General features: G+C 45.6%; 1 protein-coding gene across 3 annotated transcripts; it reads right to left on the bottom strand.

Annotated features, from left to right (window-relative positions):
* Positions 1–1772: 1772 nt before the first annotated feature.
* Positions 1773–207564, bottom strand: GOLGA1 (golgin A1). 3 transcript variants are annotated; one of them, XM_082262615.1, is made up of 16 exons: positions 207408–207564; positions 195785–195875; positions 184945–185019; positions 165318–165415; positions 125610–125738; positions 110339–110508; positions 107698–107809; positions 84420–84545; positions 78675–78764; positions 66847–66949; positions 55707–55867; positions 43684–43836; positions 43317–43376; positions 27400–27570; positions 21984–22070; positions 1773–2369 (listed from the first exon to the last, which is right to left on the bottom strand). In XM_082262615.1, the coding sequence occupies exons 1-16, from the start codon at positions 207540–207542 to the stop codon at positions 2289–2291; spliced, it is 1842 nt and encodes a 613-aa protein (XP_082118741.1). In that variant the 5' UTR covers positions 207543–207564; the 3' UTR covers positions 1773–2288. The 3 variants fall into 3 exon arrangements, with proteins under 3 accessions (XP_082118741.1, XP_082118743.1, XP_082118742.1); XM_082262617.1 differs by lacking the exon at positions 84420–84545; XM_082262616.1 differs by lacking the exon at positions 184945–185019.
* Positions 207565–243793: the final 36229 nt, after the last annotated feature.

Genomic DNA, 243793 nt, shown 5'->3' with positions numbered 1-243793 from the left:
GGACCGGTCTCTGGGGGCCCCGCCATTGAGGTTTTGGGGGGCACTTGGTTCATTTTCATACAGCATTGTATGGCGCACCTTTGTGTTTTTATTGTTTTTGTTCATTGCTGTATTACCATTACGTACAAGTGTACTGTGTTTAATGTTTGGTGTTTTGAAAACTTAATAAAAACTATTGAAAAGAAAATAACTTTCACCTGCAAGTTCTTTCCTTACTAAAGTTGACCAGAAGATTTGAGGCCAGCCAAGAGAGATCTGAGACTGAAAAGTGGAAAGCAAATGTTATTTAAAAGCTATACAGACTATCTATCTACACACTCCAGCAGACTTATTAGGAATTTTTTTCACACAGAACTGGCATAGTGGTTTTGACCATTATCCTGGAATTACAGATAGCAATTTTCTTTTTGGGTTTTAAAGGCAACAGAAGCCTTCATTTTTTTTCTGCAGATGTGGCTAAAAAACAAAAACAAACAAAAATCAATAAACACATGAAAGAAAACCATTGAGTCCAAAAAAAACATTTATTGCCCCAGAACAGCAAATGAAATAATGAGTCTCCCTCCACCAAGGTGCCTGCTCCTTTCAAAGAGGGAAACATAATAAACAGCCAGTGCTTCTTAAGGTGTTTTCCTAAACTATAGGTTATGACCAATTTGTTGTGTTTCCATTGAGTTGACCCTTGACTGCACCACCAAACCCTGCCCACCATAATACCTGTGGGCGATGCAGCACTCTCTGCATTTCCTAGGCCTGGATTGACCTGTGTGTGGTGGAAAAGGGGTGCAGGAGGTTCAGAGGTAAACAGTAGTGAGCAGTGGTAAATAGGGGTGCGTGTTCTACAGTCAGAGAATGGTAAAATATTTCTTATCTGGGTGCTTGAATTTGCATCTTAAGGATGTTCTTTCAAAGATCAACTATAACCTGCTTTAAAAAAAAAAAATGCCCCTTCCTATACAAGCAATGTGTAGGTTTTTTTTTTTTTTAAATAGTTCATAATACTTACCTTATTCTGTGGTCCTGCGACATATGGAGTCCCAGTCCTCCAATACTGAGCTGGAAAGTGCACAGATACTTCTATTAGCAGCCACATTTTATTCTGAAGGCCATTGGTCCTGCAGTGTTTGTGGCACCGGTGTGATAATGTCTACAAGTAAGGCAGTGACAAACAAGATTGCTAGAGACTGGCATGGACAGTGGCTTCAGCGGGCCAGCAGAGACGTTTACAGAACCAGAGATAAAGGTAAATGTTAGCATGTGCTATATTTATTATTTTTAAAAAGAACTACAGATTGCTTATTGTTTTATATGATTCTAGCTCTTAGTGCTGTTTCCAGCTCTAGTGGTAGGCGCCTTCATCTTTCATGTATGTCCTATAAAATGGGGGGGGGGGGGGGTAGATGTTGGCCTTGATTCAATAAGATTAATCAGATGGGTTTCCCTTCACTATGCAAGTATCCATAAGCACCGATACAACTGTATGTACTGTGGCTCTGAACACCCACATACAACACCCTCTAAACAGAGAACAAGCGTTTCCCTTACTTGTCTAAAATAGAGGTTTGTGTTTCATCTGCCAACAGCCAGATTACAAAGATCATTTCTAAACTGCACTGAAAAACTGACAGTAGAGACCCGGTGGGCTGCCATTGTGGTGTACATTAAGCATTTTAGAAAAAGGAAGAGGAGAATATGCTGCCAGGTAGAAACTGCACCACAGTTACAACATTATTAACTGAGACCTGCATAAAGAATTCCGTTAAAATAAAGAATTATAATTTATCATATAAATTACAGTATTGAAACATAGCAGAGCATTGATAAACATCTTAGCGTCATAGAATTTAAACTACCAGGAGTAGCACTACTTAGTACCGTAAAATATCTTATAATACACTGTGCTGTGATCAGGATCCTGCTTCTTACTTCAAAAGCCCTTAAAAAGTACGATGATATAAAATCCTGAAGTAAGTATAACACGGCAGGGGCCCTGGAACACAGAGAGGAGTCATGATGCTCTACGTGACTGTCACAGAACAGTGCAGGAGTCTTCCATTGCATAGAATTGGGTGTAGAGTGACTTGAGGTTGTTCCATTACCCAAGAACTGTCTGTCAAATCACACCAAGTAACTCCCGAGATGCCCGAAGTAAAAACAGGTTTGGTAAGAGTCTTGAAACACACAGTAGGGACAAAAGTTAGAATGCAACAAGACCTTCCAGAGCCAAGAATGTCTTTCTCCTAAAAATGCTGTCAAAAGAGGAGTCAGTTCCAGTATTTCCATGAGCTTCAAGACCACGTTGTCCTTGGTTTAAAGATGGATGGACGAACTGAACCCTTTGGAACTGGCTTGGAACCAAACCAAGACATCTGTGATGACAAAAAAAAAAAACACAATATTCATTATGGTTTCTTTTTTAATTCCGTGTTTATTTACAATTCCTCTAAGGCCCCTTTCAAATGGGCGGACCAATCGGGTTCAGATTTTTAGGCGAACCCAATCGAACCATCCATTGTCTTCTATGGATCGGCGCGTGTCCACCGATATGTGTTCACTGACACCCGCCGACATCTGGTCCGCTAACAGATGGATGGGGATCCATTCCCCATCTGTCTAGCAGATTGGATGGTCGTCAGGTGTAAACGGACAGGTAGGCCTTTTACATCCGACCACCCATAGTGGACAGTGGGCTGTCTGTGTCCACTCTGCATAAGTAGAATGGACACAGACAAGCCATCTGCCTGCTCAGCAGGGATCAGCGGACAGATGTTACCTCTTGATGAGTATATGAATTCAATTTTCACATTTATTTCGCTTAGGCCCTTTTCAACCCGGGGCGTTCTACCTCATGTCAAAACGTGTGCACAACAAAAGAAAATCAAAGTCATGTAAATTTTAAAATCTTTTTCTGCAGCTGTAAAAGGAAGCACGTGCTCTCTGAGTTTGACTCTATGATGATCAGTCCACCAACTCACCAAGGTCTATTCCTATGTTTAGGACCAACTCAGTTGACTGACTTTCAACCAGGTGTATTTAGTGTAAACACGGATTACAGGGACTTTACATTAAATATCTTGATTCCCACCACATGTCCACTGTTAAGGGACAGTGGACATGTTAAGGGTTATTATTGTGTCCACTGACCCTAATGCTGAGGTTATTATTGCATTTACTGACACCCATGTTGGGGGTTATTATTGCTTCCAATGAGGTCAATGTTGGGGGTTATTTCTACATCCACTGACTGAGGGTTAATATCACGTCCACTGACACCAGTGCTGGGGGTTATCACATTCATGGACTCCAATGCTGAGGCATCCACGGATGTCAATGTAGGGGGTTATTTTCACGGTACTGACGCCAATTGCGTCCACTGACACCAGTGCTGGGGGGGTATTGGGTTCATTGACACCAATATTGGGGGTTTAATATTGTGTCCACTGACACCAATGTTTAGGGTTATTATTGTGTCCATACCCATGCTGGGGGTTATATTACATGCGTGAAAAAGTGTTGCTATTGTGTGGACCTCATTATATATAATGTTTGACTCAGACATTGGATCTAGTGTTTGGCACTCACTCTTAACACATGGTGCAGTGTAGTAATCGGTCGGGTGCTATACAGATCCAGGGCCATTCCAATGGCACCCAGACCCTGAAGAATCCGTTAGGGGTATGTTCACTACAAGCTTCAATTGTTCCAGCAGAACAGGGTCCTTAAAGACTGGATCATTTTCTCTATTTATCTGCCAACTCCAGTTAGCAACAGCCTAAAAAAAATTGGCATAGCTGCAATGGCCAGCTGTAAGGCAGGATCAGTGAAAAAAAAGGTTGCCTTCAATAAGGTTTCAAAGCAATAGAATCCTTAAAAGGAGGAAACATCCTTAACAGGAACAGTGAGATGTTTGTTAAGAACAGAAATGGAAGTAACATTTTTTTAAAATATTCCTTATCTATCGGATGTAAACGCAGCAAAGAGTTTTGGAGGAATGGATAACCTTTCATGATTTGCCAATCCTCATGCAAAGCAAAGTTCATTTTATTTCTAGACTACATCCACTGGAGCTTGTTTGGGCTGGGGAGAATCTGGTGCTACTAGGCAAATACTAGTAGGCACCACATCAAAAAGTAAGCTTTAACATATGGCTCATAAAATGCAGGTGGTGAAAATTCCTCTGCAGGATTTTATTGTGCGAACACCTCACCTTCCCCAATATCTTTCTTGAAGAGGTTAGAAGGTTCATTATCCTAAATACTTTAAGGTGGTGGAGAGGGAGAGGAGCGTGCCTGGGCCCTAGAGACCGAAGGTTCTAGAAGGACAAAGGATTTTCCAAAGAGTTCAGCCTTAGTTGCATTGAAATCTGCCTTATTCAGATAGGATAGTTGTTGTAACCCTGAGAGGATCTAGAATTAGAGGAAGGGAGCTGTTTCAATACAGGATCTTGCTTTGGTGCAGGGGAACAGCTATCAACCTGAGCCTCTTAACTCCTCTGCGCCTTGTCTCTACCTTTGCTAAGTAAGGGGATCCCCCTGTGGTGTACTCACAAAATGGATGCAGAGCAAGAGTGAATTAGCATGTCCGGATAACCTACGTGCTGACCATTGTCTATCGAATGTGTCTCTGGAATAATAGGCATCTAGGATGCAAGCAGATGCACTTCTTGCATTCCTGGTGGAAATGGTGGGCGGAAGTGCATCTGCCAGAAGGCATAATGCATAGTGCAATTACATCACTACCCAAACAGCAATGCAACAAGAAAAACCCACCAAATTTAAAAAAGGTAAACTTTATAATGGACAACAGGAGAAAGTACTTCATTTAGCAGAGTTTAATGTTTGGTTAAAGGATTGGTGTAAAGCTTAAGGTTTTGGATATGTTAGTCATGATGATATCAGGTGGTCTAACATTGATCTGTACAATTCCTGTGTGCATCCCTCACACAGGGGCACTAAGCTTCTTAAGTATGGAATTTAGGAGTTTTTTGGACATTTGGAAAATTGGTGCTAAAAATAGAGCAGTAGATAGCAGTGTTTGCTGTCCCCTCAAAATGACAACACACCATTAATGTCTAAACCACTGGCAACAAATGTGAGTACACCCCTAAGTAAAAAAAAAAGTCAAAATTGGGCCCAAAGTGTCAAAATTTTGTGTGGCCACAATTATTTTCCAGCACTGCCTTAACTCTCTTGGCCATGGAGTTCACCAGAGCTTCACAGGCTGCCACTGGAGTCCTCCTCCATAACGACATCACAAAGCTGGTGGATTAGAGACCTTGCGCTCTTCCACCTTCCGTTTGAGGATGCCCCACAGATGCTCAATAAGGTTTAAGTCTGGAAATATGCCTGGCCAGTCAATTAGAAACATAGAAACATAGAATGTGTCGGCAGATAAGAACCATTTGGCCCATCTAGTCTGCCCAATATATCTGAATCCTATGAATAGTCCCTGGCCCTATCTTGTATGAAGGATAGCCTTATGCCTATCCCATGCATGCTTAAACTCCTTCACTGTATTTGCAGCTACCACTTCTGCAGGAAGGTTATTCCATGCATCCACTACTCTCTCAGTAAAGTAATACTTCCTCATATTACTTTTAAACCTTTGCCCCTCTAATTTAAAACTGTGTCCTCTTGTGGTAGTTTTTCTTCTTTTAAATATGCTCTCCTCCTTTACCGAGTTGATTCCCTTTATGTATTTAAATGTTTCTATCATATCCCCTCTGTCTCTTCTTTCTTCCAAGCTATACATGTTAAGGTCCTTTATCCTTTCCTGGTAAGTTTTTTCCTGCAATCCATGTACTAGTTTAGTAGCTCTTCTCTGAACTCTCTCTAGAGTATCTATATCCTTCTGGAGATATGGCCTCCAGTACTGCGCACAATACTCCAAGTGAGGTCTCACCAGTGTTCTGTACAGCGGCATAAGCACTTCTCTCTTTCTACTGCTTATACCTCTCCCTATACATCCAAGCATTCTGCTGGCATTTCGTGCTGCTCTATTACATTGTCTTCCCACCTTTAAGTCTTCTGAAATAATTACTCCTAAATCCCTTTCCTCAGATACTGAGGTCAGGACTGTGTCAAATATTCTATATTCTGCCCTTGGGTTTTTACGCCCCAGGTGCATTATCTTGCACTTATCCACATTAAATTTCAGTTGCCAGAGTTCTGACCATTCTTCTAGTTTTCCTAAATCCTTTTCCATTTGGCGTTTCCCTCCAGGAACATCAACCCTGTTACATATCTTTGTGTCATCAGCAAAAAGACAAACCTTACCATCGAGGCCTTTTGCAATATCACTTATGAAGATATTAAACAAAATTGGTCCCAGTACAGATCCCTGAGGTACCCCACTGGTAACATGACCTTGTTCTGAATGTTCTCCATTGACTACAACCCTCTGTTGTCTGTCACTCAGCCACTGCCTAATCCACTCAACAATATGGGAGTCCATGCTCAATGACTGCAGTTTATTGATAAGTCTTCTATGTGGGACAGTGTCAAAAGCCTTACTAAAATCTAGATATGCAATGTCTACTGCACCTCCACCGTCTATTATTTTAGTCACCCAGTCAAAAAAATCTATAAGATTTGTTCGACATGATCTCCCTGAAGTAAACCCATGTTGTTTTTCATCTTGCAATCCATGGGATTTAAGATGTTCCACAATCCTATCCTTTAATAGGGTTTCCATTAATTTGCCTACTATTGATGTCAGACTCACTGGTCTATAGTTGCTCGATTCCTCCCTACTACCTTTCTTGTGAATGGGCACGACATTTGCCAATTTCCAATCTTCCGGGACGACTCCTGTTACTAATGATTGGTTAAATAGATCTATTAATGGTTTTGCCAGCTCACCACTAAGCTCTTTTAATAATCTTGGGTGTATCCCATCAGGACCCTGTGACTTATTTGTCTTCACTTTAGACAGCAATCTTAGAATGTCTTCCTCTGTAAAGACACATGCATCAAATGATTTATTAGTCATCCTTTCAAGTGGAGGTCCTTCTCCTTTTTCTTCTGTAAAAACTGAACAGAAGTATTCATTAAGGCAGTCAGCTAGCCCTTTATTTTCTTCTACATACCTTCCGTCCTTTGTTTTTAATTTAGTTATTCCTTGTTTTAATTTCCTTTTTTCATTTATATATCTGAAGAATGTCTTATCCCCCTTTTTCATAGACTGAGCTAGTTTTTCTTCTGCCTGCGCTTTAGAAGTTCTTATAACTTGCTTGGCCTCTTTCTGCCTAATCTTGTAGATTTCCTTATCTTCATTGCTCTGGGTTTTTTTATAATTACAAAATGCTAGCTTTTTATTTTTAATGATTTGGGCCACTTCTGCTGAGTACCACAGTGGTCTCTTCCTTTTTTTGCTTTTACTGACAAGTCTAATGCAATTTTCTGTTGCCTTCAATAATGCACCTTTTAAGTAGTCCCATTTCTCCTGGACTCCATGTAATCCGTTCCAGTCTGATAAGGACTCATTTATGACTAATTTCATTTTTGAAAAGTCTGTTTTTCTAAAATCTAAAACTTTTGTTTTTGTGTGGTGTGACTCTTTCACAGTTCTTATATTAAACCACACTGACTGGTGATCACTAGATCCCAAGGTTTCGCCTACAATGACATCATATACCGAATCCCCATTTGTGAATACCAGATCCAAAATGGCCTCCCTCCGGGTTGGCTCCTCAACCACTTGTTGCAGAGACAACCCCAGTAGGGAATTTAGAATATCTGTACTCCTGGTAGAACTTGCTATTTTGGTTTCCAGTTTATATCTGGAAGATTGAAATCTCCCATAATGATAACTTCTCCTTTCATTGTCATTTTAGCTATTTCTTCAACTAGTAGATCATCTAGTTCTTTAACTTGACCAGGTGGTCTATATATCACACCTACACGAGTTACTGCATGATTAGCAAACTGCAACGTAACCCAAACTGACTCTATGTTGGCCTCACCAACTTGTATTAGGTTAGATTTAATGCTATCTTTCACATACAGGGCCACTCCTCCTCCTTTCTTGCCTACTCTGTCTCTTCTGTATAAAGAGTACCCTGGTATGGTTATGTCCCAGTCATTTCTTTCATTAAACCATGTCTCCGTAACAGCCACTAAATCTACATTCTCAGATTCCATTATTGACCCAAGTTCATTGATTTTTTTACCTAAACTGCGAGCATTTGTAGACAGGACTCTGAGCTTATCATTTCTTAACCTCTGTGCTTCTGACCTGTTCTGGCATTGTTTCGGGGGGCAATTGGACTCTTGTATTTTCACTCTTTTGCCCCCCCTTCCTAGTTTAAATACTCTTTCGCAAATTCTTGGAGTTGTTCACTAAGTACATTTGTTCCTTTGAGAGAAAGGTGCAAACCATCTTTTTTGTACAGTTCCTTTCTATTCCAAGTAGAGCTATCATGAGAAACAAAGCCAAATCCTTGCTCTTGACACCATTTACTAAGCCATATGTTGAACTCCTTTATGCGCCTCTGCCTATCATTCTGAACATTATGCACAGGCAGAACTTCAGAAAATGAAATGGTGGATGCAAAATGCTGTATGTCATTTCCAAGTGTGATAAAAGATTTTTTCACCTCTGACATTTCATTGCAAGCCAGGTCATTTGTCCCTAGATGGACAAGAACATCCACGTCCCCTTCCTGCTTTGCTTGCTTAACAATATTAATAATACGTCTTCTATCTCGCCTAGCAGTAGCACCAGGTAGACATCTCACAGAACCATTTTCTTTAAGCTCCACACTTCTTATGATTGAATCACCCAGCAACAGCTGCTTCCTTTGAGACTTCACTTTATCTTTTTTGTCCTTGGCTGCAGTCTTGCATACATTAGACATAGGAGTCGATGGTTTCTCACCCTCTGTGCTTGAGTCCATATCCATGTTGTCCTTACATTCTGAGAGTGCTGCAAATGAATTTTGGAGAACCACCGACTGGGACTTGTCTTCTATCCACCACTCTAAGTCTTCCAGAACCTACAGTAACCCATCTGCCATTTCTGGGGGTCCTCTGTGGCAGTGGCATTGCAGCAGTCCCAGCTGGAGTTTGTTTAACAGATAATTTAAATATCTCTGATTTCAAAAATGCAATTTCCTGCTGCAGTAAGGAGAATTGCCTACAGATCTGACAGCATCCGAATCTCCAAAGAGTGGAACATGAAATAAATGCACAACAATTCCTGCACTGAACCAAGTCTGCCATTTTAAAGAGGAGAAAAAAAAAATGTAAATTTAAGTCAAACAAATCTTACCTTTTTTTTTTTTTTTTTTTAGTTTTCCACCTTCCAGCCTACCTCCTGACTATCTCCTGCAATATCTCTTCAATGTACTTAAAATGGTGTACTTGAATGGTGTACTTGCAGCTAATTGAATTAGGCCAGCTAATTAGTATTTCTCTATATATACACACTCCTTCACAGCTCCTCCCCCAGCAACAATTCTAACACCTTAATGGGCTAGTCTCATTAGCAAATGCAAATAGCAAACACCTGACCAAATTCCTTTCCCCTTCTCAAGCAATAGCCAGCAAAAAATACAGATGAGTCAGTTGCAAACTCCAAGCCAATCTCTTGCAGTATCTATTCAATCTCTTCAGTTTCCTGCAATATCTCTTCAATGTACTTAAAATGGTGTACTTGAATGGTGTACTTGCAACTAATTGAATTAGGCCAGCTAATTAGTATTTCTCTATATATACACACTCCTTCACAGCTCCTCCCCCAGCAACAATTCTAACACCTTAATGGGCTAGTCTCATTAGCAAATGCAAATAGCAAACACCTGACCAAATTCCTTTCCCCTTCTCAAGCAATAGCCAGCAAAAAATACAGATGAGTCAGTTGCAAACTCCAAGCCAATCTCTTGCAGTATCTATTCAATCTCTTCAGTTTCCTGCAATATCTCTTCAATGTACTTAAAATGGTGTACTTGAATGGTGTACTTACACTTCAGCTTCTTTAGCAAGGCAGTGGTCGTCATGGATGTGTGTTTGGGGTCATTATGTTGGAATACTGCCCTGCGGCCCAGTCTCCGAAGGGAGGGGATCATGCTCTTCTTCAGTATGTCACAGTACATGTTGGCATTCATGGTTCTCTCAATGAACCGTAGCTCCCCAGTGTCGGCAGCACTCATGCAGCCCAATACCACGACACTCTCACCACTATGCTTGACTGCAGGCAAGACACACTTGTCCTTGTACTCCTCACCTGGTTACCGCCAAACATGCTTGACACCATCTGAGCCAAATATGTTTATCTTGGTCTCATCAGACCACAGGACAGTAATCCATGTCCTTAGTCTTCTTGTCTTCAGCAAATTGTTTGCGGGCTTTCTTGTGCATCATCTTTAGAAGAGGCTTCCTTCTGGGACCACAGCCATGCAGATCAATTTAATGCAGTGTGCGGCGTATGGTCTGAGCACTAACAGGCTGACCCCCCCCACCCCTTAACCTCTGCAGCAATGCTGGCAGCACTCATACGTCTATTTCCCAAGGACAACCTCTGTATATGACACTGAGCACATGCACTAAACTTCTTTGGTGGACCATGGTAAGGCCTGTTCTGAGTGTAACCTGTCCTGGTAAACTGCTGTATGGTCTTGGCCACCGTGCTGCAGCTCATTTTCAGGGTCTTGGCAATCTTCTTAAAGCATAGGCCATCTTTATGTAGAAATATAAATGTTAACTTTGACCTTAATTGTTTTATTAGTGATTAATGAGAGATATATATGCGGAGGTGCATTTTATTTTGATTTTAGGAATATTTTATTTTCATGTTTTATAGTTTATATATACATTTTTTTTTTCTTGTGTTGTATCATGTATTTTATAATTTTAAGCAGTGTGTATCACACAAGTTTTGGATTTATATCATTGCTCTATTGATTTTAAATGTGATGTGCTGACACGTAATTTGGTTGTCTGATTGAATGGGTTTATGTAAAGATGGCAGGGAGTGTGGCACGAGTGGGAAAGCTCTGTAATTTTATGATAAGTGGTTCAACCATCCATTATTAATATGTGAGGTAATTACGGGAGCAGTGTCCCCAGTGCCTTTAAGGTCGAGTGACCCCTTCCGGTTTGTCATGTCTTCCAGGTATGGCGAACGGAGGGGCGCTGTATCGAGTAAGGATTCTGTACACAGGAGGGTGGACACTGGTGACTAGGCTGAGCATATAAATTAGACGGAACGAGGTGTTGGCTCCACCCCTACTGATGAATTCTATGCCCAGACTTAGACAGCAGGTCTTCACCGGAGCCCCTGATGGTAAGGATGGATTTTGCTGCATGCTGAACACCAGGTCATGGTCCCCAGGGTCACCCCACCAGGAGGTGAAGAAATCCAGAACCAGATAAGCTGACAAGGATAAGGCAGGGGTGTAATCACAGGAACAAGCCAAGGTCAAGGCGGACAGCAAACAGATGAAGTAATGGACAAGCCGGGATGTCAATCAGGAAGTCAACAGGATACAACAGGTTCAGGATCAGGAGTAAAGGTAAAGCTGCAGACAAGACAGCAAGGAACAAGTGTGTCAGTCACCTTTATATAGGCCACCTATGGCGCCAAATCGTGACGCATGCGCATTGGCGAACGCAAGTTTGCCATTAAACAGGAGCGAGTGAATTCTCGCATTCGCATTCTCGTACGCCCCCGGGATGTCACTGTGTGTTCCTTACACCGACAGCCCGCACTGCTGAAGTGCTTTGTTTGTAAGTCTGTATCTTTAGATTTTATTGCTGAATAAAACGGGTTAGCACTAGAGGGTGTGTTATTTGTGTTTCCATATATATCGTGGAGCGATTTTGGAGCTCTGTGGAGTTGTCTAGGAGGGAGAGTAAAGAGGAGAGTGAGCGGCATTCTGATTATTATCTGCCCTTAGAGGGGAAAGGCTCTATTTGACTCACTGCTAACACAGGGGTCAGAACGTAAGGTGAGCAGTCTGTGTGTACAGGTGAAGGTAAGCACCAGCACTTTTTTTATATAGAGTTTCTGCACCAGCAATTTATATTGTTTCATTTGCAGTGCACGGTGGAACTTCACTGTTGGAATGTGTCATTAGGCACATATAATGTATGGACTTGATGTTTAAGTACCGTATTGAATATTGTTAATTTGATTGATTTATTTTTGGCGCAAAATTTTTTTGATCATCATCTTTATGTAGAGCTACAATTCTTTTTTTCAGAGCCTCAGAGAGTTCTTTCCCATGAGGTGCTATTTTGAACTTTCAGTGACCAGTATGAGAGAGTGAGAGCGATAACACCACATTTAGCACACCTGCTCCCTATTCACACCTGAGACCTTGTAACACTAACAAGTCATATGTCACTGGGAGGGAAATTGGCTAGTTGGGCCCAATTTTGACATTTTCACTTAGGGGTGTACTCACTTTTGTTGCCAACGGTTTAGACATTAATGGCTGTTATTTTGAGGGGACAGCAAATTTACACTGTTATTCAAGCTGTACACTCACTACTTTCCATTGAAGCAAAGTGTAATTTCTTCAGTTTTGTCACATGAAAAGATATAATAAAATATTTACAAAAATGTGAGGGTTGTATTCACTTTTGTGAGATACTGTATGTCAAAAAATGTGATATTTGACTTACCGTAAAATCCATTTCTCTGATGTTCATTGACGGATACAGCTCCTGGTAGTCATAATGATTGGGTTCTTTACAGGAATAGGACACTAGGCAGAAAAAAAATTCTGGCTACACCTATGGGCAGTCCTAGAGGGTACTGGGAATTAGTCGCCAAGGGGCGCTGGAAGAAAATGGCCAAAGCTGACACCTGACCTTTTATCGTGCCCAACTCCAAACGCTGTTCCACACCTTTCTGCAAGAAGCCCAACACCCTCGCCACCGAAAAGGAGCGAGGATGGAACCCATGTGACTCACACCAGGCAATGTAGGCCTTCCAGGTACGAGGATAAATCTTCCTGGAGGTAGCCTTCCAAGCTCTCAGCAAGGTAGGAATTACAGCATCGGAGAGACCTCTGTCTCTCAACACCTGGCCTTCAACAGCCACGCCGTTAAAGCCAGAGACCGTAAAGCAGGATGAAATATCGGCCCTTGAGATAGCAGATCTTCCCTCAGAGGCAGCCGCCAAGGAGGCTCGACGACCATCTTTACGAGGTCTGCGTACCAAGACCGACGAGGCCAGTCCAGAGCCACCAGAATCACCTGCACCTGTTCCAACTGGCAGTTGATTTGGGGGAAAGGTGTAAACCAGCCGATACCGGTGCCAAGGCACCACCAAAGCATCCGTGGCGTCGGCCAGAGGATCTCAAGCCCTGGCCCCACCGGGCACACAGGAGACAAAACACGTCTAGATGCAGGGGCCATCCCCCCATGATCCAAGGACTGACGACTGAGATAGTCTGCCTGCCAGTTCTCCACTCCCAGAATGTGAACAGCGGAGATAGCTGGAACGTGCGCCTTGGCCCAAGTCAGAATCTTGGCCAATTCCTTGGCCGCCCGGGCACTCCCGATGCCCCCTTGGTGGTTGATGTAAGCCACAGCTGTGGCATTGTTGGTTTGAACCCGAACCGGGCTACCGAGCAACCAAGTCGCCCAATGGAGCAGGCAGAGTTTGATCGCCCTGAGCTCCAGGACATTTATCGGCAAGGATTCCTCCAGCGCTCACGTTCCCTGGGCACAATGAGTGTCCAGTACTCCACCGCAGCCCATCAGGTTGGCATCCGCGGTGATCACCGTCCACAACAGGGGCAGTAAAGACTTACCCTGGCTCAGAGCGGGTGACAGAAGCCACCACAATAGCTCCAACCTCGTGAGACGGCTGAGACATACCATCCTGTCCAAGGACCGCGGATCCTTGTTCCATCTGGCAAGGATCTCCGATTGTAGCGGCCTTGTGTGAAACTGGGCGAACGGGATCGCCTCGAAGCCTGACACCATCAGCCCCAGGGACTTCATGCAGTTTCGCAGGGAGGAGAGATCGTTGTCCGTGAGGGACCTGACCTCGCCCTGCAAAGTCTGAAGTCTTTCCTCCGGGAGAAAAACCTTTGCTTGGGCGGAGTCCAGGATGATGCCTAGGTAGCAGAGACGAACTGACGGAGTCAGTGCCGATTTCTGGAAGTTAATGGTCCACCCGAACTCCTGGAGTGTCTCAACCGTGACTGTCAGATTGTCCGACAGAGTGGCACACGAACTCGCCCTCAACAAGAGATCGCCCAGATAACCGAGGACCACAACCCCCCTCTTGCGTAGCAGAGTCAGCACCGGGGCCAAAACCTTGGTGAAGACCCTGGGAGCAGAAGCTAGACCAAAGGGTAATGCCACAAATTGAAAATGCTACTCTGCCACCGCGAAGCGGAGATACCGCTGATGACCCTCGTAGATAGGAATGTGCAGATACGCCTCTAAGTCGATGGAGGCCAGAAAATCTCCTTGACTTAAGGACGCCACCACCGACCGGATGGATTCCATTCGGAACTTCTGTAACTGCACAGAGCGGTTCAGAGATTTGAGGTCCAGAATCGGGCATACCTTGCCCTCATTCCTGGGATCGTGAACATGTTTGAATAAAACCCACAAAATCTGTCCTGCTGTGGAATCGGGACAATAACGCCGTGAGCAAAAAGATCTCGCACTGCCCCCTTGAGGTCCGTTAAACGATCCAGGGATAGACAGAGCTTCGTTGGAAAGAACCTGTCTGCTGGGCGAGATCGAAATTCGATCTTGTACCCTGAACGAATAAATTTGTGAACCCGTTTGTCCTGAAGTAGGGACGTCCAGGGTTCCCGAAAGTAACACCGGACTACCAGCCTTGGACTTGCCAGACCAAGACTTCTTGTTACCGCCGGAGGCTTTGAAAGACTTTCCTTTTGCCTGCGACCCTGAGGCACGAAAAAGCCCCCTGTGAGCCCTGAAGGACGGACCCCCCTTACTCTTTGAGGATTGGGGTAGAAGGGTACTCTTACCCCCTGTGAGACCCTTGACAATCTTATCCAAGGAGTCCCCAAAAAGACGTTCCCCCAAATAGGGGAGATCAGACACGGTCTTCCTAGAGGCATGGTCCGCCGACCAGCTCTTAAGCCACTACATGCGGCGGAGTGTAATCCCCACCGCAGAAAGCCTTGTGACCAGGGGAGCTTTGTCCAGGGCTGCATCACACAGATACACCATGGCCTGGGCCATTTGGTCCGTGAGCTCAATGAGAGTCGTGGGAACCGACTCAGCAAGTTTCTCTTAAGCACCTTGATCCAGTCCGTAACTGTCTGAGAAACCAGCACGGAAGTGAACACAGGCTTGAGGAGTGAGCCCGCCACCAAGTACATGTGGCGGTAAAGTGACTTCACGCGCCTGTCCATAGGATTTTTAAACACCGGGGAGTCCTCCACGGGCATCACCAGGGATCTATTCAACCTGAAGACAGTGTGGTCGACCTTAGGGGACACTGTCAAGCGATTGGAAACTGGGACTGCAAAGGGATAGCGGCATTGAAAACGCCTATGCACTGCCAGCATATGCTTAATGGGCCGCCACTGTTCGTTCACGATATTGTGAACTCCTCGGGGCAGGGGAAAACCTGACCCGACTTCTAGGCTTTGCAGGAGCCGAAAACAATCCGCTTTTCTGACTGTGTGGGCTCATCATCAATATGCAAAGTCTCCCTGACAAAGCAAACCAGTGCTTCTAGCAAAGCGCGTTCCCGCGCCGCAGCTGAGGGGGATTCCTCCTCCTCGCCGTCACCGTGGCAACCACCTCAGGCTCAGATTTAGAAGGTTGAGAGGGCACCGGCTGCTTTTTAATAGGAACTTGTGACATGACCAGATCAACTTTGGATGCCAGAGCTTCAATGGCTGCAGACAGGGATGCAAGAGAAGCGGATACGGATGACCCGGATGCACACACAAGCTCAGTGGGGAAATTTTCACTCTGGGACTCCATTTTGGCACAAAGACAAAAAAAAAAAAAAAACAGAAACACACTGGCTCTTTAAATCCACGGTAGCGGTCCACACTGCCAAATCGCGCTACTTGTGGAGTTCCCCTTTAGCTAGCAGACTCACTGACCAAAGCTAAATGTGTCGAAAAAAGTGCCCAAAAGGACTAAAAAAATGGACGTAGTCCTCGGTGATACACCACCTTCGGGTTATGTTACCTCCGCAGGAGCAGGACTAGACAGGAAATTAAAAAGCTCTGGCCACACCCTAGGGGCAGTCCCAGAGGGTATATCCTCTCTCTCTCTGCCTCAGCAAATCAGTTATGTGAAAAAGCAGTGCTTAGAGAATTTAACCCAACCCAACTCCAAAACAGAGGGGCGGGGACTACGTCTGTCGATGAGCTAAGAGAAAAGGATTTTACGGTAAGATTTTACAAAAATCCATTTTTCTCTAGCGCTCATCGACAGACGTAGTCCTCGGTGATACACCACCTTCGGGACGTCCCAGAGCAGTATCACAACTGAGGGGTGGGAAAATGGAAATCAAATCCCAATCTAGAAGGCCCAACCGGTGCCAACTAGAAGTTTACAATGCTCATCCTTAATGATGAGACTCAACAAAAAAATTTTTCAAACAGAAAAAAACCCTCGAGGTAGACCACCGGTCTCCTCAAATTGCGGCCTGCAAAACCTTGCGGCCAAATGAGGCATCCGCCGATGCCGTCACATCAATTTTATAGAATTTAGTAAAGGTATGTACCGACGACCAAGTGGCCGCCTTACATACCTGGACCACTGACGCCTGATGGCGAAAGGCCCAGGAAGTACTGAGCGCTCAAGTGGAGTGCGCCCTAACAGGGAACGGAGGACTCTGACCCTTAATAGAATAAGCCTGTACCACCGTTTGTCTAATCCATTTGGCAATGGTCGCGGCAGATGCAGGCAAACCCTTTCTGGGCCCATCCGTGATCACAAAAAGTGAATCCGTCTTACGGAATGATTCCGTAGCTTTCAGGTATACCCTGATTGCCCGAACCACATCCAAGGAATGCAACGCATGTTCCCGATGATGCTTGGGCTGAGGACACAAGGAAGGTAGTACAATATCTTCATTCAGATGAAAATCTGAAACCACCTTAGGAAGAAAAGATGGCTTAGGATGAAGTACTACCTTATCCCTATGAATCACTAGGTATGGGGACTGGCATGATAATGCAGCCAGTTCTGACACCCTGCGAGCAGAAGTAATAGCCACCAAGAAGACCACCTTCTGGGATAAAGTAAGCAAGGGAATCTCCCTGATGTTTTCAAAGGGAGGTTTCTGTAGAACCGACAAAACCAAATTAAGATCCCAGGGCGGTAAGGGCGCGCGGACTGGAGGAGCCAGGTGCCGCACCCCCTGGATGAAATTCCGCACCAAGGATTTGGTAGCTAAAGGTTTCTGAAAGAAGATTGCTAATGCTGAAACTTGACCCTTGATGGTGCTCAAGGCTAGCTTCTGCTCAACCCCTTGTTGCAAAAAGGCCAATATTCGAGACACCGAATAGGTACGTGGAGGAAATCCTAAAGATTCGCACCACGCAATATAAGTCTTCCATGTGTGATAATAGACTTTGCTGGAAGTCGCTTTCCTTGCTTTAATAAGGGTAGGAATGACAGAAGTAGACAAACCTCTGTCCTTCAGTACTTGGGTCTCAATGGCCAGGCCATTAAAACCAGCGACTGTAAAGCACGAAGGTAAATAGGTCCTTGAGACTACAGACACTCCCTGAGACGAAGTTCCCACGGAACGTCTGCGACTAACCTGTCCAAGTCGGCCAGGCCGGCTTGAAGAGGCCAGCCTAGAATTTCTAGGACCACTGGCGCTGATTGGATCTGAACCAGGCGTCCCTAGAGGTATCTGGCCCCGACCATCCGAGAAAGTCTGGTCGTTTTCTGTTCCCACACATTTATCAGATACCTGATAGTTATCAGGCAAGGTGATCTTTTCTGGTTGAACCTCAGGGACCGAAGTCACCCGACTAGAGGCTACTTGGCCTATCTGGTCAATCAGATCCGATTCCTGTGAGGTATCGGGACTAATCTTAGGAAAAGGTAAAGGAAAAGATCTATACAGGGAACGGTAACTACCGCTTCCTGTACTTAAATGTTGGAAGGGAAGAATCGCACCGGTAGTAGTGGTTGATGCTCGATCTAATGTCCTGAATACCGGTGAAAACGTCCCCCCACCCTGAAATTGGGTGGGGGCGCACCTTCAGGCTGTGTACTCCTTTACTTCGGGTTTGGCTGGGTTGGTCCTCTGCTTGTCCGACCAGCCCTTCTTGAACCCTCCTGGAGGAGTCTTGCCTTTCCCGGAAGTACCAGCCGGGCGTCCTTTATGGGCGGTAAAGAAAGGTCCTCGCTTGTTGCGAGGTTCCTTAGCTTTTGCAGCCTGTGGTAAAAAAGTACTCTTGCCCCCGGTGGCATCCTTAATGATTTCATCTAGGTTGGCTCCAAATAGACGATTCCCCTGGAAAGGGAGATTGGTCAAAGTCTTTTTGGAACCTAGGTCAGCTGACCAGCATTTTAACCACAGCACACGTCTGAGGATCACTGCTAACTTAGATGCATGCCCTAACAAGGGAGTAGTGTCCAAGGCTGCGTCACAGATAAACCGTAGCCCTTGTATGATCTGTTCTATCAAATCAGATGTCTCCTGGGGAATATCTTTTCCCCTAAGATCTTGGCGTACCATCTTCGCCCATTCTGTAAGTGTCTGGGAAACTAGACCAATAACAATTACTGGTCTAAATGCTGACCCTATCAGAGAAAAGATAGTGCGGGACTCCGCTTCTATCTTTCGATCCACCGGATCCTTAAAGGACGAAGTGTCCTCCACTGGAATAACCGTGGCTTTATTCAGCCTGGAAATAGGCGGATCCACGACTGGTGGTACCGTCCATTTCTTAATGATGGATTCCTCAAACGGATAGCGTCTAGCAATACGCTTGGAAATAGTAAAGGTACGTTTAGAATGTTCCCATTCTCCTTTAATCTGATTTCCAAAACATTTAGGTACAGGAAAAGCCTTCGCCGTCTTGATGGGCTTATTAGTCCCAAAAGGCCTCTCTGTTTCAGTTGCCTCTGCCGGTAAAGCCTCAAGTTTTAAGGTTTCTTGCACTGCCACAACTAGTGCGTCCACCAATGCTTCTTCCTGAATTATAGCAGGAGAAGAAGCGTCCTCCTCACTGTCTGAGGGGGCTTTACCTGGGATAGCAGCCCTTGCAGAGGAACCTGCAACTGCAGTGACCATCTCTGAATCAGAGTCAGAGGTGTCAGATAGTATAGGGGTAGGCGGGGGTCGCTTCCTTGACCCCCGTCCCTGAAAGGCCGCCTCCACCCGAGCCACCATAGACTCCAAAATTGCTGTAAATGACTCTATACTCTGTACACCGGCGGGTCCCGAGGCCCCCTCGAGGGAAACAGGTGGGGGAATCTGTGTGGCAGGGTCCATAATAACTCCAGTTACTTCCTGGATGATATAATTCAAAGTAAAGAAAAACTTTTTTTTTTTTTTTTTTGACCCTCAGCGCCACAAAAAACCCCTTAGTGTTACCTGCTAGGGATCCCTATCGATCGAGAGAGAGAGAGATAGACCCCCAGGCTCACCACTTGATGTTCAGAGTTGAACTGCAACAGCTTACAGCGCTGTCTTAGACAAACAGGAAGTCTTTTGGCTGGCTGCCCAGGAAGAAAGGAGGCGGCTCCGCCCCTCTGTACGCCTTCCGGCGCCTCCCCCAAGCTCCACGAGGTGTAGAATCACCTAAAACATGGCCGCCCCCATGCTGGAGACACGAGGCTACGCCAAAATGGCGGCTCGTGCGATCCAGCAAAAAAAATGGCGGCGGCCTGTGCTGACTAGCGGTGTGCTGCAGGCACACAACACTCTCTCTGCATGGGGATATGGCGTGTTTGGCGGTACCGGCCCTGGCGGACCGCATGGCCGTTCGGGAGGCCTGCTATTAGCTGGAGATCTGACTTGGAAGGCAGTCTACATGTCCATGGCTTCTGACTGGTAGGTAGCTTATACTTAACCCATAAGATTCCCAGAATGCCACAGATTACATCTTTGAAACCTGTATACAATAGATTGTTAGCTCCCAAACCAAGCCTCCTGGCTTTTGCACACATAAAATCACACTCAAAGTAGGAGGATTTGTGACATGTTATAGGATAGAAAGAAACTCTTTCTTACCATACAGAGAGGGGCCCGCGTTCACCACAAAACCCGTCAGGGAAAACAGGGGGAACATACTACTCACCATACCGGAACCAGGCGGGCACCAACTCCTGACAGTACCCCTCTCCACCGGGGCGGGAGGGCTGTCGACCGATACAGACGCCGTGACTCATGGTCTTTGGCGTTTCAGCAAGACGTTTAACTCGCGGGTTCAGTCCTTTAATGGGACTTTGTCGCGGCCGACTCAGCGCGGAGCTATGGCCTGCACGCGCTCGTAGGCTGAACTGGGGTGACCACCGGATCTCAACATCCAGCCCGTCGCCCAGTTCAGCTTTCTTGCTTGAAGATCTCACAGGAACACTGGAGAAAAAAAGCTGTCCAAAAATCCTTTTAGAAAAAAATGTCTTGCCAGGACCTAAGATCCCAGCAAGGTATCTAGGTCCTTACTCCTAACTAGACAGAAAATAACTGATTTGCTGAGGCAGAGAGAGAGAGGATATACCCTCTGGGACTGCCCCTAGGGTGTGGCCAGAGCTTTTTAATTTCCTGTCTAGTCCTGCTCCTGCGGAGGTAACATAACCCGAAGGTGGTGTATCACCGAGGACTACGTCTGTCGATGAGCGCTAGAGAAAACCCTCTTACTGTGTCCAGAAACAGGATAGCAGCCGCTGTCAGCGCTGTCTACAGAGAAGAGAAACTTCTGTAGGAAGTGACATCATACACTAGAGGCCGAACTCCCCCTTTTGAGCTACAAGACAATGGTGCCATAATAAAGAATAGGAGAAGCACAGGGAAAATGCCTGCCGCCCATACAGTGCGGCCTGCCCACATCCAAGATGGCACCCGGAAATGGCGCCAAAACACAGAGCAATGCAGAAAATGGCTGCTGCCCTTACATTGATGTCAGCCAGGTTGCCCACACCCGAAAACGGCGCTGACAATCAGGAGCCCAGGGACCCTGGCCACGGCAGGAATCCACTACAGGAAGCCCCCCCAGGACAAGGTCGGAGCCATACACTCCCCCCCACGCAGTGGACGCCGCTAGAGCGCCCCCATATGGAGCAGGGAGGCAGGATCCGTCCACAGAGAGCGTACACAGATCTCACAGAGACCGCAGCACTGCCATCCCCAGGAGTGGACCCACATCACCCCCCTCAGAGGACTGTCCAAGGGACATGAGGGGTAGCATCACTCACCATACCATGGACCGCGGGCTCCGCTCCGATACAGCTCGCCTCCCACCCTGAGTGGGGGTGCCGTCAGCCAAAAAGAGGATGCTGCCACATAGGGCGTTCCAGGTTGATGTGTCCCTGGGAAGAAGGTCTCCGCAGGCTCGTCCCCATCCGTTGGGGCACCGTCATGGCGAGGCCTGGGCGGACCACAACCTGCATATACTCGTTGGCCAGGCTGGGGTACCATAAGGATCTAGATTATCCAGTGCGAAGCCCAGCCCTGCTGTCGCTTGTAGTTCACCAGGAGGATCCCCTGACTAGCTAGCGATAGTGAGTGAAGAAAATAAAATAAACATTTCTCAAAGAAAAATAAAAAACTGAGACCGGGGTCCCAGCAGAGGTAACCTAGGTCATACTCCTGAGCTAGGCAGCAAGAAAACTGATTAGTAAGCTCTATGTGTCTGAAGGTAATGTCTGGAGGGACAGCCCCTAAGGGTGTGTCTAGTTAAAGCTTTTTTAATGAAGTTTCACTACCTAGCCTGCTCCTGCAGAGGGCGCCATTACCCAATAGAGATGAAACTTGGAAGAGGCTGCATCTATCAGAGGACGTAAGAGAAAGTAGGTTTTGTCTGTAGTTGGGCTTTAACTAACACAGCAAACACATACCTTATATTCTAAAGTCTCTTTAAGAAGATTTTCTTCCTCCACAGAGAAGTTGAGCAATACTGATACAGCTTTAATCAGGTGAAAAGCCTAAAAAAACAAAAGTTACAAGAAAGGTTTTGAATAGCGTGTGCTGCATTTAGATGGCTTCTTCTAAGATGCTGTTAATTTGTCAAAAATAACATGCCAGCTGTGCAAGGAAATGTTTCTCAAACTCATGGCCACACATGATGCCAAATCCCTGTTGCGTAAATGTTCATAAAAACAGCAGGCACTGCCTGCCGCAACCAACTGAGCTGGTATTGTTTTAAATAGTGTTAGTGTACATTTTTTCCATGTGTTGATGTGCATTATGCATTATTTGATGCTTCAATTGACATTATTGGGCCTACTGAATGACAATGACAAACCATGAAAATACGTAACTGTTGATAATGCAATAAAATATGAACTAACTAAATTCAAATTGATTTGAACGGGCGGGATTCTACATGTCCAAATGTTTGGTTAAGTGCTAGGAAAAAAGGATATGCAGTACATCTGTGCATGGACGTTTTTTCATGATTTGTCACTTTAAATACGCTTTCCCACCAGAAATACAATAAACTCCTAACTTCAGGACTTGGGCTTACAACATTATCCATGCTGTACCAAAAGAAAGAAAGAAAATTCCCCTTGGTGTTGGGACTTAAGGCATTGTATATTGGATCATGACAAATGAAAAAAAATATGTAAATAAAACTAATGTTTATTAATCCAAACAAAAATATAAAAAATATTATAAAATAGGTATGCATGCAAGTGAAGATACAAAAAATGCATAAGATACATAACAGTGTAGATACAGCACAATAGCAATGAACTGAAAATGCACCGACTGTGGAGGGTGCAGTGATGCAATTGTGACTTCCTCCACCTAACGCATTTCGGAGAAGGAGCTCTCCATCATCAGGGGGTATGGGAGGTATCACTGCAAGTCAATCACAAAGCAAGACATGTGGATATTGTATGCATCTTCTTAAGAACAAGGTCTGCTGTTTCTGCCTGTCCACCCAAAATATGACACGCTGTATAGAGGATCGTTAAGAAAGAAGACAATGGAATAAATTATGATCTTATAATGTTCCTCGGATTTTCTGTGGAAAAGCCACAAATCAGGAAAATAGGCATCACTGAGACCCAAAAGGATTCCGTCCCTGAAAGTTCCAAATACTGTTGTAAATGTACCGAAACTGGTACACCTATAAAATTCCATGGAAACCCGCTATGTCAAAATGGTATACGATGCGGTGTCATCTGTTGGAAGCCCAAGCTCCGATGCTGTACCAAAATCCCAAAAATTGAAGCACCACACTGACGTATTAGGAGTTCAACGTTGGTTAAAGGTGTGTGAACTGATCTCAGACCTTAAAAGCTTTTCATTGGCAAAATGACCCTGCAGCGTGCCTCATCCTTCCCAATACACTTTCAAAGCAAAATTACCATCAATTTTTAATAATTCACCTCCTAAATTGGAAAACTGGATGAACCCCATTGATTAGACAATTGATCAATGCAGTAAATGAAATATATGTGCTATGGAAGATCTTACTATGTCTATGCAAAAACAGGAAGAACGCTTTCGTAAAACATTGTTTTATTGGACACAATTACAATTTTCCACAGCAGACTTACTGACCACAGACCCCTTCGGGTAGAGGGTTAAAGGAGTACTCCCCTTCAGAATCCCACCCTACCTTCTCACTTTTTTTTTGTCTCTCTGCCGCTTCTTTCTTTTTCTTTAGTATTCATAAAGCTTTTGTTTGTACTATAAGAGCCAGTTCACATTAGCGCGACACGACTCCTTACTACTTCGGGGGCGACTTGTGCATTACATTGTACCACGACTTCGGAGCGACTTGCAGGGACTTCACATACTGGAAATAGTACAGGACCCTTTTTCTAAGTTGGAGCGACTTGTGTCGCTCCTATTAGAACGGGTCCTGTAGCGGTCAATGGACTGCGACTTGTCAGGCTGACAAGTCGCCTGACAAGTCACGCTAATGTGAACACCTTAAAAAGGGGTTTGTTTGTTTTTCTTTTTTTACCCCTGTAGATGACCCGTTCTATGCTCAATGGCAGAGCTTCTGTTACCAGCCAATTTCTCAACATGGATAACATGATGGATAAAAAAAAACATGCTGGAGGGAAAATGCTGATAATAGCTTTTTTGTGCTGGATTATAGTAGCGTTTTAGTAGTGTCGGCATTTTATTATTGTTTTTACGGTACATATGAAGAAGCATTTAGGAATGTATAGCTTTTTTCTGCTGGAAAAAGGCTCCAAAAACTCTGCAAAACTATCTTGTTTTCTGCTCCTAGCTGCTGAAGCTCAAAAAATGCAAATAGCCTAACGTAGTGTGCATGTATATATAGAATAACACTGTTTAGCTTCTAAGAGAAAAGAAAATGCTAATATCAGTGTCTAGGAGATTAAATAAAAACTCTAGTGTGCATGAAGCCTTCCTCATAGTAATGAAGTCCTCAGCAGCATTACCGGCCATGATTGAGTTGTCTGCTGCTGAAGTACAGTGCTTAAACTATCCCCTGCCCTTCTCTCTCTCTCCACTTGCATATATTTATGTTTATCTTAGCCAAATAATTCTGCTGTCTTGACTCCCAAGAGCCTCTTGGGAGATTTCATTTTTGCTGGGCATGTGTACATCATAAGAAACTAACATAGGGCACCCTATTTGTCCCTTCTCCCAGCAGCTGTCCCTGCAAGGATTTTACAAGGCTGGTGAAGACATTGCAAAGATTAATACAAGTTGTTTCCCATTACAGTTAAAAGATTATAGAAAACATTATTGCTAGAACATACAGTTTGCAAAATAATCATTTGATCCCCTGCAGATTTTGTTTGTCCACTTATGTACTTGGTGGAGAAACCCTTGTTTGCAAGCACAGAGGTAAGACATTTCTTGTGGTTGGTTATCAGGTTTGCACACATCTCAGAAAGATTTTGATCCACTCTTCTTTAGAGATCTTTTCTAAATCCATAAAGCATGGAGCTCAACCCAAAAGGGGAAGCTCAGCTTATCTGCCTTCTCCCTGAGTCCAGTGCAACATTTGCCACCTTTCGGGGGAAGGGGGGAATGGGTCCCTGGTTTTGACAGCTACCCGCTGCCACTTCCGGGTAATCTTGCCACAGTGAGATCACCTGGAAGTTCGGCCCCCTTCCTCCTTACCCCACCACCAGGCCATTTACAAAGCGCAGCATGCTTCACGCATGCGCAGTAGGGAATCGGCTGTGAAGCAGGGTGGCTTCACTGCTTGTTTCCCTTACAGGCAATGGCGGTGGCGGCAGCACCCGAGAACCGATGGAAATATAGGCTTGGGTGCTGACATCACTGGATTCCTGGACAGGTAGGTGTCCTAGTAATAAAAGTCAGCATCTACAGGGTCTGTTATTTGGCTTGGTGGGTCCTTTGGACTCTAGCTGTACCTCCTTTTGAAGAACCACAGTTTTAGGACTTGGTGTATCCTGATGTCAAACTTTTTACTATTGACTTCTTTGTTGCCAATAATGTTATGATTCATGTACTGACAAACACTGTTGTGGTGCGTAGTACTTTTCTGTATGCTACCCCCTTTTCTGTGTTTTACTGTTCTACTATTTTGCTGTTTTGTTTAAACTCAATAAAAAACTATTGAATACTAAAAGTCAGCACCTACAGTGTTTGTAGCTGCCAAATTTAAATTTTTTCATGGAGATGCTGGACCTCCTCTAAGGTTTCTTGGCTGTCACTTGGCAACTTAAAGTTTCAGCTCCCTCCATACATTTTATATAGGATTAAGGTCTGGTGACTGGCTAGGCCACTCAATGACCTTAATGTGCTTTTTCTTGAGCCACTCCATTTTTGCCTTGGCAGTATGTTTTGGGTCATTGTCATGCTGGAAGATCCAGGGAAGAAGGTTCTCAAACAAGGTTTTACAATACATGGCCCTGTCTATTGGCCCCTCAATGCGGCAAAGTCAGCCTGTACCTTTAGCAGAGAAACAGCCCCAAAGCATAATGTTTCCACCTTCGTGCTTGACTGTTGGTATGGTGTTCTTAAGGTCATAGTCAGCATTTTTCTTCCTCCAAACATGGCAAGTTGAGCTAATGCCAAAGAGCTCAATTTTTGTCTTATTTGACCACAGCACTTTCTCCCAATCCTTCTCCAAATCATTTAGATGTTTATTGGCAAACTTCAGACCGGGGACCTTACAGGCACTGCAGGATTTCAATCCATGAAGGCGTATTGTGTTATCAATTATTTGTTTGGTGACTGTGGTCCCAACTGCCTTGAGATCGTTCACAAGCTCCTCCTGTGTAGTTCTGGGCCTCACTTCATCCTTACCCCATGAGGCGAAATCTTGCATGGAGCTCCAGACCTTGGGGGATTATTGGCTATTTTGTATTTCTTCCATTTGCAAATAATTGCTCCAACAGTTGTCTCCTTCTCACCAAGCTTCTTGCTGATGGTTATGTAGCCCATTCCAGCCTTGTGAAGGTCTACAATCTTATCCACAACATCCTATGACAGCTCATTGGGCTTGCCCATGATGGTGAGGTTTGAACAGAAGAAAGAGATGCTGTGGACAGTTGTCATTAGGAGCACCTTCCTAAATTGACAGGACTAATTTGTGTGCCACATGGGCACATACTGTAGCCAGTCTGTGGGAGCAAGAATTATTTTTGGTTGGTAGGGGATCAAATACTTATTTTACTTACTGAACTGCAACTAATTTATAACATTTGTATCATGTGTATTTTTCTGGATTTTTGGTTCATATTGTATCTCTATTATTTATAATACACCTATGATAACAATTATAGACCCTTCATTTCTTTGTATATGGGCAAATGTACAAAATCTGCAGGGGATCAAATAATTATTTTCCCCACTGTATGTTAAAGGTGGAGGTGATAGAGGTTTGTAGGTAAATTTGGGTCATGGCAGATGATTAGGCACATAGCAAAATTAGGTCTGGTATAAATAGACCGACTCTGTCTTAAGAAAAAAAAAAAAAAACTGCTGCAGGAAAAAAATGCAAGCAACAAGGGGTACCTGCAGAAGCTTCAAAAAGCCTTCCGATAAGGCTGAATTATTTTCAGTTCTGACAGAGAAAGCTTTGACACTTCCTTCTACTGCCAAAGCTTGCTTGCCGCTTTTTATCCTTTTGTCCAAACAGACAGCCAATCATAATGATGGGTTAGAAAGAATGGGATTGGCTGGGACTTACTGTCAAGCTAAACGACATGGCATTCAGTTACATCTGACAGCTTATTTAAGCTGCTCCGGGTGCTTTATGTTTTCCCTGCATTTTTTTTTTTTCTAGTGACAGGGTCTCTTTAAAAGTAACAATTTGTTGCCATCATTATGCATATTGCTTACCTCTGTTTCCCGAGCAGACATAAACTTCAGCACAACATGTTTCAAGTACTCAAAGTTTATCTCTCGTGAGTCAGTAAGGTCAGACGAGCTGGTCACAGTAAAGGAGGTTGCCAGTGGATCAGGATTTAGCTTCTCTCGCACATCAATTACCTCTGGCTCCGGTTTTAGTTTCTAAAAATGACAGTTCAGATTAGACATTGAAGAATTTCAAATGTTATAGGAATTAACTCTAGAATACAGATGTCCATCAAGCACAAAGACCATAGTGGAAAAGTATGATGTGATGGCACAACCAGTTATTAGTTTTAGGCAGAAATTATTTTTCACATAGGTCCAGGCAGGTTTGGACGGCAGTTTTTTTCACTTAAGAAATTAGATAATTTAAAAACAGCATTTTGTATTTACTTGGGTTATCTTTGTGTAATATTAAACTTCGTTTGATGATCTGAATCCTTGAAGTGTGACAAATATGCTAGAGACGCACCGAAATTTAGATAATCGAAAATGACAAATAGAGAGAATTAATCTTCCAAATAGGGGCACAGACAGCAGGAAAACTTGACAGGTGGTTTAATCCCCCTGCAATCCCACTCTTAAAAAAAAAAAAGTTTTGCCTCATACATTAATAGAAAAAAAATGGATTCTAATTATATGCTCTGTTTTCTAAATCAATGCTTACTTTCTAAGCTGTTCATATTATTGTCCGCCGCTCTCTGTCCTGCAGATGGCAGGAAGTACCCATGCATGTCCAGTCTGCTCTCTTCCACAGCTCAGCATTTAGCGAGAGCCAAAGAGAGCAGACTGCATATGTGGGGGTAGGGAACAAGGTCAGGCATGCTCGTTTGTGAGTTTCAGGGGCCATTCATCCAATGCTGGGTGCAGATGGCAGGACAGAAATGGGAGGACACTTATAAGGACAGCTTAAAAAGTAAGCAACTATATGCTAAACTTAGAAAAGCATTTTAATGCATCTGGGAAACTGTAATGTATAAGGATGTTTAAAATGCTAACCCTTTAATGTCTTATAATCGGGTAGTGAGTGACCGAAATGAGAAAGCTGGTTGCTTCCCTAAAAGTCCAATACTAAAAAAATAAAAGTCCAATTGTATGGTCAAAGAGATTCGGGTATCTGCCAATATGAAGAGGAGGGAAAATGATGCACCTTGAATTTCTTATGCCCCACCCAAGAGCTTAAACTTTATCACTGTGGCTTGGAGAAAATTGGGGATGACGTATGATGTGTAACTTTTTGTAATGATGTGTAATTTTTGTCTTACCGTAAAATCCTTTTCTCTGATATTCATTGACAGACACAGCTCCAGAATCTTCTTGACCATTGGGTTATGCTGCCCCCTACAGGAGTAGGACACTAGGCAGGAAAAACCTTTACCAGCCATATGGGGCAGTCCCAGGGGTATACTCCCACTTACTGCTATAGGCACTCGATTTTGTTGCAAGCAGTGTCAGAAGAAATATAACCCAACTCAAAAGAGAGGTGGGTGCTGTGTCCATCAATGAACATCAGAGAAAAGGTTTTTACGGTAAGACAAAAATCCAATTTTCTCTTTCGTTCATTGACAGACACAGCTCCAATGAACAAAATCTAAACCTAGCCAACCAAGTAACAAGAGCTCAAACAGGAACAACTGGAGCTCATCTGAAAAATACACCCTCAAAAGAGGACTAGTCCTCTCACACAGCGGCCTGCAAAACCTTGCAGATGCCACACATCCACTTTGTAAAATTTTGTGAAAGTGTGCACTGATGACCAAGTGGCCATCTTGCAAACCTGAACCACGGACACCTGGTGACAAAAGGCCCAAGAGGCACTAAGCTCCCTTGTAGAATGCGCCTTAACAGGCAAAGGAGGATCCTAACCCCTAATGAAATAGGCCTGCACCACCGTCTGCCTGATCCATCTGTAGATGTTCGCAGCAGACATAGAGAGCCCTTTATGAGGTTCATCCGTAAGAACAAATAGCGAGTCCAAATACCTAAACGACTTCCAACGACCACATCCAAGGAATGTAAGGCAATCTCCTTAGGGTGTTTAGGCTTAGGACACAAGGAAGGCAACACAATGTCTTAATTTAGATGGAAACCAGAAACGACCTTAGATAGGAACGACTAATAGGGACGAAGCACCACTTTGTTTCTGTGGACCACAAGACAACGCAGCCAACTCCGACACCCTGCACGCAGAAGTAATAGCCACCAAGAAAGCGACCTTCTGTGTCAAAGTGAGCAGAGTAATTTTACAAATATTTTCAAAACGCGGTTTCTGAAGAACCGACAGCACCAAATTGAGGTCCCACGGAGGCAACGGAGACCTCACCGGGGGAGCCAGGTGGCGGACCCCCTGAATAAAGGCATGAATCAAGTAGTGATAGCCAATGGGCGTTGAAAGAAAATCGCCAAGGCCGAAACTTGGCCCTTGATAGTTCCCAAGGCCAAGCGTTGATCTTCCCCTTTTTGGAGGAACTTTAAGATTCTAGCAACCGAAAAGGAACGGGAGGAGACCCCCCCCCCCCAGCCTCACACTACGCAATGCATGCCTTCCAGACACAATGGTAAATCTTCCTAGAAGTACGCTTTCTAGCTTTCAACAGCATGGGAATCATTGCTTCCGACACCCCTCTATCCCTCAGCACCTGGCTTTCAATAGCCACGGTGTTAAAGCCAGTGACTGTAAAGCAGGATGGAAGATAGGCCCTTGAGCCAGAAGATCTTCTCTGAGAGGGAGTCTCCAAGGAAAGTCAGCGACCAACCATATCACATCTGAGTATCAACACAGGTAAGGCCAGTCTGGGGCCACTAAGATGACCGGTCGTCTCCTGACGAAGAACCGGAGAGCAAAGCCACCAAATCAGGGACCCTCTCGTACCCTGGCTCAACAGGATCAGATTGTCTAGAGACTGTGGATTCTTGTTCCACTTGGCAAGAATCTCCCTTTGCAGAGGTCTCGTATAGAACTGAGCAAATGGAATCGCCTCGAAGGTGGAAACCATCAGGCTCAGCACTTGCATACAAGTCCTGAGAGATGACCTTCTGTGGGACAACAGGAACCGAATCGCATCCTGCAACTTCTGGAGTTTTTCCCCCTGAAGAAACACCCGGGCTGAGTCCAAGGTCAGGCCCAGGTAGTCCAGCTTGGTGGACGGAACCAGAGCAGATTCTTGGAAATTCAGTTTCTATCCGAACTCTTGCAAGGTTCGCACAGTGATGTTCAGATTGTTTTTCAAGGCAGTAGGAGACTCTGCTCGCAGAAGGAGATCATCCAGGTACCCCAGTACCACAATTCCCCGCTGGCGCAACAATGCTAACACCGGGACCAACACTTTTGTGAACACTAAAGGAACTGAGGCTAGAGCAAAAGGTAATGCCATGAATTGATAATGCTCCTCGCCCACAGCAAAGCGAAGAAAACCCTGATATCCGACATATGTTGGGATGTGAAGGTAAGCTTCCTTGATATCTATCGAGGCCAGAAGATCCCCTGGATGAAGGTTTGCCACTACCGTGCGAATGGACTCCATCCGGAATTTTTGTACCCGCACATAGCGGTTCAAGGCTTGAGGTCCAGGATTGGACTAACTTTTCCCTCCTTCCTTGGAACAGTAAATAGCTTTGAGTAAAACCCCTGAAAGCATTCTGAGTCGGGAATCGGTACAACGACCCCTTGGAGAAGTAAGTCTTGCACCGCCCCGAGGAGACCTCGCAGGCTATCTGGGGACAAACACAGGTTGGAAGGGAAAAACCTTGCCGGAGGCAAAGACTGAAACTTGATCTTGTAACTGGACCAAATCAGTTCGTGGACTCTCCTGTCTTGAATCAATAAAGTCCACGGGTCCGGAAAAAAGCGAAGACATCCCCCCACCCCAGATACGGGTGAGTGCTCCCCTTCAGGAAGAACAGGGCTTGTCTGCTGGTCTGAAGGAACCTGCTCTCTGCTTACCAGACCAGGGCCTCTTGAAACCTCCAGAGAGGGTTCAAACGGATTTCACTTCCTTGTCCTGCGATCCTGAGGAATAAAAAGGCCGCTTGTGAACCGAGAAGAAAGGCCCACGTTTACAAAGAGCCCCCTTGCTGCTGATCGCCTGTGGGAGAAGAGTACTCTTCCCCCCTGTAAGACCCTTAATGATCTCATCCATGGAAGCTCCGAACAGGCGATCTCCTACAAAGGGAAGATGAGACCGGACCATCCTGGAAGCCTGGTCCGCAGACCAATTCCCCCCTCCAAATCCTGATGCAAAAGCTTTGTCCATCCTTAAGAATGAGCAGCCCAAACCAACTATTTACATATGATTTTTTTTTACTGTGCGTTCTTCTTTATAACATCACGTGTGTGATAAAGTTTGAAACACAAAATCATAAATTATAATATAATAAATAACTATAAATACAGTGCATTGCGAAAGTATCCGGCCCCCTTTAACTTTTCAACCTTTTGCCACATTTCAGGCTTCAAACATAAAGATATAAAACTGTACTTTTTTGTGAAGAATCAACAATAAGTGGGACACAATCATGAAGTGGAACGAAATTTATTGGGATATTTCAAACTTTTTTAACCAATAAAAAACTGAAAAATTGGGCGTGCAAAATTATTCAGCCCTCTTAAGTTAATACTTTGTAGCGCCACCTTTTGCTGCGATTACAGCTGTAAGTCGCTTGGGGTATGTCTCTATCAGTTTTGCACATAGAGAGACTGAAATTTTTGCCCATTCCTCCTTGCAAAACAGCTCGAGCTCAGTGAGGTTGGATGGAGAGCGTTTGTGAACAGCAGTTTTCAGTTCTTTCCACAGATTCTCGATTGGATTCAGGTCTGGACTTTGACTTGGCCATTCTAACACCTGGATATGTTTATTTGTGAACCATTCCAATGTAGATTTTGCTTTATGTTTTGGATCATTGTCTTGTTGGAAGACCAATCTCGGTCCAAGTCTGAGGTCTTTTGCAGACTCCATCAGGTTTTCTTCCAGAATGGTCCTGTATTTGGCTCCATCCATCTTCCCATCAATTTTAACCATCTTCCCTGTCCTTGCTGAAGAAAAGCAGGCCCAAACCATGATGCTGCCACCACCATGTTTGACAGTGGGGATGGTGTGTTCAGGGTGATGAGCTGTGTTGCTTTTACGCCAAACATAACATTTTGCATTGTTGCCAAAAAGTTCGATTTTGGTTTCATCTGACCAGAGCACCTTCTTCCACAAGTTTGGTGTGTCTCCCAGGTGGCTTGTGGCAAACTTTAAACAACACTTTTTATGGATATCTTTAAGAAATGGCTTTCTTGTTGCCACTCTTCCATAAAGGCCAGATTTGTGCAGTATACAACTGATTGTTGTCCTATGGACAGAGTCTCCCACCTCAGATGTAGATCTCTGCAGTTCATCCAGAGTGATCATGGGTCTCTTGGTTGCATCTCTGATCAGTCTTCTTGTATGAGCTGAAAGTTTAGAGGGACGGCCAGGTCTTCGTAGATTTGCAGTGGTCTGATACTCCTTCCATTTCAATATTATCGCTTGCACAGTGCTCCTTGGGATGTTTAAAGCTTGGGAAATCTTTTTGTATCCAAATCCGGCTTTAAACTTCTCCACAAAAGTATCTCGGACCTGCCTGGTGTGTTCCTTGTTCTTCATGATGCTCTCTGCGCTTTAAACGGACCTCTGAGACTATCACAGTGCAGGTGCATTTATACAGAGACTTGATTACACACAGGTGGATTCTATTTATCATCATTAGTCATGTAGGTCAACATTGGATCATTCAGGGAGCCTTACTGAACTTCTGGAGAGAGTTTGCTGCACTGAAAGTAAAGGGGCTGAATAATTTTGCACGCCCAATTTTCCAGTTTTTTATTTGTTAAAAAAGTTTGAAATATCCAATAAATTTCGTTCCACTTCATGATTGTGTCCCACTTGTTGATTCTTCACAAAAAATTACAGTTGTATATCTTTATGTTTGAAGCCTGAAATGTGGCAAAAGGTCGAAAAGTTCAAGGGGGCCGAATACTTTCGCAATGCACTGTAAGTTAAAGTATGTATGTAAATATATATATATACATATACACTGTATATATACATATACACACACACACACATATACTATATATATATATATATATATATACATACATAAAAAGTACAGTAAAACTGCAGGAAAGGGCACTGGGGGGAAAACTAATGTGAATTTATTTTATTTTGCAATGTATCAGTGTGCTTGGGTGTTTTACTGTTTGAATTTTCCGCCGGTTCCACCCCCCTGCGAGCATCACGTCGCAGGAGACGGAAGCCGGGGCACACAGAGCATCGGGAGGAAGAGCCGCCGCCACACACCGCCGGGATACATTGCTGGATCCCGAGGACAAGGTGAGTACCCTCTCTTACAGGATCCAGCGATCTTCCAAACGGTACCCGAGTGTGGCTCGGGGTTACCGCTTTTGGCACTGAAATTTAATCCCGAGCCACACTCGGCAATACTGCTAGGAAGGTTAAGGTCTGGGAGACCAAAGTTATGGTAAACACGGGTCTAAGGATGGAACCAGCCATAGTAAAAAGATGTCAGAGCAGAGATTCAGCTCTCTTGTCAAAAGGGTCAAAAAGATGGAGAGTCATCCACCGGGAGAAGGGTGGCTTTATTTAGCGTGGAAACCTGAGAGTCCACCACAGGTGGGACTGTCAGTTTTTTTTATTTATTTATTTTTTTTTAAAAGGGACTCTTCAAAGGTATACCTTCAGGCGAAATGCTTTGGTACTCCGACAGTGCTTTTAGGTGAACCCCATTGACTTGTGACACTTTTGTCAAATAAAGCTGGAAATGGAAACACCTTTGTCGCCTTAGAAGATTTGCGGCTACCGGAATGTACTAGCTCCTCCGACGCAGCAGCAGCTGCGTCCTACAGTTTTAAAGTTTCCCGCACTGCTACAATCAGTGCATCCACTAGCGCCTTTTTGTGCGTAGCCGTAAAGGAAGAGGAATCATCCTCACTATCGGAGCACTCAGGGTGCATGGATGCAGACCACGGCAGCCAAATCGCCCTCAGAGGAGAGAGGATGCAGGTGAAGGCGTGGGGTGCTTTTTGAACATTCCTGTTTTGCAGGACCAAATCTACCTTGGACACTAGTGACACCAGGACCACCGTCATAGCAGACAAAGCGGACTGGGCCCCCAGAGAGCCCCCCGCAGCCTCTGAAAGAGAGTCAGGTGGAAAAACATGCTTCATGGACTCCATGGTGAACCCAGGGACAACCATAGCAAAATAGGAAAAAATGCTTCTAAAAAAACCCCCACCGCCACACAAGCAGCCCCACAAGTCCCAGCACACCAGGTGCTGCCATAGCAGAGAAGAGGGAGAGCCGTTTTACACCCACAGAGAGACTCCCCACCACGACCCAGGCACAGAGCAGAGCGTCCAGCTGCAGGCCATGCGGCGATGAGAGGAGGAGGAAGTGCAGGAGTCAACACTAGACACCGCTCTGTAAGCTTCAAAAAAAACATGGCCGGCACTTTATTCAATAGGAAATTACAAGAATATGGCTGGATTACACAAACATGGCCGCTGATAGATACAGCAGCCATCCACAACAAAATGGCGGCTCCATGTAGCGCCCACGCGGCTCCCGAGACCCCCCCCCCAGAAAGGAATGGGCAGGAAGGAGGGGGGGGGGGCTGGCAGGAACCCCCACCAGGGGACCATCCCCCCTGGGGTGTGTGCCCCCCCCCCAGCCCCCATCACCAGCTTAATATCCCCCAAAGGAGCTAATCCTGTACGTTCACCCCTAAGGGGAAGGGAGGGGGAGTTAGGTGTGAGCAAATGAGGGGTGGTCCACAGCAGGACCACGATAAATGAGGAGGGATGGGAACTTAGGGGGTCTAACCATTCCAGGGAGGACCCACGTCCACCCCAACAGCCCACCAGTGAAAGGGGGACACTACTTACCGCACAATGGAAACCAGGTGCCGGGTGGGCACCACTCCAGGCAGACCACCGCACCATCTTGGAAAGCGGGCCAGAGGTACGCTGCGACTCAGGCCGTGACCAGGTCTGAGCGTCCTTGTGAGCCCCCGTCCAGTGGGGCTATGTCGCGGCAGACCTAGTGCTGAGCTGAGATCGGGTTACGCTCACTGGCCGGACTGGGGAGACAGTAAAGATCTAGAATATCAAGTGCGTCGCCCAGTCCGGCAGTTGATTGTAGTTCTCACAGAAACAGAAAACAATATCCATGTAATGCTAGGCAGAAAAAAACTGAGTGTCTATAGTAGGAAGTGGCAGTATACAACCTGGGACTGCCCTAAAGGTGTGGTAAAGTTTTTTCCTGCCTAGTGTCCTACTCCTGTAGGGACAGCATAACCCAATGGTCAAGAAGATTCTGGAACTGTGTCTGTCAATGAACGAAAGAGAAAAGTTGATTAAAGAGGTGTGTAGCCCTATCTGCCCAAGATCTACCTGATAAAGGTAATAGAATAAAGTCATGTTCAGTGGCAACCCTAATATGTTATCTTGGTGGCAGCAATGATCAATTATTTAGGTTAGATGGTTAGCAGCATGATATAGAATTGGGTCAGGGAAGCTGATACCACTTTAATACTTGGGGAGGAAATTTTTGTAAAATCTTACCTGTAAAATTCCTTTCTCTGAGTCCTCCGACAGTCGCCGCCTCTTCATATTCGTCACTAATGGGGTTATTGACCTTTGCTCCGTAGGAGTAGCTAGGCAACAGAATATATTAATATCAAAGCTTTTAGCATATCTCACCCCCAGGGGGTGGTCCCCTCAGTCAATACCTCCCTGCTTCCTGCATACCAACTCAGTTTCAGTAGAATAGCAGTAGAGTACATAAACAAACCCCAAAAGAGGGGCGGGGGCAGCGACTGTCGGAGGACTCAGAGAAAGGAATTTTACAGGTAAGATTTTACAAAAATTCCGTTTTCTCTTACGTCCTCCGACAGTCGCCGCCTCTTCATATTCGTCACTAATGAGGACGTCCCAAAGCAGTGTAGACATGAGGGGTGGGAAAAAAAGCAGCCGCGCCTAAAGCAACGCAGTACCCACATCAGAGAAAGGAACCTTACCAAAGTAAGAGAACCAACCGGGCAACAGGAAAACGCGCTCAACAGGAGCAACAACCCAGGAAAAAACAAGTAACCCAGGGGTAAAAACACCCCAACAGCCAAGGGCCCAAACAAGGGACCCTAAGGCCCAGCCGCACTAAGAACTTTACGGCCAAAGGAAGCATCTGCCGCTGCCTGAACATCCACTTTGTAAAATTTAGAGAAGGTGTGAACGGACGACCAAGTCGCCGCCTTACACACCTGGGCCACAGAAGCCCGATGATGACAGGCCCAAGACGTACTCAAAGATCTGGTAGAGTGCGCCTTCACAGGCACGGGAGGAACCTTCCCCCTCAAAACATAGGCCTGCTCAATGGTCTGCCTGATCCATTTGGCGATGGTAGAAGCCGACGCCGCCATGCCCTTCCGAGGTCCCTCAGGAAGGACAAAAAGGGAATCCGACTTGCGAAAGGATTTAGTCGAAGACAGGTAAACCCTGATCGCCCTAACAACATCCAAGGAATGCAAAGCCACCTCCTTCGGATGCTTAGGCTTCGCGCAAAGCGAAGGCAAGACAATGTCCTCATTGAGGTGAAATTCCGATATCCTCTTCGGAAGAAAAGACGGGTTAGGTCGCAAGACCACCTTATCCAAATGGATCACCAAATACGGAGACTTGCAGGACAAGGCCGCCAGCTCCGACACCCTGCGAGCCAAAGTGATCGCCACCAAGAAGGCAACCTTCTTGGACAACAAAGACAACGAGATCTCCCTGATATTTTCAAAAGGAGCATGTTGCAACACGGACAGAACAAGGTTCAAATCCCATGGAGGCAAAGGCTCCCTCCTAGGAGGGACCAAATGTCGCACGCCTTGAACAAAGGTGCTAACCAAAGAGTTAGACGCCACAGGGCGTTGAAAGAGAACGGCCAGAGCAGAAATCTGACCCTTAATCGTGGCCAACGCTAAACGATGGTCCACGCCCGTTTGAGGGAAGGCCAACACTCTCGATACCGAGTATAAGCGAGGGGAATACCCCCTGGACTCACACCAGGCAAAATACGCCTTCCAAGTACGGTAGTAAATCTTCCCTGAAGAGGCCTTCCTGGCCTTGATCAAAGTGGGAATGACCTCAGGGGGGAGACCCCTATCCTTCAGGACCTGGCTTTCAACAGCCAGGCCGTCAAAGCCAGCGACTGTAAAGCAGGATGGAATATCGGTCCTTGAGACAGAAGGTCTTCTCGAAGAGGCAGACGCCACGGAGCGTCGACCGCCAGATTCACGAGGTCTGCGTACCAAGACCGGCGAGGCCAGTCTGGTGCCACCAGAATCACCGTTTTTGGTTCCGAGGCCAACCTGCGAAGGAACCTGGACAGCAGCTGAATCGGTGGAAAGGCATACATCAGGCGATACTGATGCCAGGGCGTCACTAACGCGTCCTTGCCACGAACCTTTCCACCTTGTGATTTAGACGAGACGCGAACAGGTCCACATCTGGGGACCCCCACTTCGCGCACAATATCTGGAAGACATCCGGGTGAAGGGACCATTCTCCCTGGTCCAGGGTCTGGCGGCTCAGATAATCCGCCTGCCAGTTTTCCACCCCTGGAATGTGAACCGCAGAGATCGCCGGGACGTACGTCTCAGCCCAAGACAGAATGTCGGCTACTTCCCGAGCCGCCCGGGCACTCCTTGTGCCCCCTGGTGGTTGATGTAGGCCACCACTGTGGCATTGTCCGTCTGCACCCGAACTGGACGGCCCTGAAGCCTGTCCGTCCAACGCAGAAGACAGAGATTTATCGCTCGCAATTCCAGAATGTTGATAGGAAGGGAGGATTCCTCCTCTGACCAAGTTCCCTGGCCGGACAAAACGCCCAGAACACCACCCCAGCCCGACAGGCTGGCATCCGTGGTGATCACCGTTCACGACGAAGGACGTAAGGACTTGCCCCCCGACACCGCCGGGGACTGGAGCCACCACAAAAGACCCCTTCGGGTGAGATGGCTTAACGACAGCCGCAGATCCAGAGATTGCGGACGCCCGTCCCACTTGGCCAGGACCTCCGCCTGAAGTTCTCGTGTGTGAAACACGGCGATGGCCGAAACCATCAATCCCAGACACCTCATACACGTCCGGAGGGACGAGCACTGATTGTCCCTGAGGGACCTGACTTCGCACTGAAGTGTCCGAAGCTTGTCTTCCGGCAGGAAGACCTTCGCCTGAACAGAGTCCAGAATCATCCCCAGGTAGGGAAGACGAACCGACGGACACAACGTCGATTTTGGAAAATTTATCGTCCAGCCGAATTCCTGCAGAGTCTGCATCGTGATGGACAGGTCGTTCACCAGACCCTGACTGGTCGCGGACCGAATCAGGATATCGTCCAGATACCCCAGGACAGAAATGCCCTGGGCTCTCAGTAAAGCCAGAACCGGCGCAAGCACCTTGGTGAAAACCCGCGGAGCCGAAGCGAGACCGAAGGGTAACGCCACGAATTGATAATGATCCTCCGCAATGGCAAAACGAAGGTACCTCTGGTGACCCTCGAAAATGGGGATGTGTAGGTACGCATCCTTCAAGTCGATAGAGGCCATGAATTCCCCCGAAACCAGGGCAGCCACCACCGAGCGCAGGGATTCCATGCGAAACTTGCGAACCCGCACAAAGCGGTTCAGAGCTTTTAAGTCCAGAATCGGACGTACTTTGCCCTCCTTTCTGGGCACAGTGAACAGATTGGAAGAGAACCCCCGAAATCTGTCCCGAAGAGGCACCGGAACCACCACTCCCTGGGCCCGCAGGTCCCGCACCGCCAGGTGCAGATCCTGCAAGCGCTCCGGAGTCAGCTGAGGGTTTGAGGGGAAAAATCTGCCCGCCGGCCGAGAGAGAAACTCGATCTTGTATCCAGATCGAACGATTTCCTGAACCCACCTGTCCCGAATGCGGTCCAGCCAGGGTTGAAGAAAACCGAGCAAACATCCCCCCACCCCAGAAACGGGTGAGGGCGCCCCTTCAGGCCGCATTGTTATGGGCAGCTGATCCGGACTGGCCGGACTTCTGCTTACCCGCCCACGGCTTTTTCTGGGAGCCTTGGCCTTTGAAGGGCTTGCCCTTATAGTGCGACCGAAAGGCACGAAAGGACCCCTGAGAGGGCCTAAACGAAGCATTCTTCTTACCGCGAACAAACTTATTCTTGTGAGATTGGGGCAAGAGAGTACTCTTACCCCCAGAAATACCCTTTATCAGAGTATCCAAAGATTCGCCAAAAAGGCGAGATCCCGCGTAGGGCAAATTTGCCAGAGTCTTGCGAGAAGATTGGTCAACCGACCAACATTTCAACCATATCACCATATCAGGCGACGGTTCAAGACCGCCACACTAGAAAGGCGCGCCGCCAAAGGGACTAAATCCAAGTCCGCATCACACAAATACATGACACCCTGATGAATCTGATTCACCATAGCCAAAGTCGTCGGCGGGGCAGAGTCAGCCACCAGAGTGCGCCTGAGCACCTGCGTCCAATCCGCAATAGCCTGGGCAGCCATAATGGAAGCAAAAATAGGCTTCAGCATAGAGCCAGCAACCGTATAGGCATGACGGGCCAGAGATTCCAATCTCCTGTCCGTCGGGTGCCGGAACACCGGGGTATCCTCAGCAGGGATCGCAGTTGATTTTTTCAAAATCGCCACCGCGTGATCCACCTGAGGCGGTACACACCAACGCTCATCAGTAGCCGGTGTAAAGCGATAACGCAGCTTGAACCTACTCGGCACAGCAAAAGGCTTTTTTATATTGCGCCATTGCTCATCAACCGCGCGCTGAAATTCCGTAGAGCAAGGAAAAACCTGCGATGTTTTGCGTCCCATAAGAGGACATCAAAGCAGGAGGACATGGTTCATCCTGCAAATGCAGCGTTTGCTTGATAGAAGCAACCAACTCATCCATGAGTGCAAGCACTTCAGACGAGCCAGGGGGAGAATTATCAACCCCTTCCACCTCAGCCTCCCCGTCAGACCCCACAAGGTCCAGGAAAGAGTGAGACCCTGAGAAGGGCACTCCAGCCATAGCAGCCCCATCGCCCTCTGAATCAGAGGAAATAGACACCCTGGGCCGTTTTGTGGATCGATCAGCCACCAGCATCTGCACCTGAGCAGCTAAGTTAGCCACAATAGTGGCCAGATCAGCCCCCTCGGGGGAAGCAGCAGCCCCTTGGCCCCCCACCAGGGTGGGAGGAAACTTGCAATCCTGAGAATCCATGCCTCAGCAAAATAATTAATAAAGGGTACTGCCCCTTTAAGATCGCGGCGAGCGCTGCCCACCGCACCCACTGAACACACTGACCCCCACAGGGATAAGAAACTGGGCAAGGAATACAGGAAAAAGAGATATAAAACCTGGAGAGCTCACACAGGCTGCTGCACCGATCGCTGTCCCAGAGGAAAAGGAAGTGATGCAAGACTGACCGCCCCTATGAAGCCTCTGCAAGGCTACACAAACATAGCCTTCGGCTGAGGACAAAACCCTGGGCAAAGAGAACATGGCGCTGACATGTGGGATCGATCGCCGCTCAAAATGGCGGCTTTTGGCGCCAAAAACGTTGTGCAGTACCTCACAGGACCTGCCACTATAATGTTTGCCCCAGAAAAATGGCGACCAAACCGCAGTACTGAGGACAGGGAGTGTCGCAAGCATGACGCAGTGGAGTTGCGGTGCGAAACCGCAATGGCGTCCAGTGAGGTAGCCACCTCACCGATAGCATCCCTGCAGCGAACAGGGATGGGTCGTTCAATGTGCCAGGGCAAAACCTAAGCTGAATGCTCGATGGCAGGCTGGGAAGCCCCTGGCCCTGAGCCCTGGGAACCAGGGTGGCCAGACTGAGACCCAGCTCCGCATGATCATCTTCATCAGAAGAACTAACTAACGCTGGAAATAAACAGCTAAGTAAAAGAAAGAGAAAAAAACTTCAAATAAAACCAAAAAAGAGAAAAGTGGCTGAGACTAAGAGCCCCAGCACAGGAACAGCCTGCGTACTCCTGAGCTAGGCATATGAAACTGGGTTGGTATGCAGGAAGCAGGGAGGTATTGACTGAGGGGACCACCCCCTGGGGGAGGGATATGCTAAAAGCTTTGATATTAATATATTCTGTTCCCTAGCTACTCCTACGGAGAAAAGGTCAATAACCCCATTAGTGACGAATATGAAGAGGCGGCGACTGTCGGAGGACGTAAGAGAAATACACCTTTTTCGATACATGGCACATCCCCATATGAATTTAAGAAATTCTGTACCTTAAGGGAGTAAGACTGTGAGGGTTTGCATCAGGTAGACCACCCTGGGCAATGAATTTACATTAATCTTCTGCTGAAAAATGTAATTATGTTTTTTTCCCCAAGATTCAAAGTCTTTTCTACTTTGTGTAAAAAGGAGGTAAACATTCAGTCCAAGATGTGATAGGGGTTCACAGGAAGTTGTGTACCCAGGTATGTAATTGCAGTTTGTGTCCATATGAAGGGTAAATGTGTGTAGCTCCAGTCTGAGGCACTCCCTGGACCACAGCTACATGGACCAGGCTATCGCAAACAGGTGTTACACATGCTGCTGCAGCTAACACAAAGCCAGTGCTGTTGCTGTTCTCCCTCTCCAGTGAAGAGAGAACACAAGACACTTGTAGGGTTGTACAAAAAAAAAAAGAATTGTGCAGGAAAAACTCAAAATATCAACTGAAACCATAAAATAAAAAGTCTAAAAACAATAGAACAATAAAGTTCATATTTGAAAATGAATATAAATATAAAATTCTATAAAATGGAAAAAAAAAAGGCATCACTATTGGCAATTTTCTGAAGAAACAAAAAGGAAACAGCAGGGTGCTCCAGACTAAGTGTAGCAATTAAAACAACAAACATTTTTGAATGTGCAACCAAATGGCTACTCACAAAGGTAGGTAGGAAACAAACATGCATGTAGGAACGTGTAATGTCTGGAGTCAATGTATGAGCCCCAGAAAGAACCACAGTGGGTTTGCTGCTCCTGAGCCAGGTTTATGAAGCCGGACCACAGAGTGTCAGCCAATCGGTATCGTAACCAGCGTGGAACTCACAGGAAGCCGGTCCATATGTGACATCCACAGACGTCTTGTAGAAAGGACATCACTGACACCACTGAGTCCCAGATAGAGAGCGGTAGGAGAGTAGAGCCTTAGGAGTAGATGAAAGGCCACTGGCCAAATCTTTTCTACACACTGTTTAAAGGAACATTATTACCCACTCAGGGCAAGCTAGGTTCAGGGGAACGTAAAATTGAGAGCTCCAATGCCAGATTTGGGCCCCAACTCACTGGCCAGCAGGGGACAGTGTGCCACAGACTGCCAGACCATTGTGTTTTTTGTCATTTTAGTTCAATTGTTGCAATAAATATCCACCCTTCAACCGTGGTGTTTTGGAGAGTGTGGTGCCACTGAGAGAGTCGTGGGCAATGGGAACATGGGATTCCAGAGGACAGTGGATCCTACGGGGATAAGCGAATGCCCTTATCCCCACCTCTCTAATATTAATAATCTCACCACTTTCTGTGCATCACACTCCAATGGCAACTGATAACTGCTGTCTGCTTTCTATTCAAGCATTAAGGATACCCATTGTCTCCTTTCCTACCCCATACCTACCTACACTAATTGTCACAACCTTCCTTTTTCATCCTACTCCTACACTACTGTTTCCCACCACTTCCCTTCCCAGCTTTGCAAATTTACTGACATAGAGTCTTATTAGAAAAAATAATAAAAAGCTGAATAGTAAAACTAGCTTGAGACTGCACTTTAATCTAGTCATCAAACCATGGATATAGTTACTCTACAAAGTCTCATACCAGCTCTTTCTGTAAAGTCTTCTTCAGCTCCACCATCCTCTGCTGAAGCTGTTTAATAGTCTATAAAAAACAAAAGAATGTGGTTAGTCTTTAAGAGATGGCTGTTTATTCAGTTTAGTCAACATTCAAAACCAATTGCAGGCAGTATTTGAGTCTTTTGCTACACGAATCTTACAAAATAAAAGCATCATTAATACATTTTTACAACACACAGTCGGTTCTACATTTGGTAAACAGTTTAATTGGTGCTCTTTAAAAAAAAAAAAAAAAATAAATACAAAAAATAAAAAAACATTTCACTAAATAAATTATATAACAAGACATCTTTTATGATCTCATGATCATAAGCCTTTCCTGCCGTTCCCACCTTATTCTTTTCCGCAATCTGTTGCTCCAGCACCTGGTTCTCCCTCTGTAACTGCATAACGTCACTTACATCGAGCCCACCATTGGATTCCCGGCTGGTTGTGCCCTTGAGAGGTTCATGCGCAGCAGAAACTGCGTCTTGCAGCGAGGAGACCTGATCAATGAAGAGACCAGAGATCAATCAGGAGACCTGATCAATTACGTAATACACAAAAAGTATACATTAAAGAATGAAGGTAACAACAAACCTTTTTGCAGCCCATAATACAAACAACATACAACAAATATTTGATCTGAATAAATGGCTGAAAACTATGGTAGATTATGTACATTTTCTTTGGTGTTTTTATGTTCTTGTAAAGAATATAAAAGTGAATACACTGACAAGTTGAATAACCCCTGGTGTTTTCAGCAGAAATAAATCAATGGAAAATATTGGAAATCCTCCAAGCATTTCTGAAAATATAAATGTATATATATATATATATATATATTTAGATATTTGACCCAAAAGGTATATATATATGTATATGTACATACAAATATAAAATATATAAATAAAATTTAGCACCAGACAGGGTCCAGCTTCCTGCAGTTATAAATATATACATATATATATATATATATATATATATATATATATATATATATATATATATATATATATATATATATATATATATATACACACACACATATATATATATACACACACACACACACACACACACACATACATAAACACACACACACACACACACACAAAGTACTGTGCAGCAGTTTTAGGCAGGTGTGAAGAAATGCTGAAGAGTAAGAATTCTTTAAAGAAATATATATTTTAATTGTTTAATTTTAACAATTTACAAAATACAAAGTGAGAAAACGGAAGAAAAATATAAATCAAATCAATACTTGGTGTGAATACAATTTGGCTTCAAACTGGCATCAATTCTTATTTTTTTATATTTTTTTTATTAGGGTTTTCCAAGAGTACAATACACAAAATCAACAAAAAAAAGCAAAAAACAGTAATAAACCCGCAAACGCAGGGGCCATAAAGAGAAAAAGGAACCTGGAAGCGTTTACTACCCCAGCACTTCATATTCCTGATATGTCCCTGCTGTACCACGTACTTGTATGAAAAAAATGGATTTTTGTAAAATCTTACCGTAAAATCCTTTTCTCTTAAGCTCATTGACAGACGTAGTCCTCCTTGATTAATATCAACTCGGGTTATACTGCCCTCTACAGGAGTAGGACTAGACAGGAAAGAAAACGTTCTGGCCACACCCTAGGGGCAGTCCCAGAGGGTATATCCTCTCACTTCCTGCTACAGCAAATCAGTTATGTCACAAAGCAGTGTTTAGAGAATTGAACCCAACCCAACTCAAAAACAGAGGGGCGGGTACTACGTCTGTCAATGAGCTTAAGAGAAAAGGATTTTACGGTAAGATTTTACAAAAATCCATTTTTCTCTGTCGCTCATTGACAGACGTAGTCCTCCTTGATTAATATCAACTCGGGACGTCCCAAAGCAGTGCCACAAATGAGGGGTGGGAAAATGGAAATCCAATCTAGAAGGCCCAACCGGTGCCAACTAGAAGTTTTAAAGGCTCATCAATCAAAAGATGAGACTCAACTGAAATTCCAACGGATAAAAAAAACCCTCGAGGTAGACCACCGATCTCCTCAAATTGCGGCCTGCAAAACCTTGCGGCCAAATGAGGCATCCGCCGATGCCATCACATCAACTTTATAAAATTTTGTAAAGGTATGCACCGACTACCAGGTAGCCGCCTTGCACACCTGGACCACTGCTGCCTGATGGCGGTAGGCCCAGGAAGTACTGAGCGCTCGAGTGGAGTGCGCCTTAACAGGGAACGGAGGATTCCGACCCTTAATAGAATAAGCCTGTACCACCGTCTGTCTAATCCATTTGGAGATAGTCGCGGCAGATGCAGGCAACCCCTTTTTGGGGCCATCCGTGATCACAAAAAGTGAATCCGTCTTACGGAAAGATTCCGTAGTCTTCAGGTATACCCTGATTGCCCGCACCACATCCAAGGAATGCAACGCATATTCCCGAGGATGACTGGGCTTAGGACACAAGGAAGGTAGCACAATATCTTCATTCAGATGAAAGTCTGAAAACCACCTTAGGAAAAAAAGATGGCTTCGGATGAAGAACTACCTTATCCCTATGAATCCGCAGATATGGCGAATGACACAATAATGCAGCCAGTTCTGACACCCTGCATGCAGAAATGATAGCCACCAAGAAGGCCACCTTCTGGGATAATGTAAGCAAGGGAATCTCCCTGATATTTTCAAAGGGAGGTTTCTGAAGAACCGACAACACCAAATTAAGATCCCAGGGTGGTAAGGGCGCGTGCACTGGCGAAGCCAAGTGCTGCACCCCCTGGATGAAATTCCGCCCTTTTGCAGAAAAAAACAAGATTCGGGTCACCGAATAGGTACGTGGGGGAAAACTCCTACGATTTACACCACGCAATATAAGTCTTCCATGTGCGATAATAGACTTTGCTGGAAGTCGCTTTCCTTGCTTTAATTAGAGTAGGAATAACTGAAGCTGACAATCCTCTGTCCTTCAGTACCTGGGTCTCAATGGCCAGGCCGTTAAAGCCAGCGACTGTAAAGCACGATGGAAGATCGGTCCTTGAGACCGCAGATCCTCCCTGAGAAGAAGTCTCCAAGGAGCGTCCGCGACTAGTCTTGCCCAAGTCGGCGTACCCGGCTTGACGAGGCTAGCCCGGAATTACCAGGATAACTGGAGTTCCCTCCACCTCTATCCTGCGGAGAGATCTCAGCAGTAACTTGAGAGGGGGGGAAGACATACAGTAGCTGATACTTCCCCTACGGGGCGCTCAGCGCGTCTGCTGCGTCCGCTAGAGGATCGCGGGCGAGAGCCCTGTTGAGCCAACCTGCCAACAGATCCATATCTGGGGTGCCCCAATGAAGGGACAGCTGGTGAAATACCTCTGGATGAAGAGACTATTCCTCTTGATCCAGAATCTGACGGCTGAAATAATCTGCCTGTCCACCCCCGTGATAAATATCGCGGAGAGAACTGGAACAACTGTTCCCCCAATAAGAATGTTGGCCACTTCTATGGCCGCCAGGGCACTCTTGGTGCCCCTTGGTGATCGACATAAGTCATGACTGAGGCATAGTCCGATTGGATCCGAACCGGAGTGCCCTGGAGCTGCTCAGTCCAGTAAATCAGACAAAGTTTGATCGCTCTCAGTTCCAACACATTTATCGGTAACCTGGAATTTATCAGAAGAAATTACTTCCCCTGGATGAGCATCGGAGACCGAAGCCACCAGACCAGAGCCTCCCTGGTCTGCTCGCTCAATCGGATCCGATTGTCCAGGGAATCGGTATTCCGATTCCATATGAGAAGAATCTCCTCTTTGGAGAATTTGGGTATGAGACTGGGCAGACGGTACTGCCTCTAAAAAGGCGACCATCAATCCCAGCCAGTTGACAGACAGCAACATCCGAATCATTGACTGAATCTTCTGGAGTTTCTCCGCATGGAGAAACACTCTTGCCAAGGATGTATCCAAAATTAGGCCCAGATAGCTCAGTCTCCTGGTGGGATCCAGGGATGATCTTTGGGAAAAGCAACGAAACCGCTGATATCCTGCGAAGATGGGGATATGAAGATAGGCATCCTAAACTGATGCAGGGAGGCCACCACTGTATGGATGGACTCCATCTCTTCCAAGACCAGAATTGGACGCACCTAGCCCTTTTTCCTGGGCATTGTGAACAGGTTTGACTAGAACTCCCCCAAGGAATGGGAACTACCACTGCTTGTTGCATCAAGCTGTCCCCGCAAAGCTTCTTAAGCGACCCGGGGATGTCGAATATTGGAAGGGAAGAATCGCACCGGTGGAAGTGATCGAAACTCGATCTTGTATCCCAACCATATGACCTTGCGAACCCCTTTATCCGGGATTCTGGAAAGCCCTGGATCCGGAAACCGGTGAAGACGTCCCCCCACCCTAGAGATGGGTGGGGCCCATTCTGTCAATCCAACGGGATAACAGTGGCTTTATTTAGTTTGGAAATCGGTGAGTCCACTATTGGTGGTACCGTCCATCTTTGTAATGAGGGATTCCTCAAAATGATAGCGCCTAGCAATGCGTTTGGAAATAGCAGGGGCTCGTTTACGGACGACCCAATTTGGGCAAGGGAACCCCTTCACCATTTTGGTAGGCTTGCTAGTACCAAAAAAGGAATAGGAGTCTCAGCTACCTCTGCCGGTGTAACCTCAATCCTTACTGTCTGAGGAGACCGCACCTGAGACAAAAACCCCAGAAAAGGGGCTGCAATGACCAGCTCAGAATCCGTATCTGAAGTATCAGATGACCTAGGGGTAGGCGGGGGTCGCTTCTTGACCCCCGTTCCTGACAGGCTACCTCCACCCGGGATACCAAAGTCTCCAAAACTGCTGATAATGCATCATCACAAGTGGGGTACTGGAGGGTCCTGCGGCCACCCCGAGGGGATCAGGTGGGGATACATGTGTGGCAGGGTTCATGTAACAAGACACTTGCCAGCACACACAAAAAAATTTATTGCAATTTATTTTTTTTTTCTTAGTCCCCCAGCGCAATAGCGCCCCTCAGTCTACCTGCTTGGACCCCTCAGAAAGAGAGAGAGAGAGAGAGACCCCAAGGCTCACCTGATGCACAGAAGTTTGTTATCAACTTGCTTCCAGCACTGTCTGTTACAGACAGGAAGTCTTTGGCTTGCTTTCCCGGGCCAAGGAGACGGCTCCGCCCCTTTACACGCCTTCTGGCGCCTCCCAATTGCTCCACGAGGTGTTTGGTCACCTCAAACATGGCCGCCCCCATGTTGGAGACACGAGGCTACGCCAATATGGCTGCCTCGTGCGATCTGCAGGAAAATGGCGGCGGCCTGTGTAGGATAGCGGCGGCTAGCAGCGGCCTGCGGGATGTATGCATTCGGCCTGTGCGGCCTGCGGGAGTGCCTCGGCCTGCGGGAGGTGTCCTCGGCCTGCGGGAGGTGTCCTCGGCCTGCGGGAGGCTGTGCGGCCCGTGGAAGTGACCGGCTACTGGAGGAATGGCAATCTGTGACTGCAGTAACTCAGGCATAGGCATCGGCCTGTGTACACACTATGACAGGTAGGATACCCTTACCTCAATAGTAATGCCTCTTAGTACTGCCACTGACTTCAGTCACCCTTACAGTCATATAGTAACTTTAGATAGTCCTCTCCCAAACCAAGCCTCCTGGTTTCTATTCACAAAAATCACACTCAAATTGGGGGAATCTGTGACCTGTTATAGGATAGAGGGGAGACCCAGAACTGAGTGTCCGACCATCCCAGGGAGGGGCCCGCGTCCACCACAAACCCGACAGGGGGAACATTCTACTCACCATACCGGAACCAGGCGGGCGCCAACTCCTGACAGAACCCCTCTCCACCGGGGTGGGGGGGCTGTCGACCAATACGGACGCCGTGACTCTGTTGGTCATTGGCGTCCAGGCGAGACGTTTAACTCGCAGGGTCAGTCCCCGTCCAGTGGGACTATGTCGCGGCCGACCCAGCGCGGAGCTATGGCCTGCACGCGCTCGTAGGCTGAACTGGGGTGACCACTGGATCTCAACATCCAGCCCGTCGCCCAGTTTCAGCGTGCTTGCTTGAAGATCTCACAGGAACACTGGAGAAAAAAAGCTGTCTAAAAAAGTATTTCTAAAAAAATCCTGCCAGGACCGAAGATCCTAGCAAGGAATCTAGGTCCTTACTCCTAACTAGACAGAAAAAAACTGACGGTGGTGCAGGCTTATTCTATTAAGGGTCGGGTTCCTCCGTTCCCTGTTAACGCGCACTCTACTCGGGCTCTTAGTGCTTCCTGGGCCTTCCGCCATCAGGCGTCGGTGCTTCAGGTGTGAAAGGCGGCTACCTGGTCGTCGGTTCATACCTTTACAAAATTCTATAAAGTTGATGTGCTGGCATCGGTGGATGCCTCTTTTGGCCGCAAGGTTCTGCAGGCCGCTGTTTGAGGGGACCGTTGGTCTACCTCGGGGGTTTGGTTATTTCAGTTGGGTCTCATCCTTTTGTTCGATGAGTCCTTGATGGTTCTGGTTGGCTCCGGTTGGGCCTTCTGGATTGGATTTTTATTTCTGTTATCCCACCCCTCATTTGTGGCACTGCTTTGGGACGTCCCTACTGATATTAATCAAGAAGTCTGCGTCTGTCAATGAGCGACAGAGAAAATTGGATTTTTGACTTACCGTAAAATCCTTTTCTCTTAAGCTCATTGACAGACGCAGGACCCGCCCCTCTATTTTTGAGTTGGTTTGGGTTGAATTCTCTGACACTGCTTTGTTACATAACTGACATCCTGTAATAGGAAGTGAGAGGATATACCCTCTGGGACTGCCCCTAGGGTGTGGCCAGAACGTTTTCTTTCCTGTCTAGTCCTACTCCTGTAGAGGGCAGTATAACCCGAGTTGATATTAATCAAGGAGGACTACGTCTGTCAATGAGCGACAGAGAAAATGTGATTTTTGTACTTAGCATAAAATCAATTTCTAAGATCATCGACAGACACAGCGCTCCATAAATCATAACTAGTGGGTTATATTGCCTCCTCCAGGAGTAGGACAAGGCAGAACATAAAACACCTGGCTATGCCCATGGGCTGTCCTCAGCTGGTATATAACCCACCTCTCAGCTCTAGGTAATCAGTTTAGTAAGCAAGCAGTATTAGAAGTATCGGAATTCCTTAGAGGGGTGGGTGCTGTGTCCGTCGAACTCAGAGAAATGGAAATACAAAAATCCCATTTTCTCTTTCGTTCATCGACGAACACAGTGCTCCATAAATCATAACTAGCGGGTTGTCCAAAAGCAGTACTAAAAGGAAAATGAGGGGTGGGGAAAATAACCCAAGGCTAAACATAAGAGCCCTTAACCAGGACATAGGAGCCTTAACTGTATGACAAGAGCCCCATCTGAAAAATAAAGGTTTAAAGAAAAAACACCCCTCAAGAGGGAACAGCCCCTCTTAAACAGCAGCCTGCAAAACATTGTGGCCAAAAGAAGCATCCGCAGATGCAAAAGTATCTACCTTATAGAATAGAATAGAATAGAAGGTATGCATGGACGACCAAGTGGCCGCCTTGCAAACTTGCGATATTGAAGCCAGATGGCGGAAGGCCCAAGAATCACTCAGCGCCCAAATAGAATGCGCCGTGACAGGGAAAGGTGGAACCTGACCTTTAATGGAATAGACCGGAATCACCGTCTGTCTGATCCATCTGTGATGGTAGCCGAAGAAGCAGAAGTAACCACAAAAAGAGAGTCTGACCTCCGAAAGAACTCAGTAGCTGCCAGGTACACCGAATCACACAAACCACATCCAAGGTATGCAAGGCAAATTCCTTGGGATGAGCCAGCTTGGGACACAAAAAAAGGCAACACAATGTCCTCATTCAAATGGAAGACAGAGACAACTTTGGGCAGGAACGAAAAAAACACTCTATCCCTATGGACCACTAATCAGGGACTGCGACAGGAATTTTCAGCCAATTCCGATACCCTGCGGGCCAAGGTAATAGCCACCAAGAATGTCACCTTCTGGTATAACATAGGCAAGGGAATCTCCCGAATATTATCAAATGGAGGTTTCTGGAGAACTAAAAAGTACTAAATTTAAATCCCATGGTGGCAAAAGAGACCATACAGGTGGAGCCATATGTTGAACCCCCTGAATACAGGTACAAACTAAAAAGTGCGTGGCTAGGGGTCGCTGAAAGAAGACTGCCAAGGCAGACACCTGGCCCTTGATAGTACTCAGGGCCAACTTCTGATCAACAGCCTGTTGAAGAAAGGTTAAGATCCGAGCCCCAGAAAAGGATCGAGGATGAGTGCCAATCGACTCACACCAAGAAATGTACGCTTTCCACGTACGATGGTATATCTTGCTGGAAGACGACTTCCTCGCCTTCACCATAATAATATAGAGACCTCTATCCTTCAGTACCTGGCTTTCAATAGCTTAGACATTAACCACATAACGACCGCCCGCCACAGTTTTACTGCGGCAGGCAGCCACTCCTGGGCAAAGCGACGTAATACTACGTCGCTCACTCAGGAGACTCTAGGGGGCGAGCGAGCACCGCCGGCGGTGCGCTCCCGCCCCCGCTCGTTCCCTGGGGAGCCAGCGCGTGTGACCGGGCCCGCCGGCCACTCACAATCTGCCGCAGCAAAGGGAGAAAGACAGACGACTGATGTAAACACAGCCGTCTGTCATTCTCACTGAAGTATTCACAGAGGCTATGTGATCCTGCTGTATAGGATCGCATGTCTCTGTGATTACTTCACAAGCCACGCCTCCTGACAGTTAGAATTACGCCCCTAGGGACACACTTAACCCCTTGATCACCAGTAATGTTAACCCCTTCCCTGCCAGTGTAATTTTTACAGTAACAGTGCATATTTTTAGCACTGATTACTGTAGTAATGTCACTGGTACCCCCAAAAGTGTCAAAAATGTCAGTCAGGGGTCCGATCTGTCCGCCGCAATGTCGCAGTCCCGCAAAAAAAAAAAAAAAAAAAAACGCAGATCGCCGCCATTACTAGTTAAAAAAATAAACAATAAAAATGACATAAATCTTTCCTGTAGTTAGTAAACGCAATAACTTTTGCGCAAACCAATCAAAATACGCTTATTGCGATTTTTTTACCAAAAATATGTAGCAGAAAACAAATTGGCCTAAAATGTTAAATTTTGATTTTTACATTTTGTTTTTGAGAATTTCATATAAAAAATGTGAAAAATAATATTTTTTCAAAATTGTCGCTCTTTTTTTGTTTATAGCGCAAAAAATAAAAATCCCACAGGTGATCAAATACCACCAAAAGAAAGCTCTGTTTGTGGGAAAAAAAGGACGTCAATTTTGTTTGGGTACAGCCTTTTACGACCGTGCAATTGTCCATTAAATTCACGCAGTGCTGAATCCTAAAATAGGGCCTGGTCTTTGAGCAGCCAAATCCTCCAGGGCTAAAGTGGTTAAAACCAGCGACTGTAAAGCAGGATGGTAGATCAGCCCTTGGGACAACTGGTCTTCTCTGGGAGGAAGCCCCCAAGGACGTTTAAAGCCACCAGGGTGATTGGAAGATCCTCGCTCTTGATTCCTCACAGGAACTGCGGAAGAAGCCTTAGTCAAGGATGATACTGGCCTTACTGTGGCCCTTGAACGCCCTATCAGAGGACCCGTGACCTCATCACGAACTTCAGTATCCTTCTGTGGAGCCAAACCTGCTAAAGGAGCTGCATGTAAGACTGGGCAAACAGAACTGTTTTGAAGGTGGATACCGCCAGACACAGAACATGTATGCAAAATGGGAGAGAGAACTATCTGTGTCACAGCAGCCGGTGAACCACGGCCTGTGGTCCCTGAAGTCTGTGCAGAGAAAGGACCACCCTGGTCAGAAATAGAATCAGACCTAAATAAATCAATTCCCTGCACAGGGATAGGGGGAACCCTAGGTAGTTCAGACATCACCTGAACCTTTGTAGGAATTAAATCCGCACAAGGAGACTCAGGACCTAAAAAACATGAAAAGGACAAGCTTTGTCCCACTTTCACAAATAAATATTTTGCGGATCACCTTGACGTTCTCTGAAGAAGTCTACGGGGCCATAAACCTGCAAAGATGTCCCCCCACCCCGATAATGGGTGAGGGCAGACCCTCATGCTTAAGGAGTCTTGTCTACTGGTCTGGTGAAGCTAGCTCTAGGCTTACCAGACCAAGGTTGCTTGAAACCTCCCGGGGAAGGTTTAAAAGATCTATTTTCCTTATTCTCCATCCCAGAAGCACAAAATAATTTTCTATGGGCTGAGAAGGAGGGCCCCAGTCTGTGGCGAGGCTCCTTCCCTTTCCTTGACTGTGGCAGGAAGGTATTCTTCCCTCCTTAAATACCCTTAATGATGTCATCCAGGGAAGCCCCAAACAAGCGATCACCTTGAAAGGACAGATCAATGAGAACTTTCTTACACAGGCTTGGTCTGCAGACCAATTCTTAAGCCACAGCACCACCAGCCTAATCACCACCACTGAAACAGAAAGTTTGGATAGCCAGCCCATGGACCAACTGGTCCGCAAAATCAACAAAAGCAGCGGGGACCTGCTCAACCCCCCGGGCCCTGGCCCAAAAGCTTGGCCCATTCAGTTAGGGTCTGAGACACCAGGGCTGAGGCAAAGACTGGCCGCAATGCCGAACCAGCCATAGTAAACAGCCTCTGCTTTCATGTCAGCCAGGTCCTTAAAGGACGGGGATTCCTCTACTGGGATCATGGTTGCTTTATTTAACCTGGAAACAAAAGGGTCCACCACTGGTGGACTAGCCCACTTTTTTAAAAGTGACTCCTCAAAAGGGTAATGTACAGCAAAACATTTGGGGACCACAAAGGGTAATTTTGGTTGTTCCCATTCCTGACAGAAAAACCTGTCAAAATAAGGCATATAAGGAAAGACCTTTGGAGTACGATGCGACTTGTGCGTACCAAAGGACACAGCCACATACGGGGGACGCTTCCTCTGGCGCCTTTGCCTACACGCCACTTCCTTGCGGGAAACTAAGGACTGCAGGACCACCGTCAGTTCAACCGTGGGAATCTAGGGTTTCGAGGGACCTGCCACCTCCATGAGGGGGTCAGGGGGGAGATGTGACCCTGAGGCTCCATAAGGAAAGGAAGACCTTGCAGTACAAAAACCATCTTTTGGCACCACTAAAGGATTCCCCCAAGGCTCAGGGTACCTATCAGCAGAGAGAGAGAGATAACAGGGACCACCCTACCAGAGGAAAGCAGAGATTTTGGACCCAGCATCACCATGAATGCCACCCCTGTTCATATGTCCCGGGCACAGGAAGAGGAAACTGAGGAGGAAGAGGAGGAGCTTCGGTATCCCCACGAGGCTTCAGTTGTTTCCAACTTCTCCCAGACTAAGAGAAAATGGCCCCCGTGACATCATCCGGCTACACAAACAACACAACAAGAGACAGAACGCTCCAGACAGAACTCTTTGCCACCGAAGTAGGGGAGCTGTTGGCCAAGGGACCGCTGCGACTCAGACCCAAGCCCACTCATATGCGACCCTGCGAGATGTTTAACTCGCGGGCCAGCCTCTGTCTGTGAGGCTATGTCATGGCGGACCATAGCTCCCGAGAAAAAACAAAAAAAGATATAAAGGAAGGAGAAAATTTCTAGGACCAGAGATCCCAGTCAGATTAAAATGGATTACCTAGAGCAGAAAATGGGGATATATACAAGCTCAGGATGGCCCATTGGCGTAGCCAGGTGTTTTTTGTTCTGCCTAGTCCAACTCCTGGAGGAGTCAATATAACCCAGTAGTTATGATTTATGAAGCGCTGTGTCCATCAATGAATGAAAGAGGAAGTATCCTCTTCTCTTTGTATTGCTTCCTTTGTGTGAAATCTCTGGTGTTCTTGTCAGTACCCTTGCTTTCCTAATAAAAACTGACCACATTAAACAGAACACACCGTGGTCAGTTCTCTAGCTATGCTGGAAACTTAGTGTACTCTCCTCCAATGATCAGACTTGTCCTGACACTTGGCCTGCCCATGCTGCACAGCCATTCACTGGCAGGGTCAGTGTGCTGCTGCTTCTCCTACCCTCAAGCTCTTATGCAGCTGAGAACAGAGGGAATGTGATCACTTATAAAAGAGAAAAAAGGTATTTATAATGTTTTTTTTTTTTGTTTTTTTTACATCTATACAAAAATGTTTTGCTTTTAATTTCTATTTAAAACTGAGTGGGTTGTTTTTACAAGGTGATCGTTTACAACCAGTTTTTGGGCTCACCCACATAAAACACAAGTCAACGAATATCCAGTGTATAGAATAAAAATTTGGGACGTGGCCGTCTACTGCCTTAATGTATCAGAAGTTAGAAATAATGTATAAACAATCAAATACAAGTAGTACTAGGTATTCATACCTGTGACTCAGTAGCTAGCAGGACTGCCTTCTGTTCTTGTAGCTGATCCCTAATAGAATTGGCGTGTCTTGCTGAAAACTCCTCCCTCTGGGCTTCTCTAGATTTGTATATCTCCAGGTCTGAGTGTAGCTGCTGCATTTGTAATAGAAGGGCATCATAATCTGAAGAGGAAAAAAAGCAAATAATACAAAATAGGTAAGATCAGATCAATTGATTTACTAATTGCAACTGCTCAACATGTTTGTTGAACTTAATTCTAAAATTAAATTATTAAAAGCATATTCAGATTCACTGTCCTGCTGTAACAAAATAGTTGCATCTTTGAAAGCTTTGCAAATTTTTTGCTGCTCATTACAATAAAATAGGGCCAACCAGTTTATCAGCAGTTCTAATCAGGGCCGCTGATAGGGGGGGGGACCACCAGCCCTCTTGTAGGGGGCCCGAGCACACAGGGGGGCCCACACAGAGATGGGGATTAGTGATGGACAACAAATACAGAAATCTTCCTCCAGCACCTGAATCTGATCTGTCCCTCTCCCTGCTATCAGCTTTTATCTGTTGAGAAAGAGACAGTTGTCCCTCACTAATCCCCCTCCCTTGTGTGGACCCCCCTCCCAGCACTTATCTCTGCTCAGGAGTTTATTTGTAAATTGTAACTTTGTTTCTCTCCCTCTGTCTCTCTGATCACTGAGCTCCAACTGCCCAGCCTGTATATTTTTCTCATCTCATCTTTTTTATTTAACATAGTTTTTTTTTTATATTTAGCAGGAATTATGCGAGTTATGTTATATTTGTGTCTGATAATAGTGATTTTGTTGTAATTTTAGCTAAATATATCTTTAATATTTTCTTGGGGGGGCCCTGCCAGGTAGTCTGTACAGGGCCCAGCGATTTCTAACAGCAGCCCTGGTTCTAATACTATAAGATTGGTGCCCGAGAGGAGAAAAAGTGACATTCGCAGTTTCTGTGCTAAAAAAACTATGCAATTGTAGAATTTTAAAAAATGGATTTTTGTAAGATCTTACCGTAAAATCCTTTTCTCTTAAGCTCATTGACAGACGTAGTCTTCTTGATTCTCAAGAGCTGGGTTATGTTGTCTCCGCAGGAGTAGGACTAGGCAGAAAGACAAAAAGTTCTGGCTCCACCTTAGGGGCAGTCCCTGAGGGTATATCCTCCCTCTCTCTGCTACAGGGAATCAGTTCTGTTCTAAAGCAGTAACAGAGAATTTAACCCAACCCAACTCAATGATAGAGGGGCGGGTACTACGTCTGTCAATGAGCTTAAGAGAAAAGGATTTTACGGTAAGATCTTACAAAAATCCATTTTTCTCTATCGCTCATTGACAGACGTAGTCTTCTTGATTCTCAAGAGCTGGGACATCCAGAAGCAGTGCCACAAATGAGGGGTGGGATTGACAAAAATCAAATCCAATCTAGAAGGCCCAACCGGTGCCAAACTAGAAGTTTTAAAGGCTCATTATAAACAAAGAATGAGACTAAAAGAAAAATTTCCAACGGAAAAAAACCCTTGAGGCAGACCACTGGTCTCCTCAAATGGCGGCCTGCAAAACCTTGCGGCCAAACACGGCATCAGATGATGCCATTACATCAACTTTATAATGTTTTGTAAAGGTATGCACCGACGACCAGGTAGCCGCCTTGCACACCTGGACCACTGACGCCTGATGGCGAAAGGCCCATGACGCACTAAGCGCCCGAGTGGAGTGCGCCTTAACAGGGAACGGGGGCTCCCGACCCTTAAAAGAATAAGCCTGTACCACCGTCTGTCTGATCCATCTGGAAATGGTCGCGGCAGATGCAGGCAACCCCTTTTTGGGTCCATCCGGGATCACAAAAAGTGAATCTGTCTTGCGAAACGAGTCTGTCGTTTTCAAGTATACCCTGATCGCCCGGACCACATCCAAGGAGTGTAAAGCGAACTCCCGAGGATGACTGGGCTTAGGACACAGGGAAGGTAATACAATTTCTTCATTCAGATGAAATTCTGAAACCACTTTTGGTAGGAAGGATGGATTCGGACGAAGAACCACCTTATCTCTATGAACCACCAGATATGGTGAACGACAAGATAATGCAGCCAGTTCTGACACCCTTCGTGCAGAAGTAATAGCCACCAAGAAGGCCACCTTCTGGGACAACGTAGGTAGAGGAATCTCCCTAATATCTTCAAAGGGAGGTTTCTGAAGAACCGACAACACTAAATTAAGATCCCAGGGTGGTAACGGCGCGCGCACTGGCGGAGCCAGATGTCGCACCCCCTGGATGAAATTCCGCACCAAGGAATGAGTAGCTAAAGGCTTCTGAAAGAAGATAGCTAATGCTGAGACCTGACCCTTGATAGTACTCAAGGCCAGTTTCTGCTCAACCCCTTGTTGCAGAAAAGCTAATATTCGACTAACCGAATAAGACCGTGGACGGAACCCCAAAGGTTCACACCATGCAATGTAGGACTTCCATGTGCGATGATAAATCTTTCTGGAAGTCGCTTTCCTTGCTTCAACTAGAGTAGGAATAACTGAAGCTGACAATCCCTTGTCCTTCAGCACCTGGGTCTCAATAGCCAGGCCGTTAAAGCCAGCGATCGTAAAGCAGGATGGAAGATCGGTCCCTGAGACAGTAGGTCCTCCCTGAGAGGAAGTCTCCACGGGACGTCCGCCACCAGTCTGACCACGTCGGCGTACCAAGCTCGACGAGGCCAGTCCGGAGCTACCAGAATTACTGGAATTCCTTCCTCCTCTATCCTGCGAAGAAGTCTTGGCAGTAACGCGAGAGGAGGGAAGGCATACATTAGCTGGTATTGCCCCCACGGGGCGATCAGTGCGTCTGCGGTCTCTGCTAGAGGATCGCGGGAGCGAGCCACGAAACTCTGTACTTTCCTGTTGAATCGTGATGCCAACAGATCCACATCCGGGGTGCCCCAACGTAGGCACAACTGGTGGAAAACTTCTGGATGGAGGGACCATTCCCCCTGATCCAGAGTCTGACGGCTGAGATAATCTGCCTGCCAATTCTCCACCCCCGGAATGAACACCGCAGAGATAGCTGGAACAAATCGTTCCGCCCAGCGAAGAATGCAAGCCACTTCTTTGGCCGCTCGGACACTCTTGGTGCCCCCCTGGTGATTGACATAAGCCACGGCCGTGGCATTGTCCGACTGGATCCGAACCGGGCTCCCCTGGAGCTGCTCGGTCCAGTGAATCAGACAAAGTCTGATCGCTCTCAGTTCCAATACATTTATCGGCAACCTGGATTCTTCCGGGGACCAAAGTCCCTGGACAGATAACTGACCGAGAATTCCTCCCCATCCGGATAGGCTGGCATCCGTGGTCACTATCGTCCAATATATTGGCAGAAATGACTTTCCCTGGCTGAGCATCGGAGACCGAAGCCACCAGACCAGAGACTCTCTGGTCTGTTTGCTCAATCGGATGCGATTGTCCAGGGATTCCGGATTCTGATTCCATCTGAGAAGAATCTCTTGCTGAAGAATTCGGGTATGGGACTGGGCAAATGGGACTGCTTCGAAGGAAGCCACCATCAACCCCAGAACCCTCATGCAAGTCCGAAGGGAAGACCAGCTGTTGGATAGTAACAACTGGACTGCTGATTGAATCTTTCGGAGTTTCCCTACCGGAAGGAAAACTCTTGTCCTGACTGTGTCTAGAATTAGACCCAGATATTCGAGCCTCTGGGTGGGAACCAGAAATGACTTTTGCTGGTTCACCAGCCACCCGAATTCCTGTAAAGAAATCATAGTAATTTCTATGTTTTGTAGCAAGGTCTGAGGAGACTCTGCATGAAGCAGAAGATCGTCTAGGTAACCAAGAATCGATATGCCTCTTTGGCGCAGTAGTGCCAACATTGGGGCCAACACCTTCGTGAAGACCCGAGGAGCCGTGGCGAGACCGAAAGGTAACGCCACAAACTGATAGTGGTTCTCTTCTACGGAAAAGCGTAGAAACCGCTGATGTCCTGCGAAAATGGGAATGTGAAGATATGCGTCCTTGATGTCTATGGACGCTAGGACATCCCCTGGATGCAGGAAGGCTGCTACTGTGCGAATGGACTCCATTCTGAATCTTCTTATGTTGACAAAAGAATTGAGTGCCCTTAAGTCCAGAATTGGACGCACTTTGCCCTCTTTCCTGGGTATTGTAAATAGGTTTGAATAAAACCCTTGAAACCGTTCTGTCAAAGGAACGTGGACTACCACTCCTTGTTGTAGTAAATCTGTGACTGCTCTCCGCAGATCTTCTAAACGATCCGGGGATAGTCGAATATTGGAAGGGAAGAATCGCGCCGGTGGGAGAGATCGAAACTCGATCTTGTACCCTGACCTTATGACTTCGCAAACCCACTTGTCCGGGATTCTGGAAAGCCATGGATCCGGGAACCGGCGAAGACGTCCCCCCACCCCAGTTATGGGTGGGGGCGCACCTTCAGGCTTTGGACGATTTATCTTCAGGTCTGGCGGGGGCGGGCTTTTGCTTGCCCGACCAACGACCCCTGACGCCTCCTGAAGGAGCTTTGGAGGACTTAATTTTTTCACCCGCGGGACGAAAAAACCTCTTGTGAGCAGAAAAAGAAGGCCCTCGTCTTTGACGAGTTCCTTTACCTTTAAAATTTTGCGGTAAAAAGGTGCTCTTTCCACCCGTGAGATCCTTAATGATCTCATCTAAGTTGGCTCCAAATAGACGCTCTCCTAAAAAGGGGATATTAGCCAATGCTTTTTTGGAACCTTGGTCGGATAACCAACCTTTTAGCCACAGTGTACGCCTCAGAACCACTGCTGAGACTGATGCTCGCGCCAATAATGGAGTGGCGTCTAACGCCGCATCACACACGAACTGTAACCCCTGTATCATTTGTTCCAACAAATCTGATACCGCCTGAGGGACCTCTTTTAAGTCCCGGCGTAACCACTTGGTCCATTCAGTTACAGCCTGCGAAACCAGACCAATAGCTATTATAGGTCTGAAAGCTGATCCAATCAAGGAAAACATGGTGCGAGACATAGCTTCTATCTTGCGATCCACTGGATCTTTAAAAGACGGAGCGTCTTCTAGAGGAATAACCGTGGCTTTATTCAATCTAGCAATTAGTGAATCCACCACAGGTGGTTCTGTCCATTTCTTAATGAGGGTTTCCTCAAACGGATAACGCCTGTTAATGCGTTTAGAAATAGTAAAAGTGCGTTTTGGCAGACGCCATTCTTCTTTGATTGGATTGCCAAAACATTTGGGCAATGGAAAAACCTTCGCCACTTTGATGCGTTTTTTAGTCCCAAAAGGGATTTCAGTTTCAGCTATTTCCGACGGAATACCCTGTAATCTTAAGGTTTCTTGAACAGATACAATGAGTGCGTTTACCAACGCTTGCTCTCTGGCTATGGCTGATGCCGAAACATCCTCCTCACTGTCTGAAGAGACAGTACCCGAGACACCAATTCCAGATGAAGTACCTGCAACTGCAGAAATAGGCTCAGAGTCTGAATCCGAGGTTTCAGATAATAAGGGGTTAGGCGGGGGTCGCTTTCTTGCGCCCTGTCCCTGACAAGCCACTTCCACCCGGGACACAAAAGTTTCCATGATAGCTGACAATGCTTCAATCGTCAGTGGGGTGCTGGAGGATCCTGCAGACCCCTCGAGGGGATCCGGAGGAGATACATGAGCGGCAGGGTCCATGTTAATTCAGGACACCTTTGCCAAAACAAAAAAACGTTTTCTTTTTTTTTTTTTTTTTTTATGCGTCTCCCCCTAGCGCAATAGCGCCCCTCAGAGTACCTGCTTCTCGATCCCCACAGAGAGAGAGAGGGACCCCCAACGCTCACCAACCGATGCAGTGAAGTTTCCAACCAACTGTAGTCAGCGTCTGTCTTTTACAGACTGGAAGGAGCTGTTTGCTTTTTCCCGGGTAGAAGGACGTGGCTCCGCCCCCTGTGTACGCCTTCCGGCGTTCCCAGCTCTCCACGAGGTAGCTGGGCTCATGAAACATGGCCGCCCCCATACAAGGGACATAAGACTCCAAAAACATGGCGGCCGGCGTGACCTGAGGACATACATGCACTTGGTCTACGGCAAAATGGCGGCGGACCGCCGAAATCGTTTTCCCAGCACATCCACCTGCATCTCTGCTAAGTGGCGATATATGGATCTACAGGAGATACACTACAAATAAGGTAGGATTATACCTCCTATGTCTGCTGTAATGTTACAGTCTGCTGGGTAGAGCGTTAGCTCTCAAACCAAGTCCACTTCCCACAAACACATACTGTATTTACAAGGGGGACTTTTAGTGTCAGATATATACTGACCATGTATGGAGGGGCCCATAATTCATACTGCCTCATAACGAGGAAAGAAAAAAGGGAACGTTTACTCACCATACCAAACCGACAGGCACCCTCTCTTCACAATACCCTCTCCACCGGGGTGGGGGGTTGTGGACCACTCCGGACGCCTCGACTCTCTGGTTCCTGGCGTCCAAGCGAGACTTTTAACTCGCAAGGTCAGTCCCTCCACTGGGACTCCGTCGCGGCCGACCCAGCGCGGAGCTCTGGTCTGCACGCGCTCGTAGGCAGAAACCGGGGTGACCACTGGATCTCAACATCCAGCCCGTCGCCCGGCCCCGCATACTTACTTGAATGTGTCGCGGCCAACCAAGCGCAATGCAATGGTCTGCGCGCGCTCGTAGGCCGGCTGGGGTGACCACAAGTGTCGCCCAGTCCGGCGTTTTTGCTTGAAGATCTCACAGGAAAAAAAAAACACTGGAGAAAAACTACCTAAAAAATGTTTTTTCTAAAGAAAAAAATCTTGCCAGGACCAAAAGATCCCAGCAAGGAACTTAGGTCCTTACTCCTGACTAGACAGAAAAAAACTGATTCCCTGTAGCAGAGAGAGGGAGGATATACCCTCAGGGACTGCCCCTAAGGTGGAGCCAGAACGTTTTGTCTTTCTGCCTAGTCCTACTCCTGCGGAGACAACATAACCCAGCTCTTGAGAATCAAGAAGACTACGTCTGTCAATGAGCGATAGAGAAACATAGCTGACTCATATTAATCCAAAGCAATAATGGCAGATATTCTAGCAGTATTCCAGCAATTTTAATCAGATTCGACAAGCATGCACAACAACCAATAAAAATATCAAAATACTATCAAGTTTCAATGGCTCAAATTAAAGGATTAATTTGAGCCAGTCCTCTCCAATTACTTCAGCTATGTAAACATTTACCAGCTAAAGTCAAGTTGGTAAACAATGAAAGGGAACGGGGATGAATCCCAAGAGAATCAACACCACGCAACCTACGACTTCCTAGTGCGATGTTCCTAGAAGTTAGATTTTCTAGACTTTAACAATGTGGAAATCACCGATTCAGACAACCCCCTATCCCTTCAACACCTGGCTTTCAACAGCCAAACCATTAAAGCCAGTGACTGTAAAGTAGGATGGAAGATTGGCCCTTGGGCCAATAGATCTTCTCTGAGAGGAAGTCTCCAAGGGGCACTGGTGACCAGTCGTCCCAGATCGGCGTACCAAGACCGGCGAGACCAGTCTGGAGCTACTAGGATGATCGGATCCCTTCTGCCTCGATCATTTGCAGTAGACTCGGCAGAAGTTTTAGCGGGGAAAGGCATATATCAGAAGATACTGGCCCCAAGGAGACACCAGTGCGTCTGTGACGTTGGCCAGAGGATCCCGAGACCTTGCCACAATTCTCTGTACCTTCTTGTTGAGACAAAAGGCCAACAGGTCCACCTAGGGAGTTCCCCACCGGACACTTCTTGCCCCGTAGGTGAATGACATTGTCCGACTGAATCCTTAACTGGCACTCCTGAGGGGGATTTGTCCAATTAGCCAGACAAATCTTATTGCCCAAAGTTCCAGTATATTGATCGGTAGTCTTGACTCTCCCAGAGTCCAGACCCCTTGAGCACATCCATGCTCAAAACACCTCCCCACCTGGAAAGGCTGGCAACCCCCAGGGACCACCATCCAGTACAGGGGAAGGAAGGATTTTCCCTGTCGAAACAGTGCCAGCGAGCAAAGCCACTATATCAGGGACCCTCTCCAATCACGGCTCAACAGGATGAAATTATCTAGAGACTGTGGATTCTTGTCCCACTTGGCAAGAATCCCCTTTTGCAGAGGCTCGAGTGGAAACGGAACCACCCCAAAGGTGGACACCATCAGGCAAGTCGCATCCTGCAGCATTGGAGTGTTTTCTTTTTTTTTTTCTCCCCTGGAAAAAAACACCCTGGCTGAAGCCGAGCCCAGAGACAGACCCAGATAGTGCAACTTGGTGGACGGAACCAGAGCAGATTTTTGGAAGTTCAATTTCCAACCAAACTCCTACAGAGTCCGCACAGAAATTTCAAGGTTGTCCTTTAGAGCAGTCAGAGACTCTGCTCGCAAAAGAAGATAGTCCAGGTACCCAGTACCGCAATACCCCGCTGCCGCTACAATGCCAACACTTTTGTGAATACCCGAGGAGCTGAGGTGAGACCAAAGGGTAATGCCATGAATTGATCATGCTCCTCACCCATGACAAGTGGAGGAAACGCTGATGACCGACATATATTGGAATATGAAGGTAAGCTTCCATTGATGTGGGGATGCCACTACTTTACGAATGGACTCTGTTTGGAACTTCTGTACCCGCAAAAGCAGTTCAGAGCCTTGAGGTCCAGGATTGGACGTACCTTGCCTTCCTTCCAGGGAACTGTAAACAGGTTTGACTACAAACCTTTAAAATGGTCCAATTTTGAAACTGCAACAATCAATCACCCCTTGTAGTATAAAGTCTTGCACCACCCTGAAGAGACTCCGCAGACGGCCTGGGGATAAACACAGATTGGAAGGAAAGAACCTCACTGGAGGACAAGACCAAAACTCGATCTTGTAGCCGGACCGGATAAGCCGGTCTTGAATCAGGGAGGTCCATGGGTCCGGAAAGAAGCAAAGGACATCCCCCCACCTCAGACACGATTGAGGGCGCCCATTCAGGCAGAAGAGGGCTTGTCTGCAGGTCTGGAAGAACCCGCTCTCTGTGACAAGACTCTTCACCCCTGGCAGCCTGTGGAAGAAGAGTACTCTTCCCCTCTGTCTGCAAGACCCTCTTGGAAAACTGGTCAGCAGACCAGCATTTTAGCCATATCATGTGCCGAAGGACCACTGCTGTCACAGACAGCCTAGAAACTAAGGGAGCTGCATCCAGAGGGGCACCACAGACAAACTGCAACCACTGGACCAAATGGTCCGCCAGCTTGCAAAGGCAGGGGGAAGCTGTTCCCCCTCCAGATCCTGGCACAAAAGCTTTGCCCACTCCGTTAAAGTCTGGGACACCAAAGGGACACCTAAGGACCAAATTGGCCACAGTAAACATGTGGCAGACCAAAGTATTGGCTCTCTTGTCAAAGGGGTCTTTAAAAGCCAGAGACTCCTCCACCGGAATTAGAGTGGAGTTATTCAGAATCCATCATAGGTGGGACTGTCCACTTTTTTAACAGGGACTCTTCAAAGGGATACCGTCTAGCAAAAATGCTTAGGTCACTGACTCGCGACAATTTTACCAAAGTAGGCAGAAAAAGGGGATACCTTTTGCCGCTTTAGGGGAGCTGCGAGAACCAAAGGGGATCGGCACCTTTGACGCAGCAGCAGCTACATCCTCCAATTTTTTGAAAGTTGCCCGCACCCATACAATCTGTGCATCCACCAGCGCCGTTTCATACGTGGCTGCAGTAGAAGAGGAATTATCTTCACTATCAGAGCACTCGAAGTGTGTGGACGCAGACCCAGTAGGGTCGCTACATACTAAGCTCACTCCGAAACATAACAATCAGGACTGTTACATAGAGACAAAACAGGCAGGTGAGGGTCCCCAACTGCGATCCCGCAAGGGGGACTCCGACCCAGAGCCCATCAATGGACCACCTACTGGACCCTGCGAAAAAAAAACAAAGGGTCACCCTAAGAGCCCCTCCATAGAGGCCTGCATGAAAATAAAATGGCCCCCTAAAGGGGGCCACCCACCGTGACGCGAAGGCAAGGTACCCAGATGGTCAGCAGCGCTAAAGTGGGGGTGCCTTAGGCAATAATGTCAGCATGCTGTCATCAAACAAAGGTGACCAACCCCACAGCAGCCTTCCCCTCCAGGGAAAGCGCCAAGCTGGCCGCAAGCAGCGGCCTACATTTTGGTGGAGGCCCAGCCACACATATCCCATCCAAGGGAAGGCAGGTGGCTACAGGACACTCACAGGAGGCAGTCCCCCCGCAGAGGTGCCCACTCAGTCGCAAGGCCCAGTGGGCCGCAATCCGTGGCCCAGTAGACTGCAAACCACGGCCTAAATTTCTGTGGGCGCCCAGCCGAATGGGCGCGAAGCCCGCCGGAGCCGACTGCCCAGGAACAACGGAGGAGAAGGCAGATGCCCAAACCAGGTCGTTTGCGTCCTCGCCAGACGTTTAGCTCGCAGGCCAGCCCCCGTCCAGTGGTGCTATGTTGCGGCCGACCTATCGCGGAGCTAAGGCCTGCGTGGGGCGTGCTAGCCGGATTGGGGAGACCTTAAGGATCTAGAATATCCAGTCCGCGCCCAGTCCAGCAGTTGATTGTAGTTCTCACATAAAATAATAAAAGGGGAAAACAATTCCATTTAAAAAAGGAAAAAAATGCTAGGACCAGAGATCCCAGCAAGAACTAGGTCCTTACTCCTGACTAGGCAGGAAAAAAACGGAATGCCTATGGCAGGAAGTTGGTGTATACCCCCTGGGACCTGCCCCATAGGGATGGTAAAGTTTTTTCCTGCCTAGTGTCCTACTCCTGTAGGGGGCAGCATAACCCAATGGTCAAGAAGATTCTGGAGCTGGGTCCGTCAATGAACGAAAGAGAAAAAAGTATTTTTGCTTCTCTCAGGGCAGAAAGACGACATTCATTAACCTCAGGTCACTAGCTAAAAACTGAAGCTTGCTGAGAGTGTGGGGTTACATTAAGGTTGACCTTACAGCTTTATTTTTCAGTTCCAATCTCAGCTGTAGAACTCTGATTCTAGGTCTGGTAATGTATGATTAGGTAACCTTTATTTATATGAAAATATATATATATAAAAAATGAAGTATACATCTTACCTCGCTTTAAATTAGCATTTTCCTTATCCCTTCTACTTAGTTCTTCATTCTTTTGTGAGATTTCCTGAGTATTCTCTTCAATATGAGCATTTAAGTTTGCAACCTGCCATTAAGCAAGAGCACATATATAATATTATATAGAGAGATATTAGGGGAAAATGTTTCCTTTTGAAAAACAAAAGATTGGGCACAGCTACAAAAACTGGAGAAAATTAATGTCTCTGCTGTGTATAGGAACACACCGGATTTCATTTGTCCTCTTCTAACATGAACTACAAATGAAGGCTACAATACAGTTGTTTTTTTTCATAAAAGAGCCATGCTATTACCATATTCTATTATTCAGCGTTAAAAATGGATTTTTGTAAAATCTTACCGTAAAATCCTTTTCTCTTAGCTCATTGACAGACGTAGTCCTCGGTGATACACCACCTTCGGGTTATGTTGCCTCCACAGGAGCAGGACTAGACAGGAAATTAAAAAGCTCTGGCCACACCCCAGGGGCAGTCCCAGAGGGTATATCCTCTCTCTCTCTGCCTCAGCAAATCAGTTATGTGAAAAAGCAGTCTTTAGAGATTTTAACCCAACTTAAAAAAACAGAGGGGCGGGGACTACGTCTGTCAATGAGCTAAGAGAAAAGGATTTTACGGTAAGATTTTACAAAAATCCATTTTTCTCTAGCGCTCATTGACAGACGTAGTCCTCGGTGATACACCACCTTCGGGACGTCCCAGAGCAGTATCACAACTGAGGGGTGGGAAAATGGAAATCAAATCCCAATCTAGAAGGCCCAACCGGTGCCAACTAGAAGTTTACAATGCTCATCCTTAATGATGAGACTCAACAAAAAAAGAGAAAACAATTTTTTTTTTTTTTCAAACAGAAAAAAACCCTCGAGGTAGACCACCGGTCTCCTCAAATTGTGGCCTGCAAAACCTTGCGGCCAAATGAGGCATCCGCCGATGCCGTCACATCAATTTTATAGAATTTTGTAAAGGTATGTACTGACGACCAGGTGGCCGCCTTACATACCTGGACCACTGACGCCTGATGGCGAAAGGCCCAGGAAGTACTGAGCGCTCGAGTGGAGTGCGCCCTAACAGGGAACGGAGGACTCTGACCCTTAATAGAATAAGCCTGTACCACCGTTTGCCTAATCCATTTGGCAATGGTCGCGGCAGATGCAGGCAAACCCTTTCTGGGGCCATCCGTGATCACAAAAAGTGAATCCGTCTTACGGAATGATTCCGTAGCTTTCAGGTATACCCTGATTGCCCGAACCACATCTAAGGAATGCAACGCATGTTCCCGATGATGCTTGGGCTGAGGACACAAGGAAGGTAGTACAATATCTTCATTCAGATGAAAATCTGAAACCACCTTAGGAAGAAAAGATGGCTTAGGATGAAGTACTACCTTATCCCTATGAATCACTAGGTATGGGGACTGGTATGATAATGCAGCCAGTTCTGACACCCTGCGAGCAGAAGTAATAGCCACCAAGAAGGCCACTTTCTGGGATAAAGTAAGCAAGGGAATCTCCCTGATGTTTTCAAAAGGAGGTTTCTGTAGAACCGACAAAACCAAATTAAGATCCCAAGGCGGTAAGGGCGCGCGGACTGGAGGAGCCAGGTGCCGCACCCCCTGGATGAAATTCCGCACCAAGGATTTGGTAGCTAAAGGCTTCTGAAAGAAGATTGCTAATGCTGAAACTTGACCCTTGATGGTGCTCAAGGCTAGCTTCTGCTCAACCCCTTGTTGCAAAAAGGCCAATATTCGAGACACCGAATAGGTACGTGGAGGAAATCCTAAAGATTCGCACCACGCAATATAAGTTTTCCATGTGTGATAATAGACTTTGCTGGAAGTCGCTTTCCTTGCTTTAATAAGGGTAGGAATGACTGAAGCTGACAAACCTCTGTCCTTCAGTACTTGGGTCTCAATGGCCAGGCCATTAAACCCAGCGACTGTAAAGCATGATGGTAAATTGGTCCTTGAGACCACAGACACTCCCTGAGACGAAGTTCCCACGGAACGTCTACGACTAACATGTCCAAGTCGGCCAGGCCGGCTTGAGGAGGCCAGCCTAGAATTTCTAGGACCACTGGCGCTGATTGGATCTGAACCAGGCGTCCCTAGAGGTATCTGGCCCCGACCATCCGAGAAAGTCTGGTCGTTTTCTGTTCCCACACATTTATCAGATACCTGATAGTTATCAGGAAAGGTGATCTTTTCTGGTTGAACCTCAGGGACCGAAGTCACCCGACTAGAGGCTACTTGGCCTACCTGGTCAACCAGATCCGATTCCTGTGAGGTATCGGGACTAATCTTAGGAAAAGGTAAAGGAAAAGATCTATTCAGGGAACGGTAATTACCGCTTCCTGTAGTACTTAAATGTTGGAAGGGAAGAATCGCACCGGTAGTAGTGGTTGATGCTCGATCTAATGTCCTGAATACCGGTGAAAACGTCCCCCCACCCTGAAACCGGGTGGGGGCGCACCTTCAGGCTGTGTACTCCTTAGCTTCGGGTTTGGCTGGGTTGGTCCTTTGCTTGTCTGACCAGCCCCTCTTGAACCCTCCTGGAGGAGTCTTGCCTTTCCCGCTAGTACCAGCCGGGCGCCCTTTATGGGCGGTAAAGAAAGGTCCTCGCTTGTTGCGAGGTCCCTTAGCTTTAGCAGCCTGTGGCAAAAAAGTGCTCTTGCCCCCAGTGGCATCCTTAATGATTTCATCTAGGTTGGCCCCAAATAGACGATTCCCCTGAAAGGGGAGATTTGTCAAGGTCTTCTTGGAACCTAGGTCAGCTGACCAGCATTTTAACCACAGCACACGTCTGAGGATCACCGCTGTCTTAGATGCATGCCCTAATAGGGGAGTAGTGTCCAAGGCTGTGTCACAGATAAACTGTAGCCCTTGTATAATCTGTTCCATCAAATCAGATGTCTCCTGGGGAATATCTTTTCCCCTAAGATCTTGGCGTACCATTTTCGCCCATTCCGTAAGTGTCTGGGAAACTAGACCAATAACAATTACTGGTCTAAAAGCTGACCCTATCAGAGAGAAGATGGTGCGGGACTCTGCTTCCATCTTTTGATCCACCGGATCCTTAAAGGACGAAGTGTCCTCCACTGGAATAACCGTGGCTTTATTCAGCCTGGAAATAGGCGGATCCACGACTGGTGGTACCGTCCATTTCTTAATGATGGATTCCTCAAACGGATAGCGTCTAGCAATACGCTTGGAAATAGTAAAGGTACGTTTAGAATGCTCCCATTCTCCTTTAATCTGATTACCGAAACATTTAGGTACAGGAAAAGCCTTCATCGTCTTGATGGGCTTATTAGTACCAAAAGGAATCTCTGTTTCAGTTGCCTCTGCCGGTAAAGCCTCAAGTTTTAAAGTTTCCTGCACTGCCACAACTAGTGCGTCCACCAATGCTTCTTCCTGAATAATAGCAGGAGAAGAAGCGTCCTCCTCACTGTCTGAGGGGGCTTTACCTGGGATAACAGCCCTTGCAGAGGAACCTGCAACTGCCGTGACCGCCTCTGAATCTGAGTCAGAGGTGTCAGATGGTATAGGGGTAGGCGGGGGTCGCTTCCTTGACCCCCGTCCCTGACAGGCCGCCTCCACCCGAGCCACCATAGACTCCAAAATTGCTGTAAATGACTCTATACTCTGTGCACCGGCGGGTCCCGTGGCCCCCTCGAGGGAAACAGGTGGGGGAATATGTGTGGCAGGGTCCATGATAACTCCAGTTACTTCCTGGATAATATAATTCAAAAATAAAACTTTTCTTTTTTTTTTTTTCGACCCCCAGCGCCACAAAAGCCCCTTAGTGTTACCTGCTAGGTATCCCTATCGATCGAGAGAGAGAGAGAGATAAACCCCCAGGCTCACCACTTGATGCTCAGAGTTTAACTGCAACAGGTTACAGCGCTGTCTTAACAAACAGGAAGTCTTTTGGCTGGCTGCCCAGGAAGAAAGGAGGCGGCTCCGCCCCTCTGTACGCCTTCCGGCGCCTCCCCCAAGCTCCACGAGGTGTTTGGATCACCTCAAACATGGCCGCCCCCATGCTGGAGACACGAGGCTACGCCAAAATGGCGGCTCGTGCGATCCAGCAAAAAAAATGGCGGCGGCCCGTACTGAATAGCGGTGTGCTGCAGGGCATACAACACTCTCACTGCATGGGGATATGGCGTGGTTGGCGGTACCAGCCCTGGCGGACCGCATGGCCGTTCGGGAGGCCTGCTGATAGCTGGAGATCTGATTAGGAAGGCAGTCTACATGTCCGTGGCTTCTGACTGGTAGGTAGCTTATTCTTAACCCATAAGATTCCCAGAATGCCACAGATTACATCTTTAAAACATGTATACAATTAGATTGTTAGCTCCCAAACCAAGCCTCCTGGCTTTTTGCACACATAAAATCACACTCAAAGTAGGAGGATCTGTGTCATGTTGTAGGATAGAAAGGGACTCTATCTTACCATACAGAGAGGGGCCCGCGTTCACCACAAAACCCGTCAGGGGGAAAGGGGGAACATACTACTCACCATACCGGAACCAGGCGGGCACCAACTCCTGACAGTACCCCTCTCCACCGGGGCGGGAGGGCTGTCGACCGATACGGACGCCGTGACTCATGGTCTTTGGCGTTTCAGCGAGACGTTTAACTCGCGTGGACAGTCCTTTAATGGGACTTTGTCGCGGCCGACCCAGCGCGGAGCTATGGCCTGCACGCGCTCGTAGGCTGAACTGGGGTGACCACCGGATCTCAACATCCAGCCCGTCGCCCAGTTCAGCTTTCTTGCTTGAAGATCTCACAGGAACACTGGAGAAAAAAGCTGTCTAAAAAAATCCTTTAAGAAAAAATTCTTGCCAGGACCTAAGATCCCAGCAAGGTATCTAGGTCCTTACTCCTAACTAGACAGAAAATAACTGATTTGCTGAGGCAGAGAGAGAGAGGATATACCCTCTGGGACTGCCCCTGGGGTGTGGCCAGAGCTTTTTAATTTCCTGTCTAGTCCTGCTCCTGTGGAGGCAACATAACCCGAAGGTGGTGTATCACCGAGGACTACGTCTGTCAAGGAGCGCTAGAGAAATATGTTTTGTATGATCATAATCAAATTAACTTATCTTATTGGTTATTGGTATCAGTCTGAAAGACTAAAACCGCACATTGTTTTCTCTTTTACCAGAAAAATTATGCCTAGAATCAAATCAATTGCTATGGACATCTGCCCCTTTTCTGATATGCCTTGATAAAGGACACATCAAGAAAGCTGAGGCTTATATTAATGCCAGCTAAAGATTTTTTTTAGACAGCACCTAAAATGTCCTACTGATACAGGTATGTGTAACCTGTTGCTTGCATTTTAGCCAAAAGCAAAAGTATTTATACCTCTTGAAATTTTCCACATTTTGTCAATTTACAACCAAAAAAACGTAAAATTGGATTTTTGACTTACCGTAAAATCCTTTTCTCTTAAGCTCATTGACAGACGCAGACTTCTTGATTAATATCAATAGGGATATACTGCCCCCTACAGGAGTAGGACACTAGGCAGGAAAAAAGTTCTGGCCACACCTTATGGGCAGTCCCAGGGGGTATATCCTCTCTCTCCCTGCTACAGGATGTCAGTTATGTAACAAAGCAGTGTCAGAGAATTCAACCCAGACCAACTCAAAAATAGAGGGGCGGGTCCTGCGTCTGTCAATGAGCTTAAGAGAAAAGGATTTTACGGTAAGTCAAAAATCCAATTTTCTCTGTCGCTCATTGACAGACGCAGACTTCTTGATTAATATCAGTAGGGACGTCCCAAAGCAGTGCCACAAATGAGGGGTGGGATAACAGAAATAAAAATCCTATCCAGAAGGCCCAACCAGAGCCAACCAGAAACATCAAGGACTCATCGAACAAAAGGATGAGACCCAACTGAAAAAACCAAACCCCTGAGGTAGACCAACGGTCCCCTCAAACAGCGGCCTGCAGAACCTTGCGGCCAAAAGAGGCATCCGCCGATGCCAGCACATCAACTTTATAGAATTTTGTAAAGGTATGAACCGACGACCAGGTAGCCGCCTTTCACACCTGATGCACCGACGCCTGATGGCGGAAGGCCCAGGAAGCACTAAGAGCCCGAGTAGAGTGCGCGTTAACAGGGAACGGAGGAACCGACCCTTAATAGAATAAGCCTGCACCACCGTCTGTCTGATCCATCTGGAGATAGTCGCTGCAGATGTAGGCAACCCCTTTCTAGGGCCATCCGTGATCACAAAAAGGGAATCAGCCTTACGAAAAGAGTCAGTAGTAGCCAAGTACACCCTGATCGCTCGACCCACATCCAAGGAGTGTAACGCAAACTCCTGAGGATGACTGGGCTTAGGACACAGGGAAGGTAACACAATATCCTCATTCAAATGAAACTCTGAAACCACCTTAGGAAGGATGGATGGATTCGGACGAAGAACCACCTTATCCCTATGAACCACCAGATATGGGGAACGACAGGACAATGCGGCCAGTTCCGACACCCTGCGTGCAGAAGTGATAGCCACCAAAAAGGCCACCTTCTGGGACAAGGTAAGCAAGGGAATCTCCCTAATATTTTCAAAGGGAGGTTTCTGGAGAACCGACAACACCAAATTAAGATCCCAGGGCGGCAAGGGCGCGCGCACCGGAGGAGCCAGGTGCCGCACCCCCTGGATGAAATTCCTCACCAAAGAATGAGTAGCCAGTGGCCTCTGGAAGAAGATTGCCAATGCTGAGACCTGACCCTTGATAGTGCTCAAGGCCAGCTTCTGCTCAACCCCCCGTTGCAGAAAGGCCAATATCCGAGCCACCGAGTAGGAACGTGGAGGAAACCCAAGGGATTCACACCAAGCGATCTAAGACTTCCATGTGCGATGATGGACCTTTCTGGAAGTCGCTTTAATCAGAGTAGGGATAACTGAAGCAGACAAGCCCCTGTCCTTCAGCACCTGGCTCTTAACAGCCAAGCCGTCAAAGCCAGTGATCGTAAAGTAGGATGGACGATCGGTCCCTGAGACAGCGGCTCTTCCCTGAGAGGAAGTCGCCAAGGAGCGTCTGCGACCAGCCTGACCAAGATGGCATATTAGGCCCGATGAGGTCAATCCGGAGTCACAAGGATGACTGGAATTCCCTCCACTTCTATCCTGCGAAAAAGTTTCGGTGACAACTTGAGAGGAGGAAAGGCATACAGCAGCTGGTACTGCCCCCACAGAGTATTCAGTGCGTCTGCGGCGTCCGCCAGAGGAGCGCGGGCGCGGGCTACAACCCTCTGCACCTTTCTGTTGAGCCGAGATGCCAACAGATCCACGTCCGGGGTGCGCCAATGAAGGCACAACTGGTGAAACACCTCTGTCTGAAGAGGCCATTCCCCTTGATCCAAGGTCTGACGGCTGAGAAAGTCAGTCTGCCAATTTTCCATACCCAGAACGTGAACTACAGACAGAGCCGGAACGAATTGTTCCGCCCAAAACATGGCCGCTAGAACACTCTTGGTGTCCCCTTGATGGTTGACATAGGCCACGGCCATGGCATTGTCCGACTGAATCCGAACCAAGCAGCCCTGAAGATGCCTGGTCCGGTGAACCAGGCAAAACCTGATCGCTTTCAGTACCATATATCGATAACCTGGATATTTTCGGAGAAAAGGGCTTCCCCTGACTGAGCATCGGAGACCGAGGCCCCCCAAACAGAAACTACCTGGTCCGCTCGCTCAGCCGGATCCGATTGTCTAGGAAATCGGAATTCCAGTTCCATTTGGGAAGAATCTCCTTTTGGAGAGTCCGCGTATGACACTGAGCCTGAGGAGACTCTGCACAAAAGAAGAGGTCGTCCTGGTAGCCCAGGACCGATATGCCCCGCTGCTGCAACAAAGCCAGGACTGGGGCCGGAATTTTGGTGAAGACCCGGAAAGCAGAGGCGAGACCAAAGGGTAACGCCACAAACTGATAATGGTCCGCTCCCACCGCAAAGCGCAGATACCGCTGGTGTCCTGCGTAAATGGGAACGTGAAGATAGGCACCCTCTATGGGCGCCATTTACATCCAGTGCTGCACTGCCCCCAACAGAGCCATTAGGCGATTCGGGGACAGTCGCATATTGGAAGGGAAGGACCGCACCGGTAGAAACGATCGCAACTCGATCTTGTGTTCCGACCGTGTGACCTCGTGAACCCATTTGTCTTGAATACTGTAGAGCCACGGGTCCGGGAACCTTCAGGCTGAAGCGGTCTTATCCTCAGGTCTGGAAGGACCGGATTTTTGCTTACCAGACCAGGGTCTCTTGAAACCCCCCAGGGGGGCTTTGGAGGACTTTGCCTTATCGCCCGCCCTGGAGGAGCGAAAAAACTTCTTGTGAGCTGTAAAGGAAGGTCCCTGTCTACGACGAGGTTCCTTACCTTTATTAGCCTGTGGTAGAAAGGTGCTCTTGCCCCCAGTGAGATCCTTAATAATCTCATCCAAGGTCGCACCAAACAGGCGATCCCCCTGAAAAGGGAGATCAGTCAAGGCTTTTTTGGAAGCCTGATCCGCCGACCAGCACTTTAACCATAGCATGCGCTGGAGGACCACCGCCGAGGTTGACACACGTCCCAGCAATGGGGCAGCGTCCAGTGCGGCGTCACAAACAAATTGTAGCCCCTGCACTATTTGCTCCAGCAACTCCAGCACGGCAGGAGGGAGACTTCTCCCCTCCAGGTCATGGCGTAATAGCTTGGCCAATTCCGTCAATGTGTTTGAAACCAGCGCAATGGTAAACACTGGCCTTAAGGCCGACCCTGCCAGGGAGAATATGGAACGGGACACAGATTCCGCCCTACAGTCAACTGGATCCCGAAAGGACGGGGAATCCTCCACCGGGATAACCGTGGCCTTATTTAGTCTGGAAACTGGCGGATCCACCGCAGGAGGGACTCTTCAAACGGGTAGCGCCTAGCAATCCATTTAGGCATCCCAGGGGGTCGTTTTGGATGGCCCCACTCATCTTTAATAATATCATCAAAGCATTTGGGAAAGGGAAACACCTTTTCCACCTTGGAGGGCTTGCGAGTGCCAAAGGCAACTTCCGTCTGAACTGCCTCCACTGGTGCAACCTCCAGTTTTAGGGTCTCCTGGACTGACATAATCAGTGCGTCCACCAGTGCCTTGTCCTGCGCTATGGCAGAGGCAGGAAGATCATCCTCACTGTCAGAGGAGCGCGGGACATCAACACTAAAGGAGGAACCTGCGGCAGTAGCGACCGGCTCAGGATCAGAGTCTGAGGTATCGGACGAGACAGGGGTGGGCGGGGGTCGTTTTATAGCCCCCCGTCCCTGACAGGCCACCTCCACCCGGGACACAAATGACTCCAGGACCGCTGAAAGCGAATCAATGGTGAGTGGAGAATCGGAGGGCCCTGCGGCCACCTCGAGGGGATCAGATGGGGACTCATGTGCAGCAGGGTCCATGGCAATGCCAGGGAAACCTGTCAGCAAAAAATGACAAAATGAAAAATAAAAACTTTTTTTTTTTTTTTTAAAAGAATCCCCCAGCACTAAAGCGCCCCCAGTGGTCACGTGCTCGAGACCCCCGCAGAGAGAGAGAAGAGAGACCCCCAAAAGGCTCACCACTTGATGCACCAGAGTTCAAACCAGGACTGCTCTCAGCGCTGTCTGACAGGAAGTCTTTTGTGGAGTGATTTTCCCGGGTCTAGGGAGGGGCCACGCCCTTGGCGATCACTACAGCTGCTCAGCTCTCAAGCAGGACGAGCTGGGTGTACCAAGATGGCCGCCTCCATGCAGAGCACATGTATGCTACAACAAAATGGCGGCCCCGCGCGGTCCGTGGAAAAATGGCGGCCCCGTGCGGTCCGCAGCCAAAAAGGGGACCCCTGCGTGCCTACCCACGGATCGATCGGTGGATGGACCTGAAGGCACAGGTAGTAACCCCCCCCGCACGATCGTTTAGGGCAACACCGGCGGCGCACCCCACCGCCCCCATATGCGGTCTGTAACCCAGATTGAAGGAGGGGGCAGATAGGTGGGGGGTGCATAACAGGACAGAGGGGAACCCGGGATCATGAGGGTCCGACCATCCCAGGGAGGGGCCCGCGTCCACCCCAAAACCCGTCAGGGGGAGAGGGGGAACATTCTACTCACCATACCGGAACAGGCGGGCGCCAACTCCTGACAGAACCCCTCTCCACCGAGGTGGGGGGGCTGTCGACCAACACAGACGCCGCGACTCAGATTCAGACTGGTCGTAGGCGACCTGGCGAGACGTTTAACTCGCGGGGCCAGTCCCCATCCAGGGGGACTATGTCGCGGCCGACCCAGCGCGGAGCTAGGGCCTGCACGCGCTCGTAGGCCGGCTGGGGTGACCACCGGATCTCAACATCCAGCCCGTCGCCCAGATCCAGCATAATTGCTTGAAGATCTCACAGGAACAAACTGGAGAAAAAGAGCTAACTAAAAAAGATTTATCTCAAAAAAGTGTGCCAGGACCAGAGATCCCAGCAAGAAACTTAGGTCCTTACTCCTGACTAGGCAGAAAAAAACTGACATCCTGTAGCAGGGAGAGAGAGGATATACCCCCTGGGACTACCCATAAGGTGTGGCCAGAACTTTTTTCCTGCCTAGTGTTCTACTCCTGTAGGGGGCAGTATATCTCTACTGATATTAATCAAGAAGTCTGCGTCTGTCAATGAGCGACAGAGAAAATTATTTTATTGGGAATTGATGTGATAGACCAACACAAAGTGGCACATATTTGTGAGTTATGCCCCGTACACACGTACCGATTGTCGGCCGTAAATATTCGGCCGACGACCGATCGACCGATTGTAGGCTTGATGCTTCCGACACCCGACCGCGCACTTTTGGCCGAAAAGAATCTGTCGTGCAAGCATTAAAATTTTTGTTGGCCAACACCAGAACGGCCGATTGTTCGCCAGTCAGTACAGAATTCGGCCGACAATCAGCAGATTTGCAAGACTGGGCATGCTCAGAAAAGAAAAAACACACGGAAAGTTGACCATCACATGACATCACTTCTGCAGTCGGCTGTTGTTGGCCGACAAAATTTATGTGCAGTCTTTTGCAGTTTTCAACAGACACGACAGCCCTGGACAAAAGACATTCTTTCTTTGTGTTACTTTTGGCTTGGCTCGCATCTCCTCTATGGGTCAACATTAAGGGGTCGGGTCTCTCTGCCCCCTACCTTCCACCCACCCTTTTCCTTGTATCCACGTCATTGCTATCCCCGGCAATTAAGGGTCCAGGTTTTTTCAAGGTACATTTTGCTCATGCTTTAAAGTCATATTTATTGAAATTAGAGACTTGTTGGGCATTCAATATAGGACCATTGATATATGCCCTTTTGTTTGCTTTTTTGCTTTTTTTGTCTTGTTATTCTCATTTCTTCTCTTTTGTAAATTTAGAAATGTTCACTCTCGAGAAATGTCTATCAAACTCCTGAAGAAGCTATTATGAAGATGGCGAAACATGTAGAGTTGACATAATCTAGTGCTTTCTTGTGCTTTTACCATTTTAAAGTTTTGTTTGTCATGTCCTTAGTCCTTTATGTACAATAAAATGTGATTTTTATGAGAATCCAAATTTTTCTCCATCATTTGCACCTTTAAAGTCCCAATTTGCCCCTCCTATTGTATTTCCCAATAAAATACAATTATGTTTCTGGTTTAACCATGACAAAATGTGGAAAATGTCAAGGGGGTATGAATACTTTTTTAAAGGCACTGTAGTTCCGTTTAGTTTACATGTAAAAACTTAAAATATACACGCAATATCACGCAGTACAACATCTCACCTGCTGCTGAAGCTCTTCCTTCTCTTTCTGAGTTTCCTCCAGTTCCTTGGCTATTGCCACACTTAGAACTTGACTGCTGCTTAACTCCTCCTACAAAAACAACATTTAGAACTTGCATACAGGCATTACTTCAAACGTCCCTCTTTTGGAAGCACATTCCATATTATTTTAAGCAAATCTTTGGGTTACTCTTTACTCCACAATTGTTAAGCCTTTACACATCATGTGTTAATTTGAATACATTTACAATTTAGCCACTGTGGTTAAATTGTTCTAGACCTCATATACAATGCTACTTCTAAATTATTTTCAAATGCAATCAAAGGAAACTAAAAAAACACATTTAGGAAATTTGTGTTCGGAGACCTTCTTCGCTGATGTTTGCCATTGTAAGCATTCATAAATGCATAAAAACGTGATTTATGACTGACCCCTAACCTTCCTTTCTTGGAGTACATCACAGGACACAGGAGAGTTCCTTCTTAGACTATTGGGCTATTGCTCCACCTCAAGGAGATTGGACACTGACAAAATAGTAATGCATTAACACCTAGCATAACTCCTCTCACTCCTAGCACTGCCTTGCTTTGTCAGCAAGCAAGATCAGAGTGAAACCTAAGGGGAGGGACCTAGGTCCTGTGATATACTACAGGAAGGGATTTTTTGACTTGTTTGTAAAATACCAGTTTTCTTTAATCATACATCACAGGACACAGGAGAGTAATTTCTTAACTACTGGGGCTTCAAAGGAAAAGGGGGAGCTCCCCTGCCTTTCCGTTTGAATGCTTATGTAACGATTTGCCTAATCCATCTAGCAGTTGTGTACCAGCCTGTACCTTTGGAGAGTCTTCAGGTTAATAATAGGACTTCTTATCATTGTATTATTTTGTATATATTTGATATGACTTCTCAACTGTTTCTGGAATCCAAAATAACACCACAATCTCTAGAAAAGATATTCCTATTAAAATTATGCATGTCTGTTGAATGGTGACAAGCTATGATTTGTTAAATTACCCATAGGCATGTCTGCATTTGCACGTGAGCACTGGAAGGGGGAGGTAGAACGGAGCCGCTTTGATTCAAGGCAATTTAATTTTTTATTTATTTTATTTAAATGCTTTTTTTTTTTTTAATTTTATTTAAACTGTGCCTTTCATTTTTTTTATTAACTTTATTGCAATCAGAAGACATGATGTCCATGACAGTTCTGCTTTATGGAGTCTTGTCTTTAGACCCCATTTCTCTCCTCTGGACTCTAAAGCATCTGATCAAATGGAGATTGGTTTGATCAGATGTTTTCACAAGCAATTAATAGCTTGTAAACATCAAACTTTAACCGGAAGTGATGAAATCCATGTCCTTTACGGTTTCTGACATCACACAGTGGGAGAAACAACATCAGTTCTTCTCTATATGTCTGGAAAAGCTGATGCCGCCAGTCATATCCTTATTAGGCTCCCCAATGGGAAGGGAAAGCCCAGTAAAGGCACCAATGGGAGGGGGGAAAAGCGGCTGTATGGCCACTCAGATTTAATTTATTCGGTGGAGAATCATCAGCTTAGGTGGTTAAGGAAGTTCCAGGCAACCTCAGTTCTTTTTCAGAGTATAGCATTTATTGGATCCCATAAACAGGTCCAGACAGTCAAACCACCACAGTGTAATTATAGTTGACAAGTTACAGCAAAGTAATGCAGGCACCACTAGAACTCTAAATTTCAAAAAGCTAACTTCAACAAGTTAAACTTCTTGGTTTGTGATACTAATTGGGACAAAATGTGTCTCAAACGTAGTCCTAAAAAGCAAACAAATGAGAAAAAAAATGAACTTCAAAAAGCACAAAAGAACAAACAGATCAGCTGATTGGTTCTCCACATGTGCAGAGTCTACGGAACTCTTCCCCTCCTCTTCAGGAAGCATTTATGCTGTAAAGGAGAGAATCAAATATGAAAAGCTGAGGAAGCCTGCTTGTGCCCCATGTGATCTGAGACCTCTTACATGGCATACATTTTGCCATAAAGCCTGAGAACTCCCCTTTAGATAAACAGGAGTAGGAAGAGGGTGCACCAGAAGGAGCTAGAGTTTCATCTGAAGAGGGAAGCAATTCAGACTGGAGATAGTGGCCAGACCTATCAGAAACAGAGCCATCAGGGGTGATGCTACAGACCCCTCTCCTCCTTGATCCAGTAGCTCAATGTGAGCTGGCAGGACCCATTCTGCTTATGCTTGTGATCTGACATATGTAGTGAGGGTTAACCACAAGGCGTTCTCCACATGTGCAGAGTCTACGGAACTCTTCCCCTCCTCTTCAGGAAGCATTTATGCTGTAAAGGAGAGAATCAAATATGAAAAGCTGAGGAAGCCTGCTTGTGCCCCATGTGATCTGAGACCTCTTACATGGCATACATTTTGCCATAAAGCCTGAGAACTCCCCTTTAGATAAACAGGAGTAGGAAGAGGGTGCACCAGAAGGAGCTAGAGTTTCATCTGAAGAGGGAAGCAATTCAGACTGGAGATAGTGGCCAGACCTATCAGAAACAGAGCCATCAGGGGTGATGCTACAGACCCCTCTCCTCCTTGATCCAGTAGCTCAATGTGAGCTGGCAGGACCCATTCTGCTTATGCTTGTGATCTGACATATGTAGTGAGGGTTAACCACAAGGCGGTTTCAAGACCTGCAATGCAGAGCAAAAAGGGTTATGCCTTCTGTGACCAGTCACTGTAAGCAATGGAAGCCCAGAACATCCAAGGATTGCTGTGTTGTATGAATGTGTGGATAAACTGGCATGCCAAATCTCCATGAGACAGAGGCCACGCAGTGGCAGAGGAGGCCACAAGCAGTGCAGAAGCGCAGGACACAGGGGAAAATGGTGCTCCACTGCTACTGAACATAGAGGTCACAGCCCAGAGCTCCATATTAACCTCACAGGGACTGGGGTGGACAGACTTGTGGTCCCATCAGCTAAGGAAGCGATTCTAGGAACTAAGTCCCATCCAGGTTTTTTCCATCCTTGCCCACTAAAGGATCTTTAGGTACAAGCTTCCACAGACAGCACTATCGAATAGTTGCCCTACATGCAACAGATCTAGTGCCTGGAGAAACATTAAAGGCTAGCCCACATCATCTTCCAGGTGGGGTCTGAGTAAAACCCTTAATGTGCAGCCAAAGAGTCAATCAATTCAGAAAAATGCAAGGTGAGAGCTGCAGTTGATATGTGAACTTGCTGAAAGAGTCTTGATGCCAAAAATAACAAAAGAAAACATAAAATAAAGGGAAAAGGTTTTCTTCTCTGCGAGCAGAGAGAAGATGTCTGTTCACCTAAGGACACTATCAAAAACACTGTGGCGTGCTGTGAGTGAGAGGGGTTATACCAGGGCTCTCCATACAGCTTTTTTTATTTACCTGTGCACAAATCACCTGAAGGTAGCTGCATAATCGATGGCACAAGACTAAGATCCTGTGTCCTGTAGACCAAGATCCTATGTCCTATAATGTATGTTTAAGAAATTGTAATTTCTTTTTAACTTTTTTGTTAAAACCGTATTTAAACCAACCCCCCCCCCCCCCAACAAAATTGTTAAAAATGTGCCCCTTGCAGTGTTATGCCATATTGTGCTAGTATGCACCACACACTAGCACATTATGGCAGACTTGCTTGTGAAATTAAGCCCTCCAGCACTGTTCTGGTAATGTTTCCCCCTGGTGCAGACACTATCATTGCCTGGTCTTCCAGGTTCTGTCTCTTCAGCCATGATGATGACACTCTAGTGCATGTGCACGGGAGTCACATCACCGTGGCACAGCAAGGGTGCCGTAAATGTGACCTGAGCTGCGTGTGCATGGTTCAGATTACATTACTGCTGACACGCTGGAAGAGGCATTTATAACAGGAGACACCACTAGGGTCTCTTGTGTTATAAAAAGCCTGCTTGTCAGCGTTTTCTATAAAATTGTCTTGAATACCATTTTAAGTGGACTTTTTCTGCAGCTTCACAAGTCTGGATGAATACATTTGACAACTCACAATGTACATAAATGGTATACATTTTCTTCTTTTTTCAGAAAAGCTTTACCTTTTATTATTTCAGACGGCCGCTCCGCTGCTTTAGTCCGCTGCGGGACTTTTTTTTTTTTTTTTCCACGGAGCGGGGATGACATTTCTGTCATCCGCTCCGTGTGCCCGCATATCATCCCATCCGTTTGCGGATGATATGCGGACATAATGTAAGTATATGGTATTGTGGATGTCAGCGGATGACACCGCTGGCATCCGATTTTCCTTCCTTTCCGTTTTTTACACGGATGAAAAAATAGGGTTCTGCTCCGTTCCAAAAAACAGAACAGAACTGAAAGGAGGAAAATCGGATGTCAGTGGATGGTATTCCGCTGACATCTGCAATGCCATTCCCTTACATTATGTCCGCAAATCATCCGCAAAAAAATAGAATGATTTGCGGACAAGCGGAGCGGCCGTGTGAAAGAGCCCTTATTTGTTAAAAAAAAAATAAACAAACATATAATACTTACCTGCTCTGTACAGTTGGTTTTGGATCCTCCTCTTCTTGGGTCCCTCTTCGGCTGTCCTGGCCCCTCCCTCCCTCCTGTTGAGTTCCCCCACAGCGAGCAGCTTGCTATGCGAGCACCTGAGCTGAGTCACAGCTCCTGGTGTCCATTCAGACATGGATCTGCTACCTGCCCCCCCCCCTCTCTTGATTGGAGGAATGATTTTGATTGACAGCAGCAGGAGCCAATCGTGCTGCGCTGCTGTCTCAGCCCTGGGGCAGCTTAAAAACTCCTGCAACATCGCTGGACGGGCTCAGATAAGTGTTAGGGGGGCTGAAGGGGGCTGCTGCACACAGAAGGTTTTTTATCCTAATGCATAAAATGCATTAGGATAAAAAAAAAGCTTCTGCCTTTACAATCCCTTTAAGCTACAGTCAATAACTAGGTTCAGATGATGTCATCAGTCTTCTGCATGCAGGAGAAAGCAGTTCCTCAGTCTCTTCTCCAACCATGATAAGACTGCAACATTGCAATTTTGTAGTAAGATGAGAGGCTGCAAGAGGGGCTGATCTGCGTCAGACATTTGGGAACACAGTCAAGAACTACAGAGACACTATGATTTACATGTCTTGAAGCTGGCATTACACTGTAGGAAGTAGAAAATGACCCTGGGCGATGCCTGAACGAAGATAGTGGCAGGTTTCTGGAGAGAAAAGCAGCATGCTATGTGTCTGTGACACTTCCAGGTATTTATTAACTAATCAGATCTAACTGATTGCTGTTAGAGGTAATAAATACACTGACACATTACTTTGCTTGCTGCACTTTACATAAAAACTCTATCTGATGACAGGTGCATTTTAATTACACATAAAACTTCTTTCCCTTTGGGTTTTTTGAATGCTCAGGATAGCCCAGAGGTATAACCCCTGCTTAAAGAAAGCTGATCACGAAGTAAATGTGAACTCAAAGGAATGCTACTTTGACTAACACCCAGGCTTCTACCTGCAGTTCTTTAGATGTCTGTTAGGCAATTAACTAACAGGATAAAAAATGCATTAGGTGTGTAGACATTCACAATAGCTTTGGGTGTTTCTTAATTGTTAAGTGTACTACCCAATGTTGGCCATTTTTGAAACTTTTCAAGAACCCAAACTACATAAGCAATCTATAATTTGCTATCGCTGGAAGGAAAATGTGTACTGATCACTGGGTGTGCAACATTCTTGCAATTTCATTACCTCCTTCAGCAGCTCCTGCGGTCCTTCATCACCAGAGAAACTTCCTTTAGATGTTTTTTCCAACATGTTGATTTTCTCTTGAAATTGCGTGATTAATAAGTCCTTTTCTTCAATTTCAACCCCCACCTGGTGTATTGTTGACAAAACATCTATATGTTTAGCTTATGAGTTTCATACATAGTTAAATGCAAGAAAGTATTACATAATTAGGCTCCATGTACACGGGACGTTGTAAATGGCCGTTTAGGAGCAGTTGGGCGTTTTTTTCAGAAGCCCCTGAACCCACCTCCATGTTATCTTATCTGTCCATGTACACAGGGTCGTTTACAGTCAGTTGAGTTCAGGGACATTTTTTGGAATGCAATTATTTGCATTCGAACGTGTGTTTCCTGGCGTTTCAAACGCAAAAATGCGGCCGAACGTGACCGAACGCAATGACCCGTGTTTGGCGCTCGCGTTTTTCCATTTTAAAGGGGAATGTATTTTTTTACCTCTAGGAACGGTTTTAAATGCAAACGCCCGCTAAACGCGGGTGCAAATGCGACACAACGAACGCTTTAAACGTCCTAAAAAAAAAAAATTCCAGCATTCAAGGGACTTTTAACAACGTCCCGTGTACATGGAGCCTTACAGTTAATGCAGGTCAATTACATATGATTAAAAGACCTTTAATGTGTACTTTGATTCAGAGACTAAATTATCTTATAAAAAATCTAAACACCATAAAAACATCTTTGTTTTTTAATCTCGTAATGCCTGGCCAGGTAACCATTGCCAAGGCATTTGCCTGCTAATATGGCGGATCTACGAGGACTACAGATGCTGAATGCCCAGTTTTTTTTAGCCCTCTGGCAGGGAATCTCAAACCAGGACAGGGATGCTAGATTTCTACATTAGAGTTTAGTGAGTGTAAGAGTGTGCAAAAGCGTTTTTGATTCTTGCATTTTTCCCAGTAGCCAGCTGGTGTCAGCAAATTTCCTGTAGGCTTCTATGTAAATGACCAGTAATTCTGGCTTCTTAAAGTGGTGGTTACCCTAAAAAAAAAAAAAAAAAAAAAATGTTCCTGTTCCTTTAAAGCATGATCAGTAGAAGAGTGCTGTTGCATGGTCATATGTCCCTTTTTTTCATCTAAAATACCTGGTTGATCCTGCCAGTTCCTGTGTCCCCCTCTGGGCTGACCACGGTAATCATGGCTGCAAAGTCCTGATACCGTGGTCAGTTTATTTGCCTTTGTCATCCTGCAGTATCTCTTCCTCTCCTCCTCCCTCCCTGCCTGTCAGCTCCAGTCTGTGTCTGCAGAGCCGATCTCCTCTGAGCCCTTTCCCCTCTCCTCCTGCCTCTATTTCAATGCATTACAAAACACAATGGGCTCTTTCACACGGAGCAAACCGTATTGCGATCCCCTCCGGCACTTTTTTTTTTTTTTATTCACGGACACGGACGACTTGCGTCATCCGCTCTGTAAGTCCGCATATCATCCCATCCGTTTGCGGGTGATATACGGACATAATGTAAGTCTATACGCATTGCGGATGCCAGAGGATGACACCGCTGACATCCGATTTTGCATCTGTTCCGTTTTTTAAATGGAACAAAAATAGGGTTCTGTTCCGTTCCAAAAAACGGAACAGAACTGAAAGGACGAAAATCGGATGTCAGCGGATGACCATCCGTTGACATCCGCAATCCCATAGACATTCATTATGTTCGTATATCACCCGCAAACGGATGGGGTGATTTACGGACATACGGAACGTCCGTGTGAAAGAGCCCAATGACTTGTGTCTTCTCTGTTTTAGCAAGATATTCAGTGCAGTATGTCAGTTTTTTTTTTTTAGTTTTTTCCACAACTCCTCTGTGTGGTCACATGATCTGCCTCTGCTGGCTGGCATCACTGGGGAATCTCAGCCCCTCCTACTGCTGTTCAAAGATCGAGGAAGCAGTGCAGAGGGAGATCATGTGAATGCACAGAGGCGCTGTGAAAAAGGTATTTAGGTTTATAATTTAAAAGAAACACACACGCTGCAGTTTATATCATGCAAAAACAGAGATAATACAACTAATTGTGTTAGGTCTTATGACTTTACAACCACTCTAGGAGCATTTGCAATGAGCAGAACTGCATTGGTTGAGAAACATGCAGGAACAACCTCAAGATTTGGAGAGATATAAACTTACTTGGCCCTGATCAGGGATCTACTGTAGAAACCCTCTCTAATTCACAGAATAATTCTTCTTTAAAACTGAACTCTAGACAGATCTATGAACCGCCAACTACGCAGTCATGTATTTTTTTAAAATATCATCTAATGTATTTTTACAACACAAGTAGTGTTGGCACTTAAATGTTACTTGGTATCAGCCTATATGGTATGCCCTATACAGCATTATCCAGACAGAGATGGATGGACAGTATTTGGAACCATACAGTATATATACACGCACTGACAACATTCTAATAGGAAGAGACAGCAAATAGATAACCTCAGTCTGTTGCTGCTTCTTTACTATTCAATCCCACATTGGGATGAGGCAGTGAGCTAGCTTTATTGCTTAAAGCTGATCTCCAGGTTTAAGTGAACTTAAAATAGTTAGTTTGGACCAAACTAACCAAACAAACTATTTACTTCACTAACCGATGCAACTATGCATGGTATATACTGTACATATGTAGCATCAGCTGCATACAGTGTTGTCAGCCCGACTCAACTTTGTTTGCTGGAAGAAGGATGAGAACTTCCCATTCTGCTGCCAGAACACAACTGTTGCCACATACAGTTTAGACTCAGTTCACATTACCGCGACTTGTCAGGCGATTTGTCAGCCTGACAAGTCACGCTCCCTCGCGGTTCATTGACCGCTACAGGACCCGTTCTAATAGGAGCGACACAAGTCGCTCCGACTTAGAAAAAGGGTCCTGCACTATTTCGGGGCAACCTCTGAGCGACTTGCATTAACTTCCATTATGTGAAGTCCATGCAAGTCGCTCCGAAGTCGTGGTGCATGGGAATGCACAAGTCGCCCCCGAAGTAGTAAAGAGTCGTGTCGCCCCAGTGTGAACCGACTCTTATACAGCACGCACAGTTGCTGCATCTGCTAGTAAAGTAAATAGTTTGTTTGGACCAGCTTGGTCCAAATAAACTATTTATACTTTACTATAACTTGGAAATCATCTTCAAAAGCCATCAAAACCCTTATTGAAAAACCTGTGAATTTGCTACTCCCTACTACCCATAATAAAAGTTAACTTTTTGTCCAAAAAACCCTTCTGACATTTTTAAATAATTCCTCATCATCTGTGCTACCGCACAACACACAAGCATTTGGTACATGAAGTATATTGTTAATTTTTAATAGCATTTTGGTATTTATGCCCTACAAAAATCCCACCAGAGCATTCTTTGCACATACTATTTAGCGAACAGGGATTTCCACATATTCCCATGTGATACAGCAATTCTTTCTATATAGCACAGCAATAGGGAGATTGTATAGAAAAAAGGGTAGGAATGTGTGTCCTGTACTGTATGCAAAGAAGTTGATTTTACTAGTAAGTCAAAAATCCAATTTTTTTAGCCATACAGTACAGGACACAGGATCTTTAGTCCCATTTCACACTTTTGCGACTTGTCCTGTGACTTGGGACTGCAAAGTCACATGACAAGTCGTACTCCATGATTTCCAATGAGTACTGTATCTGTGCGACTTCAAGTCGCGGCTACTTCAAAGTAGTGCCTGCACTACTTTGATCTGACTTTGATGCGTTCTGAGGCCCACAGCCCTCAGGATTACACAGGCATTGCTTCAAATTCAGTAAAAATAGAGTAACAAAAACCGAGGCAAAATCGCTAGACTTTTAGGTCGCACAGGTGTGAAAGGTGCCTTAGTCTTTAACCGTGGGACGTGATGTACAGAAGCAGTTTAATTAAGGGGTAAGCAACACAGCAAACAAATGTCAACAAGAAGAACGGGTCAAGTAAAGCGTGAAGAATTCAGAAAACAGCATGCAGCACTTTTTTCCTAAAACTGGCATCAGAAGAGGCCTAAAGATCTACCTGGTAAAACAAACGTGTGAACAGAAGGCAGTCTTGCAAATTTGAGAAACAGATGTCTGATACTGAAAAGAACATGGATGGCTAACAGAGGCAGAGTGTGCCTTAACAGGGAAAGGAGAAACTCTATCCTTTGAGCCATAGACTCCAATAATGACTTCTCTAATCCACCTAGCAGTAGCGGAGCGAGAGCACCATGTTCAGACAGTGAAGATACATTTCCTTGGGATGATGTAGAGCGGGACAATGTCAGGACAAAGGAGGAGATCATCTTAGGGGCAAGAGAGATTTTAGGCCTTAAACAACTTTGTCCTTGTTTAACAATGGAAAAGGCTTTCCAGGATCAGGCGACTAGCTCAAAGTCTCTCCGCACAAAGGTGAAAATATATCCATAACATCTAATCCTGGGAGTTACTAAGTTAACAAATCAAAAACAAAGCCTGAGAAATCATATGGAGAAAATAATATGCACCAGTACAAAACTCAGAGGAATGTTCACAAATGCCAGGAGCCTAGTCAATAAAATAGAGGAACTAGAGCTGATGTTACTCGAGAAGGACGTGGACTTCATGGGAATAGCAGAAACTTGGTTTGACCGCTCACATGATTGCATGGCAAACATCCAGGGGTATTCCTTCTATTGGAGGGACAGGGAGGGTAGAAGAAGGGGAGGGGTGTGTCTATATATCAGGAATGATTCACGGATAGAAGAGAGGAATGACATCAGTGATGGGGCAAGGGGGGAGGTGGAGTCCATATGGGTAGAACTCCAAAGGGTAGAAGGGTAGAAGTAAGCAGAAATGAATATTGGGTGTATGGTTACAGGCCCCTTAACCTGAAGGAAGAGGTGGGGTTGGATCACCTTTCACAATTAGAAATGGCAGTGAATCAGGGAAATGTTGTTGTGTTGGGGGACTGCAACTATCCAGATATTGACTGGGCAGAAGGGACAGCTCTGTCATTAAAGCCCTGCCATTCCTTAAATGTCTTCCAGGACAACTACATGTCCTAATTGGTGGATTCCCTGACTAGAAATGATGCATTGCTAGATCTAGTAAATTCAAATGACTCAGATGTGATCACAGATGTGGAAATATGGGACAATTTTGGAACAAGTGACCACAGGATTATTACATTCAGCATAAATCATATGAAAGGGAGGCACGGGGGTAGTACAAGAACACTAAATTCCAAAAAAACGACCTTTTCTAAACCGCGCTTAATGCTTTAGGATATTAAGTGGGACCAAATCCTTGAAACATTGATCACGGAGGAAAAATGGGAGTGCTTTAGGAACATATTAAATAAAACTATCACCAAGTGCATTCCAATGAGAAATAAATATAGAAGAAAAAAGGTTAAACCTGGGTGCCTGAACCAAAATGTATAATGTCATATTAAGGACAAAAAAATGGCCTTTAAAAAGTATAAAGTGGAGGGGTCAATGCCAGCATTCCAACACGACAAGGAATGCAATAAGAAGTGTAAGATGCAAGCAGGGCGTCAAAAAAAGGCAGAGAGACACATAGTGGACGAGAGTAAAAAAAAAAAAAAATCTCAAGAAATGTTTTATAAATATAAATATATTAACAGTAAAAAGGAAAAATTGGGACACATAAAGGACGATGATATGAAGATGGTTAAAAATGACAAGGAGAAGGCGGCTGTACTAAATGTTTTCTTCTCCTCAGTCTTTACATAGGAAAAGGATGTTAAATAGTTAGTGAGGTTGAAAAAAGACATCAGTCCATCCAGTTCAACCTATGATGTGTGTGTGTGTTTGCTGTTAACCATACATTGTATACCCCTGTATGTTGTGGTCTTTAAGGTGCCCATCTAATATTTTTTTGAAACTATCGATGCTCCCTGCTGATACGACTGTTTGCGGAAGAGAATTCCACATCCTTACTGCTCTGACAGTGAAGAACCCCCTACGTACTTTAAGATTAAACCGCCTTTCCTCTAGTTTTAGTGAGTGGCCATGTGTCTTATTGTATTCCCTTTCTCTGAATAGTTTGTTCCTTATGCTAGGGTCGCCAGTACAGTATTTGTACATTGATATCATATCCCCCCTTAATCGTCTCTTCTCCAGAGAGAATAAGTTCAGTGCTTGTAGTCTTTCCTCATAGCTGATGTCCTCCATTCCCCTAATTATTTTTGTTGCCCTTCTCTGGACTCTTTCCAGTTCCAGCACATCCTTCCTGAGGACCGGTGCCCAGAACTGGACAGAATACTCCAGATGTGGCCGGACCAGAGTCTTGTAGAGAGGGAGAATAATCTATTTATTTCTGGAGTGAATCCCCTTTTTTATACATCCCAGTATTCTGTTGGCTTTGCTTGCAGCGGCTTGGCATTACATGCCACTGCCAAGCATGTTGTCTACCAGTACCCCAAGGTCCTTTTCCATCCTAGACTCACCCAGAGCCCCCCCCCCCTGCATTACTTTACATTTTTCAACATTAAACCTCATCTGCCATGTAGTTGCCCACCCCATTATTTTGTTCAGGTCCGTTTGTAAGGTTTCCACATCCTGCATAGAAGATATTGGCATGCTTAGTTTAGTATCATCCGCAAATACTGAGATTGTACTCGATATCCCCTCCTCTAGATCATTTATGAATAAATTAAACAGGATTGGCCCCAGGACAGAACCCTGGGGGACCCCACTTTCCACACCCGCCTAATCCGAGTACTCCCCATTAATCACCACCTTTTGCACTCTCCCCTGGAGCCAGTTCTCTATCCAGGTACTCACCTTATGGTCCATACCTACCTTCCTTAGTTTGAACAGTAAGCGTTTGTGGGGAAGGCCTTTGCAAAGTCCAGATACACCACATCCACAGGTTTACCTTTATCTAGGTGGCAGCTCACTTCATCATCGAAGGTTAATAGATTGGTTTGGCAAGAACGATTTTTCATGAATCCATGCTGATTACTACTAATAATACCTTTTTCATTACTAAAGTCTTGTATGTGGTCCCTTAACATCCCCTCCAAAATCTTGCAGACTACTGATGTTAGGCTGACCGGCCTATAGTTACCCGGGATATATCTCGGCCCTTTTTTAAATATTGGTACCACGTTGGCTTTTTTCCAATCAGCTGGCACCATACCCGTCTGTAAACTATCCTTAACCACTTGCCGACTGCCTAACGCCGATCTACGTCGGCAGTCAGCCCCTCACAGGCAAAGTGACGTAGGGCTACGTCACTAGCTTGTGAGGGTCTAGGGAGCGAGCGCGCGCCCCCGGAGGCGCGCTCCCGCTCCCGGAGGCGCGCTCCCGCTCCCGCGTGGTCACGGACCCCCGCGCGCGTGTGACCGGCGGACCCGATGTCCGCCGGTCACTCGGCGATCGGCGGGGGAGAGGGAGAATGTCAGGCAGCTTGTGTAAACAAGCTGCCTGTCATTCTCCTTGCTGTTAGGATACTGATCACTCGGATCTAGTATGTAGATCCGTTGATCAGTGTCCATACAGCTCAAGCCCCAGCCAATCACAGTAGAAAGCACGCCCCTAGGGATACACACAGCCCCTCCCTCCCAAATAAAGTTAACCCCTTCACTACCAGTGTATTTTTACAGTAACAGTGCATATATATAGCACTGATTACTGTAGAAATGTCACTGGTAACCCCAAAAGTGTCAAAAATGTCAGTCAAGGGTCCAATCTGTCCGCCCCAATGTCGCAGTACCGCAAAAAAAAAAAATCGCAGATCGCCGCCATTACACGTTAAAAAAAAAAACAAAAATGACAGAAATCTTTCCCTTTGTTAGTAAACGCGATAACTTTTGCGCAAACCAATCAAAATACGCTTTTTGCGATTTTTTTTACCAAACATAGGTAGCATAAAACAAATTGGCCGAAAAAGTAAAAAAATTTTGATTTTTAAATTTTTTTTTTGGGGAATTTCATATAAAAAAAATGTGAAAAATATTGCTATTTTTGCAAAATTGACGCTCTTTTTTTGTTTATAGCGCGTGATCAAAAAAATCGCACAGGTGATCAAATACCACCAAAAGAAAGCTCTGTTTGTGGGAAAAAAAGGACGCCAAATTAGTTTAGGTACAGCGTCGCACGACAGCGCAATTGTCCGTTAAAGTCACGCAGTGCCGAATCGCGAAATACCCCCTGGTCGGAATGGGGGTAAAATCTTCTGGGGCTTAAGTGGTTAAAGATCAAGAATAATGGTCTGGCAATCACCTGGCTGAGTTCTTTAAGAACCCTCGGGTGCAAGCCATCTGGTCCCGGTGATTTATTTATGTTAAGCTTCTCTAGTTTAGTTCTAAGTCTATCTTCTGTTAGCCATGGCGGTACTTCCTGAGGTGTGTTGTTTAGTTTGGCCTTACAAGCTGGGTTAGTGTAGCCCCCCAATTCTTTTGTGAAGACTGAAGAGAAGAAATTATTTAACAGTACCGCCTTTTCCCTGTCCTCTGTGGCCAAATCTCCCTTGTCTTCTTTTATGGGGCCAATGTGTTCTGGCCTCGCTTTCTTACTGTTTATATACTTAAAGAATTTCTTGGGGTTCTTTTTACTCTCTTCCGCTATATGTCTCTCGTGTTCTATTTTAGCCGCCTTGATTTCGTCTTTACATTTCTTATTACACTCTTTGTAATGCTTGAATGCTGCCAATGACCCCTCAGTCTTGTATTTTTTGAAGGCCTTTTCTTTAGCATTAATATGCATTTTTATGTTGGAGTTTAGCCACCCGGGGTTTAGTTTTGCTCTTTTAAATTTATTTCCCTTTGGAATGCACTGGTCAATCCCTTTGTTAAGTATGCTCTTGAAGCACTCCCATTTTTCCTTTCCGAGCCTTGGCTGAATGCGTGGTTCCTTCTGCCAGGTCTATATCTGGATAATTAAAGTCCCCCATTATAATGACATTTCCCATCCTTGCTGCCAATCCTAACTGTAAAAGGAGGTCCACCTCCCCCTCCTCCCTCAGGTTGGGGGGCCTATAGCATACGCCCAATATTACCTTCCCCACAGTGCCTTCCCTTTGAAGTTCTACCAATAGGGATTCTGCCTCATCCATAATATCATCCCTCATATTTACCTGTACACTGTTCTTAATATACAGACATACCCTTCCCCCTTTTTTACCTTCTCTATCTCTGCGATAAAGGGAATACCCCTGAATGGTCGCCATCCAGTCATGAGAGCTGTCGAACCAAGTCTCATTTATTCCCACAAAATCTAAGTCCTCCTCAAACATCAGCAGCTCCAGCTCTCCCATCTTGTTGGCCAGGCTTCTGGCATTGGTATACAAACCTCGTAATTCTGTCAGTTTTGGATATAACAACCACGACTGTATTGTTAATAACACGTCACTGGATCTACCCTTGTGGCTAACAGATGCCGGAATTCCGGAAAGGATTAGAGAAGCTCAACAATAAATCTTCAGGAATGGATGGCTTACACCCGACAGTCCTCAAAGAACTTAGGTCAGGTTATAACATTGAGGAAAACATGAGGAATGCTTGGTTGGGAAAACCAAACCATCATACCACAGAAAAAATGGACTTTCAAAAGGCACATAGTAGAATGAATAAGTGCGACTCAAAAATTCTTAAAAATTTTATTACATAGAAGACTATTAAAATGGTGATGGGTAAAACAACCCTCACTCAACAAATCATGGTTTTCCCAACCAAGCATTCCTCATTTTTTCCTCAATGTTATTATCTGAATGATTGCACTTGTTGGTTAGTTAATTTCTTATTTATCAAGTCAGGTTATAGTTAGACTGCTATTCCTAAGCTTTATGGACAGCATACTGACAGGATTGGCAGCAGTTGATTGGCGAAAAGCCCACGTGGTACCAATATTTAAAAAAGGGCAGAGATATATTCCTGGAAACTACAGGCCTGTCAGTCTAACGTCGATAGTTTGTCAACTATTTGAGATGATAAGGGACCATATCCAAGAATTTGCTGATGAAAACCGTATCATTAGCAGTAATCAGCATGGGTTTACGAAAAGGTAGCTCTTGCCGAACCAACCTATTAACATTCTTTGAGGAAGTGAGCTGCCATCTGGACAGGGGTAGGCTGGTGGATGTGGTATATCTGGATTCTGCAAAAGAATTTGATACAGTCCCCCACAAATGCTTAATCTACAAACTGAGGTTTGTGGGAATAGACCATAGGGTTTGTTCTTGGATAGAAAATTGGCTACGGGGGTGTGTCCAAAGGGTGGTGATAAATCACGTGTACTCAGAATGGTCTAGAGTAGTTAGTGGGGTACCTCAAAGCTCTATCCTGGGACCAATTCTGTTTAATTCAATTATAAATGATATAGAGTATGGGATAAATAGCTCAATCTCAGTGTTTCCGGACGACACAAAAATAAGTAGGGCAATGACATCACAGCAGCATATAGAAACTTTACAAGAGGACCTGAATAAATAATGGAGTGGGCAAATAGATAGCAAATTAAGTTTAACATTGGTAAATGTAAGGTAATACACTTGGGGGTTAAAAATATAAATGCAAGTTACTCACTGGGGGGGGGGAGAACCCCTAAGGAAATCTAAGATGCAGAAGGATCTAGGGGTCGTAGTAGAAAACAGACTGAGCAATAGCATGCAATGCCAAGCTGCAGCAAGCAAAGCCAGCAGAATATCAGCAAGCATTAAAAAGGGAATATACTCCAGAGATAAAACAATAATCCTGCCACTTTATAAAAACTGTGGTTCGGCCGCATGTGGAGTATTCTGTTCAGTTCTGGCCATCAATCCTCAGAAAGGATGTGTTGGAGTTGGAGAGAGTCCAGAGAAGGGCAACGAAATTATGAGGTATGACTACAAGCGTTACATTTATTCTCCCTGAAGAATAGATGCTTGAAAGGAGATATGATAGGGATATACAAATATCTCAATGGTGATCCCAGTGAAAGTATGAAACTTTTCAGTCCCAGGGTGTGTAAGAAGACACGGGGCCACACAATTAGAAACTGGAAGAGAGGCAGTTTAACCTTAAACTGCGTAGGGTTTTTTTTACAGTCAGGGTGGTAAGAGTGTGGAACTCTCTTCCACAATTGGTGGTGTCAGCAGGAAGTATGGATAGTTTGTTAGACTCTTGGATGTGTATCTTAGTGAACACAATATACGGGGATATGAGAAATGGTTTTCTGCACACACACACACATACCAACACAGGTTGAACTGGAAGGACTGTTGTCTTTATTCAACCTTACCAACTATGTCACTATTCAACATCAAAAGCCACCTTGGGGAATATCACAGGGGAGCGTGCAGCGACTAAGAGGCACAAATGCTTTAACTAGGGAATGAGAGACTGACATTCTCTGAAACAGAATAGCTAAAACTAGGGGCTGATCTAAACCAAACTGGAGGAAGGACAGAATGTGTTCCAAGGAGTATTTCCCAGGATTAATTTTTTTTATCTTGCACCACAGAAAAAAGGCTTTACAGGTAACAATGTAACACTTTGTGAGAAGCTGGCTTCCTAGCCTTCAAGAGGGTAAAGTTCACTTAATCCAACAGGTCCCTCTCTCTTAGAATATGTGCTTCAACAGCCAAACCATTACCACCAGTGACCAAGAAGCAGGATGGTGAAACTGCCCTTGGAACCAAAGGTCTGGACAATCTGGAAGAACCCACAGAGAGTCTGCCAAGAGTCTAAGTATGTCCAGGACCACATTCTATTGGGCCAGTTGGGCAACGAGAATCACCTGAATGCACTGCTTCTTGATCTTTTGTAGAAGACAAGGGAGATGCTAGAGAAACATAAAGGCACAGATCGGGTGGAATAGATCCCATAGAGTCACCAGGATGTTCACTGCAAAAGCTCAAGGGTTCCTGGAACTGGCAACAAACCTGCTGTTTGTTCTTGAATCTGCATTGTTAGAAGATCCATGTCCAGGGTCACCATCAGGGGGGTACTGGCAGCACACTTATTGTAAGGGACACGGCCCGTACCCCCTACAGCAGGGGTGGGGAACATGTGGCCCCTGAAATCATTTGGTTCAGTCCCCTTTCTGCGGAGTCTGTGCCTGACTCAGCTGAGCTGTCAGAATGGAGCCAATGTTTTCTGTATAGTTCCGGCTCCGTCCTGACAGTCTGAATGAGTCACAGGGGAGTGATATCAAATGCACTCCGCCTGTGAGGCGACTGGCTGAGATGCAGGAAGCATCCTCCTCCAGTGCGGCGCTGCCGAGTCTCTAGCCAGCATTTCCTGCCAGCAGTACCAACTTTAGCCAGCAATACCCACAACAGTACCAGCCAGCAGTGTACTAGCCTGGCCAGCAGTACCCACAGCAGTACCAGCCAGCAGTACCAGCCTGAGCCAGCAGTACCAGCCAGCATTACCCACAGCACAGTACCAGTCAGCAGTACCAGCTGTACCCACAGCAGTGCCAGCCAGCAGTACCAGCAGCAGTACCAGCCAGCAGTAACCACCAGCAGTAGCCGCCAGAAGTACCCACTAGCAGTTCTTTTCAAAACTTACCACCGCACAGTCGACTGCGCTCCAGACTGAATGACGCAAATCTGGAAAACCAGTTGCGAGTAGCAACATCACTCTAACTCTCATCCCCACCCAGAATCATCCTCATCCATTTTCACAAAGCAACTCCATCATCCTCATCCCCACCCAGGCCAGATTCCTCCATCCCTCTCCACAATATATCACCATAATCGCCCAGAATTATCCATCCCTCACCACAATATATCCCCATCCTCACCCAGAATTATCCATCCCTTTTCACAATGTATCTTGATCCTCGCCCAGAATTATCTATCCCTTTCCACAATGTATCCCCATCCCCGTCCAGAATTATCTATCCCTTTCCACAACAATCCCCTTCCCTGCCCAGAATTATCCACTGCTCTCCAGGATTCTGGGCAGGGATGGGGATACATTGAGGAAAAGGGTGGATAATTCAGGGCAGGGACAGGGATACATTGTAAAGAGGGATAGATAATTCTGGGCGGGGATGGGGATACATTGTGGAAAGGGATGGATAATTCTGGGCTGGGGTGAGGATACATTGTGGAAAGCGATGGATTATTCTGGGCAGGGATGGGGATACACTGTGGAAAGGGATGGATAATTCTGGGGGTGGGTGGGGATGGGAATACATTGTGGAAAAGGATGGATAATTCTGGGTCGGGGATGGGGATACATTGTGGAAAGGGATAGATAATTCTGTGCAGGGATGGGGAATAATACACTTTTCATTTTCATATATTAGGTTTTAAGAGTGTTAAAAAAAAACGTGGGTGCACCGGAGGACTCGGTGGGATGGCCAGTGGGCAGATTTGGTGGGAGGGCCAGTGGGCGGGCCATGTGGAATGTTGGTAGTCAGGCCCCGGGGGGGGGGGGGGGGGCAGGCCTAAAGCTTTGTAAGGGGCCCCAAAATGGCTGGTATGTCCAATGCCCCCCACATGTAGCAAAGGACTTAGAACAACTCTGAACGAAGAGCCAGTTTCCCAGAATCCCTACATTGACTAGTAAGAAAAGTCCACCTGCCAAATTTGTACGAAGGATAACATCTGCTTCTGTTTGAGTGGTGACTTCTGGTGCCTCCCTGACAATCAATGCAGGCCATGGCTAAGGCACTGTCCAACTGGACTATTGTCCCGTGGCAAGTGAAAAGACAACTAAATTGCTTTGAGTTCCAGAATGTTGATAGGAAGATAGGTTTCCGCCTCTGACTATGTCCCCTGCATTGAGAAAGCATTAAAAACACCTCCCTAATCTGGCGAGCTGGCATCCATCATAAGAACTTTCCACATCTTTGGGAGGGTTTTCTCAACTCCAGCATCATGTTGAAAATCTACCACATCAGGGAGAGTCTGGCCTTGCATGGTGGAGTCGGTTTGTCCAACTCTAACAGAAAGCTGTAGCAGTCTGGTGTGACACTGGACATATGGCAGTGCCTTAGGAGGAGGCTACCATCAAACCCAAGACCTTCACCCAGGCAGGAAGCAAAGGTTGACCTTGGGACCGTAGTGCCCATTCAGGAGAGTAGAGGGACAGAGGTTTGATCAGGAGTAGGATACTGGACATAGCCATATTCAATATCCAACCCACGTACTCTTAATTTGTGTATCGAAATTAATCTCTGCAGAGCCTGCACTGTCCACTGGCTGATAGGGATAAGGAGGACTGAATTTTGGGTAAGTGTATTCTTAACTCCTTTGATCCCTTTGACGTACTTAAAGTAGGGACCACACAGGTGTTCTCCCTCAAAAAAGGCAGACACTAAAAGTGTTTCTTTTACAGAAGTTTTGCTGACATTCATTTAGCCAAAGAATCCTTTGCATACGGATGGAGAAGATGCTCATTCTGGAGAAATGTATCTGCCATGCCATTCATACAGTAGTGTAAGGTCACAGGTAAAAAGCTCTAGTTGGTGGTGTATGAAGAGATTTATTATAGAGCTAGTGTCTCAGGCCAATCTCCCTTGGCTAACCAAGTTTAAAAGGCCTTAAAGAGTGCCTCTAACCAGATCTGTTAACTGGGCCCTTGAACACAAGACTATCCTCTTTAGGAACCATTCGTGTGTAGCGAAGGCAAAAGATGGCAGGATTCAGTACACAGTCCCATCTATTTTTGCATTAAGCTCTCTTCAAAAGAATGTTGCTGAGCAAAATTTTTTCAGGGTGTGGTCAACCACCGTAAAGGACAGATAATAAAAATGAGCAGACTGGGAAGGTCTTCGCTGGTTTAGGCAATTGCAAAAACCACACGCAGGAGAGCTTACCCAAGTACCCAAAGTAGGTCTCCAAAGATTGAGGTTCTGTACAGTAGGAAGTAGAAAGCTAGGCACTTTCAATCTAAGTAGAAATATATCCAGTTCTAAATAGTATGCTGTTTCCCACCAACATTACTGTATACCATGCTACTTGGGTGCAATTTTTTTTACTGGAGTTCTCTAAGCAGATTGTAATGCATTCAAGAGTTCAGAGTAAATGGCAAACCGTACCTTGGACTTAAACTGTTCATGATGCAAATTTAGTGCTTCATACTTTTCCTGGACTTCAGTTAATCTCTTCTCACTGCTACAGCCAACCGATTGAGCCTAAAGATAAAGTCAAACTGTATGTTCATGGCGGTATTTTAAAAGTAACTAAAAATCAATGTATTTTAGCTAAGAAAACTTGCGAGACAATGCAAAAGGGACAGCAGCCTGGGTAGTTGCCTATGAATGATGTAGCTGCAGGAAGACGCTCATTGGGTCTTTCAGACATTGCACTTAGTAACATTGCAGTAATAAGAATACAAACAAACAGATGAAATATATCATAGTGCAGCCTTAGAGGATTGCTGCATGGTTCGATTCTAACCTCTCTCAAGGAGTATATCTAGAAAGCAAGTGCCAAAAAAAACAGCTTGCAACAGGGCTCACACCGTAGAATACCCCCTTCTGTTAAAACTGCATAAACTGTAGTATGAGCCTGCCTCTCAAAAGTATTCTGTTAACACACCTCGGTACGGACCAGTGGCTGCAGAATGAATCTGCAGGTGCCTGAGCATTGTACCCGCCATCCATTGATTGAAGTTACGCTTTTCAGGCTCCTATGAAAAACAAAAAATGCACCTTTTAATTAATATGGGTGCATTTAATAATTTTTCAAAGGATAGACTTAGTCTTTAAAATGGGATATTTGAACTTACCGTAAAATCCATTTCTCTGAGTTCATCGGTGGACACAGCGCCCCATAAATCATAACTAGTGGGGTTTGCCTCCTCCAGGGGTAGGACTAGGCAGAACAAAAAACACCTGGCTCCGCCCATGGGCTGTCCTCCGCTGGTTTATAACCCCCCCCCCCCCCGCCCCGCTCTAGGTAATCAGTTTAGTAGCAAGCAGTATAAAAAGTATCAGAACCCCATAGAGGGGCAGGTGCTGTTACTGTCAGTCAATGAACTCAGAGTAATGGATTTTACAGTAAGTACAAAAATCCCATTTTCTTTCTCGTTCATCGACGGACGAAGCGCTCCATAAATCATAACTTGTGGGACAACCAAAAGCAGTGGCAAAAGGAAAATGAGGGGTGGGGAAAAAAAACCACGGCTAAACATAGGACACAGGAGCCTTAACCGGGTCACAAGACCCAGTCTGAAAAATAAAGGTTGAAAGAAAAAACACCCCTCAAGAGTGAACAGCCCTTCTTAAACAGCAGCCTGGAAAACTTTGCGGCCAAAAGAAGCATCTGCAGATGCCAAAGTATCTACCTTATAGAATTTTGTAAAGGTATGCATGGACGACCAAGTGGCCGCCCTGCAAACTTGCGATATTGAAACCTGATGTTGAAACCTCAGTAGCTGCCAGATACACCCAAATCTCATGAGCCAGATCCAAGGTATGCAAGGCAAATTCTTTGGGATGAGCTGGCTCGGGACACAAGGTAGGCAACACAATGTCCTCATTCAAATGGACAACTTTGGGCAGGAATGATGGACAGGGACGAAGAACCACTTTATCCCTTTGGACAACTAAATCGGGACTGCGACAGGATAATGCTGCCAATTCCGATACCCTGTGGGCAGAGGTAATAGCCACCAAGAATATCACCTTCTGGGATAACGTAGGCAAGGGAATCTCCCGAATATTCTCAAATGGAGGTTTCTGGAGAACTGAAAGTACCTAATTTAAATCCCATGGCAAAAAAAGAGAGCCACATGTCGAGCCCCCTGAATGAAGGTACGAACTAAAGAGTGCGTGGCTAGGGGGTCGCTGAAAGAAGATTGCCACCTTTGCCCTTGATGGTACTCAAGGCCAACTACTGATCAATGCCCTGTTGAAGAAAGGTTAAAATCTGAGCCACAGAAAAGGATTGAGAAGAGCGCCAATCGACTCACACCACAAATTGTACGCTTTCCAAGTACGATGATATATCGTGCTGGAAGACGACTTCCTCGCCTTCACCATGGTAAGGAACACTGATCCAGACATACCTCTATCCCTCAGTAACTGGCTTTCAATAGCTAAGCCATTAAAACCAGTGACTGTAAAGCAGGATGGTAGATCAGCCCTTGGGACAACTGGTCTTCTCTGAGAGGAAGCCCCTAAGGGAAATTTACAGCCACCAGGATGATTGGAAGATCCTCGCTCTTGATTCCTGCAGGAACTGCGGAAGAAGCCTTAGCTGAGGATGATACTGGCCTTACCATGGCCCTTGGATGCCTGCGGCGTCTATCAGAGGACCCTGTGATCTCGTCATGAACTTCGGTATCCTTCTGTGGAGCTGAACCTGCAAAAGGAGCTGCATATAAGACTGTGCAAACCGAACTGTCTTGAAGGTGGATACCCCCAGACTCAGAACCAGTATGCAAAATGGGAGAGAGAACTATCTGTGTGACAGCAGCTTGTGAATCCGGCCTGTGGTCCCTGAAGTTTGTGCAGAGGAAGGACCAACCTGGTCAGAAATAGAATCAGACCTAAGTAAATCAATTCCTTGGACTGGGATAGGGAGAACCTTAGGTAGTTCAGACATCACCTGAACCTTTGCAGGAATTAAATCTGCACAATGAGATTCAGGACCGAAAAAACCTGAAAAGGACATGCTTTTTCCCCCTTTCTGGGTACCCTCAAAAGAAACATTTTGCGGATCTCCTTGACGCTCCCCGGGGCCAGAAACCAGCGAAGATGTCCCCCCACCCCAATAATAGGTGAGGGCCGACCTTCATGCTGACGGGCTCTTGTCTGCAGATCCGGCAAAGCTAGCTCTAGGCTTACCTGACCAAGGTTGCTTGATACCTCCCGGGGAAGATTTAAAAGATCTATTTCCCTTATGATCCGTCCCATAAGCATGAAATAATTTTCTATGGGTTGAGAAGGAGGGCCCCTGTCTGCGGTGAGGTTCCTTCCCTTTCCTGGACTGTGGCAGCAAGGTACTCTTCCCCACTGTGATACCCTTAATGATGTCATCCAGGGTAGCCCCAAACAAGCGATTGCCTTGAAAGGGCAGATCAAGGAGAGCTTTCTTAGAGGCTTGGTCTGCAGACCAATTCTTAAGCCACAGCATGTGCATAATCACCACTGCAGAAACAGAACATTTGAACAGCACAGGAGCCGTATCCAAAGCTGCATCACAAATAAACTGCAGCCCATGGACCAACTGATCTGCTAAATCAACATAAGCTCACCCCCCAGGTCCTGGCCCAAAAGCTTGGCCCATTCAGTTAGGGTCTGAGACACCAGGGGTGAGGCAAAGACTGGCCGCAATGCCGAACCAGCCATAGTAAACATTCTGCGTGCCACAGCCTCCGCTTTCTTGTCAGCCGGGTCCCTAAAGAACAGGGATTCCTCTACTGGGATCCTGGTTGCTTTATTCAACCTGGAAACTGGAGGGTCCACCACTGGTGGACTAGTCCACTTTTTTAAAAGTGACTCCTCAAAAGGGTAACGTACAGCAAAACGTTTGGGGACCACAAAGGGTAATTTTGGTTGTTCCCATTCCTTACAGGAAAACCTGTCAAAATAAGGCACATAAGGAAACACCTTTGGAGTACGATGCGACTTGTGCATACCAAAACGACACAACCACGTCTGTGGCTACACCCCTGAGAGAAAACAAAAAAGATGTAAGGAAGGAAAAAATTGCAAGGACCACAGACCCCAGCCGGGAGGCTAGGTCCTTACTCCTGACTAAACAGATTAAAACTGATTACCTAGAGCAGAGAGGGGGGTTATATATCAGCTGAGGATGGGCAAATGGGCATAGCCAGGTGTTTTTTGTTCTGCCTAGTCCTTCTCCTGGAGGAGGCAATATAACCCACTAGTTATGATTTATGGAGCGCTGTGTCCATTGATGAACGAAAGAAATACAAAATTCAAGAAATCTACTCAAAACTCCTCAAATACAGAATAAAGAGGGTCCAAAAAAGAAGATCCAATATTATGGATATAAAAAACTAATAATAAAACAATAAAAAGAGTTTGCAAGCATAATCAAGTCCAGGATGTGGGTACGCAATAACATGCAGACAAATATTTATTTCTGATTGGACTCAAATGGATGTTGACCCCTTGTTCAACCCACTCTAAATCTAGCAACAAAGGGGCTTTTGTATATGGGATATACCGTATCTGGGCTATATATTATTCCCCCCCCCCCTCCCCTGAAAAATCCCTTATCTCCAGTTGGTATGCCTCATGCAGACTGCATATTATTAGAAGTCTGTCAAATTAGGTTTCCATCCATATGATAGAGGTTAGTTTTCAGATCATCAAACTGTGTATGTGGCAGTGCCTTAAGTTCAGGAGACGACCTCACCTTTCAAAAGCCACATAAGCGTAAGATGTTACCCAGGAGAGATATCCTAAAGCAGAATTAAAACAAAAAAAGAAATAAATATGCAGATGGTAGGATTTTTTTATGACAGAAGATACCCCATCAGTCTCCTCTGTCATAAACTCTTCTCCCTGGCTCTCAGTAGTAACGTACACTGAGATGCACATGCGGATCTCAGTGTACATTTACGGAAGTGCAGACCAGAATCAGAACTCCATAGTCCCCATTAGAGGTGAGCATCTTCACTGCTCTCACAATTCGATTATTTTATTAACTATTTGATTCCGCAATGCATCACAAATACTGCCTGTGGTTTTCTTTAAAAAAAACTCAAGCAGTCAGAATAACTCCATTTTTGTATTTGTAAAGGACACTTCCTGCATGTAGCAAAGTCTGAACGCAAAAGACAACAGTTTTAATTTAGAACAGTACATACTAAATGGCACCACTCCATGCACATTCCACAGCCCCCTTCCTTATATAGCCCCGCTGCACATTACAAATCCCCCCCATTTACATTACACAGCCCCCTTTACAATATAGAGCCCCCCATTAAAATTACACAGTCCCGATCTCTGATCTTTCATGGCCAGTCACGTGCCCTCCGGCCGGTCCCCTACTTTCATTATATAGCCCCCCTGCACATTCTCTGATCTCTGATCTTTCATGGCCGGTCACAGTCACGTGCCCCCTGGTCGTTAACCTCCTCTGATCTAAAGCTACAGTGAGAGGAGGAGAGCGGCCAGAGGGCATGGGACCTACCTACCGTGACAGGCCATGAAAGATCGGAGATAATAAGGTAGAGGCATTGGTTTACATTAACCCTTACACAGTGTAGAAAGGGTCCATGAAAGAGAGGGACTGGCAGTGATTTGTTTTAACTTTAGAGTATGGTGACAAGGTTGTCCCAAGAGAGGCAAGGGGAGCCGGGATGACGTCATCTGTGCAATCGATGCAGCCGTTCTCTGCATCATGATGCATCGATTCTATGATTATTTTCAACACCCCTCGTGCCCATAGAGTAATGTGCAATCTGGATATTACTGTACAAATTACACGCGGGGAGTTTAAGTCAAACTGTGACTTTTGAGTTCATCTAATAAAAGAACATGTCGAGTGAAAACGGCATTTATTTTTGGACATAATCTCCTGCTATATTTATACACTTATCCCAGAATTTAACTAATGCCTGGAAAGCTTTGGCAAATAAAGATTTGTCAGTACACCTGAACCATCCTAACTAAGGCAGTCTGCTTCACTTCCTCATCAGTGCTGAAATGCTGACCTCGTCTCTTGTGCAATTTCACGACAGGTTATGTGTGGACTATCCAGGCTCAGGTGTTCCATGCACTGAATGTTCACAGGAATGACTATTTTGGGCTGGGAACCACCATGGCTCTGATCGTCACTAATGGGCGTACGGCCATCTTTGAAAAGTTTACACCATTCAAATGTCTTACTGCAGCTGGGCATCTCATCACTGTACTGTGCTTGAAGTCTGTAGATACCCGTGGGTTTTACGTCTTCCTTCACAAAAAAACGTCATCACCATATGCTGTTCCATGTACGCACTGTTCTCCGCCATCTTGATTAACAGTCTCTGGACTGGTCCGCAACATGTGTGCTGCCTATCAGTAATAGGACACACGTGCCACTTACTACTACGTGTAGCACGGCCACGCAAGCATGTCTTTTTATATCTGTAAAGTCCCAGTTTGACTTGAACGCCCCTCGTAACAGTCTGTAAGGTGGCCAGCTGATGATATGCAGCAACAGGACCACAGCCTTTCACATAATGTTCTTGTGATGGCAGATCATGTTCAAATGGCATACAGGACAATTACGTATGCCTGCATGGAACACACCAGCTGAAGATGAGTGATTGTCCAGATAATAATGATTTCTGAGTTTCACTTGAGGTTGCTTTCAAATGATTTAGCTGAAGGCAATAGAAAATATATGTATAGTCCAAATATAGCCCATATACAAAACACTTTTGCTGCTATGGACATAAAACTATAGATTTGGTTTAGAGTAGGCTGAATACGGGGTCAACAAATGGTTGGCGCTAATCATATTTAGAGGTTTATACCGCCATTAGTGCTGCATGGTGCTGTGAAACTACACCCTAGACTTGTTTAGGTATGCAAACCTTATTTATGTTTTGTAAAATTTTTAGCTGACATCAATTAACTGGATTTTTCCTTTTTTAGAATATCCATACTCCTTTAACCACTTACCTACTGGGTGCTTTTACCCCCTTCCTGCCCAGGCCAATTATCAGCTTTCAGCGCTTTCACAAGCAATTTTGACAATTTTGCAGTCATGCAACACTGTACCCATACAACATTTTTTTTCAAACAAATAGAGCTTTATTTTGGTGGTATTTAAAGCGGAAGTATCGTCACTTTTTTACCTACATGTAAGCCTATAATAAGGCTTACCTGTAGGTAAAATGAATATCTCCTAAACCTACAAGGTTTAGGAGATATTCACCCTGCATGCAGCCGCTGAAACCAGCGGCGCATGCGCTCTGAAGGTCCGGCGGACCTTCATAGCTCTTTGCCGGAAAGTGGCTCCCGCGCGCATGCGCAGGAGTGACGTCATCGCGGCTCCAGCCACTCACAGCGCCGGAGCCGCCGAACCCGGATGAGATGTAGAGGGAACATGACAGCTCCCTCAGCGGTGTCCGGGTGACCGTGTCAAGGCTTCATTTTAAGGTATTTCATAATGAGCTGGTATACAATGCAACCGCTCTAATCACACCCAGGTTTTTTTGTTTTTTTTTTGGTGAACAATGGAAAAAAAAAGACAGAAAAAAAAAAAAAAAAAAAAGAATGAAGTACATTTTTCATAGTTTGTTATAAAATTTTGCAAAAAGGTAATTTTTCTTCTTCACTGATGTACGCTGATGCACTAATGGGCACTGAAAGGTGGCACTGATGGGCACTATTGGGATTGCCCTGATTACTTATGTAGATGCCCCTTTAACATAAGCCGGTTATTGGTTTTCTTCTCCTCTCCTTACGCTGTCAGTGTGAGGAAAGAAAAGATGATAACCAATTTGTGTTTACTTAATGATCACCTGTCACTGGGCACAGCTGATCATGTGGTAAAGGGCCGCTGTGTTTGACCTCTGAAGGACTCAGCGATCACAGAGCGTGCCGACAGCAGAGAGGAAGTCCATGTATGCCCACCCGCGATGTAGCCACCTTTCGGCTATAGCGCATGCGGGAAGTGGTTAACGTGATTCTAAGGCTCCGTTCACATGTAGGCATTTTGGGGCGTTTGTGGGGAGTTTTTCTGCTCTAGGATCAGCTCTCAAAACTCCCAACAAGACAAATCCTATTCATTTCAATGGCCCCTGTTCACATGTGAGCGTTTTGACGCTGTAAGCAAAACGCCCAACGCTCAAAAAAGTACATACGTTTCTTTTTGGGCAGATTACAGGCGTTTTCCATTGGTCTCTATTCAATCTAAAAACGCCTGTAAAAACGCCTGTAAATCGCGGTAAAAACGCTACGCTCAGGTGTGAATGTAGCCTAAAGGTTGTAATTAAAAAAAAAAACATGTTATACTTACCTACTCTGTACAATGGTTTTGCAACCCCATTTGGGTTCCCCGCTAGTGGTCCTGCTTCCGCCCCCATGCCGAGTGCCCCCAATAGCAATCCTCTTACTATGGGGGCACCCAAGCAGGCTCGCTCTGAAACCGCGCTCCGGTGAATGGACACTGTCTGTTCACACACAGAGAGCAGCTCGGTCCTGCCACTGCTCTCGCCTCATTGGCTCACTGGCTGCAATTGACAGCAGCAGGAGCCAATGGCAATGGGGAGTCACTGCTCTCATGCAGATCACTGGATGAAGATGGGGCTAAGGTAAGTATAAGAAGGGGCTGGGGGGAACTGCACCTAGAAGGTTTTTTTTACCTTAATGCATAGAATGCAATTTTGGAAGAGTCACTTACATTCTGCAGGTCCAAAGAAAGATTTTGGATGAAGTCTTGAAGTTCCTGCTGCCTCCGTTCCAGTTCTGTAATCTTCATTTCTGCACCTTCCTGAGCTGCTGTCAGCTCTGTCCTATATCACAAGACAGAAAACAATACTTAGTCTTGTTGGTGTATATTATTATTGAAAATATGAAATGTCATACAACATACGTATCGTATTGTCTGACCTGACTATTTTTAAATGGACAGTTAAAAGACAAACTCAACCTGAAGTCCCTAAGGAACAAGGACAAAATCTTTAAGCATACAAGTTGCCTGAAATGCATGGAAACACTGTGTTGCCCCTAGTAGTAGAGAAGCTACCCATTTCAAAGAAGTCTGAAAAAAAAAAAAAAAAAAAACAAGAGGCCTACGAAAAACTGGATTTTTTTTAAGAACTTACCGTAAAATCTTTTTCTCTGAAGTTCATAGACAGACGGAGCTCTGCTTGATCACAGACTATATGGTTATGCTCCTCCCACTAAGGAAAGGCACTAGGCGGAAAAATGCTTGTCCACGCCTATAGGGGCTGTCCCAGCCGGCATAACCTATTCTCAAACAGTTGAGTTGCAAGCAGTGACAGAAAAAGACCCCATAACTCAAAATAGAGGGGCGGGTGCTGCGTCTGTCGAACTTCAGAGAAAAGGATTTTACAGTAAGTTCTTACAAAAATCCAGTTTTCTCTATTGTTCCTCGACAGATGCAGCTTAGGGGTGCACTCACTTATGTTGCCAGCGGTTTAGACATTCTTGGCTGTGTGTTGTTATTTTGAGAGGACAGCAAATTTACACTGTTATACAAGCTGTACACTCACTACTTTACATTGTAGCAAAGTGTCATTTCCTCAGTGTTGTCACATGAAAAGGTATAATAAAATATTTCCAACAATGTGAGATACTGTATATGTGTATGTGTTTGTGTAAATCCATGAAGTGAACAGTCAGCAGCTTTAGCTGCCCACAGTTAAAATGGCTGCAGCCAGACTTATGGCACTTTTCCACTGCAAGTACCGGCTTGGCTCCACTCGGCCCTGCTTGGCTCGGTTTGGTTTTCCACTGCATGGTACCGCATGGTACGGTTTTGGAACAGTTCGGTACGGTTTGCTTTTCCACTAAAGTAGTAAGTGGGTGGGATAACAATGATTCTCTGACCAATCAGTGGCCAGTAGTGACAAACAGTCAAGGCTGCATGCAAAGGATTGTGGGATATGGTATCGGTACGGCCCTCTTGGAACCACAACCGAGGTGGTACTGTTTAAGCGAGCCGTACCGTTCGGTTAAATGTAGTGGAAAAGCGCCGCCGTACCGAACCGTTCCAACACCGTACCATGCAGTGGAAAAGCAGAAAAGCACAAAAGCGAGCCGAACCATTCGGTTCCATGGAGTGGAAAAGCGCCTTTAGTGGGGGGGGGGGGGGGGGGGAGATTTCTGCAGCATATTTGGAAAGTACAGAATCACAGTATATATAAAAAAATATGCAAAATGGTTGGTGAGAAGCTTCAGAGTGGCAAAGATGTTTTTATTACAAATTATGTGAGCAGACTGTAAGTTCTATTTAAAGAAGAGCTATTGTTAAACTTTCTATGTGCTGGCTGTAGTTTCACCCCCTTTTAAAGCCCAAAGTGGGTGTTCCTGTAGGGGGAGATGCCATCAGCACAGAACCCTGCCCCTTCTCTAAGCTCAGTGATCTGCCACTATTATCAATGAACAATCACTCAAAGCTACAGCTCTATGTAAAGTATCTGCTGATTACCCTGTATGTGGACAAGCAGTGACAGATTTTTGATATCATGAATGAACAAGCAGTGTTAATCGCTTATTTAGAACAGCGACCAATGACTCAGAACTGCGACTTTCTGTCAGCACCTACTTTTACACTCACATAGCCCAACCAATGGAGCAGATAATGCCTCAGCGCTCTGTGAGCTTTCACTTATGAATGAACAACCGGCAATGTCAGCTGGTATTATATACATTTATAAAACTGAACGATCACTTAGTGCTGCAGTGCTCTGTCATCCATTGGCCAGGCTGTGCATGCTTAAATGCAGCCATGAGCATAGCGTCTTACAATTTTCCTATAAGGATATTTTGGAGCAGCTACACAACACAACACATTTGGGCATGCTGCAGTGGCCTGTTCTGTGTGGATAGTACCACCCTCTGTAGATGGTATAAAGCCCTCCCCCTAAATACAAGTGGAAAGTGTCATTTTACTTGTATCTTGGTGCCCTTTGTGTATTTCTTACAGATCCATGCAGTCATCCAGTGTCAAACCTTGCCTTTGTGCAGGTACCTGTAATAACGACCATTCACGGCTGCTCTCTTTCTCCTCGTGCAGGGTGACCGATATCTGCCCCCTTCTGTAGTTTTCTGCAGGCAGGATGGATCTGCTAGGTCCTTCCCATATCCCTGCTCAGGTTATGTACATTGCAATAATAATATCACCACTAATGTCATGGTAATAACCAGGTTATTAAAGATTTTTGGTGCACACAAAATAGATTTATATTCTTTCTAGCTATTGAGAAATATATTTCAATGAAAGCATTTGTGTCCGGAGTTCAGAATTTAACAACAAAAATGCATTTTACAGGTGCACTTATTCTTAGGTTACCCACCTCTGCTGAGACAGCTTGTCATTTTTCTCCTGCAGTTTTTGAAGATCCTCCTTTAGTCTTTCTAATGATTTTTGGGCATCTAGACTTTCAGCTCGCGATACCACTAACTCTGTCCTTAGTGATTTCACTTCTTCTTGTACTTGACTCAATAACTCTTCTTTATTTAATAGCTGGAAATGTACACAATATTATGCTGGTTAGGTTTTACATGTTCACACAATACAGATAATCTACCAAGAAATATTTCCAATAAATCTGATGCCTAGACAAGATAATCAGCTCATTTAGATTATGTTTAATATCTACAGATCTCAAACAAAACAGAATGCACAGTATGAAAGACAGCAGGTAGCCAATAAAATAGTTTTTTCTGTACTTACTGTAAAGTCCTCTCCTTTGAGTACATTAGAGACATAGTATAAAGTAATTCTGGTACTTTGGGTTTTGTGTCTTCAGGGGCTGGACACCAGCCAAACAAACATCTACAGACAGTCTAATATAACCACATCCAATCAAGCCTCAGTTTTGTATCAATCAATAATAGGAGTGGATCATAGGAACACTGCCACATTTATAGGCCATACGTCAGATGGGGATGTGTGTAAATCTGACAAGCTGACAGTCAGCGGTCAGATAGAAGTGATGAGCTTCCGTATAATCACTCATCGCTTCCACACACCCCAGGAACATACGCCCACCCCAGCCCCCCGGCGATCCAGAGATTGATTAGTGGGTGCCACTGGGTAGAAGGGAGGGAGCCCAGTGAATGTTTATAAGCTGAGCTCCTCTACTCGTAACACACCATTTCTTGTTTCTGTTGTATTCCGTTAGTGTCAGTAGGGGGCATTAACCACTTCTGGACCACCCATCGCATATACACTGCGGGAGGGCAACCCGGCTGCGCAAAATTACGTATAGGTACGTAATTTTGTGCAGGGGTTCTTGGGGAGTGTGCGCGTGCCGCCGTGATCAGACACAGCGGGAGCCAATCAGCAGGTCCGGCGGCCGCCAGCCACCCGCAATCGTGCAGGGGAATGACAATGTAAACCAGGCAGATGGCTGTTCTGTCACAGAGGCAGAGAGAGATCTGGTCTTTCAGCTAAGCTGAAACACAGATCTCTCTTCTACCACATCCATCCCTCCACACAGTTAGAAAGCATTCCCTAGGAGCACACTTAACCCCTTGATCACCCCTAGTGTTAACCCCTTCCCTGCCAGTGTCATTTATACAGTAACAGATGCCAACACATCCAACTTTGTGAAAGTGTGCACAGATGACCAGGTGGCCGCCTTGCAAACCTGCAGCACTGACGCCTGATGACGGAAGGCCCAAGAGGCACTAAGAACCCAAGTAGAGTGCGCCTTAACAGGGAAAGGAGGAACCTGACCCTTAAGTGAATAGGCCTGAATAACTGTCTGTCTGATCCATCAAGAAATGATCGCAGCAGAAGCAGCCAAACCTTTTTGAGGTCCATCCGTAAATACAAATAGTGAGTCTGACTTCTTAAAAGACTCCGTAGCTGCCAGGTACACCCCGATTGCCCGAACCACATCCAGGGAATACAAGGCAATCTCCTTAGGATGTTTAGGCATGGGACATAGGGAAGGCAACACAATGTCTTCATTCAAATGGAAATCAGAGACGACCTTTGGAAGGGAATGACGGACAGGGACGAAGAACCACCAGATAAGGTGGACGACAGGACAACACCGCCCTTGATGGTACTCAAGGCCAGGTACTGCTCAACCCCCCTTTGAAGGAAAGTCAATATCCAAGCCATTGAAAAAAAAGAGAGGGTGAACCCCAAGAGACTCACACCATGCAATGTATGTCTTTCAAGTATGATGGTAGATCTTTCTAGAGGTAGATTTTCTAGCCTTTAACAGCGTAGGAATCACAGATTCAGACAAACCTCTGTCCTTGAGCACCTGGCTTTCAACAGCCAAGCCATTAAAGCCAGCGACTGTAAAGCAAGATGGAAAATTGGCCCTTGGAACAGCAGATCTTCCCTGCGAGGAAGTCTCCAAGAAACATCGTCGACCAGTTGTACTATGTCGGCGGACCAAGATGGGCATGGCCAGTCTGGAGCCACTAGAATGAATTGGAATCCGTTCTGCCTCGATCCTGGGCAGGAGTCGTGGCAGAAGTTTAAGAGGGGATATGATAGAAACTTTTAAATACATAAAGGGAATCAACTCGGTAAAGGAGGAGAGCATATTTAAAAGAAGAAAAACTACCACAAGAGGACACAGTTTTAAATTAGAGGGGCAAAGGTTTAAAAGTAATATGAGGAAGTATTACTTTACTGAGCGAGTAGTGGATGCATGGAATAACGTTCCTGCAGAAGTGGTAGCTGCAAATACAGTGAAGGAGTTTAAGCATGCATGGGATAGGCATAAGGCTATCCTTCATATAAGATAGGGCCAGGGACTTTTCATAGGATTCAGATATATTGGGCAGACTAGATGGGCCAAATGGTTCTTATCTGCCGACACATTCTATGTTTCTATGTTTGAGAGGGGGGAAGGCGTAAATCAGACGGTACTGACTCCAAGGAGCCACTAAGGCCTCTGTGGCGTCTGCTAGAGGATCCCGAGACCGTGCCACAAACCTCTGTACCTTCCTGTTGAGACGAGAGGCCAATAGGTTCACCTAGGGAGTATCCCACCGGAGACACAACTGATGAAACACCTCCAGATAAAGCGACCATTCCCCCTGGTCCAACGCCTGTCGACTGAGGTAATCTGCTTGCCAATTATCCACCCCTGGAATGTGTACAGCAAAGAGGGCTGGAATGAATCATTCTGCCCACCTTAGAATACCCACTACCTCCCGAGCCGCCAGGGTATTTCTCGTGCCCCCTTGGCGATTGACATAGGCCACGGCTGTGGCATTGTCCAACTGAATGCGTATCGGACACCCCAGAAGACGAATTGTCCAATGATCCAGACAAAGTCTGATCGCTCTGAGTTCCAATACATTGATCAGCAGTCTGGACTCTTCTAGACAAGAAATGGAACAAGTGGCGCAAGCTGTTAGCACTACATAAAAACAATAGTCCATATAATAGCACATCAAGGCTATGATAAAGTCTTAAGGTGAGATGAGGAAATAGTCTGAATGCTCAGGGCCAGCCTGTTGGGGAGCAGAAGCGGTCTCCAAACATGCAACAAACAAAAGAGAAAACAGGCGCCTCTGAGTTAAGACTGCGATTTAATATGGCAAACAAGTAATAAAAACTTACATCAAAGTAAGTATAAGCAGACAAGATGGGTCCTTCCGGTGTCCATGTGGAGGCTGGGGCTTGGAGTCATGACTCCAAGCCCCAGCCTCCACATGGACACCGGAAGGACCCATCTTGTCTGCTTATACTTACTTTGATGTAAGTTTTTATTACTTGTTTGCCATATTAAATCGCAGTCTTAACTCAGAGGCGCCTGTTTTCTCTTTTGTTTGGACTCTTCTAGAGTCCAGACCCCCTGAGCACCAGTCTCTGTAGTGACAACCGTCGAGTACAGGGGGAGAAAGGATTTTCCCTGTCGAAGTGCTGGAGAAGGAAGCCACCATATCAGGGATCCTCTCGTACCCCAGCTCAACAGGATCAAATTGTCTAGAGACTGAGGCATTTTGTCCTGTTTCACCAGGATCTCTTTTTGCATAGATCTCGTGTGGAACAGTGTAAACGGAACCGCCTCAAAAGGTAGACACCATCAGGCCCAGCACTTGCATGCAAGCCCGGAGGAATGACCATCTGCTGGACAACAGTAGCTGAATTGCCTCCTGCAATTTCTGGAGTATTTCCAGAGGAAAAAACACATTGGCGGAGACCAGAGTCAGACCCAGATAGTCCAGTCTTGTGGACGGAACCAGAGCAGACTTCTGAAGGCTCAGAATCCAACCAAACTCCTTCAGAGCTCTTAGAGTAATCTCCAAATTATCCATAGAGCAGTTGAAAACTCCGCTTGCAGAAGAAGATCATCCAGGTACCCCGTACTGCGATCCCCCTGACGGAACAATGCTAGTGCCGGGGCCAACACTTTCGTGAAGACCTGAGAAGGGGAGGCGAGACCAAAAGGTAACGTCACAAGCTGATAATGCTCCTCACCCATGGCAAAGCGGAGGAAGTGCTGGTGACCGGCACATATTGGAATGTGAAGGTAGGCGTCCTTGATGTCAAGGGAGAAAATCTCCCTGATGTAGGAACTCCACTACCGTGTGAATGGACTCCATTCGGAAATTCTGTACCCGCACAAAGCAGTTTAGTGCCTTGAGGTCCAGAATTTGATGTACCTTGCGTTCCTTCCTGGGAACTGTGAACAGGTTTGAGTAAAACCCCTAAAAAAGTTACGAAGTCGGAACTGGGACAATCACCCCTTGAAGTAACAAGTCTTGCACTGCCCCAAAGAGACCCCGTTAGCGATCTGGGGATAAGCACAGGTTGGAAGAGAAGAACCTTTCCGGAGGATAAGACCGAAAATCGATCTTGTAACCGGACCGAATGACTTTGTGGACCCACTTGTCCTGTACCAGGGAAGTCCACTGATCCGGAAACCAGCGAAGACGTCCCCCCCACCTTAGATACAGGTGAGGGCGCCCCTTCATGCAGAGGAAATCTTGTCCGCAGGTCTAGAAGAGCCCGCTCGTGGCTTGCCAGATCAGGTCTGCTTGGAACCTCTGGTGGACGCCCTGAAGGGCTTAGATCCCTTGTCTTGAGACCCTGTGGGACGAAAAGGCCTCTTATGAGCTGAGAAGAAAGGCCCGCTACTACGACGGGGCTCCTTGCCCTTGGAAGTCTGCAGAAGAAGTACTCTTCCCTCCTGTGAGGCCCTTAACCACTTTTGGACCAGAAGATTTTCCCCCTTAATGACCAGGCCGTTTTTTGCGAATTGACACTGCGTTACTTTAACTGACAATTGTGCAGTCCTTTTTTCCCACAAATAGAGGTTTGTTTTGGTGGTGCTTGATAACCTGTACATTTTTTTTTTTGCGCAACAAACAACAAAAGAGCGACAATTCTAAAAAAAAAAAAAACAACAACATTTTTCACTTTCTGCTAATTATATATATATATATATATATATATATATATATATATATATATATATATATATATATATATATATATATAAATAAATAAACCACCCCAATAAAAAAAAAAATGTAAAAATCCAATTTTTTCATTATTTTAGGCCAATCTGTATTCTGCTACATATTTTTGTTAAAAAATTCCCAATAAGCGCATTTTGATTGGTTTGCGCAAAAGTTATCGCGTCTACAAACTAGAGGAAAGATTTTTTTTCCTAGTAATGGCGGCGATCAGCGATTGTCAGCAGGACTGCGACAATGTGGCGGACAGAACGGACCCCTGACATTTTTGGGGGATCAGTGACATTACTACAGTAATCAGTGCTAAAAATATGCACTGTTACTGCAATAATGACACTGGCAGGGAAGGGGTCAACCCAGGGGCGATCAAAGGGTTAAACGTAAGCCTAAGGAGCTCTGTGTAGATTCCTGAGAGAACAACGGTCTGCTGTGAGTGCCAAAAGGGACCAGTGCCTCTGGCGCAGCATCAGCCACATCCTCCATCTTTAAAGTTTCAAGCACTGACACAATCAGTGCATCCACCAGCGCCTTTTCATGCGCGGCTAGAGGAGCAGAGGAATCATCCTCACCATCTGAGCATGCAGGGTGTGTGGATGGTGTGTGGATGCAGACCCAATAGGGTGACTCGTGGCCGAATCAGATCCAGGATCAGATGAGACAGAAGAAGCAGGTGAAGGCGGGGGATGCTTTTTGCTAGCCTGTTTTCCCAGGACCAAACCCACCTTGGACACTAAAGGACTCCAGGACCACCGTCAGTGCAGTCAGGGATTATTGGGACCTTGAGGGCCCGGCAGCCTCTGAGAGGGGATTAGGTGGGGAAAAGTGCTCCAGCGACTCCATTAGTGAAAAGGGGGACCCACAAAAAAACACTGCTAGGGACACCCCCACCGTGCTGGCGTTATCACAGGGCTCAGCACAGATCACTACTGCTGCTATAGCAGAGATAGGGAGGGAGAACCCCACAAAAGGACTCATCACCACCGATCAGGCACTTACAGTACCAGGCGGTGATCAGGAAAAGAAAGATCCAGGAGTCAGCACTAGGGGATGAGGAGAGGCTCCCACCGCGGAATCACCGCCCATATATCTTCAAATACATGGCCGCCCTATTTTCAATGAGAAAACCTCAGGAAAATGGCCGCTGAGGCTACACAAACAAGGCCACTACAGCACAAAAAGCTACAATAAAATGGCAGCACCACATGGCTCCTGGGGAGAACAGGGAGGACTCCAGGAGCTCTGACCATGAACTCAGCAGGAAGGGGGGCCCTGACAGAAGTCCCCACCAGGCAAAGCCCCCTCCCGAAGGTCGATCGCCCTGTCACGGGCGGCGCCCCCCTCCCCCACACCGCCAGCTTGACACCCCAGACCGAACTAAAAGTGATAGCCACCCCATGGGAGGGGAAGGGAGTGTGGGCAGAGGGGGGGGGGAACAAGTCCACAGTGGACCCCGAGAGCGGAGGGGGGGGGAGTTGCATGGGATGGAGGGGAACCCCAGGGGTCTGACCATCCCAGGGAGGGGCCCACGTCCATTCCCAAAACCCTCCAGGGGTAGAGGGGGCACAGCTACTTACCATACCAGGAAGAACAGGGTGGGCACCACTCCGGACAGACCACCACTCCATCAGAAGGGGGGGGGCTGTCGGCCAGGAGGAAGGCTGCAACTCAGGCCGAGGCCAGGTCGTATGCGACCTCATGAGGCATTTAAATTGCAGGCCAGCCCTTATCCAGTGGGGCTATGTCACAGCCGACCTAGCACAGAGCTGAGGCCTGCACGTGCTCGCTGGCCAGACTGGATCTAGATTTTCCAGTCCGGCAGTTTATTGTAGAAATGTCATTATAATGGGGGACTTGAATTATCCAGATATAGACTGGGCAGAAGGAACGGCGCATTCAGCCAATGCTCGGCAGTTCCTAAATGTTTTGCAGGACAATTTCATGGGTCAGATGGTGAATGCACCGACAAGAAACAATGCGGTACTTGACCTACTGATTACCAACAATACAGACCTGCTCACGGATATAGAAATACGGGACAACTTAGGAAACGGTGACCATAGGTCAATTAGTTTCAGTATTAACCACTTTACCTCCTCCCACAGTAATATTACTGTGGCAGAGTGGCTCGTTATCGTCTGACGACGTAGTACTACGTCGTCAGACACTCCCCCTTCTGGGCGGCGCTCGCAGTCCCGCAAAAAAAAAAAAAAAAAACGCAGATCGCCGCCATTACGTGTTAAAAAAAAAAAAAACACCAAAAATGACAGAAATCTTTTCCTTTGTTAGTAAACGCAATAACTTTTGCGCAAACCAATCAAAATACGCTTATTGTGATTTTTTTAACCAAACATAGGTAGCAGAAAACAAATTGGCCAAAATTTTTAAAAAAAATTGGTTTTTACATTTTTTTGGGGGGAATTTCATATAAAAAAATGTTAAAAATATTGTTATTTTTTCAAAATAAACGCTCTTTTTTTGTTTAAAGCGCAAAAAGTAAAAATCGCACAGGTGATCAAATACCACCAAAAGAAAGCTCTGTTTGTGGGAAAAAAAGGACGTAAATTTCGTTTGGGTACGGCGTCGCACGACCCCGCAATTGTCAGTTAAATTCGCACAGCGCCGAATCGCAAAAAGTGGCCTGGACGGAAGACAGCAAAATCCTCCGGTGGTAAAGTGGTTAATTATAGTAATAGGAAACACAAGGGCAATATAAGGACACTGAATTTCAAAAGAGCCAATTTCCCAAAACTGTGCTCTCTGCTAGAAAATATCAAATGGCATAGAACCCTGGGAACAAAGAACAAGGAGGAAAAATGGGAGTGCTTGAAGAGCATACTTAACAAGGGGATTGGCCAGTGCATTCCAAAGGGAAATAAATTTAAAAGAGCAAAACTAAACCCTGGGTGGCTAAACTCCAACATAAAAATGCATATTAATGCTAAAGGAAAGGCCTTCAAAAAATACAAGGCTGAGGGGTCATTGGCAGCATTCAAGCATTAGAAAGAGTGTAATAGGAAATGTAAAGACGAAATCAGGGCGGCTAAAATAGAACACGAGAGACATATAGCGGAAGAGAGTAAAAAGAACCCCAAGAAATTCTTTAAGTATATAAACAGTAAGAAAGCGAGGCTAGAACACATTGGCCCAATAAAAGACGAAAAGGGAGTTTTGGCCACAGAGGACAGGGAAAAGGCGGTAGTGTTAAATAATTTCTTCTCTTCAGTCTTTACAAAAGAATTGGGGGGCTACACTAACCCAGCTTGTAAGGCCAAACTAAACAACACACCTCAGGAAATACCGCCATGGCTAACAGAGGATAGACTTAGAACTAAACTAGAGAAACTTAACATAAATAAATCACCAGGACCGGATGGCTTGCACCGAGGGTTCTTAAAGAGCTCAGCCAGGTGATTGCCAAACCATTATTCTTGATCTTTAAGGATAGTTTACAGACGGGTATGGTGCCAGCTGATTGGAAAAAAGCCAACGTGGTACCAATATTTAAAAAAGGGCCGAGATATATCCCGGTAGCTATAGGCCGGTCAGCCTAACATCAGTAGTCTGCAAGATTTTGGAGGGGATGTTAAGGGACCACATACAAGACTTTAGTAATGAAAACGGTATTATAAGTAGTAATCAGCATGGATTCATGAAAAATCGTTCGTGCCAAACCAATCTATTAACCTTCTACGATGAAGTGAGCTGCCATTTAGATAAAGGTAAGCCTGTGGATGTGGTGTATCTGGACTTTGCAAAGGCCTTTGACACCGTTCCCCACAAACGCTTACTGTACAAACTAAGGAAGGTAGGTATGGACCATAAGGTGAGTACCTGGATAGAGAACTGGCTCCAGGGGAGAGTCCAGAGGGTGGTGATTAATGGGGAGTATTCGGATTGGGCGGGTGTGGAAAGTGGGGTCCCCCAGGGTTCTGTCCTGGGACCAATCCTGTTTAATTTATTCATAAATGATCTAGAGGAGGGGATATCTAGTACAATCTCAGTATTTGCAGATGATACTAAATTAGGCTTGCCAATATCTTCTATGCAGGATGTGGAAATCTTGCAAGCAGACCTGAACAAAATAATGGGGTGGGCAACTACATGGCAGATGAGATTTAATGTTGAAAAATGTAAAGTAATGCACTTGGGGGCCAGAAACCAGAAAGCAAGCTACTCACTAGGGGGGGAACCTCTGGGTGAGTCTAGGATGGAAAGGGACCTGGGGGTACTGGTAGACAACAGGCTTGGCAGTGGCATGCAATGCCAAGCCGCCGCAAGCAAAGCCAACAGAATACTGGGTTGTATAAAAAAGGGGATTCACTCCAGAAATAAAGAGATTATTCTTCCACTCTACAAGACTCTGGTCCGGCCACATCTGGAGTATGCTGTCCAGTTCTGGGCACCGGTCCTCAGGAAGGATGTGCTGGAACTGGAGAGAGTCCAGAGAAGGGCAACAAAAATAATTAAGGGAATGGAGGACATCAGCTATGAGGAAAGACTACAAGCACTGAACCTATTCTCTCTGGAGAAGAGACGATTGAGGGGGGATATGATATCAATGTACAAATACTGTACTGGCGACCCTAGCATAAGGAACAAACTATTCAGAGAAAGGAGATACAATAAGACACGTGGCCACTCACTAAAACTTGAGGAAAGGCGGTTTAACCTTAAAGTGTGTAAGGGGTTCTTCACTGTAAGAGCGGTAAGGATGTGGAATTCTCTTCCACAAGCAGTCGTATCAGCAGGGAGCATTGATAGTTTCAAAAAACTATTAGATGGGCACCTTAAAGACCACAACATACAGGGGTACACAATGTACGGTTACCAGCAAACACACACACACATCATAGGTTGAACTGGATGGACTGATGTCTTTTTCAACCTCACTAACTATGTAACTATGTAATTCTCACAGGAACAAAATAACAAAAGATAGGAAAAAAGTTCCATCCAAAAGGAAAAAAATTTCCAGGACCAGAGATCCCAGCCAGGAACTAGGTCCTTACTCCTGACTAGGCCGAAAAAAACTGAATGCCTATAGCTGAGAGTGGGAGTATACCCTCTGGGACTTCCCCATATGCATAGTCAAGTTTTTTCCAGCCTAGTGTCCTACTCCGGTAGGGGGCAGTATAACCCAATGGTCAAGAAGATAAGGATTTAAAGAGTAAAAGAAAATCAGCGCTCCGCTCCTTTAAAGCGATGGACCACTCAGTAGGTGAATAAAAGAATAATAGTGAAGAGAATTGATGATCCGTAGCAAAGCCAGATCACAATACTTAGCCACAACGTGAAACAAATATTTTAAAAACTATATATGTGCCAAAGTCAAAAACGATTCATAAACATAATCATTCAAATGATCCTACAAGTGTTGAATAAATATGAGGGTGATAATAAATATTGTATGATGATAACTAAAAAAATGTGACAATAATTTGATATTCTATAGGCAAAAAATATCAAAATGATGATAAAATGTTATTGAAATGGTGACTAAAAAAGTAAGACAATTTCTGTAGACAAGTGATGAAGTAGTGTGTAAAAGGTGTTGAGAGAATAAAATAAAATAAAGATAAGTATGGAAAATGTGGCAGTGATTCAGCTTCTCATAATGATCACAAAATCCAGATCCAGTGAAAAAAACATAACAAGGAATAATAAAAATCCCATATAATAGATCAAAGTGTTAATCTAAAAGGTAGTGCTGAAAAGTCCATAAGAAATAATTAAACAGATGATAAAAGTGAAAAAAGTGCTATAGTGCTAAATAAGGTGCTGAAAAGTCCATAAGAAAGTATTTTAACAGATAATTGCGGTGAATAAAGTGCTCAAAAATCCAATTTAAAAAATCAGGTGACTAAAAGGGTGAAGTGCAGCTTCCAGGTAACAGCCAGGTGCATGGGTAGGTGAGCTAGCAATCTGACATTAGGTGTAATGGCCGCTCACCTCCATTTACACTCAAAAGAGCGTTTAGATGTAATCTTTCCACGTCTCAGACCTCTCAATCTTCTCCAACAGATGCAATAATTATATCTCCAAAACCTTATGCAATTTATTCAGGGTAGATATCAACGAATCCCAGCACTGATATATCAAAAACTCTTTCCTTATTCAGACGGTCTCCTTATTAACCCACGATATTTCACTCCAATTGGGATATAAGAGAGAAACTCTCATAGTGTAGTAGTTCAGGGTAAATTTTAATAAAATAATGCAGGTCACTAACATATAAGCAAGAAAATATGCGCAGAGCAATATATGTTTGCTCCGCGCATATTTTCTTGCTTATATGCAAGTACCTAAAAAAATTTGACGTCCTTTTTTTCCCACAGAGTTTTCTTTTGGTGGTATTTGATCACCTGCGCGATTTTTACTTTTTGCGCTATAAAAAAAAAAAAAAAAAAAAAAAAAAAGAGCGTAAATTTTGCAAAAATAACAATATTTTTCACATTTTTTTATATGAAATTCCCCAAAAAATTAAAAATCAAAATTTTTTAACATTTTTGGCCAATTTGTTTTCTACTACATATGTTTGGTAAAAAAAAAAAAAATCGCAAAAAGCGTATTTTGATTGGTTTGCGCAAAAGTTATTGCGTTTACTAAGGGAAAGATTTCTGTCATTTTTGGTGTGTTTTTAACGCGTAATGGTGGCGATCTGCGTTTTTTTTGCGGTACTGCGACATTGCGGCAGACAGATCGCACCCTTGACTGACATTTTTGACACTTTTGGGGTTACCAGTGACATTACTGCAGTAATCAGTGCTATACATATGCACTGTTACTGCAAAATGACACTGGCAGGGAAGGGGTTAACTTTATTGGGGAAGGAGAAGTTAAGTGTGTCCCTAGGGGCGTGCTTCTTACTGTGATTGGACATGGCTACTGGTGTAGGAACAGTGATCAACGGTCCTACATAGTAGAACCGTATGATCTCCATTCCTACACAGGGGAGAATGACAGGCGGCTTGTTTACATTAGCCGTCTGCCTTTCTCCCTTGACGGAGGACGATCGCGAGTGACCGGCGGACATCTGGTCCGCCAGTCAGACGCACGGACTTCCCAGCGAATGACCCGGGGGGGGGGCCTACGCGGGCGCACGCTCGCCCGCTATTGGCTCACAAGCAACTGACAGGCTAGTGATGTATATATACGTCACTTCGCCTGGCCGGGGCTGACCGCCGCAGTATGTGTACTTGCGGCGGTCTGCAACCGGTTAAACACGCCACCATTGTTCTATATAAATATATTTCTAACGGTGCTATTGACATGAAATTTTCACCACGTTGGTAACAACCCAAACAATCCATATATATATATATATATATACAATGAAACCAAAACAAACATATTCAGAAATGGGTATTAAAATGGAATGACACAGAGAAAAAGTATTGAACACATGAAGAAAGGGAGGTGGCAAAAGGCATGGAAAGCGAAGACACCAGCTGAAATCTATCAATAATTAGAAAGCAATCCTGCCCCTTGTCAGTGCAAATTAATATCAGCTGGTTCAGTCTCAACTGAAGGGCTATAAAAAGGTGTCTCATTACCAAGGTGTCCCACAATAAACATCTAATAATGGGTAAAAGCAAAGAGCTCTCTCAAGACCTTGGCAACCTTTTTGTTGCAAAACACACTGATAGAATTCGTTACAGAAGGATTTCTAAACTTCTGAATGTTCCAGTGAGCACTGTTGGGGCCATAATCTGGAAGTGGAAAGAACATAATTTCACCATAATCTGGCCACGATCAGTTGCTCTTCACAAGATTTCTGACAGAGGAGTGAAAAGAATTATCAGAAGAGTTGTCCAATAGCCAAGGACTACTTGTGGAGAGCTTCAAAGAGACCTGGAATTAGCAGGAACATTGTTTTCAAAGAAAACAATAAGTAATGCACTCACCATGCAAAACTCCATTGCTGAAGAAAAAGCATGTTGAAGCTCGTTTCAATTTTGCTGCACAACATTTAGACAAGCCTGTGAAATACTGAGAGAATATAGTCTGGTCAGATGAGACCAAAATTGTACTCTTTGGATGCAATTAACCACACCTTATTTGGAGGTCAAATAGCACTGCACATCACTCCAAAAACACCATATCAACAGTGAAGAGTGGAGGTGGGAACATCATGGGAACATCATGGTGTGGGGCTGTTTTTCAGCATAGGGTACTGACAAACTTCACATCATTAAAGGAATGATGAATCAAAAAATGTACCAAGAGATTGAGCCAAGGAAACTCAAATGGTTTCAAAGAAACAAAATAAAACTGCTAGAAAAAAATGATGTCACCAGAAATATATTTACCTAAAAAAATAATGACATGTTCAATTACTTATTTTACCCGCTGTATGTGATAAAATAAAAAGTTCCACCAAAGCACCTATCCCCCGCCCCCCCCCAAAAGAAACAACACAAAACAGAGTCCCCCCCCCCATACGAATAAAAACATATGCATCAAGGGTGCCTACACATGCAAATGGTGATGGCGCTAGACGTTACATACTGCCGTGCAGGCTAGAGCGAGAACAATAGTTCACACTCCTTATTCATGGCTTTAACCACTTAAGCCCCGGATGATTTTACCCCCTTCCTGACCGGGGGTATTTTGCGATTCGGCACTGCGTGATTTTATCAGACAATTGCACGGTCGTGCGACGCTGTACCTAAACGAATTTGACGTCCTTTTTTCCCCCACAAACAGAGCTTTCTTTTGGTGGTATTTGATCACCTGTGCGATTTTTTGATCATGCGCTATAAACAAAAAAAGAGCAACAATTTTGCAAAAATAACAATATTTTTCACATTTTTTTATATGAAATTCCCCCCCAAAAAATGTAAAAATCAAAATTTTTCAACATTTTCGGCCAATTTGTTTTATGCTACATGTTTGGTAAAAAAAAAAAAAAAAAAATTCGCAAAAAGTGTATTTTGATTGGGTTGCGCAAAAGTTATCGCGTTTACTAACTAAGGGAAAGATTTTTGTCATTTTTGTTGTTTTTTTTTTAACGCGTAATGGCGGCGATCTGCGATTTTTTTTGCGGGACTGCGACATTGCGGCGGACAGATCGGACCCTTGACTGACATTTTTGACACTTTTGGGGTTACCAGTGACATTACTACAGTAATCAGTGCTATACATATGCACTGTTACTGTAAAATGACACTGGTAGTGAAGGGGTTAACTTTTCTTTGAGGGAGGGATGGTGTGTGTCCCTAGCGGCGTGATTCTAACTGTGATTGGCTGTGGCTTGAGCTGTAGGAACAGTGATCAACGGTCCTACATAGTAGAACCGTATGATCACTGTTTCTACACAGGGGAGAATGACAGGCGGCTTGTTTACATCAGCCGCCTGCCTTTCTCCCTCTGCACCGACAATCGCCGAGTGAGCAGGAGCCATACTGTGTGTGTATGGATCCACACAGCTAAGCTTGGGGGTATGCCTGCACATATGCCCCCAGAGCAAACAGCTTGCATAGGGAGAAGAGGAGGAACTAAGTGTACCGGCAGGGGTCCTCAGAAGAGGAGGTTCGGGACTGCTCTGTGCAAAACCATTACAGAAAGCAGGTAAGTATAGCATATTTGTTATTTTAAGAAAAAAAAAAAAATATACAACCAATTTTATAAAATAGTTGCTCTATTGGACAGACATATCTCTTTGTACTAGTTTAAAATACACCAGTACACATACATTCACCCATTATAAATAGATAGCAAACTGTTAACATTGTTAAATGTAATAAAAACAGGTTAATACAGCAAAACGGTTAATGAAGTAGTTGCATTTGAACACGACGGCCTCAATAAATTCCATGCTAAACACCCTCTGCAGTTAAAGGAAAAGGTAAAGCACTCCTATTTCAGTGCATTTTTGTATCACTAATGGAACCCCACTGGGGAGTCAATCAGAACTTGCAATCCTGCTTTAGAACTTAAACCTAAAAAGTACTGGAATGCCATTAGTGTGCACCAAAACCCTACTCTGGTAGCACATGGTATATTATCTTGTAGCAGTTTTTTTTTTTTTTTTTTTGGTGAAAGATCAGAAAATAGTGACTGCCTGGTAAATAAAACCAGTTTCTGGGCGGTGGTAAAGTCCTATGAAATAAATTACCTTTTCCAGGAATACTACAACTAAATGCTGCAAAAATTCACTTTTACCATGTGTTTTATTTTCGACATTTCTTGTTGCTGAAATTCTTCAAGCTCATCCAAATCTTCTGTTTTTTGGAAAGAGGGAAGACTCTTCTTTTTCATGATGTCTATTTGATTGCACAGCTGATTCTTTTCCTTGAAGAAACAATATCATAAGTAGTTAAACAATTGCCCACATGTAACAGTGCTAAGCACTCCATCACATCCCTTTCATTGCACTGATATCTAGCCACCAATTTACAAGCAAATTAATAGGATAAGAAATTAAGCAGCGGAAGGTTTTCTGAAATACGTGGCCAGTTCATATAGTGTTCACCATTACAATCTCCCTTGCAATAATGAGCCCTATGAAGATTGAAAGTGAAGGTGTTGTCTGTTAGGAATTAATAGCACTTGTAGTTATTCTTACATTAGTTATCACCCTAAGATTAGTTTTGTACCTAATCTAAAGACACCATCTTGTAATTTGTAAACTCCATTCTAATGTTGTATCTCTGAAGGCCTAAATTCACTAATCCTATCTCCATTTTGAGAATCTCTAAGGCAAGCCATAGATGATGCCATTTGATTTTCTGCAACCCATTGCTGAAAACTCTCCCACAGTGCTACAGTGTTCTGTTGGTGGGAAGCCTCCCTTGTCCGTAGAACACAATGATCACTGCTGGTGGCTGTAACTGCTGGCAGTAATCACAGGCAAAAAATCCAACAGGCTGGTTGTACTGAATTCGAATGATATATCAATTTCAGTACAACCAGCTTGCCCATAGATAGATCAAATCTAGGCAAGTCCCTGCAAAATTGACAGGGATTCGACAAATCTATGATTGGCTTAACCGGTTGCCGACCGCCGCAAGTACATATACTGCGGCGGTCAGCCCCGGCCAGGCAAAGTGACGTATGGGTACGTCACTAGCCTGGGAGCCAATAGTGGACTGGCGCACGCTGCCGGAGGTGCGCTCCCGCCTCGGCTCGTTCACAGACACCTCCGTGCGTGTGACCGGCGGACCCGATGTCCGCCGGTCACTCGCGATCGTCCGCTGTGAAGGGAGAAAGGCAGGCGTCTAATGTAAACAAAGCCGCCTGTCATTCTTCCCTGTGTAAAAGCACTGATCTAACAGTCCTGCTATGTAGGACCGTTGATCTGTGCTGTTACACACACAGCCACATCCCTGCACAGTTCGAAGCACGCCCCTAGGGACACACTTAACCCCTCCCTCTCCAATAAAGTTAACCCCTTCCCTGCCAGTGTCATTTTTACAGTAACAGTGCATATGTATAGCACTGATTACTGTAGTAATGTCACTGGTACCCCCAAAAGTGTCAAAAATGTCAGTCAAGGGTCCGATCTGTCCGCCGCAATGTCGCAGTCCCGCAAAAAAAAAAAAAAAAAAAAATCGCAGATCGCCGCCATTACTCGTTAAAAAAAAAAAAAACAACAAAATTGGCAAAAATCTTTCCCTTAGTAAACGCAATAACTTTTGCGCAAACCAATCAAAATACGCTTATTGTGATTTTTTATTACCAAACATAGATAGCAGAAAACAAATTGGCCAAAAATTTTAAAAAATTTTGATTTTTACATTTTTTTGGTGGGAATTTCATATAAAACAATGTGAAAAATATTGTTATTTTTGCAAAATTGTCGCTCTTTTTTTGATTATAGCGCATGATCAAAAAATCGCACAGGTGAACAAATACCACCAAAAGAAAGCTCTGTTTGTGGGGAAAAAGGATGTCAAATGCGTTTAGGTACAGCGTCGCATGACCGTGCAATTGTCCGTTAAAGTCACGCAGTGCCGAATCGCAAAATACCCCCTGGTCAGGAAGGGGGTAAAATCTTCCGGGGCTTAAGTGGTAGAGAGACTATGTGGGAATTACCTTCAAAATTTAGATTTTTATTTATTTAGCACAATAAAACTGTTTGAATATTGATTATTTAGCATAATAAAAAAAACATGTAACATGTCTGTATGTCATACTTGGGTATAAACGAGAACCAATGAAGTAGTGAGCAGTTAACATTTGAAAGCTTACAATGCCAAATCCACAAATAAATGGATGAATGAATAAATCAAGCTAGCTGACCTCATCCTAAAGCCCCATACACACGGGCTAAATGTCGGGAGTCATTGGCCGGGAAAAAAAAGCCGACATTCGCCCCGCGTGCATGCCAGCTGGTCTGACAGAAACCAGCTTTTGTCCGACGGAAAGCCAGCAGCCGACTGACTCCCAATCAGCGCTCTCAGTCCCTCTGTCAGAACACAACAGCTCAGCGTGGAAGATCGCTGTACCAATGTATCGGATCGTTAGTACAGCGGCTCCGACCAGAGCTGATAGTTGAACAAAACCGTAGGATTGAACTCATAGTGTGTACTAGGCTTAACCTGCGCTAATACCCAAAGTCCTCTGTAGTCCAGTTCCCTTGACGCTATCATTGTCTACACCCAACACCACAAAACTCTACATTTACCAATGTAGGCTAGCGCATTAGACATTTAAAAAAACTACAGGTATTCACATGTCTTATTCTATTACAAATCAAAAAAAGGACGTTTCTCATTTCAGGATATTAAACAAGGCAATGCTTCTATAGTTAGGATACTTAAAAGTTTAAAAACTGACCACATAAATGTTTTTAAGCAATAAACAGCATGGATTTATAAAAGACCAAAGTTGTCAAATCTGATTTCTTTTTACAGAGGCAAAAACTTAAAGAGGTTGTAAACCCGATTTTTTTTTTTCACCCTGAAAGAGAAACACATAATGAGCTAGTATGCATCGCATACTAGCTCATTATGAAATACCTTAGAACGAGCCCCCGCCGTGCCGCCCGCTTACCTCTATGACGGGCGACTGAACATGTCTTCCGGGATCGCGGCATCAGGCCACCTGATTGGCCGACGCGGTGACGCGCGGGAGCAGACAGTCACAGCACAGGGCTCTGAAGGAACGGCACCAGCGGCCGTTCCTTCAGAGCGCATGTGCCAGTGACGTCACTGGCTGCAAGTAAGGTAAATATCTCCTAAACGGTACATGTTTAGGAGATATTTACAGCACCTATAGGTAAGCCTTATCATAGGCTTACCTATAGGTACAACTTGCAGAGGAGGGTTTACTTCCTCTTTGAAACAAAGGAGTGGCTATGGATTTAGCATACTCCGAGTTTGTAAAATTGTTTGACACAGTTCCCCCACACACGGCTAATCTGTAGGTTAAAGTCTATAGGATTAGAAAATTCAGTTTGTAAATTGATAGAAAACTGTCTAAAAGGCTGTGTTCAGAGAGTAGTGATTTATTAATCATAATCTGAATGGTCTAAGCTTATTTGAGGTGTACACCAAGGTTTAGTGTTCATACATAAAGCGTTTGTTACCCCAACACTTCATACTCCTGATATGTGCCTGCTGTACCATGTACTTGTATGAGAAAATATCCTGTTCTCTTTGTATTGCCTCCTTTACGTGAACTCCCTGGTGTTCCTGCAAGTCCCTCTGCTTACCTATTAAAAACTGACCACACTAAGCAGGATAGTTCATCATGGTCAGTTCTCTAACTGTGCTAGGAACTCAGCCTGCTCTCCTTCAATGATCAGACTTGCCCTGACACTTACCCACTGCACAGCCAATTACTGGGAAGATCAGTGTGCTTTTGCTCCTCCTCCTCCCAGCTCTTATGCAGAGATGTAGGAGTCTGGCATTGTGAGTGTAGAGTGGGATTGTATATACGTTAATTTTGTCTAAAACCTGCCCCCTCCTGGGTTATGTTTCTGTAAAGCTGTTCCTTCACTTCACTTCACTTCTATAGCTGGTGTCAATGTAGCCAAACGTTCCCCCCGCAGGACCCGCTAGTTTGGTAATCCCTCTGAAGCTGGATTTATTTCACTGAGGTTAACTGGTGGAATATCTATACTACTCTGACACATCTTTATGACAACAAAAACCCCACCAGGTTAAATTGACCTACAGTATATTAAGAATTAAATGATGTCAATATTAGTAAAGTTATACAAATTTGCAATAATTACCTTATAACACACCACTGCTATACAATGTTGTCATAAATAAACCCTGACTTCTAAGAATAGGACTAAAGGTGACTGGGCCTCAAATTTCACCACTATTACAATTTAATTTGACAAGACCACCTAGAAGATAGACAAGGCAGCAGCAAAGTAAAAGGAAAAAATGCAAATATAAATTCAAGAGGCTAGGCTAGTGATAGCAAACCTTGGCACCCCAGATGTTTTGGAACTACATTTCCTATGATGCTCAACTACACTGCAAGTGTATAAGCATCATGGGAAATGTAGTTCCAAAACATCTGGGGTGCCAAGGTTTGCCATCACTGGAAGACTCTAAGGTGGTCACCTAAAGCCCAATTTTACCTGTAGGTTTTTTTTGCGTGAAATAAAGCAACCCCCAATAACATAAGTGGTGTGACAAATACTAGTATTATTAGACCAGATTAAATAGTCTCCAGATATTTATTTTTTCTAGCTTAGTTGGGGTCTTTTCTGGTGGTATATTGTTGGTGAAATTTGGTTCTCTCTCTCTCTCTGTCAGCTTTAAATTCGGAAATGGCTTTTTAAAAGTTGAGGTGAACAGTCTGTTGTTTGCCGGGCGCTCGGGTTCAGCACATTGCGGATCGGGTGGACAGATTATTGGGTGGGGCTGGGGAAGACCCAGCTGTCATGGTACACGTGGGTACCAATGACACAGGCAGAGGAAGATGGAGAGTCCTAAACGATTTCAGGGACTTAGGCGCTAAGTTGAGGAGAAGGACCTCCAAGGTAGTATTTTCCGAAATACTACCTGTACCTCGAGCCACACCAGAGAGGCAGCGGGAGATTAGGGAAGTTAACGAGTGGCTGAGGAGCTGGTGTAGTAAGGAGGGTTTCGGGTTCCTGGAGAACTGGGCCGACTTCTCAGTCGGTCACCGGCTCTTTGGTAGGGACGAATTGCACCTAAAATGGGGAGGGTGCAGCCGTACTGGGTAAGAGGATGGTCAAAAAGTTAGAGGGGCTTTTAAACTAGGGAATGGGGGGGAGGGTACAGATGTAGAATTAGCCAGTGGAAAGCAAGATTCAGAGGGCAGAAATGGGGGCATTAGCGGTAGGGTGATCGGAGCTCCTATACCCAGGGTGGGTATGGGGAAAATCAAGTGAGCAGCCTAAAAACATCAAATGAGGATAAATGTAACCGGTCAAAATTAAGAGGCTTGTATACCAATGCCAGAAGCCTGGCCAACAAAATGGGAGAGCTGGAGCTGCTGATGTTTGAGGAGGACTTAGATTTTGTGGGGATAACTGAGACTTGGTTTGACAGCTCTCATGATTGGATGGCGACCATTCAGGGGTATTCCCTTTATCGCAGAGATAGAGAGGGTAAAAAAGGGGGAGGGGTATGTCTGTATATTAAGAACAGTGTACAGGTAAATATGAGGGATGATAATAATGGAGCTATGGACGAGGCAGAATCCCTATGGGTAGAGCTTCAAAGGGAAGGAACAGTGGGGAAGGTAATATTGGGCGTATGCTATAGGCCCCCCAACCAGAGGGAGGAGGGGGAGGCGGACCTCATTTTACAGATAGGATTGGCAGCAAGGACGGGAAACGTCATTATAATGGGGGACTTTAATTATCCGGATATAAACTGGGCAGAAGGAACCGCACACTCAGCCAAGGCTCGGCAGTTCCTAAATGTTTTGCAGGACAATTTCATGGGTCAGATGGTGAATGCACAGACAAGAAACAATGCGGTACTTGACCTACTGATTACCAACAATACAGACCTGCTCACGGATATAGAAATACGGGACAACTTAGGGAACAGTGACCATAGGTCAATAAGTTTCAGTATTAATTACAGTTATAGGAAGCAGAGGGGTAATATAAGGATGCTGAATTTCAAAAGAGCCAATTTCCCAAAACTGCGCTTGCTGCTAGAAAATATCAATTGGGATGGAAGCCTGGGAACAAATCAATTGGGATGGAAGCCTGGGAACAAAGAACACGGAGGAAAAATGGGAGTACTTCAAGAGCATACTTAACAAGGGGATTGACGGGGTGGCATGGCCTGGATGTAGAGCTGTGAGGACGTGTGCTCCGGGAGCTCCTGCCATCCTGCTGAATTTACACCCATCCTGCTGGAACAAATCGGCACGGACTCACCCTCGGGACTCCTCTTCAGCTGCGGCGACTCCTCGACCCCGCTCATGCCCTCCAAGCGCCGGTCTGTGGCTCCGCGGGCGAACACTAAGGACTCGGCTCCTGCGGCCGCGTGCTCGGACGCCATCTTGGTGGAGCAGCTCCGCACACTGCTCGCTGGCATGGCGGCGCCTCAGGTCTCTGACCCCTCTCCCAGCACATCGGATAGAGCGGTAGGTCCTGACACGGAGGTCATCCTGCACGCCATTGAACACAGCAAGACGTCCCTGCTTGTGGGAATCGATCACCTGGCAGAGGAATGCAATTTGATCCGCAATGACTTGGACAAGTTCAGGGGGCGCCTCACCGAAGCTGAGCAGAGGGTCTCTGCCACTGAGGACGCCTCTGCTAGACACTCTGCCATCCTTGATGGTCTACAGTCCATCAAGGCTGAGTTTGCGGAGCGCTTCTTTAAGGATCTCTTGGGTATGACGGAGGTGTCCCCCACCTACGTGGTGGAGAGGGCTCATCGAGTCCCCACTGGTAGGGGGATCCCGGGCGCCCCCCCCAAGACCCTTTTTAGTTTGCTTCCTGAACTACAGGGACAGGATCCTTGGCGAGGCCCGCAAACATCCTGAACTGCGCTTTGAAAATACCGCGGTGCACCTGTATGCGGACTTTTTGGCAGATCTGCAGAGGAAACTAAAATCCTTCACGGATGTCCGCCGCCGCCTGCGGGAGAAAGGAGTACAGTATGGGATGCTATATCCAAGTCGCCTACGGGTCACTCATGGCGGAGTGGTCCGCTTTTTCAACACGCCGGAGGATGCCGACGCCTGGCTCATGACGCTTCGCTGAAGCGCTGGAGGTACCCTGAGGAGCCCGTGATCTTCCCCTTTCTTCTCTCCCCTGATGCCATTCTGCTTCGTCCTTGGTCCTGCTGCCTGGCTCTTTACCCTGATTTCTCTACCCTGGATGTGCTCCTGCTGGTTGTCGGATCCCGGATTCCCTTGGTTCTCCTTTTCCTCTTCACTGACCGTGCTGTCCCATCCTGAACGCTGCTCTCCTGCGATGTATCCCTTCTAGTTGGAGCTCCCGTGGAGCGTGCCCTAATTTTTCTCGCCCCCACTGTTGTGACTCTTTTTGCCCCCCTTGAATCTTCTTTTTCCCCCCTCCCTTCCCCCCTTTTCTTTTTTTTCTACTGTGGCGGCTGGTTTACACTACTCGGCTCGGACCTTGCTGCGGGGGGGGCGGCTGCTCCCTGCTGACTGTCTCTGGGCTGGTGGACTGCCCGCCTGCTGAGTATAGATTCCTGGCCTGTGCCAGATGACTGCTGACTACCCTTTTTGTTTTCTCTCTAGTCAGTGGTGTGTTAAGTTGACTCTCTTTTTTTGGGATGAAGTCGACCTGGAACACTGTTGCTTTCTGGTCGACAGGGGGTTCTGCATTTTTTTCGATTTTTTTTTCTTCTTCTTCTTTTTTTGATTTTTTTTCTGGCTGCATACCCGTGCTACACCATGTACATGTATATATTTTATGCTGCTTCATTGCCTCATACTGTTACGCTGTGGGACGTTTGTTTTACTGTGATTGCTGGAAAGGGGTGGCGTGGTTGGTCCCTCACCTGGCTCCTGGCTTTACAGCCGCTCTGCTTCCCTCTTCTGCTCTGCGCTCCCTCCTTCCAATATGGCGTGTCAGGTTAAAGTGCTGTCTTGGAATGTACGGGGCCTGAATAATAAATTCAAACGAGCGCTTCTCTTTAGGTATCTCCAGTCCTCCAAGCCCCATGTGGTATTCCTCCAGGAGACTCACCTGACAGGGAGTGCCATTTTGGCGCTACGCAGGCGCTGGGTGAGTCAGTCCTTTCACGCCACCTACTCCTCCCATGCACGGGGGTCTCAATATTGGTGCATAGGGCCCTGCCATGTCGTGTTGAGAGGGTCATCACGGACCCCAAGGGTCAATTTGTTATTATTGCGCTTGAGATTGAAGGCAAGTTGTTCCTTTTTGTTAATGTTTATGTCACTCCACCCTTCTCTAGTGCGGTTTTGTATCGTATCTCTGACCGCTTGGCCGAATTTTCGACCCAGCGCATTTTCATAGCGGGTGATTTCAATAGCATACTAGACGGTGGCTTGGACACATCGAACTCGAACCGTCAGTCCTGCTTGGAGCTGTGCACCTGGGCCTCGACCCTGCAGCTTACGGAGCTGTGGCGGTGGAAGCACCCGCAGGAACGGTCCTATTCCCATGTGTCCTCGTCGCATCGCTCTGGCTCACGGATTGACCTGGCGTTCTGCTCCCCGTCAGTCCTGCCCCTTGTGCAGGCGGCTAGCTACCGGCCCGCCGGCCTCTCTGATCACTCACCGCTTGAGATTTTGTTGCGGTTGGGTGATCGGGGGGAACGGGGCAGCTGGAGGCTGGGCTGTGGATGGTTGCAGAACCAGAAAGTGGTGGAGGGGGTGGCTGGCAAAATTGCTCAATATTGGGAGGTCAATGACCTCACCTCGTCTGCCTTGGTGTGCTGGGATGCTTTCAAAGCCACTGTCCGCGGTGACTACATCTCTGCTATCAAGTCTGCCCGGGTGGAGTGCGCCGCAGAGCGGACGGACTTAGAGGAGGCGGTTACGAAGGCTGAGGCGGAGTTTGCCTTGGATCCCTCCCCTGGGGCGTACTCCTCCCTGGCGCAGGCTAAGAGAGCCCTGCACCTACACGTGTCGTCGGCTGCTGAGGCGGAGGTGGGGTCGTTGAGAGCTAGGATCTTTGAGTCTGGGGACAAAAATGGCCGGCTTCTGGCGAATCTCTCTGCAGACTCCAGGTCTCAGACTGTGGTTCCTGTTATACGCTCGGCGTCTGGCAGCATCCTTAGGGATCCTGCTGAGATTCTGCTGGAATTTCGCGGTTTCTATGAGCGTCTGTATGGGGCAGACCCTCCACCGCCGGGTGGTAGGGACCTGGGGTCTCTCGAGACTTGGCGTTGCCCACTTTATCGCAGGATGATGTTGCTCTCCTGGAGGCTGACTTCACCCTGGAAGAGGTAGAGCTAGCTATATACGCTCCCTCCCCCCCGGGAAGACCCCTGGGCCCGATGGCCTGCCGGGGGACTGGTACAAGATGTACGTTTCGGATCTTGCCCCTAGGCTTTTGAAGACGTATGCTTCTTGCATGGAGTTGGGATCCCTCCCGGAATCCATGTCCGAGGCGCACATAGTTTTGATTCACAAGCCTGGCAAAGACCCTACTCAGTGTTCGGCCTACAGGCCATATCTCTCTTGAACTATGACTTAAAAATACTTACCAAAATGCTTGCTACCAGATTGATGAGGGTACTGCCTGACTTGATTGACATAGACCAGACTGGCTTCATGCCTGGCAAATCCACTGACATTAACATACGTAGAGTGTTTACGCATTTGCAGGTTCCAGCGGAAGCTCAGAGCTCACGTGTGATGGTGGCACTTGACTTGGAAAAGGCATTTGACTCCGTAGACTGGTCCTACATGAAGATGGTGTTGGAGGCGTTTGGCTTCGGCCCCGTCTTTCGCAAATGGGTTGCCATGCTTTATGATAGTCCTAGTGCGCAGATTAAATTGGGAGGTAGGCTGTCTTGTCCCTTTTCGATTGCACGGGGCACGCGTCAGGGCTGCCCGCTCTCGCCGGCCCCGTTTTCCCTGGCGCTGGAACCTCTGGCGGCGGCGCTCCAGGGCGATCGGGGCGATCCGGGTGGGGTCCCTGGAGGAAAAGTTGGCGCTGTATGCCGACGACATTGTTCTCTTCCTCCGGGACCCCGGCGGGTCGCTCCGGTCGGCCCTGGACCTGCTGGCAGCATTCTCTGCCTTGTCGGGCCTGCGCGTGAATTGGGACAAGTCGCTTATTCTTCCGGTAGACGCCGGAGCCCGTTCTCACGCTGATTTCTTTGCCCTTGTGCTGGACTGACAAGATTAAATACCTCGGGATTGTGATCTCACCAGACATACGAGATTTTTGCGAACTTAACTTGACTCCTCTCCTGTCCAAATTTAAGGCTAAACTGCGTTCCTGGGCTAACCTCCCTTTGACGCTGATAGGACGAATCAATCTGGTCAAAATGAAATTGCTTCCTCCTCTTCTATATGTGCTCCGCCATTCCCTGGTCTGGATCCCTAGAACAGTATTCCGTCGGTTAAACTCACACATCATCACTTTTCTATGGGGCTCCCGCCCTCCCAGACTGCGACTGACGGTACTGCAGCGACCCTGGACTCGAGGTGGGCTGGCGTGCCCGGATTTCTTCCGGTACTATGTTGCCGGCCTCCTGACTCATGCGCACAACTGGCTGATCTCGGACTCCTCCAACTCTGCTGTGGCTCTGGAGGCGGCTCTGGTCGGCTCCTATGAGGCACTACGCAACCTGCTGCTCCGTGGGGTCAAGGCCCCGTTCCCTCTCACTGTCTCGATGGTGACGGTGATCAGGGCATGGGGGTTGCAGGCTCCGTATGCTCGGACGGGTCCTGGCCGACGTTCCCCCAACTCCCCGTTATGGATGAATCCGGAGCTACCAGAGTTTTACTCCATCCCGGATCCCTCTGTATGGGCCACCAGGGGAATTCTCTATCTGTCCCACATATGCCAGGGGGGGAAGACGCTTATGACGTTTGACCAGCTGAAGGCCGCTTTTTCCTTGCCTAACTCCCATTTTTTCCGCTACTTACAGCTCCGCCATGCTTTCCACACACAATTCGCTGACTCTCCTTGCGATTTCACTCTTGCTGACTTGGAAGCCATTCTCCGGAATGAGACGCTAAAGAAGCCTCTGTCCACCATCTACGGCACTCTGCTGCCTAGTGTGCATTCTGGGCTGGAGGCCCTACAGGCCTTCTGGGTGGCGGAGGCTCCTGGCCTAGACACAGAGGACTGGGAGGACGTCTGGGACTACCCTTTCCGCCATTTGGTGGCTGCCAGAGACCGCCTGGTGCAGTTCAAAATCCTTCATAGATTTCATTTGACTCCGACTAGACTGCATAGGGCCTTCCCCAACTCACCGGCAACCTGCTGGCGCTGTGGTGCGGCGGATCCCGCATATACGCACATGATCTGGCATTGCCCTCCCCTGGCTGACTACTGGACCAAAATTTTGGACTTTATGACTAGAGTGACCACCATCCGCGTGCCTCTCAAGCTTGAATACTGTATCCTGGGACTAGTAAATGACCTGGCTCATTCAGTGGCGACTCGAACTCTCTTGGGTCTTCTGCTGTTTTACGCGAGGAAAGTGGTGGTGCTCGGATGGCGGAGGCCTGAGGCGCCCACCCTTTCCGCGTGGAAATCGTTGGTGAACTCGGTTATCCCCCTGTATAAAGCCACCTATGCCAGCAGAGGTTGCCCACAGAAGTTTGCAAAAGTTTGGAACATCTGGCTGGAATCCAACGAAACTGCCAACGATGCTGAGGGCGCGGGGGGGGGGGGGCTATGAGGCACTGATTGGTTTAGATTTTTCTCCTCAATGGAGTGGTGGGGTCCGACTCGGACCACCCTTGTGGGCCCCTGGGATTGTCCCGCAGTGTGGGGTACATAATTGTCTATGTAATCCTCCGTGGTGAAGCATACTCTGTTGTAGTGACTGGGTGCGGCCTTGTTTGGGGTTGTTTTTTTTTTTTGCTGTTCTGCTCTGTTTTGTCGAGCCCGGGAATGCCCAACGGCTCTGTTTTGTATGTTACTACCTTTCTTAAAACTAATAAAAAGAATTAAAAAAAAAAAAAAAACAAGGGGATTGACCAGTGCATTCCAAAGGGAAAAACATTTAAAAGAGCAAAATTAAACCCTGGGTGGCTAAACTCCAACATAAAAATGCATATTAGTGCTAAAGAAAAGGCCTTCAAAAAATACAAGACTGAGGGGTCATTGGCAGCATTTAAGCATTACAAAGAGTGTAATAAGAAATGTAAAGACGAAATCAGGGCGGCTAAAATAGAACACGAGAGACATATAGCGGAGGAGAGTAAAAAGAACCCCAAGAAGATCTTTAAGTATATAAACAATAAGAAAGCGAGGCCAGATCACATTGGCCCCATAAAAGATAAGGGAAATATGGCCACTGAGGACAGAGAAAAGGCGGAAGTGTTAAATCATTTCTTCTCTTCAGTCTTCACAAAAGAATCGGGGGGCTACACGAACCTAGCTTGTAAGGCCAAACTAAACAACACACCTCAGGAAGTGCCGCCATGGCTAACAGAAGATAGACTTAGAACTAAACTAGAGAAACTCAACATAAATAAATCACCGGGACCGGATGGCTTGCACCCGAGGGTTCTTAAAGAGCTCAGCCAGGTGATTGCCAGACCATTATTCTTGATCTTTAAGGATAGTTTACAGACGGGTATGGTGCCAGCTGATTGGAAAAAAGCCAACGTGGTACCAATATTTAAAAAGAGCCCAAAGTTTATCCCGGTAACTATAGGCCGGTCAGCCTAACATCTGTAGTCTGCAAGATGTTGGAGGGGATGTTAAGGGACCACATACAAGACTTTAGTAATGAAAACGGTATTATTAGTAGTAATCAGCATGGATTCATGAAAAATCCTTCTTGCCAAACCAATCTATTAACCTTCTACGACGAAGTGAGCTGCCACCTAGATAAAGGTAAGCCTGTGGATGTGGTGTATCTGGACTTTGCAAAGGCCTTTGACACCGTTCCCCACAAACGCTTACTGTACAAACTAAGGAAGGTAGGTATGGACCATAAGGCGAGTACCTGGATAGAGAACTGGCTCCAGGGGAGAGTCCAGAGGGTAATGATTAATGGGGAGTATTCGGATTGGGCGGGTGTGGAAAGTGGGGTCCCCCAGGGTTCGGTCCTGGGACCAATCCTGTTTAATTTATTCATAAATGATCTAGAGGAGGGGATATCTAGTACAATCTCAGTATTTGCAGATGACACTAAACTACGCATGCCATTATCTTCTATGCAGGATGTAGAAACCTTACAAACTGACCTGAACAAAATAACGGGGTGGACAACTACATGGCAGATGAGGTTTAATGTTGAAAAATGTAAAGTAATGCACTTGGGGGCCAAAAACCAGAAAGCAAGCTACTCACTAGGGGGGGAACCTCTGGGTGAGTCTAGGATGGAAAAAGACCTAGGGGGTACTGGTAGACAACAGGCTTGGCAGTGGCATGCAATGCCAAGCCGCTGCAAGTAAAGCCAACAGAATACTGGGATGTATAAAAAAGGGGATTCACTCCAGAAATAAAGAGATTATTCTTCCATTCTACAAGACTCTGGTCCGGCCACATCTGGAGTATGCTGTCCAGTTCTGGGCACCGGTCCTCAGGAAGGATGTGCTGGAACTGGAAAGAGTCCAGAGAAGGGCAACAAAAATAATTAGGGGAATGGAGGACATCAGCTATGAGGAGAGGCTACAGGCACTGAACCTGTTCTCTCTGGAGAAGAGAAGATTGAGGGGGGATATGATATCAATATACAAATACTGTACTGGTGACCCTAGCATAAGGAACAAACTATTCAGAGTAAGGGAATACAATAAGACACGTGGTCACTCACTAAAACTAGAGGAAAGGCGGTTTAACCTTAAAATGCGTAAGGGGTTCTTCACTGTGAGAGCAGTAAGGATGTGGAATTCTCTTCCACAAGCAGTCGTATCAGCAGGGAGCATTGATAGTTTCAAAAAACTATTAGATGGGCACCTTAGAGACCACAACATACAGGGGTATACAATGTACGGTTAAAAGCAAACACACACACACACACATCATAGGTTGAACTGGATGGACTGTTGTCTTTTTTCAACCTCACTATGTAACTATGTGAGCTAAAAAGGTTCCAATGGGATGAGAAAATAAAAAAACTACTTTATTTCAGCAAGCTGACCTAGAACTAGTGAGTTAAAGTGGAGTTCCACCCATTTTAGTCACTTTAGATGATTAAAAAAAAAAAAAAAAAAAAAAACACTTTCCATTGGTAAAAGTCGTTTTAAAGGGGATTACATACATCTATGTAATCCAATTTATTAAAAATGGGTGGAACTCCACTTTAATTATATTCTAAGATTTAGTGAATGGGCAAATATAATGTCATTCCTTGCCATTTGATCAAGGACTCTTAACGATGGAAGGGCCCCTCATAAATGTATGACTTCGGCCCCTTTCACACAGGCAGACCCTTCAGATCCGCCTGTCTGTTTTTCAGGCGGATCTGAACGGATGCCCCATGCATCTCTATGGGGTATCGGGTGTCAGCGGACACATCGGATCCGATCTGTCAAATCTGGAGGGATGGAAACCCTATTTTCCATCCGTCCAGCAGATCGGATGGAATCGGATGAGAACGGACAGACGGTCCATTCCCATCCGATTCCCTCATAGAGAACAGCGGGGACCTGACAGCTCTGTTTCCGCACACAGCGCGATCCCCCACTGAGAAAAACTGAGTCTGCCGACAGGTTACCTGAGTTGAGGCTGAGGACTAGGAGTGTAGGATGACTATAGAGTGAGTAGTGTAGGATGACTAGAGAGGTTACTCTGATGTGCTGAGAAGCTGTGGGAGAAAGTTGATACTGACAAACTTACTCATTACTGTAGACTGCACTATAGGCCACTGTTTCTCAACCTTTTTTAAGTCAAAGCACCCTTTAAATATTATGGACAGTATCGAGGCATCCTATTCTAAAATGTTGAAAAAACTATTCTAATAGTTTTACATAATGCAGCTACATCCACACAAGTAGGACACCCAACGTTAGAGGTGATTTATTCTTCCAAAGCAAATACACTTGCAAACTGGTGCTGAGTAGTATTCTAGTGTTTCTGTTCTCCCTCAGTTTTTCTCCATCACTCAGCTAATATGACCCCAACACTGATGGAGAGGGGCAGGAGAGGGTAAAACAAGGATGCTATGCAGGCGACTGACATCCTCCATATCAACTGTGGAAACTTCACACTGGACCTCATGCAACTTGGATTCTGTGCCTCTCCACTCTTCCTCCAGACTCTGGGACCTTGATTTCCAAATGAAATGCAAAAAAGGATTTTTGTAAGATCTTACCGTAAAATCCTTTTCTCTTAACCACTTGCCGACCGCCGCACGCCGATCTACGTCGGCGGTCAGCCCCTCACAGGCAAAGTGACGTAGGGCTACGTCACTAGCTTGTGAGGGTCTAGGGAGCGAGCGCGCGCCGCCGGAGGCGCGCTCCCGCTCCCGCGTGGTCACAGACCCCCCCGCGCGTGTGACCGGCGGACCCGATGTCCGCCGGCCACTCTGCGATCGGCGGGGGAGAGGGAGAAAGTCAGGCAGCTTGTGTAAACAAGCTGCCTGTCATTCTCCCCTCTGTATGAGAGCTGATCATATGGATCTACTATGTAGATCCGTTGATCACTCTGCATACAGCTGAAGCCACAGCCAATCACAGTTAGAATCACGCCCCTAGGGACACACACAGCCCCTCCCTCTCAAATAAAGTTAACCCCTTCACTACCAGTGTATTTTTACAGTAACAGTGCATATATATATAGCACTGATTACTGTAGAAATGTCACTGGTAACCCCAAAAGTGTCAAAAATGTCAGTCAAGGGTCCGATCTGTCCGCCCCAATGTCGCAGTACCGCAAAAAAAAAAAAAAAAATCGCAGATCGCCGCCATTACGCGTTAAAAAAAAAAAACAACAAAAATGACAAAAATCTTTCCCTTAGTCAGTAAACGCAATAACTTTTGCGCAAACCAATCAAAATACGCTTTTTGCGATTTTTTTTACCAAACATAGGTAGCATAAAACAAATTGGCCGAAAATGTTAAATTTTGATTTTTACATTTTTTTTGGGGGGAATTTCATATAAAAAAAAAAAGGGAAAAATATTGCTATTTTTGCAAAATTGACGCTCTTTTTTTGTTTATAGCGCGTGATCAAAAAATCGCACAGGTGATCAAATACCGCCAAAAGAAAGCTCTGTTTGTGGGAAAAAAAGGACGCCAAATTAGTTTAGGTACAGCGTCGCACGACAGCGCAATTGTCCGTTAAAGTCACGCAGTGCCGAAACGCAAAATAGCCCCTGGTCGTTTAGCAGCCAAATCCTCCGGGGCTTAAGTGGTTAAGCTCATTGACAGACGTAGTCTTCTTGATTCTCAAGAGCTGGGTTATGTTGTCTCCACAGGAGTAGGACTAGGCAGAAAGACAAAACGTTCTGGCTCCACCTTAGGGGCAGTCCCTGAGGGTATATCCTCCCTCTCTCTGCTACAGGGAATCAGTTCTGTTCTAAAGCAGTAACAGAGAATTTAACCCAACCCAACTCAATGATAGAGGGGCGGGTACTACGTCTGTCAATGAGCTTAAGAGAAAAGGATTTTACGGTAAGATCTTACAAAAATCCATTTTTCTCTATCGCTCATTGACAGACGTAGTCTTCTTGATTCTCAAGAGCTGGGACATCCAGAAGCAGTGCCACAAATGAGGGGTGGGATTGACAAAAATCAAATCCAATCTAGAAGGCCCAACCGGTGCCAAACTAGAAGTTTTAAAGGCTCATTATAAACAAAGAATGAGACTAAAAAGAAAAATTTCCAACGGAAAAAAACCCTCGAGGCAGACCACTGGTCTCCTCAAATGGCGGCCTGCAAAACCTTGCGGCCAAACACGGCATCAGATGATGCCATTACATCAACTTTATAATGTTTTGTAAAGGTATGCACCGACGACCAGGTAGCCGCCTTGCACACCTGGACCACTGACGCCTGATGGCGAAAGGCCCATGACGCACTAAGCGCCCGAGTGGAGTGCGCCTTAACAGGGAACGGGGGCTCCCGACCCTTAATAGAATAAGCCTATACCACCGTCTGTCTGATCCATCTGGAAATGGTCATGGCAGATGCAGGCAACCCCTTTTTGGGTCCATCCGGGATCACAAAAAGTGAATCCGTCTTGCGAAACGAGTCTGTCGTTTTCATGTATACCCTGATCGCCCGGACCACATCCAAGGAGTGTAAAGCAAACTCCCGAGGATGACTGGGCTTAGGACACAGGGAAGGTAATACAATTTCTTCATTCAGATGAAATTCTGAAACCACTTTTGGTAGGAAGGATGGATTCGGACGAAGAACCACCTTATCTCTATGAACCACCAGATATGGTGAACAACAAGATAATGCGGCCAGTTCTGACACCCTGCGTGCAGAAGTAATAGCCATCAAGAAGGCCACCTTCTGGGACAACGTAGGTAGAGGAATCTCCCTAATATCTTCAAAGGGAGGTTTCTGAAGAACCGACAACACTAAATTAAGATCCCAGGGTGGTAACGGCGCACGCACTGGCGGAGCCAGATGTCGCACCCCCTGGATGAAATTCCGCACCAAGGAATGAGTAGCCAAAGGCTTCTGAAAGAAGATAGCTAATGCTGAGACCTGACCCTTGATAGTACTCAAGGCCAGTTTCTGCTCAACCCCTTGTTGCAGAAAAGCTAATATTCGACTAATCGAATAAGACCGTGGACGGAACCCCAGAGGTTCACACCATGCAATGTAGGACTTCCATGTACGATGATAAATCTTTCTGGAAGTCGCTTTCCTTGCTTCAACTAGAGTAGGAATAACTGAAGCTGACAAACCTTTGTCCTTCAGCACCTGGGTCTCAATAGCCAGGCCGTTAAAGCCAGCGATCGTAAAGCAGGATGGAAGATCGGTCCCTGAGACAGTAGGTCCTCCCTGAGAGGAAGTCTCCACGGGACGTCTGCCACCAGTCTGACCACGTCGGCGTACCAAGCTCGACGAGGCCAGTCCGGAGCTACCAGAATTACTGGAATTCCTTCCTCCTCTATCCTGCGAAGAAGTCTTGGCAGTAACGCGAGAGGAGGGAATGCATACATTAGCTGGTATTGCCCCCACGGGGCGATCAGTGCGTCTGCGGTCTCTGCTAGAGGATCGCGGGAGCGAGCCACGAATCTCTGAACTTTCCTGTTGAATCGTGATGCCAACAGATCCACATCCGGGGTGCCCCACCGTAGGCACAACTGGTGGAAAACGTCTGGATGGAGGGACCATTCCCCCTGATCCAGAGTCTGACGGCTGAGATAATCTGCCTGCCAATTCTCCACCCCCGGAATGAACACCGCAGAGATCGCTGGAACAAATCGTTCCGCCCAGCGAAGAATGCAAGCCACTTCTTTGGCCGCTCGGACACTCTTGGTGCCCCCCTGGTGATTGACATAAGCCACGGCCGTGGCATTGTCCGACTGGATCCGAACCGGACTGCCCTGGAGCTGCTCGGTCCAGTGAATCAGACAAAGTCTGATCGCTCTCAGTTCCAATACATTTATCGGCAACCTGGATTCTTCCGGGGACCAAAGTCCCTGGACAGATAACTGACCGAGAATTCCTCCCCATCCGGATAGGCTGGCATCCGTGGTCACTATCGTCCAATATATTGGCAGAAATGACTTTCCCTGGCTGAGCATCGGAGACCGAAGCCACCAGACCAGAGACTCTCTGGTCTGTTTGCTCAATCGGATCTGATTGTCCAGGGATTCCGGATTCCGATTCCATCTGAAAAGAATCTCTTGCTGAAGAATTCGGGTATGGGACTGGGCAAATGGGACTGCTTCGAAGGAAGCCACCATCAACCCCAGAACCCTCATGCAAGTCCGAAGGGAAGACCAGCTGTTGGATAGTAACAACTGGACTGCTGATTGAATCTTTCGGAGTTTCCCTACCGGAAGGAAAACTCTTGTCCTGACTGTGTCTAGAATTAGACCCAGATATTCGAGCCTCTGGGTGGGAACCAGAAATGACTTTTGCTGGTTCACCAGCCACCCGAATTCCTGTAAAGAAATCATAGTAATTTCTATGTTTTGTAGCAAGGTCTGAGGAGACTCTGCATGAAGCAGAAGATCGTCTAGGTAACCAAGAATCGATATGCCTCTTTGGCGCAGTAGTGCCAACATTGGGGCCAACACCTTCGTGAAGACCCGAGGAGCCGTGGCGAGACCGAAAGGTAACGTCACGAACTGATAGTGGTTCTCTTCTACGGAAAAGCGTAGAAACCGCTGATGTCCTGCGAAAATGGGAATGTGAAGATATGCGTCCTTGATGTCTATGGACGCTAGGACATCCCCTGGATGCAGGAAGGCTGCTACTGTGCGAATGGACTCCATTCTGAATTTTGTTATGTTGACAAAAGAATTGAGTGCCCTTAAGTCCAGAATTGGACGCACTTTGCCCTCTTTCCTGGGTATTGTAAATAGGTTTGAATAAAACCCTTGAAAACGTTCTGTCCAAGGAACGTGGACTACCACTCCTTGTTGTAGTAAATCCGTGACTGCTCTCCGCAGATCTTGTAAACGATCCGGGGATAGTCGAATATTGGAAGGGAAGAATCGCGCCGGTGGGAGGGATCGAAACTCGATCTGGTACCCTGACCTTATGACTTCGCAAACCCACTTGTCCGGGATTCTGGAAAGCCATGGATCCGGGAACAGGCGAAGACGTCCCCCCACCCCAGTTATGGGTGGGGGCGCACCTTCAGGCTTTGGACGATTTATCTTCAGGTCTGGAGGGGGCGGGCTTTTGCTTGCCCGACCAACGCCTCCTGAAGGAGCTTTGGAGGACTTAATTTTTTCACCCGCGGGACGAAAAAACCTCTTGTGAGCAGAAAAAGAAGGCCCTCGTCTTTGACGAGTTCCTTTACCTTTAAAATTTTGCGGTAAAAAGGTGCTCTTTCCACCCGTGAGATCCTTAATGATCTCATCTAAGTTGGCTCCAAATAGACGCTCTCCTAAAAAGGGGATATTAGCCAATGCTTTTTTGGAACCTTGGTCGGCTAACCAACCTTTTAGCCACAGTGTACGCCTGAGAACCACTGCTGAGACTGATGCTCGCGCCAATAATGGAGTGGCGTCTAACGCCGCATCACATACAAACTGTAACCCCTGTATCATTTGTTCCAACAAATCTGATACCGCCTGAGGGACCTCTTCTAAGTCCCGGCGTAACCACTTGGTCCATTCAGTTACAGCCTGCGAAACCAGACCAATAGCTATTATAGGTCTGAAAGCTGATCCAATCAAGGAAAACATGGTGCGAGACATAGCTTCTATCTTGCGATCCACTGGATCTTTAAAAGACGGAGCGTCTTCTAGAGGAATAACCGTGGCTTTATTCAATCTAGCAATTGGTGAATCCACCACAGGTGGTTCTGTCCATTTCTTAATGAGGGTTTCCTCAAACGGATAACGCCTGTTAATGCGTTTAGAAATAGTAAAAGTGCGTTTTGGCAGACGCCATTCTTCTTCGATTGGATTGCCAAAACATTTGGGCAATGGAAAAACCTTCGCCACTTTGATGCGTTTTTTAGTCCCAAAAGGGATTTCAGTTTCAGCTATTTCCGACGGAATACCCTGTAATCTTAAGGTTTCTTGAACAGATACAATGAGTGCGTTTACCAACGCTTCCTCTCTGGCTATGGCTGATGCCGAAACATCCTCCTCACTGTCTGAAGAGACAGTACCCGAGACACCAATCCCAGATGAAGTACCTGTAACTGCAGAAATAGGCTCAGTGTCTGAATCCGAGGTTTCAGATAATAAGGGGTTAGGCGGGGGTCGCTTTCTTGCGCCCTGTCCCTGACAAGCCACTTCCACCCGGGACACAAAAGTTTCCATAATAGCTGACAATGATTCAATCGTCAGTGGGGTGCTGGAGGATCCTGCAGACCCCTCGAGGGGATCCGGAGGAGATACATGAGTGGTAGGGTCCATGTTAATTCAGGACACTTTTGCCAGAAAAAACAAAAAAAACTTTTTTTTTTTTTTTTGTGTCTCCCCCTAGCGCAATAGCGCCCCTCAGAGTACCTGCTTCTCGATCCCCACAGAGAGAGAGAGGGACCCCCAAGGCTCACCAACCGATGCAGTGAAGTTTCCAACCAACTGCAGTCAGCGTCTGTCTTTTACAGACTGGAAGGAGCTGTTGCTTTTTCCCGGGTAGAAGGACGTGGCTCCGCCCCCTGTGTATGCCTTCCGGCGTTCCCAGCTCTCCACGAGGTAGCTGGGCTCATGAAACATGGCCGCCCCCATTACAAGAGACATAAGACTCCAAAAACATGGCGGCCGGCGTGACCTGAGGACATACATGCACTTGGTCTACGGCAAAATGGCGGCGGACCGCCGAAATCGTTTCCCCAGCACATCCACCTGCATCTCTGCTAAGTGGCGATATATGGATCTACAGGAGATACACTACAAATAAGGTAGGATTATACCTCCTATGTCTGCTGTAATGTTACAGTCTGCTGGGTAGAGTGTTAGCTCTCAAACCAAGTCCACTTCCCACAAACACATACTGTATTTACAAGGGGGACTTTTTAGTGTCAGATATATACTGACCATGTATGGAGGGGCCCATAATTCATACTGCCTCATAACGAGGAAAGAAAAAAGGGAACGTTTACTCACCATACCAAACCGACAGGCACCCTCTCTTCACAATACCCTCTCCACTGGGGTGGGGGGTTGTGGACCACTCCGGACGCCTCGACTCTCTGGTTCCTGGCGTCCAAGCGAGACTTTTAACTCGCAAGGTCAGTCCCTCCACTGGGACTCCGTCGCGGCCGACCCCGCATACTTACTTGAATGTGTCGCGGCCGACCAAGCGCAATGCAATGGTCTGCGCGCGCTCGTAGGCCGGCTGGGGTGACCACAAGTGTCGCCCAGTCTGGCGTTTTTGCTTGAAGATCTCACAGGAAAAAAAAAACACTGGAGAAAAACTACCTAAAAAATGTTTTTTCTAAAGAAAAAAATCTTGCCAGGACCAAAAGATCCCAGCAAGGAACTTAGGTCCTTACTCCTGACTAGACAGAAAAAAACTGATTCCCTGTAGCAGAGAGAGGGAGGATATACCCTCAGGGACTGCCCCTAAGGTGGAGCCAGAACGTTTTGTCTTTCTGCCTAGTCCTACTCCTGCGGAGACAACATAACCCAGCTCTTGAGAATCAAGAAGACTACGTCTGTCAATGAGCGATAGAGAAAATATTCCACAGTCCATAACGATTTGGGGAGCCATGTCATCTGCTGTGTTTTATTAAATCCAAAGTCAGCGCAGCCCTCTACCAGGAAATTCTACAGCACTTCATGCTTCCCTCTGCTGACCAACTTTATGGAGATGCTGATTTCATTTTCCAGGAGGGGACCTGCCCACACTGCCAAAAGTACCAATACCTGGTTTATTGATCATGATATTACTGAGCTTGATTGGTCAGCAAACTCGCCTGACCTAAACCTCATAGATAATTTGAGGGGTATTGTCAAGAGGAAGATGAGAGACACCAGACCCAACAATGCAGACGAGCTGAAGGTCGCCATCAAAGAAACCTTGTCTTCCATAACACCTCAGCAGTGCCACAGACTGATTGCATTTTGGGTCTGGTGTCTAATCTTCCTCTTGTCAATACCCCAAAGAGAGAGTCTATGGGGTTTAGGTCAGGCGAGTTTCCTGGCTAATTAAACACAGTGATACCATGGTTTATTAAACCAGGTATTGGTACTTTTGGCAGTGCCAAGTCCTGCTTGAAAATGAAATCAGCATCTCCATCAAGTTGGTCAGCAGAGGGAAGCATGAAGTGATCTAGAATTTCTAGTAGAGGGCTGTGCTGACTTTGGACTTGATAAAACTCAGCAGACCAATAACCGCAGATGACATGGCTCCGCAAATCATCACGGATTGTGTAAAATTTTGCATTTCATTTGGGAATCAAGGTCTCAGAGTCTGGAGGAAGAGTGGAGAGGCACAGAATCCAAGTTGCATGAGATCAAGTGTGAAGTTTCCACAGTCCGTGAGGACTTAGGGAGCCATGTCATGTGCTGGTGTTGGTCTACTGTTTTATATCAAGTCCAAAGTCTGCACAACACTCTACCAGGAAATTCTAAAGCACCTGGTGCTTCCTTCTAATGACCAACTTTATGGAAAAGCCGATTTCATTTTCCAGCATGACTTGGCACCTGCCCACACTGCCAAAAGTACCAATACCTGGTTTAATATTCATGGTATGACTGTGCTCAATTGGCCAGCAAACTCGTCTGACCTAAACCCCAATGAGAATCTGTGGGGTATTGTCAAGAGGAAGATGAGAGACAAACCCAACAATGCAGACGAGCTGAAGGCCACTGTCAAAGAAACCTGGGCTTCCATAACACCTTAGCAGTGCCATAGGCTGAACGCCTCCATGCCACGCCACATTGATGCAGTAATTCATGTAAAAGGAGCCCTGTCCAAGTATTGAGTACATACTTTACTGTAAATGGACATACTTTTCAGTAAGCCAACATTTCTTAATTAAAAATCCCTATTTTTATTAGTCTTATGTAATATTCTTATTTTTTGAGATACTGAATTTTGGGTTTTTCACAAGCTGTAAGCCATAATCATCAAAATTAAAATAAAGAAATTGGAATATATCACTCTGTGTGTAATGAATCTATATAAAGTATAGGAGTTTCACTTTTTGAAATAAATTAATTACTGAAATAAATTACCTTTTTGATGATATTCTAATTTTATGAGATGCACCTGTAAGTCTGTGTGTATATGTTTTAGGCAGAAGGGTGACATTGTGTGACCAGTTACTGCATTATTAGTCCACAGGGTATAAGAAGGTTGTGGATACTGGCCCCTTCTATGCCTGAAGAAGCCCTATTTGATTGGGAAAAACATGTCATCACCCAAGCGATGTATGTGACATCACCACACACGGCAGCTGCATCGGCTAGCACATGCTCAGTGGACATTGTGACTAAACTAGTCTCCATGGCACTGTACGCCAGAGAAGCACATGAGCCACACCTGGTATTGCCACCTGGTGAGCTGTGGAGGCATAGCATGTTTGTGCGTTTCCTAGCTCATGATGACAGTGTGTGGCTGGATCTACAGGATTGGGTAAGCTGCTGCATGGACCCTGTCTGCTCTGGAGTCCTCTCCCATATATATGTAGCTTGAGAGGGGTATTATTCAGCTACAGCTGTACACTTTGAGGTGCTTACATAGTCTAGCATTCATGGAACTATTTTGATTTTAGCCACTTCCTGCACTTCCAATTACTCCATCTGAACGGACTCTGCGTCAACGTTACTTGGTCAAATTGAAGATTCAACTTGTGACCCAACTGAAGCTCTACACATATTGTATATGACTGGCAGCAGGGGAAAGATGAATTTGTGGTCATACAATGCTGTACGTAAACAACATTTATATCATTTATATCACAGGTGTCAAACACAAGGACCGCGGGCCGAATCCGACCCTCCAGGCCATTTCATGTGGCCCTTGCACCTCTCCTGCAGCATCTCCCTCATCTCTGCCCCCACCTGGTCTCAGCAGAGGGGACAGAACTCCTCTGACAGATCCTGTGCTTCCCCCTGCAGCTGCAGAGAAGACCATCCCCCCCCAACTGAGGAGTTGGCAGCAGAGAGGAGAACACAACTCCTCCTACAGATCCTGCACCTCTCTGTGCAGCTGCAGCACCCCCTCCTCTCTGCCTCCACTGGTCTTGGCAGTCAGCTGACTCCAGCCCTCCTCCAGACCCGGCAGTTGCTGCTTCCCAGCTCTGTCTCCAGCTTCTTCCCAGCCGCAGCACATGGTAAAGGAGATGCACTGTGATGTAAGGGAGGGTGGGGGCTCTTGACTTCTGATAGTGGTGGGCTACAGATAGAACCAGCCCTCTGAGGGTGACCATAATGCTGATGCGGCCCACGATGAAATGTAGTTTGACACCCCTTTATATCATATAATTTATTTTCCCACAAATAGAGCTTTCTTTTGGTGGTATTTGATGACCACTGGGTTTTTTTTTTTATTTTTTTTATATTTGTGCTAGAAGCGAAAAAAACATTTTGAAAAATACATAGTTACATAGTTACATAGTTGGTGAGGTTGAATAAAGACAAAAGTCCATCCAGTTCAACCTGTGTAGATGTGTGTGGCTGTAATCATCTTGCATACCCCTGAATGTTCTGATCCTTGAGATGTACGTCTAAGAGTCTTTTGAAAGCCACCATACTACCCGCAGAAACCACCTCATGTGGTAGAGAATTCCACAATCTTGTAGCCCTAACAGTAAAGAACCCCCCCACGTTGCCTGAGGTTAAAACGCTTCTCCTCTAATCGCATTGTATGCCCCCGAGTTCTCATGCAATCCCTTCGACTGAACAGCTTTTTTTCTAAGCCTAGATCCCCATTTAGATATTTAAAAATTGCTATCATGTCCCCCCTCAGGCGTCTCTTCTCCAGGGAGAATAAATCAAGCGATTGCAGACGCTCCTCATAATCAAGGTCCTCCAATCCCCTAATTAGTTTAGTTGCCCTTCTCTGGACTCTCTCCAGCTCCAACACATCCCTTCTGAGGACTGGTGACCAGAACTGGACCGAATACTCCAGATGAGGTCGGACCAGAGTTTTATAAAGTGGAAGGATTATAGTTTTATCTCTGGAATACATCCCTTTCTTTATGCATGCTAATATTCTGCTAGCCTTGGCAGCTGCCGCTTGACATTGCATGCTGTTGCCTAATCTATCATCAACCAAGACTCCCAGATCCTTCTCCATTTTTGATTCTCCCAAGGGTTCCCCTCCTAACGTGTATTGTGCTTTTATGTTTCTAGTCCCCAAGTGTAAAACCTTACATTTCTCCACGTTAAACCTCATTTGCCATGTCTTTGCCCACTCCGTTATTTTGTCCAGGTCATTCTGTAGGATATCTGCTTCATGCTGTGCTGTTATTGTCCTGCCTAATTTTGTGTCATCTGCAAAAACTGATATTGAACTACTGATCCCGTCCTCAATGCTGTTTATGAATAAATTGAACAAGGTTGGTCCTAGGACTGAGCCTTGGGGGACCCCGCTTACTACCTCAGACCAGTCTGAGTATGTGCTGTTTATTACCACCCTTTGGATACGCCCTTTTAGCCAGTTCCGTATCCAAGAGCAAACCCTGCTGTCGATACCTGCAGACCTTATTTTATAAATTAAGCGCTTATGGGGAACTGTATCAAACGCCTTAGCAAAATCTAGGTACACCACATCCACTGGTCTCCCCCTATCTAGCTCACAGCTCACCTCCTCGTAGAATGTTAAGAGATTGGTTTGACAAGAACGCCCATTTGTAAACCCGTGCTGGTTACTACTGATGATGCTGTTGTTCTTAGCAAACTCTACGATATAGTCCCTTATCATCCCCTCCAGAAGTTTACATACTACTGATGTCAGACTGACAGGCCTATAGTTTCCCGGTATATGCCTCTGACCCTTTTTGAATATCGGAATCACGTTAGCTTTCCTCCACTCCCCTGGTACATCTCCTGTCCTAATACTGTCCGCAAAGATCAGGAACAGTGGTCTGGATATAACCTTACTGAGTTCCTTGAGTACTCTCGGATGTACGCCATCCGGGCCTGGTGATTTGTTTGTGTTGAGTTTATCCAGCCTTTCCCTGATTTCCCCCTCTGTTAGCCATAGTGGCAAGTCCTGTGTATTACTACTAACTATACAGTCATGGTCAGTGTACCCCTCCGATTCCTGTGTAAAGACTGATGAGAAAAAGGCATTCAGTACGGTTGCTTTTTCAGTGTCCTCTGTAACCATCCTCCCATCATTGTTAATTATGTGTGCAATATGCTCTGCCCTAGTTTTTTTGCTGTTGATATACTTAAAGAATTTCTTTGGGTTTTTTTTGCTATCCTCCGCTATTTGTCTCTCAAAGTCTATTTTAGCCATCTTGATTTTGTGTTTACACTTCCTATTTGCCTCCTTGTATTGGTCGAAAGCCAATACTGTGCCCTCTGATTTATATACAAAACAAAAAAAAAAAAAACGATATTTTTTAAAGGAATTACCGTAAAATCCTTTTCTCTGAAGTTCATCGACAGACGCAGCTCCATCTCCTCAGAGACCATTGGGTTATGCTCCTCCAATCAGGAATAGGCACTAGGCAGGAAAAACATTTAACCACGCCCATGGGGCTGTTCCTGCAGGCATAACCCCACACACTCTAATATCTGCAATCAGTTTAGTTGCAAGCAGTGTTTAGAATACAAAAAAAAAAACCCATTCACTCAGAAGTAGAGGGGCGGGTGCTGCATCTGTCGATGAACTTCAGAGAAAGGGATTTTTTTCTTATACTATTAAGAGAGATCCTTAGCAGTTTTATTTTTTTTTTCTAGACACCTCTAAGAACTGTCCATGTTCTTAAAAGACACGCAATTTTTAAAGTCTAGCAAAAAAAATTGAAAACCTAAGGAGAATCCCAATTAAGTTTCTTTCAATCAATTTATGACTCTTTTAGGCCTTGCTCACATAGGTGAACTTATTTATCAAGTGTTCTGGAACACCAATACGTCTCATGCGGGCAAACATGGCCCTTCACACAGGTATAAGTATTATAGTTTTCTTTTATAATTATATTCCATGTCACATGTGCCAACGATTTCCTGCTTCCCGCTCCCCTCCTCTGCCCATTTTATTCCATAATGCATACATATACAAAATAAAAATTACATCTCTTATAGGAAACATTCTACAGGCACAAAAAAGATTCCCTTTATAGACAGGCAAATTTCCTAGTGAAAATAATTTACCTCTTCGAGACTTGCAATCTTTACCAGCCACTCCTTAAAAAAAAAAAAGAAAGAAAACAAGTCAGAGCAAGAATTATAATTAGATGGCTGCATTTTAGATCATCACAACTAGCAATTTCTTGCCAATTTATGGTGAGAGAGTACAACGTAAATGTGATGCACGATGAGTGGAGGGGTTTGGGGAAGAGAAATGGGAGGTTATATTGGCAGTGGATCATGCACAGAATAAAGAAAAGACAGCTGGCAGTGAGGGGTTAAGTGAAAGAAAGAAATGGAAGAATGGCAGCTGGACTGGGGGTTAGATAGAAATAGCTGATTGGCAACCTATTGTGGACAAGGCAACCTGACAAAAACGGATCATGGTAGGTAATAGTGAAGAGAAAGGAGTATCAGCTGACTGCAGTATCAGGATTAAATTCAGGTAAAGATGGAGCTGAGCAGCAGATTTCTTTAAGGCCCCTTTCACACAGGCTGACCGTTCAGATCCGCCTGTTCGTTTTTTTTGGCGGATCTGAACAGTCCCCCCATGCATCCCTATGTGGCATCGGATGTCAGTGGAGACATGTCCGCTGACATCCGATCCGATCCGTCAAATCTGGACGGATGGAAACCCTATTTTCCATCCGTCCAGCGGATTGGATCGGATGAGAACGGACCGGCGGTCCGTTCCCATCCGATTTCCCCCATGGAGATGCATGGGGAACTGACAGCTGTGTCTCCGCACAGGAGACACAGCTGTCATCTTCCTGCTCAGCGGGGGATCGGCGGATCGATCCCCCGCTGAGATAAACGAAGTCTGTCCGACGGACACTAGTGTGAAAGAGCCCTAAATGTCGGTACAGTAGCAAGGTCTTATTCGATTGAGGAATGTAAAAATTTTTCTTGATTCTATCACATTCTCAGTTCTGTCTCATGCTGATAGAGAGGCCAGCCAGCCAATCACTCTAAAAGAGCTACAAACCACAGCTATGGGTGTCCCCAATAATAAAGCCCTGGGAGCGGCCTTCAGGGAGAAGTGTACAAAACATAGTGAAGCACCTCTGCCAGATTTACTGGCAGTGTTATAAGATGCCTTAGCTACAGGGTCTCTCCCTCCATCCATGAATGAGGCTGCCATCATTTTATTGCCTAAACCTAGTAAAATCCCTGATAATCTGGAATCCTACTGTCCGATCTCTTTACTAACATCGGATGTTAAGATTCCAGCAAAAATACTGGCTACAAGACTGTCAAAAAGTATTGCTGAGATAGTACACCCAGAATAATCTGTATTCCAAATAGGTCAACAGCTATAATCATCAGGCGTCCATTTCTAAATATGCAAATTCCAACTGAAAATAATGGTAATAGAGCTGACTTGTCGCTCGATGCGGCTAAAGCTTTCAACAGCATAGAACGGAACTTCCTGTGGCACTGTTTACAGAAATTTGGGTTTGGGTCCGGTTTCATAAAATGGGTACAACTTCTTTATGCAGCTCCAGGAGCGAGGGTACAGATCATATTTCAGACCCCTTTCCCTTACGAGACACAAAACTGGGTTGCTCCCCGTCGCCTCTACTCTTTGCACTGTCCCTTGAGCCGCCGGCAGTGGCCATCCACAAATCCGGACATTGTGGTCTTCTAAAGGGCCACGGGGGGGAGATAAAATAGCCTTATACGCCGAAGACACTTTGTTATTTTTTGGGTGATACTAAACAGTCACTGATCGCCATTATGTCCCTTATCACCACATACGGTTCCTACTCAGGTTTCACTATCAATTGGGACAAAATCTGTTCTTTTGCCCTTAGACCACCATTTCATCTGAGCTCCCATCTACTGCGTCTCAAATAGCAGTAGTGTCGTCCTTTAAATATTTGGGTGTTGTTGTTAACCCATAGATTCCTGACTATGTAGAAAGGAACTTGAATCCCCTCCTTACGCATTTAAAGACCCTAGAAAAAGGTGGTGCAAGCTTCCTTTGATGGTGGTAGGCAGGGCCAATTTGGAGAAAATAGTGTGTATGCCATGATTAGTGTAGAGTGTAGAGAAATTTTCTCGGGCCGCATATAAAATATACTGTATACTATAGTTAAGGTAGATAAGTAATAAAATGCCGCTGCACCCTTCCCGTGCGGCTGCACCCTCCGCACTAATTTAACACAACTAGAGGATGATCAAATGAAATGGAATCAGTATACATAGGTTTACTTCTTCTGAGAGATATTAAAGGAACACTCTAAACACCATGACCACTTCAGTGATTTGAAGTGTTCATGGTGGTAGGAGTCAAACACTGCACATGCTCACCTCCCACCCCCCTCCCCTCTGAGCCAGCCTCTGCCTACCGTTAGTTGGAAGACACTGTGGCCATTCCCCCGACCTGACTTCCTTCCTCCCCAGCAAAAAAAAAAAAAAATTGTCAGGGGGAAGTGGGCCGCATGTGGCCCCCGGGCCGCATGTTGGACATGCCTGCCCTAGAATAAGACTCTCCACATTACAACTGCTCAAAGACGGGGGTGGCTTTGTAGTACCCAACACTAAACTGTATTTTGTAGCTTTGCAATTGCAACATTGGTACGGTTGGAATTAACTTTAACTTCAAGGCCCCATACAGATTATTATTCTTTCCAAATTTAATGCAACCACACCTGTTCAACTAGTAAATCACACATGATTTGCATCTCAAACATAACTTCCCTACATTTCATTTACTACATAAGCTATGGGAATCTTTAAAGGACCTAACCTTACATGAAGGGTGCATGCAATATATACCTATCTGGCAAAACCCAGCATTGGAGTTAGTTTTGGCCAAATTCGCTTGTGAAAATATCCATGTGGAATTTTATTAAAAATGGGTGTACTTGCACGCTGCTATGTTGTGCTATTGAGTTCTATAAGACTAAAAAACGTACAAAGCAGATCACTCACACCTATACACACTCTTTAAACGTGTATCTCTCTTTAGGATTTGGGTGTATGGAAATAAGTGTAAGAGAATGAGCAGTCCAAACTCTAGATTGCCACCAAAGGAGTCAAACAGCATAAAACAGATCCCGAGAGAGGGACAAAAGCGCATATAGACCATTGGATTTTTGATGCATAATTTAATTATGTAATTTGCGAAACTAAATCAAATTGGTGGAACTCTGTATATTGAGATTTTATATGCAAATAAAAATAAAGTAAAAAAAAAAAAAAAAGACCATTGGATGGTCTTATCCCCCCAGGTGAGGGCAGATCGGATGAGGGGATTATCACTAATGTATGTTGGTGATTGGAGCACATAGTGGTGAACACTAATTAACCACTTAAGGACCTCCCACCGTACGTATACTTCGGCAGGGCAAAATTACGTATATGTGCGTGATTTTGCTTTAAGGCTCTAGGGGGCACGCTCGCTGCCGGAGCCGCACTCCCGCTGTGATTAGACACAACAGGAGCCAGTCTGCGGGACCGGCGGCCGCGACTGTCAAGGAGACAGCTATGTAAACAAGGCAGACAGCTGTTCTGTCAGACAGGAAGGGAGAGATCGTGTGTTCCTAGTAATCAGGAACACTGATCTCTCTCTTACTGCAGTCAGTCCACTACCCCCCACAGTTAGAAAACATTCCTTAGGAGTATACTTAACCCCTTTATTGCCCCTGATGTTAACCCCTTCCCTGCCAGTGTAATTTATACAGTAACAGTGCATATTATTTAGCACTGATCACTGTATTGATGTCACTGGTCCCCAAAAAATGTCAGTGTCAGATTTGTCCTTCACAATGTCGCAGTCCCGCTAAAAATCGCTGATCGCCGCAATTACTAATAAAAACAATAACATTTTTTTTTAAAAAGTCCATAAATCTATCCCATAGTTTGTAAACGCTATAACTTTTGCGCAAACCAATTAATTTACGCTTTTTGGGAATTTTTTTACCAAAAATATGTAGCAGAATACAAATTGGCCTAAACTGATAAAAACATTTTTTTATTGGGATTGTTTTATAGCAGAAAGTAAAAAAACTGGATTTTTGTCTTACCGTACAATCCTTTTCTCTGATGTTCATTGACGGACAAAGCTTCATATCTTCTTTGACAGATGGGTTATGCTGCTCTTCCTAGGAGTAGGACACTAGGTGGAAAAGGGTTAAAGCTTAAAACTATGCCTACAGGGCAGTCGCAGGTGGTATACTCCCACTTCCTGCTCTAGGATCTCAGTTTTGTAACAAGCAGTCAGAAGAATACATAACACCCAACTTCATAGAGGGGTGGGTGCTGTGTCCGTCAATGAACATCAGAAAAAAAGGATTTTATGGTAAGACAAAAATCCAGTTTTCTCTTTTGTTCATTGACGGACACAGCTTCATATCTTCTTTGACAGATGTGACATCTCAAAGCAGTGTCATTATGAGAGGTGGGAAGAACACAGCAATAAACAAACTACCAAAAGGCTAAACGTAGCCAATCAGGTAAAAAAACAGGAGCTCACCAAGGACCAACTGGAGCTCACCTGGCAAAAATTTACACCCTTAAAGAGGACTAATCCTCTCCAACAGCAGCCTGCAAAACCTTGCGGCCAAAGGCGGCATCAACAGATGCCAACATATCTACCCTATAAAATTTTGTGAAAGTGTGCACGGACAACCAAGTGGCCACCTGCAAACCTGCACCACTGACGCCAGACGATGGAAGGCCCAAGAGGCACTAAGCACCCTCGTAGAATGTGCCTTAACAGGAAAAACGGAGGATCCTGACCTTTAACACTATAGGCCTGCACCAACGTCTGACTGATCCATCGGAAATGGTCACAGCAGACGCAGCCAGGCCCTTATGGGAACCATCCGTAAGGACAACCAGGAAATCTATTTTTTTGGAAAGACTCAGTTGCCGCCAGGTACACCCTGATTGCCCAAACCACATCCAAAGAATGTAGGGCAATAGCTTTAGGATGTTTAGGCTTAGAACACAAGGAAAGAAACACAATGCTTTTATTTTAAATGGAAACCAGGGGCGACCTTAGGGAGGAAACTGGAAGCGACGAAGCACCACTCTATCTCCGTGAACCACCAAGTAAGGTGAACAGCTGCCAGCTCCAAGACCCTTGGTGCAGAAGAAAAAGCAACCAAGAAGGCTACTTTCTGGGACAATGTAAGCAGAGAAATCTTGTGAATATTTTCCAACTGTAGTTACTGAAAACTGACAGCACCAAGTTGAGATCTCACAAGGGCAACGGAGACCGTACTGGGGGAGCCAAGTGGCAACCCCCTGAACAAAAGGTGTGAACCACAGAAAGCGTGGCCAAAGGACAAAGAAAGAAAACCCCCAATGGCCAAACCTGGCCCTGGTTGGTACCCGAGGCAAGGTGCTGCTCAACACCGCGTTTGAGGAAACCAACTCCGAATCACTGAAAAGGAGCGGAAGTGAGCCCTAGGGGATTCACATCCGCAAAGTATGCTCCTCAAAGGCAATGGTAAAACTACCTAAATGTAGATTTATTAGCTTGCAGTAGCGTGGGAATCGCCGATGCAGACAACCCTCTAGCCTGCAGCGCCTGACTTCGACAGCCAAGCCGTTAAAGCCAGCGACTATAAAGCAAGATGGAAGACTGGTCCTTGAGCCAACAGATCTCCTCTAAGAGGAAGTTACCAAGGAACATCAACGACCAACTGCAACCTGATCTGAGTACCAAGACCGGAAAAAGCAAGTCTGGAGCCACTAGGATGGCCGTAATCCTTTCTGCCTCAAGCCTATGCAGGAGCCTTGGCAGAGGATCCAGAAGAGGAAAGCCATATTTCAGACTACACCGGCCCCAAAGGAGCCACCAGTGCGTCCATGGCGACAGCCAGCGGATCCCAAGACCGTGCCACAAACCCAAACACCTTCCTATAGAGACGAGAGGCCAACAGGACCAACACGGGAGTTCCCCACCAGAGACAGAGGAGATGTCCATTATATTGATCGGTAGTCTGGATTCTTACAGAGGCCAGACTCCCTGAACACAATCCGTGTCTAAAAACACACCACCCCACCCGGACAGGCTGGCATCCATAGTGACCACCGTCCAGTACAGGGGAAGGAAAAAATCACTGTTTTGAAAGCACCGGATAGTGAAGCCACTGAAGCAGGGACCTTCTCTTATACAGGCTCAACAAGATCAGATTATCTAAAGACTGTATTCTCACGTCACATAGCAAGAAACTCTCCTGCATAGGTCTCGTGTGAACAGATGTTGGAACTTGTCCCATGGGAGGAACACCCTGGCTGAGGCAGAGGCCAGAACAGACCCAGATAGTCCAAACTAGGTGGACAGAACCAAGGCCAATAACTGGACATTAAATTTCTAGCCAAACTCCTACTGCACAGTAATCTCCGGGTTGTCCGTCAGAACAATCGGAGACTCTGCTCGTAGAAGATCATCCAGGTAATCCAGTACTGCAATCCCCCACTGATGCAACAACGCCCACACCGGGGCCAAGACTCATGAAAGCCCAAGGGGTTGAGGTGATACCTCTTGACAATGCTCCTTGGCCATGGCAAACGGAGGAAGCGCGGATGGGCGATATAACTGAATATGAAGGCAAGCCTTCTTAATATCGATAGAGGCCAGAAGGAGGTAGGGATGGCCTGAGGTAGGGATGCCATTACCGTACGCAAGATTCAATGCATTAAGGTGAAAAACCTTCCTTCTTGGTTGCAGCTGTCCCACAGACCCCCCCCCCCCCCATTCTTACCTGAACTCGCACGTTCCAGGATGAGCACGAGCTCAGCGACTCCAGCCGCTGTCTCGGGTCCTCATTGGATAAATTGATAGCAGCACGAACCATTGCCTCCCGCTACTGTCAATCAAATCGTGTGACATGGGAGTGGGGGACGGGGCCGAGTCCTACTGTCTGTGTCGATAGACGCAGTAGCGGGACTCGTGAGTTCGTCCGCACGGGTGCCCCCATGGAAAGCAGCTCTCTGTTGAGGCACCCAATGAAGAGGAGGAGCCAGGAGCACCACTGGGTCACCCCAGAAGAGGAGGATCAGGGCTGCTCTGTGCAAAACCCTTGCACAGAGCAGGTAAGTATAAAAGGTTTGTTAATAAAAAATAAAAAAATAAACCTTTAAAATCATTTTAACGTCTCCATATGCTGTAGAGGAGTGATAGTAGATTGATTTGTACTTAGGTTGAGAAGTATGCACTGCTTACTCGCTCACTGGTACAATGTGTGAACTGTCTCGATGGAATGTCCAATAAGGCGCTTTGCGCTGTCAACTGACTATTTAGGAGTATGATGCTGTATAAATGTGTTGTGCACGCTCTCAGAGTCATGTATTATTTCTTCTTTCTGCTGTATCTTCTGTAACAGATGTTTTGTTTTGGTACATAAAAAATACTTTAAAAGGTACATAAAAAAACAAAATATGTGCTTCGAAGTTTTTCACCACCAGCGACATTCCAAATCTACATAGTCTATGTGGAAGCAAAAAAATCCAGTTTTGAGGGAGAGTCTATTTTAATATTGACTACAGTGAAATGTTAAAATGCAAAATTCCTTTAACCTCCCTTGCGGTATTCCCGAGTGTGGCTCGGGGTTAATATACATGGCCAAAAGCGGTAACCACGAGCCACACTCGGGAATAGCCCACAATCACACTTACCTTCCGCTATGATCCCCAGCTGTCCTGCCACTGTGTGCTCCGGCCGATGCCGGCACCTGTCTTCCAGTTCCCTTCCCTGCGAGCGCCGTAATGCAAGGTGGTGGAACTGGCAGGAATTTCAAAAACGTAAATAAAACAAATGACATGATACAGTGTAATCTTTTAGGATTACAACTTTGTATCAAGCCATTTCACCACAGCTTTTCAACTACTGGCTTTTCCAGTGCCTGTCTGTACTTTTGCAGTTCTTTGTGCCTGGAAAATTGGGAACGTCCATGGCATCCAAAAGCGTTCTTTTAGCTCAAAGCGCTTTTAGACGAACTGGAAAACAGTGACAGTGAATCGGATTTATTTGAAGAACTGAGCAATAGTGATTAGTGGGAAAATTCATCATCAGGTACTGAAAGTGACCACAGCGAGGATTCTGCGACTGTGCTCAGTGATGTGAGAACTTGGTGCTCTATGAAAGTTGACATTGACCATGACAACCCCTTGGCATACCTACAATTATTTCTGACCAAAGAGGTTATTGAAAAAATAGTTAGCTATTGGAAGTTTGCAAGATGCAGAAAGTGGGAACCAGTGACCAAAGATAGCATTTGGAAATTTCTAGGCCTAATTAATTCTTCAGGGAGTGGAGGGGAAACCCCTGCAGAAGTGGTATTGGACAACCAATACATTACTTGCCACTCCACTCTTTGGCACGGTCATGTCAGAGTACGGAATTTCCCTCATAATGAAAGCTCCACTTCGAAAACAATTGAGAATTTAATGAAACTACTCATCCTGCACCAAAACTAAAGAAAATTTGAGAAGTATATCAAATGATTCTACAGAATTTCCAACGGAGCTATGTGCCAGAAAGAGACATCAGCATAGATGAAACTAATGGCCTACAAGGGAGCAATACATTGCATCAAAGAGGGCACGATTTGGTGTAAAATCCTACATGCTATACAAATCATCAACTGGCTACATTTGGAATTTAGTGATATACACTGAAACAGAAACAAAATTTGATCAAAAATACAGCAATTATGGAATGGCAACATCTTCTGTTCTTTCACTAATCGAGTCATTGTTAGATCAGGGATGACAACTTTTATACATCTCCTGAACTTTATGAGGTTCTACTGCAAAACAAAACCGATGCCTATGGAACTGTAAGGGCTAACCGGAGCGACATGCCGCCACAATGTTTGGCAAAAAGAAGCTCAAGACAGGAGAAATGATTGCCTGGCAGAAAGCCAAAATGATGGCAATGCGATGCTGGGACAATAAAGATGTGTGCCTAATGAGTACATTGCATAATACCTCCACTCTTATGGTATGCATGAAAGGTGGGAAAGAAGTCACAAATAGTGCTAAACTACAACAACATGGGAGGTGTCAGAGCCGACCAAGCAATGACATTCAACCAAGCAATGAGAAAACAGTAAAAGAAGTACTATAAGAAGACCTTCAGACATCTTCTTGAGCAATGCCTGTGGAATGCCTACATTCTGCTTAAAAAAAGAGTGACAAGCCTGTGATTCAATCGGACTTTATTTGGAAAGTTGCTGAACATATCTTTCTGAATCACCAAACACCATCAATGGCTGTGAACAGATCTGGACGTCGTGCTGTTGGCGTTGTCAGCCCGGAATGCCTGACTGGTCGTCACCTCATGGACTACATCCCACCAACTGAGAAAAAGTCAGCACCTACCAGAATGTGAGTGGTTTGTTGCTCGGAGAGAGATGACAATAGAAGGAAAGAAAGGAAACCAGATTCTATTGTCCCAATTGGGACATCCGACTTTGTGCAGTCCCACGTTTCAAAATCTTTGATACCCGAGATGTTTACTAAATCATTATTACAGTGACTAGTAATATTGCGTCCCTTGTTTGTACACATTTCAGTGTTTTTGGTTTGATTATATTATTGAATAAAATGTATTATTATTATAATTTAGGATTTCGTGTTTCAAACTTTATCATACCCGGCATGTCTACTAGACTCTTGTTTGGACAGATTTAAGTGAGTTATTCCTAAGAATTACAGGTCTAAAATATAAAAAAAAAAAAAAAAGATTTCCATGCAAAATAATGTACCGCTTTGAGATAAAAAATTCTAACATAATCAGACCGCCAGGGAGGTTAAATAACAAGCCTAGGTGGTTCACCTAATCTGCCCGTAAAGTGGTGCATCTATATGATGTGTGCACTAAAACCTACTACAGCAAATAATGGATTTTTAAATACAGACTTACCTGTAAAATCCATTTCTTGAAGCACATCACGGGACACAGAGCCATAATTCATAACATATGGGTTATATAGCCACCTACATGTGAAGGACACCAGCAACCAATCAGAAAGGATGTCCCCCTATATAACCCCTCCCACACAGAAAGTACTTCAGTTTTGTAGCAAGCAATAAAGACCCCATAGAAGAAGCGAGGGACCTCTGTGTCCCGTGATGCAGTTCAAGAAATGGATCTTACAGGTAAGCTGTATTAAAAAATGCATTATTCTCTTCATACATCACGGGACACAGAGCCATAAATCATAACATATGGGATGTCCCAAAGCAATGCATCTGAGGGGAGGGGGACACCAAAAAACACCACCATCTGACCACCAAAAGGATTACACTGCTGCCTGCAGAACACTGCGGCCAAATGCGGATTCCTCCTGGGCCTTAACATCCACTCGATAGAGACGAGTGAACGTATGCATGGACAACCAGGTCGCGGCCTTGCAAATTTAAGCCATAGAGGCTTGATGGCGATGTGCCCAAGAGGTACCTACTCCTCTGGTAGAATGTGCCCTTACAGGAAAAGGTGGAACCTTCCCTACTAAATCATATGCCTGGGTAATAACCTGGCGAATCCAATGGGAAATGGGAGACTTAGATGCTGCCAACCCTTTCTTGGGCCCTTCTGGCAGCACAAACAAGCTCTTCTTCTTACGAATCCGAGCTGATTTCTCTAAGTAAAACTTAACTGTACAGCAGGGTGGAATATCGAACCTTGAGAGAGTAGTTCCGGACGCAGTGGAAGAGCCCAAGACCTCGTCGCTGCCAACCTTTGGATTTGTGAATACCAAACCCTTCTTGGCCATGCCGGAGCTACCAGAATTACTGGGTTCCCCTCTAGCTGGATCCTATGCAACAGACGCGGTATCAGCTGCACCAGAGGAAAGCCATAAATCAGGGAATACTCCTCCCATGGAGTCACCAAAGCATCCACTCCGACTGCGAATGGATCCCTGGTCCTGGATACAAACCTCTTCAACTTGTTGTTGAACCTGGATGCCAACAGATCTACGTCTGGGACCCCCCAGCATAGGCAGATTGAAAAATCTTGGGATGTAAGACCCTGGCGAAAAAACGGAGGTACTTCCTGTTTGAGAGGGGTTATATAGGGGGACATCCTTTCTGATTGGTTGCCAGTGTCCTTCACCTGTAGATGGTTATATAACCCATATGTTATGATTTATGGCTCTGTGTCCTGTGATGTACGAAGAGAAAACAGACATTTACAAAATAAAAAGCCATTTAAAAACTGTTAGTAAATGACACCCTCCTGCGGCTTTAAAATAAAAAGCCATTTAAAAACGGTTAGTAAATGACACCCCCTTGCTGCTTTATTCTGTTTGTAAACAAAGTGGTTGTGGAATCCCTTCATTCATACCAGACCCTTATCTTAAATGAGGGTCTGATACAGATGTTATTGGGGGTCCCCATGCAAGAAAAAAAAATGCATAGAGGGGTTAAATGTGTACCTAGGGGAATGCTTCTAAGTGTATGGGGGTTGGGCATTTGAAATGATCACAGAGACCTGTGATCCTATATAGAAGGATCACAGGAGCTCTGTGATCATTCCAGAGAGAAGAATGGTCAGCTGTGTTTACAACAGTCGACCCTTCTCCCTCTCAGCGGGGAGCAAGCAGGGGTGGCAGACAGGAATCGGAGCCGGCTGCTCCGTGCATCGGAGTCCCCGCTGCAGAGTTGCAGGCGCGTGACTGACGTAGAGCTACATCGGCTCACGCAGGAGGGGCTGCCTACTGGCCGGGAAGTAGATAAAAAACCTTACTGACTTTACAACTCTTTTAAACATGTCACGGTTCAGCCATTTAGGGCCGAGTCTCAAATGTCTAGTCAAAGCCTAGACTACATGTGCTAGGGTGAGTATATATGAGTAATCAGCCCTGACGAGCTATGTCATGTATGCTGTGTCTTGCGGACCAGTCACTTCCAGGAGACAAGAATGTGTTTTCCACAGTGGCTGAATCCTTTAGTTAAAACAGGAAGATGTTGTAAACATATTTTAATAGTATTAAAATCGTATTGCAATAGAGAAACTCAAATTACTGACCTGATCCTTCTTCTCAAGAGCCAGGGCATGTTCTTCAGCTATCTTGGTTCGGTGTGCTTGATGGTTCTCGTTTTGCTCTTGAAATTTCCGTACTGTTGCTAGTATAAAAAAATATATATATCTATGTTACTATTTGTCCTCCAACCTTAAGTGTTTTTTAAAGTTTTTTTAAAGCTACATAACAGGTGGAATACATGTAAGGGTCTGTTTTACTTGAATTTCTACCAATCCTGTTATGAGGTTTGCACAACCCTATCACACAGCCAGGTGGAGGACACCACCTAAAAAATAAGAAATGTAGTGGTGTCCTCAATCCACTTACAGCCTTGCTAGCTAGGCAGTGAAAGGATCCAAGCAGAGGTAATCTTATTTATGAATGGAAAGACAGAAAGTCCATAAAACAGCTTTTAGCATTTGGAGGGATTACTGAAAAGGCACCTTTCAGCTATCGCCTTGACACATTTTACATTCTAAGTTGTATGGATAAAGCAGAACTTTACCCACAACAACTTTGGCATTGCTCCTGTTTCTTCTTGCCAGAGGCTGCCATTTTGCTAAAGCCCAGGGCCCTCAGCAGCAGTAAATCATAAAGCAGAACTAAACCCATCGATTTAATGGTTGCAAAAAAGAGTTACATTCCTCGAATGCCGGGATTACTGTCAAGTTGCTTGTGTCCTCAACCAAACTATCAAAAGGTTGGGGTCATAATTGATCACGCGTGCAGCACCATGCCAGTTAGAGATCAAAGAGCAGAAAGCTTTCCTGACTGTAAAGGATAGGAGGGTCTAATTCCGCTTTAAAGTGGAGTTTTGCCTCCCCCTCCAAAAATTAAAAGTCAACAGCTACACATACTGTAGCTGCTGACTTTTAATATTAGGACACTTACCTGTCCTGGAGGCCAGCGATGTCAGCACCGCAGGCGATGCTGCGTGCTGCTGCCGCCATTACCGGTTAGGGAACCACGGCAGTGAAGCCTTGCGGCTTCACTGGCAGGTCCCTACTGCGCATGCCTGAAGCGCGCTGCGCATTCGGATTTGCGCGGCGGCGGGGGAAGGGCCCAAACTTCCGAGGGACGGTGCCGCTGGCCCGCCGTCTCCCGACAGTGGGGAACGGTACCTGTCAAAAACAGGAAGGTGCCAAATGTGGCACCGGAGGGGGGGGGGGGGCAAAAGAGCGGAAGTTCCACTTTTGGGTGGAACTCCGCTTTAAGGCTTTCAGCAGATCAGCCTCTATAAACCTCGGCAGTGCCTAAAAATGGAGAGCAACTGAGTATGTGCAGACAGTGTATTACTGGATTTGAAACAGTATAGACACTTGTTTTTAATGTTTTACATAGCTATACCTGTAAAAGGGCCCAGCCTGAAGCGATCTAGCAGGAACTAATTTTCCGACTAAAGTATCACGTGAAGCATTTTCAGGTGCAAAATATGTCAATGCACTTGTGCTGGCACACTAGGTGACACTTGTTCCTTTAACAAAAAATAAATTTGGCTAGAGCCACATCCGCAATGTACAATACAAGAAAGATGCGGGGCCAGATAAGCCGGCCCCCACCTAACCGGACTTTAAAGGCTCAGCATTGGAGACAACGAGATAAAAAATAACGGAATTTTTGTAAAATCTTACCTGTAAAATTCCTTTCTCTGAGTCCTCCGACAGTCGCCGCCTCTTCATATTCGTCACATATGGGGTATTAGACTTTGCTCCGAAGGAGTAGCTAGGCAACAGAATATGTTAACATTAAAGCTTTTAACATATCCCACCCTCAAGGGGTGGTCCCCTCAGTCAATACCCTCCTACTTCCTGCAACCATATCTCAGTTTTAGTGGAATAGCAGTAGAGTATACAACCAAACCCCAAAAGAGGGGCGGGGGCGGCGACTGTCGGAGGACTCAGAGAAAGGAATTTTACAGGTAAGATTTTACAAAAATTCAGTTTTCTCTTACGTCCTCCGACAGTCGCCGCCTCTTCATATTCGTCACTTATGGGGACGTCCCAAAGCAGTGCAAACATGAGGGGTGGGAAACGCATCCGCGCCGAAAGGCAACGCAGTCTCCGCAGCAAAGAAAGGAACCTTACTAAAGGAAGGAACCCAGCTGGGCAACAGGAAAAAACAGGTGCTCAACAGGAGCAACAACCCAGGAAAAGACAAATAACCAGGGGATAAAAAAACTTATCCCAACAGCCAGTGGTCCCCACAAGGGACCCTAGGGAACCGCCGCACTAAGAACCTTGCGGCCAAAGGAAGCATCCGCCGATGCCTGAACATCTACTTTGTAGAATTTTGTGAAAGTGTGCACGGTCGACCAAGTCGCCGCCTTACACACCTGGGCTACAGAAGCCCCATGACGACAGGCCCAAGACGTACTCAGAGATCTAGTAGAATGCGCCTTCACAGGAACAGGGGGAACCTTCCCCTGCAAAGCATAGGCCTGTTCAATGGTCTGCCTGATCCATTTGGCGATGGTAGAGGCCGACGCCGCCATGCCCTTCCGAGGACCCTCTGGAAGAACAAACAAGGAATCCGTCTTTCGAAAAGACTCAGTCGATTTAAGGTAAACCCTTATCGCTTGAATGTAATCTCACCTCCTTTGGATGTTTAGGCTTCGCGCACAGCGAAGGCAAGACAATATCCTCATTAAGATGGAATTCCGAAACTCGTTTCGGAAGAAAAGAAGGATTAGGTCGCAAGACCACCTTATCCAAATGAACAACCAGATACGGAGACTTGCAGGACAAAGCTGCCAGCTCCGACACCCTGCGAGCCGAAGTGATCGCCACCAAAAAGGCGACCTTTTTGGACAACATAGACAACGAGATCTCCCTGATCTGTTCAAAAGGAGCACGTTGCAACACGGATAGAACGAGATTCAAGTCCCAAGGGGGCAGAGGATCCCTCCTAGGAGGAACCAGATGCCGCACACCCTGAACAAAAGTGCCAACCAAGGAGTTGGAAGCCACGGGAGGTTGAAACAGAACGGCCAGCGCAGACACCTGACCCTTTATCGTAGCCAGCGCCAAACACTGATCGACACCCGTTTGAAGGAAGGACAGCACTCGGGAAACCGAGTACGTGCGGGGAGAAAATCCCCTGGACTCACACCAAGCAAAAATTCAAGTTAGACTTACCGGTAACTTGTTTTCCAATAGTCTTTCAGGACAGCACCTTAGAGAGATGGCTCCTCCCTCTCCTCATCAGGAAACACCCCATCCACCAGATTTTAAAAGGAGGCTTCTCCCACCATTCATCAGTTTGTAGAAGAGTACCTCCGGCCCATGCTGGAACACATAAACAGATATGGTTAATCACAGCAATACATTTTATACAATAGGGCGGGATCCTCCTGCTGTCCTGAAAGACTATTGGAAAACAAGTTACCGGTAAGTCTAACTTGAATTTTCCCTAAAACGTCTTTCAGGACAGCACCTTAGAGAGGATTATCGAGACTTACTCAATTTAGGGAGGGACCACAGCTTGCAGGACCTTTCTGCCAAAAGCCTGATCTTCAGCTGCCAAAAGGTCCAACCTATAGTGTCTTGCAAATGTAAAGTAGCTTGACCACGTAGCCGCTTTGCAGATTTGATCTGGAGTGGCACCAGCTTTCTCTGCCCATGTAGTGGCTAACGCTCTAGTAGAGTGAGCTCTGATCCCCTGCGGGGGAGACAATTTCATTTGGGAGTAAGCCTCTGAAATAGCGGATCTGAGCCATCTGGCTATTGATCCTTTTGATGCTTGGCGACCTTTTTTGTTGCCAGAGAAAAGAACAAAAAGAGAGTTTGATGATCTAAACTCTTTAGTAACCTCCAAGTAGTGTATAAGAACCCTTCTTACATCTAGGTAGTGAAAGCTTTCTTCCTTATCTCCTGATGGATTAGGACAGAAGGTAGGCAACACAATTTCTTGTGATCGGTTTCTCGTTGAAGCTACTTTTGGGAGAAACCCTGGATCCGTCTTGAGAATTATCCTATCTGGATATATGGACAAGAAAGGTTCGATAGCTGATAAAGCATGTAATTCACTGATTCTTCTTGCTGATGTTATTGCCACCAAGAAGACTGTCTTGAGGGTAAGGTTTTTTAGTGTAACCGTTTCTAGTGGTTCAAAAGGTTCCTTTGTGAAAGCCTGAAGGACCACCGACAAATCCCATTTGGGGAAGCTTCTGATAGGCACTGGTCTGGAGCGGGTAAGGGCCCTGAAGAATCTGATGATTAAAGATTCTGAAGAAATGGGCCTTTCCAAGAATACCCCCAGGGCTGTAACTTGTACCTTGAGGGTACTTACTGCCAAGCCTTTTCCTGCGCCCTCCTGTAGGAACTCCAAAATTGAAGTAATACTGACCCATTTTTGATCTTTCGATTCACACCAGGTATTATATGTCTTCCAAACTTTTGCATATATATTCCTTGTGACTTTTTTCCTACTGGAAAGTAGAGTAGCAATTAATGCGTCTGAAAATCCTTTCCTTTTCAGCAGTTGCTCCTCAGATACCAGGCGGTGAACTTTAGCTTTTCCACTTCTGGATGATAAACTGGACCTTGAAACAGTAGGTCTTGACGAGGAGGGAGCTGAAAAGCAGGTTTGACTGATAGTTGAAGGACAGTCGAAAACCAAACCCTTTTGGGCCAATAAGGAGTGATCAGGATCACTGAGGCTCTTTCCATTTGGATTTTTCTCAACACCAATGGAATGAGCTGGAAGGGGGGGGAAGGCATACCCCAACCTGAATCTCCAGGGATGTGCCAGGGAATCTACTCCCAGAGAGTTGTCGTTTCTGTGGAGTGAGAAGTAAAGTGGAAGTTTTGCGTTTTCTTTCGTTGCAAACAGATCCACCTCTGGCTTTCCCCAAGTCTTGGTTATCAACATAAAGACTTCTGGGTTCAAGCTCCATTCTGCTTCTCGGATCTTCTGCCTGCTTAAATAATCCGCCACACTGTTTAGTGTACCTTTTAGGTGGATTGCTGACAAGGAAAGTAACTGCCTTTCCGCCCATTGCAGAATTTCCGTTGCCAAAAGCTGTAGGGTTTTGCTTCTTGTGCCCCCTTGCTTGTTTAGATATGCCACTGTAGTGGCGTTGTCTGAAAGGACTTGAACATGAGTCCCCTGAAGATTTTGAGAGAAGGCAGTTAGGGCTAGGCCGACTGCCTTTAATTCCTTCCAATTTGAGGATTTTCTTGTCTCGGTCTGAGACCAAACCCCCTGTGCCAGGTTTTGGTTCCAGTGGGCTCCCCACCCCCACCTGCTGGCATCCGTTGTTAACCTCTGGTCTGCCGGGAAGGACCAGGCCAAACCCTGAGACAAGGTTATCCGATTTCTCCACCACCAAAGGGACCTCTTGACCTTGGTGGGGATTTTTACCTTTAAGTCCAAAGTCTCTGGATTGTGATCCCAGATTCTGAGGAGGAAATATTGGAGTGGTCGAAAATGCAGCCTTGCCCATTGGACAGCTGGAATTGATGCAGTCAGGTTTCCAAGGACTGACATGATCTCTCTGATCGACCACCACTGATTTGTTTGTAGCCTTGCTACCAAATTCTGTATTTTGACCTGTTTGTCTTCTGGTAGGAAGATTCTTTGTTCCACAGAGCATAACTGAAAACCTAGGAACTGAACCCGCTGAGCCGGTGTGAGATTCGATTTCTTGATGTTCACTATCCATCCCAGAGCTTCTAGATGACCTCTTGCCTTGTGCAGGTCCTCTTGAAGTTTTTCCTTTGACGGGGCAAAGAAAAGCAGGTCGTCCAGGTAAGGCACCACAGAGATTCCCTGAAGGCGGAGGGGAGCTAGACACTCTGCCATTACCTTCGTAAAAATACGAGGGGAGGATGATAGCCCGAAAGGGAGTGCTTTGAATTGGATATGGAGCATTTCCTTTCCCAGATTTACTGCCAACCTTAGGAATCTCTGTGAGCGAGGGGCAATAGGGATATGTAGGTAAGCATCCCTTAAGTCGATTGATGCCATGAAGCATCCTTTTGTTAACAGGGTTCTGACTGTAAGAATTGAGTCCATTCGAAACTTTTTGTACAGAACTGACCTGTTTAATGGTTTCAGATTCAGTATAAGACGAAAATCCCCCGATGGTTTCTTTATCAAAAATATGTGGGAATAAAATCCCTGATGTTGTTCCTCCACTGGAACTGGACAGACAACTCCCTGTCGCCTCAGGTCCTTTAACAGGTCCATCATAGCCAGGGCTTTTTCTGCATCTCTTGGGAGGTTTGTGACAAAGAACCTTTCGGGTGGCGTCTCTGAAAACTCTATGTTGTAGCCTTGGGACAGCATACCCAGAATGTATTGATTTTCTGTTATGGCTGCCCAATAGGGGAGGAATTCCCTCAATCTTCCTCCCACCGGCAATGTCTTGTCATTGTGTTTTGTTGGTTGACACAGGAGGATGGAAGAGAACACCTCCTTTCCCTTTGGGTTTTTGTGTCGACCAGTTTCTTCTCTTCTCCTGGGGTCTGCTATTTTGCTGAGCTTTTTGAGGTCGAAAAAGCTTCTTTGCTGCCTGTTTCTTCTTCACAGGAAAAGACTTCTTTTTGTCTGCTGTTCTATCTAGAACAGAGTCTAGCCCAGGCCCGAATAGTAGATCCCCTTGAAAAGGAAGTCCACACAGCTTATTTTTAGAAGCTGTATCTCCAGGCCATGTCTTTAACCAAAGAGCCCTTCTGGCTGAGTTGGATAAAGCTGCAGATCTTGCTGTCTTCACTGACTCTGCTGAAGCGTCAGCAATGAAGGCTATGGCCGTGGAGAGCGTGGAAAAGGAATCCAAAATTTCCTGTTTAGGTGAATCTGCTGTGATGTGTGCTTTTAGCTGGCTAAGCCAGTATTCCAGATTCCTGGACACACAGGTTACTGCCATGGCAGGTTTCAGACTCCCCATGATGGATTGCCAGGATCTCTTAAGTTGCTGGTCCATCTTCTTATCCATGGGATCCCTCAGGATTCCCATGTCTTCAAATGCTAGGTCTGTTGACCTAGAAACCTGGGAGAAGGCTGCATCAATCTTTGGCATCTTATTCCAGGGAGCTCCTGGGTCCTCATCAAAAGGAAATCGCCTTTTAAAGGCTTTAGGGAAGAAGGTTTTCTTTTCCGGATCAGCCCACTCATGTTTTATTGCATCTGAGATGGTCTGATGCACTGGGAAGATACGGCCCTTAGGCTCTTCCAAGCCTGCATACATTTTGTCATGTAGGGACAGTTCCTTCTTTTCCTCCTCTAGACCCAGGGTGATGTAAACTGCCCTCAGGAGACCATCCACTTGCTCTAAGGATAGTTTGTATTTAGTGGGCCTGCTTTGTGCCCCTCCCTCCTCTTCTTCCTCTGAATCCTCCTTGGAATGTGAGGGGGAATTATCTCCTTGGGTGGAAGGAACCCCTTCTGTCCCCACCGAAGGAACCAATTGTGAACCCTGAGAGGACAGTGAGGCTGATGGCTGACTCAGGGCAGGGTCCTGTAGGGATGACCGAAAAGATTGGATGGTAGCATCCAATTCCTTCCTCACAGATGCGACTAAATCGCCACAAACTGCAGATGCTTCTTCCTTTACTAGTGCATCAATACATCCCTGGCAAAGTGTCTTTTTCCAACTTTCCGACAACTTTGCTTTGCATGAAGGACACTTTCTCTTGAAAACAGTTTCAGAGCTTTTAGCCTGGAAGACATGAATGGGAAAACATACACATGCTTCTTAAAAGTCAGCCTGATCCTCAGGGCCACCAAAGGTGCACAGAAAGACATTTAAAGGGAAGTCCCATGTGCCCTGACAGGCCCCCAGCCACCGGGGGGAAAGATAAAAGGGATGGAGAGAGACCCCACAGTAAGATAGGCCATATAAAGATACCCCTTACCTGGGCCTTACTGGTGCCTGTGCCTGTCCCACTCGCTGAAGAAGCTTCCATCGCTTGGCAGCGGTATCACCCGTGGCTTCAGTACCGGTTCCGGAGACCAAAGCGCACCTGCACTGGACCGGATCCGGAATAAGGCACCAGCTTGCTCCTCCCTTCTTCCTCTGCGTCCGGCGGAAATGACGCCATACGCCCCCTGCAGAACGCTGCCCTTTCCGGAACCTCACTTCCGGTCCGGACGAGCGTCACTCGATCCGGAGAAATGGCGGCAAATTTGAAAAAAAGGCGGCGGAAGCCTAAGAAAAATCGTTCCGCTCCTCCAAGATGCCTTCCCAGGGCTGTGCTCTGCGGGGTCCTGACTCAGCCTAGAGCACTGAAGAGGAAGAAGGAGCCCATGCACTGCAGTCGGTCGCGTGAATGGGAGAAGCAACCGTCTCCAAAAAAGGGTAGGTGGACGTAGGAAGCCCGGTCTCTCAGGATAGCACCTTAAGAGCCCAGCTCCCCACAGAGGTGTTCCTCGGCCGGAGGAAACACAAAAACTGATGAATGGTGGGAGAAGCCTCCTTTTAAAATCTGGTGGATGGGGTGTTTCCTGATGAGGAGAGGGAGGAGCCATCTCTCTAAGGTGCTGTCCTGAAAGACGTTTTAGGGAAATAGGCCTTCCAAGTACGGTAATAAACCTTCCCCGAGGAAGACTTCCTCGCGTTGATCAAGGTATGAACGACCTCTGGGGAGAGACCCTTCTCCCTCAGGACCTCGGTCTCAACAGCCAGGCCGTCAAAGCCAGCGACTGTAAAGCAGGATGGTATATCGGTCCTTGAGACAGGAGATCGTCTCGAAGAGGCAGACGCCACGGGGCGTCGACCGCCAGATTCACGAGGTCTGCGTACCAGGACCGGCGAGGCCAGTCCGGTGCCACAAGAATCACCGTGCTGCGTTCCGAGTGTAACCTGCGAAGGAACCTGGACAGCAACTGAATCGGTGGAAACGCGTACATCAGCCTGTACTGATGCCACGGGGCCACTAACACGTCCGACGCGTCTGCCCGAGGGTCGCGCGTCCTTGCCACGAACCTTCTCACCTTGTTGTTGAGACGAGACGCGAACAGGTCCACCTCTGGAAGACCCCACTTCGCGCACAACATCTGGAAGACAGCCGGGTGGAGAGACCATTCCCCCTGATCCAGGGTCTGGCGACTCAGATAGTCCGCCTGCCAGTTCTCCACCCCCGGAATGTGATCGCCGGGACATGAGCCTCGGCCCAGGACAGAATGTCGGCCACTTCGAGCCGCTCGGGCACTCCTGGTGCCCCCTTGGTGGTTGATGTAGGCCACCGCCGTGGCATTGTCCGTCTGCACCCGAACCGGGCAGCCCTGCAGCCGGTCCGTCCAGCGATGAAGACAGAGATTTATCGCACGCAATTCCAGAATGTTGATCGGAAGGGAGGACTCCCCCTCCGACCAAGTCCCCTGGGCGGACAGAACGCCCAGAACACCACCCCAGCCCAACAGGCTGGCATCCGTGGTGATTACCGTCCACGAGATAGGACGAAACGACTTGCCCCCGGACACCATCGGGGACTGGAGCCACCACAGAAGGTCTCTTCTGGTGCGATGACTCAACGAGATTTGAAGATCCAGAGATTGAGGTCGCCCGTCCCACATGGACAGGATCTCCGCTTGGAGACCCCGCGTGTGAAACTGGGCGAAGGGAATCGCCTCGAAGGCCGAGACCATCAATCCCAGACATCTCATGCACGTCCGCAGAGACGAGTGCGGAACGTCCCTGAGGGACCTGACTTCCTCCTGAAGAGTTCTGAGTTTGTCTTCGGGCAGGAAGACCTTCGCCTGCACCGAGTCCAGAATCATTCCCAGGTAGGGAAGACGAACCGACGGACTCAGCGTCGACTTTGGAAAATTTATCGTCCAACCAAACTCCTGCAGAGTTTGCATCGTGACAGACAGGACCTTCTCCAGACCCTGGCTGGTCGCAGACCGAACCAGAATGTCGTCCAGATACCCCAGGACAGAAATGCCCTGGGCCCTCAACAATGCCAGAACCGGTGCAAGCACCTTGGTGAAGACCCGCGGAGCCGAGGCGAGACCAAAAGGCAACGCCACAAACTGGTAGTGATCCTCCGCAATGGCAAATCGAAGGTACCTCTGGTGACCCTCGAAAATGGGGATGTGAAGATACGCATCCTTCAAAATCGATGGAGGCCATGAATTCCCCCGGAACCAAGGCAGCCACCACCGACTGCAGGGATTCCATGCGGAACTTGCGAACCCGCACAGAGCGGTTCAGAGCCTTCAAGTCCAGAATTGGACGAACCTTGCCTTCCTTTCTGGGCACGGTGAACAGATTGGAATAAAACCCCCGAAATCTGTCCCGATGAGGCACCGGAACTACCACTCCCTGAGCCCTCAGGTCCCGCACCGCCAGGTGCAGGTCCCGTAAACGCTCTGGAGACAGTTGAAGATTTGAGGGAAAAAATCTGCTCTCCGGCCGAGAGAGAAACTCGATCTTGTAACCAGATCGAACGATCTCCTGAACCCATCTGTCCCGCACGCGGGCCAGCCAGGGCTGAAGAAAACCGAGCAAGCGTCCCCCCACCCCAAAACTGGGTGAGGGCGCCCCTTCAGGCCGCACTGTTATGGGCTGCGGATCCGGATTGACCGGACTTCTGTTTACCAGACCAGGGCTTCTGCTGAGAGCCTTGACCTTTGAACGGTTTGCCCTTGTAGTGCGACCGAAAGGCACGAAAGGACCCCTGAGGGGGCCGAAAATTAGCATGCTTCTTCCCAGAAGCCCCCTTAGCCTTGGGGAAATGGGGCAAGAGAGTGCTCTTACCTCCGGTGATCCCCTTAATCAACACATCCAAGGACTCCCCAAAAAGGCGAGACCCATCATAAGGCAGATTGGCTAAGGTCTTACGTGAAGACTGGTCCACCGACCAACATTTCAACCAAACCAGGCGGCGAGACAACACCGCCACGCTGTGCACACGTGCAGCCAACGGAACTAGGTCCAAGTCCGCATCACACAGATACATGACACCCTGGTGGATTTGATCCACCATGTCCAGGGTCGCCGGTGAGGCCGAATCGGCCACTAGGACGCGCCTAAGCATCTGCGTCCAACTTGCGATCGCCTGGGCCGCCATGAGAGAAGCAAACAGAGCCTTAAGCATAGAACCCGTAACAGAATAAGTATGACGGGCAAGAGACTCCAATCTCCTATCCGTGGCATCACGGAACACAGGGGAATCCTCTGCAGGAATCGCAGTGGATTTGTTTAAAACCGCAATTGCGTGATCCACTGGGGGAGGCACACACCACCTTTCATCAGTGGAAGGCGAGAAAGGATAACGCAGCTTGAACCTACTAGGTACAGCAAAAGGTTTGCGCAGATTGCGCCATTGTTCCTTAACAGCGCGCTGAAAATCATCATTGCAGGGAAAACCCTGCGGCGTCCTGCGTTTTCTCTGCGTCCCATAAGCCGCCAAGGCAGCGGGGGGACACACTTCATCCTGCAAACGCAGCGTTTGCTTTATGGAAGCAATCAATTCATCCATGATTGCAAGCTCTTCAGGCGAGCCAGGGGGAGAATTATCAACCCCTTCAACTTCAGCTTCCACCTCAGACCCCACTAGATCCAGGGAGGAGCGGGACCCCGATAAGGAGGCCTCCGCCATAACAGCCCCATCACCTTCACCCTCAGAATCAGAGGAAAGAGCAACTCTGGGTCTTTTAGTAGATTGGAGCAGCCACCAGCATCTGCACCTGAGCAGCAAGGCCAGCCACAATAGAGGCTAAATCCCCCCCTGGGGGGGAAACAGCGGTCCCCTGGCTTTCCACCAAGGCGGTAGGAAATTTGCCCTCCTGAGAATCCATTGCCCCTATAACAAATGCCGGATAATAAAGGGTTAACTGCCCCTTTAACAAGCGCGGCGAGCGCAGCCCACCGCACCACACACAAGCACAATGAGACCCCCACAGGGACAATAAAACTGACACAGGCAATGGATAGGAAGGATATAACCTGAGGAGACCCTCGCCGCTGCTGCTGCCTCGATCGGTGTTCCTGGAGAAGAGGAAGTGATGCTGCCAGGGCGCTCTATGAAAGCCTATGGGAGGCTACAAGAAAATGGCCGCCATGCATGTAGAACCTGCGGCCGGAGAGAGTGTAGGCAAAATGGCGCCGTTTGGCGCCGAAACCGCCGCTCCACAGTACAGTAAAACACACATGTCATCCATGTATAAAAACAACATGTGAGATCGCCGCAGCGATCGCTGTATAGTGCCCAAACATGCCACAAAACATGCCTCACAGCACACAGCTGCACACACTGACAAGGCTGACACACACAGTGTCACACAGCTCCCCCCCCCCTTTTGCAGCCCACAGCATGCAGCCGAGAGATAGGGAGACAAACAGTGTGAATAGAGGCAGGTTACACAGTCCCAGACTGACACCCCCCCAGACAGACAGGTCCCCACATAGATACACTTACCTCACAATGGCGTGGGGGACCCGCACAGGCGAACAAGCCGCTGCACATGAGGCAGGGAGAGTCGCATACAAGACGCACAGAATGGGGGTTAAGAAACCGCACAGCGTCCAGTGAGGTAGCCATCTCACCAATCATCCCTGCACCGAACAGGGATGGGTCGTTCACTGTGCCAGGAGCGTTACCTGGCTGAACGCTCGATGGCAGGCTGGGAAGCCACTGACCCACGACCTGCGACCAGGGGGATCAGCCCGAGACCCAGCCCGCATGATCCTCTTCATCCGAAGAACTAACTAACGCTGACAAAAAGAACAGCTAAGTAAAGGTAGAGAGAAAACTCAAACAAAAAATCAAAAAAGAAGAAAGTCTGGGACACAAAGCCCCAGCACAGAGAGAGCCAGCCACTCCTGACAAGCTAGACATTAAAACTGAGATATGGTTGCAGGAAGTAGGAGGGTATTGACTGAGGGGACCACCCCTTGAGGGTGGGATATGTTAAAAGCTTTAATGTTAACATATTCTGTTGCCTAGCTACTCCTTCGGAGCAAAGTCTAATACCCCATATGTGACGAATATGAAGAGGCGGCGACTGTCGGAGGACGTAAGAAATATTGATTTTATTGTACAAAACTTATAAACAAGGCATACAACCCTAAAATAGATCCATCAACAAAATGCATACACAGTCTCTACTGAGGTACCGGAAGACCATAATTGTAGGTAACAAAGCATAACATCACTTGTAGAGCTATGTGCTTATGGTAACCCAATCTGGCAGGTCAACGTTTTGCCAGTAACACCGCTTCTTCAGGACCCGGTAGGGCAGGGTTGAGCCACAAATATTGCAGTGGATCATATGAGCACAGCAGAGTATAGTCTGGGGGTATGCACAGGGGCACCAAGTCCCACAAACAGGTGGTGGGGATCATCACGGACAGAGATAGTAGTGCAAAACGATATAGTTACATTTCCAAGCATGGTAGCCTTACTTGATAACCAATAGTGGTTTCACTGGGCCATTTGTAAAGTGATGTGTGATAGGAGATTAAATGGGGCCCCGTCATCCAGCTAACAGATGCACATATTATAAATGGAGCATCTCCTAAAGCTGTCCAAGAGAGATAACCACAAAGTGTCCGCCAGGTTATGCCCGTGTCAGATGCCCCCGCAATCCACTGCCCACCAGATCATCGAATGATTTGGACAAGTGCACAAAACAAGGTCCATAAAGACATGAGCGAGCAAGTTTGGGATAGAGGAACTTGACTGGTCTGTACAGAGTCCCGACCATACTGCGAGCCAGGCCTTCTCTCCAACATTGGTGCCTAACCTCACAAATGTGCTTCTGGAAAAATGGTCAAACGTTCCCATAGACACACTCCTAAACCTTGTGGACAGCCTTCCCAGAAGAGTTGAAGCTGTTATAGCTGCAAAGGGTGGGCCAACTTAATACTGAATCCTACAGACTTAGATTCCACAAAAGTTCATGTGCCCCAATACTTTTGGTAATATAGTGTGTGCAAATATATATATATGTCGAGTATGTGTATATACACATATATACACAGTGAATACACTCCTCACATTTTTGTAAATATTTTATTATATCTTTTCATGTGACAACACTGAATAAATTACACTTTGTTACAATGTAAAATAGTGAGGGTACAGTTAGTATAACAGTGTAAATTTGCTGTCCCCTCAAAATAACTCAACAAGCAGCCATTAATGACTAAACTGCTGGCCACAAAAGTGAGTACACCCCTAAGTGACAATGTCCAAATTGGGCCCAATTAGCCATTTTCCCTCCCCAATGTCATGTGACTTGTTAGTGTTACAGGGTTGAATGGGGGGCAGGTGTGGTAAATTTGGTGTGATCACTCTCACTCTCTCATACTGGTTACTGGAAGTTCAACATGGCACCTCATGGCAAAGAACTCTCTGAGGATCTGAAAAAAAGATTATAAACCGTATTGGGCATCTGTGGAGCATCCTCAAATAAATGGTGGAGGAGCGCAAGGTCTCTAACATCCACCAGCTCCGTGATATTGTCATGGAGGAGTAGAAGAGGATTTCAGTGGCAACCTATGAAGCTCTGGTGAACTCCATGCCCAAGAAGGTTAAGGCAGTGCTGGAAAATAATGGAGGCCACACAAAATATTGACCCTTTGGGCCCAATTTGGAGATTATTACTTAGGGGTGTACTCACTTTTGTTGCCAGGGGTTTAGACATTAATGGCTGTGTGTTGAGTTATTTTGAGGGGACAGCAAATTTACACTGTTATACAAGCTGTACACTCACTACTTTACATTATGGCAAAGTTTCATTTCTTTAGTGTTGTCACATGAAGAGATATAAAATACAAAAAAGTGAAGGGAGTACTCACTTTTGTGAGAAGTGTATATATGCACAAATAGATACACAAACACACACAGACACACACACTAGTGATCAACCGATATTGGATTTTTGTTGCAGATAGCGATATTTTGGCCACTGGATATCGGTATTGGCTGATATTTTTGTACATTTAAAAAATTGTGTTGAGTTATTTTGAGGGGACAGCAAATGTACACTGTTATACAAGCTGTACACTCACTACTTTACATTGTAGCAAAGTGTAATTTCTTCAGTGTTGTCATATGAAAAAATATAATAATGGCAGGCTCTAGGAATGAGATTGCCCATTTTAGAAACCCTTACTCAATAGCATATTGCTAAGCATCATGTTAGGAAAGAATGAAGATTTTTTTCTGGGTGTGGCCAGTCACAATACAACAAAGCCTGCAAAAGCAGGCGTACTGGGAAGGCTTTGGTATAGTTTCACTGAGTCTCGGCTGGTGACCTTTTTTTCTAGTCAATACAGGCTGCTTTATTTAAATGGTCCTGGATATAAATGGGACATTTTTGTTGAATCTGGAGGCAAGGATGCCATTGGGGGATCCAGAGTCCCTCGATGACTAACATATCAGATTAAAGATGTCTGGGTGAAGACTTAATTCATCTTGATCCAGGCAGTGGTGGCTGAGCAAGTTCAGTTTCTGGGTTTCCACTCCTGGGATGTGGATCAGAGATCACTGGATAGTGAGATTCAATCCATAATTATCTAGTTTGCTACTTCTAAGGCAGCATGATGACTGTTGGTGCCCCCTTGATGGTTGATGTATGCCACAAATGTGGCAATATCTGCCTGTACCCTGGTTGGATGTCCTCATAGAAAAGGGGGGCCAATGTTGTAGAGTCAACCTAACTGCGTTAGGATGCTGATGGGGAGCTTGGCGTCGATTGGCAACCACGTTCCTCTGGACTGTGAGGGAATGGAACACTCCCTTCCCCAGGCCTGTGCTTGAGATTCATTGTTAGGGCTGGGCTTGAGATTCACTGAGTTAAGGAATTCCTTGCTAGTGTTGAAAGAGCATGGGTAGGTTGTGAGAAGGAACATGCTTGCTCCAGGTCCACAGAATGTTGGGCAGATGGTACAGCCTAAAAGGAGGCTACCATGAGGATAATGTTCTATTAATAAAGCCTATTTTGAGGATAATGCGCTAGGTTGGTGCGCCCTTCTTTGTTTTTGTTTGCAGTACCTGTCGGACTACCCCAGTCCTATAGGGCAGCAAGGCCGTAGCCATTCGAGACGCCATATATGAGTCAGGGGGAAAAGAGTGGTCGGGGAGGTTTGATTCTGAGCGCAGGAGCAAGGTGTTATATACACTATATCCTTTTGCAGCATGTCAGAGGGAACAGGGGAATATACTGACTCTCAAGCGACTGAACGGGAGGGTGCTCCAAAGGTGCCCAACCTGAAAGGCCCTACTCACATGACAGTGAGCCTTCAGAGACTAGACAAGCCTATGCTGGTGCCACAGCTATTAAAAGCCCTCCACAGGTAACAGACCAGATATAAAAGTTGCTATTAACATGTAACAGATTACCGTATATACTCGAGTATAAGCCGAGTTTTTCAGCACATTTTTTTGTGCTGAAAACGTCCGCCTCGGCTTATACTCGAGTCAACAAAAAAAAAAAAGTTCCCGGCCGACATGTTTAAGATTTAAAAATGGCGCCGCCCGGCGTATACATGTCATCGCGCATGCGCCGCCGCTCGGGACGGGCCGGGAATAGCCGAACATATACCAGCTTTCCCGAGCGGCAGCGGCGCGTGCGCAATGACGTGTCGGCGCCGGGCGGCGCCATTTTTAAAATGAAAGCGCCTCTGGAACAGTTAAGTGAAACACAGCCACACTAGTATGCCCGCAACTCCGTATCCTCTTGTACCATGCTTGCCACCCTGCATTCTCCTGTACCATGCCAGCCACACTGCATTCTCCTGTACCATGCTAGCCACACTGCATTCTCCCGTACCATGCCAGCCACCCTGCATTCTCCTGTACCATGCCAGCCACACTGCATTCTCCTGTACCATGCCAGCCACACTGCATTCTCCTGTACCATGCCAGCCACCCTGAATTCTCCTGTACCATGCTAGCCACCCTGCATTCTCCTGTACCATGCCAGCAACCCTGCATTCTCCTGTACCATGCCAGCAACCCTGCATTCTCCTGTACCATGCCTGCCACCCTGCATTTTCCTGTACCATGCTAGCCACACTGCATTCTCCTGTACCATGCCAGCCACCCTGCATTCTCCTGTACCATGCCAGCCACCCTGCATTCTCCTGTACCATGCCCGCCACCCTGCATTCTCCTGAACCATGCCCGCCATCCTGCATTCTCACCCTAGGCTTATACTCGAGTCAATCATTTTTCCCATCTTTTTGTGGTAAAAGTAGGGGCCTCGGCTTATACTCTAGTATATACGGTAAGTCTTAAATCAGCACAGCTGATTAGGACATCCATCCTTCTAACGACACTAACAACAAACTGAATCATGCTGACTGTCAAAGATTTTATCCAGGGCAGGCCTAAAGTTTTTTTATGTTTTCCAATGTCCAGTCTTCCTGTAGGAAGCAGTGTAACCCAAAAGCTTTCAAGATTCTTATGTCCCTTAATCAGGGCTGCTGTTAGAAATCGCGGGGCCCCGTACAGACTACCTGGCAGGGCCCCCTCAAGAAAATATTAAAGATATATTTAGCTAAAATTACAACAAAATCACTATTAGCAGACACAAATATAACATAACTCGCATAATTCCTGCTAAATCTAAAAAAAAAAAAACTATGTTAAATAAAAAAGAAGATGAGATGAGAAAAATATATAGGCTGGTCAGTTGGAGTTCAGTGATCAGAGAGAGAGAAACAAAGTTACAAATAAACTCCTGAGCAGAGATAAGTGCTGGGGGGGCCCACACAAGGGAGGGGGATTAGTAAGGGACAACTGTCTCTTTCTCAGCAGATAAAAGCTGATAGCAGGGAGAGGGACAGATCAGATTCAGGTGCTGGAGGAAGATTTCTGTATTTGTTGTCCATCACTAATCCCCATCTCTGTGTGGGCCCCCCTGTGTGCTCGGGCCCCCTACAAGAGGGCTGGTGGTCCCCCCCTATCAGCGGCCCTGCCCTCAATGGACAAGAGAGAAAAAAACAGGACTTTTTAAAAAAAATTGACACACTATACAATGTGTTAGTTTATGACCATAAAAGGGAAAAAATCATATTCAGAACAATGGGACAGTGTCATGAAAATGGAGAAAAGACTAACCGCCATATTTGTTAAAAAGTGCATGAAAAAAAAAAAAAAAAAAAAAAATCGCTGTCAGCATAATCCCATAGAAACCAAAAAACTCACTTTGCTAAATTCAGAAAAGTGCAAGATATTCACTGGCTGCACTTTTCTTTTACGGTCTAAGCCTGTAGGTGATAATCACTAGGATTTCAGTTTACATTTGATATGATAGTATATGTGAAACACCTACAGTATTCCTTTACCTCAGGTTCTTTTTTTTTTGGGCCCAAGCAACATTAATCAAAAATACATCAGCTTTGTGCGGCCAGTGACTAGATTAGTCATTACCAGCTCCCATTACAAAAGGGCTAATCTGCATCCATATTACAAAGTATGCTCTTCTGCCAGACCTATAATGAGTGTTTTTCTTTCTTTATAGGATTTGTATTAACATTATAGAAATTGGAGCAGAAAAAACGAGACTGTGACAAATTGAATAGAGCCTAGGATACTGGCAGAATCTCAAAGATGGACAATGTAGAAAGCCAAAGGATGACTCAGCCTGCAAGTACCCATCCATAAGTGAAATACTAGTGTTTGATTATCTGGACTTTTAAAGCATAAAAGTAACATAAAGCAATGTTAACAGTCCTGCTGTGATGGGTAAATAATTAGAGGAGCGGACATACTTACCCTTCCTGGAGAGAATGCTGCTCCAGCTTCCTTCTCTTATATCACAGGTGTCAAACTCAAGGCCCGTGGGCCGAATGCGGCCCCCCAGGTCATTTCATGTGGCCCTCGGACCTCTCCTGCAACTGCGGCACCCCCCTTGTCTCTGCCCCACCTTGTTTCCGTAGTCAGCAGCAGAGGAGACAGAACTTCTTTGCCAGATCCTGTGATTCTCTGTGCGCAGAAAGGCTCATCTTTGCCCACCCCCACCCCCCTCTCAGCAGTCTGCAGCAGAGAGGAGGGCAGAACTCCCACAGATCCTGCACCTCGCTGTGCAGCTACAACACCACCTTGTCTCTGCCCTCAGCATTCAGCAGACTCTGTAAGCTGACTTCAGCCCTTCTCTGGTCCTCCTCCAGACCTTGCACTTTCTTCTTCCCAGATCCACCCGCATCTTCTTCCTGGCTGTAACACAAGGTAAGGGGGGTGCATTGTGATGTAAGGAAGGGTGGGTGACTCTTGACCTATGATGGCGGGGAGCTCTTGACATCTCATGTAAGGGTGTAAGGGGGCATGGGGTGCTCTGGACATATAATCTTACAGATATAACCAGCCCTTTGAGGGTAACAATAATGCTGATGCGGCCCGCGATTAAATTGAGTTTGACACCCCTGTCTTATATGATCTCTGTTGAAGGGGAAACACAAGTTCAAATTGACAGATCCTCTCCTTTAACCAACATCAAATGACCAGGTGTTCAGGCTTTGGTCTGTAAGCAGAGTGGAAAGAAGCATGGAGCATCATTTTTTTGCCAGGAATGGCCAATTTAGCTACTCTAATGCTTTTTTATTTATCCATTTCAGACGGATGATAACAGCTGAGTATTGGGCCACTTCTGCTCCTGTAATTGTTCTAAAGACAAATTGCATGGTTATGGTAGGACAGAGCACACAAAGGACAACGGGACTACATAGATACGTACAATCCTGGTGTTTTTCTAAAGCAAGCTCAAGTTTTTCTTTCGTCTTCTGCAGGCTGCGGACCTGTTCTGCGTAATCTTTGGAGGAGGAAACAAACAGAATGGAAAAACCAGGAAAGGACAAAGTGGGAAAAGCAACAAAGGGACAGCACAAAGGAGCAAACAGAAAAAAAAATTACATGGGTGGGAAAAGGGTCAGACAGTCACACTTTCAGCATAATTTCACTTAGACACCATTAAAGGTACAGACATAAAAAAAAAACAAGAAACAGTTTTATACAATATTATGTCATAAATATAAAAGAAGATAGCTGCCAACAGGAAGGCAAGTTGATACATGATATAGTGGAATATATCTGGTTTCCCTGGACTATGAAGGATATGATTTATCTGGTTTGATATCCAAAGTGTGTATGGCCATTCCATTAGGTTGGAGGCCTTAATCTCTGGTAAGCGGCCACTTTGATATATATATACCACGGGCTATATTCGCCAGTTAAGCAGAAGAGAGTCCTTCTGGGTTTATGAGGCCAAAGTACTGGCACCCAGGGGGTTAAATATAGATTTTGACTGCTTTATTAGCGACAGATAGTACCCCAATATTTATTAGTATATCTAGTGATTATCCGGGGCGGTTTTAAACTCATCCTTAATTTTATCCTAAATTTATCTATTTTTTATCTTTTTTATCTGGTTTTTATATGCATTTTAAAAATATTTTTGAAAGTTTTTACTCTATTTTAATTCTATTTTAGGTCTTTTATGGCAATGTTACGATTTAATGTGATTTTATGTGTATAACATGTTTTTAAGAGCGATACCCGAGCGATGGCGGCCCAGACACGCGATCACTGCGGTATCTCCAGTTATAGATGCTTATGAGTATATGCTCAGATCGCCTCCAATAAACATACTAGTTGGTGACACCGAAGAGTCACGATTATTAATTTATGGACTTTCTTGTTCACTTTATCACTTAGTGTTATTTATTTAACACCTTATTGATGATTTTATATTTGTATGGTTTGCACCATATTTTTGATAGCGCTGCACTATTTTGTGTTTTATATTGTCTGATTTACTATAATCAAGTGTTTTCAGCTGCTTTCACCATTTTAATATTCACATTATTCACCTAGTCACTCAGCACAGGATCTGTTTGATTTTATTTATGTTATAAATAGCCAAACTTTGCTCTTGGGTTTAGAAACACTTTAATTCTTTTACCCTATTCCTGTAGCAAAAACAGCTTTCATTACTCCCTATATCATCACCTGGTTTCCAAAATTCCTGCAGGTCAGCTGTTTGAATGAGGGATACAAAGAGTGCCCTAGGACAGATTTTATTGATTATAACTCCCAAGAGCCATTCACCTTCCCATAGTGTGTGGGTGGGCTCTTGGGAGTCCAGGAAGCAGAATTACAATGTATGCAACGTGTTGTGTTCCCTATTGCAGATTTCCCCTCATTCCCTGTCTGGTAAAATGGTTATTACAGTCAGTGGAGGAAGAATTCTCTAAAGGTATATAATAGAACTACAACACTGGAAAAGTGGAGTGGCTGCTCACCCGGTAATAATTACTGGAAAACAATGATACCAAAGTATCCACCCCCAGTGGGTTTTTGGGCAGCACAGTAAGTGGTACATCAAAAAATGTAGTTTGGATAAAAAATATATACTTTATTGACAAAATTACATACACTTGATAAAATCCCACTAAGGGAAAACATGAAAGCTCCAGTGATCTCAGTAACAATAAATCTCAAAGTCTCATAGCATATTGTATCATTATGACAAAATGGTTAGCGCATCAACCCCATAAATAGATGTTGGGGGAGCATACACCCCGACGCGTTTCAACCTATAGGAGGTCTTCAGGGGGACTGTATTGCCTAAAAAGAGCCCATTGTAATTTACAATATGTTTACACAGCAAAACAGTAATATTTGTACCAATGTGTATTTCAGAGGATACTCTGAAAGTGGAGGATACAATAATGACTTTTACCTGCTCTTCGTCTTCTCAATAATCTCATCTTTATGGTAAAGTTGAAATACACATCGGTACAAATATTACTGTTTTGCTGTGTAAACATATTGTAAATTACAATATGCTCTTTTTAGGCAATACAGTTCCCCTGAAGAAGACCTTCTATAGGTTGAAACGCGTCGGTGTGTATGCTCCCCCAACATCTATTTTTGGGGTTGATGCGCTAACCATTTTGTCATAATGATACAATATGCTATGAGACTTTGAGATTTATTGTTACTGAGATCACTGGAGCTTTCATGTTTTACCTTAGTGGGATTTTATCATGTGTATGTAATTTTGTCAATAAAGTATATATTTTTTATCCAAACTACATTTTTTGATGTACCACTTACTGTGCTGCCCAAAAACCCACTGGGGGTGGATACTTCGGTATCATTGTTTTCCAGGAATTCTCTAAAGGTTACCTGCACAGAAGTAGAAACTGAACAGGGGTTCAATCACTCTAATAGCTTTCTCTGAATCTACTGAGGGACACAGGATTTGTGAATAACTGGGTAATAGTGTCGCCTACAGGAAAATTAGACACTGTGAAAAAAAAAAAAAAAAAAACTACAGGCCAGACCATAGGGCATAACACACCCAGAACCAGCATGCTCCAGTTAGCAAATCAGTACCGAGGGCAAAGTCTATAAGCACAGACCCTCAATGGAAAAAGATTTTATGGTGAGTACTTAAGATCCTATTCCTTTCTTTCTTTACCGTACACCAAGTCACACAGGATTATTAAAAATCTGGAATGTCCAAAAGTAGTCTGGTCTGAGCGTATGGTCTGAGCACTGACAGGTTGACCCCCCACCCCTTCAACCTCTGCAGCAATGCTGGCAGCACTCATACGTCTATTTCCCAAAGACAACCTCTGGATAGGACGCTGAGCACGTGCACTCAATATCTTTGGTCGACCATGGCGAGGCCTGTTCTTAGTGGAACCTGTCCTGTTAAACCACTGTATGGTCTTGGCCACCGTGCTGCAGCTCAGTTTTAGGGTCTTGGCAATCTTCTTATAGCCTAGGCCATCTTTATGTATCTTTATCATGGGATGCCCCCATGGGATGCCCCTCCCCTCTCCCCTTGCCCCATTTGTCCAATACTGTAACAATAACAAGCTTGGTATTTCCTTTACACGTGTGTGATTCTAAGTCCCTAGTTTTTCTAGATCTTCAGCTGTCCCATACAGATGGCTGCATTGTGTCCAAAACACATTTTAAGCCCTCTGAGGGCAATTCATACTTATAATTTACAAGCTGTCACCACCCAAAATGGAAACAGAATTTTCCAAGGCCCGGTTTTGTCGATTGAGAAAAAACTGCTCATTGGAAGATTTGATGATTATGTGTCTCAAATAATAGTTTTTTGCATGTATCCTTTTATATTTATAAATATTTATCCTGACATTGTTAAAACTATCTCTGCTGTTACATTGTAATTTTTTTTATTATTATTATTACTTCTTTTCTTTGGACTTTCCTTGTTTAGAGTTGCAGAGGAAAATTCAGAGGAATTTCCTTGTTCAGAGTTTCTACCATCTGCTTTGGTCGGAATGCAGCATACTGTGCTACGTATGATCAGATTCTATTTATTTATATTTACCCTTTCTCCGTGTTTTTACAGGTAGCTCTGCTTTTGTGAATGCTCCTCCCCCTCCCCATAGCCTTCGGGCTGCTCCTCCGTGTCCATGGTAATGGGATGGCCGGCCCTGCCCATTTTCATTTGTTTTCGGCTCATTTTCCTCCTCGTGACAGTATATAGATCTGTCCTCATGTGTGGGGCAGGTTAGCCTGACTGAGGAGGCAGGGCCTTGGAAACACATTGCGACCCACCCCCTCTCTAAATCTGTCTGCTTGTGCATGCATAAGAAAGGGATGTATTCCAGAGATAAGTCTATAATCCTTCCACTTTATAAAACTCTGGTCCGACCACATCTGGAGTATTCTGTCCAGTTCTGGTCGGCGGGCCTCAGGAGGGATGTGTTGGAGCTGGAGAGAGTCCAGAGAAGGGCAACTAAACTGATTAGGGGATCAATAAATAAATATAAGGCTATATGGCACTCACCCTCCTTCCTCTCCCAGTGGTCCACAGTGAAGTTGAAGCGCCTGTTTGCCCTCTCCAGGGCACAGCACACCTCACCCAGAGTCTCCATGATGAGGAGCTCTCTGCTGGTCTTAGTGTCCTGGCTCTTCTCCTTCAGATTATCTGCTGGGGTCACAGAAGCTGCCATGAACTCCTGACACGGCCGGGTCACCTGGTCCACCTATGACACTGAGGCTGCCGTCTCTGCCCGCTACAGCTGAGAGAATCCCGACGCCAGTCTAGCCGCCACCACCACTGCCGCCAGCAGGACCGAGGAGCTTGCTCTGCCCCCCATGAACATATCCTACATAACAGCCCACATACACACTGATTCACATATCCTCCACATGGGAAATGCAGACTAGCCTCGGTAAACTGTGTGGGCAGGGTCCTTACTCCATCGCAAATTGACTGCTCTGGTTCTCTGTAATGTGTGCGGGGTCGCACAGCACAATTTAAGCAGACCCGCTCAGTGATTTCTGGTTCATCGCGACCCACTTAAACGCAGCTCGCGACCCATCAGTGGGTCCCGACCCACAGTTTGGGTACTCCTGCCATAGAGAATCTGTGAGGTATTGTCAAGAGGAAGATGAGTGACACCAGACCCAACAATGCAGACAATCAAAGCAACCTGGGCTTCCATAACACCTCAGCAGTGCCACAGACTGATCGACTCCTCCATGCCACGCTACACTGATGCAGTAATTGATTTAAAAGGAGCCCTTACCAAGTATTAACTGCATACTTTACTGTACATGGACATAATTTTCAGTAATCCAACAGTTCTGTATTAAAAAAACTTTTTTTTTATTGGTCTTGTCATTTTCTACTTTTCTGAGATACAGAAATTTAGATTTTCACTAGTTGTAAGCCATAATCAAACGTAAAAGAAAGAAATGCTTTAAACATATCACTCTGTGTGTAACGCATCTATAAAAAATACACTGCTCAAAAAAATTAAAGGAAAACTTTTTATTGCATCAAGTTATTTAAACTTCTGTGATATTGATCTAGTCAGTCAATTAGCAGAGGGGTTGTTAATCAGTTTCAGCCGCTTTGGTGTTAATGAAATTAACAGGTGCACTAGATGGGCAACAATAAGACGACCTCCAAAACATGAATGGTTTTACAGGTGGAGGCCACTGACATTTGATTCCCTACTCATCGTTTCTGACTGTTTTTCACTAGCCTTGCATTTGGCTAGGGTCAGTGTCACTATTGATAGTATGATGCCATACCCAGACCCTATAGAGGTTGCACAGGCAATCCAACTCCTGCAGGATGGTACATACAATACAATACGTGCCATTGCCAGAAGGTTTGCTTGGTCTCCCAGTACGGTCTCAAAAGCATTGAAAGATTCCAGAGAGAGGCAGTTACTCTAGGAGAGCTGGACAGGACCGTAGAAGGTCCTTAACCCATCAGCAGTATCTGCTCCTTTGTGCAAGTAGGAACAGGATGAGCACTGCCAGAGACCTACAAAATAACCTCCAGCAGGCCACTGGTGTGAATGCCTCTGACCAGACAATCAGAAACAGACTTCATGAGGGTGGCCTGAGGGTCCGACATCCTCTAGTGGGCCCTGTGCTCACAGTCCGGCACCGTGGAACTCAGTTGGCATTTGCCATTGAACACCAGAATTGGCAGGTCCGCCACTTGCGCCCTGTGCTTTTCACAAATGAGAGCAAGTTCACCCTGAGCACATACTACAGATGTGAAGGGGTCTGGAGAAGCAGTGGAGAAGGTTATGCTGCCTGTAACATCGCTAAGCATGACTGGTTTGATGGAGGGTCAGTGATGGTCTGGCATATCAATGGAGGGACGCATAGACCTCTACAAGCAAGACAATGGCACCCTGACTGCCATTAGGTATCGAGACGAAATCCTTGGACCCATTGTCAGACCCTAAGCTGGTGCAGTGGGTCATGGGTTCCTCTTGGTGCACGACAATGCCCGGCCTCATGTGGTGAGAATATGCAGCCAGTTCCTGGAGGATGGAGGAATTGATACCATTGAATGGCCCCCATCTATACGATGCCGCCATGTTGCGCCTTAGTCTGTTCAGGAGCTCAGTGATGATCCAGATCTGGGAGGAAATACCCCAGGGCACCATCTGTCATCTCATTAGGAGCATGCCCCAACATTGTCAGGCATGAATACAGTACAAGCACGTGGGAGCCATACAAACTTCTGAGTACCATTTTGAGTTGCTGCAATTACATTTCAGCAAAATGAACTAGTCTGCTGCATCATTTTTTTCACTTTGATTTTTGGGGTGTCTTTGAATTCAGCCCTCTGTAGATTGAAGATTTTAATTTCCATCAAATGATGTGGCATCCTTTAGTTTCTAACACATTACCCAGTCCATATCACTATAGATATCCAGCATGATATTTTTCCCCATTGAGATCTGATGTGTTTTCAAAGTGTTCCTTTAATTTTTTTGAGCAGAGTATACGAGTTTTACCTTGTGAATTGAGTTACTGAAATAAATTAACTTTTTGATGATATTCTAATTTTAGGAGATGCACCTGTACGTTAAATTTTTACCATTTCCCAAAGAGGCGCAATTTTGCAGGAATTTTGTAAAATTTGCGGTGTTTATATCTGCTAATAATGATTTTAGAGTATTTATAGCAAATATATTGTTTTGGTAAACATTTGCGCTAATATTACAGGGCCTTAAAAATTAGTAGCACCTTTTTTTCCACAGGTCATGGGTTTTTATAAAATATATGGTTTGAGGGTCTTTAACAAACTCTGAAAGCTGTAAGTGAAAAATTAAAACCTACAGATTTTTAAAAAAAATTGGATATGTACATCATTTCGCAAAAAGTTGCAATTTGAAATTTACAAATATTTGTTATTAATTCCATACAGGTTAGCTTTTATATTTAGCGGTTTTGTCAAATTTGCTGTAATAATAATAATTTTAGCGTATTTTAAGCGAAAATATTGCTTTGATAAAAACATTTCGCAAAGATCATTGTGCCCTAAAAATGAGTAGCACCTTATTTTTTTTCTACTGGTCATGTGCTTTCAGAATATACTGTATATGGTTTGGGGGGTCTTTTTCAAACTCTGAAAGCTGTAAGGGAAAAATAAAAAAGCAATGGAAAAACTGCAAAAATGGTCAAGCCAGATGAGTTTACCTCCTTGGAGAGCCAGCCACACGCAAATATGCGGCCTCTCCGTGGACAGGCCTTGGCGCCGCATATTTGCGTGCATTAGTGAAACAGCGATGTTTCGAAAAGAACGCCCCCTGCTCCCGCCCCAGTTAACGGTGCCTGACCACCGTGACTGCTAATCATGGTGGTCACATGACCTTAAGTGTAAGCTCTGGAGAGGAGTCTTATCCACCTAGCAATGGGGAATCTTGAAGTAGGATGCCTCTTGCAAGGCCCTGATGGCAGGACAAATAGGGAGCCCATCTTCCTGAAAGAAGCTATCGCCTTTATGATGGCTCTAACCACATCCAGACAGTGATCAGCAATCTCATTTGGGTGCTTAAAAGCAGGAGAAAAAAAATTGCAAAAATGGTCTGGCCAGGGAGTTTAATTCCTTTGCGCCACATATTTGCATGCATTAGTGCAAACAGCCCTGATGGCAGGATAAATAGGGAGCCGATCTTCCTGAAAGAAGCTATCGCCTTTATGATGGCTCTAACCACATCCAGAAAGTGATCAGCAATCTCCTTTGGGTGCTTAAAAGCAGGGGAAAAAAATTGCAAATATGGTCTGGCCAGGGAGTTTAATTCCTTTGTGCCACATATTTGCATGCATTAGTGCAAACAGCCCTGATGGCAGGATAAAGAGGGAGCCGATCTTCCTAAAAGTAGCTATCGCCTTTATGATAGCTCTAACCACATCCAGACAGTGATCAGCAATCTCCTTTGGGTGCCCAAAAGCGGAGATAAGGGAACAAAAAAGAAAGGTCTATAGCTTTGTTTAGGTGGAAGGCTGACACCACTTTAGGGAGAAAGGAAGGCCTTGGATGCTAATTATGGCTAATTATTTTTTTTCAACTTATTGTGTGACATCAGGGGTATGGAAGCCTGGAGAGTAAGAAACCTTCTGTGGCCTTCTCCAACACCAACTCCCGGCCCTCTTCATTCACCACAATGTCTGCTTCATCCTCTAGAACAGCATATCAAGTTCTGACCTAGCTAGAGACAGTGGTGGTGGGGAGGAAACCCGGCTCTTTTGAGCTCTGGACAGTAATGGAATTGTTAAAGCCATTAGTTGTCTGAGAAAGCGAGACATTGTGGCAGAAAAGTCTGCCTTGGTCAGGTTGGCCACTTGTTGTGTGCCTGAGATAGAATTTGGAATTAGATGCAGAGAAAAATGTTAAAATAGGATCCTGTAACGTCACTCTGAGCAGTTTTGAGAGCTTCGTAAGCCTTCGGCAGAGCGAATATTTGCCTGAGCTTTTGTCATGATTCCCTTACGCTTAGTTTCCTCCGTTGCTATCAGTGAGGGTAATCCCATGTAGGGTATTCATAAAGTAGGGTGCAGACATAGGCTAAGCCTGTCTGTGAAGGACTATAAAATAACCCGGTGTTGACAATTCTGTAGCAAAGTCCTTGTGGCAAAAGGGAGGAAGAAGCCCCTGAATACCTCATAAGCTCTCTAGGCAGAAGTGCCGGTAAAGTGCTGTGTGATCAGTGGTGTGATGTAAAACCCAGTCATCCACCTGAGACTAATGCTGGCCATACACGTAAAGATTTTTTGGCAAGTATATTTGTACGAATATTCTTATGAAAATGCTTTGTACATTTTATAAATGGAAAAATGTTAAAATTTCACATACTTTTAATATTCAATTTTAAAATGAATGTTAATTAGTAAACGAAAACCACATACAGTGTCCGAAAATTAAGTTGATCAAGAAGAGTTTTCTATTCTGCTCCTTTGAATTTTCCCGTCACCGTGGTTGAAAACAAACATCGATTTGACCCCATTAATAATTAGAAATTGAAAAACTTCCTAAAACAAAAATTTTCAAACAAAATCTACACGTGTATGGCCTGCAAAAGCTTTGAGTGGTGCCGTTTTAGCACCAAGTTTGTTAAATTGACATTTTGTATCGGAATAATTTTCATAGACATTTCCCAGTCACTTGATATTTTAAACATCTAAATGAAAAACTATTCAGGATACTTATAATAATTGTAAAGCAAGAAATAGAGAGGTGTATTATACCTGCCATTGGTCTATAGTAACGGTCAAATCTCAGGGTAAGAAAGCCTTAAGCCCCGTACACACGCGCAGATTGTTGGCCAACTGATCGGCCAACTTTTGTCCAGTGTTGCTTGTTGGTTGAAATGTGCTCTAGACTTGCACTGGACTTTTGTTGGCCAACAAAAAACAACTTCAGAAGTGATGTCATGTGATGGTTGACTTTCCGTGTGTTTTTTCTTCTCTGAGCATGCCCAGTCTTGCTCATCTGATTTTTGTCTGCTGAAATCTGTACTGACTGAGGAACAATCGGACGTTTTTTGTTGGCCAACAAAAATTTTATAGCATGCACACCAGATTTTTTTCGGCCGAAAAATCGCAGTTGGTTGTCGGAAGCATCATACTAACAAGCCTACAATCGGCAGATCGGACGTTGGCCAACAATTTACGGCCAACAATCTGTGCGTGTGTACGGGGCTTTACTGTCCCATTTCCCTGGTCCCTGCTTCACCCATCACAGTGGGCACAGCCCTGGTGGGGGTCTTCAGGGCCATGGTTTCATAGGGATGGACCACAGCCTTGGGCCTGTGTAGGACCCCTTCGCTAACTACACGCATTGCACTGAGTGTCAAGGTGAGCGCCCAAGCAGAATCCAGTGCCCAAAGCAGCATTACAGACCGTGCCCATGGTGTTGGGTCTGGATCTGGCTGCCAAGGTTTTAGCAATATGGCTGCTCTGCTTCTATTGTTGTATTAGACAGTGTTGACTGAAGAGTGGATTGAAGAATCTGAAGTAAAAATAATAAATTAAGCTTAGAATTATTTCTCCGTAAAGGGAGAAGAGTTCCATCACCTTAGGTAACTAGCAATAAACTGAGCACTCCCAGTAGGGTCGGAGATGAACGTCTGGGGGATAGGGGGACTGTACAGCAAAGCTTTGTCAGTGACCTGAATGTACCAACCTATAAACCAGAGTTTATCAATATCCAGCCTCTGTCCTGTACTGTACTATTAGGATAAACATACATAATTCATATACAGAGAGCATACTTTTTGTACAAACTTCCTGAACAATCTGTTAAGTAATACCTTCATGAAACTCAAACATGATGTTGTTCATGAAACACCTAACATGTTACCTTCCAACAGCCACTGAATTAACATAAACCTGTTAAAATTGTGGGGAAGCAACTTTTTTTTGTTAATAAATCAGGTACAAGAACACACTGATAATGGGGTACTTTGACGCAGTGGTGGGCTTGAGCACTATATGGCCATATGGTGGGACCAAATCCCCATTTTTATTTATGGATTGTCTTGAAAATTTGGTAATAATTTCTTTTGCATGTGTGCGCTATTCTTTTTTAAGAATACAGCTTTAAATAAAAGCAAACTTCATGATCAAAAACAGAATAATGTAATTATATTTGGCAGGAGAAATACCGTATATACGGTCATTTTTTACATAAATCAAAACCCTGGAAATAAGCTAAGGTCTTTTTAAGCCATACAGGTACTGCAGCCCTGGGAACTTAATAGTAAGATTACCTGATAATTTGGCTTCCAGCCTACGGATCTGATCATTTCTCCTGGAGATCTGAGAAGGCATATCATCACGGGAGCTACTGCCATCTGATGCCTGTGGAAGCAGAATCATAAATAATGTTTAAAAAATGCTTTTATGGAGAAGTGTTTTTTTTGGACAGAGCAGGGATAGTTTTGAGCCTCCATCAAAGTTTCTATTATCGGTGTCCCTACTAGGGAGATTGATAATGTTTTCACTGTCCACTGCTGTCCTGTTCACAACAGATCATTCTATATCTTTTCTTGGTGTTACAGAGACAGTAAATGGAGGGAAAATCCCTATAATGAAGTAACAGAAAAATTATTTTTCTCAATCAATGCAAAAAAAAAAATAAAAAATTGGACAAGATTAATAATTATATAGGAAAAAAGTATAGGGTTTAGGCAATATGGACTTTTATGGCACAGTACCACCATAGACATACAGTGGGGAAAATAATTATTTGATCCTTTGCAGATTTTGTAAGTTTGCCCACTTACAAAGAAATTAAGAATCTATGATTTTTTTTTATCATAGGTGTATTTTAACCACTTAAGCCTCGGAGGCCTTTTTTGCGATTCGGTCGTGCGACGCTGTACCTAAATGAAATTGACGTCTTTTTTTTCCCACAAACAGAGCTTTCTTTTGGTGGTATTTGATCACCTGTGCAATTTTTATTTTTCGTGCTATAAACAAAAAAAGAGCGTCAATTTTGAAAAAATAACAATATTTTTCAAATTTTTTATATGAAATTCCCCCCAAAAAAATGTAAAAATCAAATTTTTAACATTTTAGGCCAATTTGTTTTCTGCTACATATTTTTGGTAAAAAAAAAATAAAAAATCGCAATAAGCGTATTCTGATTAGTTTGCGCAAAAGTTATTGTGTTTACTAACTAAGGAAAAGATTTGTCATTTTTATTGTTTTTTTTTTTTTTAACGAGTAATGGCGGCGATCTGCGATTTCTTTTGCGGGACTGCAACATTGCGGCGGACAGATCGGACCACTGACTGACATTTGACACTTTTGGGGGGTACCAGTGCTATAAATAGGCACGGTTACTGTAAAAATGACACTGGCAGGGAAGGGGTTAACTTTATTAGTGATCAAGGGGTTAAGTGTGTCCCTAGGGACGTGATTGTAACTGTAAAGGGGCGTAGCTTGTGATGTAACCACAGAGACATACGATCCTACATAGCAGGATCTTATGATCTCTTCAGTTACATCAGGGAGAATGACAGGCGGCTTGGTTTACATCAGCCGCCTGCCTTTCTCCCTCTCCAGCGGGAGATCGCGAGTGGCCGGCGGACATCGGAGCCGCCGGTCACACGCGCGGGGATGCAGGGGACCGAGGGGGGCGGAAGCTCGCCCCCTGCAGGCTACTGGGCGAGTGACGTAGTACTACGTCGCTTTGCCTAGGAGGGGCTGACTGCCGCAGTAAATATACTGTGGGCGGTCGGCAAGTGGTTAAATAATAGAGACAGAATATCAACCAAAAATCCAGAAAAGACACATGATAAAAATGTAATAAATGGAGTTGAAGTTCAGTGATAAAAATAAGTATTTGATCCCCAAGCAAAACATGACTTAGTACTTGGCGGAGAAAACCTTGTTGTCAAGCACAGTTAAGATGTTTTCTGTAGTTAGTGACCAGGTTTGCACACATCTCAGGAGGGATTTTGGTCCACTCTTTTTTACAGGTCTTTTCTAAATCCTTAAGGTTTCTTGGCTGTCACTTGGCAACTCGAAGGTTCAGCTCCCTCTATACATTTTCCATAGGATTAAGGTCTGGAAACTGGCTAGGCCACTCCATGACCTGAATGTGCTTCTTCTTAAGCCACTCCTTTGTTGCCTTGGTGGTATGTTTTGGGTCATTGTTATGCTGAAAGACCCATCCATGAACCATCTTCTGGCTGAAGGAAGAAGGTTTTCATCCAAGATTTTACAACACATGGACCCATCCATTGGCCCCTCAATGCGGCAAAGTTGGTCTGTGCTTTTAGCAGAGAAACCCCCAAAGCATGATGTTTCCACCTCCATGCTTGACTGTAGGGATGGTGTTCTTAGGGTCATAGTCATCATTTTTCTTTCTCTAAACACGGCGAGTCCCCCTCCTCAAGAAGGCACATGTACAGTCAATGCCAATGAACATCTAAATGATTCAGCGATGGATTGGGAGAAAGTGCTGTGGTTAGAGGAGACCAAAATTGTGCTCTTTCCCATTAATTTGTGTTTGGAGGAAGAAAAATGCTGACTTTACATTGTACAATCTCTGTATAATTTCCTTTAGATCTATCAGAACTATGGAATAAGAGAACCCACCTATCTATTCACACTGTACCCAATCAGGCCGGCCCTTACACTAAATAGTTGATGGTAGATGTAGAACACAAAAATATAGAAAAGATGGGGCTTTGCGGGCCAGTGGGAGGAGAAGGATCAACAGCGACACAAAATTGACTAAAATATAGATTTATTATACATATTAAAACAATGCATAGGAATGGTTACCCATGTCTAACATAACTAAAAATGACAAACATATAGAATCCAAATACCCTTGCAATTCCTTATATATATTTATATTTCTATTTACAGTAGCCAGTTAGGCCGTGAATTTGGATATGAATACATATACGCTTTTCTACTGAAGCTTCAGAATTATTGCTGTTATCCTGGGAATTTACACAATATTATACCAACATTGATCTTGGACTATTTTCATCATCCTTCTTGCATTCTGCTCTGCCTGCCATCACTTGAGTCGCATCGGGTCAGTACAAAGTTATTGATGTTAATCATAGTTTGAAAATACTATTATATGATTATTAGTATATATGCACACATAATATTTTTTATGTTTTTTGTATACTAATTATTACAAATTTGTAGAAATATCGGTCTGTTCTGGTCTCTCTGGCCCTGAGGAAGCCTCGTGCAAAACGCGTCGGCTTGCTGGGGACCCTTAGACCGTGCTCCACCTGAGACCCTTACGTCATCTACTGATACAAGTTATCAGCACTCCCTTGTTGGGAAGTATTTCTACAATGCGATTCTATATGTTTGTCGGTTTTAGTTATGTTAGACATGGGTAACCATTCCTATGAATGGTTTTAATATGTATAATAAAACTATATTTTAGTACATAGGAGGGAGTGGATGGAGACACTCAGCTGTCTAGTCTCACACTTCCGCATGTGGTTTTGGACGTTTTGAAATGTTTTTAGCTCTTTACACATAGGGCAGACCATTAACTTGAATAGGCTGCCCTACATGCAACAACTGACAGTGCTTTTTAGTGCATTTGCAGTGCGTTTCTAAACGCAAGGCAAAACATATATTATCTGTGCAGTTTGCAGTGTGTTTGAAAACGCACAGATGTGAATGGAGCCTCATTGTTCTTGTGTAAACAAACCAATTTTACTTTCAGACCCCACTCACAGTTAGCGAAATGGGAGTGCGCATTTGTTATGTGTTTTTAACATAATACATAGGGCAGCACTGCATGTAGCAAAGTAGCTCATGGGACATTTTGGCGTGTTGCGGATTTGTACTGTGCATTTTGCTGTGTTTTTTGCTCATTGTTTCACGTGTTTGGGTGCCATTAATTAAAGGTAGTGAAAGTGCGACTAATTTTAGGTTGTATAAAGGTGGCCATACACTATACAATCTGATTGTACAATTTCCTTCAGATTTACCAAAGCTATGGAATAGGAGGACCCACCTATCTATGCATTCACCCTGTATCTAAACAGGCAGGCCCGTGTACTACATCAGGGGTGTTCAACTCCCAGCCCGGGTAAGTTTAGCATGCGGCCTAGGCCCATCTGGAGAAACGCTGGGGATGTTGTGCAAACATAGAAGCTGTGGCAGCCTACATTAACAAGCCAGTCAAATACACGCATGGAGGGATGCCAAGATATCATGCAAACTTTGTTGATGGGTGCAGGGCGGGTGCTAATGAGGTCAGCTGGTAAAGCGCTTCCTGTGTCCAACTGGCTCATGTCCCAAATCTACATATCAGGGGGTCTCTGAAGCTTTCTATGGAACACAGCAAGGGCTAAGGTAAGGCCTTGTTCTGAAAATCAAAGAAAGCTTTTATTTTTTTTATAACTGAGGTATATTAATGGTATATTGGTATTGGTGAACTTAGCCTTTAAAACAAGTGAAGTGAAAACAGACAGGTAAACATGTGAAAATGAGAAAAATGAGCAAAGAGGCCCACGTGCTGGGTGGTAATATAAAAAACAAACCCCAAAAACAGCATTCCCTATTCACCCAAACTGAATTTGTATAGCCCAGACAATGAAGAAAGCAGTTGATTACTTGGTAACTTCTTCCAGGTTAGCACTTGAAAGAGAGGCTCTGTTTACCTAAAGCAGGAGGCCCATCCACAAGAGCATAGTCACCTCCGCTTTAACAGGTGAACTCCAGGTTTGGTTTACCTTTAAATAGTTTGTATGAAGCCGGTTTAAACAATGTTCTTCACTAATACATATTCTCGCAGGGAGCTCTGTAAAAACTTTATGTAGCTGCATTAGTTTTCTTTTTTTTTAGACTTTTTTCCCCATCTGCTTTCACCTGGTGATCTGGCCAGTAAAATTCTCATCAGGGTGCCAACACTCTTGATGAAGAAGCAAAGGGAGACCAGGACAGCAGAATTGTCAATCTGGGGGGGGGGAGGGGAGTGTTAGATGGACTGCCAGATTTAGCCACTCTAACATATTAAAGCCAAACTCCAGCTAACACGTTTTAGGGCCGGTTCACACTATTGTGAGTGCGGCGATCGCATGTAATTCGGAGCGCACTGCTCCTTCATTACATGCGATCGGATGTGCAGTGCGAATTCAGCCATACACTTTGTATGGCTGAAATTCGCACTGCACCCGCACAAAAGACGCACAGGACCCTTTTTTTCCAGCCGCATCAGGATCGGATCGCACAGTGGTTCACTGTCAGATCGCACTGAGATATGCGATCAAACTGGGGGTGTCGTTAACATTTAATTGACACCCCCTGCGTATCGCATATGGCAGTGTGAACTGCCAGATGTGCGTTTGCGATGCGGGAACAGGCTGCGAATTCGCAGCCTTCCCACATCGCACAAGTGTGACCCGGGACTTAAGCAGTTACAGCAACTATTTTTATTTTGGGATAAAGGTTTTACATAAACAAATACAAACTGATCATTGTAAGCACTGTTTGCCTGTGCTTGTCTAACTGCTACATCTACAGGACAGCTTAGTCTAGTCTGTTGAAAAACAGACTTACTGGCTGGATCAAAAGGTGAATATAAAAAAAAAAAGCCTAAAGAAAAATTAACGCAGCCACCACATCTAAGAATTAGTAAGCTGCAATTTAATAAAGGTTTGCTTTTGGGTTTAGTACCACCTTAGGAAGGAACCAAACACATAACAGGGTGGGATCCCCGCTGTCCAGGAAGATTCTGGAAATTGAGTTTCCATGTAACTGTTTTGCCCAACCATCTTCCAGGACAGCACATGAGAGGACAAGCAAGAAATAACCTAATAGGGCAGGGTTCTGCTTACCAGATCTATTTCCCAAGACTTGGTTCTCACTGAAGAGTGGGGCAATCTGGGTTTATCAAACCACTGAATTAAAATTAGAACAGGTGGCAGCTCTATAGAGCTGTAAAGGCAACATACTAGCTCTCTGTCCATGCCAAGGCCAAAGAACTTTGTAAGGACCACTGGAGGGGGCTACTTTAAAAATATATACAGTATTCCTCTTTATAAAAACTTTTCTGATCCACCTGAGTATGGTGTTCTTAGACACCTTATAAACTCACGGGGGTCCTGTGAATAATGCCAAAAGGCTATAGATGGAAAAAACATCAAATTTGATTTCTTAAAGCTGAAATGTGGGATAACTAAATATCTACAGTGAGGGGAAAAAAGTATTTGATCCCCTGTTGATCTTGTATGTTTGTCCACTGACAAAGAAATGATCATTCTATATTTTTAATGGTAGGTTTATTTTAACAGTGACAGACAGAATAACAACAAATATATCCATAAAAACGCATTTCAAAACAGTTATAAAATGATTTGCATTTTAATGAGTGAAATAATTTATTCCCCTATCAATCAGGAAGATTTCTGGCTCCCAGGTGTCAAGCTGAGATTAGGAGCACTCTCTTTCTTTTCTTTACCTGTAAAAAAAGACACCTGTCCACAGAAGCAATCAGATTCCAATCTCTCCACCATGGGCAAGACCAAAGAGCTGTCCAGCGATGTCTGGGCCAAGATTGCAGACCTACACAAGGCTGGAATGGGCTACAAGACCATTGCCAAGCAGCTTGGTGAGAGAGTGAGAACAATTGGTGGGATTATTCGTAAATGGAAGAAACACAAAATAACGGTCGATCTTTTTCGGTCTGAGGCTCCATGCAAGGTCTCACCTCGGAAAGTTTCAATGATCGTGAGAACATTGAGAAATCAGCCCAGAATCACAAGGGAGAATCTTGCCAATGACCTCAAGGCAGCTGGGACCATCTTGGGTGAGAACCTTCTTCCCCCAGCCAGGGCACTGAAAGGGTCATGGAGGGGGTCTTCCAGCATGACAATGACCCAAAACACAAGACCGAGGGCAACAAAGGAGTGGTTTAAGAAGCAGCACATTAAGGTCCTGGGAGTGGCCTAACCTTAAAGCGGAGTAACCCCCTGACATGCCACATTTGGCATGTCATTTTTTTTTTTGGGGGGGGGGAGCGGGTACCTAGTTTTGAGAGGTACCCGCTGCCACTTTTGCTCGGAGTGCCGCAGCGCCCTGAGCGGAAGTTCTCCTCTCTCCCTCCCTCTCTGCAATCTTCTGGGACATGTCAGAGGTCCCCGAAGATTGCAGGCCAATCACGACGCATAGCGCAACTCGCGCATGCGCAGTGCGTACCTGGCTGTGAAGCCGCAAACTGTCACAGCCGGGTGCCCACATCAGTGATGCCGGCGCCGCAGAGCAGAGAGGGAGAAGACGGCACATCGCTGGACCGTGGGACAGGTGAGTGTGCGGTTAGGCTGGAACTCTGCTTTAATCACATAAAAAATATGAGGAGGGAGCTGAAGGTTCGGGTTTCCAAACATCAGCCTCAAAATCTTAATGAATTGGAGAGGAGCTGCAAAGAGGAGTGGGACAAAGTCCCTCCTGAGATGTGCAAACCTGGTGGCCAATTACAAGAAACATCTGACCTCTGTGATTGCCAACAAGGGTTTTGCCACCGAGTACTAAGTCATGTTTTGCGAAGGGGTGAAATACAAATTTCACTCACAATCCAAATCAATGTATAACTTTTTTTTGAAATGCGTTTTTCTGGATTTATTTTTTTTTATTCGGTTTCTCACTGTTAAAACAAACCTACCATTAAATCTATAGACTGATCATTTAGTTGTCAGTGGGCAAAAGTACAAAAATCAGCAGGGGACCAAATACTTTTTTCCCCTCACTGTAAATACAAGTCATGTGCAATCTTCTTTAAATCTTTGTGCCTTTTGTGTATTTCTTACAGATCTGTGCAATAATCCAGTGCTTCCTAATCCAGAAAAACGTATGTATAAGACAGCACTGGACTTATATGGAGTCTGGTATCCCTGGAGGTGATCGGTGACACGGTGCTCTTCAAAGGGATCCTGTGGGTAGATAAGGGTGAATGGATAGGTAGTCCATTCTAATGGGGACTCGGCTGTTGCCTCGCTGGTGGCGATATGAAAATCGCACAGCAGGACGAGTATAAACAGGATGAGGCGCGTTCGATATGCAGGGATGTTCAATCTTTTTATACAACGTATTTATTGAAGTTCACATGGTACATAAAGAGCCAATGCGTTTCGGGGGAAAAGCCTCCCCTTCATCAGGGCTGAGGTGGTGGATGAATTATCAACTGGCCTGGAACTGAAGAGGAGTTGTTGCCGGATCTCTTCTGAGGCTGCGGCCAATGGAAAAGTCCATTCACTGCTGCTCTCTCCCCTTCTGCTAGGTAACTGCTCTTGTCTCCTGGGCACCTCCCACAGCTGTACACAGGCTACATACAACACAGTGATGATGTCACAGCTACTTTTTTCAAGATAATATCTGGGTTTGCAAAGGCATTTGGTATAAAGTGGATTTTTGTGGCTACTGAAAAATAAATTTAAAATGAGTGTTTTAGTAACTGGACTTCAGATTTAGGATAAATATGGTTCTACATTGAGTTAAAGAATACGTTTACCTTTGGGAACCTGTTACACCCTTTTTTAGGGTGGAACATGTCACATGTTCGTGCTCCTGGAGCGGTTCCCCTTCCTCCCTGTGTTGAGGGCATGTGGCCTGGTTTGATTCAGGGAGGGGGGGGGTGCTCACTTGCCCCCCCCCCCTTTCCTGACCTGATCAGCCAGGCTGCATGTTTGGATAAGGGTGGAATGCGGCACCGTTTTCCTTTATTTTAGTGTGGGGTTTCCCTTAAAATCTGTACCAGACTTGAAGGACACAGTATGGATGGGGGGGGGGGGGGGGGGGGGCCTTTTTTTCCTGAATTTTTAACTACTGGCATGCTTTTGTTTACATTTCAGCTGTCAGCGGGGAATCCAGCCCTGGTAATTGGTAATCAGCAAGTACTTAAGATAAAGTATCGGTACTCATACTTAACCACTTGCCGACCGTATACTGTATATATACACGTCGGCAGGGTGGCTCTCCCAGGCAAAACCACGTACCGGTACGTCATTTGCCTGGGAGGAGCTAGGGGGCCGCACCCGATCGTCAGCAGGGAAGCCGGTGCGTGTGTCAGGTGGCTCCGATTGCCGCCTGACACTCTCGATCTCTCCCCGCTAAGAGAAAAGGACGGACGGCTGATGTAAACACAGCCGTCCGTCCTTCTGCCTGCAATGATCACAGAGGTCATGTGATCCTGCTATATAGGATCCCATGTCTATGTGATCATTTCAAAAGCCCAACCTCCCCCACAGTTAGAATCACTCCCCTAGGCTTACATTTAACCCCTTGATCTCCAACAGTATTAACCCCTTCCCTGCCAGTGCATTATTACAGTAACAGTGCATATTTTTAGCACTGATTACTGTTGTAATGTCACTGGTACCCCCAAAAGTGTCAAAAATGTCAGTTAGGGGTATGATCTGTCCGCGCAATGTCCCAGTCCCGCAAAAAAAAAAAAAAAATTGCAGATCGCCGACATTACTAGTAAAAAAAAAAAAAAAAAAAAAAAAATAAAAATGACATAAATCTTTCCCGTGTTAGTAGACGCAATAACTTTTGCGCAAACCAATCAAAATACGCTTATTGCAATTTTTTTTTTACCAAAAATATGTAGCAGAAAACAAATTGGCCTAAAATGTTAAAAAATTTTGATTTTTAAATTTTATTTTTTGGGAAATTTTTTGTTTATAGCGCAAAAAATAAAAATCGCACAGGTGATCAAATACTACCAAAAGAAAGCTCTATTTGTGGGAAAAAAAGAACGTCAATTTTATTTGGGTACAGCGTCGCACGACCGTGCAATTGTCCGTTAAATTCACACAGTGCCAAATCACAAAATAGGTCCTGGTCATTAAAGAGGAAGTAAACCCTCCTCGGACACTTTTACCTATAGGTAAGCCTATGATAAGGCTTGCCTATAGGTACTGTAAATATCTCCTAAACATGTACCGTTTAGGAGATATTTACCTTACATGCAGCCAGTGACGTCACTGGCGCATGCGCTCTGAAGGAACGGCCGCTGGTGCCGTTTCTTCAGAGCCCCGTGCCGTGACTGTCGGCTCCCGCGCGCGTGTGCGGGCGTGACGTCACCGCGGCTCCGGCCAATCAGATGGCCGGATGCCGCGAACCCGGAAGACGGGCGACTGGACATGTCGCCCGTCATACAGGTAAGCGGATGGCACGACTGGGGCTCGTTCTAAGGTAAGTATTGCATAATGAGCTAGTATGCGATGCACACTAGCTCATTATGTGTTTCTCTTACAGGTTACCAAAAAAAATAAATTCAATGTAAGTTCAATGTAATCTTAAAACCACTCACAAAGATAAGAACAATCTCTGCATGAACACGGTGTGCCAGATAAACTCCTCCAGCTCGCTATCAGGAAACTCAGAGCCAACGCTGTCAGAGGTAACCACAAGGTGGATTTGGCAGAGGCTCATAACCTTTTTATGGATGCAGGCCTTTATGGTGGAGTTTTTGTCAGGGTTTTGGTGTTGGGTCAATTATATCAAACTTCTATGACAGGACGTAGTGGTTAGCACTTTCACCCAGCAGCAAAAGGGTCGCTGGTTCGAATCCCAACCACGACATTACCTGCCTGGAGTTTGCATGTTCTCCCTGTGCCTGCGTGGGTTTCCTCCGGGCACTCCAGTTTTCTACACTCCAAAGACACGCTGGCAGGTTAATTGGATCCTGTCTAAATTGGCCCTACTATGTATGTATGAATGTGAGTTAGGGACCTTAGATTGTAAGCTCCTTGAGGGCAGGGACTGATGTGAAGAATGTACAATGTATATGTAAAGCTCTGAATAAATTGAAAGTGCTATATAAGTACCTGAAATAAATAAAAATAAAATTGTTTATTTCACATCTACAAGCATGGAGAAGGTTATCCCTGCCAAATTTTTTTTAAAAAAATACACAGAACAAAGAGCCCCAGCAAGGAGCGGTCCTTACTCCTTGATACCAGGGAAAAAACGGAACTGCCTATTGCAGATAGGGGGGGGGGGGTTGCTTTTTTTTTCTGCCTAGTGTCCTACTCCTGAAGGTGGTGCTATAACCCAATGGTCAGAGGTCAAGATCTCCTTTGTGTCCTTCATGAATGTAAGAGAAAAGGTGAATCCAGCAGCAAAAAAACACTGAGAACAGTGCAACTCGATTAACAATCACCTACTGGTGAACAAAGCCAACCTTCTACTGACTGAACATAAGCTTTAGACAACAGATGCTCCTGGCTGAAGCCATGTTGCTGCTAATAAGAGTCCCCTAACATCCAGGCATGGAGGTGCCGCTATACACTGCCAGATCTGGATGGGACATCTAACCCAGACATGACGTCCAGAGGTCGACCAATGCCATAAATGATGCCAGCATGCGAAAGCCACTAGAATCAGAAAAAACATCAGATGCCAACCTCTGGCCACTGACGCTCATCTGATTGCCACCTGATAGTCCCCTAAATACAAAAAAAAAAAAGTGTGCCAAGTCACCTGGTGGTGCTGAACAGCCGAATCCTAACTCTACCTTGGCATGCAACAGGGGCAACAACAGAGACCAATGCTGGGCTTGATAATTGTCGCTGTAAAGCAGCGGGGCATGATCTTGGAAAAGTCATGTTCTGCCTGAAAGAGGTGATCCCTCCAGTTAAATCTCCAGACAGGCAGCAGCTAATCTGAATCCATGGGGGGGGCACTGATCCAATGGCCAGCTGGCCAAAAAGGAAAAAGTGTAGTCCTGGACTGTAAGAAACCCAAAACTAAACTGAGAGGGACACGGGGAATGGAAGGAGTTTTTCATTTGTCTGTATTTCCTGCAGAACAAATCTTCTCTTGAGTGGCAGACGCAAGAGGACTGTGGAAATTTCCACTGCAAACAAAAAGAAGTAAACACAATGTTTGACTTACAAAGTCATCCCCAGAGTCGGCTCCAGCAGATGTGATCGACTCTTTACTGACAGAACGAGGGATACGGGCAGCACCGCCAGGCCGTGGAGTGATTGCTGCCTCCTCTGCAATCTTTCTTTTAAGCTTGGTGAACATGGCCCCTCCTTTCTAGCTGGTGCCTGGAGATCGCAGATCAAAAACTCTCAGTTTGTGCTACTAATTCGGCGGGGTGTGCATCGCAATACGCAGGACTTCAGACCAAAGCGTACAGGCTTCGCTCCATTCTGCATCTGCAAAGAAAAATACATAGATTAAAAAGGAATGAAACAAAATTAGCACTGCAACTGACTGATAAAAGAGCTCTACCTATGAGTGAGAAACGCAAAGAAATATTTGTTTACACCTAAAGTGATTGTAATGTCTCCTTTTTTCTGGGTTAAAAAAAAACAAACATGTTATACTTACCTGCTCTGTGCATTGGTTTTGCACAGAGTCGCCCAGGTCCTCCTCAGTGCTCCTGGCCCCTCCCTCCTGCCAAGTGCCCCCACAGCAAGTAGCCGAACGGAGCCGCAGCTCCCTGGGTCCATTCAGACATGGAGCTACAGCACGGCCCCCTCTCCCTCATGATTGGCTCCCTGAATTTGAATGACAGCAGTGGGAGCTAATGGCGTTATGCTACCATCTCAGCCAATCAGGAGGGAGTCTTGGGCAGCCGAGACAATCCTGCAACATTCCTGAATAGAGATGGGCTCAGGTATTGGGGGGGGGGCTAAATGGGGCCACTGCACACAGAGGGCTTTTTTTTATCTCAATGCATAGAATGCATTAACCACTTTGCCGCTGCTCACTAGAGCTCTACTGCGGCAAAGTGGCTCTTGTAGGTCTGACGACGTAGACTTACGTTGGTAGACACACCCCCTTCTCGGCTCCCACTGTATTCAGTCACAGCGGGAGTCGGGCCAGGGGAGGAGCAGCAGCGATCGCCGCTGCTCTTCCCCGATCGTCTGGGAATCGAGTGTGGAGATCCGCACACTTGTGTAAACGAAGCGGGCGGATCTAAGTGACAGGCAGGGTCAGATTGCAGGATTCAGCATAGCTGGACATCCGATCTGTCCCTGTGTCACTCAGTCACCTCCCCCCCCCCCACACGTCAGTAAGCACCAGGCATACATTAACCCCTCCCTCTCCAATAAAAATTAACCCCTTCACTGCCAGTGTCATTTTTACAGTAACAGTGCATATGTATAGCACTGATTACTGTAGTAATGTCACTGGTACCCCCAAAAGTGTCAAAAATGTCAGTCAAGGGTCCGACCTGTCGCACTGTGTCAGTAATAGGCCCGGTCTTAAAGTGGTTAAAGAACGCTGCAGAGTAGTTTTCTATAAATTAGTAATGTAAAGTTTAAACCGGCACTGGCATATTATTCCATGTATACCTTTTTTTTTTTTTTTTCTCCCTAACTTTTATGGGTATAGAAATGGTGCGTGAAGAGGTAGGGGAACATTTTTAGCTAAATAATGAAGGAGACCAAAGAAGTGAAGGAAACTAGGTAAAGGAGGGTAGAGAAGAAGAAAAGGGGAGGGGGGAAACAAAAGGCTAATGGAGATGGAGGGTAAAAGAGGAGCGGGTGGAAACGTTCGAATAGTGGATTCAGAGCAAGAGGACATATCACCAATTCTCAAACTAGTGGTTGTAAAGTCAGAAGGTTTTATTATCTTAACCACTTTACCACCGGAGGATTTTGCTGTCTTACATCCAGGCCACTTTTTGGGATTCGGCACTGTGCGACTTTAACTGACAATTGTGCGGTCGTGCGACGCTGTACCCAAACAAAATTTATGTCCTTTTTTCCCCACAAACAGAGCTTTCTTTTGGTGGTATTTGATCACCTGTGTGATTTTTACTTTTTGCGCTATAAACAAAAAAAGAGCGACAATTTTGAAAAAATAACAATATTTTTCAATTTTTTTTTATATGAAATTCCCCAAAAAAATGTAAAAATTAAAATTTTTTTAAATTTTTGGCCAATTTGTTTTCTGCTGCCTATGTTTGGTAAAAAAATTCACAATAAGCATATTTTGATTGGTTTGCGCAAAAGTTATTGCGTTTACTAACTACGGGAAAGATTTTTGTCATTTTTGTTGTTTTTTTCTTAACGAGTAATGGCCGCGATCTGCGATATTTTTTTTGCGGGACTGCGACATTGCGGCGGACAGATTGGACCCTTGACTGACATTTTTGACACTTTTGGGGGTACCAGTGACATTACTGCAGTAATCAGTGCTATACATATGCACTGTTACTGCAAAAATAACACTGGCAGGGAAGGGGTTAATTTTATTGGAGAGGGAGGGGTTAATGTATGCCTGGTGCTTACTAACATGTGTGGGGGAGGTGACTGAGCGACACAAGGACAGATCGGATGTTCAGCTATGCTGTCCCTGTTTGTCACTTAGGAGATCCGCCCGCTTTGTTTACACAAGCGGGTGGATCACCAAACTAGATTCCCCAACGATCGGGGAAGAGCAGCGGCGATCACCGCTGCTCCTCCCCTGGGCCGACTCCCGCTGTGACTGAATACAGCGGGAGCGAGCCTCCGGCGGCGCGAGAAAGGGGAGTGTCTGACGACGTAGTACTACGTTGTCAGACGATAACGAGCCACTGTGCCTCAGTAATATTACTGCAGGCAGACGTAAAGTGGTTAAAGCCTACCACTGCAGAATGCTTTTTTGATGATTTTTCTGAAGCTTTAACCACCTACCAACCACACTATAGCCAAAATATGGCTACAGCTTGGTCATCTAGCTCTGGGAGGGAATCTATAAACGTCCTTCCAGTACTCCACCCCCAGTAGTGCACATTGGGAATGCTTTGTGACTGCTGTGTCCTTTGGACACAGCTGATCACAGATTGGGGTAAAGGGCCAATCACAGCAGCTCTTTGCCATGTGATCAGTTGTGTCCAATCAAAAGCTGATCACATGTAAACAGACTTGCCGGTTATTGGCAGTCCTTTCCTCCCATGCTGTGTCTGTCATGTCTTGAGGAAAAGAGATTTAAGGCCCGTACACACGTATCGATTGTCGGCCGTAAATATTCGGCCAACGTCCAATCGGCCGATTGTCGGCTTGTTAGTATGATGCTTCCGACAACCGACTCCGACTTTTCGGCCGAACAAAATCTGGTATGCAGGCTTTAAAATTTTTGTTGGCCAACAAAGAACGGCCAATTGTTCGTCAGTCAGTACAGATTTTGGCAGACAAAAATGTGATGATCAAGACTGGGCATGCTCAGAGAAGAAAAAACACAGGAAAAGTAGACCAGAACAGGACATCACTTCTGCAGTTGGTTGTTGTTGGCCGACAAAATTCGTGTGCAGTCTAGAGCACATTTCAACCAACAAAACAGCACCGGACAAAAGACGGCCGATTGTTCGGCCGACAATCGGTACGTGTGTACGGGGCTTTAGTCTCCATATACGGAAAGGTTTCTTCACTGTAAGAGCTGTGAAAATGTGGAATAGACTCCCTCCAGAGGTGGTTCTGGCTAGCTCACTACATTGCGTTAAGAAAAAAAAAAGAAAAAAAGCCTGGATTATAACTGGGTAATAATATTTATAGGTAAAGTTGATCCAGGGAATATTCGATTGCCTCTCGGGGATCAGGAAGGAATTTTTTTCCCCTGCTGTAGCAAATTGGATCATGCTTTGCTGGGGTTTTTTTCACCTTCCTCTGGATCAACAACGGGTATAGGATTGTGTATATGGGATTGTATGGTTGGGTTTTCATTACTGTTTTTTTTATTTTTTTATTATTGGTTGAGCCAGATGGACTTATTTCAACCTGACTATATAAGGAGTGCCATTGACTGGCAAGACTGTCAGAACATCATTTACACTGATAATCAGGGCCCTGACTGCAACAGCACTGAAGGCTGAAAATTGGCCTGGGCTGGAAAGGGGGTGAAAGTGGCCAGTATCCAATGGGGTTGATGACACTTGGAAAATGCCCTGTGGGTGTGTTGATTTTCTATTTGCTTTAAAGGGGCCCAGTAGTACCTTCACTCAGCAGCTCTCCAGCTCATTGGTACCCTCCTTCAGCAGATCCCCAGCCTATTAGTACCTTCATTCAGTAGATCCCCTGCTCAGTAGTACCCCCAGCTTTGCTGATCCCGCCCTCAGTAGTAACCCCTAGCTTTACTGATCCTCCTCTCTTTGGTCTCCGCTCACCTCCTGCTATATTGATTTTCTGGTGGCTCGGCCGCCATCTACCTGCCCTGGTGTCCCCAGCCTGCTTCCATCACATACACAGGAAGTCCATCTAGATCTCCCGACCCATTGGGCTTCAAATCTGTCACCTCCCGATTGGAGCTATTCCTTCACATCCTGCCCTTCAGCACAGTTGGCTTCCTCCATACCCAGGAGATCCGCTGTCATCTATGCGGCTCCAGCCTCCAGGTACTCACATCACATTGTTGTGGTCCACTATCTCCACTGGTTGGCCGCTCCATGACTGCTGTATGCCTTAAATTTCACTTTTTATCTCCCATGGAATATAGACTTTTGCTTTTATTGACCCAAGGCTGGAATTGTATTCATTTGCTATTTTTTCCCACTTCTGGTTCTTTTTTAACCACCTCAATACCGGGCACTTTCACCCCCTTCCTTCCCAGACCAATTTTCAGCTTTTAGCGCTGTTGCATTTTGAATGACAATTGCGCGGTCATGCAACACTGTACCTAAACCAAATTTGTGTCATTTTTTCCCACAAATAGAGCTTTCTTTTGGTGGTATTTGATCACTGCCAGGTTTTTTCTTTTTTGGTGCACAAATAAAAAAAAAGACCGAAAAGTTTGAAAAAAATTTTGTAAATAGATAAGTTTTTTCCTGCACTGATGACGTCGCACTGACAGGCACTGATGAGGAGACACTGATAGGGTGGCACTGATAGGTAGCACTGATGGCACTGATAGGTAGCACTGATATGCAGCACTGATGGGCACTGATATGTGGCACTGATAGATAGCACTGATATGCAGCATTGGTGGGCACTGATAGGCAGCGCTAATGGGCACTGATAGGCAGCACTGATGGGGACTGATAGATAGCACTGATATGCAGCATTGGTGGGCACTGATAGGCAGCGCTAATGGGCACTGATAGGCAGCACTGATGGGGACTGATTGGCAGCACTGATGGGGACTGATAGGTGGCACTGATGGTCACTGATAGGTGGCACTGATGGTCACTGATAGGCGGCACTGGTGGGCAATAATGGGCACTGGTGGGCGGCACTGATAGATGGCAAGAACGGGCATTGGTGGGCAGCACTGATAGGGGGGCACCACTGGCAGGCTCTCTGAGCCCTGTTTGCCATCCCTGGTGGCCATGGTGGGCATCCCTGTTGGTCATGGGTGGGCATCCCTGGTGGCTCTAGTGGCACCCCCTCCCCCCAGGGCTGCACTGGTAATCAATCTGATTACCAGCACAGACCCCCCCTGTGATCAGTGAGTAATTAGAAATACTCACTGATCCTCTCCTCCTCCCTGACAGGATCTGTCAGGAGGAGAAGAGATTGACATTACATGAAGGCTGTGATTGGACACAGCCGTCATGTGATCAGGAGGGCCAATCACAGGGCCCTCCTGCCGCATCTTGTTGCTCTGTGTCCTAGGGACACAGGCACATCGAGATCGCGCCACTGCGTGTGCCCGCGGTGGCGCGATCTCTCTCCTTTTGAAGGACGTTCCGGAACGTCCGATCAGAAGGACGAGACTCCCTCCCGGCCGTATATCTACAATGGCCTGGGTGGGAGGTGGTTAAAGGCATCTATGGAGGCTACAGAAACCAAGAAAGCAAAATGGGGTAAAAATTCTGCAGAAGAGCAAACCCAACGTGTAAACCGGATGGTAAGATTACCCTTTTATTTAGTGACAGGGGCTAGGATCGCCATTCATGACACTTTTAACCACTTGCCGACCGCTCACTAGAGCTCTACTGCTGCAAAGTGGCTCTTGTAGGTCTGACGACGTAGACCTACGTCGCTGGACTCCTCCCCTTGTGGGCGGCGCACGGGCTCGTGGCATCCGGCCATCTGATTGGCTGGACCCACGACTGCACGTATTCAGTCACAGCGGGAGTCGGGCCAGGGGAGGAGCGGCGGTGATCACCGCTGCTCTTCCCCGATCGTCGGTGATCGAGTGAGGAGATCCGCCTGCTTGTGTAAACAAAGCGGGCGGATCTCCTAAGGCTGGCCATACACTATACAATTTTCTTATTCAATTTCCTTTAGATTTACCTTAAACTATGTAGTGCAAGGGCCTGCCTGATTGCATACAAATTGAAAGTGTTTAGGTTTGACCCTACATTACATGGTTTTGGTAAATCTAAAGGAAAGTTGAACAAGAAAATTGTATAGTGTATGGCCAGCCTAAGTGACAAACAATGACAGATAGCAGTGTTCAGCATAGCTGAACCTGCGATCTGTCCCTGTGTCACTCAGTCCCCTCCCACACGTTAGTAAGCACCAGGCATACATTAACCCCTCCCTCTCCAATAAAATTAACCCCTTCCCTGCCAGTGTCATTTTTACAGTAACAGTGCATATGTATAGCACTGATTACTGTAGTAATGTCACTGGTAACCCCAAAAGTGTCAAAATGTCAGTCAAGGGTCCGACCTGTCCGCCGCAATGTCGCAGTCCCGCAAAAATCGCAGATTGCCGCCATTACTCGTTTTACCAAACATATGTAGCAGAAAACAAATTGGCCAAAAATTTTAAAAAAAATTAGATTTTTACATTTTTTGGGGGGAATTTCATATAAAAAAATGTGAAAAATAGTTATTTTTTCAAAATTTACACTTTTTTTTGTTTATAGCGCAAAAAGTAACAATCACACAGGTGATCAAACACCACCAAAAGAAAGCTCTGTTTATGGGAAAAAAAGGACGTAAATTTCGTTTGGGTGCAGCGTTGCACCACCGCGCAATTGTCAGTTAAAGTCACACAGCGCCAAATCGCAAAAAGTGGCCTGGACGTAAGACAGCAAAATCCTCCAGTGGTTAAAAAGTGTGTCCAATGCTACATTTGAAGCAAACGGCAATGAGTCCTTGGTGCTCAGGACTGATACAAATACACTACACTAGGATGTGCTCTGTTCTTATGTCATGTCTGAGGGTTACAACCCCCCCCCCCCCCCCCTCCATCCACCAATGACAGCCAAACCTGAGAAAAGTTCTCCTTCACTTATACTTATTATTGTATTGTGTCATTCCCTTCTCCCCACTCGTTACAATGAAGCTGTGCTAAAAGCAAAGACTTTAAGTTCCATGACAGCTGCACAATACATTCTGAGAGACCGGACTGTCTGACCACCGGGGGGGGCTGGAGGTGAAACATTACCAGAGCAGACAGACAGAGTTATGAGGAAAGCTCACCTGTAATTCGGCTCTGTGCTCTCCAATCTCCGGTACATTCTCCTCCTCTCTCTCTCTCCAGCTGTACAGAGGATGTGGCTAATGACGTCACCACAGCGCCTGTGTCAGGTGATGCTCCTATCCCATTGGCTGACTGAAAGAGAGGCGGAGAGGTCACGGAAGACGTAGATAGAGCGCGTCAATGGCTGTAGAGTCTAGGAGAAAGTAAAGTTATTACGCATGCGCGAGTTTAGCTGTACCCTGGTGTTTGTTTGTGTGTGTGTGTGTGTGTACGCTATTATGTGAATAGATGCCGGAAGTGTCGGTCTTTGCACCTGTTTTGGTTGTGTTTCTGAAGATTATCAGTGTGTCTTGCGTTTGCTACTTATTTTATTTTTCTGTAGTTAAAATGATACTTTTTGGTTGAGTTGATTTAATGGAATCCTAAGCAATTCTCAGCAGCTGGTGAGCAAACAAAATTGTGTGTTGTGACCTGCAGAGAAACGCGCTGCATTTTTGACGCATGGGGGGCGCAGTTAACCACTTAAGCCCCGGAAGATTTTACCCCCTTCCTGACCAGGGGGTATTTTGCGATTCGGCACTGCGTGACTTTAACGGACAATTGCGCAGCCGTGCGACGCTGTACCCAAATTAATTTGGCGTCCTTTTTTTCCCACAAACAGAGCTTTCTTTTGGTGGTATTTGATCACCTGTGCGATTTTTTTGATCATGCGCTATAAACAAAAAAAGAGCAACAATTTTGCAAAAATAATATTTTTCACATTTTTTTTATATGAAATCCCCCAAAAAATGTAAAAATCTAAATTTTTTAACATTTTAGGCCAATTTGTTTAATGCTACATATGTTTGGTAAATTTTGATTGGTTTGCGCAAAACTAAGGGAAAGATTTTTGTCGTTTTTGTTGTTTTAACGAGTAATGGCGGCGATCTGCAATTTTTTTTTTTTGCGGGACTGCGACATTGCGGCGGACAGATCGGACCCTTGACTGACATTTTTGACACTTTTGGGGATACCAGTGACATTACTACAGTAATCAGTGCTATAAATATGCACTGTTACTGTAAAAATGACACTGGGAGGGAAGGAGTTAACTTTATTTGAGAGGGAGGGGTTAAGTGTGTCCCTAGGGGCATGATTCTTACTGTGATTGGATGTGGCTTGAGGTGTAAGAACAGAGATCAATGGTCCTACATAGTAGAACCGTATGATCTCCATTCATACACAGGGGAGAATGACAGGCGGCTTTGTTTACATTAGCCGCCTGCCTTTCTCCCGCTGTAATGGACAATCAGGTCCGCCGGGCACACGCGCGGGGGGGGGTCCGTGAGCAAGCGGGAGCACGCCGCCGGCGGTGCACGCTTGCTTCCTAGAGCCTCACAGGCTAGCAATGTAGTCCTATGTCACTTTGCCTGTGAGGGGCAGACCGCCGCAGTAAATAGTCGCGTGGCGGTTGGCAAGTGGTTAAATAATGCCATTCTTAATGGCACCCCTGGTGCAGTTTTGCGCTCCCCAAATGTCGTGGTGGCGTGATTTAAAGAAATGGGTCAGGTCATTTTTTTCCCCCAGTGGTAGAGCAGCTCATTGAACTGAAAGGGCTACCATAGCTGTGATGTCGCACGTAAACACACTCACATATGTGAACGGAGTCTAAGGCTAGGTTCACACCTATGCGTGTTGTGATTGATGCATTTTTCGGGGCATTTTTAATGCTTTTTACATCTTATTCTTTTGCTAATAGGAAAGTATGACACTTTGCATTCTCTGGCATTCAAGTCGCAGCAGAGTAGTGCAGGAACCTTTAGCGGTAATTGTTAAGGATAGCATTCTAACAATTACCGCTAACCTTAACCACTTAAAGAGGAAGTAAACCCTCCTCTGACACGTTTCTCTATAGGTAAGCCTATATTAAAGAGGAAGTAAACCCTCCACAGGAAGTTGTACCTATAGGTAAGCCTATGATAAGGCTTACCTATAGGTACTGTAAATATCTCCTAAACATGTACCGTTTAGGAGATATTTACCTTTAATGCAGCCAGTGACGTCACTGGCGCATGCGCTCTGAAGGAACGGCAGATCGTGCCGTTCCTTCAGAGCCCCGTGCCGTGACCGTCGGCTCCCGCGCGCGTGCGCGGGAGTGACGTCACCGCGGCTCCGGCCAATCAGATGGCCGGATGCCGCGATCCCGGAAGACGGGCGACTATACATGTCGCCCGTCATACAGGTAAGCGGACGGCACGGCGGGGGCTCGTTCTAAGGTAAGTATTTCATAATGAGCTAGTATGCGATGCATACTAGCTCATTATGGGTTTCTCTTTCAGGATGTAAAGAAGAGAACATTTTTTTTTCTCGGTGTACAACCTCTTTAAGGCTTACCTATAGGTACTGTAAATATCTCCTAAACATGTACCGTTTAGGAGATATTTACCTTACATGCAGCCAGTGACGTCACTGGTGCATGCACTCTGAAGGAACGGCCGCTGGTGCCGTTCCTACAGAGCCCCGTGCTGTGACCGTTGGCTCCCGCACGCATGCACGGGAGTGACATAGTCGCGGGTCCAGCCAATCAGATGGCCGGAGGCCGCAAACCCGGAAGAAGGGTGACAGAACATGTCACCCATGGGAGAAGTGAGCGGTCGGGGCTTCGTTCTAAGGTAAGTATATCATAATGAGCTAGTATGTGATGCATACTAGCTCATTATGTGTTTGTCTTTCAGGTGTACTTTTTGAAAGAAAAAAAATTCTGAGGTTTACAACCTCTTTAAGCCCCGGAGGATTTGGCTGCTCAAAGACCAGGCCCTATTTTGCGATTCGGCACTGCGTGACTTTAACAGACAATTGCGCGGTCGTGCGACGCTGTACCCAAATGAAATTGACGTCCTTTTTTTCCCACAAACAGAGCTTTCTTTTGGTGGTATTTGATCACCTGTGATTTTTACTTTTTGCGCTATAAACAAAAAAAGAGCGACAATTTTGAAAAAATAACAATATTTTTCACATTTTTTTATATGAAATTCTCAAAAAAAAATGTAAAAATCAAAATTTTTTAACATTTTATGCCAATTTGTTTTCTGCTACATATGTTTGGTAAAAAAAAATCACAATAATCAGATTTTGATTGGTTTGCGCAAAAGTTATTGCGTTTACTAACTACGGGAAAGATTTATGTCATTTTTATTGTTTTATTTTTAACTAGTAATGGCGGCGATCTGCGATTTTTTTTTTTTTTTTTGCGGGACTGCGACATTGCAGCGGACAGATCGGACCCCTGACTGACATTTTTTTACACTTTTGGGGGTACCAGTGACATTACTACAGTAATCAGTGCTATAAATATGCACTGTTACTGTAATAATGACACTGGCAGGGAAGGGGTTAACTTTATTGGTGATCAAGGGGTTAAGTGTGTCCAAAGGGGCGTGATTCTAACTGTCAAGGGGTGTGGCTTGTGATGTAACCACAGAGACATACGATCCTACATAGCAGGATCATATAGTCTCTGCAGTCACATCAGGGAGAATGACAGGTGGCTTTGTTTACATCAGCTGCCTGCCTTTCTCCCTCTCCAGCAGGAGATCGCGAGTGGCCGGCGGACATCGGAGCCGCCGGTAACTCGTGCAGAGATGTCAGGGAACGAGCGGGGGCAGGAGTGCGCCTCCAGCGGTGCGCGCTCACCCCCTAGAGGCTCATGGGCGAGTGACGTACCCCTACGTCACTTTGCCCAGGAGGGGCTGACCGCCGCAGTATATGTACTTGCGGCAGTTGGCAAGTTGTTAAAGCGGTAGTATACTACGCTTTTTTAACTTTTACCTACAGGTAAGCCTGTAATAAGGCTTACCTGTAGGTAAAATTAATATCTCCTAATCTGCACGGTTTAGGAGATATTCGCCCTGCATGCAGCCGATGACACCAGCAGGACATGCGCTCTGAAGGTCCAGAGCTCCTTGCCGTAAAGCGTGCGAGAGTGACGCTGAGGGAAGATGTCAGCTGCCTCAGTGCTGTCCGGTGCGACCGTGTCGGGGGCTTCGTTCTAAGGTAAGTATTTCATAATGAGCTAGTATGCGATGCAAACTAGCTCATTATGCCTTTCCTGCATGTTTTTTTGTTTTGTTTTGTTTTTTTTGAGGATACAACCACTATAACCCTAACCCTAGACTAGTGATAGCGAACCTTGGCACCCCAGATGTTTTAGAACTACATTTCCCATGATGCTCATGCACTCTGTAGTGTAGTTGAGCATCATGGGAAATGTAGTTCCAAAACATCTGGGGTGCCAAGGTTTGCCATCACTGCGCCTAGACCTTAAAGAGGAGCTACAGGCTCCATTGGGAAAAAATTTAATTTAGCAGCTACAAATACTATAGCTGCTGGCTTTTAATATTAGGACACTTACCTGTCCAGGAATACAGCGATGTCTTCACCCAAGCTGATTTTTTAATTGGCTCTCAGGTACTGTCGCTGCCATTTCGGGTAAGGGAAACCGGGAGTGAAGCCTTGCGGCTTCACAGCGGGTTCCTTACTACACATGCGAGATGTGCGATGCGCTTTGTAAATGGCCTGGTGGTGGGGGCCGAACTAGAGGGGGGCCGGGGCAAAGTCATCCAGAAGTGGGAGTAGTTACCTGTAAAAACCAGGTACCTGCTCCCCCCCCAAAAGGTGCCAAATGAGGCAGCAGAGGGGGGATGAAGCAATAAAGCGGAGCTTTCCCTTTTGGGTGCAGTTCCACTTTAATCCTAACATGACTTTGGACACATAAAGGTTCCTGCACTACTTTGATGTGACTTGAGTGCCAGAATGTAAAGTCGCATCAAAGTCACACTCCATGAACAGAACTGTCATACTTTCCTATTAGTCACAAACCCTCAAAATGCATTAAAAGTGCAACACTTTACGCACAACTAAATATGCTGTGGGGAAAAAAATCCTAGACGCTTTTAAAAAAAATGCACAGATGTAAACTGGATCAATAAGAAACCATGTTAAATGGACTGTAGTGTGCTTCTGCAAAACGCACTAAAAAATAAAAAAAAAAAACAGGTGTGAATTTAAAATGCAATATTCCTTTTTAGCATGTTGGTAATGCATTTTTCAACCAAGGCCCCCCCCCCCCCCCTTATGACCAGACCATTTTTTTGATATTCAGCACTGCGCTGCTTTAACTGGCAGTTGCTTAGTCATGCAACACTGTATGCAAATGACAATTCTATAAAATTTTCTTCACACAAATAGAGCTTTCTTTTGTTGGTATTTGATCACCAATGGAGTTGTTTATTACATAAACAAAAAAACAATACCAAAAATTTTGAAAAAAAAAAAAAATTCTACATACTGTTTTTTTAAACATATCCAATAAAATCAAATTCCTTCATAAATTTAGACCAACTTGTATTCTGCTACGTCTTTTGGTAAAATCCAAACTGTGTTTTTGGGGATACTATACTATTGGGGGCACTTATATAGTTCTGATTGTTTAAACATGCTAATTGTGCAAGTGAGTAATGGTGCTGCCTGGTTTAAATCAAAATATAGTTGCTGATTTCACTAGAATTGGCATACAATCATAAAGTGCGATATGTTATTAATGAGGTCCAATATGTTATTGATATGAATAAAACCATACAGGTGAAAAAACAACTAGAAAACTGTAAGTCCCCGTTCACACTAAGGCGACCTGTGAGGCGACCTGGTCGCCTCACAGGTCGCCGTAGGTCGCCTCCCATAGGGAAGCTGCGGACCCGTTCTAATAGGAGCGACACAAGTCGCTCCGACTTAGAAAAAGGGTCCGGAGCTTCTTTGGGGCGACCCGGAGGCGACCGCCATAGACTTCAATGTTATGAAGTCCGTGGCGGCCGCTCCGAGGTCGCGGCGCGCTGCTCGCACCGCGACCTCGGAGGTCGCCCCTCTAAGTCGGATCGCCCCTATGTGAACGGGGCCTAAATCAAGTGGATATGAAAAGTGACAAATTAGCTTAAAGTGCTAGTGCAAATAAGGTGTCAGCTTATGCAATAAAAATTCCCTGTGATGAAATTCAAATTAATATACAAGCTCTAAGCGCACTGTGCTTTGAATATAAAGTGCAAAAATCACAAAAACATATAGAAACCGCTAAAGAATCGTGGGGAGTCCTTTTAACTGGTTGCCGACCGCCGCAAGTACATATACTGCGGCGGTCAGCCCCGGCCAAGCAAAGTGACGTATGGGTACGTCACTTGCCAGTCACTTGCATGTGAGCCAATAGCGGGCGAGTGCGCGCCCGTCCCGGCTCATTCGCAGGGATGTCGCGATCGTCCGCCGTGAAGGGAGAAAGGCAGGCGGCTAATGTAAACAAGCCGCCTGTCATTCTCCCCTGTGTAGGAATAGTGATCATACGGTTCTACTATGTAGGACCGTTGATCACTGTTCCTACACCAGTAGCCACATCCAATCACAGTTAGAATCACGCCCCTAGGGACACACTTAACCCCTCCTTCCCCAATAAAGTTAACTCCTTCCCTGCCAGTGTCATTTTGCAGTAACAGTGCATATATATAGCACTGATTACTGTAGTTATGTCACTGGTAACCCCAAAAATGTCAGTCAAGGGTCAGATCTGTCCGCCGCAATGTCGCAGTACCGCAAAAAAAAAAATTGCAGATCGCCACCATTACGCGTTAAAAAAAAAAAAAACACCAAAAATGACAGAAATCTTTCCCTAGCTAGTAAACGCAATAACTTTTGCGCAAACCAATCAAAATACGCTTTTTGTGATTTTTTTTTACCAAACAAATGTAGCATAAAACAAAATCGCCTAAAATGTTAAAAAATTTTGATTTTTACATTTTTTTTTGGGGGAATTTCATATAAAAAAATTTGAAAAATATTGTTATTTTTGCAAAATTGACGCTCTTTTTTTGTTTATAGCGCAAAAAGTAAAAATCGCACAGGTGATCAAATACCACCAAAAGAAAGCTCTGTTTGTGGGAAAAAAAGGACGTCAAATTCGTTTAGGTACAGCATCGCACGACTGCGCAATTGTCCGTTAAAGTTACGCAGTGCCGAATCGCAAAAAAACCCCTGGTCGGAATGGGGGTAAAATCTTCCGGGGCTTAAGTGGTTAAAGTGTCCGTGCTTATTCAATCACTGAAAAGTTCATAGATGTGCTAGGTGACATATAAAATCTTCAATGTGCCAAACAGTTCATATAAGTGCTGCAGTACATTCGTGGTAATAAATCAGATCCCAGAAGAAATCACTTGTGCTGTGACAGATTCCCCGTGAGCTCACTCGTGACCCCTTTTGGGGATACACTCACCAGATTGTAAACCCCTTATAGGGGAAAACAGCCTTTCAGTGAAAAATGTCCCTGTCTCCAGTGGATGTTGGTAAGCCTCTTTAAGGATTATTCAAATCCACAAGAAACCCCGCTCTGGCGGCTCCACTCCCCTCGCTTTCCGTATGATGGTGTTAGCCCCTCATGGATAAAGATAATCCTCCATAGTGTAATATTGTCATATCATAGTTTACTAAGAATACCTGCACTTACATTGAAGAAAAAACATTTCCACCTCCAGGTTCGCCGGTGTGTTCCACGGACGAAAACCAGAAGTGACGCTATACTCCACGCTACATGTTTCGTCACTCTGACATCATCTGGAGTTCACCGCTCGTGATCTGGAATCATGTGACGTCAGAAGGGGATGGGGTCACCAGGTAATGGAATCGGGTGGCCTGCCTCTTGCCTAGAAAAGAGCTGTCAAATCTCCAAATTGGCAGACGGTGGGGAGTCTCAGAAGAGGCAAAGCATTTTTTTTTCCGGGTCTGGCGGGCGTAGTGATTGACGATGGATTTACATCGATGGACACTATTTAGTAAATTTTATTTTGAATAAAGGACTTGTCCAAAACTGTGCTCTGTGTTTTTTACTTTTTTAAACTTTTTGGGTGAATGGGTAGGGGTACGATGTACCCGATACCCATTCACATAGGGGGTATCGGGATCTGGGGGCCCCCTTGTTAAAGGTTGCTTCCAGATTCTGATAAGCCCCTACCCGCAGACCACACAACTACAGCCCAGGGTTGTCAGGAAGAGGCCCTTGTCCCTATCAACATGTAAAAGGCTTGCCATGTAAACCTCAACAGGTTAAGAGAAACAAACATATGTAACAATGGTATGTGTTGTGTCCAATTGCTAGCTAGGCTACAAGTGCACATATCTCTATCAAAAACTAGATTTAGATTGAGATCTCTCTCTCTCAAACCCACTCTCCCTTTCTCTCATCTTTATCCACACCATATCCAAGCTCCCCCTTTTTGCTCTTTTTCTAAATTTTCACCCATTAAAACCCCTTTCTCTTTTACACCTTTCTCTCTCTCCCATCCTCTGCTCTCCCACCTATTTATCTCTCTCTCTCTCCTTACCCCCTCCACCCTCCCCTGAAAGGGTGCTTTAAGCATCTTTTCAGTGCTGAAGCTGGTTTCTACACTTCAACCTTCCTGTCACATCTAGCTAAAATACAATTGATTTTTACCCAACATATATTTGCACATACTGTATACACATCCCCCTAGCACACACATTAAGTGGGTGAATCCCATTGAAGATACTTAAAGGGGTCTCCAGGCAGAGGGGCATCTTCTTGGGAGGGCTGGCCTGGCTCGGTCTCTGCTGCCTCCTCCACCTCCGCCTCTTCCTCCTCCTACTCCTCCCCATCTCCTTGGTCCACCATGGCTGAAGCTACATAAACAACAAAAGAAAAGAAAACACCGAAAAAATGACAGTCCTACAAGTTTGAACAAGGTCACAGAAGAAGTAATTCACAATCAAATTACTTACAGTGGGCCGAGGGAAAGTGGCCTCCTGCCGCTCCTCCTCCTAATCATCATCACTAACATCTACAGAAAAAAACAGCACAAATTACACACAATTTGCGGACACAAACAAATAGCTACTTATCCACATGGCAGCATTATACCCCAACAATTTTGGTTCCAAAGCTAATACTCATTAGGGAATATCTCTTTGACATTTCCTTAGGCCAGGCAGTACATACAGGAATAATGACATCAATGAGATTCATTGTGCATCTTTTTAACCAGGAGGACATTGTACATCCACTATGGTGCGCCCCACCCTATCCCCATCCCCCACAATAAAGTATCCATTGGTTCACACTTTCAGGTCACTTGAAGCAGCCTGAAGATCATGTGTTCACTATGCAGTCACATTAGTCCAATCTACACCAAGCTGTTCTGAAATCAGGTTATTCAGGAAAATTTTTCTTGGTTTCCCAGTAAGCTGTGCTTTGCGCCCAGCTAGCAAATACTAGCTGGCCCAATCACAGCACTTTCTATTGTGCGATTAAATGTAGGCAAGCCCAGATCAGTGTCAAATACAGTTGTCAGGAATGTAGGCCATTCAGGCTACTTTCAAACATTTCTGTTCCAATCGTGCTCATTTGAAGAGCAATTCCAATTTTGTTAAGGGGAAAAATATCAGTTGCCCACATTTAAGAGTAGTTTACTTATAATGTGCTCCCAAGCTGTCCAGACAGAAGTGTTTGTATCAAAAGAAGCCACATTTCTAAATAAAACATTATTTAGGCTCCACACTCCCCCCAAAGGGCTTCAAATTTAGCAAGTACAAAATTCCCAGGATTCTGCTTACCTTCCACTTCCTGGAACCTTCGGAATGGCTCACTCCCTGAGGCCACAGATTGCAGGATGGCCATCCTCCTCCTCCGCTGCTTCACCAAGCAGACCATTGCTTGGCGGCCATCAGCTGTCTCTAGAACAAGAGGATATCGTTTACAGACAAAATCTAAAGGGAGTTCAAAAGGCTGTGAACACACACACACATATATTTTGGCATATTTAGTACACATATTGACTTACCAGAGATTCACGCCGCTGCCCTCTTCAGCACTCTTGGATTGCACCTTTTTAGGTTGCTCCAAGAGCGCTGAATGCCAAGGACGGTGGTCCGGTGGCAAGATCTGTGACGCTTCACCCACCGCGCAATGGTCTGCTTGACGAAATTGCTGATTGGTGTATCATATTTGCAGAGGAGGAGGATCTGTGGAAACAGCAGTTAATGTTTTACTTACATTAGTTAAGATTGTGTTAGCAAAAATAAAAACATACATAAGAAACCTTTAGAGATTTGTCACAATGGAAATACATTTTGCCAGTTCCTGATGGTACACATACACCTATCTACATATCTATCTACATGACCTATGTCACCACACAGTGGCAAAATGTAATAAAGTATTGATGACCTCAACACGGGGGTTGCATTGGGGAAAGGGGGCTCTAAACACCCACCTCAAAGTATTTTGTCCCCATGTTGATGGGGACAAGGGCCTTTTCCACACAACCCTGGGCAGTGTTTGGGGGGGGTCTTTGGGCAGGGGGCTTTTCAGGATTGTAAAGCCCCCTTTAAAAGGTGTCACCCATATCCTGCCCCCACCCACCCCCCATGTGAATGAGAATGGGCTATATTGTGCCTCTACTAACTCCCCTCCAAAAAGTTGACCCAAAAGCTAAAGGGGGGGGGGGGGAGAAATACATTTTTTTTAGGTTGCAATTGGCACTTAATAGACACCCTTCAAAATTGGCACAATCTTTCTATTTGTGATTTGGGAGGAGGCATGGTCTAGATACAGTACAGATGCACCACTTTACAAGCCGACTAAGGCAAACCTCCAGGCACTATATTTATTCAAAATGTTTGCTTTTCTTGGTTCACTGTAAACATCCTTAACCCCTTAGCGTAGACTATCACTGGCACTTTAAGGGCTAGACTAGGTTAGGGCTAGGCTAGGTTTGGCAGCTCATCCCTTTAAAACCATACACAATAATTATACAGGTTCCGTGGCGAATTAAAGTGTTAATGAAACTCATTTGATGCCTTATCTGCAATACCTTTGCCTCAGAACCTGTGTATTTCATGTGTTTTGGGGTTTAAGGGGATGAGGTGGCAAGCTTAGGATTTTCTCTTCTGGGAGACGAGGCCTATGGCCATGTGACTGCCCATGTGACCACCATGATTGGCAGTCACATAATCGACAAAGTCCCAAATTATAAGTAGTGAGCAGGAACTCGCAGTGAGCTGCCAATCAGTGTGCAAGACCAAAGGTGCACACTCAGCACTGCTAGCAATATTGCATGAAAATCTGCAAATGCTTCATGACCAGGGCCAGCTAATGACATGGCGCATATTTGTGTGCGCACAGAACCAACTGCATCAAATCACTGCTCCTTTAAAAATAAGATTGAAACATATACACACACACATGTATATACAGTATCTCACAAAAGTGAGTACACCCCTCACATTTTTGTAAATATTTTATTATATCTTTTCATGTGACAACACTGAAGAAATTACACTTTGCTACAATGTAAAGTAGTGAGTGTACAGCTTATATAACAGTGTAAATTTGCTATCCCCTCAAAATAACTCAACACACAACTATTAATGTCTAAATCGCTGGAAACAAAACTGAGTACACCCCTAAGTTAAAATGTCCAAATTGGGCCCAAAGTGTCAATATTTTCTGTGGCCACCATTATTTTCCAGCACTGCCTCAACCCTCTTGGGCATGGAGCTCACCAGAGCTTCACAGGTTGCCACTGAAGTCCTCTTTCACTCCTCCATGTCGACATCACGGAGCTGGTGGATGTTAGAATTTCTTGCTCTCCTCCACCTTCCTTTTGAGGATGTCCCACAGATGCTCAAGAGGGTTTAGGTCTGGAGACATGCTTGGCCAGTCCATCACCTTTACCCTATGCTTCTTTAGCAAGACAGCGGTCGTCTGGGAGGTGTGTTTGGGGTCGTTATAATGTTGGAATATTGCCCTGCGGCCCAGTTTCCGAAGGGATTGGATCATGCTCTGCTTCAGTATGTCACAGTACATGTTGGCATTCATGGTTCCCTCAATGAACTAGAGCTTCCCTGTGCCAGCAGCACTCATGCACTCCCAGACTATGACACTTCCACCACCATGCTTGACTGTAGGCAAGACACACTTGCCGCCATACATGCTTGACACCATCTGAACCAAATAAGTTTATCTTGGTCTCATCAGACCACAGGACATGGTTCCAGTAATCCATGTCCTTAGTCTGCTTGTCTTCAGGAAACTGTTTGCAGGCTTTCTTGTGCATAATCTTTAGAACAGGCTTCCTTCAGGGACGACAGACATGCAGACCAATTTGATGCAAGTGCGCTGTATGGTCCGAGCATTGACAGGCAGACCCCCCCACCCCTTCAACCTCTGCAGCAATGCTGGCAGCACTCATATATCTATTTCCCAAAGACAACCTCTGGGTATGAGGCTGAGCGCGTGCACTCAACGTCTTGGCCACCGTGCTGCAGCTTAGTTTCAGGGTCTTGGCAATCTTTTTATAGCCTAGGCCATCTTTATGTAGAGCAACAATTCTTTTTTTCAGATCCTCAGAGAGTTCTTTGCCATGAGGTGCCATGTTGAACTTCCAGTGACCAGTATGAGAGAGTGAGAGCGATAACACCAAATTTAACACAGGTAAGGAATGCAGAGTGTATGGAGGTGAATAGATTGTGCAGGTGAGGAGTGCAGAGTGCGGCGGAGGGTAGTATGTGCAGGATGGTATCAGTAGGGCAATGGATGGTGTAAGTAGTTCTTTATTTTTATTATTTTTTTATTTATTTTTTTGCATTTTTTTTTTTTTACTTTTTTCAAAATGCTTTTTGGGGGCCAGTGAATGGTGTCAGTAGGCAGTGGACAGTAAGTGGATCAATGGGCAGTGTTTTGTGTTTTTATTAATTTATTATCTATTATTTTTGACAGTTTTTTTTTTTAATCACTTTTGAAATGTTTCTTCACAATGCTTCTGGGGAAGGAGGTTGGTTGTATGGGGCAGTGGGCGGTGTCAGTAGGGCAGTGGATAGTGTCAGCAGAGCAATTTAATTTGTTTTTCCTTTTTTTTCACAATGCTTTTTTTTTGGGGGGGAGGGGGCAGTGTCAGTAGGGCAGGGGGGGGGGGGCATATGTCAGTAGTTTTTTAAATAATTTTTTTACGATTAAATTTTTGTAATAATTATTGTTTTTTTTTTTTGTTTTTGTTTTGTCCCCTTTAAAGAGGTTGTAAACCGAGAAAAATTTTTTTTCTTTACATCCTGAAAGAGAAAGACATAATGAGCTAGTATGCATCGCATACTAGCCCATTATCAAATACTTACCTCCGCCGCGCCGCTCGCTTACCTCTATGACGGGCGACATGTCCAGTCGCCCGTCTTCCGGGATCGCGGCATCCGGCCATCTGATTGGCCGGAGCCGTGGTGACGTCACTCCCGCGCACACACACGGGAGCCGATGGTCACGGCACGGGGCTCTGAATGAACGGCACCAGCGGCCGTTCCAGTGACGTCACTGGCTGCATGTAAGGTAAATATCTCCTAAATGGTACATTATTATAGGCTTACCTATAGGTGGAAGTGTCAGAGGAGGGTTTACTTCCTCTTTAAGACTGAGATTCCCCAGTCCCTTTCTCAGCAGCGTCAGCACTAAAAATGAATGGAAAGGAGACAGGGACTCCTCTCCATTCATAAATTGAAGCAGAGTAAACATAGGACACGGAGGGGACTGGAGAAGGAGGGAAAAACCGAGGATGATCGGTGTGGTGGGAGGGACAGCTGTGAGCACCGATCTCCCGGCATGGCTTTTCAGTTGACAGCCACAGGAGGGAGAGGAGGAAAAGCAGCTTTCAGCTAAAAAGCCATGCAGGGAGATCGGTGCTCACAGCTGTCCCTCCCGCCACACCAGCTGTGAACCAGGGGGACCATACATGTGTGGGTCACAGTGGGCCCCTCCTCCTCTCCCTCCCACGGCTGACAGCTGAAAAGCAATGGCGGAAATCAGTGCTCACAGCTGTACCTCCCACCGCACCGCCCCACACCTGTGCCCCATTGGCCCCCTGTGCTCCTCCTCCGCCCCCACCCACCCATGCTTCTCCACCCACCCATGCTCCTCCGGCCCCTGTCCTCCTCCTCCACCCCGCTCCATGTCCTCCTCTTTCTCTGCCGGCCCCCTAGCCTCCTCCCCCACCCCTCTCGTCCCCCACAGCCTACTTCCCTACTCTCCTGCCAGCTGCTAGGGGGGATATCAGGATGGAGAGTGGAGAAAGGGGCTGGTAAACATGTAATTTACCGGCCCCTTCCTTTTTTTCAATTGGACACAGTAAGCTTCATTACCGATCACTCCTGGGTACCGTGATAACTGAGCAGAGTAAACTATGTTTACTCTGCTTCAGTTTATGAATGGAGAGGAGCCTCTGTCTACTCTCCATTCATCTTCAGTGCTGAGGCTGCTGAGAAAGGGAATGGGGAATCTCTGTCCTCAGTCCTTTTCTCTGTCTTGAAGGGGAGATGTCAGGGGTCTGTTTAGACCCCTGATATCACACCAAAGCCCACTAACAGGGCTGATAAAAAAAAAAAAAAAGAAATCAACACATATTAAAAAAATGTAATTGTAAAAACATGATAAAAAATAAAACTGTAAAAAAAATAAAATGAAAAACTACTGACACCACCCCTCCTCCCCCGCCCTACCCACATTGTCCACTGCCCAAACCCCCTCCCCCTAAAAAAGCATTATGAAAAAAATAAAAAAACAAATTAAATTGTAAAAAAATAAATACATAAAAAACTACTGACACCATGCACTGCTCTGCTGACCCTGTCCACTGACCTACTGACACCGTCCACTGTCCCATACCCCCCACCCCGCCCCTTCCCCAGAAGCACTGAAAAAAATATTTCAAAAATAATTTAAAAAATATAATAATAAAAAACCAATACATATTTTGTAGGCATTTGTGTTTAAGCTGTTTTTGTAGTATATTTTGTCCCATTTTTGTTGTAACCGTAAGCTTTTCTAACAATAGACTACAGTGTGGAGTGTAACTGATCCATATATTGGATTCACTTTTCAGTTACAATCGGGTTTATTTTGTGATGAGTAGAGGTTATTTCTCACAGAAGTAGTGTTTTCGGTACTGCAGCTTGGGTTTTAGGTAGAGAGGTTATACTTTCCAGTGTGCAATCAGTAACCGGCACCTCAATTTAATTTTTTGTGTAACATCAAGGAATAGACTGAAGCCAAGGTTTGTATAGTGAGGACTTTCATTGTGCTTTTGGGGTTGTTTGGCTTTATGGGTTAGGTCGAAACTAATGTGTGTATTTTGACCCGTCTACGTGAAACGGGTGAAAGCAACACGCTTGTTTCAGCCTTCAACATATGAGGAGTAGATACTGAAACCCATCCCACATTTGGCCGTGTAAAATAATCGGAGTTGGGGAGCATGTCTGAGTGTCTGAGCTATATAGCCGTACAAAGCCACCGGGTTGAGGTTTCTAGGTGATGGACGGAGGGCCCTTTAAAATAATTGGTGTCCGGAAGCAACACTGTCAAAAGAGGCACCTGGCAGTGTTGCTTCTAAACCAGGTGTGAAGGAGCAATTCGAATCATCATGGGCAATAGACCGTCCATGCAAGGGGCAGTGTTGCCAACCGTCCGTATATTTACGGACAGCCCGTAAACACAGGGCACTTTTCTCCTGCCCATAAATGCCCGTAGCAGGAGAAAAGTGCCAGTAAAAATGGCTGTGAACGGCTTAGCTAGGAACTGCGCATGCGCAGTTCCGGAGATTCCCGAGAAGATGATCATCTGAGTGATCTGACGCTGCATTCGGCCGGCAGGGCGGGCCCAATGCTGGGCTGGGGGCGGTGACGGGTCTGGCAGAAGCTGTGCGGCGCCCTGCCCCTTACTCATCGTTACCCACTCAGGACGAGAGTGGTGATGTGATGGCGCATTCCCGCTCCCGCCATATCGTTGCAGGAGCCGAGTGGGTGGAGCTGAGGACTCGGAGCTGGATTCTACACAGGCGGCGCGGCACGGCACGGCACAGGCACAGTAAGTACATAGCGATGTCACCATCTCAGTCACTGCTGCACCCAGGATTACCTCCTGTCCCAGGACTAATCCTCCCCTGCGATCTGATCTCCAGAGTGTCCCATAGGAGATAAAACTACACAGTGGAAGAAGAGGCACATCGGGAGATGTGATCGGTGGGCGATCAGACATAGTACATAGCGATGTCACCATCTCACTGCACCCAGGATGACCTCCTGTCCCGGGAACTCAATCATCCCGATCTGATCTCCCGAGTGTCCCATAGGAGATAAAACTACATTAAAGTGGTGACCCTGCCTTCTGTATCCTACAATGAGGTCCCCCTATTAGTGTTCATTCATTGTCCCCTCACAGGGGATCCAGTCCAGATGACATCCTAGGCTGGTGACACCCAGGCCATTTCCTCCTCACCATCAGCAGATAAATCTATATGGATTGTCCATGATCACAAACACTACCATTGTACAGTATTTTGTCGCTCAGTGATGAAGATTCACCTCGTGCAGTCAGCAAAATCGCTGAAATCACTTCACACCACAAGTTCTGTGTTCCCGATGCATTTCTCTGAGCACCTCCTGTACCATGTCCGCAGTCTCTGACCATCTCTTGTACCATGTCCGCAGTCTCTGACCATCTCTTGTATCATGTCCGCAGTCTCTGATCACCTCCTGTATCATGTCCGCAGTCTCTGACCACCTCCTGTACCATGTCCGCAGTCTCTGACCATCTCTTGTATCATGTCCGCAGTCTCTGACCACCTCCTGTACCATGTCCGCAGTCTCTGAACATCTCTTGTATCATGTATAATAAGAAAGCTTAAATGCCCACCGAAAACCAGAAAATGTAAATAAGCTAACCCAAGCGCTAAAATGAGGACCACAAAATCTACAAAATCTGCACACAGTCCAACTGTTCCACAGATGTCACACTAGCAGCAGGAAATGATCAAGATGACATAAAAACAGTCCATGCTCCTTCAATCTATCTCCTGGAATGATTGGATAAACACGTGTATTCCTCAAAGGGATCACCACCACCACCGTGCTTCAAAAGGGGGGGAGGAGAAATGCCCACTCACCAGATGCTGTGGCCCAACCCACTTTCGTGTTTGAGCATTCAAGCTTATAGTAATGGTCACTGATCCGAATTATCCACACCGGGAGTCACACCTGCATAGCCACTAAAAAGCTCGGCAGCATATGGAGAGAAAAAGCACATTCCCAATAACGTGATACCGTTTTAAAAGGCTTTATTCAATAAAAAACATAAGGTAGCACACTCACATTTCTTACATGTCATCAATCGCATATCACAGTCACCATTAGGAGAGGAATGCTCTTCGGGAGATGATGTCCAGGCTCCACGCCGTGGACCTCGCGCCTTCCGGGTAATCCAAAACTCCTCTGACAAAAACCTGGTTACACCGCCTGGTCACGCCCCGACGCGTTTCGTGATTTCCACTTCTTCCCCGGGAGCGTGACCGCGGCGGCTCGGTGGTAACCTTAAATACCCATGCCTTTCACCCCGCAGGGCGGGGCCAGGATTCGCATCATCGGCCATTGGTGGTTACTAAGGTGTGTTAACCAATAGCGGACTAGGCTTGCCAGATGACCTTCTATCCTGCCGCTGATATCTATGGTAGGTCGCCCTGTCAACCGGAAGTGTAACTCACCTCACAACCGGAAGTTTATCTCACACTCTGCGGGGAGCAGACTATGAAGAGATATTCCTGCCAGACACCATATCTTCACCAACCGATGGACTGATGTTTCACATAACAAATAAATAGTGTGTATAAACAGCAACTATGACGCTATACATACTATCACTTCCCATTGGTGGTTACTGTCGTGCTCTAGCCAATAGTATCTCAGTGCCTAGACCAATCAACTCACATCCTCCTGATTTAACCTATGGCCCGGAACAATAATATGAAACCACGGCCGGATATGTAGACTCCACCCACCGGAATACAACCCGCATAAGCAAGAGTTTAATGTGTACACAGTACACCCTGAGAAACGAGCACAGCAGCACCACCTACCAATGGGCCCAGTGTTACAACACCCCTTTTGAAGCACGGTGGTGGTGGTGATCCCTTTGAGGAATACACATGTTTATCCAATCATTCCAGGAGATAGATTAAAGGAGCATGGACTGTTTTTATGTCATCTTGATCATTTCCTGCTGCTAGTGTGACATCTGTGGAACAGTTGGACTGTGTGCAGATTTTTTACATTATTTTTGGCACTTTCTTTTTGCAAAGTTTGCGCTACTGGTATATTTAGAGATATTGTGTAATATCTATTATATATCTATTTTCTATATCTCTTGTATCATGTCCGCAGTCTCTGACCACCTCCTGTACCATGTCTGCAGTCTCTGACCATCTCTTGTATCATGTCCGCAGTCTCTGACCACCTCCTGTACAATGTCCGCAGTCTCTGACCATCTCTTGTATCATGTCCGCAGTCTCTGACCACCTCCTGTACCATGTCTGCAGTCTCTGACCACCTCCTGTACCATGTCCGCAGTCTCTGACCACCTCCTGTACCATGTCCACAGTCTCTGCCCACCTCCTGTACCATGTCCGCAGTCTCTGACCACCTCCTGTTCCATGTCCGCAGTCTCTGACCATCTCCTGTAAATGGTCCGCAGTCTCTGACCATCTCCTGTACCATGTCCGCAGTCTCTGACCAACTCCTGTACCATGTCCGCAGTCTCTGACCACCTCCTGTACCATGTCAGCAGTCTCTGACCATCTCTTGTATTTTATCATGTCTGCAGGGGAGTCTGGACTCTGGAGAGGAGTCAAGAGTGAGAGCACCGCCGGGATTGGGGTCATGGGAGAAGTCAGATGTGTGGGGCCTGCGGAGTGGAGACCAGAGCCGTCTGACTGAGCCCTGCACAGTGCACCTGAGAGGAGGTCAGTGACAGTGCCGCCAGACCAGTCTGATGGGGGGGGGGGTCACTGATGTAAGGGGGCACTGATATAAAGATCCCTCTATATTAGTAACCCCCACCCCTCATATCTTAATGTATTCACTCTGTGGAAGGTGGTCTCTGGTCACCAGATTGCCCCCCACATCAGAGTTCCTGGCGTTCCCCTTTACATCAGAGTCTGCAGGATTCTCCCCTTACAGTGCGAAGGGGGAACTCTGTGGACCCTGATGTAAAAGGGAACTCTGATGTAAAGGGGAATGCAGTGGATTCTGATATAAGGCGGTTTCTGGTCACCAGAGCACCCACTTAAATCAGAGTTCCCCCTTAAATCCAGATCTGCAGCATTCCTCTTTATGTCAGAATTACACTGTAAGGAAAATCCTGCACACTCTGATATATGGGGGAACACTGTGCTGGCTGGGTTATATTAATCTGATCTTCATGTAAATGGAGAAATATGGTTTTTGACTTTTGTTTAACCTAAACACTTTGCTAATAGCACTATCTACATTATAGTTTAAGTATTGATATTTGCACGGTTTAGCACTGAAAACAGCCTGTTTATGTACATTTTTGCAGTGCCAGTAAAAAATTGGTGCCGTCCGTAAATTTTGGATGTTCTGCCAGTAAATTTCCCTCTGGGGGGTTGGCAACACTGGCAAGGGGGCCCCCCAAATTAGCCAAACAGCTTTGTGGTACATGGTCTGCATTTGGGGCTCGGGCCATGAGACCCCTCAGGAAGTGGCATAAGTGGCATAAGTGGTCCATAAATGGTCCAAGGGAACAAGTTGGTGCATCCCTATGGAAGGTATATTTGATGTCTGGAGATGTGAAAAGTTCATTCATGAATTTAGGACCAGGCTCCAGACAACAAAGATGCTAGATGTAGCACAATTGTGGCTTCAGAGATCTATTATGGTCAATCAGCAAGGCGTACATATGGCGGTTTCAGTCTGGATGAAAAGCATTATGTACACTTGGCCTGATGAGATAGCCGAGTCAATCGATCCGGTGAGGGAAGTGGAGGAAGCTCTTTCTGGATTTTTAGAGGGGATCCACATGAAAATTTGGGACCGAATATTATTAGCTAGACCTGAATTTAACAAGATGTCCATGCCTGCCATTCTGTCTACTCTCACTGCTATAGAAAGGGAGATGGATCGGAAGAGGTAGGATAAGACATCCAAGGTTTTTGTATCCCAGGCCCCCTACTTGCAGCGAACGGTAGAACGTATCTCAGAGCGCTCATCCGAGCGAATACACCAAGGAAATAATCAATAAATTATCAGTGCAACCAACTAGTGAAAAAACCAAAAATGGTATACACAATTAAAACAGCAAATTAATACTGGTGCAAATAAGTATACAAATATCAGTGCAATAATCCGGCTGCAAACACAAATTGTGTTACACCTCACAAATAATATGCAAATACCTATAAAAGTGCTGCGCCAGAAATACTTAATCAATATATAAACAGGTGATATTGATGGTGTAATAAATATCAAAGGAGTCTAAAATAAAGTCCATAAGTGTCCAAATAAAGGTGAAAAGAAGAAACTACCAACAAGGTAGTAAAAAAAAAACAAAGGTGGTAAGAAAATCATAAAAATTTCTTCACAAACACCGCTGTGCATATATCCCACCACTGGCTTAACTGTCTCGGGATTTATATAATACCTTTTTCTACTTTTATTGGTATGATAAAATATATATTTTTTAATATTTGTAGCATTTTCTGATTTTTATCAATTGATTTTATACATGTTTTTAAACAATGGATTTTTAAGATAATATCTCAGGGCGTTTATAGGTGTATGTGTCGAGTGGCTACATACATATGGCATAGGTAGACTCATTGGACAGACTCATTGAGACTTTCCAAATAGGTGTTTTTAATTTTAAAATACAGTATTTGTAATATCTTATATACTGTTTTAGTATGTACCTTTAAGATATATACTATATGAGTTTTGAGTATGCATTAAATATAGGCTGTAATTTTAAAATATGTTTATTTGTGTTTTTAATGATCGGCATTTGCATATCTGTGAAGGACTCAGGAAAATGGCAGCGCAGGTACGCAGTCTCCTAGTTGGTTTACCTATTGTAACGCTCTGGGTTTTAGCTCAAGGATACTGGATTTGCAGCTGCAGAATTCCACTCAGTAGTCTTGTAGAGTTCTTGTTAAATCACCTGATCCAACTCTCTTGACTCATCATAGTGGTTCAGCCTGATTCAGTGCGCACATATACAAACACTCAGATAATGATGTTGCAGGAGTGATAGTAATTATGCAAGTAGCAGTGAGATGTTACACTTAAGGTATAGGCTCGGAGGAGTGATAGTAGATGATGATAAGCACTCAGATAGTGATGTTACAGGAATGATAGTAGATGATGATAGATAGCAATCACAAGAGCTAGCAATCTAGTATAATCAACAGGTGATAGTTAATAGCAAGCAAGATATACAGGTGTTGCTAAGCTTAGTTCGGTAATGCAGGTTGTAACAAATAATAGGCACAAGAGCTAGCGATCTAGGTTTTAGAAATGCAGATGGTAGATACTGGAGAGCATGTATCCTAGAGCTAGCAATAGTTCTTATAATGCAGGTATAGATAGCAAGCGTTGTTGATAAGAGGGGGTCCCCTGTGGGGTACTTATCAATAGCCAATAGTGAGGGAGTGTAGGACAAGGTAGCGAGGCTCCTTTCAATCCAGGTATAGGGTATGTAGCTGGAAGATTCGGCAGCGTCAGGTTAGGCGGGTATCAGGAGCGGTTGCACGAACAATGTGTGAGTGCAGACCGTCAGTTGAAATAGCAGCTCAGTGCGGCGCCTGATGATGACGTCAGCACTGTTAAAGGAATACACACCTTATATGCGTTCCACCTACCTGAGTGGTGGAACGCAACCCAGAAGTGAGATGATAGAAAGGCACTGAGAGTGCCAGGATCTTACAGTACCCCCCCCCCCCATAAGGCCGGCTCCAGAAGGCCTATAGAACTGGTTTCTCAGGGTACTTGGTGTGGAACCTTTGTATAAGTCTGGATGCATGAACATCAGAAGCATCCAACCAGGTGTCATCTTGAGGTCCATAATTTTTCCATCTGATGAGATATTGGAGTTTTCCTCTATGGATACGAGAATCCAAAATCTCCCGAATCTCAAATTCTTCTCCCCCTTCTACTTGTACTGGAGGTGGAGGCAAGATGGTAGGTCTAATTCCCTGATTAGGTATATGTGGTTTTAGTAAGGATACGTGAAATATAGGGTGTATCTTGAGATCTGTCTGTAATGTGAGTCGAACTGCAGATGTTCCAATGACTTTCTCGATCGGGAAAGGTCCCAAAAACAGAGGTCCAAGTTTTTTGCTGGGGATTTTCAATCTCAGATTTTTCGTGGATAACCACACGAGATCTCCAACAGTATACTGAGGGGAAGGTCTTCTACGAAGATCGTAGTACCGTTTCTGTTGGCTGTGGGCATGAGAGATGGTGGTGTTCAGTAAATCCAAGGAGTCTTTTATTTGCGTAAGGTAATCAGTAGCCACCGGGTTACTTGATGGTAGGATGCGTGGAGGAAGAAATGTGGGATGAAACCCATAATTCAGAAAGAACGGACTTTGCTTAGTGGTACTGTGGGTTGCATTATTGTAAGCAAATTCCGCCAGAGGAAGAAGATCCACCCAATCATCCTGTAAATAGGAGGTGTAACAGCGCAAGTATTGTTCAATACATTGGTTGACCCGTTCAGTTTGTCCATTAGTCTGTGGGTGATAGGGGGAAGTAAGCTTCCGCTCAATACGTAATATACGACATAGAGCTTGCCAAAACTTAGAAATAAATTGTGAACCCCGGTCAGATAAAAGGGTCTTTGGAATTCCATGTAACTTGAACACATGTTTAATTAGTAGTTCCGCTGTTTCTTTAGATGATGGTAATCTGCGAATGGGAATGAAATGTGCCATCTTGGTCAGATGGTCCACTGACACTAAAATGGTAGTGAATCCCTTGGAAGGTGGTAATTCCACTATGAAATCTAGGGACACAACTTCCCATGGAACTTTGGGTATAGGTAGACTGCAAAGTAGCCCGAATGGCTTTGTAGTCTCAATTTTGGACCTAGCACAGGTGTCACATGAGGAAACGAACTTCTGTACAGACGTCTTCATTCCAGGCCACCAAAATTGCCTGGTGAGTAAATGTAATGTTTTGGTCATACCCATGTGTCCTGCCATAGGTACATCATGTGTTAGTTCCAAGATCTTAGTGCGCATGTCAGGAGGTATGTAGAGTTTGTTATCAAAGTAAAGGAAGCCTTTTACATCAGAATTTAGATGTGGTGGTGGTGAATCCAATCCTAGACTATGCAGAATCTCTTCTTTTAAGGAACGAACAACGCCAAAAATACGATCTTGTGGTATTATAGGGAGTGAAGGGATTTCTGCACAATTATCTTCGGTAAACCGTGATAATGCATCCGCCTTCTTGTTTTTATCTGCAGGTTTGTAGGTCACTAGGAAATTAAATCTTAGGAAGAATAATGACCAACGCACTTGCCGATGGGAAAGGGTTTTGTTGGTTTGGAGGTATTGGAGGTTCTTGTGATCCGTATATATGAGTATTGGCAACCGGGTACCTTCAAGTAAATGTCGCCAATTTTCAAGTGCCAATTTTATGGCAAGTAACTCCTTTTCACCCACTGGATAGTTCACCTCTGGGGCAGTCAGTGCTTTGGAGAAAAAAGCAACTGGGTGGAGAGGAGACGTATTTGTCGGTCTTTGGGAGAGAACTGCTCCTACAGCCATATTTGATGCATCCACCTCTAGGATTTATTGTAGAGATGGGTCTGGATGGCGTAATATGGGAGCAGAAGTGAAGCTTGATTTTAGCAAGCGGAAAGCTTGATTCGCTTCTTCAGACCATTTGTACGTCTTTTTCACACTTGTGAGTTGAGTTAACGGTCTTACAATGGTAGAGAAGTTTTTGATGAATTTTCTGTAAAAGTTTGAGAACCCAAGGAATCGTTGTAATGCCTTACGTGTTGTTGGTATAGGCCAATCCTGGATACACAATATCTTGCTTTTATCCATCTTAATGCCATTATTTGATATGATGTATCCCAGGAATAACACTTCCTCCATATGGAATAGGCATTTCTTCAATTTTACATATAAATTGTGTGAGAGCAATCTGGATAATACAAGTCGTACATGTCTTACATGTTCAGACAAGGATTGTGAGTAAATGAGTATATCATCCAGATATACCACAACACAAACATCGAGTAGGTCTCTGAAGATGTCATTTATAAAACGCTGGAATGCTGCGGGAGCGTTGCATAATCCGAAGGGCATCACCAGATATTCGAATAATCCATACCTAGTTCTGAATGCCGTCTTCCACTCATCCCCTTTGCGTATGCGGATGAGATTGTATGCCCCTTTTAAATCCAACTTTGAAAAGTAAGTGGCTCCACGCACCTGTTCAATGAGTTCCGGAATGAGAGGTAAAGGATAGCGATCCTTTATTGTGATGTTATTTAATTGCCTGTAGTCAATGATAGGCCTGAGACTCTGATCCTTATTGCGGACAAAGAAAAGTCCTGCAGCTGTGGAAGAAGTAGAGGGTCTAATGAACCCCTTCGCTAAATTCTCATCCAAATACTGTTTGAGATGAGAAAGTTCATCCTGAGATAGAGGATAAACATGTCCGAAAGGTAGTTTACTGTTAGGGAGTAGATCAATGGAACAATCATAGTCCCTATGGGGAGGCAACACTTGAGCATTTTTCTCAAGGAAAACTTCAGCCAGATCCTGATAGCATGGTGGTGGTGTGATTTGATCTGACACCATGGAAAGTATATTTCGGTACGATTGGATCTTACACGTGGTCTCACAGTAGTGTGAGGGGAAAGTCAGTGTTCGTGTTTTCCAATCGATGTTTGGTTGATGCATGTGTAACCAGGGAAGTCCCAGAATAATGGGAAAATGTGGTGAAGGTAACACATCAAAAGTGTTTGTCTCAACATGAGACTCGTTAGCAGTAACTAGAAGTGCTTGAGTTTGTTTAACGATTGGACCAGAAGATAAGGGAATACCATTAATTAAACTAACAGAGACAGGTTTAGATTTTGAAATAATAGGTATTTTATTTAAAGCAACAAAACTAGTGTCAATGTAGTTCCCACAAGATCCTGTGTCGATCATAGCCTTGGTAGTGATTCTATTTTGGTCCCACTGTAAAATTAATTGGATGAAAAGATAGGGGTTAGAAAAAGAAGTCGTTAAACCCCCCAATAATATATGTGAAAACTCACCCTCTTTTTTGACAGACGCTTATTAGATAATCAGAGGAAGCACAATACATGCAAAGGTTCTGAGATTTTCTCCTGGCTCGTTCAACAGATGATAATGGGGAGCGTATGATCCCTACCTCCATGGGAGTAGGATCAGAAGACAAGAAACGAGAAGGATTGGGTGATGGTACTCCCATTTTCTCAGCCTTCCTTTCTCCTAACCGTCTGTCAATGTTGATACTGAGCTGTATTAAAGCATCCAAAGTGCCAGGTAAGTCCACTCGGGCGAGCTCGTCTTTAACGGCTTCGGATAGACCAAGCCTGAACTGGGTACGCAGAGATGCATCATTCCACCCTGCATCAAGGGTCCATCTCTTGAACTCTGCTGCAAAGTCTTCAACAGGTCTCCTTCCCTGTTTTAAAGCTCTCAATTGGCTGTCAGCAGTACTTTGCCTATTTGGGTCTTCATATAGACGGGAGAGTTCTGCTAAAAACGCAGGATAGGAATTGAGAATAGGATCATCTTTCTCAAAGAAGGAGTCTGCCCAAGCCCGTGGATCACCTGACATATAAGAGATAGTAGTGCAGACTTTAATACGGTCTGTATTGTAAGTATGAGGTTTTAAACTGAAAAGCAATTGACATGCGTTTTTAAACTCACAAATTTTTTTCCGGTCACCTGTAAACACTTGTGGAGGGTTTATCTTGGGCTCACGGGGTTGAGCAGCAGTAAGCTGAGATACACGGGCCACCTGCTGTCCCAAGGTTTGATTTTCCTTTTGTACTTCAGTAAGAGTATGAACTAATGCTTCTACTTTTTGTGTGAGGTGCATCACATGAGTGGCCATTTCTGCTGAATCCATTTTTTAAGGTTCGTGCAATCTGTAACGCTCTGGGTTTTAGCTCAAGGATACTGGATTTGCAGCTGCAGAATTCCACTCAGTAGTCTTGTAGAGATCTTGTTAAATCACCTGATCCAATTCTCTTGACTCATCATAGTGGTTCAGCCTGATTCAGTATGCACATATACAAACACTCAGATAATGATGTTGCAGGAGTGATAGTAATTATGCAAGTAGCAGTGAGATGTTACACTGAAGGTATAGGCTCGGAGGAGTGATAGTAGATGATGATAAGCACTCAGATAGTGATGTTACAGGAATGATAGTAGATGATGATAGATAGCAATCACAAGAGCTAGCAATCTAGTATAATCAACAGGTGATAGATAATAGCAAGCAAGATATACAGGTGTTGCTAAGCTTAGTTCGGTAATGCAGGTTGTAACAAATAATAGGCACAAGAGCTAGCGATCTAGGTTTTAGAAATGCAGATGGTAGATACTGGAGAGCATGTATCCTAGAGCTAGCAATAGTTCTTATAATGCAGGTATAGATAGCAAGCGTTGTTGATAAGAGGGGGTCCCCTGTGGGGTACTTATCAATAGCCAGTAGTGAGGGAGTGTAGGACAAGGTAGCGAGGCTCCGGTCAATCCAGGTATAGGGTATATAGCTGGAAGATTCGGCAGCGTCAGGTTAGGCAGGTATCAGGAGCGGTTGCACGAACAATGTGTGAGTGCAGACCGTCAGTTGAAATAGCCGCTCAGTGTGGCGCCTGATGATGACGTCAGCACTGTTAAAGGAATACACACCTTATATGCGTTCCACCTACCTGAGTGGTGGAACGCAACCCGGAAGTGAGATGATAGAAAGGCACTGAGAGTGCCAGGATCTTACACCTATATAGACAGGATTGGCTGCATTAGATTACTTTTTTCGCCCATTTATGCATATGCATAACATGACACTGTAGATCGAGTTCCCCGATCTCTGGTTCCGGTGTCCTGAGGCTGTGTAATTATGCAGGGCGGATCGTACAAGCCATATCCAATCGGAATGAGGCACCTTTATAATAAAGGGCAGGTCAAGCGGTCTCCACCCCTACTGAAGGAGTCGAAGGCTATTGGTTAGCTCTGACGTAACGCGTATAGGGGCGGAGCCTGCGTACCTGATGTTGTACTTTTAATTTGTCCCAGCTGCATGTGTATCTATCTGCATTGCGTGCAAGCTAAATGTGAGTACCTTTTACTATATCTAATAAAGACAGTGGTATTCAGACGGAGAGCACTGTATATGTCCCCTTTGTTTTATATATACATCGATTTCTGAGTTTGATTGGAGTTCATCCATCCCCACCTGAGTGATCTATGTTGGGCTGTCCGAGAGAGCTAGGAGAGGATAATCCCCAGGCTGCTACAGCTGATATATGCGATCTTTGACCCGTTATGGGTCTGTGGCTGAGGTGAGAGACCAATCTAGCCGGTGGTAGGATATATGCACAGCAGTGTTTGTGAAAATTTTTTTATGATTTTCTTACCACCTTTTGTTTTTTTTTACTATCTTGTTGGTAGTTTCTTCTTTTCACCTTTATTTGGACATTTATGGACTTTATTTTAGACTCTTTTGATATTTATTACACCATCAATATCACCTGTTTATATATTGATTAAGTATTTCTAGCGCAGTACTTTTATAGGTATTTGAATACACCAAGGACCCAAAGATAATACGCAACGCAGAGGGGGAACTGGTTTGCTATAGATGTGGAAGGTCAGGGCACTTCAAGGGTGATTGTCCGACCAACCCGGCTGGTCCGCGGGGTAAGTGGCAATTTATTCCGGAAGATCAGGAAACCCCAATAGTAGCTATGGTTGGCAACGACTATAACTCATCATAGGGACTTGGTAAACCGGTGTCAGCCCACATCAATCTATTAGTCGAGGAAATAAAATATCCCCTCCCTTGCCTCACTGACACCGGTGCAACTTAAACTGTCCTAAGATCTCAAGACCTTAAAGGCAAAGTTCCCCTTTCAGGGGAGACAACTCCCACCGTAGGTATCACGGGCCAGACAGTGTCTTTGCAAATGACTTAACCTCTCCATTGCAGGCTAGGACAGCACACCAAAGCTGTTAAGTCTGTACTGGTATGGGATGATGTTCCCACTAATCTTTTAGGAGCTGATATTTTATCAGAAATACAGGCAATTATCGATTATTCTCCAATAGGTATTGTGGTAAGTAGCGTACAAATGCTTATGTACGATTGTAGCACTGCCATACCTAACTGAACCAGATCATTTCAATGAGTTGGATGTGTTGGCTGAGGTGGACACTGAGCTCTGGGCGGTTGATAAGTATGATGTAGGGCTTCTGCCAGTTCCGCCAACTACAATCAACATCAAACCAGGGAGCATCTTTCCCCGACTACCACAGTATCCTTTGAGTATGGCTCAGATGGATGGTATTAAAATGTCAGATAGACCGATACCTACAGGTAAAGGTCCTCACACCCATCAAGTCACCCTATATACTCCTTTATTTCCAGTGGCCAAAAAGTCAGCCATAGGCCAGGAAACAACGTACCGATTGGTACATGACTTGAAGGCTTTGAATAAGATCATTATCAGTTATGTTCCTTACCCACATACAGTACCTTGTTAGCCTCAATACCCTCGACTGCAAAGTTTTTCACTGTCATTGATCTAACCAATGCATTTTTGTCAGTACCACAGGCTCTCGGATACCAGTACCTTTTTGCTTTTACATTCCAGAGTCAACAACTAACCTGGACAAGCCTCCCACAGGGGTCAGTGACCAGTCCCTCGGAATATAGTTGCAAACTTAAGCTTGTGTTGGATCAATGGACCCTAAAGGATTCAGAGGTTGTATTGCTACAGTATGTGAATAATCTGTTGCTCTGTGGTCCCACACAGGAGGCCTGTTATCAGCATACTGTATC

Source organism: Pelophylax lessonae (genome assembly GCF_965119305.1).
Source record: "Pelophylax lessonae genome assembly, chromosome: 7".
Taxonomy (NCBI): Eukaryota; Metazoa; Chordata; class Amphibia; order Anura; family Ranidae; genus Pelophylax; species Pelophylax lessonae.
The sequence above is the reverse complement of the archived record's forward strand: the minus strand, read 5'-3'. Positions and strand labels throughout refer to the sequence as shown.

Excerpts from the sequence above, each read along its gene's own strand:
- GOLGA1 (XM_082262615.1), bottom strand. The coding sequence starts at position 207,542 with ATGTTCACCAAGCTTAAAAGAAAGATTGCAGAGGAGGCAGCAATCACT. Across the intron at positions 78,765-84,419 it reads CGCAGGAGCTGCTGAAGGAG|GAGGAGTTAAGCAGCAGTCA; the intron begins GTAATGAAATTG and ends TTGTTTTTGTAG. Across the intron at positions 2,370-21,983 it reads AAGAGACTTTAGAATATAAG|ATGTCTTGGTTTGGTTCCAA; the intron begins GTATGTGTTTGC and ends TTGTCATCACAG.